At 42.9% G+C, this 288,358-nt stretch overlaps 1 protein-coding gene across 2 annotated transcripts; it reads right to left on the bottom strand.

Annotated features, from left to right (window-relative positions):
* Window positions 1-70,889: 70,889 nt before the first annotated feature.
* Window positions 70,890-235,128, bottom strand: AGTR1 (angiotensin II receptor type 1). Of its 2 annotated transcripts, none has more exons than XM_078668063.1 (2): window positions 234,691-235,128; window positions 70,890-75,264 (listed from the first exon to the last, which is right to left on the bottom strand). In XM_078668063.1, the coding sequence occupies exon 2, from the start codon at window positions 75,219-75,221 to the stop codon at window positions 74,136-74,138; it is 1,086 nt and encodes a 361-aa protein (XP_078524189.1). In that variant the 5' UTR covers window positions 75,222-75,264; window positions 234,691-235,128; the 3' UTR covers window positions 70,890-74,135. The 2 variants fall into 2 exon arrangements, with proteins under 2 accessions (XP_078524189.1, XP_078524188.1); XM_078668062.1 differs by having other exon boundaries at window positions 234,533-235,128.
* Window positions 235,129-288,358: the final 53,230 nt, after the last annotated feature.

A 288,358-nucleotide genomic window follows, 5' to 3' on the forward strand; every position in this document is an offset into this window, starting at 1 on the left:
GCACAGCTCTCAATCCTCGAACTGGGGGGTTCCGAGAGGTCGAGCCGCGGGAGTCAGTTGGTCTTTAACGGAGAGGGGGCCGCGGCAGCGCCAGCAGGCCTCGAGGTGGTTTCGGCGGAGATGGACCGCGGCTGCGCCAGCAGGCTCCAAAGATGGTTCAGCGAAGGTGGACCGCGGCAGCGCCAGCAGGCTCCAAAGATGGTTCAGCGAAGATGGACCGCGGCAGCGCCAGCAGGCTCCATAGATGGTTCAGCTAAGATGGACCGCGGCAGCGCCAGCAGGCTCCAAGATGGTTCAGGCTTCAGGGTAATGAGTTCTTCTCGGGGTCAGCCGAGACAGCGTCAGCCGGGCTCTTGACTCCAGGATACAACTGGCGTCCTACTCCGGGGCTGGCCCAGATATAGGACGGGAGTCCTTTGATGTCCGGACCATCGCGCCTGGGGGTCAGAGGGGCCGGGATGATGGTGTCCAGACACCCAGCAGGGGGGTGGAGCCAGCACCCAGGGAGGCCGGAGGGCGATCGATACCAGGCGTCCGGGGACGGCTGGAGGGCTATCGAAACTCCCCTCCTCTTGGATCCGTTGAGTGGCCACTCTACCACATGGGTGGATCTTGGTGGCTCGATGTCGGGGCTTCGCTGGGGCCTTGGGCAGGGTCGGGCCGAGGCCACGTGCTCGGGACGTGATGGGCCCAAGATGGAGTCGGGCCTGTAGGGGTGGTCCGGAGTGGTAGCCGGACCGGCAGCGTTGGGGCGTGTAGGGTACGCCGTGTTCCAGGGGGGAGAGCTGTGGTTTGCCAGGGGGGATGCTCTCGTTGGTAGTTCGTGTAGGGTCGTGCCAAGGGGATGACCGAGGCTCGCTGGAGGCCCGATGTTGTCCTGGGCCCGCCATGCGGGAGGGGTAGGACCACGCCACGAGGCCGGGTCCAGCAACCATTTTATAGTATGACTGTTCTTTGACATCTGATAGATTGCCAGAGAGGTTTGCCTTTACCACCCTCTAAGACAGTGGTGGCTGGCTGGGAACAGGGATGGCGAGGCGGGCAGATGGGGCAAGGGAACATTTTTTTTTAAAAACACTTGCCTTCTCATGGCAGCCATCTCTTCTCAGCTTCGGTCCCGGAAGTAGGAAGCAAACAGGCTCCCCCAAGCCAATCACAATGCTGCAATGCAGCGTTGTGATTGGTCTGAGCGCCAAGGTTTGGGCTCAGATGGGGACTGGGAGCCTGTCCATGTTCCCCGCCAGGCTGTGTATTTATGGACTGGTGAGGAACATGCAAAGTGCGCATGACTGTTTGGCCTGCCCAAGACGGCTGGCCAACCATCATGCGCACTTTGAGTGTGCCCACCACTCCTACCCCTGTGATCCCAGCCCCTCCCTAACCTAGCTCCGTCGCAAAGAAAACAAAATGATAATAACAATGTTATTATTATTTTATTTTTCCTTTTTCCTGCTCTGAGAGCAGAGGGGTGGCACTCCTCCGCCTTAGCGGCGGAGTTGCGCCTGCTCTAAGAGAGAGTAATGGTAAATAATTGTGGCAAGTGATATCTGAAATAATCAAGTACATGTTGTGACCGTTAACTCATGGGTAAATAACTATCAAATTACAGTTTAAAGAAGCAATGTGTATGGTATGGGCTGGTTGATTCTACATAAGCAACCTTACTCAGTGAACGAAGATGAACCTGCACTGATTGATCTAAAATCTCCTTTCCTCATCCCCCATCTATTTCAGAATCCTTCCAAGACTTGAGCATTTTCAATTTTTCTATAGGTTAATATAAGCATGAGGACTAGTATCAGAAGTCTCCTCTCTGAAAAAGTAACCGTTAAAATATCCAGTTACTAATACTATTTTCTTATGGTAAGCTTCCATATCCAACCTGGTTAGTGGCACTAAACATGGAGAAGAATGACTCAATCATATACTTAGTGTCAGGTAAATATTACAAACCACTATATCGTGAAGGCTTCCTTTTTGATTTGTTATGGTAAATTTAACGACTAGAATTAGTCAATCTGCTTTATTGTGCTAACTATCAGAGGCAATAGATATTTTCCCTAAAATGATAAGTGCACCTTTTGGTCTTACATTGGATTATCTAACTGTTTTAGTATCAAGGTGAACAAAGCCTTTGATGGGGAAATCTTCAATATGACAAGTTCGCTGGAGGCAGAGAAACACGTTTTGTTACAGAGATGCTCCAACTATGTACCCCACCATCCTTCCAACTATATCTGGCACATTCCAAGAAATCAAACACAGCAGATTGAATAATTGCTGTTTAATTTAATTACTCTGTTTAGTTTTCTGTCATTATATTTCTATTCACCTGACTATTCAAGAAGTCCCTAATCATTTACCGTTGACTCACTGTGTGAGTTGCCTCTGCTACAGACCTCTTCTTCAAGCAATAAATCATGACAGAGCAAAAAACCTGATGGAGACTGATTAGAAAGACACAATCTGGTACACATTGAACTAGGATGTGAGATGTTACTGTAAATAATTTACCACTATGCATATTTGTGAGAATTCTGATGATTTTTCTTCAACTTTAGGGTGTAGTCAAAACTTTAGAGGCTAATTTGCAATCTCTCATTTTTGGGACATTATTTTAGCCATTATAACCTCACTGATTTCAAGCTGGTAAATGCATGATATTTTAATGCAGGAAATAATAAAATATTGCCAACAAATTGCTTCAGATACCGACTCAGACGTTTTGAAGACTTTTTCTGGGTTTATGTGTGCTGGATTTGCAGGACTTTTTCTAATGGAAAGTGCTTTTAAACCTGAGGTATAAATTAACAGGTCAGGAAGCGTCTTCATGATAATTGCTGTATTCTGGTTCACTGATAGAATATCGATGACCAAAACATTGATGTTAAAATTATTGAGAAAAAAATATAGAATACAAAAACATCGACTCCCATACCTATGAAGGTAAGTGGAAAAATATTGAATCGAAAATATTGATGTAAAAAACTAAAGATGTAAAAAAATATTGATTTCAATATATATATATATATTAAAAAATATAAATATATATATCACACACAAAGAAAAGAATGTCTGCGCTCTCGGTATGTGTCGCAGTGGGGGTTTAATTAATTAAACCCCCACTGCAACACATACAGAGAGCGCACACATTCTTTTCTTTGTGTGTGTTTACAGACGGCTTGCTCCACTGCCATCCTGCTCCATTTGCCACGGGCCGAGGTTCCCAGCAAGAGCGGATTCTTGTGTGCAAATATATATATATATATATATATATATATATATATTCACTAAAAAACCATAGGTTTCACACATGTTATAGTTAGCTGGACATTTCACTCATACAAAACCATTGAAATTCCCCCGTTATAGTTATTTTTTATTATTTTAATTTTAAAAATGTATAAAGCACAACTGTCACCATTGCAGGCATCCTGGCGCTGACAGAAACCAGAGGGGAGCGGAAAACAGGGGCAGAGGGAGTAGGCTAACCAGGGAAAAGCCAAGTTTTCACCTTTTTTCTAAACTGCAGAAGTTCATCAATGAGCCTAATCTCGATGGGGAGAGTGTTCCATAGTCTGGCGGCAGCCACCTCGAAGGATCTACCTCCGGCTCTGACCTTCCTAAATCTGGGAACAACTACCAGTTTAGCGTCAGATGAACGAAGTTGTCTGGTAGGAGCATACCATACAAACTTAGATTTTAGAGGGGCTCGCAACCGTGGAGGGCCCTAAAAACTATACAGAGGGCCTTAAATTGAATCCTCTGTCTAAGAGGAAGCCAGTGTAGTTTTGCCAAGGCAGATGGTCCATGAGATCTTCTCGGCAGCCCCAAGGCCAGTTTTGCAGCCGCAGATTGGACCCTTTGGAGCCTGTCCAGCAGAAACTCAGGGGACCCAAGCAGGAGGGCATTGCAATAGTCCAACCTGCTCAGGATGGTGCATCTAACCACTTGGGCGCGAGCATGGATGGGTAAGAGGGGCAGAACCTTCCTTAGTGAACGAAGGATGGCAAGGCAGCAAGCCGATGTTTTTTGCACATGGGTCTCCATGCTGAGCCTATAGTTCGCAGGCCGTACGTTGGAGCCTGTTTCCGGGGGCCAGACGTTGTTAGGGAACGGTCGAGGGATCCTCGTTCCAGCGCTAAAGAGCACCTCGCTTTTCCCGACATTGAACTGAAGTGAATTATCCTTCAGCCACCTTGACGTGTTCCGTAAACAGTTGTGTAAGACCTCCACAGAGATAGAATCCTCTCCTTCCAAGGAGAGGTTCATCTGCGTGTCATCGGCATAATTAACGATTCTAATGCCGAAGCCTTTAATAAGTGAAATTAGCGGCCTGAGGTATACATTAAAAAGTATTGGGCTGATAGCAGAGCCCTGAGGAACTCCGTGCAGTACCGGGGAAAAAGAAGATTGGAAAGGAGGCATAGAAACTGCCTGCTGCCTATCCTGCAGAAAAGAGTGAAACCATTGCAGTGCTGTATCTCTCACTCCTGCCTCAAACAGCCGCCTCAGTAAGATCTTATGATTCACCGTGTCAAAGGCGGCAGACATATCGAGCAGGATCAGAAACGATGCCTGTCTTCTGTCTGCACGCCTTTGAAGTTCGTCCATAGCGGTGATGAGGGCTGTTTCGGTTCCATGAGCAGGCCGAAAGCCGAATTGGTCCTCGTCAAGTAGTAGATGATGTTCCAGGTGGGTGTAAAGAGTGTTACTGACCACCCGTTCAACTATCTTGGCAGGGAACGGCAGCAGTGAGATGGGCCGATAGTTTTTGGAGCAGTCAGGATCCAAGGAGGTTTTTTTTAGCAAGGGGGAGACTAACACCCGTTTCCAGTGAGCTGGGACGGTGCCAGTCACCAGGGATTGATTACAGATTAGATGAAGTGGGGGGGAAAGTTCATCTTCAAATTCCTTCCAAATTTTGGGAGGCACCGGGTCCAGAGGAGACCCGGAAACAATCCCTCTAGCTACCTTGGAAAAGTTTTCAAATGTAAGCGGCAGAAACCTGAATAATGAATTTTCCGGAGCCAAAGCCGAATCAGGTAATCGGTCCACGGGAGAGACAGGTCTAAGGTCAAAAGGGGTGTCATTATCAAGAGGGGTGTCCAAGTCTTTAAGGATCAGTTCTGTTTTCTCTTTAAAGAATGTGGCAAGATTGTCACAGAGGTCTTGGGACGGGACAATCGCATTCTTGCAAGACTCCGGGTTGGTGACGCTATTTAGTATGTTAAAAATACTCCCAGAGTTATAGGCGGTGTTACAGATCAGAGAGGAGTAATAGTCAGCTTTAGATTTTTTTATGAGATTTTTATAAGCAAGGATCTTAGTTTTCCACATTTCTTTAGAAATTATTTCATTATAGTCGCGTCTCCACCTTCTCACTGCTTGTTTACATCCCAGCTTTAAAGTTTTTAGATCGTCGTTAAACCATGGGGCAGAGTCTTTACCCCTGCAGGTCCGAGTTTTTAGAGGCGCAAGGGTGTCGACAACCAATGAGATGCTGGTGTAAAAAGAGTTGTAGTTTTCATCAGTACTTTTGTTCACCTCGAAGAGCGAATTCAGATGGAACATTTCACCAGGAGGGTGTAATCGTGAGAGAGCCTTCCAGTCTCTGCACTTAATTTCCCTAGTCAGGACAGGGGCCTTGTTGGGGCCCAGCTTCTTAAGAAGAAAGAATTTGACTAAAGAGTGATCTGTCCAGTCCATTGGCAGGGTATCCCCCATTACCACCAGATCTGGTACCGCAAAAACCAGATCCAAGAGGTGGCCAGCTTTATGGGTGGCCTTAGAGACCAGTTGGGAGAGACCAAAACTATCACAGGCTGGAAGAAGATTCCCGAGAGCTGAATCAAGTGTGCCATTATGCCAAAGATTGAAATCACCGAGTATAAGTAACTTCTGGTGAGATAAAGCGATATTGGTCAGGGTAGTGATTAGCGCTTGTTGCTGTAGAAGGCTAAACGTCCCAGGAGGGCGATAGCAAACTAGCCCTGTGACAGTTGTCCCAGAGTGGGTCTGAATTGAAAGCCCCAACATCTCAGTGCCCAAAGTCGGGTCTAAGGTAAGGACCTTAATGCTGCAAGAGGCAGGGGAATAGAGAAATTTAAACCTGGATGGGCAGGCAAAGCCAGGATCGACCAGGCAGTCAGGACGAGTCCAAGTTTCAGTCATGAACAGAATATCTAATTCGTGAGATTCCACTAAAAGTTGGATCTCCGTGCAGTGTTTAGGCAGGGACCTAACGTTTAGTAGCCCGCAATTCAGAAAATCGTTACATAATACATCAGCTCGGGGATGTGACCTAGGTGCTAGGGAAAGTCTTCCTTTATCTGCATGCTGCTTACCTATTTGGATGAGCTGCTCTCTAGAGTAAGGTGGCCCGAAAGGGAGTTGCTCCTGATATGAAAGATCAAAACCGGCAGCGTAGGTGGCCCATGGCACTACCTTGGCGCTGACGAGCGCAGACGAGCTTGCCTTAAGCGCGCCTTCGGCGCGCAATCGTCGCGCCCGCTGCGCTCGTTCGCTGCGCTTCCGATAGATGCACATATTTTATGGAAATGGAAGAGGTGTTGGGAGGGGCGTGGCCAGCGCGAGTGGGCGTGTCTGCTGGGTCGGGGAATGGCGGCAAAATACACAACAAACACTCACCCGCTGCAGCGATAATTCGGCTGTGCGAGGGTGCTTTGAATTTGCAGCGTTATGTGCCCAAGAGCAGGTGAATTAAAACACACGGTATCCCAATATTTTTTAAATAGTGAAAATATCGCTATCAACTCTCCCGGCTTTCCGCCTCAGGAGGATTCTGTATTGGTAGCGCTAGTTGTCAGCGCAGGTTTAAATAGCCCGGCGCAGGGGGCGTGGCCAGCGCGAGTGGGCGTGTCTGCTGGGTCGGGGAATGGCAGCAAAATACACAACAAACACTCACCCGCTGCAGCGATAATTCGGCTGTGCGAGGGTGCTTTGAATTTGCAGCGTTATGTGCCCAAGAGCAGGTGAATTAAAAAACACGGTATCACAATATTTTTAAAATAGTTAAAATATCGCTATCAACTCTCCCGTCTTTCCGCATCAGGAGGATTCTGTAGTGTAGTTAGTTCAGCTAACTATAACTCGCGCGCCCGCAATGCACTGCTGATGACGTCACATATTACATCACTCATGACATGCAGAGAGGTGTAATGAGGCCACGCCCCTTTTTACACCTCTCTGCAACGCAGCCCCCTGGCACATTTGCAGAGGGGGAACTAATTCCCCTTGCATACTGGGGGTCCCTGGGGGCCAACTAGCCCACCAGGAACCTCCAGTATGCGCCAGGGGCTGCGTTGCAGAGAGGCGTAATGAGGCCACGCCCCTTTTTACACCTCTCTGCAATGCAGCCCCCTGGAGCTTTCTAAGAGGGGGAACTAATTCCCCTTGCATACTGGGGTCCCTGGGGGCCAACTAACCCACCAGGAACCTCCAGTATGCGCCAGGGGGCTGCGTTGCGGAGAGGTGTAAAAATGGGCGGGCTTCATTACACCTCTCTGCAAATGCGCCAGGGGGGGCGTTTGCTGAGAGGTGGAGGGAGGGGGCATGGCCTCCTCCCGATCCCGTTTGAAAACAAAATACTTTTAAGAAGGGGGACTGTGTAGCCCCCCTTCTTTTTCTTTTTTTTTGGCCCTGGGGACCCCATCCCCCAGGGCCTGCCCCCAATTCTTTTAAAAAAAAATTGTTATGGAAAGGGGGCCACATGGCCCCCTCCCATGGCCAATTCCGGCCCAGGGGACCCCATCCCCGGGGCATGGGCAACATTTAAATACATTTTTTTGTGCAGGTGGGCTGCATACCCACATCCTATGCTCCCTTAAGGCCCCGGGGACCCCATCCCCTGGGGCCTGCTTTTTAATTTTTTATTTTTTTTTATATCAATGGTGGAGGGGGGGCGCGTGGCCCCCTCCTGAGCAACTTATGGCACCAGGAACCCCATCTCCTGGGGCCTGCCCTCTCTATTGGGGACCATGGGGGTGTCCCCAAGCACCCCACGGTCCCTGCCGGCTCCCGGCATCCTGCTTTTCTCCTTGGGGAGCAGCTAACATGCTTCTCCCCATGCAGAATAGCAATACGCTTTGATTTTGCTATGGTACCATAGCAAACAGCAGTGTCCCGGGGTAGGCACCCTGGGACACTGCAGGAGCCGGCCCTGGGGGGGGGCGTCCCCAGGGCCATCACACGCTCCAGGAGGGGTGCCCCCCTCCCACCTGTTAAAAGCCCCAGGGGTTGGTGGTCCCCGGGGCTGGGGGGTCCGTCAGGGACCCACCTATTTTACATATTAGAGCCCCGGGGAGGTGGCGGTCCCCGGGGCGTGTGGGGGCCTTAGAGGCCCCCCAACATACATATACAAGCCCCAGGGGTGGCGGTCTCCGGGGATGCGGGGGGGCCCGTGTGCTCCTCGCTATTATAATTACTTAGCCCTGGGGGTGGCGGTCCCCGGGGTAGTGCGGGGGGATTGGGGCCCCCCGCACTTCTTTTTCACTATGCCCCTGGGATTTGGTCCCCCGGCGGCTAATTTGAAAAAAAGCATATTTTTGTTTTCACGGGGTACGCGTACGTACGCGTACCCAAAATTGTTTTGCCCCTGGGTTTCCTTTTGGGACCCCCTGAGCAGGCCTAGGGGGTCAGGGTGTTTCTACACTGCCCCCTTTTTGTGTTCGACACATTTGTTTTTCTGCTTTCTTGTTCCTCGGTCTACAGAACACAAGATGGCTGCCAACACTTCCTGGTTTGGAGTGTTGACAGCCAATGAGCAAGCAGCTTGTACTCGTACGTACGCGTACTCAAGATATATCTATAATTTTACTTTTGATTTTCTCAGGAACTACTGAACGGATTTATACCATTTAACAAAAAGGGTGATCTGCTAACTGAACTCTACCTCTCTGCCAAATTTGGTGTAATGCCATTCGGGCTGTAGCCCTGGCTAAAGGTCCTATGGAAAATTGCATGGGGAAAACACGTTTTAGGACCCCCTTTTTTCTCGGCCCCCGCTTGACGAATCAACCCCAAACTTTCAGCGAAGGAGCGGAGCGGAGCAGGCCATCTTCTTAGAGAATTCTGCGAAGATTCATCCACCGGCGCCAAAGTTATTCCAAATAGAATGTTGCAGATTTCCTATGGAAACTAGGTCCTAACTATAACTACCTATTGGCGACCGCCAGTAGGTAAAATAGTTAATTTTAAGAAAATGTATTACATGTAATCTACATTTTAACTAAATATAACAAATAAACTTAATTAAAAAACAACACACAAACATAATAATTTATACATATATTTATATATTGACTTTAAATTAATTAGTAACCTATTAACTTTAATTTATTTTAAAACTTTAAAATGATATAAAAAATATATTTATATCATTAATCTTAATTATTTTAAAAAACATTTTACAATAGCTTAAAACATTAAACTATTAGAATATAGTTCAACTTAAATTTCCCAATGCAATCAGTGCAACAGTAGGAAAAGTGTTGGATAGCAAAATAATTACATTTACTATTCCCACTCCAATGAGAGCAACAGTAGGGAGAGTGTTGGATAGCAGAGGGGAAAAATTACTATTCCCACTTTAAAGAATGCAACAGTAGGGAAAGTATTGGATACTGGAAGAGTAAAAATTACTATTCCCACTCCAAAGAGTGCAACAGTAGGGAAAGCGTTGGATAGCGGACAGGTAAAAATTACTATTCCCTCTCCAGTGAGAGCAACAGTAGGGAAAGCGTTGGATAGCGGAGCGGAAACCATAACTATGAACACTCCAGTGAATGCAACAGTTAGGAAAGTGTCATATAGTGGAGGGGTAAAAATGACTATTCACACTCCAGTGAATGCAACACTAGAGAAAGTGTTGGATAACAGAGGGATAAACATTACTATTCCCACTCCAGTGAGAGCAACAGTAAGCAAAGTGTTGGATAGCGGCGTGGAAAAATTACTATTCCCACTCCAAAGAATGCAGCGGTAGGGAAAGTATTGGATAGTGGAGGAGTAAAAATTATTATTCCCACTAAAAAGAGTGCAACAGTAGGGAAAGTGATGGATAGAGGAGGGGTAAAACTGACTATTCTCCCTCCAAACAGTGCAACAGTATGGAAAGTGTTGGATAGAGGATGGGTAAAAACTTACTACTCCCACTCCAGTGAGAGCAAAAGTAGTGAAAGTGTTGGATAGTGGAGGGAAAAAAATGATATTCCCACTCCACTGTCCACTGAATGCAGCAATAGAATAGCTGTTGGATAGCTGAGGGGTAAAAAATATTTTTCTCTCTCCAGTGAATGCAACAGTAGGGAAAGTGTTGGATAGCGGAGAGGTCGAAACTACTATTTCCATTCCAGTGAGTGCAACAGTATGGAAAGTGTTGGATAGAGGAGGGGTAAAAACTTACTACTCCCACTCCAGTGAGAGCAACAGTAGGGAAAGTGTTGGATAACGGAGGGGAAACATTTACTATTCCCACTCCAAAGAATGTAACAGTATGGAGAGTATTGGATAGCAGAGGAGTACAGATTACTATTCCCACTCCAAATAGTGCAACAGTAGGGGAAGTGTTGGATAGCGGAGGGGTAAAAATTACTATTCTCACACCAAACAGTGCAACAGTAGGGAAAATGTTGGATAGTGGAGGGGTAAAAATTACTATTCTCCCTCCAGTGAGAGCATCAGTAGGGAAGGTGTTTAATAGCGGAAGGGAAAAAATTACTGTTCCCACTCCAAAGAGTGCAACAGTAGGGAATGAGTTGGATAGCGATGGGGTAAACATTTCTATTCCCACCCCACTGAATGCAATAGTAGAATAACTGTTGGATAGCAGAAGGGGAATATTTTCTATTCCCACTCCAGTGAATGCAACAGTAGGGAAAGTGATGTATAGCGGAGAACTACAAATTACTATTCCCACTCCATTGAGTGTAACAGTAGCAGAAGTGTTGTATAATACCCACTTCAGTGAGTGCAACAGTAGGGAAAGTGTTGAATAGCGAAGAGACAAACAATTACTATTCAAACTCAAACAGTTAAAACAAAAATAAAAAACATTAACAATTATACCAAATTATAAAAAATAAACAGTATTTAGAAATGAAAAATCAAATATATTACATATATAAAAATATAAAATATTATAATATTAGTTACATATAAAAACCTACAAATAATATAAAATATTAAATAATAAGTAGAAATGCATTCTTTTAAACTAGAAAATAATTACAAACAAATAGATTATTTAATACATAAATATATTTATTGTATTTCCTACCCTATAACACCACACCAATAACAAAACACTTCAACATTTCTAATATGTTTTTTGAAAATGAACATAATTATTAATAAATGTATAAAATATTATTAATAAAAAACAAATAAACATTAATTGACTACAGACACTATGATAGCCACAACACACACCTATATTAAACTCTAAAATAATAAAAATATATTTATAAATTAAAATATGTTACTATTAATAACTAATAATAAAGTAATTAAACTGTATTTAATACCCACCATTTACTCCTTTAAAAGTAAAAACACAAGCCCAAAAATTAAAGAATTACCCAAGACACATATCAGATAACTACATTAATTAACAACTATATATTAATTTATTAAATCCAAATTACTTACCACCCTTGACTCCTATAAACACCAAAACAAACACCTAAAATGAATTACACAATTACCATAATAAATTACCATTTAATTAAAATCCAATTAATAATTCATCAATTAAAATAAATTACTTCCCGCCCTTATCACTTATGAATACAACAACACACACCTAAAATTAATTAGACAATTACCATAATTAATTACCAATTAATGAATTAACAGCCAATTAATAATTAATCATTTAAAATATTATTTCTATTTTCCACCCTTAACACCTATAAACACCTCAACACACACCTAATATAAATTACACAATGACCATAATTAATTATCAATTAATGAATTAAATTAATTAACAACCAATTATTAATTAATTGATAATACATTACTTTACACATTTAACACTATGACATCTCAATTAAACAAATATTAATAAATACAAATAATCAATCCATTTAATATAATTAAATTACTTCCCACCCTATTCCCCTGTAAACCCACAACCTACTATGGAACTAAAAACTCAAAATTCAAATAGAACTAAAATTAATAGCTACTAAAAAGTTAACACATATCTTAAAAATACAAACAATTCTTATACAAAAAATACAACACATACATATAAAATAAATACTAAAATACATAACCTTAATAAACAAACAATATTTTTAACAACTATATTTTTGCAAACGATATTAAACACTTTGATATTTTTAACATAAATATTACTTACCTGAAATAGATATTCTTGACCACAAGAGTCTGTATGTTGATATTTCTGACCCACGATATGTGCAACTCGATATTTATGCAAATCGATAGTTTTGATTCGATATTCTGTCTTTGCACCATGTATTCTGAGTTATGCAGGTTCACAGTACTTGAACCACAATTTTATTGTGCAGGTAAAATGCAGCAAAACTTTATGGAAAAATTCCCGCTAATATTGTGCTACTTGTGTGTTTTTTCTACATAATCCATCTCAGGATTTGGTGAGATGTCTTTAGCTTTCTTTACTTTCCCAATGTTAATTCCCTCTATAGGAAGAGCCCTCATGATCAAGCTGTGACAAAGCCTTTGCTTTAGATACATTTAGGGGTATATTATCAAGGGGTTTATCTCCGCTTTTTTGGCTTTAAAAGCCAAGAAAGCGGAGATAAAATTATCTCCCTATTACCAAGCTGTCGCTAACACCAGTTAGTGACAGCTAATAGGAGATAGCGACCATCTTGGGCCCCGCTTTGCATGTCAGTGATATTTATCACTAATGACATGCAAAGTGGGCGTGCCAAGATGTTAGCGACTGGAAACAGTCGCTAACATCGCTATCTCCTATTACCAACTTTTGGAGATATTCGCGCTAAGCGCGAATATCTCCAAAAGCTAACACCTGCCCTGAGCAGTTCTTCACCATGTTATCCAATGGGAGGTGGATAACATGGCTAAGAGCATTTGCTCGATAATGCATGAATATCGCTGACTTTTCAGCGATATTCATGCATTGCGGCCGTTTTTTATCGCATTTGCGATAAACCTTGCTAATAGCAAGGTTTATCTGCGATAAAAATCGCCGATGTGCGGCGATAATTTTTGTCTCTAAACAAGTTAGAGACAAAAATTATCGCTAGTTGTTGGTAATATACCCCTTAGAGTTTATAAGTTGGTGCCCTGTTGGTATTCACTTTACATTTTCTCCACTTTTCTGATTTTTTTCTTGTTTCTAGGATTAATCTTTAAATGTATTGCTGCTCTTTTTTGGAGTTCAGGTCCTCCTGTATATAGCGACAATGAACTACATTCCATGAGAGAATGGTACATTATTTCCCCGTCCTGGTTGTCTTAAGTTTGGTCAAAACGGTACCTACAGTAAGCTCTCTACCCCAGTGAGCGTATTCTTCTTATCGACCCTGTCTAGCTTGCCACCCTGGGCCGTCCTTGCATCAATAAAAATTGAGAGGACGTTGACAAAAGCAGTGTTACATTTACCGGAAGGGAGACTTAAACGAGAGACATTCTCTTCAAAACACAACTGTGGCAAACTATGAGGTTAAAAATATCTTGATTAAGATGTTGAGAAGTATAAGTAGGAACACATTTATGCTCCAGCCTACAAACAGAATAACATTTTCCAGTAATAACTTAAATTCATTTACTTCAAAGATAACTTTATCAACCTTTACAATATGCCTCCTTAGTTCCTGTAAGATATTCAGTGCCTAACTTAGATGTGTTGCCCTATGGCTGAATTGTATTGTATTGTACGCGTTACTTATAAAGTGCAGCGATCATTCCGCTGGAATATCTTGGCTCTGTGTAGAGAAAGATGGGATGCACAGGAAAACAAACGTGCCACTATTACAATTGCTAGAGAGTTAAATAAGGAAAAGACAGAGCGAGTCCAAAGCTCCAAAAATCCAGGTTTTCAAGGATTTCCCGACAACAAATGATAATGTACAAGTGATAGTGCCCAATAACATACACAGAGGATTGTTTTCTGGGTTGGATCATATGATTTGGAGCAGTTTCTATGCTGTGCCATTATTATCCAAGGTAAGGACATCATTGTGTGTACATTTCAGAGATAAATACATTTCATCTGTAAGAAGCAGCATATTTCTTATGTCCTGACTAGCATAATGAACATCAAACTTTGTTACTTTGCTGAACTTAAGTTCATTAATCTTAAAGACATTTAATAAAGGGCCGATATTACAGTTAGCCTTTTCTCTATGATCAATTCTTAAGTTATTCATTTACTAGCAAGCAATCTCTCAATTTGCAAAGGCTGCACCTGGTAGCAAAAAAGCAAGCCATGGGGTTAGATTGTCCAGTGCCTTAGTCATAAGTGTTCTCATTTGTACTGACTGACAATACATTAATTTTTTCAGTATTACCTCTCACATCCATGTCGTTTGGAAAGCCTCCAATCACTAGTTTGAGGCTTTCCGACCAACATTGTAGGTTGAAAGTCCGACCACCATATTATAATGACTGCAGTCAGCTTAAAAGGGCCGGTGAGTCCTACAAGGTTCCTATGAGCTCAAGGAGCCCATCGGCCAGTCGTAAAGCCCTCATAGCCCCTTAAGGATGCCGTTTCTGCCGACAGGATTATGATGGCACTTCCCGACAGCAGTTCCATGTCGGCCTATCCGACATGGCACTGCTGTCAGAAACCGTATTTGGGGTCCCCTAGCTGGGCCCCAATCCCTCCACCTATGGTGCCCCCCTCAACATCCCTGCACCATGTGGCAGGCACCGTGAGGTGCCTGCCAAGCGGTGCAAGGATGTTTGGAAACATCAATTTTTCAATGGGAGCTTATGGGGCGCACAAACTCCCATAGCACAATTGATATTTGCGACCACCCTCTGTGTGATTGCATCCAAATGATGCAGTCAGAACTGCCGACCTGAGGTCAGTCAGCTCCCATTTTGTAACGATGTTGGGTGGGCGTGGGTCCACCCGACATCATAATCACAGCCTTAGTTTCACTTCTTGTTGACTGAGTAAGACCAAGCACAGTATATCCAGTTTTCGGAGGCCAAATAAAGTCCCTGCGGTCTACAGATATCTGGACTTTCAACTAAATGGCCTAAAAGTCTTTTCATAGAGATAATCATGCTTTGCATGTTATGGGATCTTCCTGATGACCCGCGTAAGTACTAAAGAGGTTCTTAGGCCAGATTATTGATTGAAATTTAATGAGCACTACGCCCTGTGGTCATGAGTTGGGTTGATAAAGAGAGAAATAGCTGAAGCTCAGGAATAAGCAGAGATTATAGCAAGAGAAGGGAACACATACTCATAGCAAATTCTTTGGGAAACGAGCCTCTTAACTCCTGTTCCCATCAGTGGTATGGGGCAACATGAAGGGACCTCCTGTAAAACTGGTGATGGTCCCCTACAATTTTCCCTAAACTGCTAGCTTCATGGGAAAACCCCATGGGTCAATTAAGGGAGTGGCAGCTCCTCCGCTAAGGCTGAGGAGCGTTGCTCCACTGATCAAAAGGGAAAATACAATGATAATAACATATTGTTATTATCATTTTATTTTCCCTATTGCAGTCAATGGTGGGGCAGGAAGCGCCTGGCCAGAGCAGGGAAGGAGTGGTGTGCACTCCCAAAATGCACATGAACTATTTGGCCCTCTTGGGCCGAACAAACAGTTCATGCACACTTTACATGTTCCTATCAGGCTGCATTGAACAGTCTGGTCAGGAACATGTACAGACTCCTTGTTCCAATGTGAATGCCGATCTATGGGCTCCGACCAATCACAACCCTGCATTGAAGCATTGGGATTGGCTAAAGGGAACCTGTCTGCCCAGGTGCTTCCTGCTGCTGCAGGCCAGGACAGGAAGATTAAGACGACGAGGACGTAGGATGGAGGAGAGGCAGCAGCAGGCTTTTAAAGGTAAGTCCTATTTTATTGTATTCTTCACCCCCCCCCAAACTCCCAACCCCCACCACACCACCACCATCAGGTAGCAACTGTTACTGAATTAGGGGACTCTTCAGGGATACAAATTGTTGTAAAGACAACATGACACAGAGACAAGAAGCAGGTTCCAAAGGTTTATTCACCAAGGCAAACACAGCATCAGCGCCCCGCCTCCTTCAGCCAGCAGCCGCTCAACTGACAGGTTGCGAGCGCCCACAACAGAATAGAACCTTCTCATACAAACATTCCATCATGGCGCGAGCAGCAAAACCACGGTGTCAACAAGATCATAACACAAATTCAATATATGTACCAGGAGTACTGATGAACAGCAAACCACAACCATTTCCACAACACTGGCAAGTCATTACTTGCAGTGCATTGGTGTGAAAATGTGCTATGATTTGAGTACATAATATGCATGGCTCACTGTGCCTCTGAATTGTCATTATAATTTCATATTCATGTGTAGCACTGAAAATATGAATTAGCTACACAGTAATGTGAAGTAATACTAATACCTAATAAAACTTGTTTTTGCCTGACATAACTTCACAAAAAGCCTTAATCAAATGCAGACCAAACAGGGCACAGTAGAATGTCACAGGGGATTTCACTGGTTATTGCTGTACTCAAAGAAAAATTTGCAGTGGCAAATTAAATTATGTTATGCTGTTCTGAAAGTCTGTCTACAGTAAAAACCAGAAATTGTGAGCTATAAACGTCTTCCAGTTTAGCCATATGCTTATAAAATATGCATACGCTGTATGTTTTTCTTCTATGGTCCCTATGAAAATCTCTAGTTGTATTTTGATGGCCTGAAAGTTTATCAGCCCCAACGTGGTTTCAAAACCTTGTAAATGGCATCAAAGTTAAGAATGTTCACTCTTGCAAGTAGCAGGAGGTATTTTAAAAACTACAGGGTCACTTTGTTCTGTTTGGAGCCTTGTTGGCCCAAACCCCTCCAACCGCAGGCTGCTCCATTTGGCACACAAGAAAGGGGCAGATCAGGACACAGTCATATATCTTCACTGAGATAGGTTGAAATTGCAAGCAAGGGATTAGGAACACTCCGTGAGCCAGGAACAAAAGGCATGCACTAAAGTTATCCTAGCCGAGAGCAATACTTAATAATTTACATTGCATCCGAGCCAGGCAATAGGCTTTGCTGACCCAATAACAGGTTACGTAGCATGTTCTTGTACCTCCATAGCTGCCAAGTTGTCCAGGTCCATGCATAACTAGTGAATCCTTTCCGGTTTTCTTCTTAGAATTCAGTAACTTACAGTCCTATTTATCCCAATACAAAATCACGACTACCAGCCATAGAACTGTAAGAAAAACATTATCATGGACTAACTAGTTACTCGTGGACCTGGTTAACTTGGCAACTATTTTTCTCCTTGATAGTGAACTATGAGTTATTTTCAGATCCTCCTCAGTTAAGAGACATGGAAAATCACAGTTGTAAGATCCGAATGCTTTGCATAAAAATATCCAAACCAAACAACAATGCCAATACTGATATAATCAATTAGTTATTGTTTAGACAGTCCATAGACATTAATCCACAACAGCCTGAATTAATCTTTGAATTCTTCAATTTATTTTGGAATTCTTTTATTTTTTACTTGGTGAAACTTTTTTTCAAAATTCAGGACAAACTTATAGATAAATACAATATACAAAATCACATTCAACTTACTATCCACAGACACCATACTCTCACTTCATCATCTATTTCTCACATTCAATAACCTCCATACAAACCCATTTATAACCCATAATACATTCCAGCCATACACAGCACTCCCTTACTGGTTCAGCAGACCTATTTAATATTTCACAAAACCAGAGGTGACAACCAAACAATGGGAAGCATTTTAACACAATTCTTTTTAGTGCACTCTGAGACAAAATTTGAATTACATTCTCAAAGTGACAAAATATTTACTATAAGTAAAGCTTTTGTGGTCCTGAAGAGAACCCTGGAAAGGAAGTGGATTCGAAACGTGTCGACCTTGCATTTTTTGACAAAAGTTTAGTAATATTTCAGCTTTTGTGCACTGTAAATATTTTGTCACTTTGAGAATTTAATGCAAATTTTGTTTCAGAGTGCACAAAAGTTTATATAAATGACTGACCCTTCTTTTCAAGGCCATAACTGATATGGCAATCCACTCCGACATCCCATCACAGTACATTCCAACTCAGAACCTAAGATCATCCTCCAGTTACTTTCTGGTCACTCCCAAACTACCCTGTGCGGCCCCCAAGTTCCGATACTTTCACCTCATAGGCCCCCTCCACTGGAAGTCTCTGTCACGAAGTTTTTGGACATGCCCCTCTCTAATAAAGGATACAATTGTACTTAAATGTATCTTTTGCAACCCCAAAAATTCTTGTAAATTCTATCTCAATGTGTTCTATTGTGTATATTCCATGCAGGTATTAAGTGATTGTAAATCTGTAATTATCTTATCTGCGAATGTACTCACCAAGATTATCCATACAGGGGCACAAACGTTTCTATATGTTACTGGTGGCCTTCATATTCTATGTTGGCCACCTTCTGATCAAAATGTTATTTCTACTTAAAAAATATATTCCCAACTGTGTTTCTTTCTTTCCCACCTGGGGGTTGTCCATGCAAAAACCTTTATCACTACCCCCTACTCTTGATTTAGGATTTATCCCGGCTGCTGAAAGGAGTAAACCTCTGAGCTTTTTTTTCCTCTTCTTTTTTCCTTTTGGAGTCCTATGATTATGTTGGTAGCCGTACAGGCCAGGAAAAGCCTACAGTGGGGTGGTCTGAAATTCTTGGGGCAGAGATATCTGCAGGACCTGTAAGAGTGGAGAACACTTGAAAGGGAGCATGCGGAAATGCGAGGCTTGAGGGGAATGAGGCCCCGGTGTGTGAAGGTAACTTGCACCTCCTCTGTAAACAGAGTGATCGGGGGTCTCTGCTCTGGAGTGCCTGGGGATAGGCAATAAGAAACTCCGGCCATCGTCGATTTCTTTGCACTGTTCTTACTTCAAAAAAACTCCTAATTACAAAAAGGCTAGAAACAAATGAGGACACAAAAATAAAGAATAAAAAAAAAAAAAAAACCTCTGAGCTTTTTCAGAGTGGGAAGGAGTTGCAGAGTAGTTTGTGAGGTGGCAAACATTTTGCAGGTGTTTACAAACTTACAGTGCACACGCACTATTTATTGCTCGCTCATCGCCAAACCCTGTACCGTCTAGTAGATAGATTATTTGCACAAAAATTATCGCATGAGTAAATACTTTAGTGAGTGCAACACTGCCTTTAGGGAAGAGCAAAAGCAGTTTTACGATAATAAAAAAATATATATTTGTGTCAGGATGACAAACTTACAGAAGCAAATAGTTTTGACAGACAGATCCATCAAGTTTGGGATAGCCATAACCATGAGTTACCAGCCCTATTGCAATTCACATGTTCTGCAGTAACTCCGGTTCTCAGACGTTTTATCTGCCTCCTGATGAACACGTGTGTGAAAATGGGCCAGCACGAGGGGCATCAGAACAGATATTGCCAATTCACCTGTAACTCCTCATTTCCGAGGACACCCTATGAGCACAACTAAAATCAGCCAATGATCCCCCAAATTATCTGTTCAACAGTGATAGTTTTAAGGAGGGGCGATTTCCGCCGCACACACGATGAACGCTCTTTGACGGAATAAAAACATCATGGTTGCTGTAAATAGTGCATATTACCATGTAACATGCTTGTTTCTGCAAAAACGTTAATACAAATATATTTTTTTTTTAAAAAAGGAGGGCAAACCACCATATGGATTACCGGGGCAGGTTGAATGAGGCTCCAAATGTCATGCCTGTACAAGTAGCCATTACCTCTACGTCCCTCGTCCTTGACCCAGTCATACTTCATGAGTGATGACTGGGTCGAGGACGAGTAGGACTAAGAGTAATGGGGATTACCATTCGTAATCATAGCATTACCTCTACGTCCCTCGTCCTCGACCCAGTCATCACTCATGAAGTATGACTGGGTCGAGGACGAGTAGGACTAAGAGTAATGAGGATTACCATACGTAATCATAGCATCACTAGCAGCCGACTGAATCTCAACAGTGTTGTTTGCCCAAGAGGGATTTCCGAGGAATAAAATAAAATAGACATGTTCTAATAACGCCTTAACCTACTCTGCACTATTGTGTGGTTTTGAAATGAGATCACATATGCAAACTATTTGGGCAGTGTTCTCCGAAACTAGGAATTGATTTCACACGATGACTTCATAAAGGCAGAGGGAAATGGGTACAGATAACTCAAAACAGATTTATAATTATGGAACTATTCCTCCTTGGGGGAAATGTGTTATTGAAGATTTAGCAGACTGCCAAAATTAACATTTTTCAGCAATTTATTATACTTAAAAATTACTAGAACCACATTTGTAACCCAGACCCATGAGCTCTCTACTTAGGTGGTACCAACGAAATGGAATGTGTCATTAAAAATAAATATAAATGCAAACTGTACCGATAATTGGTTCAGCTCTTTGTTTAAACAAAAACATGTTTCTGTTCATAGATAAAAAAACAAAGGGGCATATTATCAAGAACGGCGTTAAAATTATCGCCACTTTAGTGGCAGGAAACTGCCGCTAAAGCAACGATAAGGGCTTGATATTATGCCTTTGTGAATTCCCACAGAAGCCCAGGTTCACACCAGAACATGGGCTTCTATGGGAATTCTCAAGGGTATATTATCAAGTCCATTATCGCCGCTTTAGCGGCAGTTTCCTGCCGCTAAAGCGGCGATAATTTCAACGCCGTTCTTGATAATATACCCCGAAGTTTTTTCATTTCTACACTCATATACAACAAATTGGCAATGCATTTCACTTGAACAATTATTTCTTATACTGATGTAATATACATCATGTGAGTCTATATGCATGTTAATGCAATTTTATTTATATTGTGAAAAGCTAGCTTTAAAACACTGAAGCATTAGACCGTCCAGGTCAAGGGAGTGTAAATAAAAAGCCAGTGCAATTTACTTCTGGGCAATGGAATTTCGTTCCTGTAAAAGCGATAGTAAGGGTGTAAAGGATTTGTTCCTTGTAGAGAAATTCTATAGAGCAAATTTATCAATCTGTGCACTGGTTTAAAGACAGGCAAAGTGACATAAAGGGACACATACCAGTGACAATTGAGGATGAAGTATTTACTTTCCAGTTCATTATTTGACCTGTAGAGTAGCCCTAACGATAATTAAATATTGCTTTGCACTGTTTTTCCATCAAAGGATCACCCCTCTGGAAAGTGCATGGGTATTTCTACTCTTCCACCTATGTTTTTGATACTGACCCTACCTACTAAGACTGGTAGACATGGCTTTGCATAAAATAATAACACCTCTATAAGGCTGCCGTTAACAAGGACAAATAGTTTAATTTTTCTAAACTTTTTAAAAATTGCCTGTGTGGTGTAGTGTACAGCACACAATTAATGTGTGAAAAGTTTTAAAGTTACTTTAAGCATCGTATTGTGTACTGGAAGGGGTAGCCTTTTAAATATGAAACCTATGCTAGGCATTACACACACATCTTTGCACCATGGCACAAGACAGCCTGCTTTTGCGTCAGAGCTGGGGAAGAGAACAGCAGCCCCATATTTTTGAAATGATGGCGATGATCTCTCTCCCTAGCACAATACAGAGCAGCATCTCTGGTTGCTGCACTGACTTGCATGATTATTTTAGTAAATGTACCCATTAGTCTTCATCTTGTCTGGTTCTGTCTTGAGACTGGCAATCAAGCTGTTGATGAAGATTTCAAAGCCTACACTTTTAAAGAAGGTCTTCAGCAAGGCCTGATTGTTGACGAAGTCTTGCAATGAATAATGACCACCAGATTGAGGACGTTGATGTGGTTAGCTTTGGTACAAAAGCAGGTGGTGATGGACGGAGCATCTGAACCAATCAAACACTCACACCCAGTCAACAGATCTAGCTTTGGTAACCATTGGTATAGTTGTTGTTTCCGTGCCTCATTGTGTTCTGAAATAACATTGGTATCCTTGAGCATGACGTTGGTCTTGTGTTCTCATGAAACTGTGTTGTGGCGGCCTTCACGATGATCATGCCTGTTAGAAATGGGGGTCTCTAGTTGGCAATGGTTTGCACCTTTGTCCAAGTAGGGACCCTTCTTTCTAGTCAGGTAGATGATCGCCCAGCTGCATCGGTGGGACCAGGGATGCAGTGCAATGTGTGGTGGATCCTTCTGCTATGCCTTCAGGACATGGGACCAGCAACGGAATTGGTGACAGAGTCGACTGCTCTTCTCCTCTCGAGTGACTAAAACCAGCAGCTCCAGATATGGTGCCCAGAGGGATGAAGTCTTTGCTGTTCCTGAAACTTCTTGAACAGGGGGCAAGATCTACCTCAAGCCCTTGGAGATACTTTGTCAAGCAGGATACACACACAGTTCATTTTCTTGGCAGAAACAGCCACTTCAGGCCAACCCCAGACAGCACACATCAAAGGAGCAGTTCCTTTCTCCTCCAGGTTCTCCCAGTTCTTCTCCGTGGCAGAGGTTCCTCTAGAATTCCAGAAGTAATCTAAAAGTCCGGGGTCTGGGTCCCACTTTTTATAGTATAAATTCCTTTGTTCTCTGGTGGCAGAGAGTGTCTGGGTTAAAAAAACAGTTCTGTCCTCTCTGGCCCAACTTCCTGGCAGGAGGTGGAGACAGCATTGTCCCAAGCATACTAGGTCCATTCAGGTGTGAAAGAAATCTTCTCCCCCTACTCTGAATGCAGTCCAGGCCTATTCAGCCCAGCCCTGACTTACCCTGGAAATGCAGGACTCACCTCACCCCCACAAGTGGCTGTCTGAACAGAATGCACAACCCCAGCCCCTGTCACTCTAAAGCCAGACAGTCAATGCACAAACTTAGAAGAAGCATAATGGATGGCTAAGCAAACAAATACCTACTTTCTAAAAGTTGTATTTTTAAACCCAGAATGTAAAAATCCTCCTTATTAAAAGATGCATATTTACATTCTGAGTTCAGGCATACTAAACTCCATTTTCCCATCTTGCTTCCATGGGCAGTTATACTTATAGGATGTTATAAGTAAACTCCCCATGCTATCCCATGGGACAGATGGCCTTTCAATAGTGAACAACACAATTGGTAGTATTTCACTATCAGGACATGCTACACGCAAGAAGACATGTCCTACCTTTCACCTAAACTGCACCCTGCCCTTAGGGGTACCTTGGGCCTACCTTAGGGTTGAACCACATGTATGAAAAGGGGAGGTTAGGGCCTGGCAAGTGGGTGCACTAACCAGGCACTAAACTGCACAGAGACACTGCAATGGCAGGCCTGAGACACTTTTGCAAGGCTGCTTGTGTGGGTGGCACAATGAGTGCTGCAAGCCTACTAGCAACATTTAGTTTACAGGCCCTGTGCACACACGGTGCACTGTACTCGGAACTTAGCACTTAATTAAATACACCAATTATGGACACACTAATCCATGACAACAATTTGCAGAGGGATCACTTGCACTTTGGCACTGAACAGCAGTGGCAAAGTGCCCACAGAAATTTGAAATTTAAACTTTATTGTTTAGTTAATTAAAACCATAACAATTTGATGAATGTCACATAACAGATATAAAATTTATACATTTATCGCTAAAATGATTGATAAAAAGACTTAATGTTAAAAAATTCAAGCATTAATTGTTCATGTTGTTTTTATACGTTTCTCAAATGCCTGCAAGAACTTCACCAGCTTGCAGTGTATTCTTGGAGTGGTAGTGTCCAGGCTTCCAATAATGGCTGATCTACATGTTCGTAGTTTCATGGACCGATAACTTTCCTTTAGGTGTGACCGTTCCTTGGATAGCATTTTACAGTGACAAATGATGTGTATTAGATCCTCTTTAGGGCTGCCACACAGTCGACAAGAAACATCATCAAGCAGTTTCCAGGCAGGTTCATTGGCTCGTGTCGGAAAGTCGCCAAGTCTCAAAGCCATCAGCTTTTTCTTAATAAAAACAGAGTAAGTTGTTTCCAGGTATTGTGCAGCTGTCAATGTCTTATAGCCATTTATCACAGCCCATGAGTGCGAACGATGGGAGAAAATTTCTTTGTCCAAAATTAACGAGTGGAGTTTGGCCACTTTATTTAGGGTCTGTTTTAGTACAACAAATGACAGATTATTATCCCATAAGGTTTTTGAGCAGGTTGTCTCCAAAGCTTGCATGAGAAATTGATTTGCTTTGGATTTTTTTGGGGATTTAAACTCTTGCCATAGGTAGGTATTCAGATTGTTATTACTTGCTTTTTGCTTGATCTGATACCACACCTTAATATGAGAATATAGTCGCCCCGGTATTTCGTTTTTTAGTCCGAATTCAAGTCGCAATTGAGCTGGTGATGTCGTGCGTGGGAGTCGTAATACTTTTTTGTATATTTTAGTTGTCAAGGTGTTTAGTAGGTCGGTGTCCTTTCCGTGCATTGCCACACTTGCATAGGTCAGGGTTGGGAGGATTTTATTTGCCATCACGGTTATAAGGGGTTTGAGTGATGGCCCTTCCAACTTTTTTGCCAAGGTACTTAGTCCAAATATCAGAGCACCCGCTCTTTGGGTCAGATAATTCTTCTGTTCTTTTAGGTTAAGTTTGTCATCTATAAAAAACCCCAAATATTTGTAAGCCGAGACTTTCTCTAGTGGTTTTCCTTTTAACCATATATCATGATGCAATCCACGGCGGTTAGTAATCAACATGGTTTTAGTTTTTGAGACGTTTAATGCCAACTTGTTTGCCAACAAGAAATCTGACAGTTCCGTTACTAATCTGGTTAGCCCCACCTTTGTTAGGCCCAAGAGGACAATGTCGTCTGCATAGGCCAAATGAGTGAGCTGTAGATCACCAAGTTTTGGTGGATGGGCATTGCAGTGGTTCAATTCCGCAGAGAGATCTGAGATGAAAAGGTTAAATAAGTGTGGCGCAAGAACACACCCCTGTTTGAGGCCGATCGTTGTGGGAACTTTTCTCGACAGTCGTGTTCACAGCATCTAGATCAGCAACATTGATGTCCAACACACAGTAAAAACAAAGTAGTCAAAGGCAAAAATACAGGCAAAACCCATGCCAAGGATGCCAGGTCTAACAATGCCCAACAACTGAAGAGAAATAATGATACACTAGTCGATAAGATCATTTGGGTTGATATTGGCATTCATTAGCACCAAGAAGATACACCTGTATTTGAGGTACATGGAAATGTTTAGCAGCAAGCAGTGTAGGCCCTGTGCTGGTGATGGATCTCCCCATAGGTGATGGAGTGATCTTGTCTTAGGAGGAGTTGAATAAACCGAAAGTCATCCTTGGGAAGTATCACCTTTACTGGTAGAATAACCCTACAAAATAACAGAAGCAGCTCTCAAATATTGTAAGAAAGAATACACATCTGCTATTTGACAGGTCCATACAGAAATTTGCAAACACTATGATAAATATGCTGAGAATTCTCCTAGAGAAAGAGTTACTTTTTTTAAATATATATGGATGTCGTCTGCCCACCAAATTCAGAATTCAACTTGTCATGTGATTGGTGTGATAAACATCAGGCTTGACACTAATGTAATTTAGGATAACATCTGTAAATCATTCAATGACAACTCTCCCTTACATACAGCTTGCCACAGAATTAAGTTAGAAAAGATCTTTGTAAGTGAGAACTGCTTTGAATACCCTGAGGGCACATACACAGATGTGAAGGCTACTTTTAATGAGACAGATTTAACACATTACCTGGATAACCCTCTCCAATTTCGGTTTATCAATGACTGTCTGTTGGACTTATTTTCTTTCACCTCACAATTTTAGACTGCTCATTTTAATTTCAATTTGAATATGTTCCAGATTCACCATTTAAGGCCTGAGTAACCCATGTGCTGAGAAGAAACCTCACTACACCTCCATTCCATCAGAGACATCCTTCTCTGAAAATATAATCAAAGTGATTCAAGGTTCAACTGCAATAATTTATTGAGATGAGTAATATAAAACTGACAGGTCGGTTTTAGATCAATCAGAGGGATAATGAAATAACCCTTCTTGATGTTCAGTCAACCATCTTCGACATTATGAATGAAAGGTCAGTAAACTGTTTATGTTGTGGTATACCTTGCTGGCATTTGACACCCTTGACTCTGGTTTGTGTCATTACAAATTGATGGTGTTGAGGTATCAAAAGAGGCCAGACATTGGGTATCTTTTTCACTAATTAACTGAAAGTTAAAGGTGTATTTAAATGTGTGCATAGGTAGTACTGTATCAGATATGCCTGAAGTAGGTTTTGCACCCCATGGCTGTCTGTCCCCATAAAATCATAATATCCATGTTCTGATATTATTGCAGCTTCTGGTGCTGTTATTCTTTAACTATGTGGATGAAATTCATTTCATTTTCAAAGTCAATGATTTTCCAGAAAGGTATCTGTTATTCCTTCATCATTTTCAACATACAATCTGACTTCTGATCTCAAGTCAAAGCAATGGCAACTACCCCATTTATAACACGATCTCAAGAATTTGTGAATTGATAACTTAATTGAAGCATAGTTGACATTCTTCAGGTAATAGAAAGGGGAGCAGGGGTAACATTGACAACCTACCACTTATGAAATATACTGACTAAGCAGTAGGGCAACAAATGGTTTGCAGATCAATCAGAGGGATAATGAAATAACCCTTCTTGATGTTCAGTCAACCATCTTCGACATTATGAATGAAAGGTCAGTAAACTGTTTATGTTGTGGTATACCTTGCTGGCATTTGACACCCTTGACTCTGGTTTGTGTCATTACAAATTGATGGTGTTGAGGTATCAAAAGAGGCCAGACATTGGGTATCTTTTTCACTAATTAACTGAAAGTTAAAGGTGTATTTAAATGTGTGCATAGGTAGTACTGTATCAGATATGCCTGAAGTAGGTTTTGCACCCCATGGCTGTCTGTCCCCATAAAATCATAATATCCATGTTCTGATATTATTGCAGCTTCTGGTGCTGTTATTCTTTAACTATGTGGATGAAATTCATTTCATTTTCAAAGTCAATGATTTTCCAGAAAGGTATCTGTTATTCCTTCATCATTTTCAACATACAATCTGACTTCTGATCTCAAGTCAAAGCAATGGCAACTACCCCATTTATAACACGATCTCAAGAATTTGTGAATTGATAACTTAATTGAAGCATAGTTGACATTCTTCAGGTAATAGAAAGGGGAGCAGGGGTAACATTGACAACCTACCACTTATGAAATATACTGACTAAGCAGTAGGGCAACAAATGGTTTGCAGTTGGCCAACAGGATTTAAAGGACAATTAACCAACTAGCAGACGGCAACAAATGCCACGTCTACAGCAGGGATGAAAATACAGCATACTGAAAGTAACGTGATTCGGTTTATATGTCTTGGTTGCTAATGGTGACTGCTCCACAAAAGGGTCTTTCAAACTAGACCTCAGTCAAATTTAAGCAAATCAACTCTCCCAACAATGGTGTGATGACCTCATGATTTACCTCTACAACAAAGTCAACTCACTCTAATTCAGTATGACATGTGTGCTTCCACATGAAACCACAGGTCTCACAGAGATGCTAAGCAATAACAAGACCCTCTACAACGCTGTCTTCATCTGTTTGATAAAAAAAGATCAATATCCCAATATTCATGAAAGATTCAAAGCAACATATTGATACTTATAATACTAAAGGGCCCTGCTACAGCTCCACAGCCAAGACCCCTTACTCCAACATTTTTCGATGCCTCACTGAAGCGTAAACAGGCAATTGATCAGCTTATCCGGAAGAGGGACCCCTAAGATCTGCAACCTTTACTCCTACTTCGGTGTTGTTTGGCATACCCAATGTTCTTTGAAAAGCAGTCCCTGCCCAATTCTTCCTACCTATGGTGAAACGAAGGACTTGCAGTGAAGACCAGTGTGGATTCCATCCACATTGTTGCACTGAAGCTTCCTTTGTTAGCATCCTCGATCAACCATGGACCAGAATTGTGGTCTGATTCGCTTCAATCTTTCAATGGCATTTGCCATAATTGATAATGTCAGTCTACATATGTTTGTACTTTTATGATTTATGTGTTATCTTGATCGAATAAAGTGATTGACTGACTGACTGACTGACTTTGTCAGTCTTCCAATTTGGCCTTGATGGAGAAGCACTTGAAATGGGTGTCTCCATCCCATGAAATCACACTCATTAGGTGAACCCTGCCTCATTAATATGATACGGATCACTGACAGAATATCGACAGTCACAATATCGAGATGACAAAATATCGAGGTCAAAATATCGATTTTTTAAAATATCTTAAAAGTTATTTTAAAGTACTATAATAATAAATAAAATTATTTTAAAGATACTTAAAATACTTAAATATACTTAAAATTAATAAATAATTATTGTAACTTAAAAAAAAATGTATTTAAATTTTTTTTATATATATATATATATATATACATATTATTAGCAAAAAATATACAATATTTTTTTCGTAGGATAGCGAAAGGTTTAAATTTACTATTCCTACTCCAGTGAGTGCAACAGTAGGGAAAGCGTTGGATAGCGTAGGGGTTAAAAATAACTATTCCTACTCCAGAGAGTGCAACAGTAGCGAAGGCGTTGGATAGCGTAGGGTTAAAATTACTATTCCCACTCCAGAGAGTGCAACAGTAGGAAAAGCGTTGGATAGCGTAGGGGTAAAAATTACTATTCCCACTCCAGAGAGTGCAACAGTAGGAAAAGCGTTGGATAGCGTAGGGGTAAAAATTACTATTCCCACTCCAGCGAGTGCAATAGTAGGGAAAGTGTTGGATAGCGTAGGGGTAAAAATTACTATTCCCACTCCAAAGAGTGCAACAGTAGGGAAAGCGTTGGATAGCGTAGAGATAAAAATTACTATTCCCACTCCAGCGAGTGCAACAGTAGGGAAAGCGTTGGATAGCGTAGGTGTAAAAATTACTATTCCCACTCCAGAGAGTGCAACAGTAGGGAAAGCGTTGGATAGCGTAGGGGTAAAAATTACTATTCCCACTCCAGCAAGTGCAACAGTAGGGAAAGAGTTTAATCCCGTAAGGGTAAAAATTACTATTCCAACTCCAGCAAGTGCAACATTAGGGAAAGCGTTGGATAGCGTAGGGGTAAAAATTACTATTCCCACTCCAGCGAGTGCAACAGTAGGGAAAGCGTTGGATTGCGTAGAGGTAAAAATTACTATTCCCACTCCAAAGAGTGCAACAGTAGGGAAAGCATTGGATAGCGTAGGGATAGAAATTACTATTCCAACTCCAGCGAGTGCAACAGTAGGGAAAGCATTGGATAGCGTAGGGGTAAAAATTACTATTCCCACTCCAGCAAGTGCAACAGTAGGGAAAGCGTTGAATAGCGTAGGGGTAAAAATTACTATTCCCACTCCAAAGAGTGCAACAGTAGGGAAAGCATTGGATAGCGTAGGGATACAAATTACTATTCCAACTCCAGCGAGTGCAACAGTAGGGAAAGCGTTGGATAGCGTAGGGGTAAAAATTACTATTCCAACTCCAGCGAGTGCAACAGTAGGGAAAGCGTTAGATAGCATAGGGGTAAAAATTACTATTCCCACTCCAGCGAGTGCAACAGTAGGGAAAGCGTTGGATAGCGTAGGGGTAAAATGACTATTCCCACTCCAGAGAGTGCAACGGTAGGGAAAGCGTTGGATGGCGGACAGGTCAAAATTACTATTCCAACTCCAAAGAGTGCAACAGTAGGTAAAGCATTGGATAGCGTAGGGATAAAAATTACTATTCCAACTCCAGCGAGTACATCAGTAGGGAAAGTGTTGGATAGCGTAGGGGTAAAAATTACTATTCCCACTCCAGAAAGTGCAACAGTAGGGAAGGCGTTGGATAGCATAGGGGTACCAATTACTATTCCCACGCCAGTAAGTGCACCAGTAGGGAAAGCGTTGGATAGCGTAGAGGTCAAAATTACTATTCCCACTCCAAAGAGTGCAACAGTAGGGAAATCGTTGGATAGCCTGGGGGTAAAAATTACTATTCCCACTCCAGCGAGTGCAACAGTAGGGAAAGCGTTGGATGGCGTACGGGTAAAAATTACTATTCCAACTCCAGCGAGTGCAACAGTAGGGAAAGCATTGGATAGCGTAGGGGTAAAAATGACTATTCCCACTCCAGCGAGTGCATCAGTAGGGAAAGTGTTGGATAGTGTAGGGGTAAAAATTACTATTCCCACTCCAGAAAGTGCAACAGTAGGGAATGCGTTGGATAGCGTAGGGGTAAATTAACAATTAATTAATTACCAATAACAAATAAATTGACAATTTACTCAAAATAAATACCAATCAATTAATTAGCATATTTAATTAATTATAATTAAATTACAACCCACCCTATTCCCTTATAAACCCACAACCCGTTACAGAAAATAAAATATTATTCACATAATTGTCAATTAATTTAATTTAATTATCAATTAACACTTAATTAATTACCAATAAAAAAATTAATGGACAATTTACTCAAAATAAATACCAATCAATTAATTAGCATATTTAATTAATTATAATTAAATTACAACCCACCCTATTCCCTTATAAACCCACAACACGCTACAGAAAATAAAATATTATTCACATAATTGTCAATTAAACAATTAATTTAAATTAATTATCAATTAACAATTAATTACCAATTAAAAATTAATTGACAATGTATTCAAAATAAATACCAATCAATTAATTATTTAACATATTTAATTAATTATAATTAAATTACTTCCCACCCTATTCCCATATAAACCCACAACCCGCTACAGAAAATAAAATATTATTCACATAATTGTCAATTAAATAATTAATTAAAATTAATTATCAATTAACAATTAATTAATTATCAATTAAAAATTAATTACCAATTAATTCAAAATAAATACCAATTAATTAATTAGCATATTTAATTAATTATAATTAAATTACTTCCCACCCTATTCCCCTATAAACCTACAACCCGCTACAGAAAATCAATTACTAAAATTAAAATATTTATCAATTAATTAATTAAAATTAATTACCAATTATATTTTAATTAATTACCAATTAATAATTAATTAACAATTAATTCTAAATAAATAACAATAAATAAACTAACATATTTAATTTATTATAATTAAATTACTTCCCACCCTTTTCCCCTATAAACCCACAACCCGCTACAGAATTATATTACATTAAAAATAATAATTACTATTAACTTACCTAAAATTTGATATTTTTGTTGTCTACATTATGTCTAGTCGATATTATGTCCATTCTATATTTTTAATTCGATATTATGTCCATTCTATTCAATATTACAATTTTAAAGTCGATATTTTGGTAGTCTATATTATGTCTAGTCGATATTATGTCTATTCTATATTTTTGACTCGATATTATGTCTACTCGATAAAAAAACTCGATATTTTGTCTTGACACCGATCGATACACAACCACTAACATAGATTTTGAGATGTCTGAAATAATCATCTTTGTCTCTCTCATATGATTAATACATTGTGTACTGCCCCTGAGCCTCAGCTGACACCATTGTGGCTAGTATATATTTGCTAATGCTGTCATACAGCTAAAAGTACTGCACAGGTAGCTTTGTGTGAAATGTTTATAATTACCAGGAGTACTTCTTTTTTTACGGAGTTTTATATAGCGCAAACTTGACCCAAAGGAATTGGGCATCAGAGCGATTTACACAAGTACCTGTTGCGTTACATGAGGACACTTTCATTTTTGTTAAGCATGGGAAGATTGAGTGATTTGCCCAGAATCACAGGGAGTTGCACGTCCTTGCCGAGAATCGAACCCAGTTCCCCAAATTTGAGGTCGACCGCCCTAGCCGTTGGGACACATCGTCTCCAGAGTTACCTCTTGTTAGGTTCCATGAGTCCAAAGTAGTTAAATCTGTGCTATCATGGGCAGCAGCTCTGAAACTTCGCCTTATCTTTCCACAATCCTACCTCTATTTCAATTATGTTTCGCCACTTTCCACTCAACAGCCAAACAACAATTATCAATGAAATCAAAATGAAACAAATTAAAAAAACAATATAATTAAGCTGCATAATTTCAACTACTACATATGTATTGGTCTTTGGTCATTCCAAGAGGAGCTAATGTGCTAGTAGGTAGGCAGGACTGTTTGAATAAATCCCCTCAACCCAAAAATGGTGAGACCTTGGAAGTGCTTCATGCCGCCTTGGTTTGAAAGCTCGTTTTGAAACATATTTCAGTGACTGTGTCTGCCTTGAGAGGACATATTTCTCAGCTACATCACCTTTAACAAAAACCATTCATCAGATGAGCTTTATTGGCTTTTCTCCCAGTATCACAGTTTATATGTCAGTGAACCAGTAAGATCTTCGGCTTACAGCTTGCCTGACCATAAATAACCAATAGCGTGTATCTCATCGGGTGTGAATGTGTGCCTTGGCTTGATTCTCCGTTTTGACTTATGGTTTCTCAGAAGGTAATACACGTGATGTTGATTGAAATTCCTTGTAAACCAATGAAAGTGGAAGGTTGTAAATGAATTCGCTAAGAAAGAGGGAGTGCTTCAGAAAACAGGAAAGTTGTTTATCTGAAGGCTTCTGTGCATTTTGTTGAGTAGTTTTGCCAATATATCTTGCTTCATTTATCACTCAATATCAGTTTCAGATGGTTTTCACAGGAAGCCAAAATACACATCCATATTTAATGTTTGTTTTTCGAAACCGAAATCCCCAACAGTATAATTCATTTTCTTATTATTTCCTCCTTTCTAATGCGGATTTAATATGCAGTGCTGAGTTTTCTGTTTTTAGATATAATTTGAAAAACATTTCAACAATTTGCAGAAATTGATTTTGGAAAGGAGAAATGGGAGGACAAGAATATGAGTGTAAAAACAACAACCATACGTCTAATATTTAGTAGGTAACTTCAAATAGGAAGATGCTTTTTCTGTGTTAAAAAATACAGTGTGTATTAATTTCTGTCAGAAACTGAAATACACTCTTCAGTGGTTTAATATGATTCACTTAGAGTACACGAAAAAGCAACCTGAGGTAAAGTAAATTCAGTGGCAATTGACACTACACTATACCTGAAACCTGAAAACAAATAGTGTCTCGTTGTTCAGGAAAGTCGGTTACTGTGACCTAGAAGGTGAGCCTATCTCCCGAAACAGGAATTTGTAACAGGGGCGTAACACAGGCCCCTGCATACCCCGCGGTGTGGGGGGGGGGGGGTCCCCAAGCTCCAGGGAGCACCCTCAACACAGTACTTCAGCCAGAGAGCTCTTGATAGAGTGCAGAGGGGGCCCTTCCACGTACCTTGCAGGGGGGCCCCCCTCAATTTAGTTTACACCACTGGTTATTAATTCTGATACCATAAAAGTATGTGATCCAGTGACCTATCAGCCCGAGAGGCCCAGGGACAGTGATTTCTTAGTCAGGGGGGGAGGCGGGCCAACCTCATAGATGAAGAGTCGGACCTATAGTAATGTGTGCATGACCCTGGTAGAAAGGGCATGCGTTCGAACACACAGGGGCATATTTATGGGAGTTTGCATCATGCTTGCACCACACACCATGGTACATGTGTAAAGGAAAACCTCTGTCATATTTTTGAAGCCACACAAAGACTCTTTTAGTGGGTTTGAATTGCTTCAAAAAATGTTCCCTGTGCATTGCGATAGGTGTTTCTACTAAACTCCTCTGGTTTTTGAACGCATTCCCAGATTTACCAACCCTTGTAAACCTGGTAATGTGCCAAAAAGATATACCTCCGCAGGGGGACGTAAAGAGGAGAAATATGTTTATTTCTCCTCGTTTTTTCCTCTTTCAGTGTGTGCTGGATTCGGCAACACACACAGAAAGAGGAAAAAGCCTCTCAGGATCCTTTTAGTGCAGGAAGGTGTCCCTCCCAGCGCAAAAACAATCTTGCCCACAACACATGCATCCTTGCACCATGGTGTAAGGTTGCCTGCGCTGGTGCTAGGCTGTCAAAATGGTGCCAGCACAAAGGGAAGGAACAGGAATGTGGAGTATTGGATAAATACAGCGCATTCGTGCCCTTTCCCAGTGATGCAGGGCAGCACAGCAAGGTGACTTACTGCGCTGCTCTGCGCAACTAATTTCATCAACATGCCCCACAGTACTTTCTTGATCCATCCAGCTCCAGTTTCTAGCCATCCAAACAACAGTTGGGTATTGTTTATTTTTGTCCTCTATGGGCAGCACCCATCCTCCATCTTGCAAATGAAATTCTTACAAATAAATTCACCTTAGTTCACATAGCTTGCACTGGCGGCTCGCATAGGGGTGCTGCTGGGCAGTGAGGCGGGTCAGGGGAGTGGCAGGGTGGGGGGTGGTAAACTCGGCCATATTACGGAACAAAGGAACGCAATTAATACGTTCCTCCGTTCCGTCGTATGTCTGAGTTTACTACCCCCCACCCTGCCTTTCTCCCACCCTGCCCTACCACCATGCAGCACATCCTATGCGAGACGCCACTGATAGCTTGTTCAGGTGATGACCCAGGAAAGCAGGGGATATCACAAATTGATGTGTATGGTCAGTGTGCAAATGTCAGCTGAGGCCAATGGAGGAAGGAATCCATCATGGCCTTTCATGATGCATCACCTGGGATGATGATCTGATGAAGGGATTTGGTTATAGTTGTCGATGAGGAAGGATATCTAAGAATGTGTGGAGGTTATATGAAAGTGACAGGAGAAGAGGTCAAAGAAGATGAATGTTGGGTGCTAACTTGGGAGTGAAAGGCTTAAGGGCTCATGGTATTGATAATCTAAGTTCTTGTCAAGATGAACCAAGTTTCAGTAATAAAGATGGTGTCATGAATGTTTGTGGTAATGCAGTAAGGGAGACAGCTGATTGGGCACTGATGAACCTGAGATAGATAGTGTGTTCAGTGTGAAAGAGATGTGCATGATAAATGTACTGTAAACTTTGATGAGAGAACTGTGCTGTATAGGCGTTCTATTCCTTTGCCATAGATAAGCTCTAACAGAACCTAGCAGGAGATGCCTTTGCCCTCATCACCCAGCAGTAAAGGATGCCTGGGCAGAAGACAAAGTCAGAAAATGGCAGAAGAAAGATGGGTAGCCAGGTGAGATTTGTATTGGTTGGTGTTGTAGGCCATGTGATTCTATAGAACCTACGGGCTTGTGTCTTAATTCTTTGTCTGGAAAGCATTGGGTTAGTGCACTCAAACTCGGATAGTTCTGAAGAAAGGAAGCTATGAGATTACTTCTTAGTGGTAGAGTGGGTGATGTAGACCAAGCAAACATCTGGGGTACCAATTATATGCTACTAAGCTACAAACACTCTGTTTTACAGTATGAAGTGATGGAATAGCTGTGCGTGTACCAGACAAACATTGCAGATGGCATCACGTCTACTGCACAAGTGACAACTGTCACAATCTAAATTAAATCTAACACATACCTTCAACAAGGTTCAAACCTGACTGTTACCTGGAAACCATGGACAAATCAGAAGAGTCATTAAAATACTCAAAGGTTGTGTATGCAGACAACACCCATGCGAGCTTGTGGATATTCACAAACATTTTGGAGGTAGTTTCCCAAACAAATTTCCTTCTAACAACTGTTAAAGGAAGGAGCAAATGCCTTTACTGCATAGAAACGGGAAGGTATCAAATATTTTAATTGAGGTGTAAAGAAATTAATTTCTCCAGAGGGAAATAAAATTTGATTATAGAAAAATGAAAAGTTAAATAGGCAAATACATACTTTAGCATTATTAATTAATGTGGAAAATCAGCAAGAGAATATTTTAGCATCTGAAATATCCTTTGAAGACTAACACTGCTATAGATTTGCTGTAGTATTTCTGGGTTACTTGTGAAGCCCCGTAATATCATACAGCTTTTCAAAGTGCAGGTGGAAATAGTTGTCCAGATGTTGCTGTCATAATCTATGAATCAGGCACATTTTCTTTAGCTTAATCGAAAATAAATTTAATGTTGAAAATACTCACAGCAAAGACAGTCGAATGTAACTTGTGAATCCCTGAGGAACCAAGTGTGAAATGCATTTCTGTGGAAGGTGTTTTGATTTATGTCCAGCACTGACTACAGTGGTGTGTATAGTACGAAACTACAAAATACAGCCACATTTATAACATTTCAGATATATCATATGTAGACTTCCTCATGAATGATCTGCAATTTTGGTTGGATTTCTTAAAACCTATTAGCAAGTTGGTTTACATATCACCTGTCTACCTGCACTAAATGAGGGCAGTGATTTTTCTGTTAATGTTTAAGGGAGTCGCATAGACCATGGAGAGTTGGTCATCCTATGTCTGTGGCTGCAGATACAATGCCTTCTCTACCCAGTCTCATCCAGCTTTCCATATATAAAGTATATTGCCATCTTGGTGGGTTGTATTAGTCTGCACATATACCTATCTCCATGACAAGACTAAGTTGAGTGAAAACATGGGTAGTAGTTTTGCTTTGCTGACAAAGTGTCACTACAAAAAAATAAAACTCATCTTCCTCGTGTCAGTGTTTTTTCTCATTAGCACCTGGGACATTAGGGCATTTTCCCTTTCTGTGATGATCTGGTTAATAAATAGAATGGAAAGGAGTGGCAGTCCTACATAGGGTGTTTTATCTAATGTCATTTCCACTGTTGGCTGTCCCACCTAATGGTTTTTGTAATGGAAGAGCCACTATTGGAAAAACTACTATTCCCAGAAGTCTAAATGATATGTAAAATGAAAGAAGTGAACAAACAAGACAGCACCAAAATGTAGCTTCCTAACCATTGCTCCCATCTCTCAATGAGCCTTTGAGGGGCCATTACCTCTATGTCAGTTTGGCCACCATAAGGTTGGATTGACAGAGGCACTGTGTCTACTAAGCCAGCTATGGCCACTCGACTTATCTACAATATGTTGCTGTGTTTTTTTAACCAGAAATCTCCTCTCCCTAGGGCACGCACACTGTGAAGGCAGGTCCTTCATGCTGTTTCTGTAAGATGAAGCAATCCACAAAATTCTTCCACAGGCCCCTGAAAAAAGGGTTGTGCCTCTAGAAAAAGAAACAATACTGCGGACAAGCTGGGAGTTTTCTTACAGTGGTTGACGGACATATGTGCATTTTTTCCTGCACAAAAACACTGCAGTGGTGACATCTGTGGTACAATTTGCTATGTGTATTCATTGGACCTGACATCCGTGGCACGGTCTCCTCCTAACTTTTTGCCTGCCAACCTCCTGTTCTTCTTGTTTAGCTTTTGCTGGCTTCAGGACTCCGCATACTTTGCCACTGCTAACCAGAGCTAAAGTGCCTGTGCTTTTCCCTTTAAACATGATGGGAGTGGCTTATACCCAATTTGCACATTTTATTTACTTGTAAGACCCTAGTAAATTGGTACTACCTGTACTTGGGTCCTGTAAATGAAATGCTACTATTGGGCTTGCAGCACTGATTATGCCACCCACTTTAAACATGTCTCAGGCCTGCCACTGTGTGTGCAGTTTTAAACTGCCATTTTGGCCTTGCCCAAACCTTCCCTTTTTATGCATATGTCACCCCTAGTGTAGGCTCTGAACAGTTCTGAACAGCTCTAAGTGCAAGAAGCTGTGTATTTAAAAAAGTGGGACATGTATGTTTAAGTTTTACATGTCCTGGTAGATAAAAACAAGTCTTGAATTCATTGTTCACGACTGCAAGGCCTTCCTCTCCCGTAGGATAACACAGGGTTACTTCATTACATTATATAAGTGATAACTTTCAATTGGGAGCAGGTCACATTTGGTGTCTAAAGAATCATATTTTAAAACCCTCTTCAATGGTAAAATCTAATTTTAAGTCACAAAAATGCCACTTTTAGAAAGTTAGCATTTTCTTGCCCTAGCCAACTGATGCCTGCAGCTCGCTCTTAGGTTACATGATTAGATGTAGCTGACAGTTGTTCTTTGTGTATTTCTCCCAGACAGTGAGACAAAGGGGAATATTACCTGGAAAAAATGTGCCACCTCTGACTTGATGAGGGGGTGGATCTGTTACTTACTACACTTACACATCACAAACGCTCTGCCCAGCAAACTGGCAATTGGTTTTAACACTAGTCTTTTGTGACCCCAGGCAAGCTGGGGCCAGTGCAGGGAGTCAGGAAATTCCAAACATCTCTGGGGCTGAAAACCTCCAGAACCTTCTCCTTCTTTAAAGCGAAAACCAGGTATAAATAAAGGACCCTCGGACCGAAATCTTCAGTACACCTCTGGACCTGTGGATACCACAGAAGAAGGACTGCAGCACTGCTTTGCTGTCAGAAGAACTGCTACTTTGCTGGCCTGCTAACTTGCTGCCCTGCTTACTGAGAAGGAAGACTGGACCTGCACCCTTCATACCAGCCTTAAGTGACTTCAAGGGTCAGCTGACAAACCTCCTGTTCTATGCTATAGGGAAATAACAATCTCCAGATGTTCCCTGCAACTGGACCTCCAGCTGGGCGTGCCTGAGCCATACTGGCCTCTACTTGAGTGAGTTATTAATCCCCAAGAGTTGCCTCTCAAGCTCTTTACCTTGATGTGGCATCAGTGATCTCCCTCTCAAAGAAAAGGAGAAATCTTGAAGTTTTGTATTCTTTGCAACTGCAAACGGACTCCTTTCACACCAAGATCTTGCTGCCTGCACCCCCCACCAATGTAAAGTTGGGGGGAACCCAACTCTTCATGCCACAGTACAACCAGTGACACCCAGCAAAGCGAGATCTGCACTTCCTGCTAAAGTAATGACAGCTAGTGGTGATCCCTAACACAAAGCTCTAGCATCTAAGATACCCACTGGCTGTTAGTTCTACATCGACGATCGACCGTGATGCTGTCCCTGCTCCTTGCATCCCCTCCCAACGAATTGAACTCTTTGCACTGGACTTTAGAAGGTAACTCTTTCACCTGGACTTACCTGGTCCTCATATCCGAACCACGCTACATTGAGGTTGGCCTGAACTTGTGACTTTCACCCGGCCTCGTACAATGAGATAAACGTGAGCAGTGCTTTGTGCATTTAGATGCTATACTTACCTGAATCATTTAAAATTGTAGATTTCTGGTTCTACTGATGAGATTTTTGTTGTTTTGGTCTCATATCATTTAATACATTTTAATCTATTTTTTTGTAAATTGGGTGTGATTTTCCTTGCGGTGTGTTTCCACTTCATTACTGTTTGAAGTGCTGCATACATACTTTATACATTGCTTCTAAATTAAGCCTGGCTGCTTTTGTGCCAAGCTTCCAGAGTATTGAGCACAGGTAAATTTGGGTTTTTCTTGTGACTTTACCCTGTCAGAAACTGTGGCTGCTGCTTAAGTAGGGTTTCACACTCCTTAACCAGTAACCTAATTTCCCAAAATACTCAACAATTCCCTGGAACTAAGTTAACTCCCACCTGAGCTCAGGACCTACTACATCAGACCTTTCCTCAAAAAGAAAAACCTCAACCCATCTAATTCAGTAAACTAGAGGCTTATATCAAATGGACCATTTTTAGGAACATTTTTTGATAGAGCAGGGTTTACTCAACTCTCTAATTCTCCTGAAATTACTATCAAACCAACAATCCAGTTTCATACCAGGCAGAAGCACAGAGTCAGGCATCATCTCTATCTATGATCATCCAAAATTCAGAGTGGATAACACAGGGTTCCCCAGTTCCATTTCACACTGTCCAACACCTCATTCTACTCCAAAGACTTCACAATATCAGAATCTGTGAAAAATGCTTTAAAATTGATTGCTTCTCATGTCACAGGCAGACAAGGAGCAGTCTACCTATCCCTATTCACATCACCTCCTCATACACAACACTGTGGTATTCCGCAGAGGTCCATCATATCCCCTCTATTATTCAACATTAACCTGGCCCCCTTACCAAATCTAATTAAATCCTACAATCTCACCTGTTACAACTCTGCAGATGACATCCAAATCATTTTTAGAATAGATAGCTCTGAAGACCTCTACAATTCAAAACTCGATGACTGCCTTTGTGGTATAAACACATGGATGATGAATAACCATCTAAAGCACCATACCACAAAGACAGAGAATATGACATGCAGACAATGGCAAAACTACCAGCCTACAACCATATGGCCTAAAGAACTTGAATCCCCCCTGACATCAAGAGAAGTTAGAAACCTAGGAGTAACCATTGATTAAGACATATCATGCTAACAATGTCAAAAAGAGTGACTTCTACGCAATGAAAATACTATGGGGTGTATTACGATGTCGGACGGCAACACAGTTGCAGGTTTGAACTGCCCGACCTTAGGTCGGCAGCTCCGACTGCCTGATTTGGATGCGATCACCCATAGGGAGGTCGGAAACAACAATTCTACAATAGAAGCTTGTACAGCGGGTGGAATAGGTCCGCAGCACAAGCTTCCGTTGAAGAATGGAGGTTTGCAAACAACCCTTGCACCCTGTGGCAGGCACCATGCGGTGCCTGCGATGAGGTGCAGGCATGTTAAGGGGGGCACTGCCCCCGGGGCCCCATTGCAGAGGACCAAGGTGGCCCTGCTAAAGTCCCCCAAAGACACCTTCTGACAGCCTTTTCATGTCAAAAAGGCTGATATGAAATGCCTGTCAGAAACTGCCATCATAATCTCAATGGCAAAGCTGAGCCCGGCTCAGTCATCATTAGAGGATTATGGTGTGCTCCAAAACCCCGACGGCTCCTTGAGCCCGTCGGAAGTGCCGCGGATGGTCCCTCAGCCTAATGCTTCTGTCTACCACATTATAATGGGGTGGGCGGACTGCATGTAGAGATGTCGGTCGGATCGTAACCAACAAGCCATCGGTTGTGATCCGATCAACAACGAAATTGGACCCTATGTTGCATCTTCCCATAACTTGCAAACCAAGAAAAACTACAAGCCATCCTCATGCTTGCAATTTCCAGGTTTGACTATGCCAAGAGCCTATAGCAGAGGTCTTCAAATGTTTTGATGCAGAGACCCCCTTTAGGCGTAAGACCTTTTTAGGCGTAAGGACCCCCTTCTGACAAAAATTTCTAGAAACTGGTACTCCTCATCATCAACAACTATCGCCAACCATAAATGCGCCCGTTTGGAATTTTTTGGCATGTTTCCCCTGTTTTTTTCCTATTTGACATCCTAGTTTTTTCTTTTTTTTCTGGTTGAGTGTCTCTGCGCACTTTCTCACTGCTGTTCAGTGTTAAAGTGCAAGTGCTCCTATGGTACATTGTATTATGGAATGGTGTTTCTATGACTGGCATGTTTGACTTACTAGTAAGTCCCTAGTAAAGTCCACTGAGGGTGCCAGGGCCTGTAAATCAAATGCTGCTGGTGGGCCTGTAGCACTGATTGTACCATTCACCAAAGCAGCCCTGAAAAGGTTTTTCAGACCTGCCACTGCAGTGTGTGTGTGCAGTTTGTAACTGCGATGTTGATCTGGCAAGTGCACCCACTTGCCAGGCCCTATTCTTCACTTTTCCTACATGTAAGTCACCCCTAAGTTAGGCCCAAGGTACCCCTGTGGGCAGGGTGCCATGTATATTAAAGGTAGGACATGTACTGGTATGTGTGACATGTCCTGGCAGTGAATTACAGTGTCTTTCATTTTTCACTATGGAAAGGAATTTACTCATAACATCTTACAAGCATATCTTCCTATTGGGATAAGATGGAGAAATGGGTTTTAGTATGCCTGAACTCAGAATATAACAATGAATCTTTAAGTAAAGATGATTTTTATGTTCTGTGTTTGAAAACTGCACTTTTAGAAAGTAGGTATTTTGTTGCTTTGCCATGCTGTGTGTCTCTGCTGGGTTTGTGGATTCACTGGGGGGGGTCAAGGTGTGTTCAGCCTTTCCTGGATGAGTCAGGATTGTGCTGAATAGACCTGGGCTGTATTTGTAGTAGTGGGAGGAGAGTTCCTGGCACCTGAATGGGCCTGGTCTGCCTTGCACAATGCTGTCACCACCTCCTGCCAGGAAGCTGGGCCAGAGAGGATGGAACTGGTGTGGGTTTGGCACAGGCACTCTCTGCCCAAAAGCACAAAGAGAAACTGAGTATAAATATTGGGGCTCAGACCCCAGAACTGTAGAACTTGCTGGAATCAAGTAACCTGCCAAGAAGAAGAGCTGGAAGAACTGCCAGGAGGAATACTGCCCCTTTGCTGTGTTGTTGCTTTGTTGGGTTGGCCTGCAGTTGCTTCTTCTGCCTTGGGTAGTGAAAGGACTGGACTAAACTTTCTTTACTTTTTGCTGAGTATCTCCAAGGGCTTTAAGTAGAGCTTGCCTCCTGTTCTGAAGTCAAAGGGGCCGTAAAGACTTCACCTACCTCTGGGTATCGCCTCTCCAACCGTGGATTCAATTGCCACAAGCAACCGACTCATCACCGACTCTGTCGTTGGCTCCGTCGCTGAATCCGTGTCCCGAAGGCACCGCTGAGGGCACTGCCTCATCTCACACTGCAACCCTGGTCTCACTGACGACAACGACCGCCGAATAGCAGCTGCTTGCACGTGACATGTGGCCACCACACTCAGCACCACCTTGCTGCACTTTGCCGCCTTGGTCTCACTGACGCCGTCGCTGACTTTGAAAACTATGACTGCAACCTGGCTAGAGGGCACTGCTCACAAGTCTTCGACACACCGTCACATCCCACACCGCAGTCTGGATCGACCAATACCAGCTCCCCGCAACTGGCACTATCACCTGCACCGTGATCTGTCAGCACAGCAAAGAGCACCGTCTTCACTCCGTACCTCAGCCCTGGTCTCCCCGATGCCGCTGGATGACCGTCACCGAGCCGAACAAATATTTGTGATCACAAAGAGCCAGACTGCTCCCAAGCAACCAACTTATATAGATTAACTAATAATCTATATAAGTCAAATAATAAGGCACATTTGCCTTTCATTCAGGCAAGCAAAGCAGCTGATAATGATCTAAATTAGCTTTCCCAGGGCAGGAGGGCTATCTTTTTGCAGGGACAAGTGAAGGTGGGAAATCTGCGACCCCCTTCCCAGGACTCCATGACCCCCCTGGGGGTCACGCCATCCACCCTTTCATCCTTCCATCCATATATTCATCCTTCACCCATCCACCCTTTCATCCATACATCCATCCTTCCTCCACCCACCCTTTCATCCATCCATCCACCCATCATTCATCAACCCACCTTTTCACATATCAATCCATCCATCATTCATCCATGCAACCTTGTAGCCATCCATACATCCATCCTTCATCCATCCACCCTTTCATCCTTCCTTCCATCCATCCATCCATCCATCCACCCTTTCATCCATACATCCATCCTTCATCCATCCACCCTTTCATCCATCCACCCATCATTCATCCACCCACCTTTTCACACATCCATCCATCCACCATTCATCCATGCAACCTTTTATCCATCCATACATCCATCCTTCATCCAATCACCCTTTCATCCATACATCCATCCATACATCCATCCACCCTTTCATCCATCCATCCATCCATCCATACATCATTCATCCACCCCCCTTTCACACATCCATCCTTCATCCATCCACCCTTTCATCCTTCCATCCATACATCCATCATTCACCCATCCACCCTTTCGTCCTTCCATCCAGACATCCATCCTTCACCCATCCACCCTTCCATCCATCCATCCATCCATCCATCCATCCATCCATCCATCCACCCATCATTCATCCACCCACCATTTCACACATCCATCCATCATTCATCCATGCAACCTTGTATCCACCCATACATCCATCCTTCATCCATCCACCCTTTCATCCTTCCATCCTTCCATCCATACATCCATCCATCCTTCATCCATCGACCCTTCTATCCATCAATCCATCCATCCATCCACCCATCAATCATGCATCCACCCATCTTTTCACACATCCATCGCATTGGGATGGCAGCGCGTGAAACGACTGTCCTTGTAATGGGTGTTTCCCCTCTCTTGGGGGGGGGGCACCACTGTCCCTCTCTCATGGGGGGGTCAGTATCTCTCTGCGTCTTCTTCCTTCTTCTTCCTCTCTCATGGTAGGGCATCTCTGTGCCTCCCTGCTGGGGGCGGGGGGCAGGCAGGCTGTAACAACATCTCGCAGTGAAGAACAGACTCTCAGGCACATTACCCCGCACAGGCGGCAGGTATGAGGGCTTGTGGGACTTGAACCAATGATTTATGGGACGTGTCAGGGGGGGGTGAGGACCTTTCACGTGCTTTACTGGCGGGACCCACAGCTCCAGGCGCGCAAAGCTCATTGAACTCAAAGGGCTACAGCCTCCTCCCCCAGCCACCCCACCCCCCCTTGTGTATGTGAGCCTGGCTGAAACAGCTTTACGGACACACACAAAGCCACACCTGAGTACTTCACATGTCTTTAAAAGACCTTTTGCTTGTTAATGAGGATTTGGTGTTTTATACCCCTCGGTGTGAATTAGGCCTCCGCCGTGAGCACCCTCAAACCAGCCTGACTCCACCTGTTCTCGACTGGCCCTGTTATGTGTGTACAATGAGCACAGCAACGCTGGGGGAACCTTTAAAATATGCAGTTATGGCGCTTATGGGTTAAGGCAAACCATGCGTTTCAAGGAGCTTAACTTTCTGACAGAATCGGCAACCCCCTTCCTAGGACTCCACGACCCTCCTGGGGGCGCACCCCACAGATTGAAGACCTCTGGCCTATACCATGGTGCAGCCTTGAGTCTTTATATGTAAAATAAAACTCATGCAAAAGGCTGCCGCAAGGTTTCCTATCCACCTTCACCAAAGAGAAAGCCTGACCCCAGGCCTTCAATTGCACCATGAGCTACCAATAGTTAGAAGGGCAATGTTCAAGATAATCTGTATTGTCCACAGTGCCTCACAAGAAACAGGAAAGCTTTGCCTATAAGTTTAATTTAAACGATGCAAACCTAACAGACCACTACACTCCAGGCTTGCATCACTTATCATCATACCACCTTCCCATAAGAAATCTGTAGGAGGCACTGCTTCCTTGGTATAAGCTGCCATGCTATGGAACTCAGTACCGACCAGCATCAGAAGCACCCAGGAGCATATACACTTCAGAAGTCAGTTGAAAACGTGGCAATTTCCTAGATAACTGCACCACCTGCATCCAGGCAACTTAGCTCAGAAAACAGTCATACCCTCAAGTGCAGTCCTCAGCTTAAAAAACCCAAGATTTGCAAACAACTCAACCACGAACAGCTTTCATAATGTATGTAAGTAAAAAAGGGCTGACCAATGGTTTACCGTGGCGTTATATAGTTGTGTACTTCCATATATGGCTTTTATGGGAATCAATGATGTTAAAACCATGATGCACAGTGGTCAGCAACAAATTGTAACTTATATCTATTAAATTCACACAATAGATTTCTACTGTGAGGGCTATCCTTCACCAGCACTGTACAGCCCAACACACAAACATTTCCAAATGAACAGGCATGGAATAACTGAAAAAATCTATCACATATTACTGGACAAATTTGGAGGACTTTATTATGATTTATTCACTGCAGGTCTCAAATATACATACAATCTGCCCACTTCTTTACTTCTCTTATAGACTCTCAGATATGAGATGATAACACAAATGCCCATATCAACAGATCTCTCAACTTGTCTCTCTCCTTCTGACCATGCCAGCCCAGGACCACAACTGTACAAAAACTCTCATATTGATCAACCCAGGTCAGTAACCAGCTAAGCAGCCTATATCATATCAAATACTTTAAAGGGACCAGCGTACTCACAAACTGTCTCTTACACTTCATCATCCAACACACTGCTAACCACTGCATCCTATAACACAATAACTGCACCTCATTGATCATTGTACACAACTTTGAAACACTTTCCACATAGAATAAAAATATAAACAACATCCTTCCAACCACACATCCTACATGGTGTAGCATGCTATTCGTGTAGGCAAGTGCTTCAGTGCCTCACATAGTAGTAGAAAGCGCTATGTAAATGCTGCAATACAATTCAATATAATAGCGTAGCACTGTAAAACATGTCTCAGGTCTGCCACTGCAGCCTCTGTGTGTAGTTGTAAAATGCCTTTTCAACCTGGCAAAATAAATCTTTAATACACACGTAGAGGGGAGGAGAGGACAAAAACATAAATAGTGAATTTTACAAACAGTGACAAACTCTTATGTTTGAAAAAACTGCCCTCACTCACACACAAATGTGTGTGACATGCTTCATCATAGGGTCTGCTACAACGCCCTGGCGTAGCCACGTACAGGGCGGAGCATAGGGAGGGGGAACAGTTAACGTAAAGGAATCACAAACAATGAACTTGACAAACAGTGTACTAACCAAAACGTGTCAGTACAAGACTGAGTACAGTGATAAGACAAAGTGCAGTCACAGAAGGTAGTTTAAACCTGACTCATGGATACCAGATATCCCATTATTAGTTGGTCCCAAGGCCCGGATTAAAAGTCGTAAACGGATGGTGGTGTTAAGGAAGGACTATTAGGAACCAGTAACACCCCTCCTATAGGTTCCTAATAGTCCTTCCTTAACACCACCATCCGTTTATGATTTTTAATCCTGGCCTTGGGATCAACTAATAAAGGGATATCTCTACCGTCTTGAAGTATCCCGAGGGGCACCACATATGGCGTATTTTGTAAAACATAAATAAAGCGGGGAAGTGCCATCATTTTGTAGAGGGCTGCCCTGCTCAACAATGACAAGGGTAACGACCTCCGTGGAGGGGGGGGGGGGTCTAGATTCCGGCTCTGGAACACTGATGGTTCTCTGGTTACATAGATTCCAAAGTACTTAAATTCTTCTGTCACCACCCGGGCCTCATATTTCCTAGGAAGTCTCGGGTTTTCACCCCACAGGATATATATGAGCGACTTATCCCAGTTTATAGTGTATCCCGAATACTTTTGGTGTATTGACTCTCTATGCTCGCCGACTCCCCGGTCCACCACAGCTATCCCTATGCTAGTTGAGTGGAGGGAGGTACCAAGCTCATCACTTCCTGGATGGGACATTATTGGGCGGCCGTCTTGGCAGTATGACACTCCAGTTTTTCTTTGATCCTGACTATTTAAGGTGGGAGGGCCCTGACGAGCAGCTGATAGAAGGTAGAGCTTTGCCAACAGTTTTAAAAATTTGCACTAATTTTATTTTTAAGCCACATTGAAATTAATTGACTCTCACCTTTTCATGTCGCTCTATGCTCGCCGACTACCCGGTCCACCACAGCTATCCATATGCTGGTTGAGTGGAGGGAGTGTACCGAGCTCATCACTTCCTGGTTGGGACATTATTGGGCGGCTATCTTGGCAGGGTGACAGTTTTTCTTTGATCCAATCTATTTTAGGGCGGATGGCGCTAACACGCAGCGGACGTGCGCAGCGGGCAAGCCCGTCCGCGCCCAACCGGGCCCAGGGGCCACAACCCCTGGCAATTTTCCCCGAAAATTGTATAACCTACAGTTCTTACTCCCTGCTCAAGCTGAGAGGGGTTACTAATTACAACTGTTTACACTCTATGAATATTGCTAATAACCCCTCCCACTGCCCACACTGTAACTTTGAGTTAATGCCCCACAAGCACTATAGGCTTCATACTAGCACAACCATAAGGATGTTTCTTTTAAATTGCAGATCGCTTCCTAAACATTCTGTGGAATTAGCATTGCTAATAGACGAGCTTGAGCCAGATGCTCTTTTTCTAACAGAAACCTGGCTCCAGATTGAAACGGACCCTGCTATTACTCAAACCCTCTCCCAAGGTTACTCAATACTTAGAGTTGATCGCATGTCTGGCAGACGCGGAGGCCTTGCTATTATATTCAAAGACACTCTTGAATTCCTGGTATATCCTGCATGTGCTGCCAATTTGTAGCCCCATCTATAAAGCGCGTAATAGGACGTGCCCTGTATATGAGTTTCTTGCAGAAGTACAATATCTGGTGCTCTTCGCTTAATATATTGCAAAACCACTCCATGTTTAATTTTGCCCCCTAGCCCATTTACATTCCAAGAGAGGAGCACCAGGTGACTAGGAGATGTTACTCTACTGACGTTGTCGTGCATTCAGGTAATGTGGAGAACCCGTCAGGGTTCCTTCGGCCCCTAGGGATGCAATGTTCAGTCCTATGCTATCTCTAAGGGAACAGTCACTGGCAGCCTCTTGATTTTTCCCAAATTAGTCAAGGAAATGTCATGTATTGTGCCCCTTGGGTGTCTGTAATGTATAGCCCGCTCCAGTAATATGACTATTTGTTTGATACAACTAAACTCTACAACAACCAAACTGCCTCCCGCTACCCCTGCCTGCTTCCCTGCAATGTGGACTCAAAATTTCCCACCCCCCAACTTTGCAGAGTGCCTGTAGTCCCTGCACCCCATTTCTCAACAACAGGGAGTGCGGCCAACCACCTTTCCAGGTGTCAGAGCTCCCCCTACCCCCCAACAATAAGAAGTGTCCGCGCAGCAAACTGATATAGTTGAGATTAAACAGTTCCCAGGTCGCCTCCGGCATAGTTCTCTCAACGATTCCGAGCTTTCTTTTCTCTGCAGCCCAGGATTGCCTTTCTCCTTCTATAAGGGCCCATATACTAATGGGTAACGTTGGAGGCTAATCCTGATCTTTCCACAATAATGGTGCCTACAAACAGTTCAATGTTTATCAGTGTCTCCGCCCATCTGTGGTGACTGTCCATTGGGCTGATGCTGGTCTTCATTAACTCTTTTGTTAGCTGTCTCTGTCTCTCCTGTCTGGTGTCGTCCCGGCTGGCACCATTCCTTCTCCTCCAGTCGCCGGCGGGAATTGTTCCTCTTGTCCCCTGGTTTTCTCCAGCCATCAAGCCAGTCCTATGCCTCCTATGGGGATTCAAAGAATCATGTTTTCCCCTCTGCCACTACTCGAATTTTGACGGAGTAAAGCATTGCGCTCTCTATGGCAGCCGTTTCTTAACTTCCAAAAAGGAGCGCCTGAGGTTCTGAACCTTGACTGTGAAATCTGGAAAGAAGTTGATTTTAATGTTTTCGTCGAGCAATGGAGGGGCAGAGTGAGCGGCCTGTAGTATAGTAGAACAGTTTCTGAAATTGAAAATGCTCATCAAAATAGGTCTGGGAGGCACACCCGGTGGACCCCCTGGTATTCGATGGGCATGCTCAACGAAAAAATAGTTGGAGAGGCTGTAAATGCTGCGTTATAAGTTCCTCGACAAACAGATCAGTTGACGGACCTTCTGCTTTCTCTGGCACTCCCAAAAGGCGGACATTATTTCTGCATGCGCGCCCCTCGTAATCTTCCATCGCCGTGGACTGAAGGTGTTTCACCTGTGTCTCGAGCTCTTTAGTGGTCGTATTGAGTGTAAGTATAGAATCTTCCCTCGATTTTACTCGAGGTCCCAGTTTTCAGAGGTCAGCGTGCATCAGTGATACTTCCGGGCCACTGTATCGATTTTAGTTTCAAATGTTGTGCAAATTCCCTGAATGGCAACCATGAGGTCTTGTAGTGAGGGGCTGCCTTCCCCCAGTCCTGGCTTTAGATGATGCTCCTCTCCCTTTAATACCTGGGTATCTGATTTGGGGTTAGTGAACTTCTCCAGCTTGTTTTGATGGGACACCTTTGCACATTTATGAGGTGACAATGTTTATCTTGGTTGCATGTGGGCTAGAGACATCCCACTCGACTCTTTTTGCCAGTTATTCTGCTGTGTCACTGAACTGAGCACAGCAGTCGTCCTCTTAGTATGCCCCTCCACCTTTATATTGCCGCCTCCGGTGGCTTGTTTTTCATGTTGTGGCCAATGCTCTAATATAACCCCCTGCTTTGGAGCTTCTGCGAAAGCACTGGACTATCTTCCCAGAGTAGGGTGTGTCCCACCGTAGTGTTGACCCCTTTCCGTCCTTCTCTTCATGTGAGTGGTAGGTATTTAGGTGGGGGCTGTCCAGGGCAAAATACTTTGGAATGAGGGTTTGTAGCTGCAGCAACCTGCTCTGGTATGGCTGCGCTGCTCGCCCACACCTCGTTAGCACCTTCACTGCCGCCCGCCCTCCAGCACAGAATCGACTCGTCAGTTGTGGCTACCACGGGTCAAGGGCAGCCACCACAACACACCATGGTGGTGCCCCCAGCACCAGGATAAAGCTGGGCACTTACCAATGGTCCCCCTGCCCAGGGGACCTACACTCAGGATCATCAAATGGGCGAAGCAGTCCTCGGCACCCCCCGGTGTTCCGTAGTATCGCGGGACGTCACTGGCTTGCTGCTGTCATTAGACCTCACCACTAGCGCGGTCACGCCTCCCCCACTCTCAAGACGATGTTCGGGCAGCGGATCTTGACTCTCCTTTCCTCAGACATCACTCCAGAGGAGCACGCCTTTCACACAGTCTCTGCAGTCCGGCCCCGCTGCAGGCCGTGACCTCCGATCTTGGGCTTCTGCTCTGTCTTTGCTCCTCAAATTGCAAGGGGCTGCTGAACACGGTGTCCGGACCTTCCGGTTACAGTTTGTCTGTTGCTATGATGGATAATTGAACAGATATTCAGGGGTTGGAGCGGGTGCCTGACGGAGCTCTCATACAGTGAGTGCGGCCATCTTGGTTTGTCCCTGAGCCGGCTAAATCTTAATATAAAATGTACTCTATTTTTCTAAATTGGTTTGGGATTTTTCTTTTCTTCTGTTTTCACTTTATTACTCTGTGTGTTGCATAAATACTATACTTATTGCCTCTAAGTTAAGTCTGACTTTTTTTGTGCCAAGCTCCCACACAATTAAGCACAGGTTAATTCAGTGACTTGTATGGTTTGACCTGGCCAGGATTGCAGTTGCTGCTGGTATAGACAATCCACCCATCTGAACCGGTAACCCAATTACTTACAGTATCACATAGGTCCACATATGCCCATGTTTTGATACCAATAAAATGAATGTATCAGAGGTCATTATAGCAGCACTCATTGTTTTTTTTTTTAAATATTACTCTAGGTTGCGCTTTTGCAATACCTGGTCATTGTAGGAGAGGAGATCTGTTGAGTAGAAAGTAAGGCAGGAAATTCAGCACATATGTTAAAAATAGTGTTATCCTGGTGTAGACTGCTTAATCACTGCATACCAGTTCAGTGGGGTTTCCACCTGTGAAGCATCATCACAAATATGCGGAGTAAGTGATTCTCCATTATACTACACATGAGCTCCCATCAGTCCATTCAACCTTTGTTGTGTACAGTACCAGTTGCATTTATAGTTCATATTTAAAAAATAGCTCTGAGAAGGATGCGTCCTGAGACACATGCCGGTACAACCATTAGCAATAAGTTCAACTGTGCAATACCACATATGCCTTTTTATCTACTTGTTTCAAATACACTTGCTCCATTAGCTGAGCTATAATCCAGCATGCACACATGAATTACCATTTCGAATCAAGGTCCCTAGACTTTTATCCCTTTTGATTCTTGACAATACATCACAGAGAGTCGCTGTTTGTGTCTTTTAGCATTATGTTATTTGATTACATGTCTCTGTGTCACCAACTACCTTTCCAATATTATACCATACTTCAACACATTAAATGTGTTATCTGTTGTTTCAATAAGCTTTGACTGCTTTACGTGCATTGATGTCACACGTTTCCTTATTATAAACATATCACTTCTTATTGTAGAATATGTTGCTGAATAGAGTAAGTTGTCTTTTATGTGTTCAGGAGCCATGGCGGTTGTTCCCTGAAAAAGGGAATTTAAAGGTTGGGGGAATTGGATCCTCTTATTTTTAAGTGAAAGATTAACTATAACAAATAATGAATTTGAATTTATTGGAATTCAAATAAAGCATATTTAGTGTGAGAACAAAGGATTTATATATTGTAGACAATAAAGGAGTCACTACTTACAAGAATGTGGGAAATGAAGGGAGTCTATATGACATACTGTGACGGGGTGGGTTCCCCAATGGGGGTACAGTCCCAGGACATGGACTGGTGGTCAGCCACCCCGCTTTCACCTACTTCCCTTCCCTTGTCCCAGCAGCCTGAAGCCGGCCCGCGGGATGCTTGGGCAGTACAAGACCAAGACCGCTGGGGGCATGACGAGGAGCTGGAAGTAACGGAGCCCTTTAAGTGGGAGTATACAACGCCCGTAGACACACCCTCCACAAGCATCACGACGTCAAAAGAGGTGAGGACCCAGGAAGTGACGAACGGCGTTTTCCCGGAGGAGAAAGGAGTTTGCTACATCGGAGAAGAGAGGAAGACCGAAGAGGAGAGTTTCGATAGAGCCCTGCAGACCAGGAAGGAGACGGAGAAGCCTGGAGGCCACCGTTCCCACGAGTCGCCCCGCCACGCTCCCACGGGAGGAGCGTGGCTCCAACAGGTACGGGGCAGAGTAGCGGGCTGGGTGGGACGTAGGACACCGCCTACCGAGTAACCTGTACAGTGTATCACAAATAGCCTTGTGTATAGTCCTCGACTCCCCTGTTCCCTGCATGAGCACACCGCACTACGGCTGTATATTCTCACTGTGAGCACTGGTTACCCTCACTCCCGGTCCTTATCTTTCCGAGTCCCTTATCCCTCTACTAAATCCGTCCTCTTTCTCCTTTCATGTCGGTGACTGCTCCGGAAACTGCGAGACAAGCGGACACCTGAAGTAAGAACACGCTGGAGTCCATCAGAAAACCACCCCTCGACCCGGCTGCCTTTGCCAGAGAGAGGATTACCAGCAGAAGGAGGAAGTCCTATATAAAAATAAAACCCTCACTTAAAACTTTCTTTAAGGTCTCTGACTCCATCTCTTCCACTCAGTCCCCTCCTCCCTCGCCAACCCTAACGAACCCAGGACACATACACATGAAGGTGCAACAAGAGGGGCGCTTACCAGAATTGGAATAGTGCATGGTGCATTTTGGAAGTTTGTGCCATCTCTTTAAGCATGCAATTGTTTATGAGAGCAGCGCTTCTTAGTTGATTTGCAAAAGTCTATTGAGGCAAATCATGAAGATAACAAATTTGTGAGTAATTTACACTTGCATTTTACTCTTAAACGTTTGAGTAGCTATGCTACTTTTGGCTAATCCCAAAATCCGAATGTAAGGATATTGGAAAGCATAGATTTACACATCCCCACCTGAAAAAGGGTATGGTGCCACTTTTAAGAGTTTATGCCAAAAAAGAAACAGTAGTAAGTCAGCACCACACTTGTCCAGCTATTGGCACCCAACAGCCTTCCATAGAAAAAATTGAGATAGGGACTTAAACTTAATGCCACAGACATTAGTATTAAAAGCAAATACATCATTTAAAATAGTTGAACATATAAATAAATACAATTTAATGTTATAATATATATAAAAATATGACATATGTATTATTTAATTAAATAATATCTGACAACATTTAGCAGTAATTTTTAGTTAACTACTTCTAAATATTTCTAAACATCACTTTTAATAAATACTACTGCATAATAAAGATATGTTTTTACTTTCTGCAGGAGTTTATTTTTTAATTTAATCTTCAAAGAGATAATTTAATTTAATTTAATATATTTAAGGAACTTAAAGATTCAATTTGGAGTTAATTTAATAGTGCTGTTGCATTTTTTATTTTGCTATACATTGGAAATGTATAAACTGAATTTACATTAATATTTAATATAAAACTATTTCTACTAAATCATTAAAAATAAATACATTTATTATCCCTATATTATACAATAGGGAAATATCCTTGCCATCTGTGAAGTTTCCCTATGTTCAAGGACTAGGTAAAGTCAATAAATTATTTAACTCAAAATAAAATAGTAAAATTTTTTTAATATGATATTAATGTAAATTAGTTTTATATCATTATTTTAGCTCCCCAAAGCCCTGCGAACCCATCTGGCTTCCTAGCGTCCATCCAGTTAACACAAACGACCGCCATTGCTCTTACTCCTGCCCAAGTAGAATTCTGGCAGGAGGCTGGCTGTGCACTCTCTGCCCCCAAAGACATGAGCACAAGAGAAGAATCAGATCGCTCCCATCACTCTGGCCTCACATTAGGAGTGCGATGTTGCTCAACTTGGCTTTCTTTGTCACAGGAAACAGGGTTCCCTGGGAAACTCACAATGTCATTGGACCCTTGGGCATGTGGTCCCTAGGGCCACAGTTCTTTTCGGAAAGGGGGCCCCATGAACGTCGCCGCAACATCAAAATGGGATCATTGAGGCTGTGCTGACCCTGGGAGGCTTGGACTATCCTGGGTAAATTTCAAAACCTTGCCTCAAAGTTCTACATGCCTCATATGCTGCCTAATCCCCCTGAAGGCCAGGCCATATCATGTGCTTTGCAGGGCTAATATCACCATTCACTGGCTCATTTTGCCCCAAGTTGCCTGACCTAGCCATCAGCTGATTTTTCTTCAGATCTCCTGTCCTTTGAAGGGCGCATTTGGAGAGAGCTGGGTATTCTAGCTCCCTGAGCTGGAGCTGTCCTCTGCATGCACATCTGAGTCTCTCTTCTGCTTAGGGGCCATCTTCTACAGCTCCTCCAGAGACTGGAAACAGAATACCCACCATGCCACAGCCCCCAGGCCCCATAGCTTCCTGGCAGTCATGAAGTGCACGTGTGTGAGCAGCAGAGCATAGTCAGAGGTAAGTCCACAGAAGGTCCATGAGGAAACTATGCGGTGTCCCACAGCAGGTCCTTTTCCCCAACGTTTCCTCAGGGAGCAAGCACCACTGACCCTTAAGAGACCCATCCTTGTCTTGGGGGACAGCAGGAATCAAAATCCCAAAATTCATCCATGCAGGGCATCAGGAGGCTTCTCCTTCCAGATAGCAATAACTTTACTGTGCTCCTATGACCAGTGTCTTCTCATCTGTCTCTCCCTTGTGCAGCGATTGAAAGTGGGGTAGAAAGTTCTAGAAACTAGGCACTTGGCCAATCCAAGGGAGCCAAACCATCACCCCACCCAAGTTTCAAACCTCCTGCACAGCATTCAGGGTTAATCCATTATGGCACTGTCAAGTTGTCTATGTAAAAAGCTTCCATGAGAACCTCATGTTGCACCTATTCACACAGTTGCTTGATCCCTTCCACCAAAACTTAAAAGATGATTCTTTCCTTTGTTGGTTCCAGAGGTCTAGGCCACATCTTTTGTCTCTGTGAGCCTGGGTTATCCCAGCCCAGGTGTGATGTGACAAGTTAATTAACAAATGCAGATTTCTCCCCACCCCTTCTATTCCCAGGAACTGGGTCAAGTAGTGTTAATGGATCTATTGAGTGGGAAGGCCTTTGATCCTCCTGCTGGAAAGTACAGTAATTAACTTGGCTCAGTCGGAAGTACAAAGCCCTGGAATCTGATTAGCATTTGAGCCATAGAAATATCACAATTATTAAAGTGCCATAATATGTGGAGATACGGTGTTAAGGACTGTAAATCGACACTCGTGTTGCATGTTTACCCTTAGAATGAGACTTTGCTGGACCCTGGAGGACAAAGTTGGGCAAAACTTTATTTCACGGCATATTTTGCCTGTAATGTGTAATACAGTGTAAATAGAGCTGTAAGCACCACAGACCTACACTTTGAATTCCCACTGACATTATAAGGCCTACACCATATAAGTAACAATCCTTGAAGAGTCTCTTCTTAAACAGGCTACCAGTGTGCAGAATACAGGGCTGTGCAAGAAGACAGTAGCCTCACAATCACAGCCTGCACATATGTGCACATGCTTGTGCTCCTGTGTTCATACGCAGCCAGTCCAGGAGTCTCATACCCAGCTGTGCAGCTGTGGCCTTATCTTGGAATGTGAACACCATTGGTTAGCAAACTCAGTCGAATTACTGTGAATTTACTGTGAGTGAGACTCACGGAGTAAGAATTGCTTACAGCAAAAGTAAAAAAAATGGGTTAGTCAAATGCAAAACATCCATGCGATTAAATGGGTGGAACCCATTCGCTACAAAATGTAATACTTATTTCTAGTTACCTATTCTTTGCAGTATATTAGCAATAATTCATGCTTCCGCCCCTTCAGAATCATGAATTAATTACTTACAAGGTTAAAAACACACAAAAAACCCTATCAGCTATACACAAATGTATTAAGACTTTCTTAATAATCACCCTGGTATGAGCAGTAGTAGCAAGACCCAATATAAATTGAGGCATTACTAGGAAAACCTTCAATTTGTAACACCAATTGATACTATATCCTTAAATTATCCTGTACAAGAGGCATAGATGAAAATACCTAGTACCCCTTTTATTCCCGTCCTGGTGTGTGACTCTCAGGAACAGTAAGAAATGTAGAAACATGTCAACACATATTGACATCTATTAACATATTCACTGTCCTTCTAGTTTTAGAACTGTGGTTTCTGGTTTCTATTTGTTAACAGTCTGGCCCTTTGAGTACTGCCATGCCCATAACATTTTAACCATCTTTTTATTTGATATTTAGCCCTACAATTTGCCATCCAGGGAATGTAGTATGGGTATTAATCCATGCATAACACTAATATTGTTACTATTGCAATCTTGACTTTAGAGACCTGTTTGAGCATTCAATCGATCTTCTATTGAATTTGTCCATTGTCTACTGCCCTGTTGCCTGCTGGAGTAAGCCTTGACTACTTCACTTTGCAACTATTGGTGACTGAAGTATACATGTCAAGTAAAAGGATATCCAATTGGAATGCAGGGGAACATGAGACATTCAGGAACTTAGTTATGAGAGCCCTGTGTCAATTTAGTACCACGTAAAGTGGTGCATAGGTGATGTAGGCCTCTCAATCCGATTTACGAAGCCATTCAAAGCCACCCTGCAGAGCTTTGAGTGGCCTCATAAATCTTGAGTAAGACAATGCAGTGCAAATCACTGAATTGCCTTACTCTGCACCCGGTAGGCATTCCATGGGCGAAATAGTGGGTTTCCCCATGCAACACTCATGGATTTTGATGCTTCCCTGGATTTACAAAATCATGTACACCTGGGGAAGCACCAAATCCATACTCCTCCCAAGGTGAGGCGTAACAAGGAGAAATATGCTTATTTCTCCTTGTTTTTTCATACACATAGAAAGAGGAAAACACCTCTTAGGAATGTTTTTGTGCAGAAAGGTGCACTTTCCTGCACAAAAATAATCCCGTAGGCAATGGATGCCCCCTTGCACCATGGTTCAGGAGTGCCTACATTGATGCTAGATTGCTGAAACTGCGCCAGTGCAGGGATAAAGGACAGGACTGCCCCACACTGCACAAATATAGTGCATTCCTGCCCTTTCACTTCGGCATAGGGCAACGCAGCAATGTGCCTTGCTGAACTGCCCTAGGCCAAAATCCCTTAAATGAGGGTCCCAGTCACTGGTGAATATAACAACTGCTTCAATCAGCGATAATGACCTGTAACTACTGCTTACTCCAGGACCCAGGAAAAAAGGCCTCACACCAGTCATAATCAACCTGAATGTACTAGAGTACTCAGAGTTCAGGATATGCTCTGTCTAGGAATCACTAATTGCTGAAGGAGATATGAATACGTTTTGAGTTGAGAAGAAGATGTTAGGGAGTTTAGAGGAATAGTAGACCTTTTACCAGAGACAGGTCATTTCAGCATTGGTGTGCAAGATAAAATTACTCAAATGTTAAATATATGCATTGTGGTATAGAGGATCTGAAGAAATGTTGAATTGATGGTTGAAAGTAGTGGCCAGAGGAGTAGACAGCAGCTCTGTGCACAAGGGGAGAAGAGGTGAAGTCTTGGTCAGATTTGAAAACTAGAATGCAGTACTTGAACTCTGATTTATCAGTCTACCTTTTGATTTTTGGGGTGGGAGCTACCTGGAGGTACAACTGAAAAGGGGTGACAAATTAAACAAATTAGGACTTTCAAAGAGTTAAAACAATTATTTTGGATGCCTAAAAGTGGGTGATTGGTGTAGCCTAGCTTTTTGAGTAGTGGAGTTGTAATCGATATCTTGAAAGAAAAGCAAAAGAGGTAGAATGTTTTACAAAATGTTCTGAACATGGCATAGTGGGCAAGATAATCTAGACAGAGCTCCTCCATTTCCTGTGAAACTAGCTTGTTAGTTTACTAGACAAGTGCAAAGGGAGAATGAGCTGAAAATGGATGACAAATAGGAAATCAAATGATTTAGGGTGGAGTGGATGAAGGTGATCATAGTTTCAGCAAAGGTATGTCTTTAACAACATAACGCTACTTTGAGCAAGTAGTACAAAGACAGCTGGTCATACGAGCTTGCAATCAACGTTTATGAGAAAGAGCAAATTACTTGAGTGCCATCAGAAATGCAACAAACACATTGAGGGACTCAGAGAGACTGTATATAAGGAGAAGAGGCATGAACAATAACATGTGGGGGTTATTGACTGGCATAGGGCCCAAGGAGAGGGCTTACCCTGTATATTATTAACATCTATGCTAGGGGCACGAAAGGAGGCTCTCAGTCCCCCACAGTTGCAGGTTTGGAGGACCTTCTTAGGCAGTGCCCGGACAGATCACATGTCCTGGTCGCTGGGGACTTTAACTGTACGTTTGAGCCCCTGGCGACGGAGGACATCCTGGACACTGCCGATGAAGATGCTAGGAGAGGAATACCCACCTTAACCATCCCGCCTATCGGGAGGTGGTCCCAACGGGTTGCACAATTTAACTCCCTGGCCCTGGAATTTGGCCTGAGGGTAGTGAATGGGAGGACGACCTCAGATCCCTCCGGAGCCCACAGCTACAACAGGACGAACCATACGTCGAGGATAGACTATATTCTCCTCGATTTTTGCATGATATGGTGGTCCTCCCCTCAGTTGATAGCGACCACAACCCCCTCTCTCTGGCTCTGCTCCCCTTGTGGGGTGGGGTGCAGGGCGTGCACATGCCCCCAAAATCGGCTCCTACCTCAGAAGTACGTACCTCTAATTGTGGGAGGCGCTTTGAAGTGGAGCAAAGTTGTTGTGGATGGCGAGAAAATGATAGCTAGGGGGTCTCTTTTAGCAGCATCTCTGTCTATTTTGGATTCGTCCACCCTGACAAATAGTGAAGTGTCAGGTCTCTTTTGTAATACAATTAAGGCCTTGGGTAATCTCTTCCTACTTCCAAGTAGGGACCCTCCAGTGGGTGGAGACCATAGACCTAAGAACCAACTAGGCTGGTTCACCAAGAAATGTAGGGGGACAAAATCAGCCTTGATTACAGCTGTTAAAGGCAAATTCCTGGTGGAGATTAGGCTTGCTAGGAAGGAGTATAAACAGACCATCAATGCAGCCAAGAAAGAATGGGAGGACAGGTATTGGTCTGACCTCAAGGAAGCAAGTGGACGAGGAACAGACCAGATTGCACCCTTATCACGTGTAATATCCCAGCCCATAGTTGGTATAATCATTTCCTGTCCCTCTATACCTCTATGGAGGTGCATACCCAGACGCTCGTCTATAGTAGTCTTTTTCCAGTTGAATTTTCGGGGGACATAATGGGCGATCCCTTCACCCCAAGAGAGGTCAAAAGCGTAATAAAATCGCTGGTGCCCCTCAAAGCAGCTGGGCCTGATGGGATACCGGGTGACCTGTTGCGCGCCAACATCAAGGAGTGGGAAAGCTGGTTTCATCTTTGCTAAATGCTATCAACAATGGTGCACCTGTCCCAGAATCCTGGAAAGGGGCGGAGGTCGTCCCAATATTCAAAAAGGGGTGTCGGGGCGACCCCGCCAATTACAGGCCCATAAGCCTAATCGAGTCAACCCAAAAGGTAGTGGGGAAAGTAATCTTGGGGAGGGTGCTCCAGTGGATGGACGAGAACGACATCCTATCGGACCTTCAAGCCGGATTCCGTTCCGGCACAGGGACTATAGAACAGGCCTTCAGATTGGTTCTTCTCTATTGGAAGGTGGTGGTGCTGGGCAAAGGCAGTCTTTATTTGGCCTTTTTAGACCTGAAGACTGCCTTTGACCTAGCACCGCGGGAGGGGTTGTGGAGGGTCTTGTCCGAGATGGGGTTGCCCCCGTATATCCTGTCCCTATTGGTTAGGCTCCACGCTGATAATTTTGCGCAGGTGCGGTGGGGCAAGCACGGCGAAAAAATGGACAGGATTCCAGTAGAAAGGGGCGTCTGCCAGGGATGTGTGCTTGCCCCCACTCTGTTCTCTCTTTATGTGAACGGAGTGGTTGAGCATCTGCTAAAACATCCTGCAGATGCACCTTCCCTGGTGGGCAAGCGCATCCCCACCCTGTTCTTTGCTGACGACACCCTCCTCATTTCAAAGACCCCTGTGGGCCTGCAGAGTCTCCTAAATAGCTATCAGGAGTTTTGCTCACAAAGGGGCTTGATAATCAACACCTATAAAACAAAGTTCTTGCTTCTGAACCCGCCCAAAAAAATGGGCCGCCCACCGGTGCTGAATTCCGTGCCTCTGGAGAGAGTGTCTGAATTTGATTATTTGGGCATCCGTTTCACGGATTCAATGCACTGGAACTCGCATATTCAAAAGATGCTACTGAGCCACAAAAGGGTGGGCGGCACACTACTTAAGGAGCAACTCTCCTCTACAACTAAGCCTATTGCCCCAGTCATGGAGATCTACAAAGCAAGAGGGGTTAGTGCTGCCTTGTATGGGGCGGAGCTGTGGGGTACGTGTAACCTCGAAGTGTTAGCCAGATCAGAGAGTAAATTTCTGAAGGACCTGATGGCTCTTCCGCAGAGCACCCCAACAGTACCTGTGCTAATGGATTTGGGTTGTAGATCGATCAAGGACCAAGCCCAAATTCGCCCACTGCTGCTCTGGGCGCGACTGTGGCGTGTGCCCGAGCTGGTCTCATATGCAGAGGCCTTGGCAGAGGTCATGTCAATGGAGGGCTGGTCCAAGATTAAGTGGCTGAGGGATGTGAAACGGCTGTTAGGAGCTCTAGGCCTTGGGGACGCTTGGGAAGCCAGGACCGCCCCCCACTAAAGCTGTTCTTAAGAAGCTGTACTGGAGTTGGATCCTTTGTAACAACTCCACTGAGGTGAAACATTGCAAATCCACTGACGACTTTGTGAGGATGAAGGATGTGATGGCTTATGAACCTTATCTCGATATTATTTCCAACCCATTAGATAGGGCTCTGTATTTTAAATTTAGAGTGGGGACACTACCTGTAGGCGAACTTACTGCCCGTTGGAAATTTTCCCACCAGCCCTCTTCCTCCTGTGCGACTTGCCCAGCACGTGTAGAGTCGGTCGCCCACATCTTTTTCGAATGTCCGGCATATGCCTTGCCGAGGCGGAGTTGGCTCAAACCTTTATGCAGACAACTAGGTACCCGGCAGTATAAAGAGGCGCTTCGTATTTTAAAATCTGATACACGCACCTGGGTTGTTTGCGGTGTGTCTAAGTTTTTTAAATGGTCATGGCTAATTTGTTTAAAAAAGGCTTTCTTTGGCTATTTAATGCTTGTATTAACTGTTTTTATAAGGTTTTATCTGTGTAAATAGAATGTGTCTGTTTTTATTGATCTTAAATGTGTTGTATTGTTTTTGTTTGCTTTTATGATATTTCATATATTGAAATAAAGCCTTATTCATTCATTCAGACTGGCATATTTGTGGGTTTGAGAGATGGAGCAGAACTAGGTGACAGAATAGGACCAGTCTCTAAGACAGAAGAGATACCAATAAAATGGATTGCCAATGATGCACCTCTTTGACTAAGGTCTCAATGGTATGATCTTTTTAAAAGGTAGACAAGAGATCAAGAAGAATGAATACTATGGAGAGACGGCTAGGCTCAGCAACAGTTATGAGGCTGAAGACCAGGGTGAGCACAGGTTCTGAGGGCTGCATGTAGTGACAGATATATTGAAGGCTGGTGGGTGTTGAGGTACTGGGCCAGTTGGTTGAAGACAGTTCTTTCAATGGCTTAAGAGATGAAGGAATTGGACACAGACTGTGATTTAGTGCTTATCTCCTTTAGTACAAAGATGTGGTTTTGAAGCACAAATGTAGATGTCAGAGTAAAAAGCAGCCACCACTATTATATATTCGGGAAACTGTGATCTAGGAGATGGTGTTAATGTTTTGAAAGGAAAAGTGGTATCTACAGTGTGCATTAGACAGATGGACATTGGGATATGTTGAACCAGAAAGGTAGGAGGGAAGTTTGAGAAGAAGATGTAGTTTCAAAAAGGAATTGATGGCACGCATGAGAATGGAGTAGGCCAGAAGAATTAACATTTGTTAGGTTTAAGAGTGCCATTAATCGGGAAGGGTTCAATCAAAGCATTGTTTAAGATGTGCTGTTTTGTCAGACAAAAGGGCAGAACCAGGAGGGGAAAAAGGCACAGAAAAGGAGAAAGAGACACTAACCACGAAAGACAAACCGAGAAGAAGGGGGAAATAGAAACAGCAAGAATGGATGTAGACAATTTAGTAATTAACATATCACGTAAATGTTTATCTCCCAAAGAAATCAACACTCTACAGAAAGGGATGTCTTTTATACCTACAACAGGAACTGATGTTTTAGAATTGGAAGTAAGCCTAGTCAAGCTCACCCGCAAACTGCGACTAAGGAACTTTTTTGATAATGTTGTTGCAGACACCGCAAGAATACCTTTAGATGAGCTGAAAGGTCTTAAAGTGCAAAGTACCTATATGGCACCTGTAAGCCACAAAACTATCGATCTATTTGAAACTCTGTGCAAACAAGATTTGCAGTCAATTAAAGTACAGCAGAAGAAATACTCTAACATATCAGCGAGTGAATTGAGGATTATCAAGAATATCAGTGAGGATGAAACCATCCTATGTCAAAAAGCTGACAAAGGGGGCGCCCTTGTTATTATGGACCGATCATACTATGATGCGCAAATCAGGGAACACCTGGATGACACTGACTTATATATGAGAATGACGTATGACCCTACCAAAGAAATTCAGGATATTCTATCCCAAATACTTGATAAAGGACTACAGAATGGCAGTATCACAGAAAAAACTAAACAATATCTCATGCAAAAGGATCCCCGGAGTCCCACATTCTATATGACACCTAAAATACACAAGAACTTATTTCAGCCACCATGCAGACCCATAGTGTCTACAGTTAAGAGTGTCCATGAACCAGTGGGGAAATTCCTTGATAAGTACCTCCAACCGTTTGCAGTAGAAGCCCAGTCATATATCAAGGACACAACAGACTTTTTGAAGAAATTGGCATCGTGTATAATAACCAAAGACAAAATCATCTACATGGCAACTATAGATGTTCAGGCGTTATATACGTCGATACCGCATTTAGCGGGCATAGAAGCAGTTGAAAAAGAGTTACTTCATAGTAACTACGAGGACCCGATGAAACTATTTCTGATGGAACTCCTTGAGTTTACTCTTATGCACAGCTATTTTAAACATGGAGATCATTGGTATGTTCAAAAGAGTGGCACAGCCATGGGAAATTCTACAGCGCCGACGTACGCTAACATTTTCATGAGGTGTTTTGAGGAAACGCACAACAAACAGTATGGAAAAAACACACAAAACTCTTTGTGCGTTTTATTGACGACATCTTTATTGTTTGGGAAGGGGCCAAAGAAACTCTATCAGTAGAAATTGCCAAACTGAACTGTATTGATGAGCGAATCAAATTCACCTGGGATATCCAGGAAAAGCAGATTAATTTTCTTGATGTTAATGTCATTCGAAGCGAATCTAGTTTTGAAACAACACTATACAGGAAGAGCACGGATCGTAATAACTTGTTGAGTTACCACAGTTTTCACCCTCCAGCTTTGAAAAAACATTTGCCATTCTCACAATTTATGAGGGTAAAAAGGGTCGTCTCAGAACCAGAAACGGCGGAGGCACAAATGCAGGAAATGGCTACAAGATTTCAGAAAAGAGGATATCCCCTCACAGTGCTGAATGAAGCGAGCAAAAGAATCAAGGATATTACAAGAGAATCGTTATTTACAGCGAGCACGGCTGGTAAAGAGCAACGGATTACATGTGTAAGTCAATATTCTACGGCGAGTACAGCTTTTAAAAACACCATCAGGAAACATTGGCCTATATTGAAAGTAGAGCCGGACTTTAAAGGAGCATTTAAACATGAGCCTCTATTTGCACACACTCGGCCAAAAAATTTGGGTCAACTGTTGAAGCCTAGACCGAAAATCAATCCATATACCATATGGAAAGGGACATTGCCATGCATGAACTGTAGCAATTGTGGCAACATTATGAAGGGTAATAACCTGTCACCACCTGAGGTTAAAGAGCATGTCAGTTTGCGAGTAAATGGGACATGTGATTCAATGAATGTGATTTATTTATTGAGTTGCCCTTGTAAATTGCATTATGTTGGACACACAGAGCGTAAGTTTAAAATCCGCCTTAACGAGCACAAAAGTAACATTCGTACAAAAATGCTCAAATCAACGGTGGCTACTCACTTTGTGGAAGCTCAACACGAAATTGCAGAATTGAAAGCTTGTATTTTGGAAATTGTTGACAAACATGAAGGGGTTAATAACAAAACCCAACTCTTGAGGAGAGAGAATCATTGGATTTACCGTTTGAAATCTCTTAAGCCGTTTGGGCTCAACGAAAGGGTGGAATTTCTTTGCTATTTATAACTGTATCTGTGTTTCTTGTAACCGCAATGTATGAAGTGCTGTGTTTTGTTGTTTTCCACTGTAAATTTAAGGCATTACACCATTATTAGCATACATGTTCCAGGATGCATAGCGCTAGAGCAGCGAGTATAACTTAGTCCAGCTACTTCCGCCAGAGGTCATTTGCCGCGCCGTGATGGTAATGCCGGTGCGTAGCAGTCTCCTGTGAGCGATTAGTCACCCACTTCGGTAAGCTTGCCTGTCACGAGTACATATTGTTAGTAAAGCAATGTGCGCGTAATGAATTGCTCATAAACATGGGCGGTTAGTTGATAACAAGCGACGACATCCCCCAATGCCTCCCGCATAACAGTAGGGAGCGCCGTACACGGCATAGTTTTAGAAACTTGGGGCGCCTTCCATAGCGTTTCATAGCGGTTAGCCTACGTAGGTGTAATATCGTTTTGGTAAAGTTATCCCCGTGCGGGTGGAGTTTACTCATAAAGTGGCATATTAGCTTTCTGGGACACAGTTGATGTTTGTATGTGCTACGATTAGATTAACTGGTTGTTAAATACATTTGTTCTTTGTAATAAGTATAAGCAGTAACTTTAGTTAACTCGCTATGTAGCGAGCAGTAGGTTAGGTTGTTGGCTTAGGATGTAGTATTAATCATGGATATTTAAATTACAGATCCCTTGACAAAGGCGCATAGTAGCGCCGAAATGCATCGGGAGGCCATGGGAGGCCATGTTTACAAACATTTGTGAATTTTGCAACAAGCAATTCGTTTGGTTGGATACCATATGTGATGCAAAATTTGAATGTCGTTATCCAGCAAAGATAATTAAATAAAAGAAAAACTTTTTTTGAATGAAACTGAGTGAAGCAACGTTTTGGAAATAATTTGGAGCTGTGTTTCAGCATATGCTTGTGCCCAGGGACACAAGTTGATCACGAACTTGTTCTTCAGTTGGATTACGATTATTTACACCCTGGAGTAGAGGGTGTTCCTGGAGCACAGCAATCATTTATATACTTCCTGTAAAGCACGCAGTGCTCGAATCCTTGTAAAACTTTACTGTTTTGTCATGAATCATATTAGTAAATGGTGTTCAATAATTATATATGGATTGCACGAGTCTTCTTTGAATATAAGAAACTAAAACGTTAAAACCTAAAAAATGCAGTAGGTTAATCAACTAGTCAAGCAATTTTTTTGGTAGGTTTTATATAGCACCTGAATCCCCCCCTAACGGGTATCTCTGCGCTTCGGACTGTGCTGCTGCACATGATGACGGGCCTTATTAGGAAGTTTCCTGAAGTTCAGATAGTCAGGACATTGTCTCAGGTGAATGAGGAGCTGGTTCCAGTAGAGAGGGGCATGGATGGAAAAGGATTTCCCGCCTAGCCTTGTTTTCTAGACCCGGAGGGCTAAGAGAAGCGATTTGCTTCCTAACCTGAGGGTCCTGGTAGGGGCATAATGTTTGAAATTCATACAAATGTAGAGAGAACCTTTGTTATACAAGGCCTTGTGGACGGTGCAATAGAAGGACAATTTAAAAATAATCCATACACGATTTCAGGGCAATGTAGATGGTACATTATGGGCTTCATTACGATGTCAGTTGGAAAGCAATCCGACCAATTGGAATCTGTTCCGACCTACTCGTGTTCAGCAAGTCCGACCGACCGATTTTGATAGTTCTGAACACTGTTCGGAAAGTCTCCAATTGACTTCAATGGGAGCCTGTATTCTGACCGACGAAAACAGGCTCCTATGGGGAAAAGGGGTTGTTGCTGAAAACCCTGCACCCTTTCACAGGCACCTCATGGTGCCTGCCACACTGCTCATGGTTTTAAAGAGGGGTCCTCTGGGTCCCCCCATGGGCCCAAACCAGAGGCCTCAGGGTGAAGGGGGGCCTGGTACGAGCCCCCAAAGTCAGTTTCCGACAGCCGTTCTGTGTCAGATAGACCCATTTGGAAAGGCTGTCCGAGTCCGATATTGTTATCCATTGGTCAGAAAGGCGGTCCGTATAGCTGTACGATTCAGCTTTAACCAACTTGGAGTCCCCATATGCCGGTCGGAACCGATTCGGACTGACCGAACGGTTACCTTTCCATTGTAATCGGTAGGTCGGAAATGTTTCCGAGTCGGTCGGAAACATAGGTTCCATCACGATTTAGGAAAATCCGACTGCTGTTCAGAGCCCTTCCAAACCGACATCGTAATTAAGGCCCTATATGTGTGAGAAGATGACAGTCTAAAATGCAGTTTGGATACATCATGTGGCAGACAAATGGACACTGGACTTCAGTTGCCGCCATATAACTTTATATTTTTTGCTGTAGGATAGAAGCCCTGGTGAATCTAATCTCTTTCCATTTCAACTACAAACATATTTCAATGATTGAAGTAAATTGGTAATATTTAGGGATTTTGTAGACAGAAGGCCATACTTTCAGCAAATATGTAGATGTTCTAATATATTGAAAGGCAATAAGGACACATACACTGAGCTAAACTGCTCTTACGAGTCCCTACCGAACATAAATGAGTGTTATCTTAAGACTACATATTGCTGGCTCATGAAGAAGAACACAAACATAACACTGATCAAGATTCACACCTCTTGAGAGCAAGAAAAATTGGTTACTTTAACACAAATTTGTGTTTGCATATTTATAACTCAATTAGCCCTTTTTCAAGAGAGCACAGCCACTTTTGGGACTCTCAAATTTGGATCTTCACTCTTAAAACAATTTAACACAACATTTTCAAGTGAGTACATCTACTCACAGAGTGAGTGATTGATCCGGTGAAGGAATCTCCAATGTCGGAATGCATTTTGAGATTATATGCATCCACAAATTTATAAACCTCCCTCTGAGACAATTGGTCCATGGAAAAGGTGGGAAATTACTTTTGACACAGACAGGAGTGAACTGCCTTCAAATCTGAGAAAGGGAAGAGAAATTCCCTACAAATTAAAGGTGGCTAAGGGAAGGTGTTTCTTCACGTTAACAACATATTACCACCATGAAAACAAATAAAAATGTAAGTCATTTGAAATTGCTCGCCAGATTTTGGCATGATCGAAGGCACATCTATATTTGGACCATTATTTTTTATAGACCTCTGCAGTTTTTGTCATCTCTAGATAACTCTGGGTTCTGGTCACTGGACTTGAAACACATTCTTTTGTTTGCTTTGCTCAGGAAGCCCCTTGTTTTTATGTCTGTAAGTTGACTTCTGGCCCCCTTTTTTTGGGTCTTTTATCTGTTACGACATTTTTTTATTTATTTTACTCCATGGAGTTGTTGACAATTTAACAATTTTAGTCTAACATTTAATTCATTATTTTCCGCTCTGTCTATCTATGATAATTGTTTATATTTTTACTTTATAATCAGTGGACATTTATTTAGTTTTGGCTGTGAGTCTATAAGTCTGATTTAGAGTTTGGCAGAAGCCATACTCCATCACATATTAGACGGATAGCATGGTTGCCTTATTGCAATGCATTATTTCTTATGACACCTGTAATAAGGCAGACAGGATATCTGTCACATTTCTGAAAGGGTACCCATTTACTAAACTATATTATTGCCTAATTATTTTAGAGTTTATAGGTCAGATCATAAAACATTTTTGACTTGCGCTTTACGTGTCCAAGTGAGGCAGTCCATGTTGCAAACACCTTTTACCGTCATATAAAGAATCAGATTAGTCGAGGTGGTGATGTGTAAGAGATAACTTGTACATGTTGTGATGGTGTTTTAAAGGGGGGGAGCAGGGCCGGACTGGGAACCAAAACCGGCCCTAGCAAAGTGCTCGGCGCCCCCCCCCCCCTCCACACTCGGGGGGTTGGAGGCACCGCCGATCGCTTTGCTAGGGTTGGTTTTCGGCCGATTTTGATGCAGGGCGCTGCAAAAACGGCCCTGTAACAAAATCTGCCCTCAGGGGCTCAAAACCGGCCCCCACCCTTGCAGCGCACCGGGGGATTGCCCGGTGCCCGCTATGGCCAGTCCGGGCCTGGGGAGGAGGGAGGTTGTGGTGTGTGTTTGTCCTGTGTTATTGAATTGCCTTCTTGTGATGTACCGTGGTTGCTCTGTTGCTCTCTTTGGGATGGGAATTGTTTTTTGAACATTCTGTCTTGAGTTCTTAATATTGCATGGGCCCTTTCGACAATGGAAAAAACCTTTTGGGGATGCAGATATTAGCTGTATCAGCTACATCAACATACACACTACAGGGATTTATCTTCCACAAGAAGATATTTAGAGCCAAGGAAACGAAGAGTACATAAACTAGGAAGTCTACATTTTCTTTCTCACAGGTGGTATGCATCTTTGCCTGTTTCGTATTGACAAAAAAACTGCTGTGCAGTGATTTCAACATGTCACTATATTTAGTTTTGAATTAAATAAACTTGCTCCCATTTTCAGTACGCAAAGCAATGTTTTTAAGTGAATAGGTTTATTAAACACAACAAATTTGTAATTGTGTCTCAAGGGATGCTCTTGCCAGGTGGAACACTTCACTGAATTCTGGAAGCATATAATATGTGTTAAATATTCTCATCTCATGAGCTCACAGTCCCCCGCATCCGAAGAGCGACCTCCGGCGGCAGATCGTTCTCCCACCTCGCCGCCAAGACCTGGAACACCCTCCCCATCCACCTATGGCAGATCCAAGACCTGCTGACCGTCAGAAGACTCCTCAAGACCTAGCTTTTCGAGCAGTAGCAGCACCTCCTTCCCCCAGCACCTCAAAGCTCTCGTGGGTAAGTAGTGCGCTTTAAAAATGCTATGATTGATTGATTGATTGATCAGTCAAATAGTGCTACTTTGAAGACGTAAGGAATACTCATTGTGTAAGGTTTTACAAACATTGGGATTTATCTAGTAAAGCTTTAAGTATGCTATAAAATAGAGAAAGGCGCTGTAAAGCATTGCATTGGTTTAATCACCATAATGAAAAACTGCAGAACCACCAATTCTGGACATGGGGTTCCTTTTTTAATGTCGACGCTTTGCCTTTTTGAAATATTGGACCTGATTACACGTTATGGTATCCCTGGTGGTGTCTCTGGACAATTAGAAGTTGCCTAAAGTTCCCAAACTTGCTTTTCGTAGGTAGAACAACATGGAATGCAACTTTACCTTCCAGAAAATCAAGCCAGAAAAACGGCTTTGGACTTGTGACAAAAGTGCAGCCCCTCCTGCGGCACAGGGAACCATGTAATCCTCCCCCTGCCAGATCAAATCCTCCCCTGCCTACTCCCAACAACCCCGCCAACCCCACGCTGGCCACTCACTCACACATTTACACCTCCTGAGAACGGATAGAAAATGTGAGGTTTAATCTCTGTATAACAGACAATTCCCTACCCTCTAAGCCCAGAAAAGAAAATACAGTGTACAGTAATTTCCTCTTCCACGAGGATTAGATTGTGATATATGGTTTTAGGTGCAGGGATACCGACAGGAATCGGTGTTCCACTTCCGGCCACATGGGATCTGCAAAGCTAGCAATCAGGGCCATTGTAGTGTGTGGCTGCACTCAGGGCTGGACTGGGAACCAAAACCGGCCCTGGCAAAGTGCTCGCCTCCCTCCCCTCCCCCCCGCCGAGCTCTCTGCCAGGGCCGGTTTTCGGCCGATTTTTTACGGGGCCGATTTTGCAGCTAAAACAGCCCTGTAACAAAATCGGCCCCCAGGGGCCCCAAACCGCCCCCCACCCGTGCGGCGGACCGGGGGATTGCCCGGTGCCCGCTACGGCCAGTCCGGCCCGGGTTGCACTAAGACCGTAAGAACTGATCCTTTTACGTCTGAAAATCCAGTGGAATCCGACATTCGTCCACTTTGCTATAACAGTTTCAGTGATGTTCCATGGACCATAGCTAGTCAATGCATCTTACACAAAAACAGCTGGTGGGTGGTAAAATGGCCTAAAAATGACAAGACGCATGATCTCTTTAATGAAGAATTCAGCACGAGGGAAATGAACGCACTAGTCACTTACTATTAATGACTTGGTGTGATTTTTATAAATATACATACACATACAATATACGCAAGCATGAGTCTACCTGTAAAACAGAAATACATAACATACAGCAGGAGCATTGTCTCGACAAAGGTGGATGCATACAATTTAAATATTAAAAAAAGTATATTTTGTATAATACTTATTGACATAACAGTAATACAAACATCATAGCAATTTTTGTGACAATATACATGAAACATTTAAAAAAGGAAATACATGATTATTACATGAGTGAAAACAAAAATATCTTTATTACACGGGCTGCCATATTTTGTTTTTACAAGATGCCATATTTTGCATGAGGTATGTGACTGCCAAACCGTGTAAAATGTTATATGTTACCTGTATTCTTAGCTGCTGGTAAAGTGAATGCAGAAGTTAGAACTCGTGGATCAGCCTAATGATTTCACACAGCCATGATTACTTCCAAAGACCATATGTATGAAGCCAATTGTATGATGCCAATAGCAAATTAGCAGTGTGCAATGTAGCACACAAAAACCAAAACCTTCCCATTAGTTCCTATGGGCCTCCTTGCCCATAAGAATGAATGGGAAGGTATTCCTTATTTGCGAATCTCAATTTGCGATTCTCAAATAAGGAATATGTTGGATTAGCTAAATTATTAGCAAATCCCACATACATTGCATTTTGCGATTCTCAAATTGCGATTCGCTGAAAATCGCAATTTGAGAATCGCAAAACTCTAGTTTGATACATATGGCCCCAAATGTCTTACTAGGAAGCCGGAAGCATGGCCTTTCTCCCAGTTTACTTGTTAGTTTAATGTGATTGCAAACTCAAGGTGCAGTCCACTTAAAACATTCTTTACCGCCACTGTCTAAAGTACCATATTTTGTTGTTTTCTACTTGGCATCAACTGCCTCTTAAAACTCAGTATCCTTTCACATTCATAAGGTGTTTACAGTAGTGAATATGTTTGAGAACTGTGAGGCAAGATTACTTTTGATGGCAGCAGGGTGGTGTTCGCCTCCTGCCACTTCCTATTGTAGGAGAATGGTGACGTCATAACATGTCAATAACATGCTACATCTCTCAACCTAATTTAGATTGATATGAAATGTTTATATTTCAAATGGGAACTATTTAGCAAACACATTTACAAAGATAGGATTGGTCTATGTAAAGGAAACATTGCACGCTCTCACGCCTCAGAGATGTTAAGCTACACGGTCTCTGTGGTGATTAAACAAAACACGGTATTAATTCACAAGACTGTGCACTATTGAAATTAGACGCACCATATTACAATACAATATATTTCTAAAAAAATCCACTTCAAATTTCTACGTTAAATAGCCACGGTTAGTCTCTTGAGGGTGTGTTATGCTATTTTTGATGGTCAAACGCTTGGGGGAAATTTTCCATGGTTCTCAAAGTAGGCCAAACAAAGTAATGTTACACATACTTTTTTCACAGCAGGCTCTGGCATTCATTTGACCGTTTCCAGGAGCAGGGCAAAGTACTTATAACTCCTGGTGAAGTAATGCTCCATAATCAGAGGATTTCCTTTGAATTCTTTATTCAAATCTTTAAGCTATCTTTGGCAGTTTTGAAGATGGCTAAATAAGGAATCAGTAGTTCCCCTCCACATGGGTAATATTTTTAGCCACTCCCCCCAGAGATGCTGGTCTCTCAAAATACTGCACCGGCTCAAAACTCAGGGCAACAAATAATGGCATGGGTGCAACCTGGGCAGCAAGGGGGCACATCCAAACCATTCAGAAACAACAAATGGGCACTGGGAAAGGCTGTAAAGGAATGTGTTTCAGTCTTGTTGTCACAGTTTAGAGGTAGCCCAGCTCCTGTTTGCGAGGGTCACAATCACGGCCCGCAATCTGGACAGCAACCAACTATGTAAATTATGTAATTTATGTTCATTTTAGGTAAATGTTTCTTGTGGATGTATTCTGATAATCTGGAGCCAGATTGCATGCATTGTAGTGGTGGATGATCAATCATGCAATCATTGACCAGGGAATTTCACTGCAGTGTTTACATTGACCCACATATGTATAACATTCTTATTATTTTGATCGTCTCGGACTAAGAGGTCAGTGAAAAATTACAGGTATTGGTCGAGGCAGATGCTAGTGCTTAAATTGTGAAGGTTCACACCGTCATGGTTGAACTAAGGACCTTCAGCAATATTTCATTTAAAATATAGTTTGTCACTTTTATCACTAAGGTAAGTAGAGGTGGAGTTAAGAACAGTACATTTATAATTCCCTATAGTATATTGTATATATTATGGAGACTAACATTTCAAATGATACATAGAGTGTGTAACGGGTGTCAAATAAGAAAACTACCACTATTTTGTTTGAAAGCCACATTGTGACAATAATTCACTGATAGAAAATGTTAAGAAACGTAAAGGCTATTAATTTAAATTTTAGAGTGTTCCTTGGTTGATCTGGAAAAGAGTCAAATATCGCCAACAAGAGTGTGTTTGATGGAACTTTATGGACCCTTCTAATGTTTCCCCATCACTTTAATAGTTTTTATAATGCCTTACACAGTCATGGTCTGCATTGAAACATTTGTGTATGAAGTTTTGGGAGCCAGGAGCAATACTGCTGTAGCGAAGATGTAACATTCAAACAGATTATAAATAAATAATTTTAAAAAGGTTATAGGTCGCCTGGTTTAACCTAAATCATGTATATCACCTCTAAATTGCATGTTGTCTATGGAGGATATTTTGGGGAGAATGGTATGCTCTCTTACAGGGTTTTTCTATATATTTTAACCTGGGGACCACAAAACCAATTTAACATCTGAGAACCCAAAAAACTGACATGACAGTTTCCATGTTGACCTCTAAATATATCTAAGCTCCACTTCTTCTCTTCGTTTGCTAAAGTAATGCAACATTTTCATTATATGTGCCAAAGCGTCACAGTAAACCTGTTTGCATCCACTTTTCAATAAATTCCACAGACCCTGCAGTTACTGACATGTCATCAACATCTGGCTTTGATCATGCACTTTTCAAATACTTCCAGAGTTGCTTTCAGTTGTCCCTTCGACAGCTCTGATGAAGAGGGTTGCTTTACAAACGTCAGGTGCTGTACTACATCCTTCCTTGATGCAGAGTGTGTGTGTCCAAAGGGACCACACTGTCTTCTGGTGAATTTAATACCTCCCCCTACAGGCAGTCAGAAGATATTAGGACATGTGCCTTGTGGTACATAGTGTCATTCAAGGTCATGGGACTCCATTGACTTCTGGGGATATAAGTTAATGTTTTCTGATGGACGGTAGGAAAGACTACTCATTTTTGTTGACAAAGTTTGGTGAGTCCTCATGGTTGGAGGTATGTATTTTAGTAATTGAAGAAAGTGTGTCCTAAATTTCTTTGCAAAGAAGACATAGAAAAATGGATTTAGGCAGCTGTTGAAGTATGCTATGCAGATGGTGATCGGTATTCCGGTGTCAACAATGTCGTGAATTCGACAATCAGTTATTATTTTAAGTTGAATTAACACATCCAGGAGAGTGAAGACTTGGTGCGGGATCCAGCAGAAGAAAAAGACTAACACGATGACCACAATCATCTTGAATATGTCGTCACTCATAGATTTGTTTTTCTGGATTTGATAGGCTTCCTTTAAGGTCTTGCCAATAAAAATGTAGCTTATAGAAATGATCAAAAAAGGAACTAAAAATCCAAGTACATTTTTTGTCAGGCCAATGCCAACGAGGAGAGCGCTATTGCTAGAATTGTAGAGATAAACACAGGCTGTTAAATTTAAGTCTGCAATGTACACCTGCTCGCGGTAAATAGTGGCTGGCAAGCTGGCCACAAATGCTAACGCCCAAATAAAAATGCATGCAATTCTGGCAATCGACATAGTGCGCCAAAGACGGGACCTCATTGGATGAACAATAGCCATATAGCGATCAACGCTGAGACAGGAGAGTAAGAAGACACTGGTGTATAGGTTGAGGGTTATTGCAGTAGATGCTATCTTACACAAGCAGTTGCCAAAGATCCATTCGTAGTGCATCGCTGTGGAAACTGCCCACAGGGGTAGATTGAGCAGAAAGCAAATGTCAGCTATGGCCAAATTCAGTAGAAAGATACTAGCAACCGTCTTTAATTTCATATAGCAGCAAATTACAAAAATAACCAGGCTGTTTCCAAAAATACCCAGAATGAAGATGATACTATAGACAGTTGGAACCATAATAAATATGTAGCCGTGCCTTCCTGATGCAGAGCAGTTAACTTGGACTCCTTGAATGGGCTCTTCATTTTCAGCAGGGTTACTGAGGTTCATTTTCACCTTTTGCTCCACCAGCTGTAGAAGACGACCCAGAAACCTGGAAAAAAAGCAGAGAAAATGTTTTTTGTTTTTTTTGTTTTTGAGGATGCAATGTCTTTTTAATATGAATAGAAAGTCCGACTATGTACACGGAAAATGAAGAATTCCATTCTGCTTGTCAAACATCAATTTTAAAGAAAGTTGATTTAGAACACAGTTCTAGTTCTTATTTGCACTTCCAGTATATACAGCAATAAAGAAACACAACAGCCTATATTTTAGTACTGGGTGAGCAATCCTATGCCGGAACTCCAAACAGTGCTAAACAAAACAATGATTGCATCACAGCAAGTACTGTACTTGAATGGAGAAAAGCTTTAGCTCAAGAGGCCAATCATCTCAATGTACCAAATTTCTTTTGTCCAAATGTTTTAATGCAGTTTGTAACTGTTTGATTGATTTGACCAGCGAGGAGGAAAAAAAAGCAACAAAAAAAAGCAGCCCAACATTATCTTTTTTTTTTTTTTTTTGGTTGCTCAATTTGTAGAGATAAACACAAGCTGTTAAATTTAAGTCTGCAATGTACACTTGCTCGCGGTAAATAGTGGCTGGCAAGCTGGCCACAAATGCTAACGCCCAAATAAAGATGCATGCAATTCTGGCAATCGACATAGAGCGCCAAAGACGGGACCTCATTGGATGAACAATAGCCATAACAATTTTTGTTTTAATATACTCATGTGTTCATATGTTATCTTTATCAATAATGTAACATTAAATATAAATATGTATGTATTTATAAATGCATATATTTACAAATATCATTATCAAACAAGATTTCCAAAAGTTCCTTTAAAAATAAGCACTCAAAAAAAACTTATTGACAAATGGTAGGCACACTTGGAGATAATCTTGTAACGGTTTCACTGCTTATACATTGTAATTTTAGGTTAAAAACTCCAAAATGTTTTAATCAAATATTGTGAGTCACAATAGTTTTTACTGGATTCGGATTTTCCGACCTTTTCTCTAGAAAATATCAGAGATTTTATTAAAGACAATGAGGCAGGCATAATATACAAAGCAGCCTTTATTACTTCTCAAACAGCACTAATGAATACACTGAGAAAAGCATTTTAACTTCACCATAGTACACTTTATGAGCCTGATTAAAAAAAGGAGACAAAGGGCCTAATTTAGATCTTGGCGAATGGGTTACTCTGTCACAAGGTGATGGATATCCCGTCTGCCAAAATCTAAATCCTATAGGATAAAATGGGATTCATATTTCGGTGTACTTGATATCCATCACCATTGTGAGAGAGTACTCCATCCACCAAGATCTAAATCAGGCCCAAATTCTCCTTATTTGCAGACAAAAAGAAGGCAAAACAGCACCAATAGTGCAAACAACAAGCTTCAGTGGACCAGATGTACGTACAACTGGTCACAAAACACTGGTTGCAATATCCAACTCGTATTATTGTGACCAGTGATTTTGTTTGCGAACTGACCTATGTATTAATTGGTTCATAAAAAAAAATATCCATAGTGGGTAACAATTTGACCTACTTCGTGAATATTAATGAGGTAAATACCAAATAGCGACCTACTGGGAATAACAGCCATCATAGGGATAGTAGTGCCTGCTAAGGTCAGAAGGCCGTCATGTCCATGATTGCTTTTAGATAAAGCAATGATTTTTTAGAAATGTAGTCCATTTTGCTTAAGGGGGAACGGGCTGCCTTTAAAAAAAAAAATTTAAATGGTTGCCTAACATTTTTTGCGAGTAGGCAGTGGTCCCTGGGACAGCCTACTCTTAAAAAATATTTTTGGAAGATTCTCTCTTGTGGATCCCTTCATGTTTGCAAATATCTTACCACAACCTTTCAGTGGTTTGTGAAAATAAATATTTTGCGACTGTAATTCGGTCGCAAAACATTAATACATACTACTGAAAATGGCTATCTGGAAGGGCCACCCTAAAACAGTACCTATACAAACACCAATTCAGTATGTAGTCACAAACACAAATTGTGATTCGGAAATGTATTACTGAATACATGACAAAAGGCCTCTTTGCGGTCACATACCACCTGATTCTGAAAATTGGGTTATTTTCGACATTAAAAAAAAGGCTTTGTACATCTGGCTTTAAGTCCTCTACATTATTGAAGGAACACTGTGGACTGCAGATAGTGGCACTAATGTCCAGATGTAGAAGGGCATGGCAGAGTAGTGGAAGACATCTGAAGGAAGAAGACAACTGACCCAGACCAGTAGGCGTAGAGAGATCTGAAGGAAAATGGGAAACAATGTGAAGCAAGGAGAATTTGCTAGATCAAAGAGAGGATAATTGTTGCCGAAATAGCAGATATATGTAACATGACCCAGGACTAGTGGCAGGGATGTTTAGTGAGTGCATGTCATTGTCTTTTAGTAAATAAAAGATATCCTCTGCGCTAAACTGAGGAAAATCCAGATGTTATGGCTGGTAAGTGAGGAAAAATATTGTGCAAGTTAAAAGCCTTGGAAGGACAGCATCAGACATTTAATTCAAAGGTTTAAGAGAAGCTAATGAAAGTGATTTCATAATACCAATTTGCAACCCAGAGAATATCTTGCGATAATGAAAAGAATTCAGATGCCCTTGCACCCCTGGTGGACTAGGCCCCAAAAAGAGCAGTATTGGTGCATGCAGAGAACAGTACTTCCCAAATCCCACAGGCCAGGGTAGAGCAGGAGAGAGTTTTATGAAGGGACCTGAAGGAAATGAGAACTTAGTCACTAGAAGACAGTCTGGCAAGACTCGTTCTTGAAAGTACTCTTTCAAGCAGGAAACAGTTTATACTGACGCAGGACAAGAATATTAAAGAGAAACAAGAGAAAAGGAAGAAGTCTTATTTTGCGTTGAAAAGAAGAACATGGCCGCATCAGAAGAAAAGCGGAGGCCAACAGTAGGTAGTGGACTAACATTTAAAACTCTTCTGCAGCATGTCATGTAGAGGAGATGTGAATATAAGGGTAATATCAAAAATAGAACAATTAGGGAAGGCCTTGGAGAGCATGTTAGGAAACTTGGAACATGCCAGTTAGAAGAACATCAAGGACATAGAAGTCACCTGAGGTGGAGCCAGGATTTGTAGACAGGGTCAGCAGGGAGTTTTACCTGGCCATGGCGAGGACACACAAAGATGCTCCATGCTAGAATACAACATTTGATGCTGAAAGACTGGGTCATGGGGAATACCCTCCAAATTCAGAACAAGGGAATCAAAGACAGAGAGTAGGTGTGGCTCAGTTCTTGATCATTTCTAGAAGACAAGGAAGCCAAGTCTCAAAAAGATTACCTGTGGTCATTAAGATGTGATTGCAAGAAAAACATCTTGCCAACAGGAGGACTCAGCAAAATGGGATAACAGAGTGAAAGTACAAGGGCGGAAATAGCTCCAGTCCTGAAGGAATGTGTCTATAGTCCAAGCCTCTGGATTTGTGTGACAACTCACAGAACCTAGTAGTTAACACCTGATACAAGATAGAAAAATGTTTAGATCAAATGGTCCTCAAACGTTCCGCATGGCTTGAAAGACCTGGGGTATCTGCTCCCAGTCACTGGTGTTTAGAAGGTATGGAGAATACTAATCTTCAGTTGCATTGACGGTGCCTGGGAAATATTCTGCCATATCCACCATTAGTTGCAGAGACAATATGCCTAAAGATCCATGGAGATATCAGCATGAGGTTTTAATCTTGTGCCTCTGAGATCGTTTACATAATGAAGAGCAGACAAGTTCTTAGAAGTACAGAGGATTGATCCTTCTGTTTGCCTAGATGACTGATGGCAAAAGTGCCAGCAAAATGCTCCAGGGCATTGGTATGGAGACACCTCTCTGCAGGCGACAATGGGAACTAATTGAACATGCCATTGAAATGTCCACAGCCTGCTGGCATCCAACTCAGTGATAAAGTATGGCTCTATTAGGAAGTGGCCTTGCCATTCCAGGCTTCCATGTTCGAGAGCTACCAAAGAAATTCACAATGTGACTCCCTGTCCAGGAAAATGTGGTGGAAGTAAGGCAAGCCTTGTTGAAGATTAATGGTGTTACAACATTGGAGGGCCTGGTAGGGAAGTGGGGAATGGAAAATGACTTGGATTGAGGCAGTACAGAGACATAAAAGATGTGCAAAGGATCTGAGTGAAAGAGAGTGGGCCGGTATTGATGGCCTCAATTCTTGCTTGATTCAAGAAATCTTCTTTGAGGAAGTTTGAATGGGCACAAGTTAATATCAGTGGAGAAGCCTAAAACATCCATTGTTTTAGACAAAGTACACAAAGTCTTTTTGAAATTCATAGGAAGCCTAGAGTGTGTATGAGGTTAAATGTTAGACCAGGGTGTGAATTAGAATAGATGGTTATTAATGGATTAAGTGGACATCATATAGATAAATGATAAGAGTGAATGAAGACGGGCTACGACCACAAACAGAACAATGGTGAAACACCAGGGTGTCGAGGACAGTCTGAAAAAAAGGCAATGGAAAAGCCATATTTGATCCTTCCATTTGAACTTCAGGAAAGGTTGATGTTCAGGTACTAATTAGAATGGAAGGGGATTCATGGATTTAGAGGGTATCATCTAGATAAATAATAAGAGGGATACCACTTGAACAAAGATGGGCTAATGCCACACACAGAACTGAAGTGAAACACCAGGTGGTTGAGGAGATTCTGAATTGAAGGCAAAGGAATGGACAAATTTGATCCTTCAGTTGCATCCTCAGGAAAGGTTGACATTCAGGACATACAGGGATGAATAAATAAGCACCATTTAGGTATAAAGTAACCATCCATTGTCAGAAAAAATATGTCTCACATAAAGTGGATGTCTTTCATTTTGAAGTGCTGAATAACCACCCAGTGAAATACGAAATTAACCATTTATCACAGGTTTTAGGCCCTTCTTGAACATCCATAGAATCCCCAAATCCATCAGAGAGGCTTCATTGTGTTAAAAAAAAACATTAGGAGAGGAGGCTTTGATTGACTTGGGAAGCCGCCAGCATTTAGATGATAGCTTAATACAGGTTGAAAAATCTTGGGGGTTAATGTTATGGAGCACCACTTGGGTATAGACTGGAACATACCACCCCAAATGGTGCAAAGGAACACAGAGGGAAAGAAAGGAGGCTTTGGAAGGGACTTACCTTTTGAGGAAGAAATGGTTGCTTGAAGAAAGTTTTGAGGATTTAACTCTTGTGCCCTTATTTATTTGCACTGTATTTTTGAAATTTGTAGAGAAAATTATATCCAAGGGTGTCAAAGGGCTAACCAACAGCAAGTGCAATTTCACAGGGATGACTAGACCTAAGCACCCAGAAGGGAGAAGAGCCAGGTTTTCAACTGCTTGCGAAAGGCAGAGAGGAGGGACTAGCAGTGACCCTAAAGGACCACCCCACCTGGCCTTTCGAAATCTTGGTATTTCTACCTTCCTGAGAGAGGCAGAACTCAGCTGTCTATTGCAAATCTACCAGTGGAAGGCTGTTCTCAAGTGCAGCGGTCCCCGGTATTGGGGGCAGTGTGAACCGGACAGAGGGCTTGACTGGCAGCCAGTGCAGGTAGCGAATGCCCTCTCTGAAAGATAGGCATTTAGACACATCTAGGACGAGGCAGGCAGCAGCATTCTTAATAGTCTGAAGTCTATTGAGAGTGATTTAATTCATGTTTTGGTGCAAAGCATTGCAGTAATCAAAGTGTGGTTTGATAAGCGCAATGACCACTGTAGCTCTGAGCTTGGCTGGAGCGAGGGGAAAGATCTTTCTTAAAATGTTGATGATGTGGAAGCAAGAGCTAACCTTCATCTTCACCTGACTATCAAAGGAAAGAGAGGTGTCGAGAAATGCTCCTAGGTTTTTGGCCTCCATGACCAGAAGATGTTGTGTAGTTCCTAGGAATCCCCAGGACTTGCACGTTTTTGATGACTTAAACTGAGGACTTGGTGTCCAAACCACTTCCAGACACCCCACAGGATATGTCAGCCGTTAGACCAGCTAGCTCTTCAGTGTCACTCCCACCCCCTTGTATCGTACAGTGGTGTATGTAGTTTCTGGTCACCACTGACCATGACAACTTGATTCCTAAGAGACTGTGGAAAATAGTACAGTACTTTTTGTTCAGTCACTCATGCTCACTTATTCTCAGAAAATATACAGGTTGGCGATTAGGACGTTTCAATAAGCATTTATTGGTCCAGCGTCAGTCTTGTGTAAAACATATTTGGCGCAAAATCTGGTGACTGAAGCATACAAAAGAAATCACATGTAGTAATATAGTAAACAGTAGATACATTTCTACCACAGTGCTAAGAAGGTGAACATATACAGTTCAGGTAAGACAGTAGTACTGGCATACTGCTATAAAACTTGCCCTACTTAATTTGCCTAAATGTACCTAGCCTAGATATGTAGGTGTAACATGTATGTCTATAGAAATGCTTTTACACAAACCTGGCAACTGAAGCCCACTGTGGCTAATTAACTGTTTCTCTTCTAGGACCACATGTACAGTGCATACGGTTCGGCGCGTGAAGCGCGGCCCACTGGGGGCAACCAATTGAATATGCATAAATTAAGGAGAGTGTTCAGGCGCCAGGAATGAGAAGCCAGCCCCTGACGAGAGGCGGACGTCCTCAGAACGCGTAGGGCTTACCAAGACACTCCAAGAAGCTGAGGCGGAGGTGAGCTGTTGAGTGACTCCTGAAAGCTTCCGGCGCATTGGGATACAAATGACTGGCACGATTGTTCGGCCGCGCAGGAGAGCACCATCTGAAGTGAGAGGCTATGGCTAGAAACTAGGTCCATCCGTGTAGCACAGCAAGCCCGACTTACTAAAGACATTGCCTCAATGAACTTGGAAAATTAATTCAAATGCTTTTACACAAACCTGGCAACTGAAGCCCACTGTGGCTAATTAACTGTTTCTCTTCTAGGACCACATGTCCCTGCATAGAGTTCGGCGCGTGAAGCGTGGCCCACTGGGGGCAACCAATTGAATATGCATAAATTAAGGAGAGTGTTCAGGCGCAAGGATTGAGAAGCCAGCCCCTGACGAGAGGCGGACGGCCTCGAAACGCGTAGGGCTTACCAACGACACTCCAAGAAGCTGAGGCGGAGGTGAGCTGTTGAGTGACTCCTGAAAGCTTCAGGCGCATTGGGATACAGATATATATGTATATAGCCAAGAATTCCCTAGGGAAGAACCAACCACCTCACCTGATGGTAAAAAATTAATGACCCAATCTCTGCTCTGAGGATGACACCCCGCAAGGGATGTCAGACTGCTGCCTGGTGAAGTTTCAGCATGCAGGACCCTGTGTCAGCGCGGAAGGAATTAGGGTCTTACATACTAGAGTGGTCACTGCAGGGTTTCTTCTAGAATTTATATGTTTTGAAAACAATCATAAATGTGTTGAAAACAATCATAAATGTTTTTTCTAAAACAATACATTCATGCACAGTGGGCTTTGTGGCCAAGGATGAAAATAGTGATGACCTTTGTACAGAGTAATTATTCAGTGCCTGAGGATATGCAGCGCCGGGACGCTCTTCGGAGCAGCTGAGCGCTTTACAAAACCCCCAGTAACATAACATAACATAACATATGTTTATGTATGGATTGTGATAGAATACTAAGAGCCTAGTGTCGAAGAGACAGGAGCAAGCTACTAGGTAAGAGGTCACCTGTTCAGAAGCGTTATTGTTGTGTAGATGGGAAAATGTAATGAAAAATGGGTATACATGACACGACTAGCCTTAAGGACATGACAAAGAGGTAAGGGGCCGCAGCACTCTGGCCGCCACAGTTCTGACCATGCCGATGTTTGCACTCTAAAAATCTGAATATCCGTCTTATTAGCAATCAGTTTCAGCCACTTCTCTTTCATCCAGTTGTTTATGTTACTCATACAGCATCTCAACCTATGAGCCACCACTGGGATGTCACTGGATACCGATACACTGATCTTTTTATCATCTGCGTTAGAAAGCGCTTGTAAGCTGTACATTTGGGGTTCAATTACGTACCTTCTCATCTGAAGTTCTCGTCTGATGGCACCAAACTAGTAGGGTGTATTCTCCATTACCATCGGACAATGTTTTGAAGAATAAGAGCTTAGGCACTGGACATAAGCTACATTTGCCCCCAAGTCCAATGAATTGTCACAAATAGCAAATTGAGTAAAAGCTGGGTTTTAGTGCCCTTAAGTGATTTACACTTGGCTAGGAGATATTGATCAAGGCCCAATAGTGCAGACCAAGATTGTAAGGAATGTAAGATCTCATTGCATGACACTGAAAAGACAATAGATGAGACTTTGGACTACATCATTTCATAGAGAGGTACATTGTTTTGCTGCTGAATGGTAAATGGCTTAGCTCTTAGGTGAAGGTCAATGCCATTTTCTTGGGCACTAAATCACTCAGGATTGTGATGATGAGAAAACTGTAACAGGTATTCGGTAAACAATTTTTCTACTTGTTAAAGAATCTCTGAATCAAGTAGTTTGATACATTGGAGTGGAAGTGAAAATTAATCACATTTGTACTAACTGTTTGCTTGATGCCAAATCTAGTATGAGGCTTTGTTCTTTTGGTAGCAGAATTAATCATTCTGTGATTCTGTCTGCACTGTACTGATACCTCAGAAGCATGAATCATGAAGCAGGTACGAGAAGTGAGTTTGTCTTTTTTTCTTGCAACGGTTGAGGATCAGAGGTGGAAGCAAAGTGCAGGCATGTGCACTACTCGAAATTAACCTACATATACTTTCATCCTAAGTAATCATGATGCATATGTATCAAAGTTTGCTTTTGCGATTCTCAAATAGCGAATGTTAGAGAATAGTTATTTGAGAATCGCAAAACGAGATGTATGTAGGATTCGCAAAAAGATTTGCCAATATTCCTTGATTGCGAATCGCAAAGTGTGATTTGCAATTAAGGAAACCCTCCCCATTCATTCCTATAGGCCTAGAGGCCAATAGGAATGAATGGGAAGACATTCTCAATTTGCTATTAGCAATTAGAGAATCGCAAATTGAGAATGCAATTTCAAGGTTGCAAGGGTGTCAAAAGGACACCCTGTTGCACCCCGGAAATAAGCATGGGTGCATATATGGCGCACATACATGTCCTAAGGCCATTTATGTGCACCATATTGCAGTTTGAAAATGCAAAAAACATGCATTTTTCAAAGAAATCGCAAATTACCACCAACTTGAAGTTGGTGGTAATTTCCGATTCCTTAAGGCCAAATTGCACTTTTTCTGTGCTCCTTACAATGCATTTAAGGAATCACAATTTAGCAGATTTTCATTTATACATACCACTAAGCCCAATTGAGATCACAAACGCGGAAATTCTGCAAATTTCAGCGTTTGCAATCGCAATTTGGAATGATACATATGACCCCATATCATAATTTTATCACTGCTAAATATTCTTCAACCCAAACGTAAAGATTTCATTCCTGCATCTAAATTTGAACCAGCAAAGGGTCCAGGACTAATTTCATATTCAAGCAGAACTAGTTGTAAATCTGTTGGACAAGATCAGTTTCTGCTTGTAGGAACATTTATCTGTTTCACATTGATGTGAGTTTACTTTAGGGCTCAATCTAAGTCTTCATTAGTTTCACGCTTTACCTATTTATTTAAAAGTTTTATAGAGCGCAAACTAAACCTGTGCGGGTATCAGAGCGCTTTACAGGTTTGAGGGTGGTATACAAAGCGTTAGTCTGCTTTTTTAATAAGTAACGTTTTACATTCTTTACAATTACACAATATTATACTGAGAAACTGTTGCACACACAGTTCATTTCTTAGTACGTATTATTACCATGTTATTCATACACTCTGTCCAAGGCTAGGCACATGGTATGCAATGCCCCCTCATTACATTTTCTAGTTGGAGGCTTTTAGACAAACCATTGCATCAGCTCTTTACCTTTGACACAGTGAATTTAGAACAGCGTTTTTATGATATGAACAGCATCTGAGCAACAATTCGCAGAGGATCACTTCAGCTGGGATTATCCTGGGATGAGACAAACTGTAACTGAGATGCAGCCCTGCTGACTCTGACCTCTATCATCCAATACGTATGGTACAGTAGTCTGCTCTACACTGATCAGCTTTCTGATACATGATACCCAGGTACGCGGTGTAAGGCAATACAATGGAATTGTCAAAGGGTACTCTAGCTATGCTCTCGATAGTGTAGGTAATGTTAGGTAGGAATATTATCACACAGTAACGCCATCATGTTGGAACTGTTTCTCTTTTCCATCCTTTACATAAAGATGGTTACTATGTTTTGTTTCACCTACCTAATAAATGTAATACACACTTTCTATACCAGATTACGATTGTTTCAATAAACATTTGAAAGGCCAATACTTGTCTTTCTGTGTTTACCTTGAGCAAGCAAAAGTAACAGTGAAATGGTAAATCTATTTCCATGATTTCCTTGCGGAATAAGCACACTTGTGTTCAAGGTTAACAATACTATTTGGTACCCTGGTACGTTTAGGGGTTCAGATATGGCACTGTAAGCTAGCTATGAATTAGGCCAACATTTTGTGATGATATGTGTGATCCGAATTCCTGTATTTTTGCAAGTATATTGTCCATATACTCAGACCAACTTTCTAGGTCAGATACTTATTTAATGGGATTCCTGAGTAGGTCTTGCATGTGCCGAAGGTCAGCTTTTCATATTATATGCAGATGTCCATTGTGTTAGGGATTAATCCTCCTCAGCTTGATAGGAAACCCCTATTTTTAGTCTGAAGATTGTTCAAGCTTGAGTCTTTAAAAGGGTTACAACACTACAATATTTTCCTTTCTTTGAAATCCATTAATTAAAAATGGCCCTAGCAGTTAACATTCCTGTCAATTGTAGATATGCTGTTACAGCACAGTGACTGGCACAAGGAGTTCCTTGTTGGGAGTGGAGATGTCACCTTTGTGGATGTGACCCATGAAGCAAATTTCACATATACACTCCAGCTGCATTACCAGGTAATTATAGAGCTCATGAAGATTTAGAAACACCATTAACACGCCAGGAACATCAGAATTGGTTCCAAGGCACCCTACCACATCCACTACACAATGTATGACTTGGTCCTCTCAGTACTGTGGGGGTAACCTGGCAAATTCTAGCCAGCTATACACATACCCACATGTGGCACCAATAAATGTTGCAGAACTCCATGCTCTCTATAAGGGTCTAGTTGGACTATATAGACGTTTAACACAGTTCTTTATGCATGTAATAACAACTTCCGCAGCCAAGGCTGTTGAAGAGGTGCAGCCATAGTTAGCTGTGCCTTCAATTAGTTCAGTCACTATCAACGCAGATATGGGTGAAGTTCCCTCCAGACGGGAGGAAATTCCATTTTGGATTGCAGAAAAAAACAAACCAGCTTGGAGAGTGTTTCCCCCTATGGGACCCCAAAATGAACATAGAAATCTCACAATTTGCCTACCACTCGGAATGGTTTCCCCAGTAGAGGAGTGTTCCACGTGGGGCATAGTCTTCGCTGCCATATATTCCATAACATATGGTACACTATCAATTGATTTGACAAAATATCGAGTCAAAAATATTGACCTACAGAATTATTGAGCCATAAATATTGCCTACAAAAATATAGACTACCTATACTAAAAAAGGTAAGTACAGAAATATTGAAAAAATATTGATGTTTAAATATATATACATTAGAATAATAAAAATAAATATATTAAATACTAACATTCATTTAATACAAATTAAATACATTTGATGTATATTGTAAGAAATATAACAAAGAAACTTACTTTAAACAAGTTAAACACACACACATATATATATATTCATATTTAACATATGTCTAGTTAACAAAAGTAGTATAACACTAATAATTTTAAATTATATTATAATTTCAAAAGTATTAAATAATATAATAATATAACAATAACATAATATCTATGAAAAGCAAGCCACTTTAAATAAAATTAAAAAGTGAACAACATAACTTTTTTACAATTAAATAAAAATATTTGACAAATAAATACAATTATTAAAATTAAACAAAACACTGATATAAATGAAAACAATATAAAATAAATTAATAAATATTAAAATTAATACATATAAAATTCCCACCACAATTTATACAAAAATAGACAAATTCTTATACTAATAATATATAAAATGTGCTACACCTCTCACAACACAACAGTAATAAAGGGCATGATTACAATGGCTGACTGACTTGTGACTGCCTGACACCATTGCAGATTGGTATCTCCCGCCCATAGGTCACCGGTTCCTCTGGAGAATTTGGATGCGACCGCCCCATGGGTGATGGGAAACATCAATTTTTCAATTGCAGCTTGTGCAGTGGGCGGAGAAAATTGATGTTTGTAAACATCCATGCACCATGTGGCAGGCACCATGTGGTGCCTGTCACATGGTGCAGAGGTGTTTAGGGTGGCATCATAGTAGCCACCCAGGCCCTACAGGGGAGGCCGTGGAGGGACGGGGCCCTGCTATGGGCCCTCATAGTCACTTTCCGACAGCATGGGCCAACATGGAAAGGCTGTATCAAAGTGACATCATAACCCCGCCAGTGGAGCCGAGGCAGGCTCTACCGTCATTATGGGATTTTGATTCTTTCCGATGCCCCGACAGACTCGAGGAAGCCTTCAGAACAGCAGCGACGGTACCTCCGTCCGATGCCTCGACCCGCCGCATAGTAAAACGGCCGGCGGAAAGCAGGGGCAGATGCCTGGCAGACCGAAACTGACATTTGGTTGGGTGCAGTCCGGCTGAAATCATTATCAGGTCCTAAATTGTCACACAAAGGTAAAATGTACTATTCTCATTATAATAAATGCTAAATTAGACAAAATATTGTATTGCGGAGTACTAAAATGTACTATTCCCACTATAATTAATACAACACTTGGAAAAGTTTTTGATGGCAGAGAGATACATTTTTTTATTCCCACTCCAATAAGTGTAGCAGTAGGGAAAGTGTTGGATTGAGGACGGGTACAATTTACTATTCCCACTTCAATAGGTGCAACATTAGGAAAAGAGTTGGATTCCGAAAGGGTAGATTTTACTATTCTCACTCTACTGAGTGTAACATTAGTGAAAGTGTTGGACTGCAGAGGGATAAAATGTGTTATTCCCACTCCAATGAGTGCAAAAGTAGGGCAGGTGTTGAATTGCGGGGTGGGGTAAAAAGTAATATTCCCACTCCAGTCAGTGCAACAGTAGGGAAAGTGTTCCATTGCGGAGTGGTAAAATTTACTATTCCTACTCTTCTGAGTATAACATTAGGGAAAGTGTTGGATTGCAGAGGGCTGACATTTATTATTTCCACTCCAAGGAGTGCAGCAGTAGGGAAAGTGTTGGATTTCAGAGAGGAACATTTTACTATTCCAACTCCACTGAGTGTAACAGTAGGGAAAGTGTTGGATTGCGGAGGGGTAAAAGTTACTAATACCACTCCAATAAGTGCAACTGTAGGTAAAGTGTTGGAGTACAAAGCGGTAGAATTTACTATTCCCACTCCACTGAGTGTAACAGTCGGGAAAGTGTTGGGTTGCGTGGGATAAAAAGTCCCATTCCTACTCCAATAGGAGCAAAAGTAGGGAAAGTGTTGGATTCCAGAGGGATAAAATGTACTCTTCCAACTCCAATGAGTGCAAAAGTAGGGAAAGTGTTGGATTGCGGAGGGTTAACATGTAATATTCCCACTCCAGTCAGTGAAACAGTAGGGAAAGTGTTTGATTGCGGAAGGAAAACTTTTTATATTCCCACTGCAGTCAGCACTACATTAGAAACAAGCAATAATGTAAGTTAAAAAACAAAATAAAAAAATGTAATATAAATTAAAAAAAATCTAAAATATATTTCATATAAAAAGTGATTTGAAATAAATAAATATTATATGTTAACTACATATCATAAATAATTACAAACATTATTACTATTAAAACCCAAAAAAGATTTTCATATACAAATATCATTATGGAAGAAATTAATTATTATTAAAAAATATTGTATTAAATAATTGTTATTTTAACTACTGCCCACCAAATACTCCTACAAAACTCACAAGCAGCACCTAAAACTTGACTTTAAAAAGCTAATTATTCACACAATTAACTTAAATATTTATAAGGAAACTAATTATCAAAAATTAAAATGATTTTCTATTTAATTAAATTGAATTTACTTTCCATATTATACTTCCACAAAATATACAACACACTCCTCAAATTTAATAAAAAAAGAATAACACAATTAATATCATAACATAATCAATGTAAATCTGAATAATTATTATCCACTAAAACATTAATTCAAACCAAATTAAAATTGTATTTACTTCCTACCATCTACCTCATCAAAACCCAAGCAAACACTTGGGCCCTAATTTGGATGTTGGTCGGATTTGCCTCTGACCAACATCCCTGCAGTTTACGGAACTGACCGACCTTGGGTTGGCGGCCCGAAACCACAAATACAATGCTTCTGCACATGGTTTGGGCGCAGACTCTCATTTCCCTATGGGAGCTTGTGCGGCGGTCAGAAGCCAGCAGAAGCACAAGCTTCCATAGAGAATTGTGAGTCACTTTAAATCCCTGCACCATGTGGCAGGTACCTCACATTGCCTGTAACATGGTGCAGGGATTTCCATAGGTCCCCCCACAGACCCAACCTGAGGCCGTATAAGAAGGGGGACCCTGCAAAGGGCCCCCATAGTTGTTTTCCAACAGGCTTTCCAGATCAGAAAGCCCAACTTGGAAAGCCTGACTGAGACCAACATCATAATCCCGACAGCAGAAACGCCATCCGTAAGGGATTAAGTTGTGATTATGACTGGCACACGGGCTCCTTGAGTCTATCGGAAGCCCGCTGTATTGACCGCAGGTTTCAAATTCGACTGCCGTCATTGTAATATGGTGGTCGTATTTGAATCCTTGGATGTCGGTCAGAATGCCTCTGACTGACATCCAAATTGGTGCCCTAATATTTTTGTTTAAAAATGTAATTGCCCAATTAACATAATTAAGTATAAATAAAATAGTAATTATTAAATAATAATATTAATATGTATTACTTTCAATTAATTTACTTCCCACCCTGTACCCCTATAAACCCCAAAACCCACATATAAATTTTTTTACAGAATTAACAGTTAATTACCAATTAAATAAGTAATATTAATTATCAATTACAAATTATATAACTTTACACCCTCGTCCCCTATAAACTCCACAGCTTGCACATAAAGTTTAAATTAAAACAAACATTAACACTATTAACATAATTAATTATCAATTAAATAATTAATATTAATTGTCAATTATTAAATAATAAAAATGTAATTACTTTCCACCCTGTACCCCTATAAACCTCACAGCCTACACAGAAAATGTACATTAAACAAAAAAATTACAATATTACCATAATTAATTATTAATTCAAAAAATGATATTAATAAAAAGGTAATGAATAATTTATGATGATTACATTACTTGTCACCCTGTACCCCTAAACACCTAAAACCCGCTACGGTACTAAAACTAACAAAATTAATTACATTTAATTTAATAACAACTAAACATTTAATAAACAAATTAAAAAACATAAACAATAATTATTTACAAAAATTACATCATATACATTTAAAATATACATCAAAATATATAACTATATTTAAAAACAACAATACTATAAACAACTATATTTTTGTAATCAATATTAATGACTTCTCTATTTTAAAAATCATTATTACTCGATATTTTGTCTCAACACCAGTAAAACAGACTCAAAATGAATATGGTGCTGCCCTTGATTTTGAAATTAAATAATTGGCAACTTTTCCACATTTTCTTAAATTATTTTAAGTAATATTAAAGGTGAGGCAGCGACACTGGCAGTACACCATCACCATGCGCAGTTTCTCATTCCAGACCAAGAGAGTGAACTACCAAAAATTATTGCTGAGACCTATACAGCTTCAGGTCCAGATAATTTGGGAGCCATGTCTAATAAGCCACAGCTTAAGTGCAATTCTGAAAAAGATAATACCAAGAAGACACCTAAGTTGTCTAAAAAACACTGGGGCAAGCAGAAAAATACAGTCAGAACAAACACAGGGGGTGGATCTCCGCAACTGGACCCCAATTAAACAATTTATACTTTACATAGACATGATACACTTAGACAGCCTGCTAGGTATCAGTACATTGATACAAGTCATTCTTGTTACTTTCAGGAATCACCAGACAAACACTCAGTGAGAGTTGTGGAGGACCGGAACGCAGGATCGAAGAGTATATGAAATCGAAAAAGGACTCACAACGCTCATCTGACATCATAATAAAAAAGGAATAGAAACTTCCAAAACAAAAAAAACATTTCCGCAAGAAGAAACTGGCAGGTATCTCTACCAAAAATGCCACACATAATAAGAACACTGCTTCAGAACAAGACGAGGGCACTGAAACTGCTAGACAGCACAGCAGAAGTCACAATAGTTTACCAGAGTCTTCAAAAGTTGAAACACCAGATCAGCAGGTGAGCCCTCCTGACAGACTTTGTGATTTGAATATCCAAAATGAGGCAGACATACTGCGTACTAGTAAAGTAATATTCTGGGAAAATTGAAGAAATGCCTGTGAGTTTTTAATACCCTGACAGACCCGAGAATAAAGGGAAACTGGGGATCTGTCTGAGGTGTTTTATCTTTAATTTGTCCCCCTGGTCTTCTATTTCTTCAAAGAGCTCCCAACACTGTGGTCAAGCCCACTCCGACTTATAGGCGTCAGGGTGACCTGATGATGAAGCATGGCAGCACTAGGGTGTGTGAGGGTAACTAAACAAAAAGGAATTGCTTCCTTGCTCACCTGACGGTGACGTGACACACCTATCCTCACACCTCATTCTTCACGTCCACCCATTTAAGTGCATCTTAATTGACCACCACGTGGTCAGTTGGAGTAATTTGTCATGGCTTTATGCATCTTGAAAATTGCCTGCCACTGGCTCAAATAATTTATACATTGAGTCACCGGTGAGTTGGAAAACATGTTCTCAGGAATTCCCCGGCTGGAGGAAGCTGCCAAAGCCGCAGTCCAGATTGCAGTAGTGGCTGCAATTACTTATTCACACAATGATGATGACATCATCGCTGCTGTCACTACTACTACTACACGGTGGTGCTCCATTACTAAAAAATATCCAGCTAAATACTCCTACCTATTGAGTGACAAAAACATACCTTTTGCTCACATTTCTGGGTGGGTGATCAAGTGATACCCATACAAGACCTCTGGATTAATAAATGCCCATGAAAGATTAGTGTCTTCCCATACAGGTGTGTGCCTATAGTTTTCTTACTACAGAAAAGCTATTGGTGGTATGATCAATACAGACAGGCCAAATTATATGTTCTCATATGTGACATTTGCCAGCAAATTAAAGTTCTACCGCAGCGCACCCATCACAGACATACCTCTTAGTATCAAACAAACCTCTAGATTTTGTCTATTAGATCATTGTGTTTCTTTGCCCTCGAATGGAGCATATATTCTGTTGGCCATTGATTCATGTCCCAGATTCCTATGTTTGTGGCCACAGTTATAGGCTATCGCTTAAAGTGTTGTTAAAGACTTGCAGGTCTTTACCGGGACATATACTGTAGCATTCCACTCAACAGGGGCCACCCTTTGTCTCTAAGACTGACCGGGATACAATGGGAACCATGGATGCTGCTGCACATTATTCCTTCCTATCACCATAAGAGAAACTCAATGGTGGAAAGGAAGAACTGTGACTTAAAGCAGTTGTTAACACCTAGAGTATTAGGTTCAGCTTGTAGTTGGATCCATCACTTGTAAGGAGTCCAGACAGCTTCAAGTAATCTGTCTAGATAATGATTGGGTGGCTAGACCCTCCATGAGGTCTCCTATGGCATCCAGATGTATGTACCAGGTCTCAATAACCTTGGCACAGTGATGCCAGTTATGCCTTTTGACATCAATGAACGTTTTGCTGTTTTACAGGAACTACAAGACTTCCAGAATGAGCATTCAAATGAAATTTCCAAGCATTCTGCCACTGACAAAGTGAAGGAGCAGAGAGCAACTTTCGGCTGGATTCCTAAAGTTGGGGATATAGAATGTGAGAAGATTAAAAACAAGAAGGCATTTGGCATATCACACCGATCTCCGGTGCCAGTCCTTGGTATTTAAGGTGCCAGAACAGTGACTTTGCCACCACTTGCAGGTTGTAGAAACAGAGGCTCTGTTTCAGTTGACTTGATAAAGCTACATCATGTGAGCGGTTCAACACAGTTGGTCACAAGGGCTCCTGGTAGTTATCTACCTCCTCCTGCTACCATACCAGAAATCCATTTAAAAGCTTTATGTAATGCAACTATTGCTTCTCCTCAGCTGGGGACTATAGATGCTGAATTGTTACTCGTTCCTTTTACTACTGATAATTTAGGTTACACCTCAGATGTGAGTCTACACTTTTCCACTGCTACTCCTAACAACTTACAATGTTGGCGGAAAGCCGCTGGCCAGCTGTCGGAGGCTTTCAATCCAACATCGATGGTTTCACTCCACCGGCCGTAATACAATGACGACGGTCGGAGGGAAACCTGCGGGAGATTCCACTACGTCGGAGCGTCAGAAACACTCATAATCTCATAATGATGGCAGAGCAAGCCTCAGCTCAGCCTTCGGCATTATGATGTCAGTTTTGACAGCCTTTTCATGTCGGCCTTTCCGACATGGAAAGGGGACTCTTGGGCTCCCTTGCAAGGCCCTCGTCCCTATACCGCCTCCGCTATGTGGCCTGGGGGCACATGGTACCCCCCAAAACACCCCTGCACCGTGTGGCAGGCACCATGAGGTACCTGCTACACTGTGCAGAGATGTTTAAAAACATCACTTTTACAATGGCAGCTTGTGCTGCGGGCCTTTTCTGCCCGCCGCACAAGATGCCATAGTAAAATGGATGTTTCCAACTGTCCATAGGGCAGTTGCATCCAAATTGTGCGGTCGTATCCACCAGGCTATGGGGAGGAGCAGTTTTGTATAATTACGGTGTTGGGTCGACGCAAGTCCACCCGACATCATAATGATGCCAAAAGTTGTTTATTACCAATCACCTTTGGAGATTGCTAACAATTATTTACCATGTGAGGTCCCTGTTTTTGCACAGACTTCCTCTGGTTACTTTGCCAACTCATTATTCTTCTCATGAAGTGCAAGAGACCTGTTTCATATTACCAGTTCTGCATCTCCGGTCTCTGATGGAATTGTATGAAAAACGTTCCTGTTAACATTTTTGGTCCTGCAGAAACACTACAGATTCTTTTTGTTTTTAAGGTCGCTATGAATGTTGTTATTACTCCTAGTTCCCTGTCAGATAAATGGGACATAGAAAGAGTCGAAATTATGCTTTCTGAATTAGATTATACAGTATTAAAAAATGAAGATTAGTATTTAAAATTCTGCTAACTATGGTGAAATGTTTTTTATCATCACTATGCCCATCATTATTTACACGGAGCTAGTTCTCCATGTATAGTTTTCAATTACACACAATGAGAATATTGTCAAACACTACCAGTGTTTAGTTCAAAAACGTATTTGAAGAAGTTTGCGTTTTTTTCTGGTCACATTCCTGTAGACCCAGATTCTTATTATTATAAGCTCATTCCTTCCACAGAGAAGAAAGATATGCTTACTAAAACCAAATTTGCGTATTCAAATTAATTTGTTTCCCGGTTGGCATTATAGGGCTATGAAGATTGGAAAACAATGTGATTTAAAATCAATTTGGGAAACACAACACTGGCAAGTGCAGGGCATTGATGCATTATTTAGAGGTTGTCTCATTCCTAGACAAATAATTTTTCTGAATATAGCAGTGCCGAAAAATAACGGCCAATAGTATGGTGAAGAATTGTACATATAAATTTTTCAATTTCAGGTTCAGACGAGTGGTTAGTGTAGCCAGTTGACACTAATGATTGTAACTATGTTTTTTAAACTCCTCAATGGGTTTCAATGCAAGCAGGACAGACCCCTGGTACATGTAGTCACAACATTTAAGGGTAGTTACTACCTATAGCATATAAAAGGTATGCCACCAATAGTTACAGCATTCCACCTTATCTGCGGTTAAAGAGCACCTTTCTGATTACATGGATTTACAAGATGTCTTGTTGGGTTCTAGGTCAGCATGTTCTAAACTTTGGAAAACCTTTCATTAAGAAGCTGCTGAACGCTTAAGACAAATTGAGAGAGCAAATTTGGAAAAAGCATTGGCTGTTGTAGGTAATGGCAGACTAAATTGTCAACTCAAATTTATTCTTTGAATAATATTGTATCATCACCTTCTGATATAATACAGAATGGTATGTCTCTTTTACAGCATAGGCAAAGTGCACTAAAATTGTTTATGCAATTAAGTTGAACATTGCAGGTTTTAAAATCAAACTGTGTGCCATGGAAATATCTGACTACAACAGTTTGTTTTGCTGTATAATTTACCATGTATACAAAGACTTATGGAAAAGAAAGCTGCAACTTATACAATGCTAAACAGAGGGCATTTAGAACAATTGCCCTTTACAGTAGCAGAGACACTATCAGCTATATGGTTGGTCCATGGGTTCATTACGCTACCAATATCAATGTTTCAGTTTACATCTTGTTTGAAACACTTTCAAGTGGGCAGATATGAAGCTATGGAGGAGGGTTTAGTTCACAAAATGTGGGTTTTAGCTTTTGCTTACAAATGTTTGAGTGGAGACACTGAAGTATTCATTAGTGAAAACAAATGTGAAACTTTGTTTGAACATTCATTAGTTTGCAAAGAGGCGACACTTCATGGGGCATGCAATGCTTGTGTCCCCTATTTGGCATGTTATCTGAATGGCATCCCAGTTTCCTTGATCTTGCCAGTGTTCTGATTACTTTCAAATGGAAGTTATTTGATCCTGATTGGCTAAGGTTGTTGTGGGCTGAAACCGGAAGTGCCATATGTGGAGCAGTTTCCAGGGTCGTGGCTTGCTGTAATAATGTGTTATTTCTACCCACCCACACAATTTGGGATGTTTCTTTGGGGCTCGTGAATCATATTTTTAACATTAACTTTGATAAGTTAAGTTGACTGAAAGCCTCATTGTTTCAGAAGGACGTTGCATGAACATCTGCTTGAGAAAGGTTATAAGCTTCTCCTTTGAAGTTAAATCGCTATTGCGCGCAAGCTTGCTGCAGCATTTTGGTGAACTTGTACACCAAATATTTAGAGCTTCAGACACCACAGGGGTGGTATACTTTAATAAAGTGATTAAGACTGGCTTTGTAAGTACATTCCAGACTGCATTCAGAATGATTCCATCCTTTTCACACTCTTGGTTTCCAGTGTATTTTGAGGCTTACTGCTAGTGTTATTCTTAGTTGTTTCTATTTTGATCCTACTTGTGCTGCTCTGCAGTGGATTTTCCACCTTGTGGCCAAATGGTGATGGACTTTCCATACATCCTGCTGTGTTGTAAGTGTATGATACAGCATCTCTAAGTGTCTTTGCTTCAGGAATTGAATGACAACAGGTCCTTGTCCTTTAACCCAGTGTGACTACAATATTTGCATCCTGTGTTCCACTGTCTTTTCTGTACTTTCGAGTGTACAATGGAACTACGCCTTGCAATGCATTTGGTTCACCATACGGATATGGATCTGCAAGTGTGTGTACTGATGGCCCACCTTCAGTGCTGCAGGATGCATACTATGGGCCATTCTAAATGGATGTTGCGACTCCTGGTTTCGTGATTCTTGGCCCTCCTACTGTGGTTGCTCTACCATGTGGCACTCTTTCTGCATCTGCTGATTAGGATGAATATAATCATTTGTTCCTTGGAAGTTGCCTCTAAAGACACTGGATATATGGGCTGCAGATCGGGGTTACATCATGATCCCATTTACTCTCTGGACATGTGAAATATTTGGGGAGCTTACTAGACTTTTAATTTAGCCCCTTGTTTTAACACAAATGGTTTTTCTTTTCATTGAATTTTATATGGCTTTCATATTATTTGTTTACTAAAATATAATTTATAATTGTTTAGCTTGACATTTTAGGCTACCACTTATGTTTTTAACTTTTTCGTTGAGCCTCCTCTGAACAAGGAGAACGTGTTGTAAGGTTACTTAAGGGCCCAGTCTCCATTTTACTTTCACCTTTTAGTTTTTCTGCTTTTTTGATAAGTGACTGTTTACATGCTTTACACTTACACAATATTGTACTGAAAAATTGTTGCCCATACAGTTAACTTCTTAGAAAGTTTTATTAACATGTTATTCATACACGCTGTCCAAGGCTAGGCACATAGAATGCAATGCCCCTGTATTTATATTGTTTGATTGGAGATAGCTCCAGGCTTTTAGGTAAACCTTCGCATTAGCTCTGCATCTTTAAACAGTGTGATTGAAACAGTGCTTTCATTATATAAACAGCCTGAGACACATTTGGCATATGAGCATTTCAGCTGAGACGCACTGTGACTGAGATGCAGCCCTGCTGACTCTGACCTATATCCTGCAAAAGATGGCTTCCAACTTCACCTTACCCAAGCATGGAAGTTAGGCCACTCCAATGTATCTGGAAGATGGTACTTTCGCGATGCTCTCTATAGTGTACATAGTGATAGGTAGGAGTATAATCATACAGTAACCCTATCATGGTTGAACTGTTTCTATTTGTATTATATTTGCAGTACACACTTTCTATACCAGATTGCTTTTGTTTAAAAAAATAATTGAAAAGCCAATTTGTATCGCTCTTCTGTTTACCTTGGGCATGCAAAAGTAACAACGAACGTGCAGGTCTGTTTCTGCAATTTTTTGGGGGAATAAGAGTGGTTTTGTTTGAGGATGCCAATACCAACGGATACCCTGGTAAGGTTAGAGGTTCAGATGGGGCACAGCGAGCTGGCTAGGAATTTGGCCAACATTTTCTGATGATATGTGTGACCCGAGAACCTATATTTTGACGTACATGTTGTCCAGCTACATAGTCCTACTTAATTCGTAGCAATCCTATAACAACTTAACTGGAAACAAATAGTGAGAAATTATGAGGATATTTCACTTCCTTACAAAATTCAGCTTTCCTCGTCTCTGCTCCCTGTGTCAACTCAATGAAATGTATTGCCGGAGGAATTAAATTCCGTTTTGTCTGACTTCATGCCATACCATTTTGTCCTAATAACTTGGGATACTTTTCCTAGAAAATTATGTGGTTCATTCACTTTAAAGACTAGGCTGACTTTCGAATGATCTTTTGTAAATTACATTAGGGTGTTATTTTACTTCTTGAGACAAGATGGATTTTTTTCAATTATCGTTAGTTATCATTATAATCTAATTTTTGGAGTTTCTGTTTTCTGGATAGTATACTTTCATATGATGTGCCAGTTTTAGCATTCAGCCCATCTGGCAGTGGTTAATCACTTTGATCACAGTCAACCTATGAAACAGTGAGTCAGCATTAATTTGAGAATCTAAATTAATCACTTTCTTTCAATAACCCTACCCAGGTACAGTGAGAACACAGAAAAATATGGCTGGAGACTGGCAAAGTGCATTATGCATTGCACTCTATTTTCACAGTACTAGGAAAGTTGATTCCTTGGTATCTACATTGAATTTGTAGTCTTAGAGCATTATTACAAGTTTGGTGGTCCTTCTCTCAGTGACAGCCCAACCACCGCCAAACTGCTGGAACGCCCACAGTATTCTGAGTATGGTGGTCGGACTGCCACAGGACGACACGTCTGCCGGGATCTAGGATCCTAGAGCAGTAGCGCAGAGGTCAGGAGCACAAATATGCTGGCAGTGCCACTGCAGCACTGCCTAGCATATTCTGAGTTGCCTGTCCACCACCCATTTCAAGGCGGTGAGCCTGCCATTAAAAGGGTGGCAGAGAAGCAACAAAGGGCCCTAGCAGGACCCCTTGTCACTCCTGGGCCTGGCGGGTGCATGCAGGGGGGCACATGTTGTGCCTCCCTGGAATTGCACCACTGTTCCTGCGCGGTGTGGCATGCATGATATGCTGTATGCCACACCGTGCAGGAATGTGCAGTCAGTGCACTCACGACTGTGGATAGTATATAAGGCACTCCTATGGCCTTAACAGACCACTGCCATGAGACTGCTGCCTCACTGCCCGCCCCACCTGGATTACACTCATAATCCGGCGGGCAGGCGGGTTCGCTATTGGCTTGGTGGTCCTCCTGTCTGTACGGTGGTGGCAGATGACAGGAGGACTCCCAGACTCGTAATGAGGTCCTTTGACATGTAAGTGCCCTATTCCTAAAAGATGCATTGGTCTAGTTGACCAGGCTCTGCCACTCTTTCTCTGTTTAGCAAACATTTGCCTCTTGAGGAACTCATCAGTTATGAGAATGTCAGCTTTTTCTGTACAAACTGCCCAGACCTCTTGATATTCCACTCAGCCCTCCCAACCAGGGTTTCAATCAGTACCTCCGCTGTCACCCTTGATTTCTACCACTTCAGGAGAGTAAAAGACATTTCTTCAGATGGAATCTCCCTTACAACTACTCCTCTGCATCTTTCCAGGACTTCCTCTTAGCCTGGACTTGTACAGCTAGCTTGCAGCTTCCCTTCCAGATGCACATTAGTCATTTTTCTGCACTTATCTACCAAATGGAACCAGCACCCGTTGGTTCCCACTTTTTCCTTTACTAATTCCTCATCTTCAACATCTGAATTGACACAAGGAAGACTGTCCTAATACAAATTATTGTTTTAATCTGTCGTTATGGATTATAATTGCAAAAACAACAGTTGATAGACAGAATGCAGAACAATGTCATATATTCACCCCAGTACAGAGATCTGGGCCTAAATCCATCGTTTTTATGCTCACCATGCCATTCAAGTTTGCACCCAGCCATATGCAAATCAGTTTTGACCCTGTGCCTCCTGGGAACAGTCCAAACCGAACTGCCAAACAAGGTTCTCCCTGGACTGGAAACAAGCATCCTAGGACCGGTTTCGGGGTTTTACCCCTCTTCAGCCAGGATAGCTTGATTCCAGTGGCATGGAGATCATGGGACCCAAGTCTGGGCATACCGGACCCACTTGGGGTGACAAATGCAAAAACAGCAGTTGATGGACAGAATGCATAACAATGTCATACATTCACCCCAGTACAGAGATCTGGGCCTAAATCTATCGTTTTTTTGCTCACCATGCCATTCTAGTTTCAACCCAGCCATATGCAAATCAGTCTTGACCCTGTGCCTCATGGGAACAGTCCAACCGGAACTGCCAAGCCAGGTTCTCCTTAGACTGGAAACAAGCATCCTAGGATCGGTTTCGGGGTTTCACCCCTCTTCAGCCAGGATATCTTGATTCCAGTGGCATGGAGAGCACGGGACCCACATCTGGGCAGTTTGGGCTGGACTGTTTCCATGAGGCACAGGGTCAGACTGATTCGCATATGGCCATGTCTGAACTGGGGTGGCGGAGTGAGCTAAAGAATTATGATGGATTAAACTTAGATCAGTTGACTGGGGTGAGTGCTTGCAATGTTCAACAGTCCGTCCATCATCCCCTTTGGTTTTATTATGGATTATAAGACAATGCTGTCTTAGTACCTCACAGGAAGCTAGTTATAACACAGCTCATCTCTTACTCCAACTGTATGACTGTCAGAGAAAGGACATTACAGTAGAACATAGAACATGAGGTAACAATGACATCAATCACATCATATAGCTCCCTACCATGCACAGGGGGAATTACCACTTGTTTTCCTTACATGCATGAGCTGATTGTTTTACATATTCACTATATGGCAGAGTAATGAGAAACTGAGAATCCTGTATTCATGTGTAGGTATTTTAAACATAGCGTACCTCACTCCATCAAAGAGTAGAAATGTGACAGAGAATGTAAATGAGGAAGGAGGAGGGACTCTGCATACATGTTGGTTTGGCCTTAGGAGTCACAGGAATCTCCACAGCTCCACAGCTGAAGGGAGTTGATTTCACCTTCATATGGGCAAAAAAGCAGCATCAACCAATATGGTTATGAAAACAAACCAGAGAAAGCAGCATAATACCTTTTACAGACTTGCGCATACTTTTCGGCTGTTGAGAAATAATTACCCTGGGTAATGTGCCAGACCCTGATGTTTTATATTTATGGGTTTATCTTCAGAACACGGTTTCTCTTCAGAGCATCCTACAAGAAAGGGCTGTGTAGATTAGGATCAAATGCAATCATTGACTAAATAGCTCGCCTTCTCTGGCAGCTCAACTCACAATAACCCATAAATGGAAAGCATTGGAACTGTTAATTTTAAAGTTTGGTAGAGGACACATGTCAATAAATGTGCACTATGAATCAACTAGCAGCCATTGACAAGAACAAAAAGGGGAGGTTGGACTAATGTCCCATCTGCATGTGTGCAAATGTGTGCACATCCCTCTCCTTTCTCCAGCACGTCTCTATAGCCTTTGATGTTTTGCTGCTAACTGAACAACAGAGCAACCCAATAATCCCAAGGACGGGGGACAAAAAAATTCCAGAAAAAGAACAAGATGCTTCCGGCCCGAACATTTTCCACACATATAGTTTGCAACAAAGGCATGTACTATTGTTGAGACTAATCAATATATGGAAAGAAAAAAGTAATTAGTTAAAGAAGAAAAAGAAATGCAAGGAAGCTCAAAGTAGCAAATAATTTAGAAAAATACTTTTTAAAAGTCATACAGTAGTCAGAGAAATTGTTTTTATATACATTGGAAACAAGAAGTCAAACAATATACAATAATGGGCATAAAAAAACAAAAAAGGAGTGGAATAATGTATAAACAAAGAGTGTCTTATCCAAAATTTACTAACTACACAATATGCTCCTACCACAACTAGGTGGGATAGTTACACAAATGTGAGCAGTCAAATCCTTATAATGATAGTGTGTGCACCGAACAATCATGCATGTTTACAACTGGCATTATGTTTTAAGGGTGGCTTGAAACCGAGAGAATGGAATATCGGTCAGTATGAAGGCCGAAAAAGCAAGGCCTGTAGGGCCTTGGTATCACTAACCCAAGATAACGGGTTAGTAGGCATTTGGCCATTGATGAAACTTACTGATCTCGAGAGCACATACTATTCTTCTCCTCATAAAGTAGTAGCACAGTTAGACTACTTTTTTACCTCACAACAACTGATCTTAAGCTGTAGCATAGAGAAGCACCCTTGAGTCATGTTGGATCATAATCCTTTGATATTAACTGTTAACTTCACAGGGTGGAAAAGAAAGAGACAATCTGGACGTTTGAGAGAGGCTTACTGAAGGATCCGGGATATATCTCACACATGAACAGCTGGATTAAGAGTTTTATGGAGGTCAACCAGCAGGGCAATAAAAACCGGATAGCAGAACACAAGAGCACCATAAAGTGTCGCAGAGCCAGTACCAAATTAACAACCCACTTCTTGGACAAAGACCATAAACCGGAAGACATGTCCTGGACCATTATTGAGCAGGTGGCAAGGGAAGAACACTTACTGGAGAAGGAAAAAAGATGGGTAGCTCGTAGGTCGTAGCCCTCCCCGCCCCGTAGAGGGACGGGAGGACCCCTATGATGAAGCATGACACTAAGGGATTCTTAGTGTGTGAGGGGTATTTTAAAAGCACATAGTGCTCTCCTTCTGCCACCCGCGAAGAGAGCCGTTTCCTTCCCCCTTCACTGCAAAGTTAAAAATAATATAAAATAATTCGATCACTTCACATTGATAGAATCCCATTGTTTTTTCATATCGTTTTTGGAGGGTGATTCTATCACCACTACCTCTACACTTCCTCTATTGTTCTTTGGATTTAACGGGCAGCGTGCAGCTGCGGAAGTCAATACCAATACCTCCACCACGAGTGCCGTACCTTCACACTCCACGTACTTTTTCACAAAAGGCTCTATCAACAAAAGACTCATTAAAACATGGCCAACATGGACCTTGCTTTTATGGAAGATGAGATTTCCAATCTCATGTCATCATTAGGCACCTTTGAGGGCCTAAACTCTGCCATAAGCGGTTACGTAAGTAAGACCCTGTCCACGGGTCACCAAAAAACTTGGACAGATGCAAATTCATGGGCAACGCCTCCCAGTGACCCCATCGTGAGACCCAACTTTGTTTTATTTTTACAGTAGACCGCAAGATAGCGATCCCCAGGATGCAGTCTCATGGGGCACACAGCATATAAAATAATTGTATGTATAAACTGTATGTTATGTGCATGCCTTTTACGACAATGTGCATCTTACGCGTTCTTAGTCAACGAATTGTCTCTTCCCATTGAAAATTGAGTCCCTAAAGTTTTATCATAGAACCTTTTCAAGCAGCCACTCCATTCTCATTCTATGGGAACGCTGCTGAATGTGTACGTGTGATTTGGTGGGTTCTGCCGCATTCGAGTGTGTGATATTTTGGAGGGTCTCTATACCCAGGATCTCAGGGGCAAAGTAGGAGAAGAATATATCACTATATGCCGTCATGTTTAGTCGACCCACGAGGCACCAGCCCCTAACCAAGTCATGGATACTATGCCACAATGTGATTCACGCAAATTGCGGATTATAAGGACTATATGCTGATCTTTTTTGTATATTGACAATACTGTATTTTCCTTTTTTCCTTTTTCCTTTACAGGGACCACAATAGGTCTAAACATTTTTCTGCTGCACTGAGGCCCACTCAAGCCCAGAAGCCAAACCAAGTAGCCGATTTTTGCTACTAGGTTTTAGGACTTTAGGCATACTTTTTTTAGAAACTGAGTATTACTAGTAGGGACCATCAGAGGTCCTGATGAGTAAGCAGAAGGGGACTGCTTACGAAACATGTCATGTCGACTAGGTAGTCAACGCATTCTGTTCTACCTCTAAAAAAAACCCTTTTTACTGTTCCCAGCTAGGGAAGTCATTAACCCTTTCCACGCTAATGACAAAGCCAGCTCGTCATGGGCGTTACCTGCGCTGCGCGCATGACGAGCTGGCTTTGTCATGTAAAGTGTGATTTATGAGTCTCCAGCTCACAGCGGGAAAACCCGCTAGCGCTGTAGTGGTTAAATTAATTTGTTCCATTAGCCAGGGCATTTTTAACTTTTTTCACGTATTTAAGTCCCTACACCCATATCACTTGTCACTGTCCTACACCACACATAGCCTATCGTCACTATTATCAGTGCTCCCGCGTAGCTCGTACGTCGTAGCACGCCCCGCCCCGTAGAGGGACGGGAAGACCCCTATGATGAAGCATGACACTAAGGGATTCTTAGTGTGTGAGGGGTATTTTAAAAGCACATAGTGCTCTCCTTCTGCCACCCGCGAAGAGAGCAGTTTCCTCCCCCCTTCACTGCAAAGTTAAAAATAATATAAAATAATTCGATCACTTCACATTGATAGAATCCCATTGTTTTTTCATATCGTTTTTGGAGGGTGATTCTATCACCACTACCTCTACACTTCCTCTATTGTTCTTTGGAACTACTTGCACATGCCACAAATTCGTTGAGCACCTTTAAGCTCATAGCACAAGTGTATAGAAGTGTGAGACTTGTGAAAATCTGGAATAACTGACTAGACGTACTATGACTCCCAGAGTAGAGATGCCCAATATCTGGAATGGGAATACCATGGGGGTCGAAAGCTCAATGCTAGGAAGAGCGTAGTCAACAGTCTATGAGTCCCTGGATGCACTGTGTATACCTATTGACTAACTTCAAGCTGACTCTGGATTTGGAATACGTCCAGAGCAGAGGTTGGAGGATTCCCGTAACATTTCAGGCCAAACCGATTATTGTCAGCCATAGATTTTGAACAGCTCCAATTGTCTTGTGTAGATGCTTCAATTTGGTTTATGTTTAGTTTTTCGTTGTGACTAGATTACAATAGTCTTCTTTTATAAAATTGAACATTGATTTATTATGTGGTTTCTCTCTGTGCTGAGTTTTCCAACCAGAGCCCATCTCATCTGAGTAAGCCTACACCTGCTTTGCTCCTGTGAGAGTCAAATGCTAAAAGGCCACATTTGGGGATCTGTAAGGAGGTCATGTCTCTGGGTAGCAGTTACCATAATTGGAACCCCTTAGCCTCGATTTGCCCTGTCATTCCCAAAAATGATCTAGCACCATTCCGTGTACTAACAGTTCAAGCCCTCATTGATAGAAAGACACTGGTCTCCATGATTGAGTGGAGAGATATGTGGAGGACAATGTATTTACCTAAACCCTAAATTTCCACTGAAGATATATGACCTGCCTTAGAATAAATGAATTAAAGAATTCTTCTATCAGGATATTTGTAGGCATTGGCGTTTGTGCTCTGTATTATAGCAGTTTTGACACCCCAGCGGCGCAATGGGCTTGCCCATATTTACAAGGCCACATAAATCACCCTGCATGAACTTTCATGGCCTTGAAAATATGAGCCCCTTTGATGCATTACTCTGTGTGAAAGGGGCGTTCCATGGGTATTGCTGTGGGTGTTCTCACGCAACATCCATGAAAAATTACGCTTTCCCAGATTTACAACATTATGTAAAACTGGGAATGCATTGAATTGTATGCCTCCACAGGGGAGGCATAGGAATGGTGCAACAAGAAGAAATAATTTGATTTCGCCTCTCTTTTTCCTCTTTTTATGCATGCTGCATTCTAAAGCATGCGCAAAAAGAGGAAAATGCCATTAATGATTGTTTTTGTACAGGAAGCGGTCCCTAGCTACACTAAAACAATCATCCCTACAGCACAGGCACCCTTGCAACATGACGCAATGGTGCCTGCGCAGATACATGGCAGCCAATTGTGTGCCAGCGCAGAAGAAAGCACAGGGATGCATCGTATTGAGGGATGTCAATCTCCTAAGGAAATCCTCAAGCGAAAGACTAATATGGGTACCGGCTGTTTCTATCTCCGAGGTCAGAATCCCTGGCCTTACCCTAAGATGGCTGCCACAGTTTTTCCCTACCACCGGACTCTGACCAGACCTTGATCACATCCCCCATCGGCCTATCTTGTAGCCCCCGCTCCTTCTCTGGCTTGTTTTTACTCCCTCCTCCCGCCTCCTTCTGTTTCCTCTATCATCGTAGCCTATGTATCTATTTAAAACTCGTTTTCCCGAACGTTGAGACCTGAGAAACATGGCTGATGCATGGTGGAGTTGCTAGACAGCTAATGAGGAGATAGGCCCTGGATTACCCCTCGGCCATCACCTACCCAGCCGGACATTGGATACAATTCTTCCTCGTCTCCCTGTTATGGCTCCTTCCTCCCCTCCTTTCCAACAAATTCTCTCATCCTCGTTATTTGTTGACTGTACCTTACTACGCTACTGTAACTGATGTAATTTGTAATGCAATGTTCCTCTTGTATAGTGCTCTGATACCTCCGGGTCTAGCCAGCGCTATTTAAAGCTTTTTAGATATACCTTGTAATGCAACAATCCTCTGGTTTTGCGGTCAGATACCTCTGGGTCTAGCCAGCGGTATGCAACCTAATGAACTAAAATCTGTTTTTTCCTGAATGCTGAGACCTGAGCAACATGGCTGATGCCCGGTGGAGCTGCTTGACAGCTAATGAGTAGATTGACCCTGGTTTCCCCCTTGACCATCACCTACCCAGCCGGGCATCGGGCACAGTTCCTCGGAGTCTCCCCGCTATTACTTCTTCCTCCCCTCCTTCCTACGAATTCGTGAATCACTGTTTTTGTGTACTGTATCTTACTATGCTCTTGTATCTGATGTAACTCTTAACGCAACGATCTTAAATGTAAAGCGCTCTAATACCCTTTTGGGTCTAGTTCGCGCTATATAAAACTTTATGAATAAAATAAATAAAATAAATTGTTGTTAATCCGATGCATGCCTGTGCATTGAAAATGACCCAGCACAGCGCTGCTAAATTGCTTGAGGAGCCACGTTGCATCATTAACTTGTAGATGAGGCCCTGTATATGGCATTTATGGCATGTTAGAATGCTGGAGGTTTGGGTGCTCTAGACCAACAGCTGGAAGTTAAGGGTCGGTACAGCGGCCTGATCCATGTGGGGCTTATTACATGCTCACTCGGTGCATTATATGGATGGTAATAAAACATTTTCCAGAGCTGCTTTTAACTGTCTGTGTGAGTATGCCGAACACAGAACAGTTTGGTGTTGAGGCATGGCAGAGTCAGTAGACTCCTTTATGAAGCCGTGCGTCACTTTTACGCCGCCGGGTGCATCACTTTTCGTGACGCACCAGCAGCGTAAATATTGTGCCTTGTTGCACCATATTTACAAAGTGACGCATCTAGGTAGATGCGTCACTTTGTAAACCCCTGCGCCACATTATACCTGCGCCAGGTGCAAGGGGGGCGTATTGACGCAAGGAAGGGTCGTAGAAGTGACACAGTGAAATCTATGAGATTTCACTGCGTCACTTTTAGGACACAAATGCATCAATTTCTTACGCCTGCCTCACAGCAGGCGTAAGACTGACGCAAGCCCTTTCACATTGCTGAAGTTGTGTCACTTTTTTGACACACTCTAGCAATGCGTCACTTTTGCGCTATACAGAAACGTCAGAAATACTGACGTATCTGTAACTGCTTGCGCCATGATGCGTCATACTGTAAATATGACGCATCATTGGTGGCGCAAGGAGGGTGCAGTGAAAAGTGACGCATCGCTGTTTTCACGCAGCGATGCGTCACTTTTCATAAATGAGGCCCATGGTGGGCAGGTTGGCAGGCGGGAGTGTAACTGGAATAGCACAGAGGGCAATTGATTTTGCTACAAATTTACATTATAATTCGAGGCAACTGCAGTGTTAAATAAAACATAAAAAAACATAGATGTGATTTGTCTAGAATCGCAAGATTTGGGCAACGAAACAAGAATGAATCTGAAGCAAATGGCTTGCATAACCTTAAAGAGATTAGTAAATAATTGCAGTGTAGCATTTATCAACCGCTGACATGCCTGTGTGCTCGTTTTGGCAAGCTGTGCATTAAAGTCCGAGAATATTTTAAATGATTGTTTGCGAATCATCTCGAATAGTGTCACACAATGTCTGCTGCAGTTGCTTCATATGTAACCCAGCATGACTGATGATAGCCCTGAACCACGAATGACCTTTGCGTGACACGGGTTTATTTCTGCGCGTGCTCAATATTCGCAGAGCCCCGGTTTGTTTGAGGAATGTGGACTGTGGATGGAATGTGTCACCAGTGACTCGGTGTGACTCGGTCATATATGCAACACATGCCATAGCTATCTATCTCCTTAAGTAGGTCATAGTTTCTGGAGTCGTCCTGGAATGTTTGCAACAATTCCCAGAACAGACTCACCGCGTGCGCTCAAATCCTAGTCCCGCGCCATCGTGTCTCGAACGTCTTGTGCAGACGAAACAGCGAGGAGTAAATTTAATTCACAGAACTGTTTCAGATTGATTTCATTTTTTTCCCAGGTCAGCTACAGCTTTTGAAAATGAGTGTATGCTGAATTTGTAGTGCGGATTTATAAATGTGCATTTATGTGCAGATGCACAGAGTGTAAAATGCTATGTATTACTGTTGTTGCGTTTGGGGAGGGGACTAAAAGGTGAAGCCACCAGCGAATCAAGATGCCCCTCCCTCAACAAAAGTAATAAACAGCATACTATGCTCTGCACATCTGCATATATGATTTATTTTCTATTTATTTTATTTAATGTGATTTTATATAGCGCAAACTTTACCCCAAGGTGTCAGAGCGCTTTACATAAGAACCAGTTGCAAAACATAAGGATTTAGGATTACATGCGTTACATAAAAGATAAAAACAGAAAAAATTGCAAATGTACAAGATGTAAAGTCACACAAGGAAGAGATAAAAACAGAAAGAAAAATTGCAAATGTACAAGATGTAGTCACACAAGGAAGAGATACAAACAGAAAGAAAATTGCAAATGTACAAATAGTAAAGTCACTCAAGGAAGAGATACAAATGGATATACTCTAAGAGTCACATAGAAATGGTAGAGAGTACAAAGGTCTACTGCGTATACTAGTGATTATAGTTATCTCTATGTACATATATATACACATACTAGATATTCTAAGGTCACGACCCCTAAAACAAAAAAAAACTCCTTTTAAAAAAAGGTATTTAAAAAAAAGCAGAAGGGAAGGGGCTATATTTGTGTAGTATGAGGGAAGCATACTAAAGAGATCTCATGACTTTTGGGAGGGTTGTTTCCAAGTGCAAATAATGGTTACACACAATATGTGAGGCAGTGAAAAGTGTTTTTTTTTTTTCATTCCACTTTTGCTGTGCTGTGGAAATGACCTGGAATTTGACCTTTCCACTCTAGTTATAAATGTGTGAATGTATGCTTGTTAGAATTAATATATGAGGGTGTGAGTTATAGTTACTTAAGGGCATGAGTTAAGAATTTCGGTGGTTTTGCTGGTTTAAAATGTCATGTTTTAACTGACATTTTCACGATCAAACGTTGCTAATGTTTTCACATAGAACTGCGCAGACCTCAAATGCACTGCCCCCCAACTTAACATATTCCCCGTACTTTTTAGAGTTCAGGTAAAAATATAGGGGCAGATCTACAAGAAACGAACACTGTGCGGTGCAGCATGTCATTTTGCTGCGCTGGTTAGTTTCGATTAGTGCTTAATTTGAGCAGGTGCTTTCAGGTGCTCAGCACCGGCACTTCTTTCACTTCTTTCTACAATTTCTGACCATGTAGGTGCTGGTCTCAATATTAATTGTTCAAACTCAAAATAAAAAGAATAACATACATTGCAGAGTGACTGGCTGGTAAATGTTCATAGACAGGCCAGCATACACCTGTCCAGGCAGGCATGTTTGTGTTTCACCACGTTAGTGATGATTTCATCGCGCCGATCATAAATCCAAGAAGTCATCTACAAACTATGGATTGCATTCTATTCCCCAAGTCTGCTGCACCCTGCCACTGCCATGAGCCTAAGCCTCCCATTGGAGAATTGTAGCTGGGGGCTGGCTCATGACGAGTTGAGGCAAGGAAGCTGCGAGAGCGCATTTGGAACTTGGGAGTGAGGGCTCTTGAGGAAGAATAAACGAAAGTAAGTGTGAACTTTCCACTTGCTGCATAGCCAGAGTAGCATATCCTGCAGCACTGTATTGCTGCTATCCTCAACGTGCTCGATGTGGCTGAGGCCCAACACAACTTTTGTGCGCTGTGGTGTCACCTGTAAAATCTGTGCACTGCACCCCAGCATGGTAATTGTTGAGTGTGCCTGAGTCCAGTAGGCACCACAGCCATACTTACCAGCATTGGCTGCATTACGGCTGGGGACAATGCCTGTGCTGAGGCAGCCAGGGCACAGCAAGCTGAGCAGTGGATGCCGATGCCGTCGCCATCCCTGGACCTACTAATTACAGGTAGTACTAGCAGTGACATCACAGGCTGTGCTCGAGCAGCCGTCAGTTCCGCAATAAACCCATCATACTGCACTGATCAATATATGCAAAAAAAGCATTTAGAGCACCTGCCACACAGGTGAACGCACTGAAGGTATATACATCTCCGGCAGGCAGGTGGGGGATCTCTAAAAAGGACAGAGAGGCCTTTGCAATGGCCTGCTATGTGATTAAATGATCTGGTACTTGAATATCATTGTCAGAATGCTGTTTGACTTAACTATTGTCTGGACGTTTACGATATAGGGCAGAAATCCTTTTCCCGACAGTCAGAATCTCCTCGACAATGTTGGAACCCTTACAACCCACTCGGTCGGTTTGCAAACCGCCCGACCAATTACGATGTTAGTGGTCCGAATGGAAACCACGCGGTCATTCCGAATCAGTTCCGACTGGCTCTCAGAGAATTTGAGTCTGTTGAAACAGCATCGTACACCTCTATGGACTGCGTTTCCCGGCCTCGCGATTACAATGCCAATTTCCAACAGCCTTTCCAAGTCGGCCTGTCCGTCACGGAAAGGCTGTCGGAAAGTGACGTTGGGGGTCCCAGCAGGGCCCCCTTCCTCCTGCGGCCTCCGGTTGGGGGCCAAAGTGGCACCTAACGGACCTCCCTGTAAAAACCCTGCACAGTGTGGCAGGCACCGTGGTGTGCCCACGGCAGGATGCATGGTTTTACACACACACCGTATTTCCCCATAGGAGCCTGTGTTGTCAGGCTGAATACAAGCTCTCATAAGAAATAATGGGACACCGACCAAACAGTGTTCAGTCGCATTGTAATCAGGCGAGCGGAACCGTCGACCTCAAGTCGTTCGGTCCAGATTCCGAGACGTGTCGGTCAGAAAGCTTCCACCCAACATCATAATCAGCCCCTGTGTATTGAATTTCATCAAAGACACAACAGGTGATGGGAGGAATGATTGCAATACATCTTGCCCCTGGGAACCGGTCGGGTGGCATTGCAACCCATCGCTTTTTTGCCCACCATGCCACCTCAGTTTGACCCCTGCATATACAAATCAGCCTTGGCCCTACTCCTACAGGGACAAGCCAGCCAAAACTGCCAGACCTGGTCCTCCCTGAAACGGAACACAAGCAACCCAAGACCTGTTTCACCATGATTGAGTCTCATCAACAGGGTGTACCTTAGTCCTAATAGCACAGTATGCATTGGACCCACATCTGGACATTTACATGCCACTTAAGGCATTACATCAAACCCACAAAAGCCAATGGAAGAATGAGTGCAATATGTCTAACCACTGGAAATCACTCAGGTTAGCACTCCAACTCATTGTTCTTTTGTCTACCATGCCACCTCAATATGGACTCAGCAATATGCCGGGCCATGTCTCCCCTAAACTGTAACACAAGCAGCCGAAGACTGGTTTCACCTTCAATGGGGCTCATCAGTTGAGTGATTCCCCCCTAAATAGGTTATCAACTGAATCTGGGCAGTTAGAAGCCCAGGTAGGACTCACATGGGTATACTTAGTGTTGGGTGCATTCACATCACCATCTCGGGTCTACTTGACACTTAGAGTAACACTATAGGGATTCACTAGCCCTGAAGAATGCCCCAGACCTATTAGGCTAATCATTGAGGGCAGAAACATGTTGGTGAATAAGAGATGGCCTGAGCCATTGTACTCTATGATACCCATCAAAAGAAGTGTTTTTAATATATCTAGAGTCCTCACAAATAAAGATGATAACAGAGGAACCCTAAGTTATTTTTAGATTGTCTGGATCCTGCTCCTGTTCAGTAGTTTTATGTAAGAACTCCCTCCTACTGATTAGTCTTCACGGAGGTTAAGTCTGCCCTGGTAGTTCCACCTTACCGGGGTGGGTAGAGGATGACGATATTAAAGCATGACACTATTATGTGTGTGAGGCATCCTCTTCCATAAAGGATGGCATTCCCACTTTAAATGGTCCCACACTGAATACAGTAGGAGTTGATTGATTCTGACATGGGTCCCTGTACCTTCCTTATTCCTACTGGCACCCTACCTTTTTGTGATTTGTGAGCCTTTTTTCGAGGAATGGATGGGTGCTATTTGTTTCCTCCTCCTCTCTCTTTTGTGGTAATTATCTCTTGATATTGCGCCATGCTCTCTTGTCATTGACGTAGACTTTAGAAATCAATGCCATAACACAAATTAGTGTTTTTTTTGGTCATTGTGGTCAACATTAACTTTTTAATACATCTTTTCTTCAGAATACCTAACTGTGTGGCGCTCATAATAAACTCCATAGGGAAACTGCAGGGCATGCATTTCAGAACATCTTAAGCATATGACGTATCTTGCAACAGGTGCTCGCCATCACTCCTTTCCATCTTTATTCCTGGGTGTTATTCGCCACCACTTCCAGTTCTTGCTCAGGGCAATGGCACTCAAGATGTCATCTGCCCTGGTGTGGCAGAAGTCATGACACCAATGATTGTGGGTGCCACATGTGTGCTGTTTAGACGTGACCCCACTCCTTCAACAGAATAGTAAATCCTGTTCCCATGCGGGAACCCCAAAAGTCTTGACAGTGTGCCCCATCTGAGTAGCAGGCTATGGAAGGATTTGAGGATCTACTGCAGGATTCAAGGATCCCATGATTTGAGGATCTATTGCAGGATTTCAGAATCTAGGGATTCAATGACATACAGCAGAATTCCTGGAATCTAGCTGGTCTTTCCTCTCCAGCTGAGACAATCTTGAAGACAGATGCCATTCACCTTTCAAACGTTTTCAGCTTGTCGCAGATCTTGGAACTTCTTCTGCAGCATCACTTTGAAATGAAATGAAATGAAATGAAATGAAAACGGGATTTGTAAAGCGCATGGCTGCCCGGGGGCGTCCCAGCGCTGAAGATTTAAAGAATGTCCTTGCGTATTTGGAACTCTTCGAAAGATGTCCATACATCCTTCCAACTCTTCAATCTCTTCCAGTGCTCTCTTCAGAGGCCACATGTTAGTGATTAGCTAAGGAGAGTTAGATTTTTTTATTGGGATGGTGAAGCTCCTGTTAATTCTTGAACTCCCTCATTGCACCTATTTACTGGAATCTGCCTCACCTGTTGTGCTTTAATAGCTGTCTATTGGGTATTCGCAGAGTTTTTTACAAAACTTGGGTGAACCTTTTTTTCTGTTTGGTGCCTCAAATTGTTGAGTTTTCATAAACATGAATGGTACATTGGAACAGGACCAATCTCATGGTGATTCCCTTGACTGTAGCAAGATAAAGGTATTGTGCCATTGATAGGTTGAATATTTACTATAATGCACTTGTTGCAAAATTCATTCTTATGTATTTTTCCGTTTCTTTAGAATGTTATCATTCATGTGAAATCCATGTAAAATAAAAAAGTTCCCAAAATTGATGTAAGCGCTAAGAGCAACTGGAGTGTTAAAGAGTTGTCCCCCGTGAGAGACTGCAGAATATCAGAGAGAACCTCCCTTTGATGAGACAAGCTGTGTGAATATAACCTAATTACATCTTGTAGTGTAGTTCCTATTATCCCAAGAGGCTCTGCGCATTGGAATAATACCTTCAATAGTATAGACCTAGGACGGAGGTTAACTAGGTCTTCTACTGACGATATTAGACTTAAAGTTTTGTGTTTGCCAGCTAGCTCAGAGTTCACTAGAAACTTTCTCGAATAGGCAAGGAGGAGTTTAACCTCCCTGGATAGACAAGAAGGGATTTAGTTTCTGACAACCATAGAACATGACAACTTTGCTCTCCCCTAATCAAGAGCGTATCTCTAGAGTCGTGTGAAAACAAAAGACAACTTATTTTACTCAGTCAGTTCAGTGCATTCTTAGTTTCACCAGATTGTAGAGAAAAGGAAGAGACGGGCGTGTTCAATAAAAGATGTTATTTATTGATCAGTCTCTTTTCTCGTACAAGAGAAATGAATCGATATTATTGCAATACTTATGGTTAAGTAAAGTGCATACAATAAAAGCAGAAGTATAAAATAATACTGTAAAAGCATTGATATGGTTTCTAAGCCATATGATATTCAAAATTGATAAAATAGATACATACATATATACATTTGACTAATCGTACTCAACTGGTGCTTCTAACTACGCCTACCCCAGTGTACCTGACCTAAGCCTAATACGTGGGCGGGAGTAGATAAGTAGCAGTTTAAGTTAAGTTTGTTTTGCCAAGTGACTGACTCAAGAATTCTCTGCAAGGGGTTATTCAGTTCTGTACCTGAGATCTAGAATGGTTGAGGGCTGGTATCTCTCGTCTCTGGTCTTGATATTCCAGCTGCCTGCGAGGGCCGCTTGGAAGCGCCGGAGCTGGATTTCTCGGCAGGAGAAAAGCAGCGTCTCGTTCTCAGCGCGTCAGGAAGGCGGGGCAGCGCCAGTGGGCTTCGCTCTGTGCTGGCCTCTTCGGCAAGTCTCGCTGCTCCGATCTCGTCACCACCGCGTGTGTTTGCTTAAGGCAATGTCGGTAATATTTATACCTGTAAGGTGCCGAGATTGACGTAAGGATGGACATAGATACGTCAATAAGGATGTCATACGAACTGGTCGTTAGCACATTTTTTACTGAAGTTCTCGGTGAAATCAAAACAATGGCTGTAGGGATTTTCCCAGGTTGTCATAGGTTTGATTTGTTTTGAGAACTCCGTATGCCTTATCAGGGGCTGGAGGAATAGTGCTTGCCTAATTAGATGGCAAGCGTTATGACCTAATCAGATAACGCGTTCCTGTGCCGTGGTGTGGCTTAATCAGATAACAGTTTTTGCACCGTGGGATGGCTGCTAGTTAATTATTAACCAAACCAGGGTCAGGAATAGGGGGATCGATACAGAACCTACAGGAATACATCACACCCACTCCACGCAGACTATGTCCATGTTTACAAATCTAGGCATAGTAAATATACAGTGACGTATGTGTATACCTCACCACCCCAAAATACATCCATATGCATTTCGAAATTATGTAATACACGAGAAAAATATAATCATATGCACTATATGCACATAAGCAGTAGAGTAATGCTAAATTAATCACGCATATTTATACATCATTATTAATAATATATGAAAATAACACATGAAATGGCTCTTAATACAGAAGAAAAAATGCGAGACCATTTCATCACAAAATAAAATAACCATGAACATGCCAGAGGACAGCTGATGTCTCTAAAGTTCCTAAAATAGAAATTTAGTTCTCTAAGAATAGTTTCTACTTTAAGCAGAAGATAAGTGTCCCGAACAACCATAAAAATAATTTGGGGGTTCTGAAAAAATCTGCTGCCCGTAGATTGGAGAAAAATTTGTTCATGTTACTTTATCATTTAAAGTTGAAGGCCAAATTCATGGTGGTTGGAACGCCGCGTTCTAGCTTGCTCAAAAGTCATTATTTCTGCTCTGGTGAGAACATCATATCATTTAGACTGTCGAAAAAGCTGTCAACAGCTTCCTGTGAAAGTTCCACTAACTCTGAAAATGTGGTCACCATGCATTCATGAGCATGATTGCCTCCATTGATGTTTTGATCAGCATAGCTGACAGAAGGTCGTACCTGATCGATGCTACTTTCATCTTGAACCTCACTACCCCTCAATCGTAGTGGTGAAGTTTCCACGAATGCCGTCATCAGGATTGGTAGCCGCTGGGGACAGCACAATGCATGAGCCGTGACCGGACCCAACAAAGTTTCTGCATCCATTGGCGCATCCGATTGTAGCGTCAGACAGGTGTCCAACACGCATTCTTCTCCGCATAGCAAGCACCTTAATACAGGTAAAACACATCTTTGCCACATTGGTCTAAATGAAAGAAACCAAGTCATGTTCAGGTCTCTAAGCCGGGACAGTCCAAGGATTTTAGATATCCGGTCCCGGTATCCAATGGCTAGGATTGTTTCTTCCCTTGTCGCAGGTGTTTTGTCTGTGACACGGTTTGCCATAGCGAAATAACAGGATCAAAAATAGGATTCCTGCCACTAGTCCAAAAAGGAGAGGAAGTCCACCAAAGATGGAATGGACGAAGTCCGGAAAAATACCCAGAATGGCTTTAAATGGTGTTAAAGCCCCCGAAAACACTGTCTTAAATATATTTGAGACTCCACTGGTATCAGAAATATTTAAGATTTCGTTCAGGATTTCTGCGAAATGTATGGGGGAATTAGTTGATAACAATGAATGAATCTCTGCCGTTGTCCTTGCAACTTGGAGATCATACGTTTCTTTTGATGACGTGAGTCTGGTCGGCGTCTGAAGGAGCACTGTTTTCATTCTGCTTAAAGTATCAATTCGAATAGGAGCAATTTTCAAATTCGGCCATAACCTTGCCTATCTGTCTGGCAGTGCGCTGGGGAACAATACTCGTTCACAGCACATGACCTTCGCAGTCGTAGTTATGAGATAAGGTATTCCGGGCACCAAACTACAACATCTGCGGTCTACAATTACAATGTAACTCCCGTTCGGTAGTCTCCTAAGGAATGGTTCTATTTGTGTTGCAGGTGTGCCTAGCTGGTGACATGAAAGGTTATTTGAGGACCCTTCACAGGCTCCGTGTAAACTAATACCATTACACAGAAGTGTACCGCTTAGTGACATCGCACAATTATTGCCACTAAGAAACACTTTCCGGCCTTTATTACTGACACATGCATGTGAATAGGGCAAGTTCCATGTTGACTTAATGTACCCTTTACCCAATTTTTCGTACATGCCAGCCTGTATATATTTTTGGCAGTATTGAAACCTGAAAGTAGATATTGGAATATTAATCATCCCATGTATTATCCATTCACTGACAGGTCGTTCTGACATTGTCAATGGTAATCTCTCGAGTTTTTCAATGCTGAGGATTGTATAATCAGCACCCTTCTGTGCCATACTGATTTGTTTATCAGTAAGGTTAAAGATATTGAATAGTGACGTTGTGTTGATTAAACGCCAAGGCACATAGCCTGAACGCAGATTTTGTAACGTCCAGCCAAGCTGTACAATAGAACGCAATTGGGACTGACCGTGTTGTAACAACAGTAAGTCTTGCGATATTATGTCGATTGCTGAAGACACAATGCTGTCCAAAGAGTATATTCTGGAGGACAGAGTCATTAACCCATTGTCCACTACAGAAAGTGATTTTTCCAAATTAATACGGTCAATTTCCCGTATTCTCTCTGACGTTTCAATTTGAGTTATTTTCCAGGCTTCGTTATAAGCTGCATATACAGAGGCTGCTATGAAGCGTTTTAGACGCTGTTTGCGCGGTCCCATAATGAAATCACGCAAGTCAGCACCATCAGTAAGTAAAGTTAGGTGTTGCTTAATTTCTGCCAGTGTGGATGTTTGTAGCCATTGAAGGTAGAGCTTGCCCACACTGTACGTGGTAATTATCCCTGGGTGTTGTCTTTGGGAATATCTAGGGTCTGGCCTGGTCAATGTGAACCCCTGTATTTTGTTCAGGAATCTGTCTTGACAGTTATTAGTATCTGTGGGCCAGATCAACCACTGTTTCCAATCAGGATGTGTTCTGTTTTGGCTTAATATATGGTTTACGTCTATCTCCTCATCTATAGATATATTACTGTTCATTGTTGGCTTTGGAATAGACGGTTTGTTTAAGTCTTTGATTTTGGCTAGGCCAAGACAGGTAGTTTGTTGAACAGTGTCATTCAAAAATATAATTGGTTCTGGGATAATGCAGGCTCAAAACAATGATTCTATACCTTGTACTTGCCATTCTTTTGTACCCCAAACACTTTTTACTTCAACATTTTTGTCCCAGTAATCAAAACCAAATGTACTCATTTGCTCAAAAAATGAGTCTGAATATATCAATTTAGTGTTTGTAAGCATGGTCTTTGTACCTGTCTTATTCGATAATTTGAAATAAAATGTTTCTGCATTACTTGTGTTGAACCCTGAAAAGTATGAATATTTGTCATAAAAAGTTCTTGAGCTACCTTTTGGAGGGGTTGCACAGTGTTCCCATTGATTATAATTTAAAACATTTCTAGGTTGTGCAGATTTATGCAGATAATGATTACTATAGTGATTATAGCAGAACATTTTATCATAATTAGACGAACCCTGCAAATAATCATGTTTTGTAAATTTAGCAGACATCACTAGGTCAGACATCATATCATTAATACTTTCAAAGTCCCAATCATCAGCAACTGAGCTTGGTTTTACAAAGTCACTCAATGAGATCTTGATTTGATGTGGATACTTCAGGATTTCAACTGGACCATAGATTTCATAATCAGTAGTGTCCCATGCTACCCCACCGGGTATAGGATTGGCTGTGAAGTTGACTGAAGAAAGTTCTCTTTTCTCGACGTGTGAAGACGTGTGTGGTTTGAGGACCAAGTTGATTTTCTGGCTTGCTGTGTCCATTTTAGCATATTTTCCCTCAATGAAATGTCCCAAACGTAGTACCATGATGAGCCAAAGTATGAGGATAAGTGTACCTAAGGCCACCCAGAATTCAATCCATGGAGAAATCAGATAGGTTTCTTTTAGATGTTGAAAAAGTTCCTTAGCTTTATCTTTAAAGGTTTTTGTTGATGTTTGTTCCTTTGATTCACTCAGATCTTCAGATGAATCATTGAAGTTGATGAAGTAGCCGGATGCCGTTCTGTCTATTGTTCCAATTGCTTCAGGATTACTGTTTGCTTTATTAGTGTGTTTTGTTGCAGCAGCATAGTCATTTGTTACTTCATTGTAGATTGGTGTGTCTCTGCTAAATGTTTTTATTTGGGTTTTTAGAGGTTTAAGTTCCATAGCATTGTTGCATAGTCCTTGTTGTTGTTCTGTAGGCATTTCAAATGTGACTTGCCTCTTAGATTGAACCTCTGTGTTTGTAGCAAACCTTGATGTTCTACTACTTATCGGGAGTCCACTTGGCCTACTGTTTGTTATCGGCCACATGATTGTGGTTTTATCAGGTCGATTGATACAACTCTGTTCTCCTTTTTACCAGCAAGGGGCGGTAGTACTACTGATTTTGTCCCGTTGATAGACAAGACAGGAACTGCTTTTCTGTAAGAAGGCCCAAATTCCTTCTTTACCGCGATCTTTTCTCTGACTAGATCCCCGACTTTTGGAATCCAGACAGGTCTTGCTGGGACAGGTGGTTTTTCTTCAGTGGTCGTTGGCTGTTGTTTCAACTTTATGTTGCTCAGGTCTTTCCTTGTTTCGTTTAAGTCCTGCAAAATAGCCAAACGATCTTTGATATCAAAGCTTTTTTCTTTAACCACTGAAGTCTGACTGTCAAGATCTAACACCATCATTCTAGTTCCAAACAATAATTCGTACGGACTGAATCCCCTCAGAGAATTTCTTGGCAGGTTGTTTAGACTACGTTGGACACTTATTAGATGTTTGACCCACCCAGCTCCCGAACCTAATACCTTCGCTGTTATAGATTACTTTATGCCTTTGGTTTTTTCTTTACACCATCCCGTTCCCTCAGGTAGGAAGTGAGAAGAGTCCCGCTATGCTATGCTCATTTGGCCATGTTTTTCCACACGCTTTAGGGCAAGAGGAAAAAACATTTAGCCAAACGTAGCATGCTTCTAGCGTATATGCCATTATAGGCTCGCAAATCTTTTTATAACAGTCCAGACGTCAGCCGAGTGCTGGGGTCTACATTACAAGTGGAAAATAGTCTTTATATGTTAATTGGACGCATTCATTTTTATTGTTGATCCATTCTGGAGTGAAACGCCATGGTAATATACCGTTTCTCTCGCCACTGCGATCTCTATTGCAGTCTGGGCAGTTCTTTACAAAGATGTGATGATGCAGGCTCATACCTGGCCACCAGTACACTGATTGTAATTCGTCCAGGGAATCTTTTAGTTTGAGGTGTCTGAGACCCTCACCCTTATGTGCGTCTGCTATTAACCATCCTCTCCTGTTTGTGTTTGGAATTACTCCGTCCCCCACTCCAGGGATTCGAGCAAAACGAACGGAGTTTGCATCGATTACGTATGTATAATTGAGTGGATAGTTGATCGGTAGTGCTGAGCAGTCGCCTTTTGATGACGTTTTCACCGCCAGCACTGTTTCACCGTCAATGTATTTTACTGTACGCTTTTTTCTAACTACGGAAGCCGATTCAGTTGCTGCCGTTGTGGCTTTCTCAGCCAATGAATTCCCTGCAACGTGAACGCCATCACGCTGATGACTCAGTGAGTGTATCACGTGAGTTTTTGGTAGTTCTTTCTGTAAAAGAACTATTTTTTTCCAAAGCACTTTTTGCTTTATTGTTGCACCTGTGTCATCTTTGTAACCATTTTGAATCAATTTCTGCAAATCGTTGTTATATGATTTGACGCAGTAATATGAATCGGACACTATAAGTGTCGGGAATTCGCGATCTGCATTATCTAGCGCCATTTTCAATGCTATTATTTCAGTTTGTTCTTCTGAATTAGTTCCTACTGAGTGTGTTTTTATTAGCAGAGGTCTCAGTTTCCCTCCGTTCCCTCCGTGCCACACTTCTTTTCTGAATTCACATGTGGGGTTATATGCTTGTTCTCCCCATCCTGGTGGTTGAGCATGCCCGTCTGTATAGATTACACAGGCGTACTGTCGTAAGGGCAGAATGTCGATTGGCAGAGGGTATGTCATTTCATATTCTAGATATTTTAATTCCTTTAATTCTGGATCAAAGTAGTATTTTACTCTGTCTGTTGTAATTGAATTCACCCATTGTATCCATTCTGGATTCAACGCTGTTGTTGGTAAATTACATGGGGTTGTTAATTCCTCAAAGGCTGATTCCGCTGTTCTGACTGTGATACGTCTACCGTCAGTGTTGTCTTTTTCTCTTGCTATAGCCGTTTGAACTGCATGAACAATGTTTTCTTTAATACTGAACTTCTTTTCAGCTTCTGTGTACAAGTGTGATTTGTATGCAATTGGTACCTTTTCTCCCTCATTAGAGGTCAGGTATGTGAATCCGCATCTTCCTGGGATGACTCGAATCACAAGATTGCGTGTGTTATCACATGTTTCTAATTTTGTTTTAATTAACATGTCTGTTTGTAAAGATCTCAAAATTTCTGTGTGTTTTTGAGTCCAATTGATTCTTTTAAAATCTGGTTTTATTAGATCATAAAGGGGTTTGACCCTTTCTGCGTAATTTGCAATGTATGTTCTTCCGAAATTTAGGAAGCCTAGAATTGATTGTAAGTTTTTTAGTGTTCTAGGTGCTTGGAGTACAGCACATTTCTCTAGGAAATTGTCAGCCAGGCTTTTGCCTTCACTTGATAATTCATATCCTAAAAACAGGACTGTTAGATGGGCAATTCTTGATTTTTTAAAGTTGAATTTGTAACCCTCTGCTGCGAACCCAAGTATTATGGTGTTCACTCTTTTCAAGTGAGTATCCAAGTCATCATCTGTTAGGTAAATGTCGTCGACATATGATAATGCCTCGTCATCATATGTTTTTAGTAATTCTGTTACTCTCGTTGAGAATAATCCTGGGCTGTTCTTGTGCCCCTGGGGTAAACGGCAGAAACCTTTTTGCGAGCCATTTACCGAGAACGCAGTCAAATATCTGCTCTCTGGTGCTATATTTTGACAAAAGAATCCATTAGAGATGTCTAATGTTGTTTAGTATTTTTTGCACACTATGTTATTCATTAGTGCAGCACTATGCGAGTTTTGCACTGCAAAAGTTTTGCAACATGAGTTAAGGTGTCTGTAATCCAAAACTAGACGATATGAGTTGTCTGGTTTGGAGACAGGAAACAAAGGGTTGTTCATTTGTGAGGTGCAAGTTTCAATCACCCCCTGGTATTCAAGTTGATCTAGGATCTCTTTTACATGTTTTTTAGCTTCTTGCTTAATAGGGTACTGCCTCTGTGCAGTAGGTTGTGATTTTAACTGGATTTTATGAGGAGGAGAGTCCTTATCCCATCCTACATGATTTTTATATAAAGCAGGAGCTAGAGCTACTGCCCACTTTCTTGCAAGTGTATATTTTTTATGAATTGGAATATGATTTGAGAAGGCAGGCATAATTATTTCTTCGCCATGAGGGCACTCCCTGACAAACTCGGGTGGCCAGTCTCGTTCAGCTAGAAGGATGTCATAGCCCTGGGAGAGATTATCCCAAAATAGACCCCTTATTTTCCTAGTCTTATCCCCCTCTATACGTAATGTTATTTCATATATTTTGTGAGGTTTGCTAACTCTGGTGTCTGCAGTTTCCACCTGAATGTATTCATTCGTGTCCACTGTCTCCAGATGATTCATAAGGACTTTGCGAGCTATGCTCACTTCTGCTGCGCTGTCTAGCATTGTCTGAGCCCATTCTCCGTTTTTCAGTTGTGTCCTCAGTATTCTCGGCATTATTGATTACTTTAATGCTGGCTACCTTCTTTTTTGGAAATTGTAATTTTTTATTTGGATGAGCAGGTTCCTTGTCTTTGGACTAACCCTGGGCGAAGAACTACGCTCCGTTCGCGGAGCTTGCGGAGTTTCGGCAACTCCGCGTTCTACGGAGAACGCGAAGCTGTCGATTACTCCGCGATCCGGTGCGTAGCGTAGTTCTTGCGCGCTGAATAACATTATCGCGTGCGTGGCAATGGCTTACCTTGGCCCGTCGCGACCGCCTGGGTAGGTTCGCGCGATATTTGACGCGATCACGCACTTTTGTAGTGCGAACGAGAAGATGAGTTCCCGAACATGTCTTACACAACGCGAACACGTTACTTGTGACCCGGAACAGGAAATAAGGGAACGCAAGCAGGCGGGACAAACCTCTTGGGTAACTTAGCGCGCTAGCTATCTCGAGCATGCAGGCAGCGCCCCGAACACGCGCACCGCGCTCCCGAAGATGAAAAACGGCGCGCGAACGGATCTAGCAAGCAACTACGCATGTCCGCGGAGCTACGCGTAGGTCGCGGAGTGCAAGTGCGTCTTCGCGTAGCTCCGCGGAGTGCGGCTCCGCGAACTACGCCCAGGGTTACTTTGGACTTGACGTGCTCTTCCCTGTGTTCTGATCGTCCTCTTCTTTCCGATTTCTGCGAGGAAGTCTGAAAAGATTGAGAGGGACGTGTATCATTATCTTGATATCTATCAGGTTTCTTTATATTATCCCTATTTCTAAGGTTGTATTTTTTCACAGAGGGCTCCCTTTGGGGAGACTTGCGTCCTTGGTCAGGAGATCTTTCTCTCAGCCGAGGAGACCTTCCTCTGGTCTGAAATCTTTTTTCTTTAGGATAGGATTGTTTATTTCCTTCCCAGCTCTTTCTTTGTGTTGTTAAATTATTTTTAATGAATACCTTTTCAGGACTTTCAATCAGTTGTGGTTTCACCGGTATTCCACCCAGACGATCTCTTCCTAGTTCTTCATAGGATTTCTCTATGATTCTGGCAATTTCAGTTGGTTGGTCTGCTATATCTGTTTCTTTTAACCTTTGGCGGATCACCACGTTTGCTGCTTCTCCCTTTATGTTGGCTAATAATATAGCCGAGACCTGCTTGAAGTCTTTCAGTAATTTCATACCAAGAGTTAAAGCGGGTTCTGGACCATATTCATCTTGAATTTGTTTTAGCACATCTGGTATTACTGACATGGATGGTACACCATGTGTTTTTGTGTATATGGAAGCAAATACTGTACCCCAAGTGTCACAGTCCTCCACGTGTGGTGCGATTCCCATTGGAAGACAGATAGTCAGAATCCTGTGTTTTTCTATCGGGGTGGTGTCCGGAAACACCGCCTCTATTTGAGTTATTTTTTGTGCTAGCCAGAAAGGTATTTGTTCCCTTTTTGCGGGTACTTTACCTAGACAGGACTGTATGTTCTGTGGTGTAATTTTATTTGTGTTCCCCTGATGAGGGGTCAGCTGTGGAATTTTGATTGCTGGTTGGATTGTTGAAGTCCGCATTACATATTGGACTAATTGTCTATGTACTTTTATTAATTGTTTTAATTGTATTAAAAGAGCTGCTGCAGACATCCCTTCGATGTCTGGATGTGGTGTGTATCCGGCTAGGACCGGCCACGTTGCTCCTGGTCTACCTAGTGGACCGAGCCTGGTGATGTGATTATTATGTTTTAGGGCGCCATTAAACAAGAGCAGGTGCTCTTGGAATTTGAGTGGTACTTCCACCTCCTCGAAAGGAATGTACTCATCAGGAGGTTCCTCTGTTTTGTAATAGTGGAAGACCTTTGTTACAGCATTAGCTGCTGGAAAGTTTATCCATGAATAGAATACCTCTGTCTGCCGATATTCGTGTGCCTCTATTACGAATATGACTGTGCCACCTCTAGGTGTCAGTCCATTTTCTATAAGTTTTAAAGTTACAGATTTCCTTTTGTTGACCGGGATGAGTATTATATCCGGGTCTGCTTCTTGCATAGTGTTATCAGCTGCTACTAGTTCAGCTGCTATTCTAGCTGCCTCTCTTTCTCCTTCACTGTCTGACATTTTACTGTCCAGAAGGTTATTCCGTTTGTTTGCAGATCAGGTTTCTTATGGAAACAAAGATTAGATGCACAATATTTTGGAACAGTGTATCCTTCAACGTTGACTAAACCAAGAACCATACATAGGAGTCTCCTCCTGCGAGGTTTGGCGGATATGACCTTTCACCCACTCCAGACGTCTTTGGAGTATTATGGGAAAAAAGGGGTTCTGTGTGAAAAAGCAAGACTGAGTTACTCTAATGTCTTGCGTTAGTTTTATCGCCTTTCCAAACGTTGGGCGCCATGTAGTGTAGTTCCTATAATCCCAATAGGCTCTGCGCATTGGAATAATACCTTCAATAGTATAGACCTAGGACGGAGGTTAACTAGGTCTTCTACTGACGATATTAGACTTAAAGTTTTGTGTTTGCCAGCTAGCTCAGAGTTCACTAGAAACTTTCTCGAATAGGCAAGGAGGAGTTTAACCTCCCTGGATAGACAAGAAGGGATTTACAGCCTTATTCATCAACGGGCCGTTTTGCGAGCCCCTAATAGCGATTCATAGCGAATCGCTATTAAGGACTCGCAAAACGGTATTCATGTAGGAATTGCTAAATAAATAGCGATTCCTACACATTCCTTATTTGCGAGTAGCAAATTGCTAATCGCAAATAAGGAAAAACTCCCCATTCATTCCAATGGGCCTTTTGGCCCATAGGAATGAATGGGGAGTATTCCTTATTTGCGATTAGCAATTTGCTACTCGCAAATAAGATAGCGATTTAAAGGGTGCCAGGGGTGTCCAAAGGACACCCTGTAGCACCCCTTAAATGCAAATTGAAACAGGTGTTGTGCACACACTAGTCCAAAGGACATGTCAACATGCAACTTAGAAAAATGCTTTTAAAAGCATTTTTCTAAGTTTTTGCTATTTACCGAGAGGTCTGACCTCTCGGTAAATAGCGGCCCAAAATTGTATTTTCGCAATTTTAAAATGCTTCATGAATTGCATTTAAGGAATCTCAAATAGAGATTCCTTAAATTCAATTCTTCGCAAATGTGCGAATTCTTTAATAGCGAATTTTGCATTTGGGATGATGAATCCCAAATGCAAAAATTGCACTCGCAAAAGGCAAGATTCTGAGAATCTTGCCCTTTGCGAGTGCAATTTAGCTTGATGAATCAGGCGGTTAGTTTCTGACAACCATAGAACATGACAACTTTGCTCTCCCCTAATCAAGAGTGTATCTCTAGAGTCGTGTGAAAACAAAAGACAACTCAGTCAGTTCAGTGCATTCTTAGTTTCACCAGATTGTAGAGAAAAGGAAGAGACGGGCGTGTTCAATAAAAGATGTTATTTATTGATCAGTCTCTTTTCTCGTACAAGAGAAATGAATCGATATTATTGCAATACTTATGGTTAAGTAAAGTGCATACAATAAAAGCAGAAGTATAAAATAATACTGTAAAAGCATTGATATGGTTTCTAAGCCGTATGATATTTAAAATTGATAAAATAGATACATACATATATACATTTGACTAATCGTACTCAACTGGTGCTTCTAACTACGCCTACCCCAGTGTACCTGACCTAAGCCTAATACGTGGGCGGGAGTAGATAAGTAGCAGTTTAAGTTAAGTTTGTTTTGCCAAGTGACTGACTCAAGAATTCTCTGCAAGGGGTTATTCAGTTCTGTACCTGAGATCTAGAATGGTTGAGGGCTGGTATCTCTCGTCTCTGGTCTTGATATTCCAGCTGCCTGCGAGGGCCGCTTGGAAGCGCCGGAGCTGGATTTCTCTTTTTAGAGTAAAGGAGTTAGGTCCTTAAAAAGTGGGACTAGCTGGACCTTGTAATAATAAGAAAGAGGAAAGTGCCAGCCCACCTTGTTTTGTTTGCTCCACAATTTAAGCAACAGATCAATATTATTTAGATATGTTAGGTATGTTTATTTGTACCTGTTTTTTCACTTCAATTATTTAGAAAAAATCATTAGTTTATGTCAGAAAAAACGACACTACACATATATCACATATATACATATCACATATATACAAACAACTTATGCAAAAATATCATCAAAAAACATTACTACATAAATATATACATTCACTATACACAACATAGCTTCCACATTTCTTAGCTGTTCCCAAGGCAAATATCAACTCTTTGCCTTCCTGACCACAAATGATTATAATAAAGAGAACAGTAGTGAACAAAGTCACAATCAACCAGAGATATTACATAGTACTTCACAAGTCAATAAACGTGAATAATTCAAAAAAATTCTTTTATGAAATTTAAAATTGATAAAATAGATACATACATATATACATTTGACTAATCGTACTCAACTGGTGCTTCTAACTACGCCTACCCCAGTGTACCTGACCTAAGCCTAATACGTGGGCGGGAGTAGATAAGTAGCAGTTTAAGTTAAGTTTGTTTTGCCAAGTGACTGACTCAAGAATTCTCTGCAAGGGGTTATTCAGTTCTGTACCTGAGATCTAGAATGGTTGAGGGCTGGTATCTCTCGTCTCTGGTCTTGATATTCCAGCTGCCTGCGAGGGCCAGTTGGAAGCGCCGGAGCTGGATTTCTCGGCAGGAGAAAAGCAGCGTCTCGTTCTCAGCGCGTCAGGAAGGCGGGGCAGCGCCAGTGGGCTTCGCTCTGTGCTGGCCTCTTCGGCAAGTCTCGCTGCTCCGATCTCGTCACCACCGCGTGTGTTTGCTTAAGGCAATGTCGGTAATATTTATACCTGTAAGGTGCCGAGATTGACGTAAGGATGGACATAGATACGTCAATAAGGATGTCATACGAACTGGTCGTTAGCACATTCTTTACTGAAGTTCTTGGTGAAATCAAAACAATGGCTGTAGGGATTTTCCCAGGTTGTCATAGGTTTGATTTGTTTTGAGAACTCTGTATGCCTTATCAGGGGCTGGAGGAATAGTGCTTGCCTAATTAGATGGCAAGCGTTATGACCTAATCAGATAACGCGTTCCTGTGCCGTGGTGTGGCTTAATCAGATAACGTTTTTTGCACCGTGGGATGGCTGCTAGTTAATTATTAACCAAACCAGGGTCAGGAATAGGGGGATCGATACAGAACCTATAGGAATACATCACAATCTCTTGTGTGCCTCCTTTCATATGCTCATCCCCCTTTCTTCCTCTTAGCTATTAGTGTCAAGCAAAGTCTTGGAGTGTTCAACAGTTTCTACAGAGAAGGAGACTGGTGGGATTGAAGTCATTCCTGCTGCAACATTCAAATCTACTGTTTAGTAATAATTTAGGTTTGACTTTAGGGAGAGAGATATTGGCAATTATTCTCATATTCAGAGAGATGGGTTTCACTCATGATATTGAATCACCAAAATACTAGAAGGAGTGGTAACATCATCACAAAGTCTTTGCCTTGGATAACATTTAAGGGTCAATTCCTTAGCCTACCCATAGTCAGAGGCTTTTTTATATTTCCATTAGGGCCATGGTAAATTGGCAGAGTAAATGCATCAATGGTACAGAAGGAAAATGTCATATGTGTATTGCAGTGTATACATATACCACTCACATATATGTCAATATTGTATTGCTCCAAAGAACTCAAAGTGTACTGACTGGGCTGTAGTTTTAACCCAGTATAGTAGCAAATGGCAAGGAAAAGTACTTGCCTTGTAGAAGCCACACTTTAATAAATGTGGTAAGTCCCCACAAAGCATGGCCTTTAAGCTCACTTGACTGGGTGCTTAACCCCTTCGACGCTCATGACGAGCTCAGCTCATCATGAACCGCGGGTTTTTAAAAAACGTAGCGCACAGCGGGAAAACGCTTAGCGCGCATGTGGTTAATGTATCAAAGCGGGGCTACTAAATATTAGTGAAAAATATGTCCCCACAGTGAACAGTTGCCAATCTTGTATTGTATTGTATTGTATATAATATTTGTAGAGTGCACAAACACCCTACGGGTACCCCGGGGCTATAGTACGTCAACACTGATCATCATAAAACGAGGAGGACAGAAGCTAAGTTGGACAGTACTCAAAGACAGCAAGATCAAGTTCTGATGAACAGCCACATTTTACTCCTTTTCCTAAACATAGACAGGGTGCTACATTGCCTAATTCCTGGTGGCAATTCATTCCAGAGGCTCACGGCAACAGTACTGAAAGCTCTACCTCCCAGTCTGACCTTGTTAAGCCTGGAGACCTTCGCCAGACAGGCAGAGGAAGAGCGGAGGAATGTACCAGAGCAATTTCTTTTGTAAAGGCATAGTACCGAATCCATGCATAGCCTGGAACACTATGCATAGGGACTTGAAAATGTATTCTTTGCAGCACTGGGAGCCAGTGTAGCTCAGCTAAATACATAGAGGCAGAGAAATCTAGTGGTTAAGACAGAGCTAGGAGACTCCAGGAGTAGGGCGTTGCCGTAGTCAAGTCTACTTAGGATAGCGCCTCGTACTATTAAGCTCTGGCCAAAATAGGGCGCATCGGAAGGATCTTTCTCAGAGCTCTGATCAGGCCAGAACAGCACCCGAGGGTTTTGTTGAATTGCGACTCCAGTGACAAGTTGGCATTAAACATAACTCCCAAGTTCCGGACCGTCATAGAAGGAACCAGTTGAGTAGATGTTGCAAGAGGCCAAAAGTTATGAGGGAGAGGCAAAGGAACCTTCCCCGCTGCACAGTGTAGAATTTCAGTCTTATCCGAATTGAATTGTAAGGAGATATTCCGTAGCCACTGTGCAGTATCATGCATACAAGCATGAAAATCCTCCAATGCATTGGGTTGGGTTCCATACAGAGATAAAATAATCTGTGTGTGATCAGTATAGTTTACCAATTTCACAGTATGGGTCTGAATGAAATCAATCAATGGGCTCAGATATATATTAAAAAAGATCGGGCTGATGGCAGACCCCTGAGGAACACCGTGACAGATGTTGGAACAGGCAGATTGGAACAGTGGAAGAGCCACTGCCTAACACCTGCCAGACATATGGGAGCAAACCCAATCTAGGGCCATGTCCACTACTACTACCACCTCCAGACGGGTCAGCAAAATGTCATGGTTCACCGTATCGAAAGCGGCAGACAGGTCAAGCAAAATAAGTATTTCAGAGGGGCAATTTGATTACCTGTAGCAGTGATTTTATTGCAGAGAACCGTATAGTTCTCCTCCAATGTCCTGGAGGCATCAAAGTCTTCTTTAATAGGAAACGTTGGGAAACACATTGCCCTTTCCAGTACCTTCTTCCAATCCCTACACAAGAAGCTCCTGGCTTCCCTGATAGCTGTGGATCCTCGGCTGGGGATAGATGTCAGAAATGTAATCAAATGGTGGTCAGTCCAATCCACTGGGAGCAATGTTACAGTTTTCCCTGAGCAGGTCCTGTTAAATTGAAACCCCCCTTTTTTAACTTTACATGGAAAAATTGTATGAACTTAATTCAAAGTTATTTTCACTTTAATCTAACTTTAAATCAATGATAAAAGTAGATTATTGATATGACTAAAGGAAATGAAATTACTAACAAGCATTGGAAAAGCCAATAGGTCTGGCTTTTGCGGGAGCACACCATTTTTTTAAAAGCATAAGCCATAAAAACTATTACTTTAAAAGTAAAACTAATAGAAAAAAGTAAAAGAACAATTGGGCCAAAAGAACTGCCACTGAAATGCTCTTCTTTCTAGTCAAATTTGCACATGTCTTCAAGCAAAATGCAATCACTCACAGTGAACGAGACCCAATGGCTGAAACTAACTGACCCAATACCCAGGTTGTAAACAGTGGTTAGTAGAGGCAAATTAAAAGCTAATGCTGTCTCAAGGCTAGACCCGATACATATGCTTTTTGATGCTTGAGAGTAAACTGTCAATGGTGCCAGTTTGACTGGCTGCCTTCCTAACAGTAACAGTGTGTACTTTACTAATTAGGTGTGAACTGGTGGCTGCTTGGAGAGCAAGAAGTTTGAAGTGGTGTAGAACTCGACCACTTAGCAGAGATAAGTTAACAGGGTGGGTACAGGAACACATGGCAACTCAGACGATAACCACAACAGCTTCCTCTTTAAATGCGGAAATCCCAAACGGGGACCCCAGTGACTACAATTCCTTTAGTCAGGAGCCCTATTGGGCACTCATATGTCCACAGCAGGAGGGAAAACAGTGTCCACTAATATCCACATGGGTAAATCAGAAAGATGTTACCAGTCTCCTACAAGAGAAGGCGTCTCTGGACATCCAAATGAATGACTCTGAAAAATATGCAGTAAATGGAGAGAGAAATGTTTAAAAAACAGGAGGCTAGATTTCTGTTTAAAAAGTGCAAGACCTTGTGTTAGTGAATTAGCCAATCACTGGTTAGTTCACAGGTAAAGAAGGGTACCTCATCACCACCTCCTCAGAATGTTCCTGGACCTGAAAAAACACCAGAATGAAAATCTGGAATCCTCCATTGATATAATGTTGGCCTGCCCATTGCATTATACTGTGCATGAGGGTTGTTTGGAGGTGTTACCATCCACAGAGGGTGGTGTTAAGCTAGAGAAACTGTTATGACTCTGGTTATGCCACACAAATGGGGTTCATAAATAGATGGCTTCATAAAATCTGATCACTAAATACAATTTTAAGTATGTGTGCCAATGTTGTATCATCTTGCTCTGTAATTAGTTGTTACTGGAACTTGTTTGCTAAATAAAGTTTTGAAACATAAATAAATAAATAAATAAATAAATACATATTCAGCCTAACGCATTGGGAAACAAGGCTGTAAGACTCCTGTTCCCTATTGATCCACTGGGACTAGAACTGCTCTGCAAAGGTCATTTGGCTGGCTTCAAGTTTATTGCTACAGGGCCATACAATGCATAAGGGCTCCCTGCCCCGTAGAAGATCCAGTAGTCCAGTTGTGGGTGGACTGCAGTGGGTGCTGTGAGCTTCCTGGAAGGCGAGACACCTCACATCTGAACGTCTGGCAGCTGTAGGAGAGACCAGGAGTCACTCTCCCAGCATCCAGCAACATTTGGGACGTGATCATTTTTTTTTACTTGGGAGGACTGGAACAAGGCCTGCAGCTCCCGGAGGAAGGTTTGACCTATCCAGATATAGGTTGCTGGTTTTGTACCTTTCAGATCTATTTTTTCTGACATTAGAAATTGTCACTGGACCTCTTTACGAATCTCGGTTGGGGGTCTATGGCGATACTTATATCTAATGGCACTCATCTGATTTGACGACTAATTGGTTGGATTTGTGTAAGACTGTAACCCTGGGTTCTAGAAGATCTCGTTGTATGTATACCAATCTGCACCCATGTAACATTTGTGAATTGGACATCACCCTTGGACTATCATAAGCATCCTTATTTTGTATTGTATTACTTATTTTGTATTATGCTTATTTCATGAACCAATGTATGTATCCTTTAATGCTATTTTGTGTTCATTTTCATTCTTTCATTTTCATTCTGTATCATTTATTATTATTATTCTTTATTGCTTCTTTTTATTTATTTGTTTTCCTAAAAAAAAACGATTTGAACTCAAAAAAAGAAATTGTGACTGGACTACTGAGGAAATGTATCTGAGCCTGTGGAGTCTTCACTGGCTACAGCTACTTTCCTTGCCTGACTGAAGGAAAATGAGTACAAAAAAGTGACTCAATCCCAGCCTAAGACTTGGGGTAAGGCCATGAGAAGAATCCAACCCAGGGGCAAAGTGATATCAGCAACTCCAGCTTCACCATGATCAATGCCTTGGTTCAAAAAACTGAACACTTCAGAAGGAACTCCAAAATGATTTACCTGAATTTGAAGGACCTTCACCATCTACAGTAACCTTCTTTTCTGAAGTATTTGGAGAAACAGAAAAGTAACAAAGACCCAATGGAAAAATGTTGGCCCAATAGGCAAACCAGCCACTACTCCTTTGCTGGTATCCTAAAATGGTGTCCTTGTCATGATCAACTGCAAGCATCACCCTGGTCTACTGCATTTTATTTTAACTCTTTGCGTTTTCTTGGTGGCCTTAAAACTTTAAAAATCCATTTTCTTGTCCCCCTACCCGTTTTTAACAGTTTTTTGTGTCTTTGTGATCATTGTTTTTTCTCTGTTTTCAAAAGGGGATTAGCATTGGTATTCCAATGTGTTCTTGAATGTAATGCTGTTTGGTATTAATCACCTTACCACACATTTATTTTGTGTATTGCCTGCTGCTTGTGAGGTAGCTACCATGTGTTTAACATAGATCCACTAACATCTGTGTTGTGACCTAGACAGATGGTGTTTATTAAGTTGGCAAGAGTACCCTCTTCCATTTGAATAACATCGTTTCTGAAAGGCACCAAACAAATGGAGAAGGAAACACCCTCTCCACCAACTTTAGTGCCTAATACCAATGTTCTTGCACTACATTATATAGAAAAAACAAATGCATTCAAGGAGCTGTAACCTTAGTTAAATTCAATGGATCAAGTGGACTGTTTCACTCCATTTCTATCATTAAATAATGCACCTTTTCTTAGTTCTCTCACAAAGCATGCCTTTATTTCAAAGTTAGTACACTGTTTATACTTACTTATCCTCCTGATTAATGTGTTTCCACTTGGAAAATAAACAGGAGCTTTATCTTATAATAGTTTACAGTCTCTTTTCTTCTACATTGTTCCCATTAGTCTTGGGCAATGACTAGTTCTAAAATATAACTCCATGTTGCTAGAGTAGCTTGGTTCCAGTGGTGTGAATCCTGAATATCGAGTAGGGAACATCTTCATGTCTTAATATCGTAGCCAAAATATTTAGGACAAAAATTACGACAGGTCAGTATGCACCTATTTTCTACAGATATGTACTTTGACACTACAGATTTTCAAGGTATGTAGATGTGACGCTAAGAATAGCAAACATATACTGCCTTTTTGTACTTTTTGATAGTTTGGGTCTAGATATTTTGGCTATGATTTTAAGGTTCCGCGATATTTCTGTACTCGATTTTTCATACTAAAATCTTTCTATTCCTAGACTTCACTAACTATGTGAGGATATTGATGAACTTTTAGTCTTGGTTCACATTAGCCAAACCCACTAGACTGTCACACCTGAAGACAATGACCTTTAAAAGGAAAGCCTAGCACAACAAATTAAGTATCCTAATGGCATGGACTCATATGGTAACCCTAGCACTGACTCATACTTGGTTCATCAATGGCTTTTAAATTACATGTCACTCTGAAACAGGAAAATCAAGCTGTTCTCTCATTGCAAATGAAATTGTAAATTGAATGGTGTAGGATGTGATTGGTGGTGAAATTGAACTCAGTATTCCAGGACATTAGTTGGAAAACTGGTCAGTAGTGGGAGCCCAATCCGAGGGGGGGCTGCTCTTTGAACAGCATCTTGTTATCCATGCAGTCAAGTTTCTGTGTGTTGGATCAGGAACTGGGTACACTGGCAATAAACGGTGATAATTTAAGCACATGCCACAAACTGTGACAATTGCACACGATAGTTCAGATGTGTCATTTGTGTCTACTTCAGATCACAGGTTCCATTCAAGATGTATTAACATATTTGCCACCTTAATCCCAAAGTTACAGAAGAGTAATTCGAAAGAGAGCCACAGTCAGAAGACATGCTGTTTCTTACGAATGTAAATTGCTGTGTCGAGTTGGTACTGCAGAACTGTATTACAGGAAGCTAAGCCGGCAAAAACCCATTTTCAGTCACCCCTATGGCTCCCTTTTTATTGCATAATTATAAAAATTCTGGCAACGCCACTGTTGAAACCGACACTTCTGGTGATGTGTTTGAGGTTACATTCCCTGCTTCTTTACAGATGTCACCTTTACACTCAACCCGGAAGTGTACCGGTCTCCCTGAGCCCTGTTTGCTTTGTGTTGCAGCCAGTAGTGCCTGGGACCAGGTGTACCAAGGGTGGTGCTAGGGGATTGCAACGTGCAAGCCAAAAACAAAAGACCTGTTACCTGAGGCTACCTGGAATGGAAAGCCAATATTTCACCTCTTAACAAGTGCAATTCACAAAACTAAAGTTCCAGACTTAGCAGGCTGTAGTTTTACTGTGAAAAGCAGATTATACCCTTAAATTAGTAGGGTTGGCAAGTATCGATTGACTTCTTGCATTTCCTCCCTGTTTCCATGCCGGATAATTTTGAATTTAGCACCGAGTGCTGGTTTCCTAAACCTGGCGAGAACCCCTGCTGGGACTTCATGTGCACGCGCATGTCCCTGAGGTGCGCGGTCTCCAGTTAAGCCTTCAAGTGCTCTGCTTTATCTTATCAACGTTACGCCATTGCCACCCTAAAAATAAACTAGTCTCACAACTCTTCAAAGCTTTTCAACTACTGTTTCCTAGGACTGAGAAAACCTTGCTTCAGAACACCTAAATAAACGTTGGTGATAAATCAAGAGAGAAAAAAATCCAGATGCAGTAAACATGCAATATCCCAGGGCAAGAACTGAATAAAAAGCCCTTCGATTTTTTTAAAAGTAGCAATAAAACAAAATATGTTCTAGAAGAGATGGGGTTGCCTTTGCCGAATCAAAAGGTCTCTTCTCTGTATAAACGCACCCTGTTTTTACGCTGTTTATAAAAAAGAAAAAAGAAAAGCTGTACTTGTTCTCTTGCCTACTGGCAGTGCCTACCAGGCCTTTTATTCCACAAGCATTTCCTCAGTCAGTTGGATTTCATGGAGACTGGTTTTGAAACCCCAAGGCTGCTTTTGGTGCCTCTGTCACTCCCCCCCCCTCCCCAACCCCCAAGGTTATTTGCAGCAGCCAGTGTCGGTGTGTCTTGCTGATTGTCCTTCAAACCTTGAAATTAAGTTCGAAAAATATTCTAAATTAACATATATACAACCCATGCATATAATACGGGATTTGTAATACCGCTTACATCTTTCTGTAAACAAGATGTTTTTAATATCAGGATTTTAAAGCTTTTTTTATACCCCACACATCTCTTAGCACTTCATACCCTAAGTCCATTCAAACCTATCCCCGGTGCTGCTGCTTGTCTATGTAGTTTACTATGACAATTACACACATCTATAGTCACCCCTGCCTTTCTGCCCTCTCCCTACTTTTCCTGGCAGCACTAAATATCCCTATTCAAATCTACAGGCTTACCTAGTTCAAGGCTCCGCCCTCTCACGTTTCCTGAAAAGTAATCCTTCTAGGTCACTCACTTTTCTTGGTATGTTCTTTTCCTCGCTTTGCAGGGTTTGTATACATAACTATTGTCCGACACAAATATAATTTGTAGTAATATAGTCCTGTGATGTATACATTTCCTATTATTAATTCCTATGTGGCAGATTTTTGGGGATGGTATTTAGGAAACTGTATTTATGTCAGATGATATTCTAAGGATGATATTCTGGTACCATAACATTTGCATCCTTAAATCAGGACAGATGCACCAAACCCAGCTCTTGGAGATCCCCAACATGAGCATGGTTAGATGTGTGTAAGTATAGGAAGCTACTCTTTCAGACAGCCCATGGCTTTCCATTCTATTCACATAAGATCTCATGAATAAAAATGGGCGGAGTTCCTCACACTGCCGCTGCCACTGCATCCGAACCATTATCCAGATGTTGCTTGAAAAAATGATGGAAGACACACCTTAGTTGACTAGAGTGAGACCTGGGACTCCAGCAGCGTAGACTAGGTTGCCGCAGGACCCCGAGGTGCTGAGGACTATCCTCGAATACCCTAAAGAGGGCTTCTACCTCAAACTCAAATTTTCAACCCTCCCCCAAGTCCCAACATCGAATGGAGAAAATAAAATACATGTAATAATTTCCTTCGTCTTCCTACCCTCAAAGTCCGAACGTCGTGTGGTGGTATGCCATTATAGAGTGGTTTTAATATTTACCTGTCAAAATAGCCTGTCTTTGATATTGGCTGCAAACAGGAAAATGCTCTCTGTCCCTTAAGTATACAGCTGGGTCTATTGTTAGATTTGCAAACAAAGCCTCTTACTATTCTATCTCTCTGGCTCTGGAAATATGTATTGCCCAAACGTGCAGTGATGCTCTCTATGGTTCAGACTTGGGGGTATTGTAACCTTGATTTGTTAGACAAAGGTAAAAACTTCCTACATTTGCTACTGAAGTTACCAGAAGGTACACCACTATGCCCTTGCTAGAATTATCCAAAATTTGGCTTCAGCCAACATCAATGACCAGCAGCTCCAGAGCCCCTATTAAAGACCACTACTGGAATGTTGTCCTTGGTTCCAAAATTTCTGCTGTTCCCTCAGGGAGTCTAACGGATCAGTATCTGTCTTTTAAATGTGGTCCTTACTTTGAAGATTTAAAGGACTGTGTGGACTGGACTGTGTGCCAATGTCAAGGTCTCTTTGTATTCATCTTAGATTGGGGATCTTCTTTTACCTCCTCCTGGAGGAGTAATGTCAACTCCTCCAATTCTTGCCCCAAGAGTTTTCAGTCAGCGAAAAATAACGAGCACCTTTTGTTTTTCTGTGGTCCTTACACCAAGCAGTGTGCTTGCTGGATTATCCCTCTGTGCGCCTTCTTGGTCTTGACGACAGGCATAATGCCTCGAGACTATGCGAGGTAGATACTCGGAGCTGTGCTGTTTACTTGGTTGCTAGCTTCTTAAACACGATATGGCATCTCAGAAAGAGGGAACAATACCCTACTGCACCATGCACTTTAAGTTTAATTGGGTTTATGGCTTCTTTTAAGGGATTTAAGTGATTTTTTAGCTTTTGTTCAAGAACAGCTGCTAGATATTGAGGTTTTGCCCAAAGACTCTACTAAGTTGCTTGATCTGTGAAATGAAAATCTTTACTTTTAATGCTGTATATTGAATTGAAACGTTTCTATTCTGCTATGTTTTTATACCTATGCTGCTATGTGCACTTTTATGTTTTTTTTTTTTTACAACTGGAATAAAGTCAATGATGATGATGACCATGAACATATCATCATGTTAAAACAATGTTGAATTTAGAATAGCTAATCTGTATTTCTGTGGATGATGTATGGATATTTGATAATATAGGTGCGATATTTTGTCAGGTCAATATTAAAACCACCATATTGTTACAATTATCCATTTATGGGTACATACAATATTTTGAATGGCTATCAGCATCTTGGTAACACACAAATGTACATCAAAAGTTTAACTGTGTTTCCAATCAGAATTAAATTAGGGAAGTCCTCTAGAATTTAGAGGGGTGTAAGAGAAGAGGTTGATCTAACAGGAAAAATATTTTCTTGGTGGAGCAAACCAAAATAAAACAAAATACACAAAACTACACTACTTGCGCAAGTCAATTTTCTGCCCTCCTTGCAATATGCGGAAGTCTAGGGAAACTGAAGTATAAATCGAGATTTACATAGAATTCTATGCATAAATACCATGAAAAGTCAGAAAACTGCCTAAAATTACAGGTGTAGGTATATGAAGAGACGATGTTTGATTTTAATGGTTTTCTACGTCAGGACCAGTAAATCTGAAAATCTTCGGTGTCAGGCCTTGCCTGGAAACTGACTGTTGCTTTTAAAGATGAAGGCAAGAGCGTAGCCCTGACATCAGCCGCGTCCCTCTTGCACAAGTGCCTGACAAATACGTCACATATTTCATTACAAACCAATTACAGCCAGAATGTACTTCTTTTCCTCTCAATGATCAAAGCTGAGCTGACCTTTCTCGGAGCAAAAGCAGTGTCCTTCCAGCATGGTAGATTACACAACAAGCTCTTCAGATAAAAGAGCGTCCTCTGCACTTAAGCTTCACTTTTCCATAACTTACAATACATGGAAGAATAATATTATTAACTTTAATTTTGATGTTACTTTTATTATTGCGAGGAGCACAGAAAACGGCTTCGAGTTGTTTGCAGGTAAAGCGGGTAAGCGATTTTTGTACAAAAAACAGCTCCAAAAGAGGTATTTAAAAAAAAAAAAAAAACTAGTTTTCCACTTGATGGCAAGTTGGCCTTTAATTCAGGAGTCAGTATAAGAGCACATCAATTTTATGGACCTACCATTTACTGATATTCTTTGCACATTGCTACATACCTTGGCTCTTGTCTAAGTGAAAAATGTGTTCCAGTGAATGATTATCATGTGAACCTTTAAAAGAAAACGTTTCTCTCTTTCGTGTTGACACCCTTAGGATTACTTATAATACTGCACGTAGATCAATTGTTTACTCCAATGTGACTACAATTAAAAACCTGAAGGGTTTATTATCTTTGCTAAATAAAAAGTGGGAAAAGGAGATTGCCCCTTATTCCTGCCTATCGTGAGGATATTCCAACAAGATTTTTGCAACCAGAAAATATCTACATTTGCTAAGATATTGCCCTCTTTGCAAAGGCTTTGTGAATTACGCTTAATCACTAAAACGTACAAGGATACTTAGGTAGGATTGCAATTGGTGTGAGTATATCTCCCCTTCTTCCAGCACACATTATCACAAAGTAATTTCTGGCACCATTTGTGTGGGTAAATTACCTCCTATGCTAAGATTTGTGGCATGTAAGGAGGCAAAACATGCAGCATTACCACATTATCCCCCATTTTGAGATGCAGGACTCTGAATGAATGTTGCAGTATTACTGCACCGGGTAAATAGGGTGTTCCATGGTAACTCTTCTTTTAAAGAAAATATTCACTGAAACAAGGTTCAACTCTATTTGTACAGAGTATAAACCTTTTGTAGAGAATAACGCATATCACTGGGGATTTCTGGAATTTCAAAGTGGTATAGAGATCTGAAAAGACATGTAGCAAATGATTTGTTTCAAAAACATCTAACACAGATGCCTGTACATAAGAAAAGACCAAACATGATAAACAGATCTCAAAAGAGTAGTGGGCTGGGTGCTTAGGAGCATTTCACGATATAATACAGAAAAGTTGGGGGAATATGTAAAATTATTAACAGAATAACTAAATATTGATGTGTGGGTTAGTACAGGACAGTATATACTGAATTACATGGGATAATTGGTACAGAAGCACTGAGGCCCATGTATTGCTACCCATTTCTCAGGGGAAGTCTTGTAATGGTTCAGTTTTTCTATAACACAGAAGTATTGATACTAGCAGTATTTGTAATTCTGGGTACAAGAATGCTAATTCTGAAGTCCCACACCTTTTGAAATTGGGGGTTAATTCTCTCCTGTTTTTCCTGATTCGCGTCTTTTCTTTCTATGACCTTTTTTCTATTAGATAATTGATTTTCTTACAGACAGCTCTCTTTAATAATAGCCATGCAATCCTTTTCTTCATATTATATCATCCCATGCAGCATTATGATTTTGTACGCAGAAATTTTCACCAATAGAAATAATTAAAATAAGTTTCCAACCAGGTAGGGCCTAGTTAGAAATTGAACGGACCCAAATATCTCAATGACAGAATCAGCTTCCACGTATTCAAAAGAAACCTCCGATCTTCCAACCTCGCACTGGCCGAAAATCTGCGCATCCACAGAGCCAGAGCAGGCGGAAGATCCTTCTCTCACATTGCGGCAAAAACCTGCAACGAGCTCTCGGCAGACATTAGACACTTCCCCTCCCTGTACACCTGCAGGAAGACTCTCAAGACCCGGCTCTTTGGCTAACAGATCTGCAGACCCCCCCCCCAGCGCCTTGAGACCCTCACAGGTGAGTGGCGTGCTTACAATACCCTGATAGCAAACTTCACAAATAGAGGATTGTTGGAACTGGCCCTTCTTGCAGGGTCATCCTCAAACATTTTGCTTTGTCCTCCCTTATTTTTCCTGACCCGTGGCTGTTGGCAATAGGACTCTGCGCACTTTACCATTGCAGATCAGTGCTAAAAAGCATATGCTCTCTGTGTAAATTGTTATTGTGATTGGATATACATGATTGGCATATTTGTATCACCAAGAAGTCCCTAGTAAAGTGCACTGGGTGTGCCAGGGCTGGTGATGGCAAATGCTACTAGTGGGCCTGCAGCACTGATTGTGCCACCCACATGAGTAGCCCTAAAATGGTGTCTCAGGCCTGCCACCGCAGTGCCTGCATGCAGTCTGTGAACTGCCATGTCCTCCTGGTCAGTGTCCCCACTGACCAGGCCTAACCCTTCCCTTTTTGTGCACATTAGTCACCCCTATGGAAGGCCCAAGGTACCCCTTGGGCAGGGTGCGGTGTATGTAAAAGGTAGAGCATGTACTAGTGCAGGTGACATGCTCTGATAGTGAATGGCAGCCATTTTCGTTTTTCACTATTGTAAGGCTATCTTGCTCCATAGATTAACATGGGGGATGCTGGCTACAGTGGCTTCCAGCATTTCTTCCCATTGGAACAAGATAGGACATATGTATCTAGTATCCCTGAATTCAGAATTTATTAACACATCTTTTAGGAAAGGTTGTTTTTAAATCCTGTGTTTGAGAACAGCACTTTTAGAAAGTTGCTGTTCTCTTGTCTGACCTTTCTGTGTGCCTTGGCCTGTTTGTGGATTCACTGTCTGGTTTGAGAGTGATAGGGGCTGGGGATGCCCCAGGAGGCTGGCTGATTCAGCCCTAGGCTGAATGACTGCATTTGCAACCTGAGTGGTGGGAGGAGTTAGAACCTGGGCCTGAATAGGGCTGTGCCTGCCTGCCACAATGCTGGCTCCACCTCCTGCTGGGCGGCTGACGACCCTGCCCCTCACTCTGAAAGGAAAGGAGAAGCCAGGAAAACAAAGTACTCAGGAGACACCCAGAACTGGTTCAGACCGGTCTCAGGGCCCACTTGCACAAAGAGAACAAAGACTTTTAGGGGTATAAGTACAGGACCCCTGACAACAGAAAATTAGATCATCCTGGAATCAAGAAGGAACCTCTGCCAAGGAGAAAGCTGAAACTGAAGAAGGAAGACTATCCTGCTGTTGCTCTGCTGGACTGACCTGCTGTTGCTTTGCTGCCAAGGAGAGGGGAAGGACTTTGCTAGTGAGCTGTGTCCCCTGTCTTGAAGGAATCTCCAAGGGCCTGAGTAGAGCTGGCTCCCTGTTCTGAAGTCCCAGGAACAAAAGGACTTCACCCCCAGCTTCCCTGAACTCTGCTGAGAGAGTTCTGTCCTTCCTAGAGTGCTTGATCCAGTTGTGGGGCCTCTGGAAGTTGTACCTGTGCTGGGAAGCTTGAAACTAAGCTTGTGAGACTTTTGCAATTGAAAAGTGTCGCATCGCTCGCTTGCGGAGCGCTTCCCCGACAGTACGAGAAGTTTCCCGCCGCTACGAAGGTCGAGATCGTCGCAGCGCCTGACGCCACTGCCAGAGCCGTTGCATCCTTCGTTTGCGGGATGCACCAGACTGGTGCGGGAAAGTCGAACATCGCTGAGAGTGTCGTCAGAGAGCCTGTCGTGGCTGGGTGAGATCGCCGCACCGCTTGCTTGCGGACCGCATCACGTCGCTGCGAGCATCGTCGCAGAACTATCGCATCGAGGAGCTGCGAGAGAGAGGATCACCGCTGGACCGTGCATCGTCGCCCCGGAGATCGTCGCAGCCCCTACGAGATCGTCACATCGTGCCTTTGCGAGAACAAACTTCCTACGGAACCTACGCACCGGAATCCATACAAGTGGCCTTCCTCCCCATACAGACCGAATTCGTCGCAACACGCCCGCTGCTGCAGCGGGGTTGTCGCATCGCCTCCCCAGGGTCTCAGGAGCAACGCATCACTTGTTTTCCACCGCACCAGCTTCTGCTTTTGAAACTTTGTCGCAACTAAAAGGTACTGTGAGTAAACGTGACGCAACTGTGAACTTTTCACACATCTGTGGATTATTTGATCGCAAACCTTAAGAACTCTTTTGAAACCATGTTCTTGAACTGTGTATGTTGGATTTTTGTCGTTTTGGTCTTGTGTAGTTTAGATTAAATACCTTTATTTTTCTAAACTGTTGTGGAGTCAGTTTGTGGTGTTTTCACTGTGTTACTGTGAGTGTTGGTACAAATACTTTACACATTGCCTCTGGTTAGCCTAGACTGCTCGTGCCAAGCTACCTAGAGGGTGAGCAGGGGTTATCTCAGAGGGTTTCCTCCTTACCCTGACTAGAAGCAAGGGTCCCTATTTGGACAGTGGTACCTACCCCTGCCAACTGGAGACCCCCAGTTCTAACAAGGATGTAAGTTTTAATGTTCCTCCTGTAGCAATTCTCATCGAAAGCAGAAATATAAGATTGTGGAAGTTCATGGCTGAACAAAAGGTGCAGATTTGTCCCCCATTCATTCCAAATGAAGTCTACGTTCTCTTTCTATCTACTATGAATATGAAACATTTCCCATTTTCTCATTAAACTGTTTGAAAAAGCGAAGTTTCCATCAGACTGCGGATTAGTGGAAACATTTAAATGTGATTGAGACAATGTGAGAGAAAAGGGGAGAGGAAAGACAAGGGAGAGAAAACTTCCAACAGTCACTGAGCCTTTTCTTTGAGGCAATAAAAGTATTCTCTCTGATAAAAAATAAAATTAAAAAAACTGTAGCCAAAGGTTTCTCTAGACTGTCAAGGACACAGAAGGTCCATTTCACAGCGGGTGACATAAATGGGCACCTGGAAGACTAAAGCCTCACATTACTGCAGATGTATGACCTTCTAGATTTCAAAGACGTTTTCCTAGCTATGCCTAGAAACAAACCAAGTGCAGCTTCTCAGTGCAAACTTGGGAAGATTTTGTAAGTAACTTTTTTTGCTTTGGCAGAGTCATTTCTCGACTCTGTAGTTTATGCATTGTACTATAAGCACATGGATGGTCAACGCCTTTATGCAATAGCAATTTGTTTTAGAGAGAATCAATTCCACAGATTTCTTGACTATTCCCACCCTCTTCCCATTTCAAAAGGGATTTTACCCTGTGGTTGGCAAAACTAATTTTTGTATCCTTTACAGTGTGGCACATTTTCAGAGATGATAATATCCACAAACCGGCGAATTGCTGGATTCCCTCAAACTTTTTAGGGAAACCACTCTTTGGGCCGCTGACTTCTCCACCGAAAAGTATTTACTTGGGCTCAAAATTTTGCATTCATGGGGTACTTTTGTGCATGAATAAAAGATTCACTTCTACAAGGTTACTGAAAAACTTGTAATCATAAATCCAGGTATTTGCATTTCTAAGACAAATTTACTGGGGAAAATTGACTCTGAGTTCGGACATCATTCTATAGCCTAAATAAAAATTTAGATAGTTCCTAAAGTTATTTTGAATAAACTACCCTGCCATATAGGAGCTATACAAATGGCTGGTGTCATTGGCCAGTCCCAGAAGGTGCTAGAACCTTCCGTTTTGGTTTGCTCTTCGCTTGCCACACATTTCTTGTGAATACATTAAGATCTGAGGCTGTATCACATGGAGTTGGCACTTGAAATGCTAACCCTATGCACAGTCTATGTCACCGTTGTGGGCTGACTGGTGTCTTAAGTAGTTGCAGAGCTTGAAGAGCATTGTCTCATCACCTTAGACAGTGCTAAATGGTTGCTTGTCACAGAAACTTTCAAGGTGTGTGCTGCTTTTGACAGGAAATCTACCAGGATGTGTCAAGCAATCAACTGATCATAATAACATGGTATACATAAATCAACATAAAATCACAATTAAAGCATAAGTTTACCCATCACAACAAAACAGCCAAATTTCATTGCACTTCTACCAACACAGTACAACACAAAACATTCTCATTGCAATAATGCAGCACAAATACTCAGCAGCACAAAAAAAGACAGAACCTATTGCCACAAAAAAGATATGCAACAAAACAACTATGCACAACACACAATAACACCTCCAGAGTGGTAAAAGTCATTTGAAGCAAGCATGTCCACCAAGAACATGAAATACCACCGGTCAAAACTGTTTCGTAATCTGGCCCACGGTCTAGTTAAGCAGCACAGTGAAGATTATTGTGAGAGATTACTGTATCATACTGTATCATTGATCTAAACTTACTGTCAACACCTCAACCCATGATAAAACGTTACTGTTAGACATATCTCCCATGCAAATAAAGGGAATAACTTTGCTATCAAAATGTAGTGTAATAATTCCCAAGACCCTGATATAACAATAGTATATTCCAGTCCCCACTGCCCAGGCTGCCAAGCACAAACACTGACTGCTAGACAACAGTAAATACCCTTACATTTGTATGATGGCCTCGTTTATGGTGGAATACCGCATGAAAATTGGGAATAACATGTAGGTAATCTGCATTTCTGCAATGATTCCCACATATTATACCTCATTGGATAGTAGTTTTTAGGTGGGCATTCCACTTGCTTTGAGCATGTAAAATGCCCGGGTGAATAACTTTTGAACAGCTGCATTCATCTAATAAGCAAATTCCCCTAATGGCCTCATCCTAAGCAATTTTGAGCCACACATGGGGTTCCTATAACACCAATCTTCGTTGTTCCCAACTTGAGGTTCAGCAGAAAGTGAATAAAGTCAGTGAAACACCAACCATCGTGGCTTGTTTCGAAACAACTGGATTCAAGCTTATTACTACAGTGAGGTTTTTAAATACCACATGCACACAGGCAAGATAACCCGAGAACCCCATGAGCGATTAGATAGAGACAATACGTTCTTTCAGGGTTCATTCAACTTTAGGAGCATCTTGCCAACTATTCAAGTGGGTTCGACCGACTATCCTTTACATTCAGGGAGCATTCTGAAAATGTAGTTCCTAAGTTCAATTCCCTCTGGCAAAAGCTTTTAAAATAACGTTATATATGAACTGAGAAATAATGCATGCAGTTGATAATTTAACGAAGTGCATCGTTATGTCATTAATGTTGCTTTTTTAACATACTTTCGTGCCATTAAATAAATGGAGAAAACAACAGATACTGGCAGTACTAGAAACCGCACAGGCATGCTTTGCCTGGTTAAAATACTCGGTCCAACCCCGTTCTCTTCCTCTCCTCATTCGATCTCTTTAATTCCATGCATCCATTTTCCCTCGCTTCTTCTGTCCTCTCTGAATTCCCTTTCTGAGTGTTTTATCTTTTCCTTCCTCTTTTCTCTCTCCGTCAGTATTGCACCATCCGGCCACTAGGTGGTGCTCAAGTAGGTCCTGTGAGGTTCTGCCTTTAGACCTGGACATGTCCAGGCACTCTCTAGCACAAGGCACACTTTGCCCCACGTTATGTTCCAGTTCTAGTTTCCACTTAACCATCCTGGTGCATTGTGGTAAATGTAGTCTCTTCAATTGTCAAACCTTGTCCCGATCATGTTTTGGTGGTGGTATTCAGTTTAGCACATTCTTCCAGACTCGTACAGGTACACTGAATTATTCAGACTTGCTTTCTCAACTTGTTCCTACTTGTATTCCTTGTTGTTGTTTTCTTTCTGACCCTCCTTTTGCCAGCTAGATGTGGATGGGAAGTGCTATGCTAGTATTTTGCTGCAGGAACTCACCGCATGGGCCAAAACGTGCAATTCGATCCCTCTCACGCAAATAGTATTCCAAAAGGGTTCACATACTGACGACAACTTGATCTGCATTTCCAACTTGATCGAAATAACATTGGCAAAAAAAAGGCAGGGCCCTGTATCTTGTATACATCGATTTTCAAACGGCCTTTGATAGTGTTTCCCGTCAGCGACTATGGATGAAATAAAAAAATTGGGGCATTGATAGCACACGCTTAACAGCACTGATTGCTTTAAACTCGGACACCTGGGACAAGATTAGAGTCACAAGAGTCTGCACCACCACAAAAAATGCAAACTAACATAGGCCTAAAGCAAGGGTGCCTATTTGCCCCTATGCTTTTTAATCATTTAGGGCCAGATGTAGGTAGCCAAATACCGGTCGGTAACGGCCGATTTCGGCCGTTACCGACCGGTATTTGGCTTTTGAGATGTAGGTGGGTCGTAATTTACAGAATCGGTATATTTACCGATTCGGTAAATTTACCACTTCGATATTTTACCGAATCGGTAAACATACCGATTCTGTAAATCCATATGTAGATGACACTCCTGAGAGTGCCACAGGCCCTTAAGAGTCGGTATTTTACCACCCAATCCTATTGGGTGGTAAAATACCGAATTAAGGTGTGCATGCACATCTGTGCATGCACACATGTGCAATGTGACACACAGACATGCCCTTAGGGCGTGTATGTGTGCCACATGGCACACAAGCCTGTAGTTGAGGTGCTAGAGGGTGTCAAAGTGACACCCCCTGCACCCTTGCAGGATTCGGTATTTACCGATTCTGTAAATACCGAATCTGTATTTCCCATTGATTCCTATGGGCTTCAAGGCCCATAGGAATCAATGTGAAATACAGATTCGGTATTTACAGAATCGGTAAATACCGACTCTTACAGAATCGGTAATTTTTTACCTACATCTGCTCCTTCAAATTTACCGACTCTTAAATACCGATTCGGTATGGGTCGGTATTTAGGAGTCGGTAAATCGAAATTACCTACATCTGGCCCTTACTTGGCTGATTTACGGGAATAGTTGGCTGAAGCAGGAGTGTTCCCTCCCACATTAGTTGATACCAAAATTCAATCGCTCCAATATGCGGACAACACGATATTACTCAACCAAACCCAGATTGGTCTACAGCGGCTGCTAACAGCACTGTTTTTATACTGCAGAGAGAACAATTTAAAAATAAATATGGCAAAAGCAAAGGCAATGATAATCTTGTGACAAATAAAAAGGAAAGGTGCATGGAACATTGAAGGTAAACCCATTGAGATAGTGACTACCTCTAAGTATTTAGGAGTGTGGATCGACCATAAAGGACTGCCCTGCGCTCACATCACTGCAATGCAAGGAATAGCTCAATCCTTAGAAGGCATTTTTTGCAGAGCAAGGAAAGCCATAAATTCACCTGATCTTACTCCCTTAATTCGAATAATAGGGGCAAGGAAAGCCATAAATTCACCTGATCTTACTCCTTTAATTCGAATAATAGGGGCAACATTTTTACTGTCTGTAGCCCATGGTGCAATAGCCTTCAAAGACAAGATGACAACATGACTGGACAGAGCACAATCGGCTAGCTTTCATTTTATTTATTTATTTATTTGGACATTTATAAAGCGCCTGGTGACGCCCAAGGGCGTGTCCCCACGCTATGGTAAGTGAGCAGTTGCCATCCCCCCCTCCCCCAGGAGTTACCTGCTAAAAAGGTGAGTTTTTAATTTTTTCCTAAACAGGGCCTCTGATGGCTCAAGACGCAGGTCTGGGGGCAAGACATTCCAGCACTTGGGAGCAAGGTATCTGAAAGATCTCCCCCCCATCCGTGCCTTCCTAACTCTGGGCACCACCAGTAGTCCCGTCTGTGAGGACCGTAAATTGCGGGTAGGCTCATAGTGGGACACCAAACTCTGGAGCGGCACAGGGGCTTTGCCGCTCAGAATGCGATGACACGTTGAGAGGGCCTTAAACTCAACCCTCTTCTCCATCGGGAGCCAATGGAGGGCTTGGAGAGCGGGTTTAGAAGGTGACCTTCTCGGGAGTCTAAGCACGAGCCGTGCTGCGGCATTTTGGAGCACCTGGAGGCGACCCATGACCTTGCCTGAAGCCCCCAGATAGAGCAGGTTCCCGTAGTCTACGCGCGAGGTGACCAGGGCGTGCACCAGCGTCCTACGAGCCGAAATGGGAAGCAGATCTAAAACCTTCCTCAAAGTTCTCAGGACACCGAAACACACCCCTGTCACCCGGCCAACCTGCGGGCCAAAGGCAAGGTCCTTGTCAAGCCACATGCCAAGATTCTTGGCCTCCAGACTGGGAGTGGGGGCCTCGCCTAAGCAGGGTGGCCACCACGCAGGCGACCACGCAGAGGGCCCGCCCCCCACCACGATCACCTCGGTCTTGCTACCGTTCAGTTTTAAACAGTGTGCGGACATCCAGGCTGCAAGATCTTGCATGCAGTTCCTGAAAATGTCCGCCGCAAGGCCGGGGGAACGAGACAGGGAGACGACCAACTGCGTGTCGTCGGCGTAAGACACCAGGTGGAGACCATGGCCCTCCGCGATGGCTGCTAAAGGGGAGACGTAGATATTGAATAAGGTCGGGCTCAGGGACGAACCCTGTGGTACGCCCTGGCCCAACTCGATCTCCCTCGAATAGCATTCTCCCATCCTGACTTGGAAGCACCTGTCAGACAGGAAGGACTTGATCCAGCCAAGCGCAGCGCCTGTGACCCCACCTTCACTCAGACACTGTAGCAAGATGGTATGTGCTACAGTGTCGAATGCTGCACTTAAGTCAAGTAGGATCAGCGCCATAGTCTGGCCCTCATCCACACCCTGTCGGAGTGCCTCCACCGCCGCAAGAAGTGCAGATTCCGTTGAATGGCGGGGACGGAAGCCAAATTGCGAGTCGTGGAGTAGCGATGCCTCCTCCACGAACTGCATCAATTGAGTGTTAGCAATTTTCTCCGCTATTTTAGCCATGTAAGGCAGAAGAGAGATGGGGCGGAGATTGTCGAATTTCTCGAAATTCACATTGGCCTTTTTTTGCAGGGGGAGTACAACTGCCCGCTTCCAAGCCTTGGGGACACTCTGGGACAAAAAAGAGGAATCGAGTAGATTGCGAACATAAGGTTCAAGCACCTGCAAGCTACCCTTAAGCCGACTAGGGGTCGTCGGGTCTCTTGGAGAGCCAGATTTCATTGACCCACAGATACGGATTAGCTCTTCTGTGGGCGGGGTGCAAAAAGAGGTAAGCTGTCGTACTCCCGTCTTTTTGACACCCTTCCCCCATGTGGGAGCGTTTAGTGCCTGCCGAGGAAAGGAATTGTAGAGGTGAGTGACCTTGTTAGTGAAAAACTCTGCAACACGGTCACAGCCCTCCACCGTGCAGAGTTTCGAGGGGCATGCAGCAGACTTGCCTATGGTGATGGACTTGTAGATTGAAAAGAGCTCTTTAGTGGACTGCTCAGCTCCTTCAATCCTAGCGCAGAAGTACGCCGTTTTGCCCTTCCGTAGCAGTTTATGGTAGCTACGCCTACAGTTAGTATACTCTGCTTTAGCGGAGGCGGAGTATGCTACTCTCCATTGTCTTTCAGCCTTTTTGCACGCTGCTTTTGCCACTTGCATATCAGCATTGAACCAGAGAGCAGATCTTTTTGCTCGGCCCCCCAATTTGGCCGCACCAAGTGGGGCAACCAGATCCAAGGCCTCTGTAATACGTTGGTCTAGGTTGGAGTTGATGTCTACCACACCTATTCCGCCTGGATGACCTTTGGCAGTTAAAGCCAGATTAAATGCAGGTTGGGAGAATGCTGCCCATCTCCGCCTAGGGTGTTTATCGGCTGGAGGGTCAGTCGGAGCAGGTTCTTGACTCCCTATAGTAAAGGGAATAAGGTGGTGGTCTGTCCATGGGATGGGGACCGGTACGCATGCTTCCACTTGACTCCAATTTGCAAAGATTGGGTCAAGAAGATGACCCAAATTGTGGGTGGGATGCTGCACCTTCTGCTCGAATTGTAAATTAGCCATTGTGAGACAAAGATCGTTAACTGTCTTATCTGTTAGGGTATCCAGATGTAGGTTCAAATCACCTAAGACTAGATACCTATCAGTGCTCAGAGCGGCTTCGGTAACTGCTTCCACTAATTTCTCAATGAAAGCTGTGGGGGAGCCCGGTGGGCGGTAAATCAGGAAGCCTTTTAAGGTGGATTTGCCATTCAGTGAAATGGAAAAGGCCCCTGCTTCACTACCTTCAATAGTGGTGCGTTCCAGCTGGCACTGGTATTCCTGTTTCGCCACTATGGCGATACCCCCACCTCTCCCTCTAAGTCTGTCTAATCTTTGAAGACAGTAACCCTCTGGGATGGCCTCAATAATTTCTGGCATGGAATCCGAGTCCAGCCATGTGTCTGTGAGGAAGAGTAGGTCCCATCGCTTTCCAGCAAGGAGGTCATGGATGTCGAGACGGTGCTTTCGCAAGGAGCGGACATTTAACAGACCACACATCAGAGGATGGTGGGCACTAGTTTTGGTTTGCCCTGAGCAGAAGGTGAAGCCGCAGTAGTTGCAGTCCACGCTCTTGTCCGCCTCCATGCCATGTAAGCAAGGTGCCAGATGGCCATGGCGGAGGAGGAGTAGTTCCTCTCGACTCCAGCGAATATGTGCTGCAGGAGGACCAGGGGTTCTGGCCCTGGGCCGCAATCGGCCGCGGACGGGCGCAGACGGGCATAAAGTCTTCTTGCTACCGACCACGACAGTTCATGCGCAAATCCATACGGAATTCAACCTTTCATCCCAAAAGTGGATCCTGAAAGCTAGATTTATAGCGTATTGTCTAAAAGCTAAAAAAGCACGAGGAAATACACTAAAGAAACATATCTGGACAATGATAAATACCCGAGGGTCCACATAGTGCAAATTTCTAGGCCATTGTGTCAAGGTACTAGAAGCAAAGGAAATATGGTCAGCCCGCCTACCCATACCAGTGGCAGCAAGACTCTTAACAAAACAGGCGAAGTTACTGTCTGCTGATAGCAATGTGCAAACATTAAAAAACCTAAGTCATGGAAGCTGGGCTTCTAACCTTATATACTAGTAGGACCTTGGCATATTATTTGTCCTCCCCTTTAAAACCAATAATGAAGCGACAATTAATGAAATTGTGGTTTGGATTGATCCCAATGTTGGCATACAAATATTGGCGAGTTTGCAAAGAGTCTGTAGCTACTAAGTGCTGATCATGCGGAGCAGCAGAGGAATCACTAACTCACATTTTGTGCATCTGTGATACACTGCGTCCGCTGAGAATATACTGGCAGGGCCGGCTCTAGGCTCATGGCGGCCCTGGGCAGGGAGCGTAGGTAGGGGGCCCCGGAAGAGGGGGTCCGGGCAGGGCGAAGCGCAGAGGCCAGTGAAGGGGGGGGGGGGGGTCAGGGTGTTTGGAAGTGGAACAGAGCCAGAGGCCACCAAATCCCTGCCAGGGGCCGCCACGCAAATATGTATCCATCCTCAGAGGATTATTATATTAAGGATATATATTGGCGTGGCAGCCCCTGGGGTTTGGCGGCCCTGTGCAGGTGCACAGCTTGCACATGCCTAAGGCCGGCCCTGATACTGGCTTCGCCCAATCTGGCGTATTTTAAATATACGGACATGTCAAGCTGTCCTAGCAGAGTGCATGAAAGTTGAATCAGCACAGCTGGCGGCACACTTCTTGAAATACCTGATGGCAGTAAAGGCATCTTGTGACTCCGACCATTCCACAGAACTGTAACTTATAAAGCTGAGTCTAGTTTTTTCTCCTTTTAAAGCATAATGTTTGGCAGAGTTTTTAACTTTCTCACAATCGATTGAAATCACCCATTTTAAAAAAAAATGTAATATTGGAATTTATGCATTTTATATTGTACATTTATATGTTGCCTCATGACAATTAATTGTGCAATAAAAAATTATCTTATCTTATCTCCTTTTGCTAGTGGTTCTAGTTTTGTATGCATTCTTCCTGGAGTGTCCTTGCTGGTGTGTAGATTGTTAGTCTTGGGATTCTTATTATGTGTACGTTGTTCCCATCCTGTCTCTATGTGTTAGTACCTTTCTTTTCTTCAATTTTTGTGTTCTCATTGCTGTGGAGTCCGAATTCAATCCTTTCCCTGTTTTTAAATGCAGACCTGTTTTTTTCCTGACCCCAGTTCCTGTTTGCAGTGTTTCTTACTCTGTGCTCTTTTATCCTCTCTTGTGGTTGTGTTGATAGTTCGGGCATCATTACTGAAGCTGCCAGTGAGAGTTTGAGGCTCGGGGCCTTTTGCACAGAGACTCACCCATCATTCTTCTCCCATCATAGTTGCTGGATGCGTTCCCAGACTTTGTGAGAGTTATTGTTCCTTACTTTATGGACAATCCTTTTATCTTCAGCTAGATCACTTTCCAAGGAGCATTCAAACTATGATTTAAAATAGTTTGTCTGTCATACTTCTGTTTGTCCTCTCAGCTTTCCTTCTTATTGTTTATTGTTCAATATATATCCTGTCTGTATAGTTTTTTCTTTGCAAGTATTAACAGTTTAGTATATCAGTCCCATTCCCAGCATGTTCCAAAGTGTGCCAGTCTACAAATTCTGCCAAGTTCTTTTTTTCCAACATTTTAGGTATTTTACTGTGTGTACTGAACCTCTTTTCTAGGATTATCTTATCCTTGCTACAAACAAGTTGTCCTTGATCACTAGTTTAGATGCAATCAGCGACAGGTCCCTTTACAAGCTCTTTCTCACTATCGAAGCCCCCTGTGTTTGCGGCAATTAATCTCTGCAAGCTGCAGAAAATGACTAGCAGTAACCCTGAGCTTTCAACTTTCAAAACCGGCCTCGAATGGGTCCGGCCCACAGGGCAGCAGCGGTTTCTCTATGGGAGTGCCAGGGCGTCACCTCAGTGGCGGCTCGCAGTGGGAGTACTGCAGGGTGGTGAGGCGGGGGTGGGACAGGATGGGAGGGTAGTGGAATCAGACATACGACGGCCACGAATAAAGTAAGTAAATAAATAAATAAAACTGTTTACCTTGTGCTTGCTGCATCGCTGAGTTGGTGAAGCAAGGTAAATGGGAAACATCCTTTACAATGCAACTTTTACCACGCAGTGCCTTTACGACACAACTTTTACAACGCAAAACATTACAACGCACTGCGCTGGGGGGCGCTCTAGGATAATTTACTATCCCACAACTTCCCTAGTGTCCACGGGGACTGGAGTTGGAATAGTAAATTAAACTATTCACTATCCAGCACCCCAAAGCGCTATGCGTTGTAAAGGTTTTCATTGTAAAAACCGCGTTGTAAAAGCATGCAATGTAAAAGCATGCGTTGTAATGTCATACATCCAAGGTAAATAGTTTATTTATTTATTTACTTACTTTACTCGTGGCCGTCGCATGTACGACTCCACCACCACCTTGTCCCTCCCCCTCGCCTCACCACTCGCAGTGCTCCCACTGCGAGCCGCCACTGTGTCACCCCCCTTCATTTGTTGCCCCCTGGTCCCTGTATTAAAAAGGTTAGATTATGTACTTAATATTTATGTACATTCCCGACAGCTGTGCTAGATGGCCTGGGGCTTTTGTGCGCGTTACAAATCCTGTTCATTTCATTTCATTTCCAGGGAGGACTTAGGAACTAGGAAGAGTTCACTACTGGTGGTGGGGTGCATCAAGGGAACACATAGTAAATATCAAACCTTGGACTAAACCCCATGTGTGTGCGTGGTATTCCACTATGCTGTGACATTAAAGTAATTCTGTTTTCTTAAGGAACTTTGGACCATGTCTCTCGTGTCATGGTCCAAGACGATCATCTGCCAAAAGTGTACTGTTCACATGAGGGTGAATGACCTCATGACAGTCGCTGAGCAGCAGCCATTTTGTCTGCCATCACTGCTAGGCGTGCAAGGTGACTCAGTGGGTTGGCCGGTAGCCGCTTACATCTAATGTAGGGACTGACTGTAATGCAAGGCCAACTCATCCTTTTATCCTTTTTAGACTGATACATTGGCATGTTAAACGGCAGAATGGTAACACCTGTCATTTGCAACACTAAGGCCCTAACTACGAGTCTGGTGGTCCGAGGACTGCCAGACTCGTGGGGGCACGGCAGTCTAGCCACCGCCACACCAGCAGTCTGCCATTGAACTGTTACGTACTAGGAGGAGGGGGTCCCAGTGAGAGCAATAAAACAATGATTCTGATTATTAAAGAAATATTCAAAAACCAGCATTTGAATCCTCAAAGTTTATAATCACTAAGGGATCACGTATGATGAATACACATAATACACAAGCAAATTATTCAAGGTTATACAGTGCCCCGGGGGGGGGGGGAAGAAGGGAGGATGTGATCATAGTGAGGATGAGGAAGTGGTAGGAGTACGTGATTGTAAAATCAAACATTCAAAACACGATTGGCAATTAATTATAACGCCAAAGCAGCCAGTAGATTAATGGCACACATCATTGAAAGAGACATGCTTCACAAAATGCAATAAATCAAGATAATCATGGCGTGAAGCTGACACCAAGGAAATAATAGTCGACGTTTCGACCCTCTTATTGATGCAGGGAATATTTATGTCCTTGCTGCGGGGTCTTCATCAGGACCAAGGGATAAGGGGCAGGCAACCTAATAAACATAAATAGAAAACTATAATTACTGGTGGGGTATGATTCCTGCCTCATTGATAATCACAAAGGTAAGTACGACCGTTTATCTTTAGTACACTGGATGGAGTATTACTAGGTTAATCATATTTAGACCATATTATACATAGAGAGAGAGTTGGAAAGTCTCTATAGACGATGCACACGTCCTGTTGCCCGAAGGTGTGACTATCAAAGGGTGACTCTGTTACATTTATTGAACCGCTAACGCGAGGGGGTCAGAAAATCGCTAGGTAGGGTGACACTGCCACTGAATCAAGGTAAAGAAAGGCTGGTGAGTACCTGGGATGAATCTATGATGGAGATGAAGAAGTTATATCGGGATAAGTAATCCGCAGGTAGTGGTCTGCAAAATTAAGACCTGGAATTACAAGGTATGTCATCTCAGGGTGTGCGAAGTTGGACGAAGTGATATGGGGACGAGCATACCTGTTGTTATGAATCTCCGGTTAGCTCTTGAAATAACATCTTAGGGAGCCAAGTCGTATCTATGAACCAACATTAAATAAAACATTAGCGTCATGAATGCCCATGCAGTTGGGCCATGAGGGTTACCAGTTGAAGCTGGCTTACCGGTAACTCAGGACAGGCTGATCCCGTGCCGGACTGGGTTAGTGAAATAACATCTTGGGGGGCCAAGTCGTATCTATAAACCAACATTAAATAAAACATTAGCGTCATGAATGCCCATGCAGTTGGGCCATGAGGGTTACCAGTTGAAGCTGGCTTACCGGTAACTCAGGACAGACCCTACCTAGCGATTTTCTGACCCCCTCGCGTTAGCGGTTCAATAAATGTAACAGAGTTACCCTTTGATAGTCACACCTTCGGGCAACAGGACGTGGGCATCGTCTATAGAGACTTTCCAACTCTCTCTCTATGTATAATATGGTCTAAATATGATTAACCTAGTAATACTCCATCCAGTGTACTAAAGATACACGGTCGTACTTACCTTTGTGATTATCAATGAGGCAGGAATCATACCCCTCCAGTAATTATAGTTTTTATTTATGTTTATTAGGTTGCCTGCCCCTTATCCCTTGGTCCTGATGAAGACCCCGCAGCAAGGACATAAATATTCCCTGCATCAATAAGAGGGTCGAAACGTCGACTATTATTTCCTTAGTGTCAGCTTCACGCCATGATTATCTTGATTTATTGCATTTTGTGAAGCATGTATCTTTCAATGATGTGTGCCATTAATCTACTGGCTGCTTTGGCTTTATAATTAATTGCCAATCGTGTTTTGAATGTTTGATTTTACAATCACGTACTCCTACCACTTCCTCATCCTCACTATGATCACATCCTCCCTTCTTTCCCCCCCTGGGCACTGTATAACCTTGAATAATTTACTTGTGTATTATGTGTATTCATCATACGTGATCCCTTAGTGATTATAAACTTTGAGGATTCAAATGCTGGTTTTTGAATATTTCTTTAATAATCAGAATCATTGTTTTAATGCTCTCACTGGGACCCCCTCCTCCTAGTACTTATCGAACCCAGGTCCCAGTGACTTTAGCTGGGTAGAACCCCCCTGTGCATAAATTGAACTGTTACAGCTGCCAGGGAACAGCCTTTCCCGACAGTCTGAGGGCCTCAATATACTTGGTGGTGCCCTGAGGCACCGCCAAGCATATTATGACTTTCCTCACCGCCAGCGATGTCATGTAGGTTCTTCATCCATGAAAAGGCTAGAGGTGATGAAAAGGTCATTGAACTGAGTCTGCCATTGAACTGTTACAGCTGCCAGGGAACAGTCGTTTCTGCCAGTCTGAGGGCCTCAATATACTTGGTGTGCCCTGAGGCACCGCCAAGCATATTATGACTTTCTTCAACGCCAGCGCTTTCATGTAGGTTCTTCATCCATGAAAAGGCTAGCGGTGAGGAAAAGGCCCTCTCCTGCCCTGTGCACGGGGGTGCATGCAGGGGGGGCACATTTTGTGCTCCCTGTATTTCTGCATCCCCAGTTCCTGCACAGGAAGAAATGCACAACATGGTTCATTTCTTCCTGTACACGAACGTGCTCTGGCGGTCCCGCGGTGGTGCTGTTTCAGGATTGCAATGAGCCTTTTAACAGCACCGCCTTCGGATCACCATGCCACCCACCCACCAGACTACAAAAAACGAAGTAATCTGGTGGGCGGCGGCAGCGACTCTTGGCAATGCGGGGGCACAGCGGTGGTGAGCCATCTGCCCTCACACCGCCAGATGTTGTAGGCAGGCCCATAGAGATGGTAAGAATGCTGAAAGAAAAGACACATGAGAAAATATCTAAGCATTATCAGAGTTAGTATGGAGGGCCACCTCCTTATTATCTGTACAAGGTTCTGTGTGTAGATACTATAACTCCATCTTTACAAAGATAAACAAGAAAATGAATAAAACGTTTGCTCTTTATAATTTTCTGAGCTCTGCTTGTGCCTTCAGTGGTAAGAGGCTCTCTCATTGGCTACGGTCCGATTCTTTGTGGAATCCACGACAAATCTAAACCTCTACTGAATACCTTTCTCATTAAGTATAAAAGGGTAAATGGGAGGAATTTCTACACCCAATATATGCTAATACCTCTGCATGCGGTATTTACCTGGTGTAGTTTTACTGTTACTCTTCGAGTTTAGAATTGTAGATTTGCACACAGATTATCTCATGCTTTGCCTCTTTCCGAGCTGTTTTTCATGTTTACATTTTGCCATATTTTTCTTGGTGAAAAAAGTGACCTGGGGAATTTCCAGATGCGTATTTTCTCCATACAACTTGCTGTCCTGATTTGGACACACACTCACATTTGCACCAGAATTGTGTTCACAGTGGAATTTGTAATAAGGTGTATTTGCTGTTGTAACCATTGTGGCGGGTGCTACGTCGCAATGTTGAAACAGCCCTTTTGTTTGTTGTTTGACTTTAATGTGCTTATGGTACACGTGTTAGTGTTTAACCAAGGTTAGTCTTTTCCAATGCTGGTTAGGTATTAGTCGTGTTTGACTCCAGCATTATATGTTATGTTATGTTACTAATATTTATACAGCGCACAGCTGCCCCAGCAAAGGGGCGTCCTGGCGCTTGAACAGGTACTAAAACATAACACGCAGGAAGAGAAGAAAGACGGCTAACCAGGTACAGAGAACAGGAAGGTTTTGATAGCACGCCTAAAAGCTGTCAGATTATCCAGAGCTCGAATGTGCACCGGGAGTGAGTTCCACAAACCAGTGGCAAGCACTCGGTAGGAGCGGCCACCCATCCTGCTGAGTTTAAAACGGGGGCAGGCCGCGAGATGAAGAGCCTCCGATCTCAGGGACCTCGATGGGACATAGGGGATAAGCAAGTTAGCGAGTGCAGGTGGCGAAGAGAGCTTCATGATTTTAAAGGCCAGACAAAGCGACTTAAACTTAATTCTTTGTCTGACCGGCAGCCAGTGAAGGGTGGAAATAGTACTGGAAACAGAACAATGCCTGGGAAGGCCAACAATGGCCCGCGCCGCAGCATTCTGCACCCTTTGTAGCCTAGATGCCTCAGCCTGGTTTATCCCCAGCAGCAGCGCACTACCGTAGTCCAGCCGAGATAGAACCGAGGCCTGGACCACGAGCTGCCGGGTGGGGGGGATCAAAAAACTTAAGTATCGGTCTTAGACCTCGCAAGATGCCGTAGCAGGTGGCTGCAACCTTCTTCGTATGGCCCGTGAAGGTAAGCGCCGAATCCAACCATACCCCTAGGTTCTTTACTTCGGAAGCTGGAACGGGAGTGACGCCCAATTCTGGAGGCCACCACTGATCTCCCCAGAGCTCCGCATGTTTCCCCAAAACCATGACTTCGGTCTTTTTGGCGTTCAATTGTAAGCAATTGATTCTCAACCAATTTGCTACTGCCACAAGTCCAGCTCGGAATCTGGGGGCATCCATTTCAGGGTCTCCACTCAATGTCACCGCCAGCTGCGTATCATCTGCATATGAGGTCATCGTCAAACCCCACTGTTTGACGATCGCAGCTAGCGGTTTCACGTAGAGGTTGAACAAAGTCGGGCTCAACAAAGAGCCCTGTGGAACCCCCAGATCCAAAGGATGGAAGGTGGACTGGCAGGGTGGTATAGCCACCTTAAAGGACCGATCAGAGAGGAAGGAGCGGACAATTCATGACAATGTCATGAAAACACTGCCTGGAATGAGAAATGCGTTGTATTTTTGTATTAGTGCCATCGAGTTTAAAAGTCTTGTGTCACTGTTTGACCATCTGGCGAATGTTTGATTGAGATGACTTACACTTGAGAACACACACAAATAAATCATGCATAACAGTCAAGAAAAAATGCTGGACTGCGCTCTAGGCTAGTTTCCCAATTATTTTTAGATGTACTTTTACTAAGTACAAAACATTAGGACAGCCCGATATGGAATGGGAAGGGGATCTGTGGAGAACATTTGGTATATTTGTTACATAACACAGTACAGGAAATCTAAACATATCTCTTTAGCATTGTTTCTCTTGCTGTATAAATTGGCTGTAGATTACACAAGCCTTCTGCCCGACCTACGACATTCCTAAGGCAGGTTAAAGCATCATGACAATATCAATGCAGCCCCTCCACTAGCTGGACCATAATTCCAAGCCTTAAATTTGTATTCCAACCCCACAGAAATTACAAAGTGAAGAAACATTAGCAAAGACAAGAAATCTGGCTTTTGTTGCGGAAAGTTTCTGGTAATAGTTGGCGCAATGTGTGCATATTGACCCCAGCTGTCCTAGAAAGAAAATCAAAAAACGAAGCTTTGTCAATGACCGACCGGCCGTATATGCAAGCTTTGGTATAGACAATAGATCTTGCCTTTGGGACCTTATACGTGTTTAGCCAGAGCTATTGGCTTTGCCAATGTCTTTAAGCAATGTTGTAGTAGAGCATTGTGGCTGCTGTGCAGCATATTGAAAAGTTACAGTAAAAAAGTGTTCTAAGCATTTTTGTCACCTTATATATAACCAAGAGGATATTACATACAACTGAATGGCCCTATTAAAAAAAGAATTAACAGAAAAAATGTTTTCTAGTCTTTTTTGTCCTTGTAATGCCGGCAACGTCTTCCTGACTGTTCTAATGGTTTTTGCTATAGCTTTATTTTTGTTATTTGGGGGGATATAAACGACACGAGCAACAGACGGACCCTACGGGAGAATCAACAGATTCTAGATTCCGAGGGCAGACTGAGATGGTGGTGTGCTGATGCAGAAATGATGCTGAATAATACTCAGGTGGTTCTGAGTGATGCTGAGGGAAAAGTGGCAAAGAATTCGAGGAGGAAAATGAGCCTGAAAGTGAAAATGCTTGGAGGGAAGTATGAACCTGAAGAGTAAAACAGTTAAAAGGGAGGGTAAAGTGAGCCTGAAAGCAAACAAAGTTAGTGTAAAAGCCAGCCTAAAAAGTTTTTAAAAAAAGTTAAAAGGGACGGAAAAGTCAACCTGAAAGCACACAAATTTAGAGGGAAAAAAGAGCCTGGAAAGTAAAATGGAGTCAAGGGAGGAAGGAACTAGGGGAGAGCTAGCCTGGGACCTTTCGCTCCTTGGAATGATCTCCTGTGGGAAACAATATAATGCACATTGCATGCCCATTCCTTCCTTGGCCTCTTTGCTGTAACCATGCATATACCGAGCTGCAATTAAGTACCTGCATCTCTCTTGGACAACCACATCAAATTGATAGTTGTCAGAACACTCTTTGCACACTGAAAAACCTGCATCCATTCCATTAACCTTCATTTTAAACCACTGCTAAAAGTGCATCAGTCAGACTAGATCAAATAAAGAAAAGTGCACATCTCCTAACCCAATGGTAGAACACTGGACTAAGCATACATGAATAGACCTTGCTAACTCAGTGGCACACTGAGGTTTGCAGGCATCATCTCACTCACTTTTTAATGCCTTCCACAAACGTACAATTGGCATTTACTGCTGTGTCAATAACACTACACGTGAACTGATTTGTTCTGCTTTCAAAAGAATAAGACTGTTGTGTACTTGTACTACAATGTAGATGGAACTTTTAACCGTGTCACTATGCTTGGCTACATGACGTTTCCCAGTGGTCTGTGATAGCTAGGATTTATAGAAGTGAGTGGGTTGCAAACAATGCATTACGTAATGGGAAAAACCTCTAAGCTGCTGAGCCGTATACCTCTAGAAAGGTTCTCTTTTGTGCGGTCTGTTGGCGCCAAACCAAGTGAAAACAGCAGATGGTATTGAAAGACTATGGTACAAAGGCTAAACTCAATCACCAAAGCATGATGCGGGCAGCTCAATCAATCTCAGAGCCACAATTACCAAAATGTAACACAACCCCTTATTCTTATTAGAAAAGCAGCAGTATTGACCTATAATGTTGCATCCATACAGCCAACACTAAAGCGCTCTGGGGACAAGACCCAAAGTTTGAATGAGTAAAAGCCAACAGTAGCGGCCCGTGGAGGGAGATCCGTGGGGCGGAAAGGCGGGGCGGGGCGGGGCGAGTAAACACCGGAATGTGGATGATCGGAGGTAAGTAATAAATAAAATAAATAAAACTAATTTAGTTGCGTGCCCTGCATCGCAAAATGCGATGCAGTGCGCGCTACGAAATTCGTTTTATTTATTTAATTGTTTACTTACCTCCGATCATCCATATTGTGGTGTTTACTACCCCCCACCCTGTCCCTCCCCGCCCCGCCATTCCGCCCACCGGAACTCCCTCCACGGGCCGCTACTGAAAGCCAAAGATAAATACTAGAAGGCCTGGGAGAGAGAAAGTGTTTTCCTGATTCAGAATCTCCTCAGATAGCCGTGCGCCCAGTCCAGTGGCTACTATCGCTGAAATAATGAAAGTGACCCGGTGAAGTTCCGGAGGATTGTAAGTACAATCCAAGTAATAGCGGTATGCATTAGCATGCATACCAGCTTCCACTTTGGTCCTGACAAAAGCCATCTGACCCTATTGGGCACATCAGAATATGGCTGAAACATGCAGACTTCTCACAGGATAAGAAGGATCACATTTTAATCCTTCACATATCCTGCACCTTTTTAACATTGACCAATACACCAATAAAGAAATGTTTGAGAGTATTTGAGCCAATTTTAAAAGCATCAAACTTGAGCACTGTTCACTCACCACCACCACCTCACCCTCAAAATCAACAAGCTCAACTGTAATCAGGCATCACAGCACACCCTGGAAACATTCAGTGACCATGGTGGGAACCCTATGATGAAGCAAGTCACCTTCTATGTAGGTGAGTGAGGATTCTTTTAAAAAACCTTAGGGTTTCTCAGGCAGTACAGACACGTGATACATCCACCCTAAATGAGGGGAGAGATGTGTATATGTTAAATTAAAAAAAAAACATTCTCTTTGTTTTTCAGTGATGGCCAATGTGGGTTTAGGCTCAACAGTGCAGTTGGATCTCTGGTCTTGAGCACCCCGAACTAGACCCGAAGCTATCAGAGTGCTTTACATGAGCACCAGTTACGTTACAGACGGACATATTCATTTTTTTGTTAGGCATGGGGAGATTGAGTGATTTGCCTAGGTTCACAGAATGTTGAGCGTCCCTACCGAGACTCGCACCCGGTTCCCCAGCTTCGAGGGTGACCGCCCTAGCAGTTAGGCCAAATTCTCTCTTCCCTTATAGCAGTAATTGAAGGAGCTGCTTCCTGTCGTTCTTTAGATGATTTAAGGCTGGTCCTCAGCATACACAGCAATATGTATTCTTCACAACACAGCAATAACAAGCTTTTTCTTCAATTCTTTGAGTCTGGTCCTGCTCAATATTAAGGTAGCCAACCTTTCAGCCCAATCATACCTGTAGTTAATGTGCATAGCATCTGCATGATGTCGAAGGTGTATATAATTCTAGTTTTCCCAACCTCTCAGCTCCCAGCTACATACAATTCAGGCTCTCAGTGAGGTTTTGGGAACACTGCACCCATTTGCAATAAATGGACAGTGCTCAGTTAACTCAGCCTGGATGTGCAAGTTAAATGTCTTTTAAACCACAACTATTAATAAGGTGTTGTCAATATTTAATCATGTCATGGCCTGGACAAGGGGATGATACACCCAGACGTTAAAGGGGTGTTCACCTTTGGAAAAACACATCTCTAAAAGAGACATTTATTTATAGGTGAGAAACTTTTTCTTAAATTATATGGAGAACCTGCCAGAGAACTCAGGACATGAGGCTACTGTACAGGAAGTCAAACCATTTAAAACAGAATTGGCGAAATCAGTAGGACAGGTGGCACTTGATTACTGCACCACACATGTACGATTTTACAAAAAGGATCCAGCCCATGGTTATTCATGGCATTATGTACAGGGAACTGCAAAAATGTAATTACATTCACAAAATTCACAAATTACATTTCTGCAAAATGTGTGAAATTCATTGAACATCCAAGGTGCAAAATGTTGCACTATTTTGTACTATTTATTTTCTCCTCATGCAGAGAAAATGGCTTGCAGGAGAAATGGTTCATGCAGCAATTGTCTCTCAGGAGACATTTTCGCCTTCAGCCACTCCCTTGTACATATCTTGTGTGATTTTTGAAGACAAGAGATGCACTAATATTCAGTTTTCACTCTAGATTGCAAACTATCACAGTATCACATAATTTTGGATAATTTTCACACAATTTCTTGAAAAATGTGATATTTATGAACCATGAGGAAGGCTTGGGGCCAAATTTAGAGCGTGCCAGAGTATGCTGCCGGTCAGCTCATTTAGAGATGGACAGACATTAAGGGGGTCAATAGGATGGCGGGTGGACTTTGCCCGCCCGCCATCCTCGTGGTAATAGGGACCGGCCGCCGTAAGGGCGGGGGTCCCATCACCAGCATTAGGATGCACCCGCCACAGTGGCGGGCACATCCCGCATTCCTACCATTGTGTTGGGCAGTGCACTCAGCAACGCCCGCCACAATGGCAGGAAAGCATGCTGTGCACTTCCATGCACAGCATGCGGTGCCTGCCATGCTGTGCATGGAACTGCTGGGGGGTACCATAGGTACCCCCCATGTGCACCCCCCACCTCCCAGAGTCCCTGGGGGCCCGCAACGCGCCCCCGCAGGGATTCTCCGCATGCCTTTCTGTGGCGGCATTGAAAAATGCACATCATAATATGGCTGGCGGTGTCTGATAGACACCTCCACCATATTATTCCTTTTCTGCCCCGGCCGCAAGGCGACTGGGGCGGAAAAGCGGAGGCAATCCGCCCGACATCGTAATGGGCCCTAAGTATTTCATCGATGGAGTCCCTATTGACTCCATCGATGGAATAAAAGCCGTCAGAGGAAGGACAATACTCTGCCAGCCCTATTTAGGCTGGATGGTGTAATGTCCTTTTTTTCTATCCATCACTGTCAGGAAGAAGCTGGTGGTGAGGGATAGGAAAAAAACAATAATGACCCTGACCCCCTGGGAGAAAACGGCTAAGGTGTAGGGTCAATAGCCTTATTGTTTTTAGAAACAAACTCCCACTCTGAAAAACTAAACAATGCAAACAGTTCAGTGGATGGCTTTCAATGGACAGAGATGACTGCTGGGCCGGTGCCAATCTCAAAATTTGGCGGATGAAGTCCAGCAGGATGGCAGAAGATTCTGTCTGTCAGATCCTAAATTAGGCCGTTAGCTAAAGCTCAATGATGACAATTTTATTTGTAGCATGGGAAAAGGATGCTGCATAACGTACTGTAGGGTGGATTTAATCTGGCCATATTATTTAAACCAGCATTTGATGGGGAGAAGCGCATGAAACATGTATTGTATGTAGGACAGTGCCTTCTCCTACCTGGCGGCCAAGACATGGAACTCCCTCTCAATCCACCTTCGGCTGACCCAGGACCATCTCGCCTTCAGGAAACAACTCAAGACCTGGGTGTTCGAGCAATAGCGGACCTCTACCCCCAAGCGCCTTGAGACCCTTCCTGGTGAGTAGTGCGCTATACAAATGTTATGATTGATTGATTGATTGAAATAGCTGTAAAGCATACTGTGCATGTTTAAAGCACTCTCAGACACTATATTATTAAGCTTTATTAAGATTAATGTGATCTGAATCATAACATTTTCGGGTTAAGTGCCAAGCCTAAAATTATGTGATTTGATTCTTGTGAAGCACATAATTTACTGTTAATGACTATTTTTGATAAGAACACCGCACACAATTGATTTTTATTGTTATTTTCAGCTTTAATTAATAATTAGGTTTTCAAATTGCACCAGAAGAGAATATGGCTCTCCAGCATCCAGGGGAAGGGTGGATTTGTCCCCAGGTATCCAGTTGTTTAAATCACATTCTTAACCACCAGGTTTTAGCAACCACTGTTTCTGCACATAGGACAAGGGAGGCTGTTGCACCTCTAAATAAACTATATGGGGAGAGAAGTATAAGCAAATACCATGAATCTCTCTGTTATATGTATATTTGAAGTATTTCCACCTATCGAAAGGAATTCAGTGACAGGAAAGATGTCAGCAAAAATAACGAACCCTGGGGCATATTAGCAAGTACCTCATTAAAATGATCGCCATTTTAGCGGCAGTAAACTCTATGCTGTTCCCCAGTGCTGAAAAAAGTCAGTGCTGGAAAGAATTGAAAAATATAATTGTCACAGCTATATGTATCATACTGGCTGCAAGATAAATTGCAGTTAAGGATGGAGGAGGGCTAAACACACCTGACTATTAATTGATGACATACCTCTAACACTGATAATATTGCATCAAATATTCCAAATTGAGATTACAAGGAATATTATAACATTGGAATAGTGAGAGCTCCATTTAGTTTAACAGAGTGGCTCAGCACCTATAATGGCTGCTTTAGGTCTTCTCCTCCAATATTCTAATATTTGACTCTGTGTTTCTCTTTTTTCATGTAGAACATTCTACCACCACCAGTGGCTGGAATGCTCTGCCTTATAGTCTTTCTACCTTGGACTCTACCAGTTGTTAAAGGCCTGCTCCCTGGTGATTGGCCTTCAACTGCAGCTTAGGACTATAACTCAAGCCTATAACAAGCAATATAGCCCAAGGTAGTGCGCTACAATACAGAAAGAGTTGCAGAACAAAAAATATGATAGAGTAAAATGAATATTCACAAAATGGAACAAAAGGGATTATCTCACACACACAACCTGACTAAGGGTGGGTACCAAAAACCTATCTGGTGTTTTTAATGTTTCCATCTATTTCATACTCATGATTGTGTATGTAATGTTGGCAAGTGTGTTCTTGGTAATGCTATTTACATTAGAACTAACCAGATAAATATTAGAATGCTTAACACCAAAATTATTGGCGTGGGCAGAGTTTCTGTAAGCTGATTAAGTACATTTGTTATCAGGTGAGCTCTGATGACTGTCCATCATGCATTGTAAGTACTTAGCATACGTTAAGTGCTTAGAAGGCATACTTTAGGAGCCATACATGGGTAGCGGTTAAAGGAAGCAGAGATTCACTGATGCTAGGACTGGATAAGACTCCAGTATGTATTGCAAGTCATAGGGATTGTTAAAAATCAAAGCGTCATAAGGAAGGAGGTCCCCCGAATGCAAGGATGGAGGCACCACTAAGACATAGCAACTTCAGGTTGAACAAAGAGTAGCTTGTATTAGACAACTGCTTCAGGATCACTAGACTTCTTTGTTGCTTTTGTGAACTGAATTCATCCTCTTTAAGGTTACTGTACAATACACAAGCTCTTAACCAGTGTACAAAAGTGAAGTTATTCACCGTGGGTCACCTAATTTCATGACACACAATTGTGGCTATCAAGTGGTTATGAGAGCACCAAGAGTTGAGTTCTTAATGAAAAAAACAAAAAACCTAAAGCAAGTAGAGCACTCTTTGTTGCTGTCTCAAAAAAGTTTGAAAAAGTTGTTTTTAGTTTCTACATTTGGTGTTTTCTTTCTTTCTCACTTTGTTTAGATTGTTGATTTTTTCCATGTAGTGCTGTTTGTTTGTCACATTTCTCTGGTATTTGTTATCATTATGTTCCAGTTTTTTTCAAACGTTTGCTTGGCTTCTGATATTTTTCTGTTGTAGTATATCAAGCCAAAATATTTGCTGTCCCACCAGCTGCAAGAGATCATAATTTTGAGCACTCTACACACTGCAGAAACAAGAAATATAAAGTAATTAAACATTGCCTGCAAGGATTCTGATCCTTATGGAATGATTAGCAGAGAAATGTATATCTGTTTGAATTGTTGGATAGTGTGGGAAGACAAGCAATAGCTCATAAAGACAAACTAAAATTAAGAGGTAGACAGATAGATATGAGAGAAACAGTTTGGACGCTCTACATCGAAAACCAAATATTTTGAAAAACAAGTGAATAAAAATCTGCAAGGTGTAAGCAAACGTATAGATCCAAGTGGTGGTTTGTTTCTCTTCAAAGCCCACAAAGCTGCTTATAACGTGTGTTTAAGCAAAAAATGGTAACACCCTAAAAACAGTAAATATTTTATGAACCTGATGGTTATGAGATATGTTGTATCCTTTCGTCATGATAATTAATTCATCTAATGTTATTAAAGTCTACCAATTTTTATGTTATGGGTAAATGTGTGTGCCCTGCATATGCAGTCCTAGGCTAGCTTACATGGTCAATTCTGAGAACTTCATATAACCTGATGGTTTCAGTTAGAACTTGATCCATGCATCCAGCATCAGATTTTATGTTGTCACATTTCTCTAGGTTCAGGCACTTTATGACCATCTGCTTTTGAAGCCTTTTCTGTCAATGACTTTTCTTTGATAGCCTGGTGACAATAATATAGCAATTGTCTTAGCAGGTCATATCCAGGGCTATCACCAGCTTCACCTGGTGTTTGATTTGGAAAAGTGAGTGAAAGGGTTCCTAGAATCAAGGAAAGTTGATGTGCTTGACATCTGCATTAGCCCTGGGAGTGAATGAGACCCCACAGGGTGGGTGGAAAGAGACTTACAGTAGAGGTCAGTGAAAGTTCGGCCCCTACCTGTAACTGAATGCTAGTTTTTGCTCAAATAAATCCTGCTGAGGTTCTCATTCATCAATGAAACACAGTGGACCACATTATGTTGGGGAGTTAGTTGTGGAGTTACTGTGCCAAACATATTTATGATTTGCGATGTTTTGCTGAAAGAAGCCTAAATCTCCAGGTAAATCACTGTGAGACAACTGCAAAATCACTGTGGATATAGCAATTCCTGCATGTTATTTGCCAAAACCTTGTAATCTCCATTATTGTCTAACACCCACAATTACTGGGACCCCGGTAATGGTAATTGTGGGGCAAAGAAATAGCAGGGATTAATCAGGTCACGCATTGTAAGGGCCATAGTTCTAGCAGGTGTTGCTAATGGCATGGTTTGATGGCATCCAGGTCCAATGCACATTCCATCAAAAGGCAAATACCCTCCTGGGAGAGTTAGTAACAATGAACTACCGAAGGCTACACTGGTTGGAAGGTACAATACACTCAATTAGGGCCACTGCTTCTACCCTTGTCAAGTACTGTTTTCAGTTCATTCCATTACATTAATGGTGCAGTGGGCCCTTTTCACAGAAAAAATTATGAAAATCTACTCATCAGAAATCAACACCACTACCTGGCAATTCAAAAACCATTTACAAAATCAGAACAGTATTAAAACATCTGTCTCATGCCATATCTTGAATAGGAATCGTAATAGAATTTTGAGACAAGCAAGGAAGCAGACAGGGAACCAAGAGCTCCAAGTTAAATTGAAAACTATAAATAAAGACTACCAGAGGTTAATCTGGGAAGAGAAAGCAACAACAAAAGAAATCCTGTGGGCAAAAGCAATGTAAATTCGGGATTTTTAGAGAATGAACAGGGCCTCCAAAGGTGATCAGGACGTCAACTTTAACAGAAGCAGGCTGGGTTGGTTTTCTAACAAAACATTTTAACTACCTTTTGCAGACTATATTATTTTCCACTCAAGAAATGGAAAGTTAAACTTCAACAGAGCTGATAAACCCAGGAGATTGTACACTTAACATCTCAAAAGAGCAAGCATGCAAATCTTTCAAAATCAGTAGACAAGATGGGCTACTTAGCCTAAATGGAATCCCACAAGCCGTGTATAAGGCCAACCCACATTTTTCGTAGGATGCCAGTCACAATTCTTCAATATTACACTTCAACTAGAGACTATACTAGATTTGTGGAAAGGCTCCATAATAACACCCATTTTTAAAGGGGGAGACCGGTCCTAACCAGAAAATGATCGCCTTATCACATTGCAAGATATGGATGCAAAACTTTTTGCAGTGATCCTCCTGACCGAACTATCACTTTGGCTGGAAGATTATCTTTCCCAACCAATTGGGATTCGTTCAAGAGTCTGGTACAGTGACTAACATTCTAGATCTTTTTGTCATCATAGATAAATACAAGTTAATTAAGCAACCAATCTACCTCTGTTTTGTGGATTTTAAGTCAGTGTTCAACTGCGTACAGCGCCCCTTTCTCTGACAAAAGCTGTCTTATCGAGGCATTCCTGCTTGTTTTTTAAGAGCAATCCAGTTGTTGTACTCAGACACCTGGGTACGGGCGAAAATAGGTGACGGTTCTTTCTTGTCTAGGAAAATGTAAACCTCTTGTGGGCTGAAGCAAGGATGTATTCTAGCGACATGCCTAGTTAACCTATTTTCGGCTGATCTGACACAAGCTCTGAATAAATTGAATCCGCATCTTCCCAAGTATGGCGAAAAGCACATATCTAATCTTCAGTATGCCGATGATGTGATCTCGTTAAGCCAAACAAAGATTGGTCTGCAACGACTTAGTGATAAAATTCCAAATTATTCAATAGCCAACAGCATGGCAATAAATAAGGAAAAAACTAAAGTTATGGAAGTAAGCAACAGGATACAGAAAAAGTATAAGTGGTACTTACAAGGCCGACAACTGGAGCAGGATAAAACAATCAGATACCTAGGAGTACTATTCAGTGAGAAGGGTTCCTTCCAGCTGCATAAGCAGGACCTTCAGAGGAAGGGCAAAACCGTACTCCTTGCATTCTACACGTTACAGAGGTCACTAGGCGGTCTAGGCCATCTCCCATTGTTAAAAGTAATAATCGAAAAATTATTACCAAGCATTTCCAATGGAAGCTAAGCACTCCTTGGTAGAGATGTTGTAATTCTAAATACAATTCTTACAAATACATTAAGATCTCTTTTTTGTCTTCCCTGCAATGCCTCGTCGGCCCAGACAAGGCTAGAATTTGGACTTTAAAATCAAATTATAGAAAAGAAAGGAGTTTATATTAAAGTTTGGAAAATAATACATTGAAACACTTCAAATTATCGATTCCAAGTTCTTTGGCAAGAAGTTCAAACAAGTATTGAGATTTGGTGATAGATGAGTTGTCTGTTCGGCCTCCATGGGAAATGTTTTTATGCCCAGAGTCCTTTAAATGGATTGATGAAAAAAATCTCAATGTTAAAAGACATAGAGACCCTGCACTTAAATCACATGCCTGGATGGTATTGAAAAAATATAAAATTCTCAGTTCACAGCCCTATTTATTTATAAACTGGAGGGTCAAGGCAGCTAGAAAACGGTTGTATCAGAGCTCGATTTGGCCTCCTCCCAGGCCTTGCCCATGCGATGCCTTGGCTCCCGGTCACAAAAAACACCCGATGTAGATTGTGCAAAACTGGAGAGGACACTATCATTAACTTAACCTGTCTTTGCCCTGCTCTAGTTGAAGAAAGAAGGGGGCTATTAAGAATACCTTTTAATCAGCAGGAAATGTGCAGGTAACCTGTGATTGCATGCTTAAAGCTATTGGATACATTGTTGAGCTGTATTTTTACAAAGTTCTTGAAGCTTGTTGCAAGGAAATTGGACAGATACGATGCTATCTTGGTTTGAACTTACTGCTAGTGACCGAAATTTTAACTTACATACAGCAACAGATGATACAAACAATAGTATTATTATGATTTGATTTACAAGACGTTTTAGATTTCTAACATATTGTGCGGTTGGTTACTTTTATGTATGATTTGATATTTTAGTTTGACCTTGTTGCTAGTATCTGAAAAATCTTTTTTTAGACGCAACTGTAAAAAAATTTGAAATCGTGGTACACAAAGCTTTAAAATGATAGATCTACTGTTTTTTAAGGAGCATTTATGTATTGCTGCCGTTATAAGTAATCTAACAAAATGTGGTGTTATTTAACACAAGTATCAATAAGGTGCTTACTTTGCACTTTTTGTCAGCTGTTGATATCTTGACAGCTGTACACACGTGACACCCTTAAAGACTACATTTTATAAACAAATGGCAACTTTTTAATAGAATTCTTTGATTTTTTTTACTCACTTGTATACATTAATTGTTTAACTATTCTTTTTGCACTTGTTATGATTGAAAAATGTGATTGTTTTCTATGATCCTATATTGTAAGATGTTAATTAACCAACAATTAATTTTTACTTTCTTGTAGTCGGGACACGAATAAGCAGAAGGTCAGTCTGCACTATTTTAATTTTTGAAATAACCACTAAGAAACAGAATCTACTACCAGAATTTACCGTTTGTAATGGGGTAGGGTGCATTTATCTTGGCTAAAAATTGTAACAATTTTCCCTTATAAATTAGGTATTGTGATCCACAAAACAGGCTCCTGTCCTTTGAAATAAATGTGTTAATTTGTAGAAGAGATACATTGGTACTACACTGCAAATCGGACACAGAACTAAAACAACTCTTGTAGATTTCAATTGTTTTGCGACTCAATGGATTTTCAGAGCTCTGGCCCTAATTCACAGACTGGGTAAGCTCATATAAAATAATTAAAAGACAAAACACTAAAACTGCACTTTAATCTCAGATTGGTAAATTTGTGAGTACATTGTCTCACTATAGGTAATCAGTGTGTATCTCGGACCATCTATTGTCATTTATTCACATTAGATGGTATCAATGATCACATTTTGGAACTCCCTGCCTCTCTCTTTGAGGAGTCACAAGGACTATTTTCCGTTCAGGAAAGCATTAAAAACTTACCTATTTCCTAAAACGGCTTGAGCGGTTAAAGTGTATGGTTCCTTGATCAAAGCGCCAGGATGCCCTCCGGGTGACAGGTTTTGCGCTCTATAAATATATTAAATAAATAAATAAATAAATAAATGAGTATTGAACGGTTTTAACATTTATATAATTAAGCAGGTACTTTCACCAAAAGCGATCAAAACACCAGTAGAAACGGGAATTCTTGGGGGGCGTGGCTTGGTGCCCGACAGGAATGGCGGCGCCCGGGTGAAGCTCCCTGGGGACTTCTGGCGGCTTCACGTTTCCTGAAGCGCTTCGGCGACGCGACCGGAATGTTAAGGCGTCGGAACGCCTCCTCATCACTTTAAACTGCCCGCGGCTGCATTTTGCGGCAAAATAATGACTTTATGGATGCGTGAGTATCTGTTCTTATCGTCGCATTATCACGACCGCCATTTTGTTTTCTTGCGCGCGCTGAGGCGCCGATTCTCGCTATTTTTCTGAGGAACTGTGGCTTTTTGTATTATTCATTTATTGCTTCAGGTTTGTTTTTTGGCATGTTTCTACATCTCTGAGCCTACTGCCTACCGTCTACATGTCTGAATGACTTTCTCACAGGTTTGACTATACGGCCATTTTGTAGGTTTCTTCTCCTCAATACACTGCCTCATTTCAATCCTTGGCCTTAGGGTGACATGCCTCTTCATATATTTTCATATGTTTTCCTGCTCTGAGTACCTCATGGAGTGACTATTTTGCCTGCTTTATTTAAATATTTTTTACAGGGAAAGCCTTCACAAGGACTTCTTTGCGGCAACCATTGCAAACAGTCCTTTGTACTCATTTATAGTGCACACTGAAGTACGAAAATCAGTAGGAGGCGCATTTCTTCTCGCTTTCCTTGGTCTTTATGGGCAGAATTAAAGGTGTTCATCCTATGAAAGTTTCTGTAAAACACGTCTTTGTCAAAAACTCTAAAAAAAATTCTGAGTTCTCCAAATTGGAGGAGTCTTTGTCATCCTCTCCGACAGATACTATGGCGGCTATGGATCCTACTGCAACATCGTCAGGAAAGTCTTTTTCCAAACGCCTTAAAAAAAAACCTCCATCTCCGCCTAAGGCGACATCATCTGTTTCTATGGAGATACTATTAGTAGAGATTAGGGCACTGCGTCCCTTCATGGAAGAAACTAACGCAAAATTACAAGTCCTTACTGACAACTGGACACTCTTGACTCAAGAATCAATGCTGTGGAACACTCTTTGTCTTCTGTTACGGATACCTGCGCTAAAGTCTCTCCACTTTAATCTCAAGTCTCTGTACTCCAACGCCAGGTTGAGGATCTTGAAAATCGTAATAGGTGCAATAATCTTCGCGTTTATGGACTAGTGGAACGTGCGGAAGGGTCCGACCCTATTACATTCTTTAAATCTTTTCTTCCCAAGGTCCTCCACCTGCCAGATGCCACCGTTCTTAACATTCAAAGGTCACACAGATTGAGTCGCCCTTCCTCTTCTACTTCTTCCGCCCAGAAACCAAGGGGAGTTATTATATACTTTTTGGAGTATACAGATTAGTTGCAAGTCTTAGCAGCGGCTTAATCCTCCCAACCCATCACCTGGTCTGGCTCTACCTTATTTTTTGCGCAGGATTACGTCAAGGCTACCGCTAATAGAAGGAAGGCTTTTCTTAATATGAGACCTGACCTTCGTGCAATGGGTGCTCGCTTTGGTCTCTTTCATCCATGCCTCTTTAAGGTCACCTATAACAACAGAACTACGACTTATGAGGATCCACTACGTCTTCAAAGTTTCATAAATTCTCACAAAACAGATGCCATGGACTCTTCCTCTTCAAATGCTGGTTGATTATATGAATTCTTCTTGATGTTGTTTCACTTTTCCTATTTTTCACTTAAATAGGTTTATTTCCTCTGCCTTTTCCATATTTAATTAGTTATTCCCATTGTTACTGTTTTTTATTCCCACAGTTCTTCCCTCTTCCTGACGTGATGCTTCCTGGTCCTCCGTTTGGTCAACCCGGGTTGTATAGTCCGTCCTGTGTGGGTCCATCCCTTGTAATTGTAATTGTAATTGTAATTGTAAAAATTATTTATGGAGCGCTCGGACACCACTGGTTTCATGGCGCTATAGGACAGATAAACTCAGGGGGGAACAGGAAACAGAAGCAGGTGATCTGTCCTCATATGCTTGTCGGAACAGGTGGGTTTTTAATAGTTTCCTGAAGGACATGTAACAGGAGGTTGATCGAAGTTCGTGGGGGAGAGAATTCCAAGTTTTTGGGGCCAGAAAAGAGAACCAGAGGCCGCCGTGTTTCTTCCGCTTAAAGGAAGGGACTGAAAGAAGGTTGTGGTGCGAGGAGCGCAAGTTACGGGAGGGGACGTAGCGATGAATCCTAGAAGTTACAAAGGCAGGGCCATGACCAGTCAAGGATTTGAAAACGATGCAGCCAAGTTTGAAAAAACCCCGTTTCGTCACTGGCAGCCAATGAAGCTTTTTCAATATGGGGGAGACATGTTGATGTCTAGGTTGACGAAATACGAGTCTCGCCGCTTGATTCTGCACCAGTTGTAATTGGCGGAGTTGGTAAGCTGGGATGCCAACGTAGAGAACGTTGGCATAATCAAGACGGGAGATAACTAATGCCATAATAACCAGTACGAGGGCCTCAGTGGTCAGAAACCTGGAGATTTTTCGAATTCGTCGTAGTTGGGAAAAACATGATGAAGTAACTACCTTGATCTGGGATGCCAATGAGAGATCTTTGCTGATGATAACCCCTAAGCTCTTTACAGATTCAGAGGGGAAGGGAGCGGGGCCCCAAGATGGTGGCCAAAAATTAGGGTTTCAGGGATTGAGGGGGCCTCCTGTGAAAACCAGCTCCGTTTTGTTGGGATTCAATTTCAATTGGCTTTGGGACATCCATTCTCCAATAAAGGTCATAGTAGACTGAAAATCAGCGATGGATGTAGGTGTGGATTTAAGATTAAAGACCATTTGAATATCATCAGCGTAGTTGAAAATAGTGACGGGATAGTTATGTAGGGATTGAATCAGGGGTTGTATATACAGGTTGAATAAAAGCGGTGATAGGGCCGACCCTTGAGGGACCCCACAAGTTAGTTTCACAGGGGTGGCCGCGAAGGAAGATAGGCGAACAGCCTGGGAGCGATGTAATAAGAAGGATCGGATCCAATCTAGCGCTGTGCCCCGGATGCAGGCTCTGCCGACACGGTCGATCAAAAGGGTATGATCGACCGTGTCGAAAGCGGCCGACAGGTCCAGGAGCACAAGCGCCTGGGGAATGTTATTATCAGCTCCCTTCCTGAGCTCGTCCATCACAGCCACAATAACAGCCTCAGTCGAGTGTCCCGGTCGGAAACCCGCCTGCTGGGGATCCAGAAATTGGGAAGACTCAATGAAGGTACTGAGACAGTTAGTCACATGGGCCTCAAGGATTTTGCTAAGAAAAGGGAGTAGGGAAATGGGGCGGAAGTTGCCCAATACTAGGGGGTCAGCATTGGGTTTTTTAAGAATCGGCGTTACTGCGGCACATTAAAAAAAGTCAGGAACAATACCAGTGGTCAAAGAGCCGTCCCTTCCCTTGTCTCGTTGAATCTTCCTTTTATAGGTATGTTCCTATTTCATGTCTTGTTTTGGTTTTTCTTTTGCAGTATTCTTCTAGTGCTTCCCTCTTTAACTTCTCGCTTCTTCTCCTCTTTTCTCCTTTTTTATTCTTCTAGTTTTGTCTCTCTTATCTTCTATATATCCATTTATCTGTGACTTTTATTTCCCCTATCCCTTTGTGTCTCTCTCCTCACTCTAATCATCTTTATTCTTTGCAAATATCTTCCTTATTCTCTCTCTATTTTCAAATGTATTCTCTCTTACATGATGCATAGTTTACTGTTTATGATTGTTCATTGCATTGCATGCTTTTTGATTAATGTTGTTATCTTATCTCAGACACATTCAGAGTTACTACATGGAATGTTAGGGGTCTTAATAATCCTATTAAAAGACAACGAGTGTTATCCCATTTAACTAAGTTAAAAACAGATATTGCCTTGTTACAGGAAACCCACTTATCAGACACTGAATCATCTAAGTTGAAAAGATTTTGGGTAGGCAATGTTTACTCTTCCCCAGCTTTGGGGAAAAATAATGGTGTTGTCATCCTATGTCACAAAAAGTTTAATGTTTCTATTGTCCATCAAGAAATTGATTCCGATGGTCGCTGGGTGATTATCAAATTGCTAATAGATAATGAACCATTGCTTATTTTTAATGTTTATGCTCCAGTTTCGGTTGATAATCGGTTTTGGGTATAGATTTCAGACAAATTGCTTTCTTTTGACGATGACTATATTATTATTAGTGGAGATTGTAATCAAATTCACGATCCAATATTAGATAGACGCTCCCTAGTTAAATTTGTACACTCTAAAATGCATTTGTCGTAAATCCTTTGTCGATATTTGGAGACTTTGTCATCCAGACCTTCTAGAATATAGCTATTTCTCCCCCCCCACATAAAACACAGTCTTGCATTGATTATCTCTTTTTTAGTAGGTCCCTTGCTCAACATGTTCTACATTAAGAGATAGGTTCTATCTTAATCTCTGATCATGCCCCGTTTTTTGTTGATTTTGATCTACTTCCCTTTTCACCGTCCTCTGGCAGATGGCGTTTTAATAACTCCCATCTTGCGGATCCTAAATTCTCCAGCCAATTCAGCTCTTTTGCTACAGACTTTTTTACTACTAATACCATCTCTGATTCTTCTCCAACTATGATTTGGGATTCTTTTAAGGCAACTGCAAGAGGTTTCATAATCAACTATGTTTCTCAGAAGAAAAATAATTTTGAAAAATAATCTTCCCAAATTCTTACTAACATTAAACAACTTGAGTATGCCTATTACCATTCTTTCTCAGAATCCTCTTTAAAAGATCTTATCTCCGCCAAAGTTACTTTTAATAAATTATCCACTGAGGCTGCAGCTTCTTATCTTCTGAAGAGTAGCGCACGATATTATGGAGGACAGAATAAAATGGGGAACTCTTAGCTACCTTCTTAAAAACCCGCCGCGACAGAACTAGGATTGCTTCCATCACAAATCCTGATGGTGACTCTCTCTTTAAAGACGATGATATCTTACAAAAATTTGTTACATTTTAGAAACATCTTTACACTCCTGAAACACAACCTCTTCAATCTGACATATCCTCTTACTTTCAATCACTTACTTCTCCTCCTTCTACCCGTATTAACTTTGATTTACTTGAAACAGATGTAACCTTGAAAGAAATCTCTCATGCCGTTTCGGTCTTAAAACGCGGTAAAGCTCCCGGTCCTGACGGTTTGCCATCAAATTTTATGACCATTTCTCAATGCTTCTTCTTCCACACCTTCTTCTCCTATTTAACTCCTTTGTCGCGGCTGGTTCCTCCCAAGGAACTTTTCAAGAAGCTATGATTTGTTTAATCCCCAAAGATGATAAGGATCCCTCTTTTTGTAAAAACTATCAGCCCATTTCTCTTGTAAATACGGATTATAAGATCTTTGAAAAAATACTCGCTTTACGTATCGACCCCATATTACCTGAACTTATTGGACCAGAACAATCCTGTTTCGTTAAGGGGCGCTTATCTTCTAATAACTCCAGAGTCTTCTTTAATGTTCTTAGTAAAGCATCTTCTTTACATTACCCACTTGCCGCCATAACCCTAGACGCTGAAAAAGCATTTGATAGGATTGGTTGGGATTTTATGTTTCAGGCTCTCAAATGGATAGGTTTTCCCTCCAAAATTATCTCACTTATATCCTTATTGTATTAGTGCCCTAGGGCGTCTATTTTTGCCAATGCGAACCTTTGTCCCCTTTGTTATTTATTGTGCTCTACAGCCCTTCTTGACAAAAATAAGACAGGATAAACTAATTACTGGTTTTCACCCCGGTTCCGACCAAATTAAATTGTCTGTCTACACTGACGATATTCTATTATACTGCTCTAACCCAGATACTTCTCTTCCTTCCTTTCTCCATCAGGTTGACACTTTTTTTTGCAAATTTCAGGTTATCGCGTTAACCGGGATGAATGCGTAGTTCTTAATGTTTTGTGTCTTCGCCACTACTTTACCCAAACGGGTTTTTCCTGGCAACCAACTAAATTAAAATACTTAGGATTATGGTTTTCTTCTAATATTTCTGATTCCTTAAAATTTAATTTCGAGTATATCACCAAAAAATTTACTGATTCAATTACCAGATGGCATCCTCTCTTTCTTTCGTGGTGGGGTAGACTTGATTCTATAAAAATGATGCTAGCTCCCATAATTTTATATTCTCTTTCTATTATACCTGTCCACATCCCTGGATATTATTTTAAAAGAATAGATTCAATCTTGTCGAAATTCTCTGGAAAAATAAGCCCCCTCGGATAGCCTTATCTTGCCTCAAAAAAGATAAAACCAACGGAGGTCTTAAGTTCCCTGACTTTAAATCTTATCATTATGCATTTTCTCTCTGACAAGCTTCTCAATGGTTATCTACTGAACTCCCTACTCATCCTCCAGTATGGTTATCCATTGAAAAATCCCTTGCTTCGCCTTTTGACTTTCTTGAAACACTTGCATTTACTGCCAATACTTCCTTTTTGCATTCTTCCGTTATTGGTCATACTCGTCAAATTTTAACTCCCCTTTTACCTACCTCATACCCTTCTCTCACTTCGTTATCTCAACAACCCATTTGGCATAACAAATCATTACGCATTAAAAATCGCTCTGTTTGCTGGAAATCATGGAGATCCAGAGGATTATCATGGATTTCTCAACTTTTGGTGATAACACACCCTTATCCTTTCCTAATGTTCAGTCTCAATTTCTTCCTCCTAACTCTTTTAAGAAACAATACGATCTTCTACTCCCTGCCCTTCAAGGCTATCTTCAATCACTCCTCTCCTCCTCTGTTCTACCCATTCCGTGTTCCACAATGTTTCCTCTCTTGAGTTCCTCTCCTTCTGCTTCTAGTATTTACAACTGTTTTTTATCTCCTTCAGAAAGGAATAAGACAAAGACTGAATTGGCTTGGGAACATTATCTGTCGCTCTCCTGGTCTGTTTCATAATGGGATAAATTATGGTTAAAGATTCATAAAACCTCAAGAGCAGCCAATACTACTCAAACCCTTTATTTTATTTATCACCGCCTACTATACTCTCCAGCAAGATTAGCATCTTTTTCCCCAGACATTTTGTCCAAATGTTGGTCTTGCCCATTCCAAAATGCTGATTTAATTCATATGCTTTTTCATTGCCCTAATATCTACACCTTCTGGCAATCCATTTGGTCGCGTATAAATATCATCTTTAACACAAAAGTTCCCTTCTCCCCTTCAGTTGTTTTCTTGGGTTCCTTGTCCCCTTCTTGGCCTCCAACCCCTTCGCCCGTTAAACTGCTTGACTTACTACTAGCTGTTGCACTACACTTGATAACCTCCAACTGGAAAGATGCGACAAAAGTTACTTACTCGGCCTAGTGGAATGCCATATGTTTTCATCACAGACTTGATACTAATTATGTTACTCCTATCTCCCTAGCAATTAAAAGAGATTTATTGTGGATCCCTCTTTATACACACTCTCTTCCCCAAATCCCTCCACTGTTTCTCATGCAAATAAGTCAGATGATGTTCGCAAACCACCATGATTAATCCCTGTTGTCTTTTTCCATAGCTATTCTCAATATTGTTGTTAAATTTATACTTACATTTGCTTGCACTCTTATTTCATAGGTTCTTATCTGCATACAGTGTTTATACTTAAAAATATTTCACTCTGTTTCTTGATAAAACCCACTATGCCATTTTTCCCTTATCCCTTTTTCTTTTTCCTTTCCCTCTATTTCAGATTTTATTGTTTATTGAATCCAGTTTTTTTTAATGCATCTCTCGTGTGTATTTTTAATTTTCTTGTATACACTATATTGTTTGGATGCCTTGCTCTTATATTTCTTGTTATGCTTGGTTTCAATAAACTTGAACTTAAAAACAAAAATGAAACGGGAATTCTTATGCTGCTCATAGTTCCTGTCGCAATCCCTTTTCAAACCATAGGAGTCATTTATTTCTGTTTTTAAAACCACACTTTATAGTGGGCCATGGGTTGCACTTTTGTATTCAGCTACACCTGGCAACACTGCATTGATCAGACACCAGCCCGTACAACAGGATAAAACAGATATGCCACATTTTGGATAATGGCTGTTTTACCTCCTGAAATTCACAATATTTACGGATTACTTAAGCACACCTAGCTGCTTTGTTGAATTTGAGAAGGCAAACGTTATCTCCTGTAACTCAAATATGCCTAATGACATAATGAAATATGATAAAATGTTGAAAGAAATCTAAGCTTCAGCTGCATCTGTCGTGAGTAGCGCAAATGTCGTCCTATGCTAATAATATATTATAAACTAGTCAGTCTTTTTCTCCAGGTCCTGGGTCATCCAGTGGTTATTTGACACTAACTCTGTGAGTAAATGTCTTTTAGCAATGGTGTCCAAGCTGAGGATAATTATGCACAGTTCTTTTAAGTCCAATTGTTTCTGTCATCCCTCTCCAAGGTGTAGTGTGGTCGATTAGAGGAGGCTAACTTCAGGAGGACAATATAGCTTGGAATACAAATATAGTGAGAAAAAAGTAATAAAGCCCACTCAACTAAGTCCACTAGCCAGTAAGGGCTATGTGATGAAAAAACACCAGGTCTTTGTTTCTAACAGCAAATTGTAGAGAAGAAACACGTTTAATAAATTGAAATGAATGTCCTAACACCTTCTTGGACAGAGACACGAGTCCAAACAGTGTTATAGCACTTACACAGTAAGTTGTTACAAAAATGAATCCTCTGTGCAATGTCATCCTCTGGGGCAGGGATTGGAAGTTCTCTGCAATCTCTTCAAAGCCTTGCGATTCAGTTTACGCTATGTATCATTATGTGTCGCTAGTGTGAAAGATGGTGGAGAAGTTACTGTGGACTGCTGAAACAGATGAAAGTAGTGGCTGCCGGGGACAAGGCGCCTAGAGGCCCACCAAAAGACATTGCATACCAGTCACATTTGTAAAGAGGTCTTGCTGTTCATGTTGCACTCTGCAGTCTACAAAATTGAGTGAACCACTTAAGCGAAATAGAGAGTGGTTGTAAAGTTGCACTAGGGTGCTGATGTTTCTGTAAGCAGTGGAATCAAGTGAATATTTGCCTAAAGGCTTAGATCTTGTAGACTCTGTGCACGTATCACCTAGGGTACCCTCCCTCCATTTGCATACTCTGCCCTGTAGCCAATAAAACTGAGAAAACCACTGACATTCCAAATCAGCTGACAGATATCGTCATTATCATGTTGTGCGCAAAATACAATATGTGTGAAAAGCACACAGTTTATGGTCCAGTAGCCTGGAAGACCTACAATCGGGACACAGGAATTTATAAAAGTTGTATTTTAATTAAGGAAGCTGAACTTGAAAATTTTGGAGCATGGTACCATGAGGAAAATGTAAGCCAGTACTAAAACTGTGGCAAGAGTAAGATAAAAAATTTACAGTAAAGTTCATTCGCAACTGATATTGTCCTATCTTCAGTCAAAGAGTAAAAATACAACCCACTGCACACTAACAGCCCCAAGACCATATCATGCGCTTCTCTCAGAATCGCATGCTGTTACCACTCTCACTTGCATCCATAATTCATTGTAATCAATTCAATTTGATACTAGACATATCAATACCTTTAGGTAATGCAGGTAATGCATCCAAGTTGAACTCCACAAGGGGTAGACTGTTGCAATAATTAGTGACCGATCAAACGATTAGTTTAACTAATTTAAGTTATGTTTTTCTACCATGGTATGGTCAACAAAATAAGGTTTTCATTGGTATTCATCTAGCAAGTGTATGCAATCAGGAGAGAAAGATTGAGATCAACTGAAAAAACTCTTATGGGGATATTCACAAGTACCCAACTTTGAATTATCTCCACCGTAACGCAACAAATGTGGAGCTAGATTTAACACCCCAGTCACAAGCTGGTACAAACTGCAGACATCGCCAGTGTTCCCGCGATAACTGCCCCAAAATGTACCTCCACGGTGGACACCACCAACTAACCCTAATAAGATGCAGAGTGGGCGTTCCCGTGCAAAAACACACGAAAAAACCACAACACCACATTCACAACGAACTGCCAGATCTGCGAAGTGAAACAAAAACAGGCGATAAGCCGCGGTAGCAGCAGGGAATTAACACCTGCCTTCTGCTGGTGTTAAGCAGGGCAACTACCTGCAGCATGAACGGGAGCCCAGTCAAGAGCCACACCTGAAGACCCACAGATGCCATGGAGACAATGATCATGCAACGCAGGTACCCATGAGGGCCACAACACCCCCCCGCAACCACCCCTGGCCCACCCCCCGGCCCTCCCCCCCAGGACATACAAACACTATGCAAGACACATGAGCCACAACAAACGCACAATGACGCAGAGTACCAAAATAAATACCCACATGTGTGGCCAGAAGAACGAGAAAAAGTCACACAGCAGTGAAGTAACAACCAAAAACTTTATTGAAACACAACACAAAACAGCAATGCAGAAGACTTTTGTCGGGTCCGCCAGGGACAATCTCGACGACACAGCCTCGAAGAGAAAGCACAAAATCAGGACGTGTGTCATGTGCACATCAAAAGAGCGAGACACAGAGAAACAGAGAAGGAAAGTGAGCCGGAGAGAGAAAGAGAGGGAAGGAAAGGAAGGGAGCGAGAGAGAGAGGGGTAAGTGAGAGAGAGTGAGAGAGAGAGAGAGGGAAGTGAGAGAGAGGGAAGGGAGATAGAAAGAGAGACGGAAAGGAGAGAGAAAGGGAATGGTGAGCGAGTGAGGGAAGGGAGAGAGAAAGACATCGATGCCCCTGTGCACACAGGCCACACTGCTCACCTGCTGCCACCAGTGTGTCGATCAGTAGGCACACCGCATGCCTGTGCAAGCTCCAGGCCCGCTCATGCCACCATGGCATGGCCCACAACATGCGGGTCCGCCCCGCGGCCCAGCATGTCCCACACATGATGCTGAGTCCTGAGTCACCTGAGTCATCAATGGCAGATACCACATCAGTGCACACATCATCATCGCTGGCTGCGATAGGTAGCTATGTGTGCCCCCCCTCGGAGGGTCAGTGGAGTGGTCTGGCCTGGCGCACGCCAGACCAGCGCAGGGCTTGCAACAATGACTCGGGGGCTCTGGGCATGGTTCAGTCCATGTCCAGACAAGGAAGTGACTAATGCGTGTGTCCCTGTTGTAGTGACCACAGCACCCGGGACGCAATAGGCAATGTAATACACGGTGACACTCATCCCACTAGATGAGCATCATTGACGTAAGGGAAATCATTGTCCCCACTTCCATCCACACATTCATGCAGGAATGATGAAAGACATGACACAGCAATGCATTACTGGATGTTTAATGCACATCCAGTGGAGTCTTGCAGCTGGAGCGGTACAGGGCCATGCCAAGCACACCACACAATATGGGCCCGTAGAGGGCCAGCCAGGGTCCATCCAGGGATGACAGGTACTGCGGAAGAGGAAGGGAACAATCCGCAGTCTGTTCGCCGTGTCATTGGTCATCAAACAGGATATGGGAGTCCATGTCGCGGTCCAAGGTGAGTGCAGCGGAGTGTATCGGGGGTCAGTGGGAGGTCATGAGGTCATGTGCGACACCAAGCAGAAACAGGCCAAGTGTTATGTTATGTTATGTTATTGGTATTTCTAGAGCGAGAACGGTTACCCAAGGGTGTCCAGGCGCTGACTGCTTTCCTCTGGGCGTTAAGATAAAGACACGGATTATCGGTTGAAAAGCAAGGTTTTCAATTGCTTCCTAAAAGTTAACAGATCTGTGGAATTTCTCAAGTAAAAAGGGGAGATGGGTGGTGAAGATAAATGCTACTGCCTCCTTCTGACAACAATCCCATCCACGTCCTCGTCCACTTATGTGTGCTCTACCCCACCTGTGGGTGTTGCAGTATCGGCTGCAGCACTGTGTGCCACTGAGACATCAGGGGCCGGAGGTGGATTGAGGTCAGCACTGTGTGGCAGTGGCACATCAGGTGCTGGAGTGGATATGCCTGCCGCACTGTGAGGCACTGGGGGCGGAGATGTGGACGGTGTGGGGGCAGCAGCATTCATGAGCGCCGCACCTTGTGGCAGCAATGCCATTATGAGGATCGGCAGGCCATGGTAGTTCCCGGCTACATTTTGCTGATGTGCAGCAGTGACTGCCATCCTTTTCACCTCCAGCCACACCATGTCCTCCATGAGCCTCCGCATGTGTGCCACCTCATGGCTGGAATCGCTGGAGCCAGTCTAAGTGGACAGGTGTTCTGCTCTCCATATCATGACTCCAGCGATGTCAGTCAGGGCTCCTTGGAGACCATGGAGCGGGCCGTGGGTGTCCGTTAGGGACTGGAGCTGGTCCCTGATGGGACCTAGACACCCATGAATGGCGTCCATTTTGGTAGCCATGAGGCCGAACCCCACCCACACTTGCTCAGCTGTCTCCCACTGGCCCTCCAGCACACAGCGTTGGAAGGCCATGGTTGGTTCCTGGGGGTCTTGGGAGACTACTGGGGCTGTGGGTGCCTCCTGCTGGGTGCTTTGGGTAGTGGATGTGGTCTCCTTGATGTAGCTGGGCTGCCCTGGTGGTGCGTTGAGGATGATGTCCATGGTGTTTTGGAGGGTTTGGGTGTTGATGCTGGCGGTGTCCTCCTTGTCATCAGTGAATCGTGGCTGGGACTGCTCTGAAGGAGGTGTTGATGGTGCCCCTGCAATGTGAAGGGGAGATGGTGTATTATAATGTGTCCACATGTATGTAGCCGCATGGTACATGTTGACATTCAGACAGCATGGCATTGTACATCGTGACAGTGTGTGGATCAGGGCCATGACCCAGATTCATTGTGGGTGTGCACTGTGCTCTGCTTGATTGTGCATGTGTGCCATTGTTGCCCTCTCCACCCATCCCCCAGTACCTGGTGGTCACTCACACTGTTGCGATTGTGTTGTGTCCTGTTGAGCAGTGTCTGGTCCCCTGACTCCACCCACAGTCTCCACACTGATAACTCTCAACACCAGCTCCTCCATGTCATCCAGCATGAGCTGTGGCGCTGGGCTCCCACCTCCAGTCTGCATTGCTGCCTTCTGGTTGCCTGCGAGTTTCTGATTGATCTTTCGCTTGATGTCAATCCATTGCCTCTTGGCCTCGTCCATTGACCTCCTGTGCTCTCCGACGGCATTCACCTTGTCCACGCTGTTCCGCCATATCCCATTTTTGGTTTCCAATGACACGTTGGAGGTGACAAACAGTTGTTGAAGGTGTTCCATAACCTCCGTAATCAGGATCCTGTTTTCCTGCGGACTGAACTTTGTCTTCCTTTTCTTCTTGTCCTTACCCTTCCCTGTCCCGGAGGTCCCAGGTTGGTCGTGCGGGGTGCTTGTGGGGTTGCGCTCATCCTCTGGACCCGCTCTGGCTGCCTCCATGGTGCTTGGTTGTTAGTCAGTTTGTGTTTGGGTGTTTTTTCTACTTTTATAGTGATTTTTCCCGCCTGCCATATGTGTATTGCAGGCCTGGCTCTGCTTACCACTGATTTTACCATTACGCTTTGACCCATCACATATACTTTCGTGTTGAGGTTTGTATTTTTATCGCCGTCGAGGTGGTTGTATCGCGGACATTGGCCACTGTTTCGGCAGACTATTGCATGCTACCGCCTTGTTGTGACTTCCACGCTAACACAGGGTTATTTTCCCGCAATCGGCTGTGCTGTGTAAAGGTGCGTTAGCTTTTTTGGGTGATGTTTAGCACATGTTCTTGTGAATATACCCCAAAGTCTAAATATACCTTATAAAAGATCATCAGATGGGATAATTTTTCCCTCTTATTTTCTGCAATGCTTCAACTATTACTTCCATTGCCACAGCCTGTGGGTGGGAACCATCTAACATGAAATCCCAGACAGGTTTAATTGAAGAAATTATAAGTTTTATGGCTAAAATTGACATCCTAACACTGCTGCTAAAATAATTGTTTTTTTGTATTTATCTCACTGTCCCAAAATGCTGAAGGAAACCTATTGACAATGGCAACTCAAGATTGAATGATTCATTCTGACAGGGTAACCAGTGATTTCTGGACATAGTAAAGGTGGGGGATTCTCAGAATCTAAGGTTGAATATCTCGGGCAGTATCACAACTGAAAGTAAAATGTCGGCTACTGTGAATGAAAGGGAGAAGAGCTGCCATACTTATAGTGGACGTAAGGGTGCGTGTCACTATGAGCTACAATGAGTTAAAAACCAGGGAGTTCAAAGCCCATTATCTTCTCAGGTATGTGATTTAAATGGGGGTTCTAAAACCAATTAGAGAAAGAAATGTCTGGGTCTGACTTCGGCAATGGCATAGATAGCGCGTGAGGGTCTTCCATTCAAGCAAACCCTAGCTCTGCTACCCTTCAACTAGCTGTAGCAACCACTTGAAAAAGTGATTAAAATAAAGGCATTAACGACATCCCTATATATCAAGGCAAGGAAATGTGCCTCTTCTGTTTTGTTCCAAACAGGCAGATTTGGGTAGAGTGATAATGCAAGGGACCTGTTGCATGTGAAGCAGTCTGATATTAGAACAAAAGCTACATCTAAATGGAAATTAATTGATTTATCTGCGTGTAAACGGTTTAAAAGAGGAATTTGCAACCTTTAAGCAACGCCTGAGTGAAGGGGATAGATAGAAGTGGCCTCAAGTTTAATAGAGGAAAACCTGAGGTGCTCCTCTTGGGCTCAAGCCATAAGCTTTAAAATTCTCATACCCGTGAATTATGTGTGGCATCGTTCACTTATAAAGTTAAAAACCCAGGAGTCATTTAGACATGCAGGTATGTGGTTCGTTGAGCGTTCTTCTTCGTACAACAGTGGTTTCTCAACCTTTTGAATTCTGGGGGCTCCCAATTAATTATTACTGGAACTTGGGCCCTCCCCAATCATTAGTGGAATTCAGAGACCCCCATCTGAGTCATGACTGCTTGCCGAGAGCCCCACCCTAAACATTGTCGATGATTTGAACCGCAAAACAATACACAAAAAATACAGACAAAAACATTTAAACAAATACACAAAGGATGACACATTTTATTTTATTTGCAAACACATCTAAATAAAAAATAATAATAATGATAATAAGAAGTTGGAGCTTCCCCAAATTCAATTAAGGCCACTCATCGTCCATACTATGTTATGCTTGATGCACTTGCACTGCTCCCACTTATCAATCTGAGGATACTAATATAATTTGAAGTCTCCAATTTCACACTTACAGTACATTTTACAATGTTCAATTGCACATTCATCCTGTTTACTTATATACACTTTATTAATCTATTAATATTATTTAATTTTCTAAGTAGCCATGGACCCCCTGAGGAGAATCCATGGACCCTTGGAGTCCTGGGACCACAGGTTGGGAACCACTGTCCCACAACAATTAATACAGGCATTGGCATTTATTCACAAAAAATATCCTAAAAGCATTTCAGACTCACTGATAAATTCAAAATTGGATTGTGGCAATGCTTTATTGAGTAAACTTCAAACACTGAGGTTGATATGCTGCAATAAGTGAAAAACCTGAAGGCAAGATTAATTCCCTTAACTAGTGCACTGGCAACCTGTGAAACAGAGCATCATGCTGAATGTGGCATGCCTAGTTTTCAAGGACATTAAGGGACTTGCAGAAACCTATTTGTGGGACAGGAAACACACCATTTTCCTTGTCACAATTTAAGATCAAGCAACCTAGTCCTTTTCTAAAGTCCAGAAACTAAACACCAGTGCAAGGAAGATCAGGGATTCTCTGTGGTTGCCCCACAGCTCTGGAACTCAGGGCGATATATACACAAGGAAGTGGCGGAGTGAGGCGATAGCTGTCATGGCTTAAAGCCTCACTCCACCACTTCTGACACGCAAGGCTGCACCATATTTACAACGATATGGTGCAGCCTTGCATTTCCGCCTGCGATGGTGCTACACTTAGCAGTGTAGTGCCAATGCAGGCATCCTTGCACCATAGTGCAAGGGTGTCCGCGTGCAAGGAAGAATTGTTTATGTGTAGGAAGGTGTCCCTTCCAGCACATAAACAATCCTAAAACGCACTTTTGTCACTTTTATGTGTGCTGCTTCATTTAGCACACATGAAAGTCCCAAAAATGATTTTTTTTCAGATTATTTATGTACAGGAAGGGGTACCTCCCTGCACATAAACAATGAACTGCATTTTGCGCTGCACAAGTCAGCAAACACGGAAGAAGCAAAAACTGAAGAAATAATGCATTTGTCCACGTTCTGCCAACTTAAGATCAGGTTTTACCTGGACTTAATTTTGGCACTGCCTCCTATGTATGCTGCCCTTGTACATAGGGGGCAGCGTCAAAATCAATGGGTGTTGCGGTGGAACACCCACTGCCCACCCCTTTCACACTAACAATATCATGAAGGGGGGTCTTATTTACAAGGCAGCATTAAGCCATGTTAAGTGGCTTAACTCTGCCTTGTAAATAAGGCTAAGCCCCTATCGCCACCACAACATTGGTAAAAGGGACGTTGTGGTGGTGATAGGGGCTTGTACATATGCCTCTCAGTGTCCCCAGATTTTAGGTATAAAAGCACACTACTAAGCTTCAAAAAGCGCTTAAAAAGTTCTCTTTCAGCAACTAAATAGATGTCAGCTTCTTAATAACACTGCTTATACTTTTGAATCTCTGTTTTTGTGGTACTTTGTTATTTTTAAATATTTATGCCAGATTCTGTCATGTGTCGTCTGTGCCCCACAAATAAATCAATTAACACTACTACTACTACTACTAGTGCCACTACTATTAATAATATTAATAATATTACTAACAATTGTAATAATAATATGCATGATTATAATGATATTAGCAATGACTATGCTAATAATAATAATAATAATAATAATAATAATAATAATAATAATATTAATAATGGTAATAATAATAGGATCAATGGCCACTACAAACAAAGTGAACGTCGCTCCTAATACTTCCAGGCGGCGATCTATCCACAGCCCTTGGGTTAGGAGTAGGGCACACCCAGCTGTAATTTCTATGCACGTCCACAGACATATCACACCAGATGTAGTGATGTCATTCCTACTAGCGCCGTGAGGTGGTAAGACAAATCATGAATAAACCGTGCAGGCTTGCCTTAGAAATCTCTTTCGAAATATAGCAGGAGTGCAGAGGACTGAAGAGATCAGACCTGTCACATTATGTCACACCGTTGTGTCCTGGTCGGTTGGGACTCAATTGACTTGGTAGGGCGCTGCCAGTGCCTTTTCCGGGCATCATAGAGACCAGTCCTTAAAGAAGGACGCTCTAACCCTCAAACTGGTCAGGCTGGAAAGTAGGCGGGCACAGGGTTTCCAAGACAAACTCGGATGGACGATTGCTGAATAGGAAAGGTTAAGGCCTCTAATTGGGATTGTGTGACAAATTAAACTCCACTGCCGTGTTCAAAAGATTCACATTTGGTTAGTGCCTGAAGAATTTTTACTTGTGAACACTGCAAACAGTGAAAACGAAATACTGCTATACTGGTTAAAAAAATAGTAAAATAAAACAATATAAGTGAGTGGTTTTTTTATCCTACCAAAATAAATAAATTAACTGACAGGGCTCCATAAATAGGTAATTGTGGGCCAGATGTAGGAAGGCAAATACCGGTCGGTAACGGCCAATTTCGGCCGTTACCGACCGGTATTTGCAAATGGAGATGTAGGGGCCTTAAAATTTACAGATTTGGTATATTTACCGAATCGGTAAAGTTACCGATTCGGTAAAATACCGATTCTGTAAATTTCCCGAAGCGGTAAATCAATCTGTAGGTGGCACTGTTAGGCCCTTACCGATTCGTTATTTACCATGTAATACTATTGCATGGTAAATAACGAATACCTGTGTACATGCACATCTGTGCATGTACACCTGTGCCATGTGGCACACATACATGCCCTAAGGGCATGCATGTGTGTCACATGGTACACAAGCCACAAACAGGGGTGCAACAGGGTGTCAAAATGACACCCTGTCCCCCTTGGCAATTCGGTAATTTTACCGAATCGGTATTTGCCATTGAATCCTATAGGCTTCAAGGCCCATAGGAATCAATGACAGAATCGGTAAATACCGAATCCTACCGATTCGGTATTTTTTACCGAAAAATTACCTACATTAGATTTACCGATTCATGAATACCGAATCGGTAAAATTCGGTATTTATGAATCTAATTTACATACATTTACATACATCGGGTCCATAGTGTCGTATTCATGCTAAACTCCAGATTCAGTAAATTAAAATGACTCCCCGAGAAACAAAAGCAGTGGACGGTTCTGGTGCACGTCGATGAATATTTTATTTTGACGCTATTTCCAAGTTTCTTCACTTTTTTAAGCATCGATGAGCTCTGTGATGTGGCTCATCTTTGAATACCCTTTCTTGCCTTTGGCTCTTTCTTTCTCCTCAGCTCCATTGAGGCATGTTCTACCATGATAGGCTCTTCCAGGCACTTCATGGTGGAGGCTCTGGTAGCAGCCGGTCAAGAGAGTACTATGATGAAATATTGAGTGTTGGCTGCATGGGATGGTAGGCTGAGTGCAGAGTGATGGCAACTCTCTGTCTTTTCCATCTGGGTGGAGTACAGTGCCAAAGGGCCCTGCAAGACCAGTAGGCTGGCGCCTGCCCTACAGCAGAAACACATTGAAGAGGATCACTTTCCTGGTGCAGTGCAACCATGCTTATGGGTCACCTTTTTGTAACTTGTAATAATATTCATTCTATGTAATTGGTTTGTAGGACTTCCTCCTGCAAAAACCACAATGCAACCAGTCCTCCTGCTAATAAAACTGCAAGACTGACTAGTAGCTGCAAAATATTGCAGATTTAGCTCAATAAACGTCACTTCCTCGCTGTTGCTTCTGGTTTGCTATGCCACTAGTTATCAATGTGGATTCCTGCGTGTTCATGGATGCAGTGGCTTGTGGTGGGTTAAAATCACTTGGACACAGCACAATGTGTGATTTTATGTTGAGAGGATGAAGCGTAGTGGGTAAACATCTCAGCCATGCATTACAGTGCAGAGGCATAATAACACTCTAATCCATTTTAGAATTATGAAAACTCGAAATGTGATGAGTAACTGTGCCTTGGGTATAGTTAAAAGTCTTGGTGTTGGAAAGATGCGGATCCACGCCTTCTGCTACTGCCACTGTGATGTGGTGCATTGTGGTGGGCTACTGCCCCAGAGAGCGGGGTGCTACAGCCAACTCGGTGTTTCAGAGAGTGCAAGGTAATTAGTTTTATTTATCTATTTACTTACTTTACTCCTTGCTGTCGTATGTCCGACTCCACTACCCTCACCCTGCCTCTCCCCGCTCCACCCCACCACCCGCAGCACTCCCTCTGTGATCCCCACTGGTGGAATGGAGTAGATTGAGTTAGAGTGAGTGGGGTAGATTGGTATAAAGTGGAGTGGGGGTACAGTGGAGTAGAATGGACTGGGGTGGAGTGGAGTGGGATAGATTGGACTTGAGTAGATTGGCAATGGAGATTGGAGTGGGGTAGATGGAATTGGAGTCGATTGGTGTGGTTTGGGGTAGAGTGGAGTGCAGTATATTGGGGGAATTTAGAATTGAGTAGATAGGAGTAGGGTAGATTGGGGTAGAGTGGAGTGGGAAATATTGGTGTAGATTGGAGTGGGGTAGATTGGGGAAGAGTGGAGTGAAGTGGAGTGCAGTGGATTGGGGCAGAGAGAAGTGGTGTAGGCTGGAGGGGAGAAGGTTGGGTGGATTATAGAAGGGTATAATGGAATTGAGTGGGGTAGATTGGAGAGAAGTGATGTATATTGGGGTGGGGTACATTGGAGTGGTGTGGGGTAGATTGGATTGGTGTAGGGTAGATTGGGATGGGTGGGGTAGACGGGATGGGTAGAGTGGGGTCGATTGGGGTAGACTGGGTAGATTGAGGTAGAGTAGGTTAGAGTGATGTACAGTGGAGTAGGCTGTAGTGGTGTAGATTTGAGTGGGGTAGATTACATTGGGGTGGAGTAGATTAGGGTAGAGTGGAGTAGATTGGAGAGGGATAGATTGGAGTGGTGTAGATTAAGGTGGGGTGGGGTAGAGTGGAATGTGTTAGATTGGAGTGGGATGTATTGGGTTGATTATGGCAGAGTAGATTGGAGTGGAGTGAGATATATAGGACTAGGGTAGTTTAAAGACAGGTGGATTGGGGTATATTGAAGTAGAGTAGGTTGGAGTGTAGTTGGATAGAGTGGTGTGGCGTATAGTGGGGGAGTGGGGCAGATTGTATAGGTGTGGGGGAGATGGGGATGGGGTAGCTTGGGGTGGGGTAGAGTAGTGTAGATTGGGGAGAGTGAGGTGTATTGAGGTAGATTGGGTTAGAGTGGGGTAGAGAGGAGTGAGGTAGATTAGAGTGGTGTAGATTGGGGTAGGTTGGAGTGGGATAGACTGCAGTGGGGTAGAATAAATTGTGGTAGATTTGGTTGGAGTGGAAAATATTGTGGTAGAGTGAAGTAGATTGAAGTGTAGTGGGGTAGATTGGAGTGTAGTGGGGTAGATTGTTGTTGGGTGATTGGAGTGGAGTGGGGGTAGATTGTTGGGTGATTGGAGTGGAGTGGGGTAGATTGGGAGAAGAAAAGACTGCAGTGGATTGGGGTAGATTGGGGTGGAGTGGGTAGATTATAGTGGGGTAGATTGGAGTGGAGCGGGGTAGATTGGAGTGGAGTTTGATAGATTAGGGGAAGTGGGGTATGGTGGAATGGGGTAGATTGGAGATAGACAGATTGGGCGAATTAGGGTAGGGTAGATTAGTGTGAAGTGGGGTAGATTAAATTGGAGTGGATAGATTGGAGTGAGATAGATAGGGGCGGGGTAGTTCGGAGTGGGGCAGATTAGAGTAGAGTAGGTTGGAGTATAGTTGGATTGAGTGGTGTGGGGTAGATTGGGGTGCTGGAGTAGATAGGGGTAGCTGGAAGTATGGTAGATTGGGTGGGGTACATTGGGGAGGGGTAGAATGGAGTAGGATAGATTCAGGTGGAGTGGGTGGGGGTAGATTGGAGAGGGTTGGAGTGGGTAGATTGAAGTAGGGTGGATTGGGGAGATTGGAGTGAAGTGGGGTAGAGTGGAATTGGATAGATTGTAGTGGAGTCGCGACTGGAGTGGAGTGAGATAGATTGGGGAAGAGTGGAGTAGGGTAGATGTATCGGAGTGGGTTAGATTGAAGTGAAGTAGAGTGTTGTAGATTTGGGTAGAGTGGTGTGAAGGGTGGGAGAGTGGAATAGTGTAGATTGGAGTGTGGGGTTGATTGTAGTGGTGTGTGGTAGATTGGGATGGGGTAGCTTGTAGAGAGGTGGTGTGGGGCAGATGGGGTAGAGTGGGGTAGATTAAGGTGGTGTGGAGTAGATTGGAATGGACTAGATTGGGGTAGATTGGAGTGGGGGAGTAAGACAAATTTAATTGGGGCACATTGGAGTTGAGTGGAGTAGAATGGAGTAGAGCAGGGTACATTGGAGTGGTGAGTGGGTATAGTGGAGTGGGGTAGATTGAAATGGGTTAGATTAGGGTAGAGTGGAGTGATATATATATTGGGGTAGATTGGAGTGGGGTAGATTATGGAAGAATGGAGTGCAGTGGATTGGAGTACATTGAAGTGGGGTAGCTTAGAGTAGAATGGGGTAGACTGGAGTGGAGGGGGTAGATTGGGGAAGAGTGGAGTGCAGTGGATTTGGGAAGATTGGAGTGGAGTGGGGCATATTGGAGTGGAGAGGAGTACAGTTGAGTGGGGTATATAAGGGTGGAGCGGGGTAGATTGGAGTGGAATAGATTGGGTGGATTACGGTAGGGTAGATTGGAGTGAAGTGGAATAGACTGGGGTTTAGTGGCATAAGTTGAAGTGAGATAAATAGGAGTGGGGTAGATTCTGGTAGATTGGAGTGGAGTAGGTAAGTGGAGTTGGATTGAGTGTTGTGGGATGGATTGAGATGAGTTGGGGTGGGATAGATTGCAGTGAGGTAGATTCCAGAGTACTATATTGGGTTAGGGTGCAGTAGATTGGAGTGGAGTAGATTGGGATAGAGTGAAGTTTGGTTGATTGGAGAGGGGTGGGTGGGATGCAGTAGACTGGAGTAGGGTAGTTGGGGGTGGAGTTGGAGAGGGTCAATTGGAGTGGGGTTAAGTGTGAGGGATTGGGAAGGAGTGGGTTAGATTGTACTGGAGTGGCATAGACTCGAGTGGCTGTGGTAGATTAGAGTGAAGTGGGGTAGGTTGGGGGAATGAGGCTGATTGGCGTGGTGTGGGGTAGATTGGGAAAGGGTTGATTGGAGTGAGGTGGAGTGGGGTAGAATGAGCTAGATTGGGCTAGAGTGGGGTAGATCGGAGTAGAGTAGATTGAAGTGAACTAGATTGAAGTGGGGGAGTAGAGTAGATTGATTTGGGGTAGAATGGAGTGGAATAGATTCAGGGCGAAGTAGGGTAGATTGGAATGGAGTGGGGGTAGTGTAGAGTTGGGTAGGTGGGAGTGGGGTAGATTGAGGTGGACTGAAGTGGGATATATTGGGGTAGATTGGAGTGGAATGGGATAGCTTGGACTTGGAGAAGACTGGAGTGCAGTGGATTGAGGTAGACTGGAGTGGGGTGGGGTAGATTGGAGTGGAGAGGCACATATTGGAGTGGAGTGAGGTTGACTGGTGGAGTGGGGTGGAGTGGAGTGGGGTAGATTGGAGTGAGTTGGGGTAGATTAGAGTGGAGTGGGGTAAGGCGGAATGAGTTGGATAGGAGTGGGGTAGATTGTGGTGATTAGAGTGGTGTTTGGTGGGTTGGAGTGGAGTAGGTTGGAATTGAGTCGGATAGAATGTTGTGAGTTAGATTGGTATGGGGTGGGGTAGATGATTACAGTGAGTTAGATTGGAATCGAGTAGATTTGAGATGAGTAATGTGGGGTAGAGTTGAGTGGAGTTGATTGAAGGGGAAGGATTAGATGCAGAATATTGAGGTAGGGTAGTTTGGGTTGCACCGGACAGGGTAGATTGGAGTGGGGTTGGTGGGGTGGATTGGGGTGGAGTGGGTTATTGGACCGGAGTGGGGTAGATTTGAGTGGCATGTGGTAGATTGGAGTGAAGTGGAGTCAGGTAGATTGGGTAAAGTAGAATGGAGAGTAGAATATTGTAGAAAAGTGGAGTGGGGTGGATTGGGTGGACTGGAGTGGGTAGATTGGAGTGGGTACATTGGAGTGTGGTAGGTCGGGATAGAGTGGAGCGGGGTAAATTGGGGGAGTGGAATTGGATAGATTCGAGTTGAGTCGAGATTGAAGTGGAGTGAGATTAATTGGTAAAGAGTGAAGTGTGGTAGGTTGGAGATGGGTGGAGTGGGGTAGATTAGGGTGGAGTGGAATGGGATCAATTGGGTGGATTTGAGTAGGGTAGATTGGAATGAAGTGGGGTAGATAGGAGTGGGGTAGATTGAAGAGGAATGATTGGAGTAGGGTAGTTTTGAGTGGAATAAATTGGAGTAGAGTGGGCAGTATAGAGTGTAGTGGGTGGATTGGGGTGTAGTGGGGTGTGGTAGATTGTAGCTAGGTGGGGTACAGTGAGGTAGACTGCAGTGGAGTGAACTAGATTGGAGTTGGATAGATAGGGGTAGCTTGGGGTGGGCTAGACTGGGGTGCGGGACATTGGGGAGGGGTAGATTGGTGAGTGACAAATTGGGGTAGATTAGAGTGGAGTGGGACAGATTGAAGTGGAGTAGGTTTAAGTAGAGCTGGATAGAGTAGTGTGGGGTAGATAGGGATGGGGTGGGGTAGATTGCAGTAGAATAGATTAGAGTTGAGTAGATTGGGTTAGGGTGGGGTAGACTAGTGTGGAGTAGACTGGAATGGAGTAGTAATTGTGCATGGACAGCTGCCTCATTGCCTACTCCTGTAGCTTGGTCAGACCACTATTTACTATCGTTTAGCTTAATGATGCCGGGTCAGGCCATCCCTGGTAGCTGCTCAAAACTGACATTGGTTCGGAAATGGGCGTTATTAACTCAGGATGACTTTGAAGGAGCATTGGTGGACAGCCTCCCGGAGGTGGGGGACAACATCCTGAATGCTGATAATGTAATATCTAGTTGGACGTTGGAGGCAGTGAACTCCCTGATTCCGTTAAAACAATGTAAAAGTGGGTGCACTTCTGCCTCTGCGAAGTGGTTTTCGGCAGATTTGGCGGAAATGAAAAGTAGTTGTAAGCATCTTGAGCGCCAATGGAGGAAGAGCTACAAGGACGAGAACAGACAGAAATATCTGGAGGCTTTAAAGGTTTACCATCGTCAGATCAGGAGAGTGCGTCGGGAATACTATTCTGGGCAAATTGATCTAGCTAAAAATTCAACAAAGGCCATCTTTCAGGTAGTGAAACAATGGTCCTCTCTGGAACGAGTGACACCTGCGCTTCCTGCCTCTAGGGACTACTGTAATAGGGTTGCTGACTTTTTTACTAATAAGGTTGCTAAGATCTATGCCACCTTTCCAGAAAGCAGTAGGTGTTATGCTCCTGCAACGGGATTGGATACTCCGGGGCCTGAGGATATGTTTATCCTTCATCCTTTGGTGGAGGCTGAGGTTACCAGGCTGATGAGGTGGTAAAATCTGGGTCTCCTTTAGACCCGATCCCTCCAAAATGTCTGCTGCTGGGAAAAAAAATGATTGCCCCTGGCTTAACCTCGCTATTGAACTTGTCATTTCGAACCGGTCAGGTCCCTAGAAATTGGAAACATGCAATGGTGGTTCCTCTGTTGAAAAAACCTTCATTGGACCCTGCTCTTCCTGAAAATTTAAGGCCAATATCTCTTCTTCCTTATGTGGCAAAAATTGCAGAGAAACATCTGAATGGCCATCTCTCTAAGTTTCTGGAAGAGAGGTGGGTCCTGCACGATACCCAGTCCGGGTTCAGGACTATGCATGGTACGGAGTCTGCTCTCCTGCTGGCGACCGAAGTATTTAGGGCTGCGGCTGATGAGGGTAGGACTGCGGCATTGAATCTGCTGGACCTGAGTGCCGCGTTCAACACGGTCTCCAACGGCCTTCTATTAGAAAGGCTAAGGGAGGCCGGGGTCGGAGATATCACGTGGGCTTGGGTGAAGAATTTTCTGGCAAATAGATCATTCCAGGTTTTGCAACATCCTTTCAGTTCCAGAATTTGTCCTTTAAACCAGGGGGTGCCGCAGGGTTCGGCTCTCAGCCCAACCCTTTTTAATATTTATATGTGCCCACATGCAGATATTGCCCTGAAATATGTAATTCAGCTGGTGTCATATGCTGGTGACACTCAGCTAGTTGTGACTGGAACAGAAGGAACCCGAAAGAGCTGCCGCGGGGAAGACAGAGGTGATGGTGGTTGGAAAACATCCCTCTCTCTGGACACAGCTCTGGTGGCCTGAAGCACTGGGAACTTGTCCAGTGCCGAAAGCCAAGGTGAAAAATCTGGGAGTGTGGTTCGACGATGGTCTCTCCTTCTCCTCGCAGATATCGGCTGTGTCTGGGATGTGTTTTGGCACTTTGAGGGTGATACATAAGATCTTGGACTTTCTCCCCCTGAATGCTAAAAGGTCTTTTGTACAGGCGTTGGTTCCATCTTGCCTTGACTATTGCAACATTCTATATATGGGAGTAATGGCTATGAATCTGAACATCCTGCAGAAAGTCCAAAATGCTGCAGCCCGGCTCATCCTGAATATACCAAGGAGGGCATCGGAGGGAGAAGCCCTACAGGTACTGCATTGGCTTCCTATTCGGGCTAGAGTTACCTTTAAGGCTCTATGCCTTAGTCACAGGATACTTGGGGAGAGTGGACCACGCTTCTTATGGCCTCTCCTGAAAGCTCACCAGCCTGCTCGTTATCTAAGATCATTGGGTAGTGCAAGAGTGATTATGCCCAGGGTACGTAAGGCGCGGCTGGGCGGAAGATCATTTGGCTTCCTGGCAGCTAAGGCCTGGAACAAGCTTCCAGTGGATCTTAGGACAACTGAGTCGGAGTCTATGTTTTGTAAAAAATTGAAAACATGGCTCTTCTGTTCTTCCCAGGGAGGAATGTAGTGGTCGGGTTCCACCTAGTTTGGATGCCCGCATTTGGGGCAGCTGGGGAGGGCTGTTAGGGTTCTGTTTGTCCTAGCGCTGGGACACTCCGGTTGGAGTAACCATTGCGCTTTATAAGCTTACCAATAATAATAATAATAATAGATCTGGGGTACACTGGAGTGGAGTTGATTGGAGAGGGGAGGATTGGATGTAGTAGATTGAGGTAAGGTAGTTTGAGTTGGCACAGGATAGGGTAGATTGGAGTGGGGTTGAGTGGGGTGGAACGGGTTATTGGACTGGAGTGGGATAGATTAGAGTTGAATGTGGTAGATTAGAGTGAAGAAGTGGAGTGATGTAGATTGGGTAGAGTAGAATGGAGTGCAGTATATTAGGGAAAAGCGGAGTGGGGTGGATTGGGTGGACTCGAGTGGGTAGATTGGAGTGGGTACTGGAGTGTGGTAGACTGGGGTAGAGTGGAGTGGGGTAGATTGCGTGTAGTGGAGTTGGATAGATTTTGCTTTATTGTTCAGTAATGACACATGGTAAAATAACATGAGACTTTGACTGTAGCAGCGGGAAAGCTTCCTTCCCCATTTTTTTCTGACAGGGCGGCACATACAAGGCCTCATTTATGAGAACTGGCACATCGCTGTGTGAAAGCAGCAGTTCAACACTTCTCAGTGCGCCCTCCTTGCGACACCAATGATGCGTCATATTTACAGTATGATGCATCATGTCGCAAGCAATGACAGATATGTCAGTATTACTGACGTATCTGCCGGCACAAAAGTGGCGCATTGCTGGAGCTGTGTTGGAAGCATGAGGCAACTCCAGCAATGTTCCTTTCACATGGGGCAAGCCCCAGTGAAAGGGCCTGCTTCACCCTTACGCCTACCATGAGGCAGGTGTAAGGTTTTGACGCATTGGTGTCCTAGAAGTGGCGCAGCGAAATCTCATAGATTTCACTGCGCCACTCCTATGACCCTTTCTTGCGGGGGAACACCCACCCTCCATACATTATACCTGATGCAGGCATAAAGAGCATTATTTAACCCGCCGTGATGCAACTGAGGCTCAAAAGTGACGTAGGCCTTCATAAATAAGGCTCCCCTGGTTTAAATAACTTTCCCTTTCCCTCCCTTACTCTCTCCATCACCTAAACTCCCACTCTATACAGTGGTCCCCGTATACATTTAGCACTAGCTCTGTGCATGTATTAAACCAAATGGAATTAGGAATTCTGTTTGGTACTACTGACCAAAAAATAGGTTAATTGGAAATAACTTTCAATGGCATGGTATGGGGTTCATTTACTGAGCTGTAGCATAAACTTTGTATGTGAATTTACTGTTTGGTATTTCTCTCCACTCTGTGGGGTTGATTCCGATTCGGGAAAAACCGCTCCGAATAGCCGTTCAGAGCGTTTTTCCAGTACGAATCATACCCTGCAACGTCCCGCGTACGTACGTCGAAGTACGATTCGTACCAGGAGCCGGACTCCGTATGAATCGTATGAATCTCCGTCGGAACCCGCTGTAAGCGACATCTGTACGGCTCACGGCTGGTTTATAGGACCCAGCAAGTACGATACGTGTCGGGTACGCACCGTACAACCCTTTTTTTACGGGAGCTGAAAACAGCCGTAAAAGCAGAGTTCATGCCGAAACATGTACGGAACGGCCCCCTCTCGGGTACGGTGCGTACCCCCCATGATCGCAGGGGTACGCACCGTACACCCAGGGTACATGGGGTACAGTGTGTACCCCCATGATCGCAGGGGTACGCACCGTACCCCATGTATGCTGGGGTACGCACCGTACCCCATGTATGCTGGATGTATGCTGCGTACCCCTGTGATCATGGGGGGTACGCACCGTACCCCATTGTCGCTCGGTGTACGGCCGTACCCCTGCGATCATGGGGGTATGCACCGTATGGTGTGTTTGTGATTGTGCGCTTTTCCGTACGAATCGTCCTTACCTGACGTGGGCCGAACGGATCGCGTCCTGATGCCCCGGTCCGGATCGTACTCGTCGGGTCGTACGGCGTGTGTGCGAGTCGTATGGAGAGGGCTCCGGATACGATTCGTACAGATGTTTTTTTTACCGGATCGGAATCGACCCCTGTGTGTTAAAGGCAAGAGATGTATCAGACAGACACAGTATCAGTGTTAAACGTCTTTTATTTAACCTCCTTGATTTAAGAATAATATGTTTAGTCCCTGACTTCCTAGGTCTTCTGTTTCTCCCTTGTTAGGTTGGTTGGAAGTTGGGACCACAGTTTCTGAAGTAGGCCCTTCAAAAGAAGAAAAGGTCAGGTCAGATTCCTTTCTAAGGGCATAAACATTTGAAGTATGGGTTGTGGGGGTTCTACATCTGTGGCTTCATGCTACAGAAAGAGTGCTCCCGTCATCATGTACATACCTCTTCTCAGACATAGCTATTCTAGTGGAAGGGAATTACTATTTAATGTTGCTGTGTTTTAAGGGGTCGACACCTAAGGAAAAAGAATACCAAAAGCCCACTCAGGTTACCTAAATAAAGGAGTCCCTTTTTCAACAGTTCTACAAACACCTTTCCCCAGTGTACAGAGAGTTTAGTTCTCTGTCTCCCCCTGCTCCCTTCCCAACTCCCGTAACTGCCTAGGAGGCGAGCCCAAACCTGAGGGAGCCATGCTCCTCAAGAAGCATGGCCGGTGAATAGTGGTGCGGGTGCGCTCCCAACATTTCTGTACTCTCCTGCCGAGGATGGTCCCTCCTAGATTCCGTCTCCCTCTGGGACCCACCAGGCTCTCAATTTCTCCACCACTCTGGGTCCTGTATTTAGAGTCTCAGCCTTTCTCCGTGGGGTCACATCAGTGTCTTCTCTGCTTCTCTCCCAATCACACTCTCTACCAGCCTGAATTTCATTCTTAAAGGGGCTGTGTTCCATTTTGTTTCCCTGACATGTCCAATCCCTGTGAGGATCATTGGTTTCCCAGTTCTGGGACAACTGTGAAGGTGAGGGACTTACAGGTGTCCTTCTTGTTATGGCCGGACCTTGAGTATTTGGCTGAAAACAAAGAATAAGTTGTTGGGCATAAGATTCCTGAATGCTGGACATATCCCCACCACAGGATTTTTCCGCTCAGTGAAAAGAGGGAATCGAGGTAAGAAGTCTGCATTACCCTGAACCCTACCCCTCCAATGGCAAACCTCAAACCAGAAGGGTTGAAATGATAGGAACCACCTTAAAACGCTGGAGTTATTGTTGCACATCCACGTCAGAGTGGTGTGATCTAAATGAAGGATTAAGTGTTAACCCTCTAGGTAGTACCTCAGCTTCTCAACAGCCCATTTTATAGCTAGGCACTCCTTCTCGATCACAGGGTATTTTTGTTTGCGTTGAAATAGTTTCAGACTAATGAATAGATTGGGAACCTTAAGGCCCTCTTGCTAAGTCTGGGAAAAGACCGCCCCCAGTCCTACGTCTGAGGCATCAGTCTGTAAGATGAAGGTTTTGTAAAAATCTAGGGAACTTGACACTGGACTAGTGGTGAGTACTTGCTTGAGGTCTTGCAAGGCTTGTCTGAAGCAATCTGTATTTCCTCAGTGATAATGCCCATTTTAAGAAGATCTGTCAGGGGCCCAGCATTATCTGCATATTGGGGAATGAACCTCCTATAATAACCCAGGAGGCCTAAAAAGACCCTGACCTCGCTGTTGGTTCTGGGAAGGAGTGTGTCGGTAATGGCTCATATCTTCTCTTCTTGTGGTTAAATCATCAAATTACCCAAGACATACCCCAAGTACTTGACTTTGCTGTATCATGTCTGTTTTTTATTTTTGCATTGATGTGTAAATCAGTCCTCTTCAACTCCTGCTTGACTCTGTGACAGTGAAGTTGTTCCCAGGTTGGGCTAAAAATAACAATGTCATCAAGGAATGCTAAGGAGTTGGCATGATGTTTCTGTAGAACCCTATTCATAAGCCTCTGGAAGGTGGCGGTGCATCATGAAGTCCAAAAGGTAGAAACCAAAACTCAATCAACCGTGAGGGAGTACGGAAAGCATTTTTTTGTGGTCCTCTTGTCTAAAGGATACTTGCCAGTACTTCTTTGTGAGGTGTAAGGTGATGATGAAAATGGCCTCACCTAGCCTCTCAATGAATTTGTCTATTCTTGGCAGTGGGTAAGCGTAAAACTTAGATACGCGGTTCACAGCTCTAAAATCAATACAAAATCCAATTGTGCCATTGGGTTTGGGCACTAGGACAATGGGAGATGGCCAATTGCTTTGGGATGGTTTTATAACTCCCATTCTTCACATAATTTCCACTTCTTTTTTTTTATTTATCTCTATGAGCAGCGGGTAATCAGTAGGGTTTGTGTTTGACCACAACTCCTTCTGGACAGGTTATGAAATGTTTGGCCAAGCTCTTCTGACTGGGACTAACAGAGAATATGGAGGAAAGAGGTTCAAGGGTGGACAGAAGCTCCTCTATCTGTTTCTGCATTAAGGCTTCATTAATCGGTAGTTGTTCAGGTATACTAGGACCGGTATTCCCTGTTTGGAGGACTTGGAAATTTTTTGGAAGGGGACCTAACAACTTTTTAAGTATATTTACAAGGAAGTTTGCTCTTTCCGGGGAGTCATCCGGAGGTGATAGGTGACTTTTCCAATTTGGGCTTTTATTTTACATTGCCCTTTCCATTTGGATTTTACTTTTGTCTGGTAAGTGGCCATTGATACAAACACCTATTCACCTGATAAATACACCTTTTCTTGCCCTTGTGATGCACTCTCTTTAGCTTTCTTTGATTTCTTTCAAGATTTCTGTGAGCGAGGTCTTGGAACCTACCGATCCTGGCTCGTAGTTGGTTGGCATACTCTAGTAGAGAGCTAGCCTCCTCTTCTGTAACCTTTTCCCAGACCTCTTATGTCATTTCTAGTAGGCTTTGGAATTGTCAACCATATAACAGCTCAAAAGAGAAAAAACCCAGGCTGCTTTGGACCTGCCCTCTGATAACAAAGAGGGCCAGTGGCAGTACTTGCTCCCAATTATTCCATTCACTTGTTAACATCTATTTCAAGGTGAGCTTTAAGGTGCCGTTATATCTATCCACTCATCTCTCGGCTTGGGGGTGATATACTGATGTTTTGATATAGGCTAGGTTAAAAAGCTTACAGATATGCTGCATTAATCTACATGCAAAGGGGTCCCTTGATCTGTAAGGATCTTTTTTGGGAATCCCACTCTGCTGAATACTTCGATTAACAGCAGAACATGTTGTTGGTTGTGGGAGATCGTAAAGTTATTGCCTCAGGATATCGAGTTGAGTAGTCAGCGATAACCAATACATATTGATGACCGTTATTGGATTTTGGGAGAGGACCAATTAGATCCATTCCAATACATTTGAAAGGCTTCCCTATGATGGGGAGGGGTTAGAGAGGAATGGAAGGGGTCTGGTATGAGTTTTTTCTTTGGCATATCTCACACTGCTGACAATACTTTTTTATAGGGGTGTAAATTCCTTACCAGTAGAAATGGTGTAGAACCGCTTGGATAGTTTAATGTGTTCCTGTGAGTCCGGCCAATAAATGGGAGTGAGAAAAGAACATGATCTGCTCACGGAATTCATGAGGTAACTCCAAATGAGGACTTCCTCTCTTATCACTGATCCGATATAATAGTCCCTTTTTATGATAAAATGGTATTAGCTATCTCGTATGTGATTCTCATGCCATGCATTCTGTAATGTGGTTCCGAACTGAGTAGTGTGTTCCTGGGGAAGGGGGTCTTACGACTCTTCTGTCTTGGATGAATATATGACGTTACAACACAAACAATTACAATGCATGCCTTTACAGCACAGGTTTTAAATCGCAGCTACCATTACAAAGCATGATTTTACACCGCAAGCCATAAAAGGGCATTTTTAGAAAACTACCTTTACAACACATTCCATTACAATGCATACCATTAAAAGGCCTAATACTTTTAGGGTAACAGTGGGGTAAGTGTTGGATAGTGTAGGGGTAAAAATTACTATTCCCACTCCAGTGAATGCAACAGTAGGGTAAGTGTTGGGTAGTGTAGGGGTAAAAATTACTATTCTCACTCCAGTGAGTGCAACAATATTTTAAGTGTTGGATAGTGTAGGGGTAAACATTACTATTCCCATGTACCCCAAGCCCATACCCACCCTAAAACTAAAAAAACCTCCATTACGTACCTTATAATGGGTTATAATGGCATGCGTTGTAAAGGTATGCGTTGTAATGGCATGCTTTGTAATGGTTGTTTCCCGTTTTGGATCGATTTGCCTCATGTTAGCCATAAACATATCCAAAAAGTCAGGATTATCGGAGCCTAAAATGATGTCCTCCAGGAGATTACATAATCCCCCCACTCTATATTTCTAACTTGGCTCTCGGTGGTAGTAACAGCCAAGTGGACTATATGGTAAGGTTTTATATCGCGTTGTGCATACCAAATGTGTGTGAATCTCCCTGCAAGGATCTGGAATGGGTGTATTAAATCCCCTTGAAACACAGACTGTTTGCACCCCAAATCTAAGAGGGCTACAACTCATTAGTGTTTTTTGGGAGACTTACATAGAAGCAATGACCATGTTTGTGGGGTATAGATGATCTCCACTGGCTTTTCTCCTGTCTTCTTGAGAAGGCAGAATCAGGTGATGTGGCCCCAGTCCATACAATCAAAACGCTCTGGGATTGTTTGGTTTGGGAATTCAGGTTTCTGTTGTTTGGGTTTCAACTTGTCCACTGGGTATTTTCTGACCCTTTTTTGGCTTTTCCTGGACCATGTTGGTGTATACGGCAAAGGTCTTGTTCTATCTCCTCAGAGGCAAACCTGGGTTAACCTCTAGAGTAGGTGGTGGCCATCTACACTGCTTGTTCTAGTGTGAAGTTGGTGTGTTGGCATAACCATTTCTAGGTAGCAAGAGGAAGAGTATCCACGTATTGCTCTAAATGTATCTTGTTCATAATGTCCTCCTTACTGCTCTCGCCGGGCTTCAGCCACTCATTGGCTGCCATTTTTAGCTTTAAGGGGGTTTAGAAAAGGTCTATAGCCAAGTGACAAAAGTAACAAACATTTTTGTGATTACATATAACCAATAATGACCTTTATGAAAATGTAAAGTCCAACTGTATTGAAAAACATCAAACAATTAATACTTATGGATATGATTTTATTAGTATTTGATACTTTTTTTTGGAATTTCTTCAAAAAATAAACAAATATATATACAGTTGTAGGGCCCTAAATCTTTAACTTGAGCAGCACAGTTAGAAACATTATGATCTAAACATGTCGACCAAACATAAATATAATATTTATAACATAGAATTATGTATATTGCTGTGTATTGTCCTTCTGATTACTACTTTTCATATTCATAAATGCATTGTGTATATATTGAAAATAGAAATACAAAAAATTAGACAGAAATGACAATCATTGAAGATAATGTGCATGATTTCAAAAAAACATAATAGAAAAACTAGCTTCCTACATATGGTAGAGAGACCAATATCTGAGAATTGGGAACATCACATGGCATAATCAGTAGATGACAATGTAGCTGAAAAGACCATGGGTGGAAGAACATGAAAATATGGAATCATAGGCACAGTATAAAGTCTAAATATTAAACATAATGTGCAGGAACTGTTGAAGAAAGAAGATGAAGTTATTAAAGTTTACTTACAGTAAATAATTTAGACCCAGACCTGATGAGTGGCGTAGATGTAAAAGGTCAGTCGCAAATGGAGGCTTCTTGATAACTATGAACATAACAAGGCATAGTTCCTGTTAAAATGTTGGCTAACAAAAAGCCATGAAGAAAGCAAATTATTATTGACATGTCAGAGATAAATCTCTGAAGAGCCACTTAGCTTGAACATATGTGAAACAGTAAATGACATGTTGTTATACCTTTCAGGCACAGGTAGACGAATTAAATGTCGAGACTGTTTGCTTCGAACGTGATAAAACGTAGTAGGTATCTATCAAGTATATAGACAGATATTACTGAATCATAATTTCTTGACAGATGAGAAAGGGCTGTGAGATGATCGTAATTGATTACCTAGACGTCAATGGTTATGCTCTTGTCGGATCCTTACGGGCACAGATAAATGAATTAAATGTTGAGGCCGTTTACTTCAAATGTGGTAAGACGTAGTAGGTATCTATTAAATAAATATACAGAATTTACTGAATCATAATTTCATGAGAGATGAGAGAGGACTGAGAGGTAATCGTAATTAATTATCTAGACGTCAATAATTATATAGTCTTGTCGGATCCTTTTGCAATATTGACGCTGGAGATTATATAAGTACGGCTGCTATGACTAGAATTTCAAAGGATATCTATAGAAATAAAACAACAAAAAGAAACATTTGAGCCGCTGGCAAAACTGATATATATTACAATAGCGGTTGCTAGATCACTGATTCTCAAGTATTGGAAATCAGATGTTTTACCATCTTTGGATGAATGGTATGAGAAAATGAAGAGAGTAAGGAAATGTGAATTTATATTTGCACAAAGGAATGGGGGATTGCGTAAATTTGCAAGAATATGGGGGACTTTTTTGATTAAATATCTGTGTTTATTTTTCGGAGGGGTGGAAAAAAGAAAGGAGAAGGGGAGAGGAGAGAGATGATGTAATATTTCATTATTTGTTCTTCAGCATATCATTGTGTATTTGCTCTGATACATATATATATATTTTTTTGTATAAATGAATTGTCAAGATCTGAATAAAAACATTAAAAAAAATAAATAAAAAAAAAAAGAAACATTCGAAGGTAAACTTGCATCTTTGATATGTGACACCCTTGATAAATCCAATCTCAATATGTATTTACCTCAAAAATTTTGCGTTGTTTCAAGGTAGGGAAAATGAAAAAACGAAGGTGATATGAGGGGGTCTTCAGTAGTCTAGAAATAAACCATACATGTGTTAATTGGTTTATCAAGATTGTAAGAGGAGTCTATTTTTTATATACTGTTGGTTGAAAGCTTTATTCGATATGCAAGATATCTTGAAAGCATACATACATATAAAAACAGCATTTCAAAGACAGTAAATAGATATGTCAACATTATAATACTAAGATAATAAAATAGGATATAGCCCTAAATAAATTAGCTAAAAAGTGAATTAAATTGAAATTGACAGTCTCTTGCAGCGAATCAACCATGAGCGTTTTAAAAATTTGGAAACACCGCAAACAATTGGAGGGGCGGTATCAGTCAATAAAATACGTAGTGCAACCAGATGCCTACGTGTTCCCATGCGTCTAAAAAGAGGTTTAAGCCAATACCGCCTAGGATTAATATAGTCCGGGCACTCAAAAAGAATGTGTGCTACCGTTTCTGGCCTAGATTGACAAAGGGCACAGAAGGGCGATAGATGAACACCGGATTTCCATTTTGAGACAAAGGCCCCGATCGGGAGGGTGCCTACCCTGAACTTGAAGTACAGGGCCCTATCAACTGGCAAGGTGATTAAGTCCAGGTGGGTTCGTATGCTACCACATCTTTTATTTCCAAAAATGCTGCAGTCATATTACAGTGGTTTTGGTTCCTGATAAGTTTGCCAGAGACCCAGTCCCAATAAAGTTTTTTGAGGTCAGCCTTTGGTGGAGCAGATTTTGTAGTCCAACAGTCCCCCAGGCCCAGCTCTCCCAAAAGATTTTTGGTGTCCCTCAGCCACTTGATCTTGGCCCAGCCTCCCGTGCTCATTACCTCTGCCAAGCTGTCGGCATAAGGTTTTAACTCCGGGACCCTCCATATACGGGACCAAAGAAGCAATGGTCGAAGGCGAGCCTGATCTTTAATACTCTTGCAGCCCACATCCAAGAGTACCGGGACTGTCGGGGTGCTCGAGGGGAGGGCTAGGAGGTCCTTCAAAAACTTGTTCTCAGCCTTGGATAGGGACTCTAGATTACAGTGGCCCCACAGCTCGGCCCCGTACAATGCTGAGGTTACGCCTCTGGCCTTGTAAATCTCGATAGCAGGTCTCACAAAGTGTCTGGGTGATGCTCGAAATTCCCTAAGCAGAGGGCCCCCTACCTTTTTGTGGATCAGGACCATCTTGTCAATGTGGGAGGACCAATTCATATTGTCAGTTATACGCAGCCCCAGGTAATCAAATTCGGAAACTTTCTCCAAGGGGACGGTGTTCAAAACAGGCGGGCGTCCTAGTCTCCTTGGAGGGTTCAAAATCAAATATTTCGTTTTATCCATGTTGATTACCAGACCTCTGGATAGACAAAAGTCCTGGAAGCGGGTCAATAGTTTCTGTAGTCCCTGGGGAGTTTTTGAAATAAGCAGAGTATCATCTGCAAACAGCAGAGTAGGGATCCGTACCCCCCCAGACAGGGTGCGTCCGCTGGTTCTTGCTGCAGATGCTCAACAACACCGTTGACGTAAAGCGAAAAGAGTGTTGGAGCTAACACGCAACCCTGTCTGACGCCCCTACAGACCGAGATCCTGTCCGTTGTTTCCCCATTTTTCCCCCAACGGACCTGGGCATAGTTACTAGTGTGAAGTTTAATGAGTAGGGACAGAATATAGGGGGGCAGCCCCAGACCCTGAAGTACCCTCCAAAGTTCCTCCCTAGGGACCAGGTCAAAGGCAGTCTTCAGGTCAATAAAGGCCAAGTAAAGACTGCCCTTGCCTAGTTCCACGACCTTCCAGTTTAGGAGTGCTAACCTGAAGACTTGCTCAATGGTGCCCGTTCCAGAACGGAAACCAGCCTGGAAATCAGATAGCACTCTGTTCTCGTCCACCCAATGGAGAATCCTTCCCAAAATTGCCTTTCCTGCCACCTTTTGGGTGGAGTCGATCAGGCTAATTGGCCTGTAATTCCCTGGGCTATCTCTGGGACCCTTTTTATAAATAGGGACAACCACCGCCCCCCTCCATGAGTCAGGAACTGGGCCACCCTTCATAATGTCGTTTAGAAGTGCAGCGATTACAATGGCCCAGTCAGATGGGTATGCACGCAAAAGATCTCCTGGAAGCCCATCCGGGCCTGCTGCTTCCCGCGGTACCACCCACTTGATAACCTCCTCTACCTCCCGTGCCGTAAAAAGATCGAGATTAACGTCCCCTACCGAGACGGTGAAAGAGGCTGGGTCATTTAGGGGGCCTTCTACCGGAGCGTATAAGGCCCCAAAGTGTTTTGACCAGTTCTGGGGAGGGATGTTACATGTCCTCAGGGTCTCGTCGGGTCTGTTTCGGGAACCCACCAGATTCCAGAACCCTCTTGTGTCCTTACTTTTACTGGCAGCCAGTAGGTCCGCCCAGAACTTTTCCTCCCATTCCTTTTTGGCAATTTGGAGGGTCCTGGAGTAAGCCTTTCTGGCCTCCCTGATCTTAATTTGCGATTTAGATTTGACTGCCTCTACCAGTCTAGTCTTCATTGCCCTACATGTACGGGTATACCATCCCTTAACTTTTATTTGCCTTTCTTTGGTCCCTAATCTTCTTGGGGGAGCAGTAAACAGATTAGATTGGGCCTTGGCAAGGTCACTAAAAACCCCACAAACCGCCCCCGTCCCTCCTGTAGTGGTCCCCAAGTTAAGTTGTACTAGGGCTAGGAGATGAGTTATTGCTGCGACCTTTTCCTCAGAGAGGGCGAGTTTCGTCCACCTTATCCGCCTCCCACAAAGTGCTACTTGCGACTTGCCCAGATCTGCTGTGAAGGAGGGAGCCAAGCCTCCCCTTCCGGCTGTCCACCAGGATACTAGAGTGAGGGAAAGTAAGTTGTGATCACTCTCTACTGAGGGGACCACAACCATATCCCTCACCGAGTTCCACAGACACACATCAAGGAAGATGTAGTCAATTCTTGATGTGTGATTGGGCCTATTGTAAGTGTCCGACTCTGTCCTCCCATTTAGGGCCCTCAGGTTGAACTCCATACTGAGGGTATACACCTGCAGGGCCACCTCAGTCCACCTCTTGATGGGGGCTATTTCTAAAGCGGGAATCCCCCTCCTGGCATCCTCCTCATCCTGATCCTGGGTGACGTCCGAGCCTAAGGGCTCGAATGTACAGTTGATATCACCAGCAACCAGGGTGCAAGCCTTGTAAGGGGTTGATCTTAAGAGGCCCTCCAGAATTGCAATTGTTGGGGACTGCCTTCCCCCCTTAGTACCTCGTGCATAAATATTGTAAATGTTTAAAATAGCGCGTCCCCTGGAGTCCTTCAGAGTAATATTAAGGAGGTCCAGACAACCGGTCTGTTGCTCCACTATCCTACAATTCAGTGAGGCAGCAACCCAGATGAGGAGGCCACCAGAAGGGCGTCCCCTCCCCGATTCTGAGCATACTGCTGGGATAGAATAGGCCAAATAGCCCACCTTATGAGTGGGCTCCGTGCTCCATGTCTCCTGGAAAATGCATATGGAATGCTCATCCACCGATGCATTCCAGTCGGGCAATGACAGCTTCCTTGAAATTCCGGCTACGTTCCAGCTGAGGACCCTAAAGGATGGGTCCGTCACAGCTGGGACGCTACCGGGTACAAGGTCATGACAGGGGGCCACCTCTTGAAGCTCCACCGGTGTTCCACATGCACCTGCAGTATCTTGGGTCTCTACCCTTACCCCTACATCTAGTAATATAGAATGGATTTTAGTTGGGGATGGGGATAAGGACTGTACTATGGTAGAGGGTGAAGACTCTCTCGACTCACCCTCTGCTGTCCCACCCTTGCCCTCAAGTCAATGTCCCCTGGAGCCCCAGGTCATCTCCGGCCATCCGGCTTGTGGATAGAATTGAGGCGCCTCAGAGTATCGTGGGCCTCCACCAGGGCCAAAGCAAGACTCCCCAGTGACAGGCCTAAAAGGTTTGGCTACCGGCCTAGGGTAAAAATAAGTCAAATCCACTACTCTAACACCAGGGCCGCTCACCTCTTGATTTTGACCAAAAATTATCTTCGCCACTCTGTTGTCCTGGAAATTGATAATAATACAGTCTCCCTCCAATCGCTTTTTGCCCTGTCCCACCCAACCTACCCTACGGACACTGAGGATTAATCCATCCACACCCATTGGAAGTGGTTTGTTTGTTTTTAACCAGTGGAGACTCTTGTTTTTTAGGGCCTGGTGGGTCTCAAGCTGATTAGCCTTCAGTGGTGGGACATTGACAAGCATTATAACATAGGGATGGCAATCAGGGGGGAGATTAACCGGAGGGCTCCGAGTGGTGGCCTTTGGGGGAGCAACTACAGTAGCGTCAGATGCCAAGTTGCATCTGTCGACCTTAGCTGGAGGTGCTGCCCCGACCCCCTTAACATTGACACTCGGCTGTGCAGTTTGGTTGCTCTTAACCAAACTCGCACCTGCCGTTGTCTTTACCTGAGGTGTTTTCTTAAGTTGATTTTTAGTGACCACGGGGGGCTTTGTTATTGTATGGGAAGTATGAGGGGCAGGACCTGGCTTAGAAGTGGAAGTGACCGGGGGGACTAGAGATGGGTCCCTGCAAGGTGTTACATCAGGGAGAATGGTTAACATTGACACAACCTGCGCTGGGGCAGGGACTGCAGGCAATCCTTTTCCCATGTTCCTACCCGGAAAATCCTCACTTGCTCTAGACTGGTGTTTAATAAGAGTCTTAAGTGAGAAAAAGTTATCAAGGGTGGATTGTTCGAATTTATCTACTCTCGCCCCCAAACCCTTGAGTTGATCCATCAGCTGGACCAATAGGCTTTTAATCAGGTCCGTAATTATTTTGAGGGAATCTGGTTCTAGGGGGACGGCTACCCTATCATGGGCATTGGAATGTACAAGCGGATTATCTGAAGTTGTTCCCACAACAGGAGGCTCCCCTGCCCTACCATTAGTCGTTTGAGCTAGGCCTTTTTCAGGTTTTGACCCAAAACCCCTTTGCCCTTGCTTTCTTGCACGCTTGTGGATTGTGGTGTGACTACCTTTGCGTGAGCTCATAACCCTTTTCCTTTTCGCCTGCTTTGTAGTGCCTTGAAACTGGGTGAGCGGTCGTATATCCGTCGGAGGGGCCTGTTGTAGCGGTGGGGAAGTCTGGCCAATGGCGGGGCACGGTGAAGCTTGAGAAATTGTTTCCCCCGCCACCTCGATACCAACCACCGCTGACAATAGATCAGCAAGATTTTCTATTCTGTCTATACTTGCTCCTATTGCCGACAGCCGAGGCTGCACTGGGGCATCTAAGGGGTGAAGAGATGGAACCCGTCCAGAAGTTGGGGACAGGGCCTGGGCCACAGCACCAAGGGAGGAGCGTCTAGCTGGTAAGTAGACCTCCGAGAGGCGACGTTCGGTCATCACGATCTCCTTCTCAATGACCGCTGCTACTCTAGTTATGAAACGGTCCATAGTTCCTATATTAGAACTCCCAGCTGCTCCACCCTCTCCGCCACTCCTGAGCAATTTCCCGGAGCGGGTAGACATGGTAGGATATGCTCCCTCTGCCACAGTCGCGCAACCTGCCAGGTCCACAAGCGAAATGTTAGGGACGTGGCCCTGCCCAGCCTCTGTCAGCCCCTGACTGCCACAGACTGCCCGCCCTTTGCTCGGGCTTCGCTCGGTGTCCCGCTCGCGTCCCGCTGAGCGTCCGGCGTGATGGTTAAGTGAGGGGCGTTGCAGGCGCAGTGGGCGTGTCTTGCTGGGGGAGCGGCTGTGCACACCTGTGCAGCGCAGGGACTCCTGGTCTTCCGAGTCTCTGCTGGCGCGCTCCCTCCGCAGCCTCCGGTAATTCCTCCCAGGCGACCAGTCGACTCCTCCTGCCCCTCGCCTCTCACCACGAAGCGGCACCCGCGAAGCGGGTGCGGCGAGCAGTGACGGGAAGCGGCGGACCCCTCACGGGCAAGGGCAGGCTGATGCAGCAGCTCCAAAGCTCCCAGGTAGGGTGTAGCGATTTGGCGTTCCCGTTATTTATACATACCGGCAACTTAAAGTGCTCTGCATCTTTTGGCAGTTAATAATGAATACATGGTCTCTTTACTACCCCTCCCTCCATTCCGAAAGGCCAAAAAATATATATTAAAGCAAACGGAACCATATCACATATGATATATTATGTGACCTTTGCGTGTAACATCGCAATTTACCAAATTGAGGCACATTTTAAGCTACAAGTCAATTAATATGACAATATTTGTCACAATACTGCAATGCATATGCAAATCCTAACGTATCCAAGATAAGGTTGGCATTCTAGATGCCAACCTAGACTACTGAAGACCCCCTCATATCACCTTCGTTTTTTCATTTTCCCTACCTTGAAACAACGCTCAATTTTTTAGGTAAATACATATTGAGATTGGATTTATCAAGGGTGTCACATATCAAAGATGCAAGTTTACCTTCGAATGTTTCTTTTTGTTGTTTTATTTCTATAGATATCCTTTGAAATTCTAATCATAGCAGCCGTACTTATATCATCTCCAGCGTCAATATTGCAAAAGGATCCGACAAGACTATATAAATATTGACGTCTAGGTAATTAATTACGATTACCTCTCAGTCCTCTCTCATCTCTTATGAAATTATGATTCAGTAAAATCTGTATATTTATTTAATAGATACCTACTACGTCTTACCACGTTTGAAGTAAACGGCCTCAACATTTAATTCATTTATCTGTGCCCGTAAGGATCCGACAAGATCATAACCATTGACGTCTAGGTAATCAATTACGATCATCTCTCAGCCCTTTCTCATCTGTCAAGAAATTATGATTCAGTAATATCTGTCTATTTACTTGATAGATACCTACTACGTTTTATCACGTTTGAAGCAAACAGTCTCGACATTTAATTCGTCTACCTGTGCCTGAAATATATAACAACATGTCATTTACTGTTTCACATATGTTCAACCTAAGTGGCTCTTCAGAGATTTATCTCTGACATGTCAATCGTAATTTGCTTTCTTCATGGCTTTTTGTTAGCCAACAATATAACAGGAACTATGTGTTGTTATGTTCATAGTTATCAAGAAGCCTCCATTTGTGACTGACCTTTTACATCTACGCCACTCATCAGGTCTGGGTCTAAATTATTTACTGTAAGTAAACTTTAATAACTTCATCTTCTTTCTTCAACACTTCCTGCACATTATGTTTAATATTTAGACTTTATACTGTGCCTATGATTCCATATTTTCATGTTCTTCCACCCATGGTCTTTTCAGCTACATTGTCATCTACTGATTATGCCATGTGATGTTCCCAATTCTCAGATATTGGTCTCTCTACCATATGTAGGAAGCTAGTTTTTCTATTATGTTTTTTTGAAATCATGCACATTATCTTCAATGATCGTTGTATTTCTATTTTCAATATATACACAATGCATTTATGAATATGAAAAGTAGTAATCAGAAGGACAATACACAGCAATATACAGAATTCTATGTTATAAATATTATATTTATGTTTGGTCGACATGTTTAGATCATAATGTTTCTAACTGTGCTGCTCAAATTAAAGATTTAGGGCCCTACAACTGTATACATATTTGTTTATTTTTTGTCCAAGTCCACTGTATATATTATGTTTGCTATGTAACTTTATTGATATATGTCTTTTTTATAATTTATAGAGCAATAGACGGACACCTGAAGAAGGCTCAAGAGCCGAAACGCGCGTAGTGTTATCTACAGCTTTGCCTTCAACAAATCTGTATAGTTTCAAGTCTATTGATGATGCATTTTTTCTAATATGTTTTTAACTGAATGGGAAAAAAAGTTAATACTATTTTCATATTTAAAAAGAACCAATAGAAAAGGAATTCCAAAAAAAAGTATCAAATACTAATAAAATCATATCCATAAGTATTAATTGTTTGATGTTTTTCAATAAAGTTGGACTTTACATTTTCATAAAGGTCATTATTGGTTATATGTAATCACAAAAATGTTTGTTACTTTTGTCACTTGGCTATAGACCTTTTCTAAACCAATTTTCTCCCTATGTATAGCAAAATAATTTTTAGCTTTAAGAACAGCGTTTTGGGGTTGTACCCTGTGGTTTCCTTTCACTTTCAAATTCAGGCTTAATAGGACTCTGCATTCATACCCAAACAGTCTAAGTTTATCATTTGTATCTACCCATATGAGTATTCCCATTGGCATTGACAACCTGGTATGCTTCTTGTGCTTCCCTGTTAGAAGGGGGATAAGAAAGAAAGGCCTTTTTGCAGGGGGCCACACACAGGCCCATGCAGCCCTTTCAAAGTTCAGCATAAAGGCATCAGGGTCCTCTCCGTCCACATATTTTGCAATTCAACGTTAGGTCCCATGGATGTTGTACCTTGTATTCCAGATAAGCTGGATGTGAGCTGGAATTGATCCTCAGCCACCTTATGCAGTGAATCTATCTTGGCTTTCATAGAGTCTTGGAAGGTTTCCCGAAATGCCTTTGCAGATGACATCCGTCGTTCGAGGGCCCATTCCAGTTTTTGTTGGCCCTGTACCAATTGTTGAATGAGAGTCTCCATTTTGGCTTCAATAGAGAGTTGCCCGCATTCTCTGTGAAGTGCCAGAACAATTCTGCCGCGCAAGGGAGTGTCTATTGAGCCATTTGCTGCAAAACTCCGGGGGCCTGATTTAGAATTTGGGGGTCAGGTTGCTCCATCACAACCTAATGGATATTGCGTCCCATTCATTACGTGTGCTATAGGATTTAAGGCACTTAAGGCTGAATGGGGATGTCCGCCAAGTTTGTAATAAGAAACCTGATGACCAAATTCTACATTATGCCCTGAATTCTTGAATGTGCGGTAATAGGAGCTCATAGTAATAAACAGGATGTACTGTAATATCTCTTCTGGAGTAGCAGATAATTTTCATCTCATATTCACTTTAAAAGTGGTGTTAGAAATAGGGGTCTCTAGTTGGCAGAAGTAGGTACCTATGTCCATGTAGGGGCCCTTTTTCCGAGTCAGGGTAAGGGCGATACGCTTCTAAAATAACCCCTGCTCACCCCCTTGGTAGTTTGACATGAGCAGACAGGCTTATCTCAGAGGCAGTGTGTAACACATTTGTGAACACACACAGTAATACAGTGAAAACACTACAAATAGACACCACACCAGTTTAGAAAAATAAGTAATCTTTATCTAAACAAAACAAGAACAAAACAACAAAAATCCACAATTCCTTTAATAAAAATGTGACTTTCAAATGGTAGAAATAGTTCAGTTCAAAGCAAATTGCAGATGCAACAGTTTTCACACAATGTACCTTGGATGCGTCGCGCACACAAACAAAAAGAGTCGCAGAGTAGGTAATGCGTCGGTTCCTCACACTCAGAGAAGGTGATGCGTTGGTTCCTTGCTCCAGGGGAGGTGATGCATCAGTTCCTTACTGCTTCACAGGGGAGGTAATGCGTTGGTTTCTTACCGGAGCAGAGGTGATGCGTCGGTTTCTTACTGCATGGGGAGGTGATGCGTTGGTTCCTTACTGCGTCCCCCAGCGATGCGACAGGCTTGGTGCCTCGATGTGATATGTTGATCCAGGACGATCCGGGGGTTCCTGCAGCCACAGAGCAGGGCTTGCATCAGAATCGGTGCAGTGATCTTGGACTTCGGAGATTGGTACACTAGATGCGGCGTGCATTGATTTCTTAAGCCGCTGGCAGGCGGTGCGACAATTTCTTCGGCGACACGTCGGAAACAGGTGACGATGTGTCACGCTTCTCGAAGTTGCGTTTCTTTTCCAACTCCCAGCGCCAAAAAGCCTCCAGAGGTCTAAAACAACAGCAGACACCACTAAGGAGGTCAGAGAGCTGGTGGTGAAGTCTGTGTGTCCCTGAGACTTCAGAACAAAAGGCAAGCTCAGTTTTAAGCCCTTGGCGATCTTTTTCAAGCAGGGGACACAGCAAATAGCAAAGTCCTTTTCCCTTTCCTTGGAAGAAAGTAGCCACTGTACGCCATCCCAAAACAGCAAACGCACAGGGGCAGTATTCCTCCTCAGTTTCTCCATCTCTTCTCCTTGGCAAAGGTTCCTCTTGATTCCCAGAAGTGATCTAAAGTTCTGGGGTCTGGGCCCCAATATTTATACAGCAAAATCCTTTGTTTTCTAGTGACAGAGAAGCCCTGTACTCAGTCAAAACCAGTTCTTTCCTCTCTGGTGCAGCTTCCTGGCAGGAGATAGAAAGCAGACTAGGAAAGCAGACCAGGCCCATTCAGGTGAAAGGAAATCTCTGCCCCCTACTATAAATGCAGACCAGGTCTATTCATCCCAACCCTGACACATCCAGACTCTCTGGAGCCACTGCACATCCCCGTACCCTGTCACTCCAAAGCCAGACAGTCAATACACATCCTAGCAGAGGCATACTTGATGGCTCAGCAAGAAAATACCTACTTTCTAAAAGTGGTATTTTTACACACAGAATGTAAAAATCACCCTCACTAAAAGATGCATTTTAACATTCTGAGTTCAGGCATACTAAACTTTACTTTACTACCTTGTTCCCAGGGGTAGTTCGGAGTATATGATGTTTTAAGCAAACTCTCCATTCCATCCCATGGGAACAGATAGCCTTACAACAGTGAAAAACTAAATCGGCAGTCGTTCCTTATCAGGACATGCCACACACATCAGGGCATTTCCTACCTTTCACATACATTGCACCCTGCCCACAGGGGTACCTTGGGCCTACCACAGGGGTGACTAACATGTAAGAAAAGGGAATGTTAGGGCCTAGCAAGTGGGTGCACTTGTCAGGTCGACATGGCAGTACTAGACTGCACACAGGCTCTGCAATGGCAGGCATGAGACCTTGTTGCAAGGCTGCTTGTGTAGGTGATACAATCAATGGTGCAAACCTACTAGCAGCATTTGATTTACAGGCCCTGGACACACACAGTGCACTGTACTAGGGACTGACTAGTAAATCAAATATATCAATCATGGAATCACCAATCCATAACAACAATTTACAAAGGGGGCAATTTCACTTTGGCACTGAACAGCAGTGACAAAGTGCCCAAAGCATCTAGGAGGCAAAGGCAAAAATACACTGCAAACCCACGCCAATGGTGCCAGGTCTAACAGGTAGCATGTGTCCTAGTCGGTATTACTTTGTTCCCTTTTATGTTCATTTTGCCTAATGCTTAGTAAGGGATGCCTTTATCTCTCAGGTTGGTTCTCAGTGTGATAATAAGGATAAGTGAGTGGTGGTGGTTAATGGGAGTTTATTCATTGGAACTGGTCATTTTGCATGGACCAGTTTGACAGTAATTAGGCAGCTGAATGGGAATGGCACGGATTAGGAGTATTTCAGTGTAGCTGTGCGCTGTGTGTGTTGTTGTTGCGAGTGTACAATACCGAAGATATTGTTATTTGGTTGCTATGCATACTAAAGATCCAGACTGCAATCATCTTGACTCACCCACTTTATACTAAACTGTGATGAAGATGTTTAATCATATTTTTATTGCACATTTTTGTGCATTTTGTTATGGTATTGCAATTATTCACTTTATAACTCTTTTACAAAACCATTTCACTGAAAGGAAGCACTGCGAGGGACAGTTTATGCCTCTCCTTCATTTTCGTACATTTATTAAAATGCTTTGCATGCCCTTTATTGCAGGTTTCTTCTTCCTTTCCATCTTTGGCTACCTTCCATTGTACTGGTACCACTTGGGACACCATACTGAATGCTCTTATCATCACACTTCAGACATTAAGTATGCTGCAAAGAGAATTCACAGAGCCACTAGAAAGGTTGCAGGTCTTGATATCAAGCCTTATTTAGTAAGACTTGCTTCTTAGGTACCTAGCCTTGCAAATCAAATAAGATAACAGAGAGAGGAGTTTATTGTGGCCTTGTCCTTCCTCTCTGTCTTTGGATTCTTAAGAAATATGATTTCATTGCACTGTGAGCTCTTTGGGCAATATCTTCCTTTGTTACCAACACATTCAATTGTATAACTATACTTTATGACATCATACTCTAAGCATCAAAATGTAGAATGCAACATGGATGAACAGTGGACATGCACAGTGACCAGACTCCCAGGGCACCAAAGGCAATCAATTCATCCACAGGCTGTGTCAGAGGGCAGACAGCCTGAACAAATGTTTTTTTTCTGGTAGTATTTGGTATTCCTTGGAAGCTCCTAAGGACTGAATCTTCCCTTGTTGCATGGAGCATGATAATACACAGCACAGAATAAAACAAGTTTTGTCTCTACACGTCATACACCAAATAGCCTACTCCCTAATTGTAATTGAACGTTTGGCACCCGGGAAAATACTAGGCAGATTTCTAAAACCCTCTTAAGTTAGTCTGTGTAGGTAAGCGTGTACACTACCAATACAATTAAAATCGTAACACATTAACCTAATATAGAGAAAATGTGGTAAAAAATGTCTTTGGGGTGGAAAAGAACAAGGAGATTTTACGAGTTGCTGAAGATGCGTCACATAAAAGATAGATTTTTGAATTAGAAAATACCCTCTCTTCGATAGTTTCTAAGTGTTTGCCAAGAAGGCTGAAGAGCCAGTAAAATGTTATGGAGCGTAGGTAGATATATATGCTCTTCAACCACACATTTATAATGAGCAAGACCTCATTAAAGAAAACTGTGTTCTGTTCTTGAGGTCTCATCTCCAACAGGAAATATGTTGATTACAGTCAGCGCAGAGGCAAGCCACAAGAACGGTACGTGGTCAATGCCTGAAATTGTAAGCAGGGAAATATAAGGTCGTTTTATTCTTGTGTGGGTTAAAATCAGTAACAGTATTCAAAAAGTCCTGGGATAGCTATATAGCAGAGTACCCATGATATAAGAACAGTGACAAAGCTGTGGAATAGGAAGATTGCATGCTGTTCCGGAAGGCCTGTCACAGGAGGGCCGTGTGAGCATAATACAAATGTATTTGCTGTGATAGTGGTGACTTCGTCTAAGAAGGACTGGTGACCATAACAAGCATAATCACAACTAATTTGCAAGTATGCAAGATCCATAGCGTATCTTATACACCCACTCACAGACACACAGTCACACACACACTTACTCACAGATCCAAACATCCACATACACACCTACTCACAGACCCATAGCACCACTCACAAACCCAGACAGGGACTCGACCACCCACTCATAGACCCACACAGCCACTCACAGACCCATAGTTCTACTCACAGACCCAATCACAGACCCACAAAGCCACTCACACACCCATTCACAGACCCACACAGGCACTCACACACCTACTCACAGACCCATACAGCCACTCATTACATCCACTCATAGACCTATATGGGGACTCACACACCCACTCACAAACCCATACAACAGTTCACATATGCACTCACTGTCCTATACAGCCACGCACACACCCATTCTCGAAGTTTACAGGTTACAGTAGGGAAACAAAATGTAAAAACCTGTAAAAATTCACTGAATAAAACAAAAGGTTACAAGGACGTTATAGTTAGGAAATAGAATTTAAAAAACCTGAGAAGTTCATTGAAAAGAAATCCAAAAATTATAGGGACATAAAAGTTAGAAAATAGAATTTATAAAAACATAAAAATTGACTGAAAAAAGCAAAGGTTAGAGGAATGTTATAGTTAGGCTCAGATTTCACTTGTACACAACCATAGAAATTCAGATGTTATAGTTACCTGAGCTAATTATAACTTATGACCCATAATGCACTGCTTATGACCTCACATAATACGTCACTCATGACATGGCCAGTGGAATCACTGATGAAATCACGGATGATATCTCAAACGACATCAGGCCCTTATCAGCCCACCCATGACACGCCGTGACACAGGGCAGTGACCACGCTGCATGGGCGCAACTTATGGGCTCAAAATACTGGGGATGTAGCTGCTGCAAGGATGCAAAGAGCCTAGCTTGGAGTGAAGTTGAAGTTTAAAGCATAGCATGTACACTTGAACTGTAGGACGTGAGCACAGCTTGTGGCAAACTTGTTTTGGAAGCATAACCATGCGGATCAGATTGCAGGAAATGCTCGGGCTGAGTGCAGAGAAGCCTTTTATAGCCCTGAGACTTCTACAACAGTGGGAAAGCCAATAGTCCATTGGAGTTCCCTTGAGAATGGAGAGGGTGCTGAGAGGAATCTTGATGATTCCATCACTGCAGAGGCAGGCGGCAGCAGGCCAACACAACAGAGCACAGTGCAAAGTGCAAAGTGGCAGTCCCTCCTGGCAGCACAGCATTCAGGAGGTAGCAGGCCAACAGAGCAAAGCGAGTGGCAAAGTGGCAGTCCTTCCTGACATCATAGCTCCCCTTGGTTGCACAGTCTCCTCAGGACCCCAAACTGAACTAGTTTTGGGGGTGTCAGAGGTCTAGCACCTATACCAAAATGTGTCTTTGAAGTTGGATAGACCATAAAAGAGGGCTTTGATCCTTACAAGTTCGCTGCCCTTCCTTCTCTGTCTCCAGACGCACTTCAGGGAGTATGCAGCTCTATGAGCGGTGACAGGCACAGCCCTATTAAGGTGCAGATGTCAGCCCCTCACTCCTAATCTGCTGCAGGAATGTCCATCAGCCTGGTGTTGGGCCATCAAGATGCAAATGTCACACCCCAGCTCCCTTTGTGTGGCTGTTTTAAGGCAATTCCCATGTTAACCTATGGGAGAGATAAGCCTTGCATGAGTGAAAAAGTAATTTACAGGTTTTTCAACTACCAGGATATATAAAACCGAAAAGTACATATCCTACCATTTAAGTGCACTGCACCCTGCCCTTGGGGCTGCCTAGAGCCTACCTCAGGGGTGACTTCCATGTAATAAAAGGGAAGGTTTGAGCCTGGCAAGTGGGTTAACTTGCCAGGTCAAAATGGCAGTTTAAAACTGAACACACAGGCTCTGCAATGCCAGGCCGGAGCCAGCTAATTTCGGGCAAACGCAACAACTGATAAAAGCCAGAATAGGGCAACATCGCAGCCGCATTAGGAAATCTGTTTTGACTGCACCCCTTGTTGCCCATTTCAAAGAATTTAATCACTCTGCAGATGAAATGAGGTGGCAAGTTGTAGATATTGCAACACTACCAGAAAGAGGAGGCGACATTGCTCAAATATTACAGCGCCGTGAATGTCACTGGATTGATAAAATCAATTCAATAAATGAAGGGTTGAACTCTGCTGATGAATGGAGGGGCTTTGTATCTACCCTGATTTAATATACATATCAATAACATTTGTTAGGTTTCTGTAAATGTTGCAATGGTTATGCTATGTACTATATTGATGATAATTCCATCTGTACGTATTTCATGTCTTCCTTGTTTACTAAAAAATGTATATATAGTTGTTGACACTCAGAGGTATATAAAGTTGCCTCAATAATGTAGACATCTGCCTAATAATATCGCTGTAATGGATGCATTGTTGATTTGAATACTTGTGCAACATTTCGCTGTATTAATATGAAATGATGAGTTCAATGTCCATATAGGTTGTTATTATATATCTTACATTGGTTTTATTAACAAAGAGACTGACATTCGCGATCCTTATGGTTAATACACACACTGTGTAATTGGACTCATAAATAGTAGACTTGAGTCCTGGAGAGTCAATATTGGGTGCAAACTTGCAAGGGATACATCCCTATTGCGACACAGCATAACAATTTTAACTTTAATACATTAGTATGTGGACCCGAACTCTGTAAACCCCCGCTAGTCCTCTTTCTATTTTATCTACACACGTCACGTATCACGTTATAACCGTGATGACGTTGTACTGCGCGACACAAATCTTGTATCATACAAATGATCGGAGGCAGCGGTTGAGCTGGACCACGAATACGCACAGGTATGAATAAGAGAGCTATTGTATTCAGTGAACTTTTGGATATATTGTATACTCGGACTATCTTACTGAGACAGCGTTTCTTACTATAGATAATCTCTGGATACTCTGCGCAGCGACGGCATTGACCGCCAAAATCTAAATAGGACACGTTACCAGCTGTTATACACAGTGGTAAGTCGAGATGTTGTATTAGTCCTGATTTGTATTATATAGTTTACATCCCAATGTACGTCACTAATTCTTGGTTTATTCACTTCTCGACAGTGCCCGGCCGGGTTCACTGTAAGTAAATTTATTTTACTTCCTCACGCATGGGCTATACATACCCCTTTGCAAGGTAATTTTCCGTGAATACTTAATATTCATGGCGACCATACATAGAGTCACAATTTCTTATTTATTTTTGTAGACGTCCCTCACTGCCCAGTCCTGACGAGACCCCCATCCTAAGGGTCGAAACGCCGTCGACGCACTAGGAAACGAACCAGACTTACACAGTTCCTATAATTGTATAGCAGCTGTACAACTATTGGTTGAAATAATCGCTCTGAGTCTAGTTTCCTCTTTTGTAAATAGTCACAGCTGAAACCTGTATAGTTCACTCAATTGTATATGTTTTTGTTTCGCTCACTATATCACTTGGGACACATTGCACTTTGCATAGTATATGTATGTCGCAGTCAAATTACAGTATTATTCGTTTTCATTTTGAAATACAAGAAAATGTTTTGAACCAGCACAGTTGTGTGTCTCTCTTTTCCTTGCCACCCTCCCTCTAATGATTGAATTGCTATTGAGCCTGATATATTCATTAAGTAGCAGAAAAGTAATATGCCACAGGAACCATTGTTTTTCTGGATAACTCGAAATAAGGCCCATAGTTATAGTCAGTACTCACGCTTGCAGCTTTCATTTGTTTTACTCTGCTGAATGGAATGATAGCATATAGGTGGATTTACAGCTTTTTTGTTCACAAGGTGAAGACATGAACATACATAGGCTTTCTTAAAAATGGAATGGAAATACTGCTCTTTAAAAAATAAAAGTATCTCAAATGGGCTTCCTTGTTGAATAAGTCTTTTAAATTTACCTCTTGTAGCACACACTTGATCTTCTTGCTCCATTTCATAACACTCTACTCTAAGGACACAGGTGAGCTCTGTTTTTAGCAAAAGGGCCCTACTCCAAGTTTCCATATTATTGTAGCCCAAGGTGGTGTTTCATTTTGGGATTTGCTTCTATTACAGTTACTTATAACAAAAAAGCCAGCCCTATTTGCTTTGTCAAGGCCTATTCTGAAATGCCAGAGGAAGAGACCTCTGTTTATACTTCATACGTTATTTTACAATAACTGTGGTCATTATAGCAGCCAAAGAGAATTATCGTTTCCCATAATGTACAGAACTCCTTCTTCGACCCCCTAGGCTGAGGAATATCCTTTTTGAGCTACATACTTACTGCAGAACTGTCCCAGTAACCATCTTAGTCCATTAGGTTCCAATGGAAAAAATCAAGTTAATTCTACCTACATTATTACGAAATGTCCCTTTGGAACAAGTTTCCCAATTGCAGTGTCGCTCGAGGATCTTCTATTAGAGGCCGAAAGGAGTCCCTGGGGACGAAAAGTCATCTGGGAACAGAGCTGGGAACTGAGTGATTTCAGCATGTGTGAAAACAAACCAACAACCAAGGAAAAAGAAACAGCCGTCTGTTTTTACTACAGTTGACATCAGGAACCCCTGGCTGCTTTCTCAGCAGATATCAGGCTCGCTAAAAAAAAAGTTGATGTGATAAATATTTTTACATATTCGCTTGGGGTTGCAGGGGTCACGAGAGTCAACATTAAAGTGGAGAGGGAGGTTTTTCTGTGTAGGGGGGACAAATGATGGATGGGAAGCAAGCACAGTAAGGAGGAAACTAAATGTGGACTGATGTGAATGTTTGCTCGTTGCATTGCTTGCTTTTTATGTAATGTCTTATTAGAAATAACGAAATCAAGATGGTACTGCATCCGCGTAGGAACAGAACCATGATTCATAATGTTAAATATCTGCACCTGTAGTGTGGGATTTTTAATATGGGAATATTGTAGCTCATTAATTTTGTGATCAAAGTTTAGAAAAATAATTGCATATAAAGAAGTATAGATGTGTTATTCTTACTCCAAATCTTTCAGCCAGATTCATCAACGGAAAATCGGCTCGCAAAGGGCCAGATTCTGAGAATCTGGCCCTTTGCGAGCGCAATTTTTGCATTTGGGATTCATCATCCCAAATGCAAAAATCGCAAATTGCGAAATCGCTAAATTGCGAGGAATTGCATTTAAGGAATCTCTATTTGAGATTCCTTAATGCAATTCATGAACCATTTTAGAATTGCAAAATCGCAATTTTTGGCCGCTATTTACCGCGAAGTCTGACTTCGGGGTAGATAGCGAAAACTTAGAAAAATGCACTTTACTTCACTGGTGTCCACCTTGCACAATAGGGCAATCAGGCAGTGCCTGATGAGTTGGTCTTACATGTCAGTGTGTTGGCAGTCTGTGGGCCAGTTTATGGTCTGCTAGGCCTGTTTTTTACGATTGCTGTCTCTGAAATTACTACAAACATTGCTTGTCCCAGGATACTTGTTTGTGGTCTATTCAGGACCTGGCTTGGCTTGGCAGTTCGATCCCATGAGGCACAGGGTAAAGACTGATTTGCACATGACTGGGTCCAAACTGGGATGGCATGGTGAGCAAAAGAACAATGGATTAAATCCATTGTGACTGGGGGTAAATGTTTGCATTCTTCAGCATTCCGTTCATCATTTGTTCCATTTGCTTTTGTCACACTTAGTGGGAAGGATATGCCCAGACGTGGGTCCTGTGCTCACTGCGCCACTAGATTAAAGCTAGCCTGGCTGATGGTGGGTGATGCCCCAAAACTGGTCCCAGGATGCTTGTTTCTGGTCTAGGGAGGACATGGCTTGGCAGTTCAGGCTGGACTGTTCCCATGAGGCACAGGGTCAAGACTGATTTGCATATGGCTGGGTCCCAACTGTGGTGGTGAGGAGAGCAAAAGAACGATTTATTAAACCCAGATCTTTGTGACTGGGGATGAATGTTTGTATTGTTCAGCATTCCATCAATCATTTGTTCCTTTTGCTTTAGTTGCTCTGAGTGGGAATGATGGGGTGATGCTCCAAATCCAGTCCCTGGATGCTTGTTTCTGGCCCAGGGAGGACCTGGCTACGCAGTTTGGCTTGGACTGTTCCCAGGAGGCACAGGGTGAGGAATGATTTGCATATGGATGGGTCCAAACTGGGGTGGTGTGGTGAGCAAAAGAACAGTAGATTAAACCCAGATCTTTGTGACTGGGCATGAATGTTTGCATTGTTCAGTATTCCGTCCATCGTTCTGTTCCTCTTGCTTTTGACACCCTAAGAGGGAAGGGCATCCCCAGACGTGGGACCCGAGCTCACTGTGCCACTGGATTTAAGCTAGCCTGGCTGATGAGGGGTGATGCCCTGAAACTGGTCCCAGGATGCTTGTTTCTGGTCCAGGAAGGACCTGGCTTGGCAGTTTGGGCTGAACTGTTCCCATGAGGCACAGGGTCAAGACTGATTTGATATATGGCTGGTTCTAAACTGGGGTGGTGTGCTGAGCAAAATAATGATTGATTAACCCCAGCTCATTGTGACTAGGGGTGAATTTTTGCATTGTTCAGCATTAGGTCCATCATTTATTCCTTTTGCTGCAGGAAGCTCACATAGATATATTCTCACATATCTTGCAAAACAACTATACAACTTGTCTTTATAAGTTTAAATTGACCCTGACTTCCAAATGTGAACCACGTTTTTTAGCTACCTTATTTGCTAATGGGGACAACTTTTAATTTGGTGCCTAGACCTATTTTCTGTCCAAGTCTGACCCTGGTTGAGTTCACAAAACATGAATTTACTCTGGTAAATTGATTTCTTCTTATATACAATGACACCTATATCAAATAACAATAAGCATGCAAATTGGTCGGTATTCTCAACATCCCAAATAATTTAATGTTCCATTTCTGACTTCTATCTGGAAACAGTTGGAAATGTACTCCTGTCAAGGTATAAAGATACAATATAGCCAGGATGAGAAGGATGAGGTGCATAACACTTGTTCCCTAACACTTTAGTGAGAGAACAAGAGAAGGGTTTTTTCTCCTTGGAAAAATGCTTTACGCACATAGAAAAAGAGTAAAAAAGTTAACAAGTGTGAATGAATGTCTGCTAAGCACTGACACTTATAACTGTGTGCCATGTACATTTATGCCGCTGTGAATTTGCTTGGAATGTTTCAACTACATTTAATTGCCTGTGGGTTTTGCTCTTGCGCATCTTTCAGCAGAAGAACATGGATCTGGCCAGGAGCTTCCTACAGGCAGCTAACACGAGACTCCTGGTGGTTTCCAACACTTGTTTTGAATGTAGACCAGTAAGAAAGTTTTCCTTTAGACAACTAAGGGCAAGATCACAAAACATTTTGGATGGTGCTAATAAATGTCCTTTCTATTACGTAAGGCAGTGCTTAATGCAAACGTCATTCACCTCGTTGTGAAAGCAGATTTCTAAGAACATTTTCATTTACACAACCAAGGTCCAGATAACAAAGCATTTTGGCTGGTGCTATTAAATATCCTGGCTGATAAATAAGGCAGTGCTTGATGCAAACATCTTTTACCCCCTTAAAAAAGCAGATTTCTAGAGGTGGTAATGTGTGACAAGAATAATTGTACAAATTCAAACAGATTGCCTTTAAGGACCAGCAGCACTAGAACACCACACTAAAACGCCACATCACACAAACAGCAAAACCACACAATACAACACAACCTGGCAATGCTAAAATAACACAATGATAAATACACAGCACATTAATACGCACCAACAAAACGCAACAAAACAGCAATAGAGAGAATGCAAAAATACAGCGTAACAGCACAAATCAATGTAGTACAGCAAAACAACAACAAACCACAATGAATATGTGACGTTACAACGTGATGATTTTCATCGCGGTACGTTACATCGCAGTTATTACAACACAAGTCAATACAACGACTTGCGCTGGAGGGCACTGGACTTAGGAATAGTATGATTTACTATTCAAACTCAAGCCTACGTAACAGTAGGGAAGGTGTTGTAATAGTAAGTTATACTATCCTTAGTGTATAGCGCCATCCATCGCAAGTCGTTGTAACGACTTGCATTGTAATGACTGCGATGTAAATGTATTGCGGTGTAAAGACCGCGATGTAAAGGTTGTTTCCCAACCACAATACCCCACCAGTACAAAATAACAACATAACCCAAATTTGTGAATGTGTTGTGTTGTGTTAGGTTGTGCTGCATTTCTGTGTTCTGGTGTTGTGGTATGGTGTTGCTAGGTGGTGTTGTAGTTGTGATTTTTGTTGGATTTTGTTGTGTTGTTTGTTAACTATTGTGTGTTTTTATTTTACTTTGTGTTAAGTTATTGCTTTGTGCTCTGTAGTACATTATGTTAGACATTTACACACTTAGGGCCAGATGTAGGTAAATTTTATTTACCGACCTCTTAAATACCGAGTCATACCGACTCGGTATTTCAGAGGTCGGAAAATAAAAATACCGAGATGTAGGTAATTGCAGATGTGCAATTACCGAATCGGAAACAGTCGGTAATTTCCGATGTGGTAAATACCAACCAGTTAATGCCCATGCATTCCTATGGGCTTTGAAGCCCATAGGATTGATTGGACATATACAGGTCGGTATTTACCACATCGGAAAATACCGACTGTCACAAGGGTGCAGGGGGTGTCACTTTGACACCCTCTGGCACCCCCAAAAGAGGCTCGGGTGCCATGTGGCAGGCATACCTGCCCTAAGGGCAGGTCTGCCTGTCATATGGCATAGGTGTGCATGCACACATGTGCATGCACACCAGAAACGGTATTTTACCATCAAGTAGTATTTGATGGTAAAATACCGATTTTGTACTGCTTGTGGGACTCAGAAGAGTCCCACCTACATACCAATTTTCCGGAATCAGTAATGATACCGACTCGGTATTTTACATACTCGGTAAATTTACCTATCAGTAAATTTACCGAGTCTGTAAATTACAGGGACCTACATGTCAAATTGCTTTTACCGGGTGGTAACGGCCGAATTCGGCCGTTACCACCCGGTAAAAGCCTACCTACATCTGGCCCATAGTGACTAGTTCAAATCATATACTGTACAGCACATTCACTAACAATATTAACCATGTTAAGAATGCCGTATTTTTAATAAACCATTGCACCCAACTTTTAACTTTGAAAAACGTTCTGTTATCTTATGATTTTAGTGTTGTTATTGTTGTGTTGCAATTAGAGTAACCCAAGAGAAACCTCCAATCCGCCGATCTCGCCCTCGCTGAAACCCCCTACATCTGCAGAGCCAGAACGGGTGAAAAAGCCTTCTCCTACATCGCGGCAAAGACCTGGAACGAGCTCCTGATCAACATCAGACGTGCCCCTACTCTGCACATCTTCAGGAAGACCCTCAAGACGACTGACCGGTGCCGCACCCTCCCAGCAAACTTGAGGCCCTTATGGGTGAGTAGTGCGCTGCACAATCCCCGGATTGATTGAGAGTAATGCACTTTACATTTGTTATATTAATTTTCTTTTACAATCTACACTAAGATGTGATCAAGTCACCATGTAATTAATGGTGGATACAGATGATTTGGGTTCCAAAGTGATTTACCCCCATTGGCCACACCGGGAGATCCCGGGAAAATAGCCTTATCTTTATGGACTTTACCTTATCTGCCAAAGTTAGGATCACTTGGGTAAACATAGTATTACACAGGAACACTAAAGTGGTCACTGTAAACATGAGGTATTTTACTGGTTTGATGTTTATGATGAATTTTTAAGAGTTTTCCAAAGAACCTTTTGAAGTGTCTATAGTCTTGTATGTGTAGTTTATGGACATTTCCCTATTTTGCTTTGCCTTTTACATTAGATTTAACACCTGTCTTCTTTTATTCTACAGTTTTCCTTGCAGTCCGTGTTAGACTAATTACATTTTTTTCAACCCTTAGAAGTTACTTTTCCCTGTGTTTTACACTTTGATCTCTATTATCAATTAGGTTTAGATATTTGATTTCCTTCAATCTTAACAAAATTACATTTTTCTCTTAGCCATATCCTTTTTTTGCCTTTTGGAAAAGTGTCTGCTGATTTTCATGCTGTTACTCTTTGGAGTCGAATGTCAAAGATGTGCTTAAAACTGTTTCCCAGTGCCATTCTTTGCCACTAACATAAATGCAGTGCCTCGAGTACATGAACCCCTTAAGGTGTGTGCAATAAGACATCATTGTTAATACATGTATCCTGAGCCTCTAGCCACAACAAGGAAGCTTGAAAGGTGCCACTTGTTTTGAGTTTCAAAGTGCTACTGGCAATCATAAAATGGTTGCCAAATCACGAGACTTGCAAATAGAGTAAATAAGACCAAATTACATAGAGTTACACCAGGACATGGCCATTTTTCACCAATCCATGCACTGACTGGCCAGAGCAAAGCAATATTTGATTGACTGTTGAAAGTACTCCTCTAATTTGTCATCTTGCATAGTTTTTCGCTTCTGAAAATCAGTGCAGATGTTAGTGCAAAGATGTATAGCACTGATTCAATGTATGTACTCTGACAATGAGTCTTGAGCCCCAGATCTGCCATGTATCACCTAGTATGCCAATGAATCTTGGCTGAGATGGATGCATGCTGGTATCACAGCAGCTAAGAAGGTTGTGAATGTAATTTTGATATACTGTACTGTTTAATTGAAAACATTTCTCATTACAAAAATAATTTGATACATTATTAGATGAATTTTGCTGGTAGTTCCAACTATAATTTTGATCTTATATACGATATTACATTTTAGTGAGTATATACCCGAGCAAAAATATTTGTGTGATCAATACATTAGCAATCTTTCAGCAACATCTGCAGTTGGCTAATTTGGCTCCATATCATGTTTATAGTCAATCGTTGCGAATGTTCAAATGATTGTGTGATATTGCACAAAAAGTACGGAGAAAATGATTGTGCAAATGCAGCTATTGTACATAATATAGCTGGGACGAATGGAGGTCATATATTGTATATCTAAAACGGCTCGCCCCAGTCTATCATTGTTCCAAATTTGATAAAATATTTACACTTGAGTTGGGTTATTCTGATAGGCACTATTCGAATTCAGCTAAACTCTAATTAATGTTATCACCCAGGGCTGCCATGTCCATAAGAGTTCAGTCAACCAATGTACAGAGTCACCAGCAGAGGGCAGCAAACAGAGCTGCATTGCAGCAAAAAGCTGCAAATACAGCCCCATAATCCTTTGTTGTTCATCGCTTACTTTTCACAAGAACACGTTGGAGAACGTATTTGCATAAATTCAAATCTTTACATGTACAACGTCAGATTTTAAGGTTTATTTAACAACGTAAAGGTTACATCTACCACCCCCTTACTAAATTTTAAAAGAACACCAGTCAGAGATGTCTTTTATTTTCATTCAGTTCTCATTTTTATTCACCACAACTCAACAGAGAAGGTGTCAAGCAGCTTATGCAGAACAGACACATTTAATGAGAGCAGAGCTTAGCTGGTAAAGATAATGACAACAGTTACAAAATCACCAGAAAGATGTAAATGGAGGAGAGAAAATTATAAATAAAAGAAGAACACAGCAGGCTGAATGCCATGGGGATGAGGTGGACAGAGGGGCGTGAGAGGAGAGACTAAGGAAGGAGGAAAAGACCGAGACAGTGGTTTTAAAAAAGCTTTAGGAAATTCGGAATAAGGGAGAACCTTCAAGTTGGGGTCCTCAAGACATAAGGAGTCAAGAGTTTAGATGAGGGGGTAAGGCAAAAAAAAGTAGGATGCGAAGACAGCGAGCGCTGACGGGGAAGCAGAATGGGTTTGTAGAATTCAAGTAGGGGATAAGACTGGGTAAATGACGTCTGAATGGAGACATTTGAGGGAGAGGCCTGGAGTAGAAAATGGTTAAAGTTCACAAGAAGAGAAAGGGTAGAGTAGGTGGGTAGATAAGCAGAGTTGATGAGGAGAGATTAAAAAGGAAGACAAAGGGCCTGATTCACGAAGGTAAACATACACTTTTGTACATGTATGAAATTAGTTTGCTATTCACAAACTCTGAGTTAACAGTAAGTTTACAACTGAAATAATTCTGGAGTCGGGCGGAGAACTCTGCACATAAAAAGACAGGACAGTCCTATCTTTTGATAGGAGCAGTTCTCAGCTCCAAAACTGCAGAGTCTCTGCACTCATAAACTTACTATTAAATCAGAGTTTATGAATATAAAAAAATAGTAAACGTGCAGAAAATTGTGATCTTACCTCTGAGAATCAGGCTCTGTGATCAGAAAAGAGAAGCAAGTGGTCAGTGAATCAAATCAACTTACGCAGATTTTAGAGAAGTGCATTTTTAGTCCTTTGCAAAATTGAACAAGGTCTTTAGAGCATCTCAGATCAATTGGTATTGAATTCTTGATGGTGGGGCTAGATTCTTCCATCTCCAGTTATGGGTCAATTTAAGATCTAAGAGCTCAGATTTATTAATGCTTTGTGCAGAGTTTATGTCTCATTTGGGACGCAAGCCCGCGCAATGGGGTTGGGGTGGGATTTACTATCCAACACAAATCAAGATTTGCGTAGGCTAGGATCCCAAAGTAATGCCAATCGCTTTGCATTACTGAGTGTCAAGGGAGTGTTCTATGGGCGGTGCATGGGAGTTTCCATACAACCACCCATGGGTTTGACAGAAGTCCCTGTATACAAACATTGGTAGACAGGGATTTGAGGGACAATATTGCGCTTCCTTGAGGTAAAATTAATGAGCAGAATTGTTTTTGTTTCTCCTTGTTTTCCAAACTTTGCATATGTGCCTCATTGTACAGCACACATACAATGTGAGAAACGCCTTAAAAGATAATCCTTGTATTAGAAGTACCCCCTTCCAGTTCAAAACCTATGCTTCAGAGAACGCACACACCCTTGCAGTAGGGTGCGCGCTGCCAAAAGTGCGCCAGCACTGGGGGAGAGATATCTTATTAGATATGCTGCATTTTTTTCTCTCTCTTTGACGCAAGGCAGAGAAGCAACTTGGCTGCAGCCCCCATATGTGGCTGGTTTCACACTGCAAAATGAATGTCAATGTCTGCATGCAAATATGTTTTTTAACACAGAAACACCCCCATAACACTATGCTTTGTAATTTCTGGCCATTATCACTTAACGTTTTAAACTGTCATCCTCATTAGAAAACATACTTTTATGAGAATAGCAAATCAGTCTATTAGCTGCTCCCCTGCCTTCGAAACATAGCTCAAAGCTCTGGCGTACTTTCAAATTGCTGAAACGTGACGCAGGTCAATAAACGCAAATGACATGTATGTATGTCTGTATTTATGTATGTATATGCATTTCTGTAGGACGAATCTAGCCCAAAGACAGCGGAGCTCTGTACATGGTCACAGAATATATATGCTTCTGTAACGACCGTATCCCCCAAAAAGTTATTTCCTGTAAAAGAGAGGGACACATTTCGACCCACAGACATAACCCAGCAAGGTAACACCAAATATGCAAAGCGTAGACGTTGCTTAATAAGAACATGTTTGCATTATAACAAGCCACAGCGTGGTGTGTAAGTGAAAAACATATTTACAATGCATTCTTATTTCCAAGTTTAAGCACCTCTTTTGCCACGTTAGTATATATTTGCTTTCTAGAGTACCCGCGGTTGAGGCTATTGCACTTATTGTGCCACACAATTCCAACCCTTAACTTTTTGAAAGAAAGAATCTGCAAGCGAAGCGAGTAACAATGTTGCGGGCAAAGCGCTTCAAGCGCCACGTCAAGATAGAAAGCGCTACATAAATTGTACTTCCCGAAAACTTACCAGTGGTTACCAAGGTGACGGTTGTTAAAACGAGCGATGCCCCCAAATCGTTCACAGCTTCACAGGCACCGTGTCCAAGCAAGCGAAGGGGAGTGCAGTGATTGAGCGTCAACGAGCAACATTCGACAGTGAGAACACACAGGACTGTAAATACTTACAGATGTGCTGAGGAGAAGGCGTGGTGGTGAGGCGCAGCCGCTGGGACCGCAGCTGGAGCGGCAGCGCAGTCCTCGACAGCCTCTCTCCTGGTACTGACAGTTTCCTAAATCTGTGCACTACACTTTTGTTGCGGTATTAAAAGCGACACAGCGCCTACATTAACACTTCAGCAGTCAATGCGCGCTAATGTTACTCTCGACGCCGATGCACAAATCCCTAACTTACTTCGCCATGGTCAATAAGCCTGGCTTATTTTAAATACATTCGTGGAGCGTGTTCCAGTCTAATGACAAAGCTTGTTTGGCAGCGTTAGTCAGGCAGAAACAGAACACGAGCTTCAGTTGCTAAACTCTGCCAAGAAGTTAGTATTTTTTCTCTCTCTCCTCCCTTCCTTTGCTCAGTCTGTATCTACTACAGTGGATCCGAGCCCGCATCACGTTATCTGTCCTCTATCTCTGTCGCCTAGTGACAGGGCGACTCCCACATTTATACTGCGGGCTTTGTTTACCAGATGGGTCCCCATCCTCTCCCATTCTCCACGAAGGGAGGGACCTCGCGTCCCACGACCATGAAAACAGAAATAAAAGCTCGTCGTGGAGCTAGGAATATTCCACCCCTCCTGCCGCCCACCCCTCTTTCCCTCAGAGCTCACCCAAGCTCAGAGACACCTGCTTAATCAGCCACATCGTGTAATCAGATTTCCTCACACGGCCAGGCAGGAAATTGGCCCCAGGACACAGGCCGCAATTAATGGGTTTGTATGTAATTTTTTGATCAATGAAATAATCAGACCATCAAAACAACCTCCACGTCTCCTTTACACGTCGCCCGCCCGAAAGGTGAGCAGGCTTTCAATCAAAAGCGATAGGGCTAATTTGAAAGAAATTGGATTTGAAACTTTTCTTAACACAATACATCTCGACAGCCATCGTTTTACTCGCAGGCCGCGTGCCCTATTGCTGTCATGAAACTGCTGAGGGTGCTTATTTCTAGGAAAATGAGGATTGTGTAAGTCGTGTAGAAGAAACCGACAGGAAAGAGCAGCTCTGTATCTTGTCAGAAAAAAACATAGTTCTAAAGATAACCGGCCAGTAAAATTTACCACTACTGTACTATATACAAACTCACGGTTCACCCAAATAAGGAATAAGGGGGCATATTTACGAGTTTTGGTGCATCTTTCCAAATCAGCAGGGATGTGCCAGAAAAGACGCAACACCCAATTCCCTCCCTGCGCCACCACAAATGCGACGCATTTACTATGCGGCGCACCGTGGCGCAAGCATAGGGCGATGCGTGTCGCATCCTGTGGCGTAAGGGTGGCGCATTGTTGGAGTCGTGTCGCAAGCGTGGCGCGGCTCCAGCAATGCTCAGGGGCGCCCTATGCCTAACATGCTGCTTCACTCCTTACACCTTACACCTTCAAGCAGGTGCAGGGTTTTGACGTAGCATGGGCGTAAATGTGACTCAGTGAAATCTTGTAGATTTCACTGCATCACTTTTACAAGGCGTTCCTACAACGGAACGCCCACCCTGCGCCGGAACACCCACATGAAACCTAACGCAGGGCTTTACAACGCGACGCATCACCCTAGATGCGTCACGTTGTAAATAAGGCGCAATGTGGGGCATGGTTTACGCTAATGCGGCGTCACAGAAGTGACGCAACGGCAGCGTAAATGTGGCACATGGGGCTTGTAAATCTTCCCTTGGGAGCCTAGAGTTGTTGGGTTGAAACTAATATATGATAGCACTTATATAACATTTAATACCCCCATATGGGGCACTGAGGTGCCTGCCTACAAGGATAACAAGCTATGCCACGTAGGGTGTGTGGATGGAAGGTTGTTGTTGTGATCATATGTGGGAAGTGCTTTCCATGTCGTGCATGATAACCACTGAGGCGTGGTTATGGTGTTCTAGGACGCAGCGCTAAGGAGTGTGGTTGGACATGGTAACCGTGGTCTAGGATGCAGCGCTAAGCAGTGTGCTGGATGATGAGGCATGAGAAACAGCCGTGCAGTGTATGCTTTTCAGTATGCTGGCACATTTGAACAGCTCTGCAAGTCCCATGGTATTTCTCTTGATTGTAGACTACTTGGAGGATCAATGCACTGGGTCTCTCAACCTGAAACTTTGTTTATAATGTTGGTCCTGAGCTGGCATGGCTGGAGAGAGAAAAAAGTGAAGCGGTCTGCTGGGATTGTTTTTGTTACTGTCATCCCATAATAGTGCCATTGTGAGATGTAACGCAGAAATCATTGTTTATAGTTATTTGGTAGCCGCAGGGGTGGACTCGATTAAAATTAAAGTTTTCTGATTTACCAACAATATGTGACAGAGTGTAAGAGGAATGAAGTACAGTTGGCCGCTAACTGCTGAGTGTTAAGGTATTAGTATTAATGTGGGCTGGAAATGTTGTACATAAATTGACGAGGCCATATAATATGCTGGCGGACCATAGGTCAGTCCTTCGTACCTGCATGTAGAAAGACGTTTGCTAGTTTAGTTGTGTCCTATCTCTGGTTTGCAAGCTGAAGATTGAACTTGAAGGTGTGATCGTCTTTCCAAGTTCTGTCTTAGGGATGTGGACAATGTGGTTATTTTGGAAAGAACCATGTTTTTAACTGTCTTCTGAAGTGTATTTGCTCCTGGATGCTTCAAATGGTGGCTGATAGGGACTCCTCCTACTGACATCTTCCAAGAAGTGCCTCCTCTGTATTTTTATGCTAAGGTAGTACAATGATATGAGGTGCAAGCCAGAAGTACAATTATTGTTTGTGTTTCTTTAATTTAGCTTGTAAATATAGTGTTTCTTTTCCTTGTGAGGCTATGTGGGCAATGCAGAGTGCCTTGAACATTGCCTCTCTAGCTAGAGGTACAGTGGAGGTACAGTGGAGTGATTGCAAAACTGGAGTCATGCTTTCTCTTTGGTGAATGGGGGAAGTCTTATGTACACATATTCCTGACTACTGACTACTCGTGCCGCTCGTGAATTGAAGAGCACTGCGGACTTTGTTTGTGGCCGTACCTGGGGCGCTTTTATTTGCGGAGCCCTTTGGAAATCATTCCCTGTGACCTGGGAGCACACCAGCTCGGTCACCATCGCTGTTTCTTGCTGGGGGATAGCAACTAACGTCACCGGCCCAGGGAGCGGGACTGCGAGGACCAGAAGTGCTTGCGCCGTCCACCGCGCGCACCTGGTTCCTCTTCCCGCCCCCTCCTCCCTCCGACCTCCCTGCAGGCTACAAGACTCCTCGCGGCCCCCGCTGGCGCGGGTGCCGCTCGTGAATTGAAGAGCACTGCGGACTTTGTTTGTGGCCGTACCTGGAGCGCTTTTATTTGCGGAGCCCTTTGGAAATCATTCCCTGTGACCTGGGAGCACACCAGCTCGGTCACCATCGCTGTTTCTTGCTGGGGGATAGCTACTAACGTCACCGGCCCAGGGAGCGGGACTGCGAGGACCAGAAGTGCTTGCGCCGTCCACTGCGCGCACCTGGTTCCTCTTCCCGCCCCCTCCTCCCTCCGACCTCCCTGCAGGCTACAAGACTCCTCGCGGCCCCCGCTGGCGCGGGTGCCGCTCGTGAATTGAAGAGCACTGCGGACTTTGTTTGTGGCCGTACCTGGGGCGCTTTTATTTGCGGAGCCCTTTGGAAATCATTCCCTGTGACCTGGGAGCACACCAGCTCGGTCACCATCGCTGTTTCTTGCTGGGGGATAGCTACTAACGTCACCGGCCCAGGGAGCGGGACTGCGAGGACCAGAAGTGCTTGCGCCGTCCACCGCGCGCACCTGGTTCCTCTTCCCGCCCCCTCCTCCCTCCGACCTCCCTGCAGGCTACAAGACTCCTCGCGGCCCCCGCTGGCGCGGGTGCCGCTCGTGAATTGAAGAGCACTGCGGACTTTGTTTGTGGCCGTACCTGGGGCGCTTTTATTTGCAGAGCCCTTTGGAAATCATTCCCTGTGACCTGGGAGCACACCAGCTCGGTCACCATCGCTGTTTCTTGCTGGGGGATAGCTACTAATGTCACCGGCCCAGGGAGCGGGACTGCGAGGACCAGAAGTGCTTGCGCCGTCCACCGCGCGCACCTGGTTCCTCTTCCCGCCCCCTCCTCTCCTCCTCCATTTTAACTCCGCCCTGAACGCGAACGCGGGACGCGTGCGGACGAAGAAGCGGGCGAAGACCGGGCAACGGGCGGGCCGTTTGAGGCCGTTCGAGTACGGCAGAGTCCGGCCTAGGCCCACCCCCCCTGGCCTAGCGGAGGGCCTCAAGGTAGGCGTCTGGCTGTGCGCCACCATCTTCTGCCTTTGGTGTTGTTAAGCCTGCCTAAAACTTTTGTGAGATCGATCATCCTGTGCCATTCGCTATGACGCTCCGGTCAGGCAAAGAACGATCTGTCAATATCCACACAACCAAGGGGGTCGTATCCGGCCCCCTTGATGCTTTTATCACAAGGGCTACCGGGATCCTGGAGAAGGAAATTGCCATGGTCGAAAAAAGACTCTCATTAGACCTGATTACTGGCAAGCGATCCTCATTGGGGGCCATAGCTACCTCTACCTCCCCTGCACCCCCTGTACTACACGCAGCTTATAACTGTGTCCATACCTCCCCCACAGACGCTATCGTCCATCTAGAAAGTGTAGGGGTGAGTCCAACAGCTTCCACACCGAGGGAAGAAGGGTACAGTATAAATGCCTCTCAGAGCAGTCAGGAGGATGATCCATATAACTGTGGAGGGCTCGACCCTAGCCAGCTCTCTGGATACCTTCCTCTTAATACTCTCAATCTCGTTGAAACCGTTAATCATCCCGTACCTAATCTTGGTTCTAACGCTAAAAAGAGAAAGCTGGTTTCCAGATTGTCGGGGGAGAGAGACCGGAAGATCCCTAAAACAATTGTTGTCCAAGATGAATGTAGCCAGGGTTCTGATTGTCCTTCAGACACCCTAAACCCTGCTGTATTTACCAACATGTTATGCCCCTCCCTCACGTCTGTGGGTTCTTCTAGCACCTGCCCCATGTGCCTTAATAGCGATCAAGTCCTGCTAGTAAAAATGGAGGCCATGTTTAAAACTTTATTACTTCCTGTTCTAGAGCGGACGAGGCTCATGACCTCAAAAATTGATAGCATGGAGGTTACAATTAATACTAACCATGCTATGTTACAAACTTTACTTGGCCCTAACCATACTGGCCCCAGCGAATCACAAATACCCACTAAGGCACCGGTCAGTAATAATATGGCATGTAGGAAACCACTATCTAACAAAACAACAGGGCCAACTTCCATCACGTCCAATAAGGGGGAAAAACCAAAATCCATATTTCCCAAACCAGCCACTAGTACCACCACACAGGCCCCCAAGACCAAACCTTTGGTTAAGCAAAGTTCCGGTGGGAATCAAAGTATGGGACCTCCCTCACAACCTACAACTAATCATGTCCCCCTCAGTTCACACAGAGACCAACGCACTGTCAACAATAACTACAGGGAGGGGAGACGTAATAGATCTACCACCCCTCGTGTTGATCTTCCACCCGAAGCAGCCCAACATACTATAGTTCTGACAGGTGTAGCTCCGTTAAAACCAGGCAGCAAGGAGTCATTTGGGGACCTTCGTAATAAAGTCATCTTTTGGCTAAATAAAAATCGCCCCCTACCTCCTGCTTCTCCTACGAAGATACTATACGTAAGAAGAGTGGACTGGGTGGGTCATGGGACTAAAGACCTTGAGGGAGATTGCATTTTAATCTCGTTTAAAGATGCATGGGTGATAGATGCTATTAGAAGAGAACCTAGGTTTGCAAGGCAGGGGGATGTACAAACTTTAGCCCTTTCTTATTTCTATCCACTCAGGCAAATGCCCCCACAACCCCAACCCTACCCCTTATTTCGACAGGTTCCAGCTAACAGACACACCGTGGCTTTAACCCCTCTCGACTGCCGACGCCCTTTCCTTTTTAAACACTTTGGCCCCCTTTCTGATCTCGAGGCCAACGATTGACATCATGGTCCTCTTAGTGAGTCTCCCCCCGTCAAAGCAGCAGTCCATGAGTTTATTGGGCACAGCGTGGCAAGCAGATCCCCCAGTAATCCAGCAGCTATGGGTGAAGGCCCAGAGTTAAGACCAGCTGATCTATCACCCGATAGAGATACTCAAGAGTCCCTGACTAATGATGACCCTATAGTTCCTGTTGACCACGCTAAATTCATTGAGGTTAATAATGATAGAGGATATTCACAGGCAGTCATACCACCTTTATCTTTGCAACCTTCCCCATCTCCTAAATTGAATGGCAACCTGAAAACCTTGTCTTGGAACATAGCAGGAATCAAGTCTCGTCTCCCCTCTACTGATTGGAGGAACTTTGTGGACAACTACGACATCATCCTGCTGCAAGAAACCTGGGCAACTGAGCCAGTCCACATGCTGGGTTTCATTAACTTCTTCAAACCTGCAATCAAAGGGGGCAAAGGGCGTGCCTCAGGTGGCCTGTTGATTTGGGTGAAACAGTCACTGGGGTTCCATCCAACTGAGCTCTATGCCCAGCACCTGGATCTCATCCAAATTAAACTAAGTAAAGCCAATCAACGAGATGTGTACATCTTTAACATTTATGCCAGAGGTCTGCCCGGTGGTCGAAGCCCGCCATTGTTGAGCATCATTGACTATAGAATCTCTGAAATAGGCAGTGGGAATGTTACCATCCTAGCAGGAGATCTAAACTGCACCATAGAGCCTTTGTTCGACATGGGGGACAGTTGGAGCATGGCTGAGGACGTTGCTTGGGACATTCCCGATCTAAAAGCGGTCAAGAGGGTAAAAGTCACAGAGGCGGCAGTGTCCTGGATGGCATTTTGCCTCAATAGGGGGTTTCGTGCATGTAATGGTCGCACAAACTCGGACAAAGAGGCCAATTGTACCTTTGACAGTGGGCAGAGACAAAGCCGTATCGACTATATCCTGTTAAATATAGAACATTGGCCTTTATTAATTGACATGGCAGTACTAGAGCGCCCGGAAAGCGACCACAACCCGCTGTCATTATCTCTGATTCTGCCAGGCCTAAAGAGACAAGAGGAGCCTACTACTACCCAAACAGGGGATGTTATTCTAACCAACGACAGGAGGAGACTGAAATGGCCACGGGTCATGGAGGATAAAGCTTTATGGGACAGTGTTAATTCAGTGGCCAATAATGCCTTTAATGAGATGTTGAAAATTGATTTGATGGGGTCTAATTCGGGACTGGGTAATAACATTATGATTCTTCACACTAGATGCTTCAATCAGTTAAAATCTCTACTTTCCCGCCCGTGCCGAAGTGCTTCCATTAAATCTAATCCCTTGCCACAGAAATGGTATAATAAAAAATGCAGGGAGGCACATTCGGCTCTCATTACATCCATTAAATCACGGGACATGGTCGCAGTCCAGGCGGCCAGGCTCCATTATAGGAAAACCCTCCGAGAATCTAAACGGGAGTGGGAAGATAGGTTTTGGTCTGATCTTCTAGAAGCGTCCATCTCAAATAATCAAAAAAAGTTCTGGGACATAGTTAAATGGGGGAATACCCCGGACTCCTCCACCCTGGCCAATAATGTGCCCCTTGATGAATGGGTTTCATTCTACTCTGCCCAATTCAGAGCAGATGACCCTAAAGTTATAAACCCCTCGGGCAGGACATCCCCGTCGAGTTCTCACGGGGAAAAATTAATCTTCACAGTGGCTGAGGCCGAGCTGGCCCTGGCACTGACCTCCCGAGGGAAAGCTCCTGGTATGGATTTGATACCGGCGGATTTATTTAAATCCAATCCCGGCTTGTGGCTCCCGTATATTACCATGATAGCTAACTCCCTAGCTCACGGAGCCACAGTCCCAAAATCTTGGAAGGGAGCCGAGATAATCCCGATTCACAAAAAGGGCGACAAGTCCATACCAGGGAATTACCGCCCCATCAGTTTGATTGATTCTATACAGAAAATCATAGCTCGTATGGTTTTGGGGCGGGTTCAGGGCTGGATCGAATTAGAGAGCATTCTATCCCCCATGCAGGCGGGCTTCAGATCGGGAATAAGCACCATAGATCAGGTGTTTAGACTCTGCCTGATCTATTGGAAGGTGGTCTGGCTCGGCGGCGGTACCATCTTTGCTGCATTCATCGATCTGAAGTCCGCCTTCGATCTGGTACCAAGGGACAAACTGTGGGGTGTGTTGGCCAAGTTAGGATGTCCTCCGGAATTACTAGACCTCATTATTAGACTCCATGAGGACAACTACGCTAGAGTAAGGTGGGGCAGTCAGGGACAGGTGACGGAAACATTTCCCGTAACTCGAGGTGTCCGTCAGGGGTGTGTCCTGGCCCCAACTCTTTTCCTTCTCTTTATTGACCAAGTTGTCAAATTCTTCATGGATTCCCCCACTGACGCACCGATGTTGGCTGGGATGAGATTCCCCCTTCTCATCTTCGCCGACGACACCTTACTTCTCTCAAGAACACGTAGCGGTCTCCAGCGGGCTCTGGACCGCTTTGAGAAGTATTGTATTATTAACAATTTGGCGGTAAACGTGGGGAAAACGAAGTTTATGGTCTTCACAAAAAACCACCCAGTTCGCAGTTCTGTGAGGCTGAACGGTGTAAACCTGGAGCAAGTAGATTCCATGACCTACTTGGGGGTTACCCTTGCCAGCCGTTTGAGATGGAAAGACCAAATCAACATCCAACATCTCAAATTTGCAAGGTTGACTGGCTGCCTTATAAAAGAGCAAAGAGAATCGACCACTAAATGGGTCCTTCCTGCCCTCAGGATCTATGATGCTAAAATCTCCACCGCCATTCTTTATGGCGCCGATCTTTGGGGGTATATGGACCTGCGCAACTTATTCAAAACCCAATGTAAGTTCCTTTGTAATCTAGTTGGTCTTCCTCAGTCGACCCCCTCCATCCCCCTCTGTCTGGACCTAGGGTGCCCCCCGATCATCGAGATGGCTAGATTCAGGCTGGTGGCTTTGTGGAGACGTATATGGACGTCCCCAGACCTGTCTCTTTTTGCACGAGAATTGACAGAAGTCAGGTCCATTTCCGGATCCGGGAAAATTCCCTGGTTCTCTGCTGTAAAAACATCCTCATTGATATGGGCTTAGAAGATCTTTGGTTATCCCCTCAATCCAATGTTTTTCCGTCTAAACACGAGTTTAAATCCCTGTACTGGGCCTCGATTCGTCTAAAAAGAGCTGTATTCTCTAGCAATAACAGTCTTACAGGCAGGTTTTTAAGATTCAAACTTGACCTATTGCGAGAGTCCTATTGGGATGTAATAACTAGACCGTTAGACAAAAAACTGTTCCATCAATTTAGAGTGGGGTCTCTGCCTCTAAACTCCTTTTCATACAAATGGTCTACTGGGTCTTCAACCGACTGTAAATGTTGTCCAGGTCATAATGAATCAGAAGGACATTTTCTTTTTGCCTGTCCTAGATATGCTGCACCCCGCAAGAAATGGTTAAAACCACTGTTCCAAAGCTTGCCATTTAAAACATCTGCAGATGCAATTTGGGTGCTAAAGACCAACACCTCCGAACTCTTTGTTGTATGTTTGGCAAAATATCTGGGCTGGGCCTGGCTTCTAAGGCTAAAACATATGTCATAGCCCCTGCGATCCACTTCCATTGTTCTGTTAATTGATTGAATATGCACCCGTTTTAATCATTGGTTATCAGTTCTATCCAATTCGTGTACTCTGAACACTAAGCAAGTATTGGTTCACTGTTAATCCATTTGAACTGTTATGAATTTCTAAAAATAACTTGTGTTTTCTTTTAATACGGGTTTCTTTTTAATTGATATTTAATGCTTGTCATACTTATCTTATCTTGTTTTTATTAGTTGGTTCTAAATGCGCTTAGTTTCTGATTAGTGATGTTTGTTTTATTCATTTTTAAACAGTCTTTTTTTGTTTAAAATCTTGTCTGATAGATAATTATTGATTTTATAATGTGTCTTTTATGATTTGATAAAAATCGAAATAAAGACTTGAAACCTGAACCTGACTACTAACTGCAAGATAAAAATTCACGTAATGGTCATGTGACTGTGTATGGTCTTCAACCTCCTGTACATCTCATCAGTTCTTCTTAACACAAGTAATATAGCTCTTGTTCTCTTTGTAATTATGCTCCTTCCATCTGTATAATAAATCAATTGTCCATTGTGTGTTTGGGGGAAAGTTATCGCAAGTGTCAGCCCCCATAAATCTGGTCACTTCCTTCTGTTGCAATGCCAGATATCAAGACTTGACTTAGGCACTCATTACAAATCACCCAGTATTTGGTGTGATATTTACCACACCTGATGAAATCTGATGTCGCTGTGTCATGTTTTATCAGATGTTTACTGCACCAAAATTCACCTGTTATGGTAAATACCAGGCATTTTCCCCCGAAAATCTTCAGCAGGTTTAACCTGCGGTTCATTAGTCACTACCTGGACGCAGCATTTTAGTCATGGTTGTATTTATCACATTTTAAAATTATTTTTCAATGGGAGAGAAAGGAAATGCACAGCTGCATCAGGAGTGGGGTGGGCTGGCATTTACTAGCACTAGAAATATGGAGACTGGGTTGCTTGATTTTGAGTCCTAGGACAGAGACTGCAGAGCTGTAACCTGTGAAGAGCAAGGGGAGATGACATGGTGAAGGATGGAGCATTAGGTCATATTTGGGCACTGTGAGAAACGGGGCTGTTTGTTCAATGGGGGGTGAACCGTGTACAAGCAACATCCACAGTTTCTGGCAGCATGAACCACAAAAAGTCATTACATTAGCTTGTGTTGAACCCTGGATAACTTGACACAAGACAGTACATTTTAGTAATTTTGTTTGACACCAAAACGACAAAAATACTATCAGTAGAATCAGAGTTAGGAATCTTTAAAGTTTTTATTGAAAATCTAGCACCTAAAAGATCACAGCGCCAACCTCTGGTACTTGGTCTTGCAACACCAGGTCAAAGTTGAAAATATGGCCAACCGCAATGGAGCGCAGGTGAAACACAAGAAGTGGATTGATACCGGTCAGCGCTTACCTTTGGACTTAGAAGAAATTCTGCAAAAAAAATGTTCCGAAAAGGTCTAATTCAGTGGGGTAAGTCTGCAGGCGGTGTCTGAGAAGGGAGCATCATTATTGGGGAGCCGCTAGAGGAAGTCGCAGTGATGCTTTCTATGATTGGACTTTGTTACATTTTAGGAAAGTGAAAAACTCCAGCAGGGTAAGACAGGAGGCTGTAGCAGGAGAGCGTTCCAGGAGGTCGGATGCCCCTTTGGCGAAGGACCACGTAACAGATTTTGTTGCCACCGAAGAAGAACATAGTAGGAGCTACCAGAAAGTGAGGTCGACCAGGGGAGTGCTAGAGAGCCGGTGAGCAAGATCACTGCACTGAATTGAGGCTCCTGCTGTCCTGGCCTCAAATCAGTCATTATCTTGCCTTAAATGACGACATCACAACTGAATTGTAAGATTGGAGACGCCTATATAGCACTGAGAGCTACTAGCTGCCCTAGGTAAGTGAAAACTGTGCCCATATAAGAGGACTATGAGCTTGTGGCTCAGTCAGCGGATGCTGGCGAGCTATGCACAAAATGACAGGTGAGATGCGTACTAATAGCTGCTGCATCTGAATGCAATCAGCGCTGGGTGGAGGAGCGGAATTACCCTGCATGGGCTGGATTGAACCGCGGTGGGACTGGCCCCTTCCAATTGACTTCCTGGTGGACTATAGTGTGAGGTGGTGCCGAGGGGTTGAACTGTCAACTCTGAGGGGAGCGCTGGGGGAGGTTGCAGCAGGAACATGTTCGGCCCACGAGTGCCCTGTGAGGGTCGTAAGCAGTAGCCCACTGCCTGCCTTTCCATCATATTGGATCCCAGTCGTACTGTCTGTCTGTAGCCTGCGACCTATTTCAAGGTGAGGAGTGAGGTGGCTAACTTAGCCTGGCAGGAACAATGCCGCGGTTGCATTGAGACATGTTGGCATCGAGCATGGGGCCCAAGCACTGAGGGTGAGTGGATTGTGCCTGCATATTGACTCACAATCCCCCCATACAACGCACTGCTCCAATTACCAAAGTACACATTTAGCCTCGCTCCAGGGGGCTCAGTTGAAGTTTGCAGTGTGCAACAGCGGGGGAGGGGCAAAAATGTGCACTCGCTTGTGCTGGCAAGCCACAAATACAGCTGCATGCTTAGAGGTGATGCCCCCACCCAATCAGAGATACTCCAGTGCCTAAAACACACCAGCATCTGCCACATGTCCTCCAATTGCATGGACCTGGCCTGTCATGTGCCTACGAGACAAATCTAATCTTAACTGGGCCTGAGCTGGTGAGTGGCTGATCCACTACTTCTGAAGTATAGCACCCTGACAAAAGAAGTATACCTTGCAGCTCCTAACGTATGGGTGCTTGATGCTGCATTGACCATTCAGTGGTTTGAGTCATGGGAAGACGGGGTTGCTAGCTCATTTTGGGCTACAAGGGCATGCTCGTGTCCCTTCGATTGTGTTGTGGAGTTGAGGTGGGGCTGCCGGGAAAACAGAAGCACTGTAGGTAGGTAGATATAAATATATTTGGTGATACCCTCTCATCATATTTCATCCCTACTGGTTTCTGAGCTCTATGATCACAATAACACCGTCTATACCAGATGTAACATCATAGTATAAGGGGGTGTCATTATATATAAGGCAGGCCTGCTGGCTTTATCAATGGGTCACACCGTTAATCTATATGAGGCAGGCCTACTGGCTTTGACAAGGTACCACATTAGTAATGTATAAGACAAGGATTTGTCAGGGTGCACATTAATACCACTCACCGTATGTTATTATTCACCAGTGAATCATTATTCAAACTAATGTATTCAGTAGGCATGTTTAAATACATTTAGTAGGAGCACAGTCATTGCCGTGTTCATTAACAATATTGTTAATGAAGAATACATATTTAGAACAATTGCATACATATATTCAGATTCTTTCTTTGCATGCTTTAGACCATGTGATGCAGCCATAGGACCATGCACTACAAATCTTCACATTCCAAAACCTAAAAACACAAGTGATAAGCAGCCTTTCTTTGTAGTGCTTCTGCTATCGTTACTAATTTAGCAGCCCAGCTGAAAAATATTAGTGGTGCTATCGGTTTTACGCATTGTAGACCCAATTAGAAATGCTGCCATCTTTAATAAAGCCCTTAAGCACTGCTATACTGGGTATTTTTTGTTTGTAACTCCGATATTTTGAACTGTGGGTCACTACAAGTTAGTTCTGTTCGTCCCTGATGACTTCGTTGCCAGCACATGTACTTTGGGGGCATGAACAATAGAGGTGAGCAAAACAAAGAACTAAAGGAAAGATCTATGAGCCGAGCTAGGGGCCCGTCTTGGCTCTAAGAGCCAAAACACGAGCCATGACCGCAAATGCATTGTCACGTAAATCGTTTTAATTTGTTATAAATCACAAAAATAACATAAATTGAACTAAATACATGTACACTTAAGTTAAATATGCAGTTACGTAACATAGTCTACAGCAACACAATAACACCCGACGCTTGCTAGCATAGGAGACAACATAATTCAGTGGCTACATAATAGGACATTGACATCAGCACCACCATAACATGAACAGGTAGCATAACATAACATAGAAAATAACTACATAACATGGACAGAAGCACAATCTGACATAGACAGTAGCTGCACAACATACAACACCATAACATAGAATGCAAACCCATACCGTAACAAACAGCTTCTACATATTACTTACTATAACATTACAGCTACATAAGACAGACAGCAGCAATATGGTATGACATAACATGCACCATAACATACAGCAAATATAATATAAACGGAAGCTACGTAACATAACAGAAACTATATATTACATAATGTAATAATATAACCGAAAGCAGTTACATAACAAAATTAACGACAACAACAAACTATAACATAATATAGATAGTAGCAACATGACATGGGAAAGACAGCAGCTATGTAACCAAAAGCAGATAGAATACAGACAGCCGCTACCTCATATAACACAGCCAGCAGCCAGAAGGGGGTTGCGTTCCACTTACATTGCTGGGGTTTGGTGCTGCAGTGGTCTCCAGGGGTGCAGGTGTCAATGGTGGATTTTTTGGGTAGTGGCACCAGCGCCAACGTTTTGTTTGTAAGGGACCATCTGCACTCCAGTTATGGATCATTCTACCACTCTGCATGCCACTAGAGGGGCCAATTTCCCATGCTTGCATTAGGGTTTGACACCCTTGCTGCACCACGGGTGCCCTTCTGGCCCTGGTTAAAGATGAATGTTTGGGGTACAGCGTTTAATTCCCCTTCAATTCTGTTCTCCAACCCCACCTTCGCCCTTCCCTTCGGCTGCAGATAGGCTATTTAGGGGGCAAATCAAATGCAAAAAGCCAGCAGCAGGAAATGTGCTGCCGAGGGCGGCTGGAGGACCAAGGGAACCGCAGTCTTGCTACACCGTCTTTGAGTTTCCTGCTGTTTTGCCTGACAGTTGCTTTAAGGAAAACTAAATTATCCTGTTGAGGCCCATTACTAAGTGGACCGGCCTGCCTGCCTGTCTGCCACGGTGATGTGGAGGGGAAATCAAAATGCAAAAAGCCTCTGCCTTCCACAGGACACACAAAGAGAAACCATGAAAATAAATCACTTTTCTTTAAAAGTATCCATCTGCTCTTTTCTTGGTGCGACCATACACCGGGCTGTATGATGTCTTGAAGCTAAAAGATGAAGGTGCAGATCCTGTTAAAAGATGAAACCTGTACCACTACATGTGTTTCAAAGGGAACTCAGCCTGACAAAATTAAAACCCTATGGTATACAACTGGGGGAGGGAAACTGAAAGTGCGCGATGCGCGCGCTGCCAGCCTCCGGGGCCTGGAGATGTGCACGCGTACGGAGTGCACATCTCCTGTCCGCGCGTGCCATCTCCTGTCTTCCTTCCAGCAACAAAGTGGCAACAATAGAGGCTTGCTAGCGAAGCAGCGCATGCGCTGCGTGTAATGACGCTGATGCAAGTGCCCACTGACCACACTGGTCAGGCACTAGGACCGGCCCGAGTGAGGGACGAGGGCGGGCGGAAAGGGAGGAGCTGGGGGACCAAAGGCTCAGTTAGCCGTTAGCTTTGAAAGAGCGAGGACGCGAAATAAAGGAGGTCCTGATTCATACACTGTGTCTGCATGAATCATTAGGCTAGACACTACAACTGGCGACGAAGGGACTAGACCCCAAGCGTGTGGACGGCTACAGCGGCAACCAGGCGGTAAATATCTGGCCCCACGTGTGGAGGCTCGAGCGCGCTGCATTAAAAACGCCCACCGGGAGCCCACACCGGCGGCGGAAAGAGCGGAGCTCGCTCCACGTCTGGAGGCTCGAGCGCGCCGTGCAAAGTGCCCACCGGAGCCCACCCGGCGGCAGAAGAAGCAAAGCTCGCCCCACGTGTGAGGCTCCAGCAGATCGCCCAAAAAGAACCAACCGGGAGCCCACTCCGGCGGTAAAAGACAAAGAAAACAAACCTCACCTGCACCAGTGACTCTGGCGGTGGATCGCGGCTGAAAATGACAAGCGGTGAGTGTGGAGTGGAAGCGCCGAGTGATTAAGTGGCTCCGGCAGAAAGAACGAGCAAAACAACTGAAATCTCGCCGAAAACGAGATTCCCGGGCGGCCATTTTGAAGTCAGGCAGTATTTAACCAATCCCCTGCGAGGGATCATCGGCGTCCATTTTGAAGTTAGGCAAAGAGCCTGAAACAGCAAATAAGCACTGGCGAGTGACAAACAAGCATGGCGAGTGCAACAAAATAACAAACAAGCACTGGCGAGTGCAACAGAGTAACAAACAAGCACTGGCGAGTGCAACAAAGACAGCAAACAAGCACTGACGAGTGCAACACAATAACAAACAAGCACTGGCGAGTGCAATTGAGACAGCAAACAAGCACTGGCGAGTGCAACAAAATAACAAACAAGCACTGGCGAGTGCAACACAATAACAAACAAGCACTGGCGAGTGCAACAGAGACAGCAAACAAGCACTGGCAAGTGCAACAAAACAACAAACAAGCACTGGCGAGTGCAACCGAGTGACAAACAAGCACTGGCGAGTGCAACAAGATAACAAACAAGAACAGAGAGTGAACTAAGACCGAAACCACAGGTATACAATGCCCGACCCAGCCCCCACAAGCATGATGAGAGCCTCATTTCTACGCAGCCCAAGCCCCTCGTTCTTGAATCCGGTGGGAGCATGGGTCCACGATGGCAAGAATGGATAGAAGATTTTGAAGACTTCATGAAAGCATCCAAAGTGACCGACCTCGAAGAGCAACTGTATGCTCTCAAGAATTTGATTGGCCGAGAAGGTGGACGCATCATAAAAGAACTGCCAGAAGGGTCCTCTGATTCCTACACTAAAGTACGTGAAGCGCTTGACCTCAAGTTCCTACACAAAAGGAACATCGACTTTGAACGGTATACATTCAACCTGGCCGCGCAAGAGAAAGGTGAACAAATGGGGGCGTTCGTAACACGTCTGAGACGATTGTTGAAGTACTGTGAGTTTGACAAATTCTCAACTTAGGACGCCCTGCGACTAAGAGTCATAGAAGGTTGTCTCTCCGAGCCACTGAGACGCAAGCTGCTCAAGAGAAGCTACGCGTTGGAAGAGATCGTAGAGATGACGAGAGTTGATGAACAAGCCGACGAACACGCGAAGAAAATAGAAACCGGGAAAAGTGAGAGACGGGAACAAGTCTTCAGAATGCAGTCTCGACAAGAGCACAGACGATACCCGCCACAGGCTCGTTCCTCCAGATCCAAGAGACATCACCACCAGTCAAGCAAAGGACACAAAGACACAAGTCACACGAAGGGACGGTCAGACAGACAACTCAAATGCTACTGATGCGGATACGACTTCCCGCATGCAGATGCATGCCCAGCACTAGGACAACAATGCCGGAAATGTGGTAGAGACAACCATTTTGAAAGCATGTGCGGGGCAGTACCGAAGAGTGACCACGGGGGAAGACACCGATGACACCAACCTTCAAACAGTCGTCATCATGTCAGAGGGGTCCAGGATAGACGAGACTCATCCACTGGGTTGTCACAATCCAGCTGCCATTCCTGCAGGACATGTCAATCTCGGCGGTCGTCATCAAGAGAATCTCAATCCCCATCGCCCATCCCCCGAGATCGAAAATAATACCTTTACCGTGTAGCTGACCTTGATCAGCTGAAAGAGTACCAGCGTCTAGACATCAGAGTTGGCTCCCACCCCACCCAGTTCGTACTAGATAGTGGAGCAACGCTAAACTACTTACCAGTAAAAGAGTACCAACGCATGAATCCACCGCCAAAGCTAGTTAATGCCCACGTACAAGTGTATACGTGGATGGCCAAGGAGCCACTAACCTGTCTTGGGAAGTTCGAGACCGAACTGTCATATGAAGATCGAACAATAGCAGCCTACATCCATGTCATCGAGGGGCCTGAAGCCGACTGCCTCCTGAGCCTAGCCACTGCTGAGCGATTGAAATTGGTGGATATCTTATTCAGAGTCACTGACAAACCAGCACTCATCCAGAAGTTCCCCAAGCTTTATCAAGGCCTGGAAAAAATGAAGAACTACCAAATAAAATTGCACATAGATGAACAAATCACACCGCTGGCGCAACACCACCGAAAAATCCCGTTTCACCTGCAAGAAGCCGTGGAGAAGGAACTCCAAGACCTGCTGGAAGCCGACATCATCGAGAGAACAGATGGACCAACTCCATGGGTCTCCCCGGTCGTGGTGGTCCCAAAGAAAGGAGAAACCGGCCGAGTCCGTCTGTGTGTAGACATGAGGGCGCCCAACATGGCAATAGAGAGAGAGACATCCAGGCCCTCACATCAGTGACATGATCACTTCCCTCAATGGAGCCAAGATCTTTTCAAAACTGGACCTCAACAAAGGGTACCACCAACTAGAACTGCACGAAAGGTCAAGATACATCACAACATTCTCGACACACCTTGGATTATTCAGATACAAAAGACTAAGCTTCGGGTGTCATCAGCAGCAGAGATATTCCAAGAGGCCATCAGGAGAACAATACACCACATTCCACAGGTCCTAAACTACAGCGATGACATCCTCGTGTATGGAGCAACGACTCAAGAACACAACAAAACACTGGATCAGGTCTGTCAGGCGCTGATGGAAGCAAACCTAACACTCAACCAAGATAAGTGGGAACTTCACAAACCCACACTAAAAGTTTTCGGACACCTATTCTCTGGAAGCGGAATGAAACCAGATCCAGAACAGGTAGCAGCGCTAAACGACACACCAAGCCCGGAGGACGTAGGCGACGTGCGATCATTCCTAGGCATGGCCAGCTACTGCTCCAGGTATATACCTGACTACGCCACACTAAGCTACCCGCTAAGGATGCTCACTAAACAAGGACAGCCTTTTCAGTGGTCCACTCAGTGTGAAGGGGCATTTCGAGAGATCAAGAGAACTGTAGAATCAGCAAAGAACCTAGCGTACTTCAATCCAAAAAAGAAGACGGAGATAACAGTGGATGCCAGTCCCGTAGGATTAGGAGCCATCCTCGCGCAGTATGATAGAGAAGGAGACCAACAGCACATAGTAGCATATGCCAGCAGAAGTCTAACGGACACAGAGAGAGCATATTCACAGCCAGAAAAAGAAAGCCTGGCTGTTGTCTGAGCGTGTGAACACTTCCACATTTTCATTTTTGGAAAACATTCTACACTGATAACTGACCACCAAGACTTGATCACAATATTTAGAAACCCGCGAGCGAAAATGCCACCGAGAATAGAGCGATGGGGCCTACGGCTCCAAGAGTACACCTACACCATAATTCACAAGCCAGGAAAAGATGCAAACCCTGCAGACTACATGTCCCGACACCCCATCAGATCCAACAAATCAGAACAATCAATCGCGGATGAATACATTCACTTCGTGGTACACCAAGCGAGGCCTCCGGCCGTTCCACTGGAGGCCATTTGTGAAGCGACGCAAACGGATGCCACCCTGCAAGAGGTGAAATGCCTGATCCAAACTAACAGCTGGAGACACACGCAAAGCAATGAACAAAACAACCACGAGATGACGGCATTCAAACATGTCCACGAAGAACTGTCGATAGCAGCAAATGGTCTCATCTTACGAGACACCAGAATAGTGATCCCACGACAACTCAGACAAGGGGTCATCAACCTAGCACATGAGGGACACCGAGGCATAGTAGTCACAAAAAGAGCACTCCGTGAAAGAGTCTGGTTCCCAACACTAGACCTGATGGTGGAGACGACCCTGAAGGACTGTCCGCAATGTCAACTGGTAAGTTGTCCGGATCCCCCTGCACCACTACAAATGTCTCCACTACCGGAGGGTGTCTGGCAACACATTGCCATTGACTTCTTTGGGCCAATCAAATCGGGCCAATACATCCTGGTCATCATGGACGAATACTCCAGATTCCCCATCGCACAACTGTGCTCATCCACGAAAGCATCGAGTGCCGTACCGATCCTCGAGGAAGTCTTTGCCGCATGGGGCATTCCCCTAGTGGTGAAGTCAGACAATGGGCCTCCATTCAACAGCCATGACTTTGCCGATTTTGCTCAGCACCTCAACTTCACACACCGCAAGATCACACCACTATGGCCACAGGCCAACGGAATGATTGAACGTTTCATGGCCACGATCAAGAAGACCATCCAGCAAGCAGAACTCACCGGAAAGAGCCTTCAGACAGCACTCGATGAGGTATTGCGAGCGTACCGAAATACGCCTCATTCCACCACAGGCAAATGTCCTGCCACCCTCGTGCTAGGACGCCCAGTGCGCACCAGAATACCCATGATGAATATGGCAGCGCACAAACTGTATCTCGACTCTGATCATTAGGAGATCACGGCCAGAGACAAGATAAAGAAGGAAAGGATGAAGGACTATGCCGATGAGCGACGTCAAGCTACTCCCCCTCAAATCCAAGAGGGAGACTGGGTGCTTGCACGACAAGAACAGCACAGAAAGACTGATTGCCGATACCATGAGGTTCCACTCAAAGTGATACAACAAAAAGGAACCATGATCACTGCAGAGACCGATGGAAAAAGACTTACTAGGAATGTGACATACTTCAAAAAATGCGGACCCAATGTCAAGGAGCTACTGACCGAACCGAAACTGGAAGAGAGAGACCCAGAGACACTGCCAACTCACAGTCAGTTATTGATGGAGATTACCGAGGAGAATGAGCGCGACTGTCCCAACCTCCAGTCACGCCCCAGACGTGTGATCACGAAACTGTCTCGCTTTATCAAAGAAATCTAAAGAAAAATAGTTTGCTGTTTTGCTGTGGTGTATATTATTCTGTTTTATTTTATTCACAGAGGGGGGAGATGTAATGACGCTGATGCAAGTGCCCAGTGACCAAACTGGTCAGGCACTAGGACCGGCCCGAATGAGGGACGAGGGCGGGCGGAAAGGGAGGAGCTGGGGGACCAAAGGCTCAGTTAGCCGTTAGCTTTGAAAGAGCGAGGACGCGAAATAAAGAAGGTCCTGATTAATACACTGTGTCTGCGTGAATCATTAGGCTAGACACTACACTGCGTTCCCTAGCGAGATCTAAAAAACTCAAGCTGTGAGAGTGCTTTGTTGCAGGGAAATCTTTCCTGGTGTTACAACTGTAATATCCCCAGAACTATACAGTTACTTCAAGTCAAACATTACTGGGGGGAGTGCTGAGCCTTGTGAAATGTACCAGAGCACCTTGTAACTACATTGGTGGTTGCCCTTCCCCTTGTTGTGGCACTACATGTATATGAAATATGTAAACAAAGCCCTCACAGGGTGCTACTGGCCAGGATAAAAGCGTATTTAAATAGTGGGATTGTACGCTGTCTTAATCCTGATGGCCTCCCATTATTTTTAGGGGGTCCTGGTCCCCCCAAGGACACCCACACTGGATGTATGTCAGTACAACGCGATCTTTTAGATCGCGGTACTTGACATCGCAAGTTTTACAACGCAAGTCGTTACAACGACTTGCGTTGGAGGGCACGGATTTAGGAATTTTTTTATTTTATATTCCAACACCAGTCCCCGTAACAGTAGGGAAGGTGTTGGACTATAAAATTAAAACATTCCTTATCCCACAGCGCCATCCAGCGCAAGTCGTAGTAACGACTTGCGTTGTAATAGCTGCGGGGAAAAGGTTGTGCGGTGTAAACCCCACGTTGTAAACGACGTTTCCCCCCACACTTGCAGGGATTGTTGGGGGCCTGTGAAGGAATCACTTTTTTTTTAAAAATATTTTTTTTGGACAACCGTGAGAAATAAAGATGTGCAAGCAATTATTATTCCCGCCCCCCACCCCCACCCCTCATGATTAAGAGGGACAACATTTTTAAACCGGAGCAGACGCAAAAACGAAAGAAGAGAGAGAAAAAAGAGTAGCAAGAAGAAGAATGTCGAGTTTGGCAACAGCATGGACAAGCAGTAGGAAGAGAAGAAGAAACAGGAGAGAAAAACCAAAGAGGATACAAAGAGTGCCCAGGGGTAAACAAAAACAAACAAAAAAAAGAACGTTATCGAGCAACGTGGCCCAGTGAGGGCATCCAACATGCTGCAGAAGGACCCCTATGGAGCATTCTAACCTGAGTGCCCCTGTTGTTCTATCCAGAAAGAAAAATTTTCCCAGACCTCCAAGCCTTTTTTCCGACTTTTGCACCCTTTTTTAGCATAAACAGCTTTTTCTAGGTGAAATGTAGCTACTAACCTAGCCAGCCAGTAAGAGAAGGAGGGGGGATCGGCGTCTAGCCAGCCAGAGGAGACACAGATCCTCCATACTACCATTGCAATAAAGACCAGTCCTTCTTCTTTGATCCTAGGAGAGTCGGACTGGGTCCCCAAAAGAATGGTTGTGGGGTTTAAAGAGATTGGTTGATTGGTGACTTCGCTTAGCAAGTCCTGTACTCTGAGGAGTGTAGGGACGAGTTTTGGGCAGGTTGCAAAGATGTGTATTGAATCAGCCCCAACCTCCGAGCACCGTGGGCACAACGTCCCTTTACCCGCTCCCCATTTAATGATTTTGCTAGGTGTCATGTACAGAAAGAAAATAGTTTTAAAATGTTGTGCCAGCAGTTTAGCGGAAAGTAAAATCTGTTGTGATAAATCTAAGGAGTTATAGAAGATACTTTGAGCGGTATTAAGTTTTGTATGCCACTTGTTAGAAATGGATTCGAGATCATCTGGGGTTTGCCTGTTAAGCATATTGTATATGCATCCGATGCGGGGGGTTGTGGTGTTACGCAATGTGTGTATAAGTTCGATCTCTGAAAGCCCAGCAGTGCCCCAAACTTCCTGGAGAGATAATCATAAATGGAGAGATATTTAAAGGTGTCTTGATTTTTCAGATTAAATTTGGACTGTAAACTTGCAAAAGATTTGATTCCCTCACTGGTAATCATGTCCTCTAGTTTCACTACTCCAGCCCTGTGCCAGTCAGAGAAGTAGGAAGTTTCAAAGATAGCTGGTAAATGATTGTTGTTACAAGTGGGAGAATAATAGTTAAATCTACCAAGTCCAAAGATTCTCCGGATGTTGCGGAAAACCTTATAGGAGTTCATTAGAGTCTTGAACCGTATGCGCTTGTAGTATCCGAATGAGATTTCGCGAAGTAGACATCCCCAATGTTGTTCACCCAGTAAGAGTTGAAAGGGTGAAGAGAGCCCGGGTGCTGTGGAAATAGTAGGTTCTCTCACTAATTCCGAACTATACTGTAGCACTGAGGCCCAGTAGTATAATATAATGTTGGGAAAGGACGAGCCTCCTCTTTCTTTTGGCAGTGATAGTTGTTTTAAGGCTCGCCTGGGTTGGGAGTAAGCCCATATAAACTGAGTGAAGATTTTCTGGAATTTAAGCAGGTTAGCTTTGCTGAATTCCAAGGGTATAGTATGGAAAAAGTAGAGCAGTTTCGGGAAATATGTCATTTTTATAACGTTACATCTGCCAACCAGCGTTAGATGCAAATTGTCAATCTGTTTTAGGGCCTTCTTAGTCTGGGCAGCAAGGGGTACCAGATTGTCTGCTACTATTTCGTCTAGCTTGGATGAAAGGAGCACCCCCAGATAGTTAGCTTTGGGCACAACCCTGTCGTCAGTCCAAATAATTTTGTTGTTTACTATAATTTGCATTTTATTTTTGTTCAGAGCGTATCTGGATAATCTCCCAAATTTCTGAGCCTCCCATTCTAATGCTAGAATGGTGTTAGCGGGATCAGGGGAAGTGATGGCGAGGTCGTCGGCATAAGCCAGAATTTTGCTGTTATTATGCTGGTAACTAGCTGGGGAGATGTTATCATTTTTCTCAATTTGTTTAATGAATGCGTCTAGGTAGAGAGCAAACAGCAGAGGGGAGCAGGGACAGACCTGCCTGGTGCCCGAGAGATGTTAAAGAGGTCATTGAGTTGCCCGTTTATAGTAACACAGGCCGTTGGTTTAGAGTAGAGTGCCTGTACTGCCTGTAAGAACATTCCACCGAATCCCATCCTGCTCATAACGCCCCACAAGAATCGCCAGGAGACTCGGTCAAAAGCCTTTTCGGCATCGAGTAAAGTAAGTGACATCGGGTCTCCGGCAGCCTGTGCGGCGTCAAACAGGGTGATCACCCTCCTGACATGTTCGGTTTTCCTTTTCTTGGGAATGAAGCCGTATTGCCATTCCGAGACTAGAGACTAAACTACTTGGGAGATTCTAGAGGCTAATACCTTTGAAAAGTCACAATTGATAAGAGTGATGGGCCTGTAGGAGCTCATGTCCAGAGGGCATCTGTCTTTTTTTGGGAAGATAGAAATTCTGACGCTTGCCCAAGAGGACGGGGGAAAGCCCCCGCCAAAGATGGAGGCTACTACCTCAGTGAAAATTGTTTTAATTTGTGGGGCAAAGATTTTATAGAATTCTACGGGGATACCGTCAAGGCCTGAGGCTTTCCCGTCTGGAAGACTAGTAAGGGATTCCAGAATTTCCTCCCAAGTTGGGGTAAGATCTAATTGCTCGCTGTCCTCTGTGCTAAGCCGCTTATGTTCAATCTCACTAAGGTAGTTAGAGATCTCACTCTCAGTAGTGTCACCGGCAGAGCAGTTTTCCTCAGTGTACAGCTTGGCGTAGTAATCCTGGAATCCCCTCCGTAGGGAGCTGGGGCCTTTGGTCTCCGTGCCGGAAGGGAGTCTTATTGCGTGTATTTCACTGCTGGTAGCCTGTTGTCTGGTCCTGACGGAAAGGTGATGCCCAATACTTAAGGTCTCACCTCTGATCCCCGCCTTTAGGGTGTCCCATACAATCATGTGGGAGGCAGAGCCAATGTTTATTTCCAGGAATTCCTGGATCCATCCCTGAATGTGAGCTAGATATCTGGCATCGTATAGTAACTCTTTCTCGAAGCTCCATTAAGTAACCTCCTTCCATTGCCCAAGCCCCTTAATGTTGATAATGAGGGGGTTGTGGTCGGGCATGAAGCGGGGTGCGATGTCGATGGTACAGCAATTGGCAAGTGAGGCTGAAATAAAAAAGTAATCTAATCTAACTAGTAGTTGGTGTGGTGCAGAAAAAAAGGTATATCCGGCCTGAGTGGGGGTTTTACTACCCCAGCCATCTCTTAAGCCGTGAGTCTGAACGAGGTTGGCTAGGGCTTGGAAAACTAGGGGTTTCCTACCTTTATACTTCCATTTTTTATCAGTCTCCCAGTTACAGGGTGAGTGGATATTAAGATCGTCGCATAAAACAATGGGGGTAGGCCAGTGTGCTAATTTCCCGGAAACCTGGTTGAAAACCCCTGGGTCGTCGGCATTGCTCCCATAAATTGAACAGAGGGAGGGTGAAAGAAAAGTTTTTAGGGAGAAGAAACTCAGTAATAACCCATCTCCCTAATGGATCAGATTTGGTTCGGGATTATTTCTTTCTGCCATGATTCTAACCCCTTTTGTTTTGGCCCCCTTTGTTGTGGCACCAACTACCTTAAACCTTAAAGTGTCTAATAAGTATTTTTGTGAACTTTCAACGTGTGTTTCTTGCATGATGTTCCCCCAAGGGACCGCAGTCCTTGAGCCACCTTCTGCCTTTTTGACGACTCGTTCAATTCGCAGATATTAACTGAGACATTAGCCATCTGGGAAATGGGTATAAGGAAAGTAGGAAGCGATACAGATCCTTTGCTGTTTCTCTAAGATGTTTGAGGCTTGTAAACGTGCTTAAAAGTGTGAATACGCGTCCGTGTTGGTGATACAAACGGATTTTGCGCCTGAGTGATCTCTTTGTGCCCTCCTTATACCCACCCCGCCCCACCAACCCCCCCACCCACCCGACCCACCCCTTACATGAGCAATCAGGAAAAGCCTGAGTGATGGTGGTCAGTCATGAGCCTCTGCTGCTGGTCACGCAAAATCGAAAGCAAACAAATAGGTCTAGGATCGGCACTAAGAACCCCCCGGACCTAATGGCTACCTGCTCTCAGTAGGCATCTGGTGTGTGCTGCTCCAATCGCGCTGTTCTAACTGGTGGGAGCACAAGAGAGAATTGCTCCGGGGAATGCAGACAGAATGTCGGGTTGGAAATGTCGATCTACACAAATATTGAGTTTGAAATATAGTGACACAGAAATATCGACAGCAAGAGTATCATGGCCAAGAATATCGAATTTGAAGTAAGAAATATCGTTCTCAAAAATATTACTATTGTTTGAAAAAATATAGTTGTTGAAAATATTGATTTATTAATTAGTGTTATACCTTTTAGTTTATATTTAAATGTATGTGATGTATGTTTTTTTGTAAAAGTATATATGTGTTACATTTTTAAGTTAATAATTTTATTTTATTTACATTTTGAGTTTTTTATTTTTGTAGCGGGATGTGGGTGTATAGGGGAATAGGGTGGGAAGTAATTTAATTATAATAAAGTAATGATTATTTTTTATTTAATAATATTTATGTAAATTAGATTTCATAGTGTTAATTGTGTGAAGTAATTTATTTGCAATTAATAATTTATTGGTTGTTATTTAATATTAATTAATTGGTAATTAATTATGGTAATTGTGTAATTTGTTTTAGATGTAGGTTGTGGGGTTTATAGGGGTAAACGGTGGGAAATACTTTTTGAATAATTAATAATTAGTTGTTAATTTATATTAATTTATTTATTGAAAATTAATTAGGAAAATTATGTACTCAATTTTAGATGCAGTTTGTGGGGTATATAGGGGTAAAGGATGGAAAGTAATGTATGTGTAATTAATTAATAATTATTTGAAAATGTATATTAATTAATTGATTGCAAATTAATTATGAACATTTTGTAAATAATTTTTTGTGCGGTTTGTGGGGTAGTGGTAATGGGTGGGAAGTTATGTATTTGTAATTAATTATTAATTAGTTGATTATTAATATTAATTAGTTATTTGAGTACTAAATATGGAAATTGTGCAATTAATTTTAAGTGTGGGTTGTGGGGTTTATATGGGTAAAGGGTGGGAAGTAATTTATGTTTAATCAATTAATAATTAGTTGATCATTATTATTATTAATCAATTAATTGATATTAAATGAGTGTATTTGTTTATATTTTGTGTGTGTGGGTTTTTCTTTTATAGGGGTAAAGGGAGGGGAATACATTATTGTTACTTACTTTATAATTCGTTTTTAAATACTATTAGTTTTTTTATTTATTATTTATTTGTAAAGTTTTGTATAGCGTGAACATGACCCAAGCGGGTATCAGAGCGATTAACATACGAGTAGTGGAAGACATAGTTAGCTAGCTATGGCAGACAAAGTAAAAAAATATACATCAGGAACATACTGACATATTAGCTTGCGCCACTTGAGGCCGTAGCAAAAGCAAAGATAGCAGATTAATCGGCTAAACAAGAAAGGAGACAAGAAGGGAGAAACTTCTTGTTCAGTGCAGTGTTCATCAGTAGGGCTTTCACTTCCTTTTTTAAGGCAAATGTTGAAGGAATCAGTCTTGTTTCCACTGGTAGGGAGTTTCATATTCTTTGGTCAACACCAGCGAAGGTACGATTGTAGGTTATCATTTATTTACATTTCTTCGGCTTGAGCAGCAGTGTGCTGGTGCTCCTAGAGGGCCGGGAACCTCCTGATAATTCAAGCTTATTTGCTAGGTAAAGAGGAGTGTTGAAGTGTAGTGCTCTATGAGTCATACATGCAATTTCCAACTGGATCCTTGATTCAAATGGAAGCCAGAAGAGTGATTTCAGGTCTGGAGAGATGTGGTTGGTTTTCTTAGAGCCAGTGATGAGTCTAGTCGCAGCATTCAGAGATGCTCTATGGGGGGCTAAACTGAGTTTCGGAAGCCCTCATAGAGTAGCACTGTCGTATTCTAGTCTTAAAATGACTAGTGCTTGCACAACAGATTTGAAGTCATCATGGGGAAGGTAGGGTTTGAGTTTTCCTAGGATGCTCAGTTGGTAGTTCGCTCCAATGGCAGATGCTCTGATGTGATCCTGCATGTTTAGGTTCTTATGTAGCACAATTCCAAGTGAATTCATGAAGTCAATGATGTGTGGAGAGCAGTTGAGAGCTGAGAGGTTTGTTAGATATTTCTCAACAATGGGGGGTTGCCTAGTTGGTGAAATGAGAAGGAATTCAGTTTTAAGGCCATTTGAGGTGGTTAGAGGTTAGCCAATTTACTGATTTATGTGAGGGTTCGTTGAGTGACTTGATATATTCAGGGGGCGAGATTTTCATGTACAGTTGGGTGTCATCCGCGTACATGTGATATTGGATGTTTGAAGCTTTGAGGATTGCAGTAAGTGGTTCTATGAAAAGGTTGAAGAGCGAGGATATAATTGAAAATAAGTTTAATTTTGTAATACATTTTTTTACAGAATAATTTTTGTTGTGCTTTGTGGTGATTATAGAGGTACAGTGTGGGAAGTTAATTAACGTAATTAATTTTTCTGAGTTTTAAATAGTTTTTTAATTAATAATATGTCTTTAATTGGTAATTGATTATGTTAATTATGGAAGTGCATTTTTTTTAATTTAGATTTGGTTTGTGAATTGTGTGGTGTTATAGGGTAGAAAATAAAAATAGTTAATTTATGTAATAATACATATTTTTGTTTCTAAATAATTTGTAATGAAATATAATTTTTTTGAAATTGTTATTTTATTTTATGTAGGATAATATATGTAGGTATTTGTCATATGTATTTAACATTATAAGATTTTTTTTAAATATTAAATATATTTGTATTTTTATTTTTGACATTTACATTTATTTGTATTCATTTTGTTTTAAAAAAAATTGTTGTTAATATTTTGTTTGTTTTTAATTTTGAACTGTTAGATCTGGGGGTCTCTAGTTGGCAGAGGTAGGCACCAATGTCCAAATAGGGACCAGTGCTTCTAGTCAGGGTAGGGGGATACACTCAGGCTTATTAAAGGCAATGTGTAAAGTATTTGTACCAACCCTCACAGTAACACAGTGAAAACACCTCAAATGGACTCCACACCAGTTTAGAAAAATAAAGTATGGTTCTATAAACTACACAAGACCAAAATGACAAAAATCCAACATACACAGTTCAAGAATATGATTTTAATAGAGTACTTAAGGTTTGCGTCACAATAATCCACAGTTGCGTCACGTTTAGCCCAAAGTACCTGTAGATGCGACAAAGTTCCAAAATGATGCTGCAGCGTTGAAAAACAAGCGATACTTCACTCCTGAGACCCTGGGAAGGCGATGCGACAGCCCAGCTGGACGCAGCAGGCATGTTCCGACGAATCCGATCTGTATGGGGAGGGAGCCAATACCTAGTATGGATTCCGGTGTGTAGGTTCCGTAGGAAGTGTCTTGCAAAGGTACGATGCGACGATCTCCGGGGCGGCGACGATCTCAGGTGCGGCGGCGATGCGCAGCGCAGTGTCGATCTTCTCCTCTCGCACCCCCTCAATGCGATGGCTCTGTGACGATGTTCGAATCGACGTGATGCGGTCCGCAAGCAAGCAGTGCGACAATTTTACCCAGCGACGTCAGGCTCTGTGACGAAACTTGCAGCGACAGGAAAATTCCTGCACCGGGCTATTCGTTCCGCAAGCGAACGGTGCGTCGATTCTTGTAGAGGCAACAGGCACTGCGACAAACTCGTTCTTCGCGGCGGCAGGAATTTCCTCGCACTGCCAGGGATGCGCTCCGCAAGCGAGCAATGCGTGAAAATTGCAGATTGTCTTTGTTTCTCCTTGTCCAGCTTCCTAAACAGCAAGCAACAACTTCCAGATGCCCCTCAGTCGGATTCAGCACTCTAGGAAGGCAGAACTCTCTCAGCAGAGTTCAGGGGGAAGCTGGGGGTGAAGTCCTTTTGTTCCTGGGACTTCTTAACAGGAGGCCAGCTCTCTTCAGGCCCTTAGAGATCTCTTTAAGCAAGGGGACAAAGTAACAACAAAGTCCTTCCCTTCTCCTTGGCAGCAAAGCAACTGCAGGCCAGCCCACAAACACACAGCAGGACAGTCCTTCCTCTTCAGTCTTCCAGCTTTCTCCTGGGCAGAGGTTCCTTCTTGATTCCAGGATGATCTAATTTTCTGTAGTCTGGGGTCATGTACTTATACCCCAAAAAGTCTGTGTTCCCTTTGTGCGGGAGGGCTCTGAGCCCGGTCCAAACCAGTTCTGGAGCACTCTGTTTACATGACTCCTTCTTTCCTTCCACAATACAGAGCAGAAACATCAGACGCCCCACAGGAGGTGGAGCCAGCATTGTGGAGAGAAAGCATAGCCCTGGAGCACTTTGTTGACATGACTCCTTCTCTCCTTTTACAGTGCAGGACAGAGAAATCAGATGCACCACAGGGGGTGGAGCCAGCACTGTGGGGGCAGGCACAGTCCTATTCAGGTCCCAGGTGCAACTCCTCCCTCCCATCTAGATGCAGATCTTTCTATTCACCACTGGGCGGACTCCTTCTGTCTCCTGGAATCCCCCAGCCCTGTCACTCACAAACCAGACAGTCAATTCACAAACAGCCAAAGGCACACAGAAAGGTCAGACAAGAAAGCAGCCACTTTCTAAAAGTGCCGCTTTCAAACACAGGATTTAAAAACAATCCTTCCTAAAAGATGTGTTATTAAATTCTGAGTTAGGGGATACCATACTTCAATTTTCTATCTTGCTCCTATGGGAAGATATGCAGGTAAACAATATACACAGCATTCCCCATTATAGCCTATTAGCAAGATAGCCTTTCACTAGTGAAAAATGAAAATGGCTGCAATTCACTACCAGAACATGTCACCCACACTAGTACATGCTCTACCTTTCACATACACTGCACCCTGCCCAGGGGGGTACCTTGGGGCTTCCATAGGAGTGTCCAAAGTGTGCAGAAAGGGAAGGGTTAGGCCTGGACACTGGTCAGGTCAGCATGGCAGTTAGCAACTGCACACGGGCACTGCGGTGGCAGGCCTGAGACACCATTTTAGGGCTACTCCTGTGGCTGGCACAATCAGTGCTGCAACCATTTGAATCACCATCCCTGGCACACTCAGTGCACTTTACTAGGGACTTCCTGGTAAAACAAATATGCCAATCATGGCTAACCAATCACAATAACAATTTATACAGAGAGCATATGCACTTTAGCACTGATCAGCAGTGGTAAAGTGCCCAGAGTCCTATTGCCAACAACCGCGGGTCAGGAAAAATAAAGGATGTAGAAGCAAAAAGTTTGGGGATAACCCTGCAAAAAGGGTCATTTTCAACATGAACTGATTGCAGTGGGAATAGTAGTTTTTACCCATCTGCTTTCCAACACTTTCCCTACTGTTATAATTTTCGGAGTTGGAATAGTAATTTTTACCCCTCCGCAATCCGACAATTTCTCTACTGTTGCACTGACTGGAGTAGGAGTATTCATTTTTACCCCTTGGCTATCCAACACTTTCCCTCCTGTTGCACGGATTGGAGTTGGAATAGTACATTTTATCCTGGCACTATCCAACACTTTCCCTACTGTTGCACTCACTGGAGTGGGAATAGTAATGTTACCCCATCGCTATTCAATTCTTTCCATACTGTTGCACTCATTGGAGTGGGAATAGTAGTTTTTACCCATCGACTATCCAACACTTTCCCTACTATTATAATTTTCAGAGTTGGAATAGTAATTTTTACCCCTCTGCAATCCAACACTTTCCCTACTATTTCACTGTATGGACTAGAAGTATTCAGTTAATCAGTTCATAAGTCTTTATTTAGAATATTTCATCATAAAAAAAACAGGCATAGAAATAAAAACATCGTAAAATACACATCAAGTTTAAAAGGCAATATTTAAAACTATATTTTCCCTTAAGACAATATATACAGAAAAAGGTGCTACATCATAAGATGCAACAGGAAATGGTAACGGTCAACAAGAGCGCACAGCAGAGTATAGGCAAGTAGTCAATTAACAAGATCATGCGTATTGTCGGTGCTCAGGAGGAGAAGTGAGATCGGTTACCACGATCTCTGAAGAAACCAATGGCCAATATTTTTGTAGTCCTCCGAGCACACTATAAATCAATGTCAATGTCGAATATAATCTTCATTCATCAATAATCATCCAAAATTTGAATCCAGAAATGTCTTTAGAAGTTCAATTTATTGAAGTGCGCAGCCAACACGTGTTTCGTCAGTCTGTTAGACAATGACTTCTTCAGGGCTGCAACCCAAAATTATAAAAATCAATTCCAAATACAGTACCATATTCCAAATATCCATACTTGCTTCAACATACATCTATAAGAGAAGCAATTTAACTAAAATACAAGGAATGTACCTTCAAACCAGTTTCTAAACACAAATTGTCTAAGTAAATTTGAAAAAGAAGAAGCATATTCGCCAAACTCGTGCTTCTGTACTCATGGAGTCATAAATCTAAACTGTTTATACTAATTGCCTCTTAACAAAAAGGTTTTGTGATCACCATGCGATACATGGCCAACTGGATAACGCATTGCAAATCATCAAGTTGAATATTTAAACCAACTCACCATCAATTGTAAGAATTCTCTATTGTTGCAATCAATGAAAATAACACTTGTCCCAAAGTGTAACAGCAACAATGCCAATCCAATTCATTCAAATATGTAAATATAACGACCTACAAGTAAATCCAATATCATATGGTAACTACATGAGAAAATCAAGTATAGATTAAAGTGCCATATATCCATCACTAGAAGTGATAGACACTCACCAAGCAATGTCTGGTTGTAGCGTTCAAATATCAGCATCTGTATATTAAGAGTTCGCTTGGATCCAGGTATAGTAATAATAATATTTATGTTATCCTCCGCCAAATATGGAGCGCATACACACCTACAATGAATAGATTCATCAATATAGTATTTTAGTAAATCAGTAGTCACCATCTAACAAGTAACAAGACGGTATTGAACACCTTATATCCCATATGTACAACGTGGTCTCACCTAATCTACGGTGTATAGCGTCTAAGATTCTCCACTCTAGTCCTTATTATCACCATCAAATTCGTAATTCATACGTGTACGTATCTAAAAATATAGACATACATTAGTAAGTATGTCCGCATCATTACTAGCTCTTATTAAATTCCCCTCGTTCCAAACTCACCAAGCCTCATCTTCGGGGTCGCGTATTCTGTGGCGTTTAGCGTCCGCGCCATCTTGTAATGGCTTTATATAGCTGTGCAGATTAACGTGTCAAGTGCCTTTACTAAGGGCGCCATATTGTAACGGTGTAATTCGCCCTATTTCTTATCGGTGTCAGTATAGTACTGGTTAAAGATAAGTAGTTACCTCTACGGTAATATAGTAAGTTTGTGTACACTCTCGCCATTAGATATAATATACTGTCTATAACACAAAGAGTAAGTTAAAAGACTATGGCGATCGAGTTCACTTAACGCGCCATCTTGTAGTGTCTAAGTAAAAGTTACTTGCCTCGCGTAAAAAGCCGCAATATAGGGAGCGCCATTTTGTAATGGTTTCGTGCGTCTATGTAACAATAAATATTCGTTACCTAGTAAATTAAACAATGTAATCCTCCATCCGGAGTAACTCAAATAGTAATTGGCAGTAGCATTATATACCAGTACTATGCTGTACTCTTTAAAATTTAGTTGATAAAAATTTATCGATAGGATAGGACTCGCAATACCGTCATTGACAGATTATTCCCAAATTACACCAAATCATAGCTAATAGTCCAATTGTCTGTGACAATGATTCTAGTATTTTGTCCCATTATATTATATGCAATGCGTTAACCCTGTAGTCCACGATTCCCACGGGTTACACAGCTCAATATTAACATCACAAATTCACAATGCACCAGTACAGGATCTACGGGTAGCTGGACGATATTTGTCCATAACGCCTGAATATTGAATCAAATTTAACACAAATATTGGTTGCATCAATACTAAATAAACACAGCACAGTTATAGTAATTAAACATTAGTCATTGTGCACATTGGATATTGTGTATGTCCTTAAGGTGACAAACAAAATCATAACACGTCGATAAGGCATACTCAAGTTCTTCATTCATAATGTCAATGTACATAAAAATTAAATATTAGTTGCCTAGGTAAAATTCATATTCGTGATCAACATTAAGCCCGCTTTCAACGGCCCTCAGTTTGATCAACCATTGAACTTCACGTCTCCTCAACATCAAAAGTCTATTCCCCCCACGAGGGTCTGCTCTGATATGGTCAATACCATGATAAGTGAAAGAATGCTGATCTCTATTTGCATGGTTTTGTACTAAATGGGATGCAATCGGATAGCGTGTATCACCGTTTTTCAAGGCTCTATAGTGTTCAGCAATTCTATCCCTAAGTCTTCTAATAGTGCTCCCTACATAGATCTTTCCGCAGGAGCACACTATCACATAAACCACAAAAGTTGTGTCGCAGTTAATAAACATTCCAATTGTGTAAATTCCAGAGTTGTTATATTCAAAAGTTAGCACCTTCTTTTTAGCCCATCTACAAGATACACACCGGCCACATTTATAAAAACCCTTAAAACTGTTGAGCCAGTCAGTTTTGTTCACTCTACTCGGGTAACTCGGACTTAATAAGTTCCTCAATGTAGTCCCTCTTCTGAAAGTCAGGCTTGGCCTATCGTATAAATGTGGTCTCAAATCATTGTCCATAACCAGAAGGTGCCAATGTTTCTTCAGAATTGTAAATAGTTTGCAACTATCTACACCATAATTTGTAATTAGTCTCACTTTCTGATCACTTGTTGTACCTTCACTCTTCTGTCTCTTCAAGGTAGTTTCTCGTTTCATTTTCTTAACCCTTGATACAGCTAATCTGATTGTTTCCTCCTTATAACCTCTGTGACGAAATCTATTGGACATGTCTAGCAGGTTACTCTCAAAATCATTGTCGTTTGCACAGTTACGACGAGCCCTGACAAATTCACCATAGGGTATAGCTTTTTTCTGGCAACTAGGATGACTACTTTCTGCATGTAGTATAGCGTTGCAGCTAGTCGGTTTCCTGAACATTCTACTCTTAATCCTGTCACCCTCCACGAACAACTCAACATCCAAGAAAGTAATACTCTGTTTGTCATAGGACGTTGTAAATTTCAGGTTGTATACATTGTCATTGAGGTATTCAAAGAAACCTTTCAATGACTCCACTGTGCCTGTCCAGATTAACAGGCAATCATCAATGAAACGTCCCCAATAGTGTATATATTGGGTCCATTCACTTCCCGCCGGGCCCCAGATTCGCTCCGCCTCGAACCAACCCATGAATAGATTGGCGAAAGACGGAGCAAATCGTGAGCCCATCGCGGTCCCAAGGCGCTGTCTAAACCACTTCCCGTCAAATAGGAAAACATTGTTCTTTAAAACTAATTCAGTCATTCGTAAAAGCATTTGAGTATGGTCATACATTTCAGCCGGTCTTTGACTTAGAAAGTGGTCCAAAGCACGTATACCTAGGTTGTGATCAATAATGGTATACAGTGAAACCACGTCTAGTGTAACTAATAACATACCATCCTCCCAGATTATATCCTCCAATAAATTCAAGACGTGTTTAGTATCTTCAATAAAAGACGGAAGGTTGTATACATATTGTCTCAGAAAGCAGTCTATAAATTCTGATAGGCGTTCCGTTGGGCCACCTATGCCGGAGACAATGGGCCGGCCTGGCGGATTGTCCCGGCATTTGTGGACCTTAGGGAGAGTATATAGGCAAGGTGCCCTTGGACTACTCAAAGTCAGGTAAAGGAATTCATCATGATCCAAAAGAGTTAGATCGTACCATACCTTAATTTCCCCATTAATTTTGACAATAAGTTCTGGTAAAGGATTGGTGGTAAGTTTCTCATAATAAACAGTATCATTGAGCTGAGAGTAGACTTCATTATTATAATGTAAAGTATCTAAAACAACAACATTCCCACCTTTGTCAGCACTTCGTATTGTAATGGATTTATTGTTAGTAAGTTCTTGAAGTGCCTCTCTTTCACCAAAAGTAAGGTTGTGCTGTAATCCCCTCTTACCCATCCTACGTGATATGTCAATTTCTCTGTCAATCTCAGTACTCACCATTCTGAAAAACACATCTATAGTGTTACCTGGTATCAGTTGAGGGGTCCACTTGGACTTAGTTTTGAGTCCACTCCCTTCCCTTTGAAACCTGGTAATTTCCATGTCCTCCATAAGTTGTAACATAGTTATAGGGTCATCTTCTCTCTCCGTTAGTGATAAAAGAAGTTGAGTATCTTTCAGTTCCTGTATAGTCAATTCACTCAATATTTTATTAGAAGATTGTTTGTCTTTCTCAGGCATGTTTGCAAAGAACTTCTTTAACTTCAGAGTTCTAGTAAACTTAAACAAATCAATTTTAGCCATACACCAATCCATTCGAGTTGCAGGACAAAAACCCAAACCCTTTTTGAGTACAGATAACATATTGTCAGATAAATCACAAGAAGATAAATTGATCACTTCTATGTCACATGCTGTGGTAACATCATTAGTCGTTATTGTTTCCAAGATCTTAGAGTTCTTATTCTCGCGCCTGGATCTCCTGCCGCCCCTGCTACCTCTCCTTGTCTTTTTACTGTTGATTCTCGATTCCTCAATTCTGAGTCCCGATTCCCTCTCCTTAGTCTCTGGACTTCCTCTAAAAAATTATTAGTATTACCGGAAGGGACCATATCCGGAACATCTTCATTTTCACTACTTGATATGATCGAAGAAGCATCTGTATCACTCACCAGGGGTGCGCTGCCACTAGTTATATTAGGAGAACTTTTCTTAATCAGATAATCGAACCTTTTGGCGAATGTGTACACTCGTCCCATACTATAGTCTTTCTCATCACGTTTCAGTTTATGTGCCTTCCTTCTCTTAATATCCATCTGCAAATCATTTAATTTCTCATCAAGAATAGTATAATTCTTGATCGTAAGTTCTGGTAGATTCATTTCTTTGATCTCATCTTCAATTTTATTAATTTCAGTAAGTAGTTTAGCTATCTTCCTGTCTGCATTATCAATCAAGATCTGGATAAGGTTACGTGAACTATTGTTTAACTCCTTCTCCCATATTTCATACAGATCAGGTTCTAAATCTTCATAGGTTGGTATTATATTAGATCTAAGTCCCCGTGGAATCCTATTAAGAATCAAATATTGTTTTAAAGTGGCAGCATCCCACCATGACCCCGAAGATGAGGCTTGGTGAGTTTGGAACGAGGGGAATTTAATAAGAGCTAGTAATGATGCGGACATACTTACTAATGTATGTCTTTATTTTTAGATACGTACACGTATGAATTACGAATTTGATGGTGATAATAAGGACTAGAGTGGAGAATCTTAGACGCTATACACCGTAGATTAGGTGAGACCACGTTGTACATATGGGATATAAGGTGTTCAATACCGTCTTGTTACTTGTTAGATGGTGACTACTGATTTACTAAAATACTATATTGATGAATCTATTCATTGTAGGTGTGTATGCGCTCCATATTTGGCGGAGGATAACATAAATATTATTATTACTATACCTGGATCCAAGCGAACTCTTAATATACAGATGCTGATATTTGAACGCTACAACCAGACATTGCTTGGTGAGTGTCTATCACTTCTAGTGATGGATATATGGCACTTTAATCTATACTTGATTTTCTCATGTAGTTACCATATGATATTGGATTTACTTGTAGGTCGTTATATTTACATATTTGAATGAATTGGATTGGCATTGTTGCTGTTACACTTTGGGACAAGTGTTATTTTCATTGATTGCAACAATAGAGAATTCTTACAATTGATGGTGAGTTGGTTTAAATATTCAACTTGATGATTTGCAATGCGTTATCCAGTTGGCCATGTATCGCATGGTGATCACAAAACCTTTTTGTTAAGAGGCAATTAGTATAAACAGTTTAGATTTATGACTCCATGAGTACAGAAGCACGAGTTTGGCGAATATGCTTCTTCTTTTTCAAATTTACTTAGACAATTTGTGTTTAGAAACTGGTTTGAAGGTACATTCCTTGTATTTTAGTTAAATTGCTTCTCTTATAGATGTATGTTGAAGCAAGTATGGATATTTGGAATATGGTACTGTATTTGGAATTGATTTTTATAATTTTGGGTTGCAGCCCTGAAGAAGTCATTGTCTAACAGACTGACGAAACACGTGTTGGCTGCGCACTTCAATAAATTGAACTTCTAAAGACATTTCTGGATTCAAATTTTGGATGATTATTGATGAATGAAGATTATATTCGACATTGACATTGATTTATAGTGTGCTCGGAGGACTACAAAACTACATCATAAGATATTACATCATATAGTAATATATGGAATATAATACCATAAAAAGATATAAACATTTCAGGACTATACTGGACCAACCCATAACTTAATGTTTGGCCCTAATGATCCACATCCATCCTAGGAATTTTGCTACCGCAATTACCAGCGGTTCCTTAGTATCAGTCCTTAGGATCCTCAATGCCTCTAACCCTACCCGAGTACCAATATTTCGACAAATAGGTTTAAGCCATTTGTTCCGAGGGGCTGTATAGGCGGGACATACAAAAAATATATTGGCAATTGATTCCTTTTGGTCCATACACAATTGCAAAATTCATCCTCCTGACCATTCCAATTTTTAGTAAACGTTTTTATTGGAAGGGAGCCAACCCTAAACTGGTGGTATAGCTTCCTATCACTAGACCTAGTGATAATGTCCCATTAGCCTTCTATTGACGGATCAAGTTTGTGCTCAAAGAACATCCCAGACAAGGAAGAGGCATTGGACTGTGCAATATATTTTTGTCGTAAAGATAGCCAATATAAATCTTTAAAGAAACCATAGGGAAATCTCGTCCGTCAACGCTCGGGACGAGAGCTTCGTGGGATCTGTAAAAGGATCCGTGACGCACCGTTAATAAACTGGTGCTTGTAGAGTAAACCAGAGAGGTGACAGACCAAAAATTAAAAATTAAACGTGTCTTGAACGTACCCGAAGTATGGAGTTGTGTGGTTGCAATCCTCGCCGGTGCTAGCAGGAGTCACATGTTTACGTACAATATTATGTTTTCGCATGATTATACAAAAATAGACTGTTTTGTTTAAACCTATGATAAATGGCATGCAAATGATGCTTATAATTATTTGTATATGAGTTGTTGTTGAAACACCGACTAAACCTGATAATTCTACATGAATCTTGGTGCCTTTGAGTATTTGTTATTACTGTTTGAGTTTATACATGCAAAGCTTGTTTTGAGACATTAAGTCCTTTGGCTGTGCACTCCCTTAACTGTGGGTGATCCCACAGTCCATTTTGTTGTTCAAAAGTATGGGAAATTAGGGTTCTTTTCCATAGAAATAGGAAATAGCACGCAACTCCCTCACATACCTTTTAAATATACCTTATACATTTAGTTTAAATTTACAAAAAAAACGCCTTAGCTTAGGTGTGCACCTGCACAACCCTTCATTGCACTCATCAGAGGCTCGACAGGAGATGCGTGGAGTGGACAAGCCCACCTTGTTTTTAACCGCCCTCAAATGGGCTGCTTTCAGGTGAATAACCGCAAAGGCTTATGGGCCATGCAGTGCGTGTCTGCCATGATAATTTAACTGTATTAGGTACCCTGGATGGGCCTGAAGTGCGGGTGAGCCATCAATCACCTGCTGCTGGTCCACATGGGTCTCGGGAGTCTCCGAGACTCGGGCCCCCTGTAACATGGGGTGGTGCACGCCTTCACGGCCTGGCCGCCGTGTACATTTTCAAAGCTCCAAAGTTGCCCACAGGCAAGGCAGCACGAACAGCAGCTTGTCACAAGCATATTCCTCGTAGCAATTGTAAGGGTAAAAGCTACACTCCATCCTTCTGTAATTACAGTCCTTGTGTCGCATAATGAAGCCTGACGCGTTTCTGGGCTAATGCCCTCATCAGAGGCTCGACAGGAGATGCGTGGAGTGGACACGCCCACCTTGTTTTTAACCGCCCTCCCATGGGCTGCTTTCAGGTGTCGAGCCTCTGATGAGGGCATTAGCCCAGAAGGACGGAGTGTAGCTTTTACCCTTACAATTGCTGTGAGAAATATGTTCGTGACAAGCTGCTGGAGTGTGCTGCCTTGCCTGCGGGTAACTTTGGAACTTTGAAAATGAGACAGCGGCACAGCTGTGAAGGCGCGCACCACCCTATGTCACAGGGGCCACTAGTCTCGGAAACTCCCGAGACCCATGTGGATCAGCAGCAGGGGATTGATGGCTCACCTCCCCTTCGGGGCCCATCTAGGGCACTTAACACAGTTTAATTATCGTGGTGGACACGCACTTCATGGCCCATAAGCCTTTGCGGTTATTCACCTGAATGCAGCCCATTTTAGGGCGGTTAAAAACAAGGTGGGCGTGTTCACTCCACGAATCTCATGTCGAGCCTCTGATGAGGGCATTAGCCCAGAAACGCGTCAGACTTCATTATGCGACACAAGGACTGTAATTACAGAAGGACGGAGTGTAGCTTTTACCCTTACAATTGCTATGAGAAATATGCTCGTGACAAGCTGCTGGAGTGTGCTGCCTTGCCTGTGGGTAACTTTGGAGCTGTGAATATATATATATATATATATATATATATATATATATATATATATATATATATATATATATATATATATATATATATATATATATTACCTACTGGCGGTCGCCAGTAGGTAGTTATAGTTAGGATAGATTTCCGTAGGGAAATCGCAACATTCTATTGGGAATAACTTTGGCGCCGGTTGAGGAATCTTCCTCAACTTTGCCTCGCGGCTCTCCGCTCCTTCCCTGAAAGTTTGGGGGGGATTCGTCAATCGGGGGCCGAGATAAAAGGGGGTCCCAAAACGTGTTTTCCCCATGTTAAGTTCCATAGGGCGGTCGAACTCACTTTTAGCTCGAACGGCTGAATGGATTTCCACCAAACTTGGCAAAATTGTTGGGACTGGTAGCCCGATGTGCCTTTGCTATGTCTCAAGATATGTGCTCAAGTGGATTTTGAGTAATTTAGGTTAAAAAAAATATAAATTATATATATCTATAAACGCGCCCCGCGTACCGGGGCGCGTACCAGCGCGCCACGCGAGTTCGCACACGGAAAGCTGATTGGCTCTCGGGTGTCTGTAAACATTCCAAACAGTCCGGAGCGGCCGCCATCTTGTGTCTCGGTAGGATTGAGACACAAGAGGTGGCAAAAAACAAAGGGGCAAATGACCAAAAGGGGGCAGGGTAGAACCCCCCTGACCCCCTAGGTTTGATGTGGGGGCCATAAAAGGCTCCGCTGGGCAAAAAAAAAATTCTTTTTTTACAAATTTTCGCGGGGGGAGTGCCCGGTACGCGCACCGGGGAGCGTGCCGGGGAGCGTACCACGGGGAAAACCCAGTGAAACAGGAAAATAATATTTTAAAGTGATTAGAGGTAGGGTAGCTCTGCATAGAGTTGTTTTGTTGTTTGGGTGTTTTAAGTACCAACATGTAGGTACCAATGCTGAGTCTTAAATTTAATGTACACCGTTTCCTCTGTAGATATCTTGCATGTTGTTACAGAAGTTATTGTGGTATATGGAATCCATATCATAGTCTGTCAGGAAAGCAGAAACAACATGGAGGCAGGAGATGAAAAAGAGATGTCAAATACACATTGGAGATAATATATTGGGAGAAAGGAAGTATCTATGAGGAAAATTACTATGTAACATAAAAAAAGTTGCACAGTATACTATAAATCTGACTTTACATTATAATAAATTTGGTACTAGTTTATGAATTACATATAAAAATGAATAATGTCTGAAACAATTTTAGAATTATTAAATATACATTTATTTTTCAGATTCTTTTTCCAAATTTAACAGAACTTCTAATAACAGATTGTCGGAAATGTCCTCATTTTGAATAAGCGAATCTACCGCTTCTACACATTGAACTAATTCATAGTCCCGTGATTCATCCATGAATTCTAAGTCATCATTGGGTTCAATAACTTGTTCATTGTTGCTCTCCAGAACAATTTCGAAGGAAATATTTTGCTCTCCTTCAATTTTCTTGCTGTAATTTGCATAAAAAATAAATATATCAGTAGAGATAGGGCACTGTTGGGTTTAAGTTCAGTCAGGTAGTTTTGATTTTTTAACAGTGAAGTTATCAGGCTGGAAGTAGAAATATAAAAAAGTGTATATCATGAAGCCTACGTAAATTCATAATTATACAAGACAAGCCTAACTCCATCCATAACTATAACAGAGAAGTGTATCTCAATCTATAACTATTACAGAGGGATAGTATATAACTATCAGAAAATGTTTTCCAAATTAACTTAACGTGCACAACATACTTCAGTTTTCAAAATAACATCTTACCTTTCAAAAAGAAGTTTAAGGAAGGAGGAGCTAGGCTAGCAACCTAGATGGCCGCATAAGCTCCCGGCTCCGCCGACCTCCGCCGGAGGCTCATGAATCCTGACTCCCATCCTGATTTCCCACCGGACTCCCGTGCAGCTGAAGTGCGCCTGACTCTAAAGGTGCAATCCCGGAATCTCTAGCTGCTCGGATTGTGAAGATACGTCGTGTGCCATTCTTGGCCTAACTCAGAGTTGAAGCCGGGGCCTCGAGTTCTAACCCGGCCGGGTTGGAGTTGAACAACATCGGCCGTGGGACGTGGGTGGTTCCGGTCTCCTGAAGTGGCATCTTTCCTTTTCGTTTCGGATGGTGACCTGGTGGCAGCTTTCTTTTGCAACTACGGCGGCATTCCATATCGGCTGCTTGGACCGGGGATCCGCCGCCCGGAAGCCCCGTTGAGCTCCCGGGGTTGATGGGCTTGGTTCCTCGTTGGCGGCGACGGTACCGCGATCGTGCTTGGTAGCACCCACAGTTGTCATCTGCATTGCTTCTGCCTTGTGCCCCGGAGAAGTCGACCTCTGGGGCTCTGATACCCGCCCGGTCGCCCACTGAGGGGCGATGGAGCGGGCCGAAATTACACCGTCGCTGCACAATGTAATGGCCGCCATTGGGGAGCTCCGCAAACGAGTCACCGCCACCTTCCAGAGGATGATCGTAATGGTCGATCACATCTGCCGGAGACCGGACTCCGATCCTTTGTTGGTTATGAGCCGGGATGCCTTACCCGCGGCGCAAGCTTCGATTGCTACCGAGGACCCTGGGCGGCTGTCGGACTTGGAAATTTCTCGCAACCCTAAGATGGCGGCGAGCGAGCCCGAAAGTACTGTCTGTGTGTTTGGCCCTCTATCGATGCCGCCAGGGATGGATGTGACTATTTCTATACTTCAGTTTGTCTTCTCCACAGACTATCGGATTTATACCTTGCCTCTTTCAGAGAATGCTCAAAAACGCTTTGCTGACTTATCATTGTTGGGCAGTGGACCTGGTTTGACTTTTGCACTTTGTCAGCGTTTATCCTGGTATCACTCCTTCTGTGGTGTTTTTGATCCGTTTCTGTCTTTGGATGCTCTTGTTGTGATGGCGGTTCGAATGGTCAGGGCTCGCATGAAGACTCGTAGCGGCCTGATAGTATTGATGGGGTCTGCGTAATTGATCGTCGGGGCCAGGGCTGACTTTCCTATGTTTTCTTTTGGCTCTGACGGGTGGTGTCTGTGGGAGCGAGGGCTAGACGGGATTCTGTTTGTCTGAGTATTGTGTAACTGCTATGTTCGAAACGGGATTTGCTACCTCTGTGATGCCGGGGGCCGGGCGGGATGGTGCATTTTCTGTTTGTGGCTCCCCTATTGAATTTTATTGCTATAACTTGCTCAATGCTGCAATAGGGGATGTCCGCCTCTGGTGGGGAGATGGGAATCTGGGAGCCCATATCGTTTTGTACCTTTCTCCTCCTCCAGCTTTTCCCTTCCTTGGGGTGTAGTTTAGTGGGCGACAGGCACGCTGCTAGTGGGGTTAGGTCGTAGCCATCGGCAGGGGTGTAGGGTGGGGGGTTGTGTTTTTTTTTTTCCTTTATTTTTTTCTATGACCTTCCTATTCCCTTTTCCTCTCTTCACAAGAACTGTGGCATATTCTCCTGATCTTTTGTCCATCATATCTGAGTGTCATATGTTCAAGTCGTATATCCTGTATTTCTGGTGGGCGGGTGCTGTTGCGATGTATTTGTGGTCATTTGCATCTTACTGTTCTGCTTCAGCTTTAAGCTGGTACTGATCCTTTTTTCTGTGCCTATGATCGCAGTGTATTTCTTCGACTTATTTGCCCGTCCCCAGCTGGAATGTATTTCCCCTAATGACACCTGATGTGTATATTTCTTTCTTGTGTTATACTCAATAAAAATAAATATATAAAAAAAAAAGAAGTTTAAGTTCTCAGTGGAAATGCTTTTGAAATGTACTTCAGGAAGTAGTAGTCAAAATGGCTGTGTATCCCTCTCTTTCTTTATATATATTCATGTACATAACCAATCAGATGTCATGAAATAATAGTAGAAAATGAAAGTAACATTTTAATTGGTTGTAAATTCTAACATTTCAGATGTGTTTTTGTCAAGTAATTCACATCAGGATATTTAGAGAGGGCTACAGGCTAAATGGTTCAATGGAATTCCACCAAATTTGGGAAAATGGTAGGGACTGGAATGTAGTATGGCCTATTCTATATTTGGTGAAAGTGTCTCCAGTGGTTTTTATGTAAATTAACTTGTAAAAAATTTTGGGAGCGCTTACCGGTGAGCGCCCCGGTACGCGTACCGGTAAGCGCAACGGGAGTCCTCCATTTTGTGTTTCGGTAGATTTGAGTCAGAAAATGGCGGACAAACAACGTTGGGAATGGGTATAAGGGGGCACGGTAGGCACTCCCTGACCCAATAGGTTTTCTGAGGGGGTCTTAGGAGGCCCATATAGGACACAATTTTTTTTTTTTTTCGCGGGGGGGGCGCCCGGTACGCGCACCGGGAAGCGTACCGGGGAGCGTACTTTGGTGAAAAATAGTGAAAAAAGTTAGAAAAAGATAATCATTTGGAGTGATCAGAGGTAGGGTAGCCCTGAAAAGAGCTTTTGGGTTCTGTGGCTGATTTAGGTACCTATAAGTAGGTTCCAATGCACAGTCTTAAATTCAGGAGGAATATTCTATTCCCCTCATCTGAGAAGTGCACACCATCTGCTCTGTAGATATCTTGCATGTTGTAACGCAAGTTGTTGATGTATATTGAACCCATTCCATAGTCTCTCATGTAAGCAGAAACAGATTTTTTCACATGTTTCCGTGCTTTCTCAAATTGTGGACAAAATTGGTTGGACCAGTTCCATTTCTGTCTTTGGCATATATTGGAGTATACCATGGCAGTTTGTGGAAAAAGTGTCATCAATTGCCCAAAGGTGTCCTTTAAAAGCATCTCCAGACCTACCCCAGTCAAAGTGCCTAGGTCATTTCCACCACAGTGCAAAATTATGAGGTTAGGGTGTGGCAGATGGTAAAAGGTTTTCACCAATGGTATCAATTGATGACATCTCAATCCTCTTTGGCCAATCCATTTTATGTGCACATTTGGTAAATCAAGGTTGTGAAAATTTCTGTTAGCTGCATACCTTTGTGCCCAGTGAATGTAGCTATGTCCAATAATCCAGACAGAGTACATGGTGAGAGGAGGTTCTGGTGCAGTCAGATTAAGTGTAGAAATGAAATGGTAGTTGGAACAGTAGGAGTGTGCAAAAAAAAAACTGTGGAGTTTCAGTGCTCTTGAATCACAAGCAATGATTGGTGGATTCAGATAGTTGAAAACTGAAAGTTAGGGTGCATGGTTCTGTTGTGTGAAAGAAGTCACTTGAATGGTTAAAAAACAGTCATTTAAAGAAACATTGCAGCAGATAAGCTGGTGTATTCACAGGTCAAACATCCTTGCTGAGGTGATTTGCAACATTGTAGAATAAACTTTTAACCCTGGGAGCTCAGTGAGGAGGGAGTTGCTATGGTAACAGGTAGAAAGGGCTGAGGGGGGGAAGGGTGTTGGTTTGAAAATAAAGAGGGAAGAGTTTTGATTGGTTACCGTGAGCAATATGTGTGTAGAATTAGAGATTTTCTGTGCCATTAATGGTTGCAGTGCCTGGAGAACATACCTTTTGCTCTGCTAAAGAAATATTGGTGTGTGTATCTGACACTGTTCTGAATCTCTCAAAGCATTTGTAAAGGTGAGTTATGATTCATTTAGATAGGGAGTTTAGATTCAGTAGCACATTGATTTTCTTTGCTTTTGGTTTGTGTGATGCTTTTAAAAAATACATGGTTTCTATATTTGCAAAATAGAGGATTTGTATTGTGTGAAATAGTGATGTTTCAGTAGTGAAGTTGAATGGTTGTACATAGGACTTGCACTCTGTATCTAAAATGTTATTTTAAAAATCAATTTTAGGGTAAATCAATGGGTTTCAGTAGTGAAAATTAATGCTTGTACATAGGACCTGTGTTCTGTTTCTAAAATGGTAACTGAAAAACGATTTTAGTGCAAATCAATGGGTTTCAGTAGTGAAAATGAATGCTTGTATATAGGATCTGTGGTCTGTTCCTAAAATGTTAATTGAAAAAGGTTTTTAGTGCAAAATAATAGTTTTTACTTGTGAAAATGAATGCCTGTAAATAGGATCTGTGCTCTGTTCATAAAATATTAAATAAAAAACAGTTTTAGGGCAAATTAATGGCTTTCAGTAGTGAAAATGAATGCTTGTACATAGGACCTGTGTTCTCTTCCTAAAATGGTAATTGAAAAACGATTTTAGTGCAAATCCATGGCTTTAACATTTTTAAGAAGGAATAAATAGTGTGTGCTTAATTACATAAAAATATTTGAATCTTTTACAAACATGTTATCTGTTTTACCTCAGATTAGGAAGCAGATTGAGTTTCTTTGCTGTTGGTTTGCTTAATTTTTTGGGTAATGCTTGGTAGGAATGTTTGTAAGAGATAGGAAATGTATTTTGTAAAATAGTGACTTTTCAGTACTGAAATGGAATGATTTTACATAGGACTTGCACTGTGTTTCTAAAATGTTATTGAAAAATCGATTTTGTGGCAAATTAATAGCTTTTACATTTTTGATAAAAAATAAAAAATGTGTGCATGATTAAGTAAAATAATTTGAAGCTTTCATAATCATGTCACCTGTGTTACCTCACATTAGGAAGCACACTGAGAGCTTTATTTATGAAAACAGCGATGCATCACTTTTCACTGTGCACTCCTTGTGACACCAATGATGCATTATATTTAATGTATGATGCATCATGTTTCTAGGACTTACAGATAAGTCAGTATTTGTGATGTATCTGTAAGCGCAAAAGTGACGAATTGCTGGAGTGTGTCACAAAAATGACGCAACTCCTGCAAAGCATACTTTCACATGGGGAAAGCCCCATATGAAAGTGTTTGCCTCAGTCTTATGGCTGCTGTTAGGCAGGTGCAAGATTTTGACGTAACAGTGTCCTAAAAGTGACGCAGTGAAATCTCATAGATTTCACTGCGTCACTATTACGAGGCTTCTTGCGGGGGAATGCCCCCTCTGTGTACATTACAGCTGATAGAGGTATAATGTGGCGCAGAGGTTTAAAAAGTGACACATCTACCTACATGCGTCACTTTTTAAATATGGCGCAACAGGGCACATGATTTATGCCGCCGGTGCGTCACAAAAAGTGACGCATCAGCAGTGCAAAACTGACGCAGGGCCTCATAAATGAGGCTCATCTTTTTTTGCACACTACTCCAGTTTAGTCCTGTCCACTGCACTCTTGGACACAAGCCTCACCTTTTGTGGTCCCCTGGACAGGCTTCATTACATCTGCACTCCTGCTTAGGTCTCATAATCTTTTTTTAGAATAACATTTGAAAAACAGAGAAAAGGTTATATGTATAAGCTTTTCATTACACTACTGAAACATTTTTGGGGCAAATTAATGTCTTTTACATTTTTGAGAAAGAATAAAGTGTGTGAATGATTACATAAAAAAATGTGACCTTTTCACAATCATGTCACTTGTGTTACCTCAGGTTAGGAAGTAGATTGTGCAGATGAGGCGAGGAATGTCCAGAGGGACAGAGGAGGTGAGGCCTGTGTTCAAGACTGTAGTGGGAGAGCGGCTTTTCTTGGAGAGCGTAGGTGGTGAGACCTGTGTCTAAGAGTGCAGTGGAGTAGGCTTCATGAAGCCTATCCCCCACTGCACTCTTAGACACAGGTCTCAAATTATTTGCACCCGTGGACAGATCTCTCTACTACTACACTCTTCAATAGAGGCCATACCTCTTGTGCACCCCTAGACAATCCTTACCTTATCTGTAACCCTGAATAGACTTCAACTAATTGGTATGCTTAGACAAGCCTCAGCTTATTTATATCCTTGGACATGCGGTAGGATTGTTTGCAAGAGAGAGAAAATGTATTTTGTAAAATAGTGAGCTTTCAGTACTGAAATGGAATGCTTGTACTCCAGTAATGCATCCTTTCACATGGGGAAATCTCCATGTGAAAGCGTTTGCCTCAGTCTTATGTCTGCTGTGAGGCAGGCGCAAGTTTTTGACGTAACAGTGTCTTAAAAGTGACGCAGTGAAATCTCATTGATTTCACAGCGTCACTATTACGAGGCTTTCTGCGGAGAAATGACCCCTCTGTGTACTTTACACCTGACAGAGGTATAATGTGGCGCAGAGGTTGAAAAAGTGACGCATCTACCTACATGCGTCACTTTTTAAATATGGCGTAACAAGGCACATGTTTTATGCCGCCGATGCGTCACAAAAAGTGACGCATCAGCAGTGGAAAACTGATGCAGGGCTTTATAAATGAGGTTCATCTTTTTTTGGCACACTACTCCAGTTTAGTCCTGTCCACTGCACTCTTGGACACAAGCCTCATCTTTTGTGCTTCCCTGGACAGGCTTCATTACATCTGCACTCCTGCTTAGGCCTCATAATCTTTTTTTAGAATAACATTTGAAATACAGAGAAACGGTTATATGTATAAGCTTTTCATTACACTACTGAAACATTTTTGGGGCAAATTATTGTCTTTTACATTTTTGAGAAAGAATAAATAGTGTGTGAATGATTACATAAAAAAATTTGACCTTTTCACAATCATGTCACCTGTGTTACCTCAGATTAGGAAGTAGATTGTGCAGATGAGGTGAGGAATGTCCAGAGGGACAGAGGAGGTGAGGCCTGTGTTCAAGACTGTAGTGGGAGAGAGGCTTTTCTTGGAGAGCTTAGGTGGTGAGACCTGTGTCTAAGAGTGCAGTGGACTAGGCTTCATGAAGCCTATCCCCCACTGCACTCTTAGACACAGGTGTCAAGTTCTTTGCACCCCCGGACAGATCTCTCTTTTACTACACTCTTTAATAGAGGCCATACCTCTTGTGCACCCCTAGACAATCCTTACCTCATCTGCAACCCTGAATAGACTTCAACTAATTGGCATGTTTAGACAAGCCTCATGTTATTTACACCCTTGGACATGCGGTAGGATTGTTTGCAAGAGAGAGGAAATGTATTTTGTAAAATAGTGAGTTTTCAGTATTGAAATGGAATGCTTGTACTCCAGCAATGCATCCTTTCACATGGGGAAAGCTCCATGTGAAAGTGTTTTCCTCAGTCTTATGTCTGCTGTGAGGCAGGTGCAAGATTTTGACGTAACAGTGTCCTAAAAGTGACGCAGTGAAATCTCATTGATTTCACTGCGTCACTATTACGAGGCTTTTTGCGTAGAAATAACCCTTCTGTGTACATTACACCTGACAGAGGGATAATGTGGCGCAAAGGTTGAAAAAGTGACGCATCTACCTACATGCGTCACTTTTTAAATATGGCGCAACAAGGCATATCTTTTATGACGCCGATGTGTCAGAAAAAGTGACGCATCAGCAGTGGAAAACTGATGCAGGGCTTTATAAATGAGGTTCATCTTATTTTTGCACACTACTCCAGTTTAGTCCTGTCCACTGCACTCTTGGACACAAGCCTCATCTTTTGTGCTTCCCTGGATAGGCTTCATTACATCTGCACTCCTGCTTAGGCCTCATAATCTTTCTTTAGAATAACATTTGAAAAACAGAGAAAAGGTTATATGTATAAGCTTTTCATTACACTACTGAAAATTTTTTGGGGCAAATTAATGTCTTTTACATTTTTGAGAAAGAATAAATATTGTGTGAATGATTACATAAAAAAATGTGACCTTTTCACAATCATGTCACCTGTGTTACCTCAGATTAGGAAGTAGATTGTGCAGATGAGGTGAGGAATGTCCAGAGGGAAAGAGGAGGTGAGGCCTGTGTTCAAGACTGTAGAGGGAGAGAGGCTTTTCTTGGAGAGCGTAGGTGGTGAGACCTGTGTCTAAGAGTGCAGTGGACTAGGCTTCATGAAGCCTATCCCCCACTGCACTGTTAGACACAGGTCTCAAATTATTTGCACCCGTGGACAGATCTCTCTTCTACTACACTCTTCAATAGAGGCCATACATCTTGTGCACCCTGTTAGAACCGGGGGTCTCTAGTTGGCAGAGGTAAGTACCTTAGACCAAGTAGGGACCCTTGCTTCTAGTCAGGGTGAAGGAATAACCCTCTGAGATAACCCCTGCTCACCCTCTAGGTAGCATGGCGCGAGCAGTCTAGGCTAAACAGAGGCAATGTGGATAACATTTGCACTTAACACAACAATAATCCCCAATCCACCACAAACTGAGACCACACAGGTAAGTATTTTTATAAAAATATATAACTTTATCTAGTTTCAGCAAGTAAATCAGGCATTTGCACGATAATCACTTTGGTAAGAATAGGTTGCACTTAATTCTTAATGGTTGCGCTTGTTAGGAAGTTCTTATTAAAAGAAATTAGAAATAGTCTCAAGTCTCTTAATTCATCAGTTAAAAATAATGCCCCTGATTTCTATTCACTTAGCTCTAAAAACGAGCAGTTAAAGCAGTACCAAATGCTCAGCTACCCAGAACCAGCCTTCGCCGTCACTGAGCCCCCCAAGCGCGGCAAGCGCGCCTCACCCGGTATCCTCGGGACTCCTTTTCTGCTGTTTGGGGCTGTCACGTGCGCCGGATGGCCTCAGGCGCCTCGCGCCTAGGAGAGCACACTCGCTCCTTGCCCCGGCCGGTCCCCTCGTGCTCTCCCGCCCGCTCTCGGCAATCCAACGAGCGGCAAGGGAAGCAGCACACCTCGGGGGGACGACAGGCCCGGGGTGAGGAACACACGCGGACTCACTCCCTCGGCGAGGACGGGTCAGGCAGCTGCTCCGGCTGTCGGCTCCTCGCTGGGGTAACCAGATCACGGCTTCTTCGGCGGCTTGTAGGCTGCTCCACGCTGCGGGCCAATCAGGTCGCGGCCCTCTGGTCGAGCCCCTTCAGTACCCGGGAGTCAGCCAATGGCAGTGCGGCTCCCGGGACTCGGCTCTGATGATGCGGGGCCGTCAACCAATGACAGTACGGCCTCGCGGATGACGCTACGCCGCACGGGCCAATCCCGTCGTGGCGTTACTGAGGGGGCTCGGCTCCCTCAGCCAATGGGAGCGCGGCGGCTTCGTTCTTCGCCGCGGCGGCTCCTACACGCGAGGCAATTCACGGAGGGTGTTTCTGGCCCCGGGCCGCGACGGTGATTTAGCGGCAAGATTCCTTTGGGACCTGGGATCGCGGCAGAACGTCTCTGTTGCCACCCAATCAGCAGGGGGGGGATCCTAGTCAAAGAAACACACCAAGGTCTCTCCTCGCCCCTGGAATCTGTGCCGATGAGCACAGCGAGCTCCACACAGCTGGCAATTGGGACACACGGGTTGAGGCCGCTCCCCACACGATCTTGCCGCAGTTTTTGGTAAAGCTTCAGGAACCTTTAGCCCTGGGTTCCAAGCAGGAGGCCAGCTCTTCTCAGGCCCTTGGAGATTCAGTTCAGGAGACACAGCACACAGCAAACTCTCGTAGTTTCAAGTAGGCAGGGTCACAGCACACAGCAAAGTCCCTTTCTCCTCCTCAGCTTCCAGGTAGACAGCAGAACAGGTCAGCCCTTAAAGCACACAGCAAGGCAGTCTTCCTTTAGTTCTCTAGCTGTCCTCCTTCCAGCAAAGGTTCCTTCTTGATTGTAGAATTTCAGAATCTAACTTCTGTAGTCAGGGGTCCTTTCCTTATACCCCTCAATGTCTTTGAAGTCCTTTGAAGTCTTTGTGCATGGAGGCCCTGGGTCCAGTCCAAACCAGTTCTGGGGGTTGCGGAGCACTGAGGTGTCTCTGGTTTTCTTCTTCCTGTCAGCTTCAGGGCCAGAGGTGTCAGTTGGCCGGCAGGAGGGAGCTAGCATGGGGGAGGCAGGCAGGCACAGCCCAGCACTTATCAGGCCTTTCTTCCTCCCACCTACCGGGCAGGCAGATGTGCCCTTTCATCGCCGGGCTGGCTCCGACCCTCTCCTCTGGGGGCTCTGCAACCCCCCCCGTCACATCCAGACCAGGCAGGCATTCCACAACCCCAGGCACACAGAAAGGTTTGGACAAGAGAACAGCCACTTTCTAAAAGTGATATTTTCCAACACAGGATTTAAAAACACCCTTCACTAAAAGATGTGTCATTAAATTCTGAGTTCAGGGATATCTTTCACTTATGTCCCATCTTGTTCCTATGGGAAGATAGGCTGGTATCACATGGGCCCAGCCTCCTCCATGTTACTCTATGGAGCACGATAGCCTTACAGCAGTGAGCACATAAAATGGCTGCAGCCCACTACCAGTGCATGTGACCTGCACTAGTACATGCTCTACCTTATCCATACACTGCACCCTGCCCAGGGGGGTACCTTGAGCCTTCCATAGGGGTGGCTGATGTGCACAGACAGGGAAGGGTTAGGCCCAGCCAGTGGAGACACTGGCCAGGGGGACAGGGCAGTCCACTGACTGCACACAGGCCCTGCGCTGGCAGGCCTGAGTCACCATTTTAAAGCTACTCATGTGGGTGGCGCAATCTGGGCTGCAGGCCCACTAGTAGCATCTGTCATCACCAGCCCTGGCACACACAGTGCACTTTACTAGGGACTCCATGGTGATACAAATATGCCAATCAGGTATATTCAATTAATATGGCAATTTACAGAGGGAGCACTTACACTCTGACACTGATCAGCAGTGGCAGAGTGTCCAAAGCATCTAAATCAGCAAAAACGAAATCCAGCACAGCATCAAAACACATGAGTCAGAGGCAAAAAGATGGGGGAAGAACCACGCCAAAAGGTGTCAGGTCTAACACACCCCTAGACAATCCTCACCTCATCTGCAACCCTGAATAGACTTTAACTAATTGGCATGCTTAGACAAGCCTCAGCTTATTTACACCCTTGGACATGCGTCACCTCATCTGCACCTACTTACTATCAATTATACTCAATACATTGAGGCCTGTCAGAGGACAGAGATGAGGTAAGGCTTGTCCAAGGGTGAGAGGAGGTTAGTCCTCTCCACTGTAGTCATGGACACTGAATGCTTGTACATAGTACCTGCACTGTGTGTCTAAAATGTTATTTAAAAAACGATTTTAGTGAAAAAAAATGACTTTTAGTTTTTTGAGAAGAAATAAATAGTGTCTGCATGATTAAATACATATATGTCATCCTTTCATAAAAATGTCACCTGTGCTACCTTACATTAGGAAGTAGATTGTGTAGATGAGGTGAGGCATGTCCAGAGGGACAGACGAGGTGAGGCCTGTGTTCTAGACTGTAGTGGGAGAGAGGCCTTTCCTGGAGAACATAAGTGGTGAAGCCTGTCTGTAAGAGTGCAGTGGACTAGACTTCATGAAGCTTATCTCCTACTGCACTCGTAGACACAGGTCTCACTTTCTTTATACCTGTGGACATACCTCTCTTCCACTACACTCTTCAATGCATGTCTCACCTCTTCTGCATCCTCAGTTGATCTGTAACCCTGAATAGATTGTTTGCTTTTTGTCATTGCTTTGTTGTTTGATAATAGTGGTCTATAATG

This window comes from Lissotriton helveticus, chromosome 11 (assembly GCF_964261635.1).
Source record: "Lissotriton helveticus chromosome 11, aLisHel1.1, whole genome shotgun sequence".
Classification (NCBI taxonomy): domain Eukaryota; kingdom Metazoa; phylum Chordata; class Amphibia; order Caudata; family Salamandridae; genus Lissotriton; species Lissotriton helveticus.

Coding starts and splice junctions, on each gene's coding strand:
- AGTR1 (XM_078668063.1), bottom strand. CDS start 75,221: ATGAACCTCAGTAACCCTGCTGAAAATGAAGAGCCCATTCAAGGAGTC.